General features: G+C 49.0%; 1 protein-coding gene across 1 annotated transcript; it reads right to left on the bottom strand.

The window, feature by feature from the left end:
- Positions 1-112,187: 112,187 nt before the first annotated feature.
- On the bottom strand, positions 112,188-257,676 carry LOC138286701 (spermine oxidase-like). Its single transcript, XM_069227200.1, has 4 exons — positions 257,161-257,676; positions 214,286-215,785; positions 127,110-127,293; positions 112,188-113,173 (listed from the first exon to the last, which is right to left on the bottom strand). Exons 2-4 carry the CDS (start codon positions 215,752-215,754, stop codon positions 113,036-113,038), a joined length of 1,791 nt encoding a protein of 596 aa, XP_069083301.1. The 5' UTR covers positions 215,755-215,785; positions 257,161-257,676; the 3' UTR covers positions 112,188-113,035.
- Positions 257,677-288,358: the final 30,682 nt, after the last annotated feature.

Here is a 288,358-nt window from a genome sequence, read left to right as displayed (position 1 = left end):
GGGTCTTGGGGAGGGTTATTTTTCTAACTCTCACTATTTTCTAATAGTCCCAGCGACCCTCTACAAGGTCACATAGGTTTGGGGTCCATTCGTGGTTCGCATTCCACTTTTGGAGTATATGGTTTGTGTTGCCCCTATCCCTATGTTTCCCCATTGCATCCTATTGTAACTATACATTGTTTGCACTGTTTTCTAAGACTATACTGCATATTTTTGCTATTGTGTATATATATCTTGTGTATATTTCCTATCCTCTCACTGAGGGTACACTCTAAGATACTTTGGCATATTGTCATAAAAATAAAGTACCTTTATTTTTAGTATAACTGTGTTTTCTTATGATATTGTGCATATGACACTAAGTGGTACTGTAGTAGCTTCACACGTCTCCTAGTTCAGCCTAAGCTGCTCTGGTAAGCTACCATTATCTATCAGCCTAAGCTGCTAGACACCCTATACACTAATAAGGGATAACTGGGCCTGGTGCAAGGTGCAAGTACCCCTTGGTACTCACTACAAGCCAGTCCAGCCTCCTACAGTCCGTCAGTCACATCCACAGCCCCCTGTGTGTCCACCCTGTACAGTGGACCCCTCTATCAGACTTCGTTGTGAGTATACACCCCACTTCTAAGTAGGCTCTCTTCAGCGCCAGGATACCTTTAAGGTGAAACTAGCGCTTTTTACATGTAATTAATGATTATAGTACAGTGGTGGGCCTTCACCGGATGGGAGAAGGCCTCTTAAAGTAATTTAACTCATTTGCTTCTCTCAGTCACCCCCTCGCTCGGGAGCATGAGAGCTGATCTGAGCATCTGCCTTTTAACCCCATTAGACGGCACCCCAAAGTTGAACAACTTCCCAGCACCACTACCCTTTAATCCCTGGGTCGACCCCTTAAGGACAGTGATTATCTTTTAGGTCTGGTCTAAAAACAGCTTTAGCTGTTTTGCCATCTTTAGGTTATTTGGGAAATTCACCATAAACATACACCCCGGTCATCCCTCTTCATCATTGTCATTCACAGTTCGCTGACGCCCACCACACCAGAGGCGTTCAGCCATTGGCTCCGTTCTCAGTGAGCCGCAGCATTTCGCCTCATCTCATTAGCACCGTTGAAAAGAAGTGCCTGGAGGCAGGACAGCGCCTTTATTACTGATGTTTTTAATATATTATCCCAATCGTTTTGTGTTTTGCAAACGAGTAGTGGATGCAGGTTTGTTAAGGTGTGACCCACTGGCTTTGCCAGTGCTGCCCGTGGCACAGAGGCAGGCAGTGCGGATGTACCCGTGATCCAGCTGGCACTGGTGAGGGTCTGCATGTCTTTGCACTGATAGTTACACCGAGGGGTGCAGCCGCTTTCAGTTTCAGTGGGTCTTCTCATCTCAGTCTGTCAGCGGTAGGATGAACCCCTTTGTGCAGCTGGGGGGCTGCCTGCTGGGGTGTCTAAAGGGACTCTGCCTTTGGATTATAACAGACGTGCGCCACCTGGAGGCCAGCTTTGGAGGTGACAGATGAAGAGAACTCATTCCTACTTCGCTCTGATGAAACGCAACTTTCCGTTTTTTTATCGTGCAGTAGTGGTAACAGTCACGTGTTTTGTGTCCCAAAACAGAGGTAGGTTAATATCAACATTAACTTGTCTGGAACTCCGTACCTTGAACTTTCAATCACTCAATCAAGTTGTATTTATAGAACGCAATTTACCACCCGCGAGGGTATCGAGGCGCTTTGCTGTGGGTCTCATTCGAAGAGCCAGGTCTTTAACCCCTTTCTGAAGTCGTTCAGCGAGGTTGAGGTGCGGAGGTCGAGGGGGAGGGTGTTCCAAGCTTTGGCGGCGTGATGGGAGAAGAAGCGTCCTCCGGTGCAGCGGTGGCGTGCGGTTGGATCTGTGCGAGGGCAAGGTGTGCGGAGCAGAGGTTCCTAGAGAGGTGGTGGAAGTGTTACCAGTGGTTCAAGTTCGCAGATCCCTGGTCATGGAGGGCTTTGTAGGCGTGGGTAAGGAGCTTGAATTGGCATCTCTTCTGGACAGGGAGCCAGTGGAGGTCTTTCAGTGCTGGGTGGTGTGGGCTCTCTTGCAAAGGTTAAGAATCAGTCTGGTAGCTGCTTCTGGATCGACTGGAGTCTTTGCAAGAGTTCAGTGGAGGTGCCTGCATAGAGTGCGTTGCTGTAGTCCAGTCGGCTGGTGATGAAGGCATGCATCACAGTATTCCAGGTGTCAATGGGGATCCACATGAAGATTTTGCGGAGAGTGTTGAAGCAGGCTGTGGAGGCAGCGTTGACCTGTCGTTTCATGGAGAGTCTGCTGTCTAGGTTGATACTGAGATTGCGGGCGTGGTCTTTTAGTGTGGGCATGAGTCTGAGTTCCAACGGCCACCGGGAGTCGTTCCAGAGGGAAATCTCTTTGCCGAAAGTGAAGACTTCCATCGTGTCCATGTTGAGTTTTAGGCAGTTGTCCCTCATCCATGCAGAGACATTTTTCATGCAGTTGTGGAAGTTGACATTCGTTGCGGAGGGTTCGGTGGAGAGCAATAGGACTAACTGGGTGTCGTTGGCGTAGGAGATAATGTTGATGTTGTGCATTCTGACGATACCTGCAAGAGGTGTCATGTACATATTGAAGAGTGTGGGGCTGAGGGATGAGCCTTGGGGCACACCGCATATGATGTGCTTGGCTTGCGATGTGAAGGGGGGAGGTGGACTTTCTGGGTGCGTCCTGTGAGAAAGGATGCCATCCATTTAAGGGCATCGGTTATTCCAAAGTGGCCTAGACGATTGATGAGAGTGTGGTGGGAGACTGTTGAAGGCGGCGGAGAGGTCGAGCAGGATCAGGGCAGCTGATTCTCCTCTGTCAAGTACGGTGTTGATGTCGTCGTTTGCAGTGATCAGAGCGGTCTCTGTGCTGTGATTTTTTCTGAATCCTGGTTGGGAGGGGTCTAGCAAGTTGTTTCTTTCCAGGTGCTCGATGACTTGTAGGTTGATGCCTTTTCCAGTACCTTGGTGGGGAGTGGGAGCAGAGAGATGGGATAGTAGTGCTGGTGTTCGCTGGGGTCTGCCAAGGGTTTCTTGAGGAGGGGTCTAACCTCCGCATGTTTCCAGGCATTGGGGAAAGTGGCGGTGGTAAGCGAGGCGTTGAAGTTTGTGATGTTGATTTATTTAGCTGGAAGTACCGGCCAAGTGTCATGCATCTTGGGTTATTGGAAAGCATTTCACTCATTTCTTTGCATCAATGCACTACCTGAAATGCATCTCGAAATCAGCAGAGTTCTACGAATAGCAGTGCTTAATTTGAGCCGGTGGTTTCCGGTGCCCGACACAGCACTTAATTGTCAGTACCTGGACTTTGTCTTCGTGCTCGACACTGACTTGAAGCCGCCTCGCAATGCTTCTGAGTACAGTTTACGGAGTTATTTCGGTTTGTTCTCTGAAGCGTTGCATACTGTTAGGAATACTTACTACTCAGACTTACTTTGGGGTGAATATTAAATCGTCTCCATGATCCCTTTTTGATACTTTCACTGTTTTTTATTGGAATACGTTTTTGGACGCCCGACACAATCAGGACAAGACGATCTGGCTACCTATACCTCATTAACTCCTGGGACTGCCTTTTTAGGTGCACTATCTATTGATTTTGGCAGATGACCTGCTGCATTCAAGCTTTTACGGTGGCTTCCAGAATACAACCAGTAGCCTTAAAGAAGTCATGTTGGAGACGAAACACGTGTCGGCTGTTGAGGATTAACAGAAAAGGCCAATAAAAGGATTACGGGTTTACCTAACCTTCTACGTATCCTTACTGTAAAGGGATTTTGAACTGGAACAGAAAAACAGTGAAATGCATGTGTGCGGAGGGTATGTTTTGTTTAAGAATCTGTATGGGTTCCTATGAGACCAACAATGTTCTAGGTCTGGGTAGTAGGGCTTTCTTACCCGACCAGCACCATGAAAACTGTCTTGTTGTTGACATTCCCCACTACATTACTGGCATCCCTTGTGCGTGGAGGTGCAACGCATATTATGCATTACTAACCTTATTTTTTGTTTCATAACACCCGCACTTATAACAGTCTTCCGCATGGCGCAATCAGTCAAATTTAGAGAGGAGCAGAACAGTAAAAATGACTAATACCTGCCAAGCGGGCCCTGTTTTAAGCATTGGGGGCCTGGAAGTGCCCACCTTTAAGAGTGTGATGATTAGTAATGTGTGGGCACCGCCACTGGCAGCTCTGGCAGGGGAAACGGGGTGTAGGCTGCAGTGGCCTCCTGACGAGGGCCCTGGCACTTATTGTTTTTACAAATTAAGCACTGACCTGTAGCGTGTTCTTAAGGTTTTTCGAAAGCTTTATGTGTGATTGAGAATGTGTCCCGCCCCCGGCTGCAGCAGCCAGTGACAGACAGGGAGCCCGGTGGTGCGTCTGTGCTCGGTTCTGGGTCCGTTGATGCCAAGACGACCACTGGGATTCCAGATGTTACTGAGAGCAGTCAACGAGGCACTGCTGGTACACCATCGGCTACTTTAAATCACAGCTTTGTATCCTGAGAGCCTCAAGGTCTCTGTGGGCAGAGGGAGCAGTGCTTAATTTGTAAAAGAATAAGTGCCAGGGCACAAAAGTTTTCAAAGGGGCCGATAGCCAGCACACTCAAATGTCGGGGTCATAATCTTGATTCCACCTCAGGCCTCTCTCATCCACCACCAGATGCTTCAGACCTTTTTATCTCATTCTTGCAGGTTCTGTTTCATCTCTCTTCTTCCATCCTTCGCTTCCTCCTCCGTTCCCTTTTGTGTATTTTTTTCTCTCTTGCTCTGGGTCAAAGTTTGTTGAGAAAAAAAAGTGCTGGTCCCCAAACATTGAGTACCAGTGGGCCCCACCTACAACCACCCCCTCAAATTAGGCATTGGTAGAGGGGGAGGGCAGAAGCAGCTCACAGGCAATGTTAGGCCTGAGTACTCCTACCTCATGTGCAATAAAATAACCATGACTGGACTGGAAGACATGACCTGCTATAAATACATTGAAGTGCATGAGACAGCCTGCTATAAATACATTGAAGTGCAAGAGTTAGCCTGCTATAAATGCATTGAAGTGCAAGAGGCAGCCTGTTATAAATACTTGAAGTGCATGAGACAGCCTCCTAAAAAATAATTTGAATTGCAAGAGGCAGCCTGCTATAAAAGCATTGAAGTGCATGAGGCAGCCTGCTATGAATACATTGAAGTGCATGAGAGAGCCTCCTGTAAATACACTAAAGTGCACGAGGCAGCCTGCTGTAAATACATTGAAGTGCATGAGGCAGCCTGCTATAAATACATTGAATGGATGAGGCAGTCTGCTATAAATACATTGAAGTGCACAGAGGCAGCCTGCTATAAATACATTGAAGTGCAAGAGGCAGCCTGCTATAAATACACTGAAGTGCATGAGGCAGCCTGCTATAAATACATTGAAGTGCACAGAGGCAGCCTGCTATAAATACATTGAAGTGCAAGCGGCAGCCTGCTATTAACACATTGAAGTGCACGAGGCAGCCTGCTATAAATACAATGAAGTGCACGAGGCAGCCTGCTATAAATGCATAGAAGTGCAAGGCGCAGCCTGCTATAAATACATTGAAGTGCAAGGCACAGCCTGCTATAAATACATTGAAGTGCAAGGCGCAGCCTGCTATAAATACATTGGAGTGCACGAGACAGCCTGCTATAAATACATTGAAGTGCAAGGCGCAGCCTGCTATAAATACATTGAAGTGCATGAGGCAGCCTGCTATAAATACATTGGAGTGCACGAGACAGCCTGCTATAAATACATTGAAGTGCATGAGATAGCCTGCTATAAATACATTGAAGTGCATGAGACAGCATGCTGCAAATACACTGAAGTGCAAGAGGCAGCCTGCTATAAATACATTAAAGTGCATGAGACAGCCTGCTATAAATACATTGAAGTGCATGAGACAGCCTGCTATAAATACCTTGGAGTGCAAGAGGCAGCCTGCTATAAATACATTGAAGTGCATGAGACAGCCTGCTATAAATACATTGAAGTGCATGAGACAGCATGCTGCAAATACACTGAAGTGCAAGAGGCAGCCTGCTATAAATACATTGAAGTGCATGAGACAGCCTGCTATAAATACATTGAAGTGCAAGAGGCAGCCTACAATAAATACACTGAAGTGCATGAGGCAGCCTGCTATAAATACATTGAAGTGCACGAGGCAGCCTCCTATAAATGCATTGAAGTGCAAGGCGCAGCCTACAATAAATACATTAAAAGTGCATGAGGCAGCCTGCTATGAATACATTGAAGTGCATGAGACAGCCTGCCATAAATACACTGAAGTGCAACAGACAGCCTGCTATAAATACATTGAAGTGCATGAGACAGCCTGCTACAAATACATTGAAGTGCACAAGGCAGCCTGCTATAAATACATTGAAGTGCAAGAGGCAGCCTGCTATAAATACATTGAAGTGCAAGAGGCAGCCTGCTATAAATACATTGAACTGCATGAGACAGCCTGCTATAAATACATTGAAGTGCAAGAGTTAGCCTGCTATAAATACATTGATGTGCACAGAGGCAGCCTGCTATAAATACATTGAAGTGCATGAGACAGCCTGCTATAAATACATTGAAGTGCAAGAGGCAGCCTGCTATAAATACATCGAAGTGCATGAGACAGCCTGCTATAAATGCATTGAAGTGCAAGAGGCAGCCTGCTATAAATACATTGAAGTGCATGAGACAGCCTGCTATAAATACATTGAAGTGCATGAGACAGCCTGCTATAAATACATTGAAGTGCATGAGACAGCCTGCCATAAATACACTGAAGTGCAACAGACAGCCTGCTATAAATACATTGAAGTGCATGAGAAAGCCTGCTACAAAAATATTGAAGTGCACAAGGCAGCCTGCTATAAATACACTGAAGTGCAAGAGGCAGCCTGCTGTAAATACATTGAAGTGCAAGAGGCAGCCTGCTATAAATACATTGAAGTGCATGAGACAGCCTGCTATAAATACATTGAAGTGCAAGAGTTAGCCTGCTATAAATACATTGATGTGCACAGAGGAAGCCTGCTATAAATGCATTGAAGTGCAAGAGGCAGCCTGCTATAAATACATTGAAGTGAATGAGACAGCCTGCTATAAATACATTAAAGTGCAAGAGGCAGCCTGCTGTAAATACATTGAAGTGCATGAGGCAGCCTGCTATGAATACATTGAAGTGCATGAGGCAGCCTGCTATAAATACATTGAATGGATGAGGCAGCCTGCTATAAATACATTGAATGGATGAGCCAGCCTGCTATAAATACATTGAATGGATGAGGCAGTCTGCTATAAATACATTGAAGTGCACGAGGCAACCTGCTATAAATACATTGAAGTGCATGAGACAGCCTGCTATAAATACATTGAAGTGCAAGGCGCAGCCTGCTATAAATACATTGAAGTGCATGAGGCAGCCTGCTGTAAATACATTGGAGTGCACGAGACAGCCTGCTATAAATACATTGAAGTGCATGAGACAACCTGCTATAAATACATTGAAATGCAAGAGTTAGCCTGCTATAAATACATTGAAGTGTAAGAGTTAGCCTGCTATAAATACATTGAAGTGCAAGAGTTAGCCTGCTATAAATACATTGAAGTGTAAGAGTTAGCCTGCTATAAATACATTAAAGTGCACGAGGCAGCCTGCTATAAATGCATTGAAGTGCATGAGACAGCCTGCTATAAATACATTGAAGTGCACGAGACAGCCTGCTTTAAATACATTGAAGTGCACGAGGCAGCCTGCTATAAATACATTGAAGTGCACGAGACAGCCTGCTATAAATACATTGAAGTGCACGAGACAGCCTGCTTTAAATACATTGAAGTGCACGAGGCAGCCTGCTATAAATACATTGAAGTGCACGAGACAGCCTGCTATAAATACATTGAAGTGCACAGAGGCAGCCTGCTATAAATACATTGAAGTGCATGAGACAGCCTGCTATAAATACATTGAACTGCAAGAGTCAGCCTACAATAAATACACTGAAGTGCATGAGGCAGCCTGCTGTAAATACATTGAAGTGCAAGGCGCAGCTGTAGGAAAGTACCATCGTGCCTGGCATGTTACCCCCATTTTTCACTGTATAAATGTTGTTTTAGTTGTATGTGTCACTGGGACCCTGTTCTCCAGGGCCCCAGTGCTCATAACTGTGCCTGAATGTGTTACCTGTGTAGTTACTAACTGTCTCACTGAGGCTCTGCTAATCAGAACCTCAGTGGTTATGCTCTCTCATTTCTTTCAAATTGTCACTGACAGGCTAGTGACCAATTTTACCAATTTACATTGGCTTACTGGAACACCCTTATGATTCCCTAGTATATGGTACTGAGGTACCCAGGGTATTGGGGTTCCAGGAGATCCCTATGGGCTGCAGCATTTTTTTTGCCACCCATAGGGAGCTCTGACAATACTTACACAGGACTGCCACTGCAGCCTGAGTGAAATAACGTCCACGTTATTTCACAGCCATTTTACACTGCACTTAAGTAACTTATAAGTCACCTAAGTGTCTAACCTTTACCTGGTAAAGGTTAGGTGCAAAGTTACTTAGTGTGAGGGCACCCTGGCACTAGCCAAGGTGCCCCCACATTGTTCAGGGCCAATTCCCCGGACTTTGTGAGTGCGGGGACACCATTACACGCGTGCACTACATATAGGTCACTACCTATATGTAGCTTCACAATGGTAACTCCGAATATGGCCATGTAACATGTCTATGATCATGGAATTGCCCCCTCTATGCCATCCTGGCATAGTTGGCACAATCCCATGATCCCAGTGGTCTGTAGCACAGACCCTGGTACTGCCAAACTGCCCTTCCTGGGGTTTCACTGCAGCTGCTGCTGCTGCCAACCCCTCAGACAGGCATCTGCCCTCCTGGGGTCCAGCCAGGCCTGGCCCAGGATGGCAGAACAAAGGACTTCCTCTGAGAGAGGGTGTTACACCCTCTCCCTTTGGAAAATGGTGTGAAGGCAGGGGAGGAGTAGCCTCCCCCAGCCTCTGGAAATGCTTTCTTGGGCACAAATGTGCCCAATTCTGCATAAGCCAGTCTACACCGGTTCAGGGGACCCCTTAGCCCTGCTCTGGCGCGAAACTGGACAAAGGAAAGGGGAGTGACCACTCCCCTGACCTGCACCTCCCCTGGGAGGTGTCCAGAGCTCCTCCAGTGTGCTCCAGACCTCTGCCATCTTGGAAACAGAGGTGCTGCTGGCACACTGGACTGCTCTGAGTGGCCAGTGCCACCAGGTGACGTCAGAGACTCCTTCTGATAGGCTCCTTCAGGTGTTAGTAGCCTATCCTCTCTCCTAGGTAGCCAAACCCTCTTTTCTGGCTATTTAGGGTCTCTGTCTCTGGGGAAACTTTAGATAACGAATGCAAGAGCTCATCCGAGTTCCTCTGCATCTCTCTCTTCACCTTCTGCCAAGGAATCGACTGCTGACCACGCTGGAAGCCTGCAAAACTGCAACAAAGTAGCTAAGACGACTACTGCAACACTGTAACGCTGATCCTGCCGCCTTCTCAACTGTTTTCCTAGTGGTGCATGCTGTGGGGGTAGTCTGCCTCCTCTCAGCACTAGAAGCTCCGAAGAAATCTCCCGTGGGTCGACGGAATCTTCCCCCTGCAACCGCAGGCACCAAAAAGCTGCATTACCGGTCCCTTGGGTCTCCTCTCAGCACGACGAGCGAGGTCCCTCGAATCCAGCAACTCTGTCCAAGTGACTCCCACAGTCCAGTGACTCTTCAGTCCAAGTTTGGTGGAGGTAAGTCCTTGCCTCACCTCGCTAGACTGCATTGCTGGGAACCGCGACTTTTGCAGCTACTCCGGCCCCTGTGCACTTCCGGCGGAAATCCTTTGTGCACAGCCAAGCCTGGGTCCACGGCACTCTAACCTGCATTGCACGACTTTCTAAGTTGGTCTCCGGCGACGTGGGACTCCTTTGTGCGACTTCGGGTGAGCACCGTTTCACGCATTCTCGTAGTGCCTGTTTCTGGCACTTCTCCGGGTGCTACCTGCTGCTAAGAGGGCTACTTGTCTTGCTCCATGTCCCTTCTACCTCCTGGTCCAATTTGCGACCTCCTGGTGCCTCCTGGGCCACAGCAGCATCCAAAAACGCTAACCGTACAATTTGCAGCTAGCAAGGCTTGTTGGCGTTCTTTCGGCGGGAAAATACTTCTGCACGACTCTCCACGGCGAGAGGGATCTGTCCACCAAAGGGGAAGTCTCTAGCCCTTTTCGTTCCTGCAGAAACCTTGGCTTCTTCTGTCCAGTAGAAGCTTCTTTGCATCCACAGCTGGCATTTCCTGGGCATATGCCCATCTCCGACTTGCTTGTGACTTTTGGACTTGGTCCCCTTGTTCCACAGGTACCCTAGATTGGAAATCCATCGTTGTTGCATTGTTGGTTTGTGTCTTTTCTGCATTATTCCTCTAACACGACTTCTTTGTCCTTAGGGGAACTTTAGTGCACTTTGCACTCACTTTTCAGGGTCTTGGGGTGGGCTATTTTTCTAACCCTAACTATTTTCTAATAGTCCCAGCGACCCTCTACAAGGTCACATAGGTTTGGGGTCCATTCGTGGTTCACATTCCACTTTTGGAGTATATGGTTTGTGTTGCCCCTATCCCTATGTGTCCCCATTGCATCCTATTGTAACTATACATTGTTTGCACTGTTTTCTAAGACTATACTGCATATTTTTGGTATTGTGTACATATATTTTGTGTATATTTCCTATCCTCTCACTGAGGGTACACTCTAAGATACTTTGGCATATTGTCATAAAAATAAAGTACCTTTATTTTTAGTATAACTGTGTATTGTGTTTTCTTATGATATTGTGCATATGACACTAAGTGGTACTGTAGTAGCTTCACACGTCTCCTAGTTCAGCCTAAGCTGCTCTGCTAAGCTACCATTATCTATCAGCCTATGCTGCTAGACACCCTATACACTAATAAGGGATAACTGGGCCTGGTGCAAGGTGCAAGTACCCCTTGGTACTCACCACAAGCCAGTCCAGCCTCCTACATTGGTTGTGCAGCGGTGGGATAAGTGCTTTGAGACTACTTACCACTCTTGTCATTGTACTTTTCATAAGAGAAAAATATACAAAACAAGTTCAGTGTGTGTACACATAGCTAAAAAGTTTTGCATTTCCTCTTTTCACTCTTTTCTAAAGTGCTGAAAAGTACTTCTAAACTTTCAAAAAGTTCTTAAAAGTTAAAAAAGTTTTTTTTCTGTCTTTCTAAAAAGTTCTGAAAACTTTTTTATCTTTTTCTATCACTTTAACTCTCTCTAAAAATGTCTGGCACAGGCCAAAATGTTGATCTGTCCAAACTTGCATATGATCACCTTAGCTGGAAAGGAGCAAGGAGTCTCTGCATAGAGAGAGGTTTGAGTGTAGGGAAGAATCCTTCCTTGGAATTGTTACTTAACATGCTTAGAGAACAAGATAAGGCTAGAAGTGCCCCATCTGTAGAAAAAATAGCTAATGGTTCCCAATCTGATCCAGGGACTCCCCCAGGAAAAGATTCAGGAAAGAAACTCCCTAGCCTGCCCATTACTAGACAGTCTAGCATAGTTGGTAATGATGGAGAGCCACACCATACAAATAGTGTTGTCTCACATCATAGCAAAAGCATCTATTCTCACCACAGTGGTACTGATGTTTCTGTTAGCCAAGCTGTTAGGGTGCCCTCTGTAAGGGACAGGTCTCCTTCTGTTCATTCCCATCATACCTCTGTATCTAGAAATGTCCCTCCCACCAACCCTGATGACAGATTGTTAGAGAGGGAACTCAATAAGTTGAGGGTGGAACAAACCAGACTGAAGCTTAAAAAGCAACAGCTGGATTTGGATAGACAGTCATTAGAAATAGAGAAGGAAAGACAGAAGTTGGGTTTAGAAACCCATGGTGGCAGCAGCAGTATTCCCCATAGTCATCCTGCAAAAGAGCATGATTCCAGGAATCTGCACAAGATAGTTCCCCCTTATAAGGAGGGGGATGATATTAACAAGTGGTTTGCTGCACTTGAGAGGGCCTGTGTTGTACAAGATGTCCCTCAAAGGCAGTGGGCTGCTATCCTATGGCTATCATTTAGTGGAAAAGGTAGGGATAGGCTCCTTACTGTGAAAGAAAGTGATGCCAATAATTTTACAGTTCTTAAGAATGCACTCCTGGATGGTTATGGCTTAATCACTGAACAATACAGGATAAAGTTCAGAGACACCAAAAAGGAGTCTTCACAAGATTGGGTTGATTTCATTGACCATTCAGTGAAGGCCTTGGAGGGGTGGTTACATGGCAGTAAAGTTACTGATTATGACAGCCTGTATAACTTGATCCTGAGAGAGCATATTCTTAATAATTGTGTGTCTGATTTGTTGCACCAGTACTTGGTGGACTCTGATCTGACCTCTCCCCAAGAATTGGGAAAGAAGGCAGACAAATGGGTCAGAACAAGGGTGAACAGAAAAGTTCATACAGAGGGTCACAAAGATGGCAACAAAAAGAAGGATGGTAAGTCTTCTGACAAGGGTGGGGACAAATCTAAAAATGAGTCTTCATCAGGCCCACAAAAACACTCTGGTGGGGGTGGTGGGTCCAAATCCTCCTTTAATCAAAACAAAGAAAAGAAACCATGGTGCTATTTATGTAAAGTAAAAGGCCATTGGACAACAGATCCCAGTTGTCCAAAGAAAAGCACCAAGCCTCCTACCACTACAACCCCTACTGCTACACCTAGTGTCCCTACTAATAGCAGTGGTGGTGGGAGCAAACCTACTAATAGCCAATCCAAGGGAGTAGCTGGGCTCACTATTGGTAACTTAGTTGGGGTTGGCCTTGTTAGGGAGGCCACAGAGGCTGTGTTAGTCTCTGAGGGGGCTATTGATTTAGCCACCTTAGTTGCTTGTCCCCTTAATATGGATAAGTACAAGCAGCTACCCCTAATAAATGGTGTTGAGGTTCAGGCCTACAGGGACACTGGAGCCAGTGTGACTATGGTCATAGAGAAACTGGTCCACCCTGAACAACACCTACTTGGTCACCAGTACCAAGTAACCGATGCTCACAACAACACACTTAGCCACCCCATGGCTGTTGTAAATCTCAACTGGGGGGGGGTTACTGGTCCAAAGAAATTTGTGGTAGCCACAGATTTACCTGTAGACTGTCTAGTAGGAAATGATTTGGAGACATCAGCTTGGTCAGATGTGGAGTTGGAGGCCCATGCAGCAATGCTGGGCATCCCAGGGCATATTTTTGCTTTAACCAGGGCTCAGGCCAAAAAGCAAAAAGGACAGGGAAGCTTGGATCCTGGAACAATGGACCAAGTGCTCCCTAAAGCTAGGGCTAGTAGAAGCAAACCACTTCCTACTATCCCTCCCTCTACAGTGGATTCAACTTCTGAGGAAGAAGAATTCCCTCCCTGTGCAGAACCTACACCAGAGGAGCTTGAAGCAGACACTGCTGAGCTTTTGGGTGAAGGGGGGCCTCCCAGGGAGGAGCTGAGTGTGGCACAGCAAACCTGTCCCACATTAGAGGGTCTAAGACAGCAAGCTGTCAAACAGGCTAATGGGGATGTCAGTGACTATCACAGAGTTTACTGGGAGGACAACCTCTTGTACACTGAGCATAGGGATCCTAAACCTGGAGCTGCCAGGAGATTAGTGATTCCTCAGGAGTACAGAAAGTTCCTCCTAACTCTTGCCCACGACATTCCCCTAGCTGGGCATCTAGGACAAATGAAAACTTGGGACAGGCTTGTCCCCTTGTTTCATTGGCCTAGGATGTCTGAGGACACAAAAGAGTTTTATAAGTCCTGTGAAACCTGTCAAGCCAGTGGCAAGACAGGTGGCACCCCAAAGGCACCCCTTATTCCACTGCCTGTGGTTGGGGTTCCCTTTGAGAGGGTAGGGGTTGACATAGTTGGCCCCCTTGACCCTCCTACTGCTTCAGGCAATAGGTTTATCTTGGTGGTAGTGGACCATGCCACAAGATATCCTGAAACAATTCCTTTAAGGACCACTACAGCACCTGCAGTGGCAAAGGCCCTCCTGGGAATATTTTCTAGGGTGGGCTTCCCAAAGGAAGTAGTATCAGACAGAGGAAGCAATTTCATGTCTGCATACTTAAAGGCCATGTGGAAGGAGTGTGGTGTAACTTATAAATTCACTACACCCTATCATCCACAAACAAATGGACTGGTGGAGAGATTTAACAAAACTCTCAAAGGCATGATTATGGGTCTCCCTGAAAAACTCCGCAGGAGATGGGATATCCTTCTACCATGCCTCCTTTTTGCCTACAGGGAGGTACCCCAGAAAGGAGTGGGCTTCAGCCCCTTTGAACTTATTTTTGGTCACCCTGTTAGGGGTCCACTCACACTTGTAAAGGAGGGTTGGGAACAACCTTTAAAAGCTCCTAAGCAAGATATTGTGGATTATGTACTTGGCCTCAGATCAAGGATGGCTGAGTATATGAAAAAGGCCAGTAAAAACCTTCAGGCCAGCCAAGAGCTCCAGAAGCAATGGCATGATCAGAAGGCTGTTTTGGTTCAGTACCAACCAGGGCAGAAAGTGTGGGTCTTGGAGCCTGTGGCCCCAAGAGCACTCCAAGATAAATGGAGTGGACCCCACACAATTGTTGAAAAAAAGGGAGAAGTCACCTATTTAGTTGACTTAGGCACTGCCAGGAGTCCCCTTAGGGTGCTCCATGTCAACCGCCTGAAACCCTACTATGACAGAGCTGATCTCACCCTGCTCATGGCAACTGATGAGGGACAGGAAGAAGACAGTGATCCTCTACCTGATCTCTTCTCTTCCACAGAACAAGATGCTCTTGTGGAAGGTGTTGTTTTGGCTGATTGTCTTACTGCTGAGCAGAAAGACCATTGCATAAATCTCCTAGATCAATTCTCTGAACTCTTCTCTACTGTGCCAGGTACCACTTCTTGGTGTGAGTACACTATAGATACTGGAGACAGCTTGCCTGTCAAAAGTAAGATCTATAGGCAGCCTGACCATGTCAGGGACTGCATAAACCCAGAGGTGCAGAAAATGTTAGAACTAGGAGTGGTTGAGCACTCTGAAAGTCCATGGGCTTCTCCTGTGGTACTTGTACCAAAACCCCATTCCAAAGATGGAAAGAAGGAAATGCGGTTTTGTGTAGCCTATAGAGGTCTCAACCTGGTAACCAAAACTGATGCTCACCCTATACCCAGGGCAGATGAGCTTATAGATACACTGGCATCTGCCAAGTATCTAAGCACTTTTGATTTGACTGCAGGGTATTGGCAGATCAAATTGTCAGAAGATGCTAAACCTAAAACTGCATTTTCAACCATAGGAGGCCATTACCAATTTACAGTAATGCCTTTTGGATTGAAAAATGCACCTGCCACTTTTCAGAGGTTGGTGAACACAGTCCTGCAAGGGCTGGAAGCTTTCAGTGCAGCATATTTGGACGATATAGCTGTCTTTAGCTCCAGCTGGGATGATCACCTGGTCCACCTATGGAAAGTTTTGGAGGCCCTGCAAAAGGCAGGCCTCACTATAAAGGCTTCAAAGTGCCAGATAGGGCAGGGTAAGGTGGTTTATCTGGGACACCTTGTTGGTGGGGAACAGATTGCACCACTTCAGGGGAAAATCCAAACAATTATTGATTGGGTTCCCCCTACCACTCAGACTCAGGTGAGAGCCTTCCCAGGCCTCACTGGGTATTACAGGAGGTCCATTAAGAACTATGGATCCATTGCAGCCCCTCTTAATGACCTCACATCCAAGAAAATGCCTAAAAAGGTATTATGGACAGCAAACTGTCAGAAAGCTTTTGAGGAGCTGAAGCAGGCCATGTGCTCTGCACCTGTCCTGAAAAGCCCTTGTTACTCTAAAAAATTCTATGTCCAAACTGATGCATCTGAATTAGGAGTAGGGGCAGTCCTATCACAACTTAATTCTGAGGGCCAGGATCAACCTGTTGCTTTTATTAGTAGGAGGTTGACCCCTAGAGAAAAGCGTAGGTCTGCCATAGAGAGGGAGGCCTTTGCTGTGGTCTGGGCTCTGAAGAAGTTGAGGCCATACCTGTTTGGCACTCACTTCATTGTTCAGACAGACCACAAACCTCTACTTTGGCTAAAACAAATGAAAGGTGAAAATCCTAAATTGTTGAGGTGGTCCATATCCCTACAGGGAATGGACTATACAGTGGAACATAGACCTGGGAGTAGCCACTCCAATGCAGATGGACTCTCCAGATATTTCCACTTAGACAATGAAGACTCATCAGGTCATGGCTAAGCTTATTGTCCTTCGTTTGGGGGGGGGGTTGTGTAGGAAAGTACCATCTTGCCTGGCATGTTACCCCCATTTTTCACTGTATATATGTTGTTTTAGTTGTATGTGTCACTGGGACCCTGTTCTCCAGGGCCCCAGTGCCCATAAGTGTGCCTGAATGTGTTACCTGTGTAGTGACTAAGGTGGTCATTCTGACCCCGGCGGTAAAATGCACTTACCGCCGGTCAGAAGACCGCCATAACACCGCCGCGGCCGCGGAAACCCGCCACGGTCATTCTGACCCGCAGAAGGCAAACCTCCGAAAATCCGACAGCCACAACCGACCGCCAGTCCAGCGGTCGGCGGAAAGGTGGAGGTGACAAAACCTCCACCGCCACGCCAACAGAAATACGCCCATGCCATTACGACCCACGAATCCACGCGGCGGTCATTCAAACGCGGTATTCCATTGGCGGGACACACCGCCGCGCTCAGAATACACACAAACGAACAAAACTCAGCCACATTGGACGATTTGAATCCCACACACCTGATACACATACACACACCACTCCCACACACACAATACAATATAAAACACCCACCCACATCACCCACAAACCCCTACGCAAAAAAATTCGGAAAGAAGGCCAGAGCGAGACACCAGCATCCACAAACTAACAGCCACAGCCACTCAACACCATCACCCACACACTATCCACACACAAAACAACACACACCACCACACTCAACACACTTAACTACACATACTCCACCCCACACATCATACACACCACCCCATGGCACCCCAAAGACAACCCCGCTTCACAGACGAAGAACTCAGGGTCATGGTGGAGGAAATCGTTCGGGTAGAGCCCCAGCTGTTCGGCACACAGATACAATACACCAGCATTGCCCGGAGGACGGAGCTATGGCAGAGGATTGTCGACAGGGTCAACGCTGTGGGACAGCACCCCAGAAATTGGGAAGACATCAGGAAGCGATGGAACGACCTACGGGGGAAGGTGCGTTCCATGGTATCCAGGCACAACATCGCCGTGCAGAAGACTGGCGGAGGACCCCCACCTCAACCCCCACAATTCACATCATGGGAGGAGGAAGTCTTGAACATCCTGCATCCTGACGGCCTCGCAGGAGTCGGCGGAGGAATGGATACTGGTAAGTTGAAGCTTCACTACTGCTTCCCCCCCACCTGCATGCCAAATCATACCCCAACCCTCACCCCCATCCTCGAACCCCACCCTCACCCCCACCCCCACCACCATCCTCACCCCCACCACCATCCTCACCCCCACCCCCAGCACACCTATTCCCCGCCAATGTCTCACCATCACAACCCACACATCCCAAAACCTAGGCCTGCATGCGTCCACTAAGCATGGACACCCATCACCAAAGCATGCCCAATGCATATACACATCCCCCCCACAAGCCACCCTCACCAAAGCCCCCACACACGAATGCCAGCACTTGGGGACACGAGAACCCATAGATACACCCATATGCCACACATTGAAACTATAACCATACCTCTATACCCCTGCAGGACCCGACCGTCAACACACCGCGGCGGAGGGGCCAGAATTCTCCACACCCCCCACCCAAGAGGCCGTCAGCGATGACAGCAGCTCTGTCGACCTGGACACCGATGACCAGCCCGGACCATCGGGGACCTCTGGACAGTCGGTTCCCCTCACACAGGCCCAGGCCACTACAGACCCAAACCCCTCTGGGAACACAAGCACAGCTCCCACCCAGCGGGCCCATGCCTCTGTCTCCAGGGCGCGTCAATCTGCGGTGTGTCTACCACTACAGGGCACCCAGGATAACCCACCACCCCAACAACAACAGGGACCTGGGGGCAGTGGTAGTGGGCACACCGGCCAGGGGGCAGAGGCCCAGGGAAACAGGGCAACTCGGAGGGCAGCTGTGCGACAGGGGGGGGGCGGGCCCAGGGAACCCACTCTCCACGAGGTCCTCACCACCATCATGGGAGCATACAACCGCTCCCAGGAGACGATGGCGACGGTACTGGCCCGGTTCCAGGAGATCCAGGTACTGCAGGAGGAACACTATCGGGGGTACAGGGAGGACATCAGAGCCATCAACACCACCCTGGTTACCATGGTAGGGCTGCTGCAGGACCTCGTCAACACCAGGGCGGACACTCAACAACACCCAAGGGCCCCTGCCACTAGCCTGGACCAAGAACAGCCAACCACCTCCGCCGGCGCTAGTGGACAGGAGGCCCCCGCACAGCAGCAGCCCACCAGACCCCCACCTCCTGCAGGAGAAGAACCACCCCGCAAGAGGGCCCTGAGATCTCGCAAGAAGACAGAGTAGGATGTCAAGACCCCCGCCAGCAATGGATACCACCTGATGTCATCCCACTGTCCCACATTGTCACCCTGTCCATCCTTGAACTGCCCATGCTCCATCTCTCCACAGGCCTCTGGACAATGCACCTGTGTGACTGTTACTCTGGACTCTGCCATGGACATTCCTTCACCATAGCCCCCACCCACTTGAAACCACCCATCCCATTTTGAGCACTTAAATAAACACCTATTTTGCACAAAACTATCTGGAGTCTGGCTGTGATTTCAATATATTGTAATTGACATGACAGTGCAAATATGTCCTTGTACATGGTGAAGTCAACAAACAGCTGCCACAAAGCTGTAGTCCATGGGGAAACGAAGCACAGGACTCGTAGTGGGGACCCCAGATCTGAAATAGGGAGGGAAAAGCCACAACTCAGTCATCATACACTGGGGCAAATAGACAGGCAGCAGAGATGCAGGAGAGTAGTTCACATTTACTAAATTATCTTTGAAATGTTACCTGTGTCCTATTGGAAGTACTGTTCAATGATTCTGTCCCTGTTGTCTGTTTCAGCCCCGTCGTCTTCCTCCTCGTCACTCTCCTCAGGTTCCACCGCTGCCACAACACCACCGTCTCGACCATCCTCCTGCAGGAAAGGCACCTGGCGGCGCAAAGCCAGGTTGTGAAGCATGCAGCAGGCCACGATGATGTGACACACCTTCTTAGGTGAATACATTAGGGATCCACCTGTCATATGCAGGCACCTAAACCTGGCCTTTAGGAGGCCAAAGGTGCGTTCGATCACCCTCCTAGTACGCCCATGGGCCTCATTGTACCGTTCCTCTGCCCTGGTCCGGGGATTCCTTACTGGGGTCAGTAGCCACGACAGGTTGGGGTACCCAGAGTCCCCCACTAGCCATACACGGTGTCTCTGTAGCTGTTCCATCACGTAAGGGATGCTGCTATTCCTTAGGATGTAGGCGTCATGCACTGACCCTGGGAATTTGGCATTTACATGCGAGATGTACTGGTCAGCCAAACACACCACCTGGATGTTCATTGAATGGTAATTTTTTCTGTTCCTGTACACCTGCTCCCTGTCTCTTGGGGGAACCAAAGCCACATGGGTCCCATCAATGGCACCAATGACGTTGGGAATATGTCCAAGGGCGTAGAAATCACCCTTCACTGTAGCCAATTCGCCCACCTCAGGGAAAATGATGTAGCTCCTCACGGATTTCATCAGGGCAGACAACACTCTGGATAACACCTTCGAAAACATGGGCTGAGACATCCCAGAAGCAATTCCCACTGTTGTCTGAAATGACCCACTTGCCAAGAAATGGAGTACTGACATGACCTGCACCAGAGGGGGAATCCCTGTGGGTTGGCGGATGGGGGACATCAGGTCGGGCTCCAGCTGGGCACACAGTTCATGGATAGTGGCACGGTTAAGACGGTAGGTCAGGATAATGTGGCGTTCTTCCATTGTCGACAGGTCCACCAGCGGTCGGTACACGGGAGGATTCATCCGTCTCCTCGCCCAACCCAGCGGACGGTGCCTAGGAAGGACAACATGGAGCACACAGTCAAGCAACCAACAGGTACGTACTCACAGCTAGCACAGTAAACGATTCTCTATGCAGTGAATGGTGTGTCTGAGTGGCTATGCAAGGCCTAGGCCTGTGTGACGCAGTTGAAATTGAGCCATGTGGGCCCTTGAAATGGCGGCTGCCTGACCTGTGAAGTGTGACAATGGGATGTGAGGTCAATGCGCTGGCGTGGCACACCGCGGCGGGCGGCGGGCGAAGACCGCGGCGCGAAGCCGCATTGGTTAACATTGAAGCCTATGGGTTTCAGGAGCCAATGGCGAAGGGCGCCGGCGGTGGCGGGACGCACCGCCGCGGTACGCACCGCCGCGGACGTGACCGCCATTTTCTATCTACTTATCCACTTGCGACTTGAACTTTCACAGGAGAGGACCTATACTGCAAGTGTTGCTGTGACCTCGGTCTGGAAGGGACAATGGCTGCTGCGCCTGGGGAAAGGGCCCCTGCCTTCACTGGAGAGGAGTTGGAGAAACTTGTGGATGGGGTCCTCCCCCAGTATGCGCTACTCTACGGTCCTCCAGACCAACAAGTGAGTTTAATTCAATCTGGATTTGGGGCCACTGGCTGGCTTGGGGGCCTGGCGGGGGGCCTGGCGGGGATGGGGGGGCATGTTGGGCCTGGCGGGGGGCATGGCGGGGGGCCTGGCGGGGATGGGGGGCATGTTGGGCCTGGCGGGGGGCATGGCGGGGGGCCTGGCGGGGATGGGGGGCATGTTGGGCCTGGCGGGGGGCATGGCGGGGGGCCTGGCGGGGATGGGGGGCATGTTGGGCCTGGCGGGGGGCCTGGTGGGGATGGGGGGCATGTTGGGCCTGGCGGGGGGCATGGCGGGGGGCCTGGCGGGGATGGGGGCATGTTGGGCCTGGCGGGGGGCCTGGCGGGGATGGGGGGCATGTTGGGCCTGGCGGGGGGCATGGCGGGGGGCCTGGCGGGGATGGGGGGCATGTTGGGCCTGGCGGGGGGCCTGGCGGGGATGGGGGGCATGTTGGGCCTGGCGGGGGGCATGGCGGGGGGCCTGGCGGGGATGGGGGACATGTTGGGCCTGGCGGGGGCCTGGCGGGGATGGGGGGCATGTTGGGCCTGGCGGGGGGCCTGGCGGGGATGGGGGGCATGTTGGGCCTGGCGGGGGGCATGGCGGGGGGCCTGGCGGGGATGGGGGGCGTTGGGCCACTGGCAAGGAAAATGCTGACAAACTTGAACGTGGTATTTCTCCCTCCCTGTACGTGTCACATAGGTCCGCGCCCATGAGAAGATCGGGATTTGGTGTGCCATCGCCAAGGAAGTCCGGACCCTGGGGGTCCACCATCGACGGGGCACCCACTGCCGTAAGAGGTGGGAGGACATCCGCCGCAGGACCAAGAAGACCGCCGAGTCTCTGCTGGGGATGGCCTCCCAACGTAGGCGGGGTGCCTGCCGTCAACTGAGTCCCCTGATGTTCCGGATCCTGGCGGTGGCCTACCCTGATTTGGATGGGCGCGTGAGGGCAGCACAGCAGACACAAGGGGGTGAGTACAAGCATTATCTACTCTGTTGTCGCGCAGTGGAGGTGTCTGGGTGGGGGAGGAGGGCTGGGGGTCCCCCTAGGCCAGGGCGATATCTGTAGGCTGGGCACCCCCGTAAGCCCCTGTGTCCCCAGCCACCACCCTCAGTAGTTTGTCAGTACAGCCATCCCTGGGCCGTGTCATCCATGGGTGCAGTTGTCAACTCTAGGCGTGTAGGGCATGTTCCACGGAATGCGTAGCGGACCCCAAGTGCGCAACTTAGTGCAGGGGGCATCTGTGTCTGTCATGTCCGCTAACTGTACCGGTGATCCATGTACTCAAAATCTCTTTATTTCTCTCTCCCCCCCCCCTTTTTGTTTGTCTTTCTGTGCTTGTGTGCATCAGCATCATCAGGCGGAGGAGAAGTGGCATCGGGGCAGGAGGGAGCTGCATCTCACATGGCCCAGGAGGGCCATGCCACAGAGTCAGACTGGACCAGTGAGACGGAGGGCGAGGGGAGCTCCACGACGGGGACGACTGGACCCTGCAGCGACACGGACACGTCCTCGGAAGGGGGCTCCCTTGCGGGGGTGGCACCATCCGTGCCCCCCGCCATTACAGGTACAGCCGCCACCCAGCGCACCATCTCCGCCCTCCCAGCAGCCCCTCAGCGTTCGCCCCGTGCCCGCTCTGCCAGGAAGCCGGGCATCTCCTTCGCCCCAGGCACCTCAGGCCCTGCCCCTGTTACCCCCGCTGCCCTCAGTGAGGAGGTCATTGACCTCCTCCGAACGCTCATTGTTGGGCAGACTACCCTTTTGAATGCCATCCAGGGGGTGGAGAGGGAGGTTCATCGCAGCAATGCGTACCTGGAGGGCATTCATTCGGGTCAGGCTGCCCATCAGCGATCGTTCCAGGCTCTGGCCTCAGCACTGACGGCAGCCATTGTCCCTGTCTCCTGCCTCCCTCTACTAACTCCCTCCTCCCAGTCTCCTGTTCCTCTGCCTGTCCCACCCACACCATCAGACCAGCCTGCACACACCTCAACACCCAAGAGAGGCTCATCCAAACATAAGCACCACAGATCACGCAGACATTCACACACGCAACATTCCGATGCAGACATGCCAACAGTCACTACCACCTCTGTGACCCCCACCTCCTCGTCTCCCTCCTCCCTCCCTGTGACGTCTACACTCACACCTCCATTCACCTCACCATCAGCCAGTGTTTCCATCACCAGCACACCCTCCACTCCAGTCCGCACACGTGCAGTCACCACCCCCACTGCCATTTACACGTCCCCTGTGTCCTCTCCCACTGTGTCTGTCACCCCCTCTTCCACACCACACAAACGCAGCCACCCACCCACCCAACAGCCATCCACCTCACGACAGCCTATCCCTCCTGCACCTGCACCCAAAGACAGCAAACGTGACTCACCTACAACCACATCCTCTCCCTCCACTCCCATTCCCACTGTACCTACCACTCTCCATTGTCCCAAGAAACTCTTCCTCGCCACTACTAACTTCTTTCCTGACCCTGAGCCCCCCCTCCTTCTCGTCGGGGTAAGAAGAGCACCTCAGCCACCACCAGCCCTGCAGCCCCCTTGACAAGGGTGCAGGGGTATTGGAGCCCGCCAGCCCGCATGTCTGGATCTTCGCCCAGCAGCAAGGGGACAGCCAGCCCACCCACTGGGAAGAGGAGCAGAAGGCGGAAGGGGCGCCGCAGGAGCCCGCCTTCTACATCCCCCCCGGACACCACCCAGAGACAGTCACCAGCCACAGCTCCAAAGGGAGGAAAGGGCCACAGGCCCACGACTAAGGAGGGCAAGGGCAGCAAGTCGGAGAGGTCAGGCAGCAGGCCTGCTGCCCAGGAGGAGCCCACAACCCCCATAGCCGCTGCCCCGGGAGGAACCGGCACAGCTGCCCCGGGAGAGCCCACCACCCCCATAGCCGCTGCCCAGGGAGGACCCAGCCCAGCTGGCCAGGAGGGCCCCACCACCCACAGCCCAGGTGGGCATTGAAGGAGCACCATCCCCGCTGCCCAGGAGGGCACCACCAGGCAATGAGCAGTTGGCCATAGACCGGCCGCCGTCTCAAGCACCGCTGAACTGGGCCCCGCCGTCTCAAGAACCGCTCCGCTGGGCCCCGCCGTCTCAAGAACCGCTCCGCTGGGCCCCGCCGTCTCAAGAACCGCTGAACTGGGCCCTTCAAGGCAAGGAGCGCTGAACTGGGCCCCGCCGTCTCAAGAACCGCTGAACTGGGCCCTTCAAGGCAAGGAGCGCTGAACTGGGCCCCGCCGTCTCAAGCACCGCTGAACTGGGCCCCGCCGTCTCAAGAACCGCTGAACTGTGCCCCGCCGTCTCAAGAACCGCTGAACTGGGCCCTTCAAGGCAAGGAGCGCTGAACTGGGCCCCGCCGTCTCAAGCACCGCTGAACTGGGCCCCGCCGTCTCAAGAACCGCTGAACTGGGTGTGAGAAGGTAGCCTCTTTCTAGCCTTGTTACCCCCACTTTTGGCCTGTTTGTGAGTGTATGTCAGGGTGTTTGTCACTGTTTTCACTGTCTCACTGGGATCCTGATAGCCAGGCCTCAGTGCTCATAGTGAAAACACCATGTTTTCAGTATGGTTGTTATGTGTCACTGGGATCCTGCTGGTCAGGACCCCAGTGCTCATAGGTTTGTGGCCTATATGTATGTGTCACTGGGACCCTGTCACACAGGGCCCCAGTGCTCATAGGTGTGCATGTATATGTTCCCTGTGTGGTGCCTAACTGTCTCACTGAGGCTCTGCTAACCAGAACCTCAGTGGTTATGCTCTCTCATTACTTTCAAATTGTCACTAACAGGCTAGTGACCATTTTTACCAATTTACATTGGCTTACTGGAACACCCTTATAATTCCCTAGTATATGGTACTGAGGTACCCAGGGTATTCGGGTTCCAGGAGATCCCTATGGGCTGCAGCATTTCTTTTGCCACCCATAGGGAGCTCTGACAATTCTTACACAGGCCTGCCACTGCAGCCTGAGTGAAATAACGTCCACGTTATTTCACAGCCATTTTACACTGCACTTAAGTAACTTATAAGTCACCTATATGTCTAACCTTTACCTGGTAAAGGTTAGGTGCAAAGTTACTTAGTGTGAGGGCACCCTGGCACTAGCCAAGGTGCCCCCACATTGTTCAGAGCCAATTCACTGAACTTTGTGAGTGCGGGGACACCATTACACGCGTGCACTACATATAGGTCACTACCTATATGTAGCTTCACCATGGTAACTCCGAATATGGCCATGTAACATGTCTATGATCATGGAATTGCCCCCTCTATGCCATCCTGGCATTGTTGGTACAATTCCATGATCCCAGTGGTCTGTAGCACAGACCCTGGTACTGCCAGACTGCCCTTCCTGGGGTTTCACTGCAGCTGCTGCTGCTGCCAACCCCTCAGACAGGCAGCTGCCCTCCTGGGGTCCAGCCAGGCCTGGCCCAGGATGGCAGAACAAAGAACTTCCTCTGAGAGAGGGTGTGACACCCTCTCCCTTTGGAAAATGGTGTGAAGGCAGGGGAGGAGTAGCCTCCCCCAGCCTCTGGAAATGCTTTGTTGGGCACAGATGTGCCCAATTCTGCATAAGCCAGTCTACACCGGTTCAGGGACCCCTTAGCCCCTGCTCTGGCGCGAAACTGGACAAAGGAAAGGGGAGTGACCACTCCCCTGACCTGCACCTCCCCTGGGAGGTGTCCAGAGCTCCTCCAGTGTGCTCCAGACCTCTGCCATCTTGGAAACAGAGGTGCTGCTGGCACACTGGACTGCTCTGAGTGGCCAGTGCCACCAGGTGACGTCAGAGACTCCTGCTGATAGGCTCCTTCAGGTGTTAGTAGCCTTTCCTCTCTCCTAGGTAGCCAAACCCTCTTTTCTGGCTATTTAGGGTCTCTGTCTCTGGGGAAACTTTAGATAACGAATGCATGAGCTCAGCCGAGTTCCTCTGCATCTCCCTCTTCACCTTCTGATAAGGAATCGACCGCTGACCGCGCTGGAAGCCTGCAAACCTGCAACATAGTAGCAAAGACGACTACTGCAACTCTGTAACGCTGATCCTGCCGCCTTCTCGACTGTTTTCCTGCTTGTGCATGCTGTGGGGGTAGTCTGCCTCCTCTCTGCACCAGAAGCTCCGAAGAAATCTCCCGTGGGTCGACGGAATCTTCCCCCTGCAACCGCAGGCACCAAAAAGCTGCATCTCCGGTCCCTTGGGTCTCCTCTCAGCACGACGAGCGAGGTCCCTCGAATCCAGCGACACCGTCCAAGTGACCCGCACAGTCCAGTGACTCTTCAGCCCAAGTTTGGTGGAGGTAAGTCCTTGCCTCACCTCGCTGGGCTGCATTGCTGGGAACCGCGACTTTGCAAGCTTCTCCGGCCCCTGTGCACTTCCGGCGGAAATCCTGTGTGCACAGCCAAGCCTGGGTCCACGGCACTCTAACCTGCATTGCACGACTTTCTAAGTTGGTCTCCGGCGACGTGGGACTCCTTTGTGCAACTTCGGCGAGCACCGTTTCACGCATCCTCGTAGTGCCTGTTTCTGGCACTTCTCCGGGTGCTACCTGCTTCAGTGAGGGCTCTTTGTCTTGCTCGACGTCCCCTCTCTCTGCAGGTCCAATTTGCGACCTTCTGGTCCCTCCTGGGCCCCAGCAGCGTCCAGAAACGCCAAACGCACGATTCGCGTGTAGCAAGGCTTGTTGGCGTCCATCCGGCGGGAAAACACTTCTGCACGACTCTCCAAGGCGTGGGGGATCCATCCTCCAAAGGGGAAGTCTCTAGCCCTTGTCGTTCCTGCAGTATTCACAGTTCTTCAGCCTAGTAAGAGCTTCTTTGCACCAACCGCTGGCATTTCTTGGGCATCTGCCCATCTCCGAGCTGCTTGTGACTTTTGGACTTGGTCCCCTTGTTCCACAGGTACCTTCAGACAGGAATCCATCGTTGTTGCATTGCTGATTTGTGTTTTCCTTGCATTCTCCCTCTAACACGACTATTTTGTCCTTAGGGGAACTTTGGTGCACTTTGCACTCACTTTTCAGGGTCTTGGGGAGGGTTATTTTTCTAACTCTCACTATTTTCTAATAGTCCCAGCGACCCTCTACAAGGTCACATAGGTTTGGGGTCCATTCGTGGTTCGCATTCCACTTCTGGAGTATATGGTTTGTGTTGCCCCTATCCCTATGTTTCCCCATTGCATCCTATTGTAACTATACATTGTTTGCACTGTTTTCTAAGACTATACTGCATATTTTTGCTATTGTGTATATATATCTTGTGTATATCTCCTATCCTCTCACTGAGGGTACACTCTAAGATACTTTGGCATATTGTCATAAAAATAAAGTACCTTTATTTTTAGTATAACTGTGTATTGTGTTTTCTTATGATATTGTGCATATGACACTAAGTGGTACTGTAGTAGCTTCACACGTCTCCTAGTTCAGCCTAAGCTGCTCTGCTAAGCTACCATTATCTATCAGCCTAAGCTGCTAGACACCCTATACACTAATAAGGGATAACTGGGCCTGGTGCAAGGTGCAAGTACCCCTTGGTACTCACCACAAGCCAGTCCAGCCTCCTACATTGGTTGTGCAGTGGTGGGATAAGTGCTTGAGACTACTTACCACTCTTGTCATTGTACTTTTCATAAGAGAAAAATATACAAAACAAGGTCAGTGTATATACACATAGCCAAAAAGTTTTGCATTTCCTCTTTTCACTCTTTTCTAAGTGCTGAAAAGTACTTCTAAACTTTCAAAAAGTTCTTAAAAGTTTAAAAAGTTTTTTTCTGTCTTTCCAAAAAGTTCTGAAAACTTTTTTTTCTCTTTGTCTATCACTTTAACTCTCTCTAAAAATGTCTGGCACAGGCCAAAAAGTTGAACTGTCCAAACTTGCATATGATCACCTTAGCTGGAAAGGAGCAAGGAGTCTCTGCATAGAGAGAGGTTTGAGTGTAGGGAAGAATCCTTCCTTAGAACTGTTAATTAATATGCTTAGAGTACAGGATAAGGCCATAAGTGCCCAATCTGTAGAAAAAGTAGCTAATGGTTCTCAATCTGATCCAGGGACTCCCCCAGGAAAAGGTTCAGGAAAGAAACTTCTCAGCCTGCCCATTACTAGACAGTCTAGCATAGTTGGTACAGAGGTTGAATCACATCATACTGATGATGTGCTCTCACATTATACTGGTAGCCAAGCTGTTAGGGTGCCCTCTGTAAGGGACAGGTCTCCTTCTGTTCATTCCCATCATACCTCTGTATCTAGAAATGTCCCTCCCACCCACCCTGATGACAGATTGTTGGAAAGGGAGCTCAATAGATTGAGAGTGGAGCAAACCAGACTGAAGCTCAAGAAGCAACAGCTGGATTTGGATAGACAGTCTTTAGAAATAGAGAGGGAAAGACAGAAAATGGGTTTAGATACCCATGGTGGCAGCAGCAGTATTCCCCATAGTCATCCTGCAAAAGAGCATGATTCCAGGAATCTGCATAAGATAGTTCCCCCTTACAAGGAGGGGGATGACATTAACAAGTGGTTTGCTGCACTTGAGAGGGCCTGTGCTGTACAGGATGTCCCTCAAAGGCAGTGGGCTGCTATCCTATGGCTATCATTTACTGGAAAAGGTAGGGATAGGCTCCTTACTGTAAAAGAAAATGATGCTAACAATTTCCAAGTTCTTAAGAATGCACTCCTGGATGGTTATGGCTTAACCACTGAACAGTACAGGATCAAGTTCAGAGATACCAAAAAGGAGTCTTCACAAGACTGGGTTGATTTCATTGACCAGGCAGTGAAGGCCTTGGAGGGGTGGTTACATGGCAGTAAAGTTACTGATTATGACAGCCTGTATAACTTAATCCTGAGAGAGCATATTCTTAATAATTGTGTGTCTGATTTGTTGCACCAGTACCTGGTAGACTCTGATCTGACCTCTCCCCAAGAATTGGGAAAGAAGGCAGACAAATGGGTCAGAACAAGGGTGAACAGAAAAGTTCATTCAGGGGGTGACAAAGATGGCAATAAGAAGAAAGATGGTGAAAAATCTCAAGATAAGCATGGGGATAAGGGTAAAACCAAAGATCCCACTTCAAATCTTAAACACTCTTCAGAGGGTGGGGATAAAACAAATTCTTCCTCTTCTTCCCAACCTGCACACATTAAAAAGCCTTGGTGCTTTGTGTGTAAAAACAGAGGCCATAGGCCAGGGGATAAGTCCTGTCCAGGTAAACCCCCTGAGCCTACCACCACTAATACAGCAAGCTCTAGTGCCCCTAGCAGTAGTGGTACTAGTGGTGGGACTGCTGGCAACAGTCAAGCAAAGGGTGTAGTTGGGTTCACTTATGGGTCCATAGTGGAAACTGATGTAATCAGTCCCAAGACAGTTTCTGTCACACCTAGTGGCATTGGCCTTGCCACACTGGCTGCTTGTCCCCTTACAATGGATAAGTACAGGCAGACAGTTTCAATAAATGGTGTTGAGGCCTTGGCCTACAGGGACACAGGTGCCAGTTTCACTTTGGTGACTGAAAACCTAGTGCCTCCTGAACAACACATCATTGGACAACAGTATAAGATTATTGATGTCCATAACTCCACTAAGTTTCTTCCCTTAGCTATAATTCAGTTTAGTTGGGGTGGAGTTACTGGCCCTAAGCAGGTGGTGGTATCACCTAGCTTACCTGTAGACTGTCTCTTAGGTAATGACCTAGAGGCCTCAGGTTGGGCTGATGTAGAGTTTTATGCCCATGCAGCCATGCTGGGCATCCCTGAGGAATTGTTCCCTCTCATTTCAAGTGAAATGAAAAAGCAAAGGAGAGAAGGCCTGAAAACTCAGGATCCCTCTCCATCAACAGGTAAAAAGGGTATCACAGTATCCCCTAACCACCCTACCATTCAGGATACTATTCCTTTGGTGGGAGAAACCTCTCCTGGGGTGGCACCTGTTCCAAGGGAATCATCAGCTGGCAAAGCTGGACTCCCTGAGGTGGAAGTACCTCTCTGTGGGATAACTAACATTGGTGAGAAAAACAGCACCATTTTAGTTAACATGGAGCATCCCTCCAACCCTCCCAGAGAAACTTTAGTGCAGAAACCCTGCACTACCTCACAACACTTAGGACAGCATCCCTGCCCTAGTGTGGAGCTCATAGGACAGCATCCCTGCCCTGCTCCAACTCAAGAGAAACAGCATCCCTGTTCTCTCTTCCAGCCAGATGGACAAAGTGTTTGCCCAGCTATGGCTTTTCTGAGACAGCATCCCTGTCTGGCATTTCCATCACTACAAATAGGTTCAGTGGACAATTCCCACTGCTCTAAACTAAAACTTACTGATAGAAACTCTGAAAATACATCTTCACATTGTTGCTTAGCTAAAAAACTTCAAACAGGGTGGTTTACATCCCCACAGGGAAGTAACCATATAGTGGATGATAAAGGGAGTAACCAGTCTATTGCAGAGCTACTCTCTACTTATCACCACTTAGACAATAAAGTCTCAACTGGCCAAGGTTAGCCTTATTGTCCTTCGTTTGGGGGGGGGTTGTGTGAGAAGGTAGCCTCTTTCTAGCCTTGTTACCCCCACTTTTGGCCTGTTTGTGAGTGTATGTCAGGGTGTTTGTCACTGTTTTCACTGTCTCACTGGGATCCTGATAGCCAGGCCTCAGTGCTCATAGTGAAAACACCATGTTTTCAGTATGGTTGTTATGTGTCACTGGGATCCTGCTGGTCAGGACCCCAGTGCTCATAGGTTTGTGGCCTATATGTATGTGTCACTGGGACCCTGTCACACAGGGCCCCAGTGCTCATAGGTGTGCATGTATATGTTCCCTGTGTGGTGCCTAACTGTCTCACTGAGGCTCTGCTAACCAGAACCTCAGTGGTTATGCTCTCTCATTACTTTCAAATTGTCACTAACAGGCTAGTGACCATTTTTACCAATTTACATTGGCTTACTGGAACACCCTTATAATTCCCTAGTATATGGTACTGAGGTACCCAGGGTATTCGGGTTCCAGGAGATCCCTATGGGCTGCAGCATTTCTTTTGCCACCCATAGGGAGCTCTGACAATTCTTACACAGGCCTGCCACTGCAGCCTGAGTGAAATAACGTCCACGTTATTTCACAGCCATTTTACACTGCACTTAAGTAACTTATAAGTCACCTATATGTCTAACCTTTACCTGGTAAAGGTTAGGTGCAAAGTTACTTAGTGTGAGGGCACCCTGGCACTAGCCAAGGTGCCCCCACATTGTTCAGAGCCAATTCACTGAACTTTGTGAGTGCGGGGACACCATTACACGCGTGCACTACATATAGGTCACTACCTATATGTAGCTTCACCATGGTAACTCCGAATATGGCCATGTAACATGTCTATGATCATGGAATTGCCCCCTCTATGCCATCCTGGCATTGTTGGTACAATTCCATGATCCCAGTGGTCTGTAGCACAGACCCTGGTACTGCCAGACTGCCCTTCCTGGGGTTTCACTGCAGCTGCTGCTGCTGCCAACCCCTCAGACAGGCAGCTGCCCTCCTGGGGTCCAGCCAGGCCTGGCCCAGGATGGCAGAACAAAGAACTTCCTCTGAGAGAGGGTGTGACACCCTCTCCCTTTGGAAAATGGTGTGAAGGCAGGGGAGGAGTAGCCTCCCCCAGCCTCTGGAAATGCTTTGTTGGGCACAGATGTGCCCAATTCTGCATAAGCCAGTCTACACCGGTTCAGGGACCCCTTAGCCCCTGCTCTGGCGCGAAACTGGACAAAGGAAAGGGGAGTGACCACTCCCCTGACCTGCACCTCCCCTGGGAGGTGTCCAGAGCTCCTCCAGTGTGCTCCAGACCTCTGCCATCTTGGAAACAGAGGTGCTGCTGGCACACTGGACTGCTCTGAGTGGCCAGTGCCACCAGGTGACGTCAGAGACTCCTGCTGATAGGCTCCTTCAGGTGTTAGTAGCCTTTCCTCTCTCCTAGGTAGCCAAACCCTCTTTTCTGGCTATTTAGGGTCTCTGTCTCTGGGGAAACTTTAGATAACGAATGCATGAGCTCAGCCGAGTTCCTCTGCATCTCCCTCTTCACCTTCTGATAAGGAATCGACCGCTGACCGCGCTGGAAGCCTGCAAACCTGCAACATAGTAGCAAAGACGACTACTGCAACTCTGTAACGCTGATCCTGCCGCCTTCTCGACTGTTTTCCTGCTTGTGCATGCTGTGGGGGTAGTCTGCCTCCTCTCTGCACCAGAAGCTCCGAAGAAATCTCCCGTGGGTCGACGGAATCTTCCCCCTGCAACCGCAGGCACCAAAAAGCTGCATCTCCGGTCCCTTGGGTCTCCTCTCAGCACGACGAGCGAGGTCCCTCGAATCCAGCGACACCGTCCAAGTGACCCCCACAGTCCAGTGACTCTTCAGCCCAAGTTTGGTGGAGGTAAGTCCTTGCCTCACCTCGCTGGGCTGCATTGCTGGGAACCGCGACTTTGCAAGCTTCTCCGGCCCCTGTGCACTTCCGGCGGAAATCCTGTGTGCACAGCCAAGCCTGGGTCCACGGCACTCTAACCTGCATTGCACGACTTTCTAAGTTGGTCTCCGGCGACGTGGGACTCCTTTGTGCAACTTCGGCGAGCACCGTTTCACGCATCCTCGTAGTGCCTGTTTCTGGCACTTCTCCGGGTGCTACCTGCTTCAGTGAGGGCTCTTTGTCTTGCTCGACGTCCCCTCTCTCTGCAGGTCCAATTTGCGACCTTCTGGTCCCTCCTGGGCCCCAGCAGCGTCCAAAAACGCCAAACGCACGATTCGCGTGTAGCAAGGCTTGTTGGCGTCCATCCGGCGGGAAAACACTTCTGCACGACTCTCCAAGGCGTGGGGGATCCATCCTCCAAAGGGGAAGTCTCTAGCCCTTGTCGTTCCTGCAGTATTCACAGTTCTTCAGCCTAGTAAGAGCTTCTTTGCACCAACCGCTGGCATTTCTTGGGCATCTGCCCATCTCCGAGCTGCTTGTGACTTTTGGACTTGGTCCCCTTGTTCCACAGGTACCTTCAGACAGGAATCCATCGTTGTTGCATTGCTGATTTGTGTTTTCCTTGCATTCTCCCTCTAACACGACTATTTTGTCCTTAGGGGAACTTTGGTGCACTTTGCACTCACTTTTCAGGGTCTTGGGGAGGGTTATTTTTCTAACTCTCACTATTTTCTAATAGTCCCAGCGACCCTCTACAAGGTCACATAGGTTTGGGGTCCATTCGTGGTTCGCATTCCACTTCTGGAGTATATGGTTTGTGTTGCCCCTATCCCTATGTTTCCCCATTGCATCCTATTGTAACTATACATTGTTTGCACTGTTTTCTAAGACTATACTGCATATTTTTGCTATTGTGTATATATATCTTGTGTATATCTCCTATCCTCTCACTGAGGGTACACTCTAAGATACTTTGGCATATTGTCATAAAAATAAAGTACCTTTATTTTTAGTATAACTGTGTATTGTGTTTTCTTATGATATTGTGCATATGACACTAAGTGGTACTGTAGTAGCTTCACACGTCTCCTAGTTCAGCCTAAGCTGCTCTGCTAAGCTACCATTATCTATCAGCCTAAGCTGCTAGACACCCTATACACTAATAAGGGATAACTGGGCCTGGTGCAAGGTGCAAGTACCCCTTGGTACTCACCACAAGCCAGTCCAGCCTCCTACACTGGGCCCCGCCGTCTCAAGAACCGCTGAACTGGGCCCCGCCGTCTCAAGCACCGCTCCGCTGGGCCCCGCCGTCTCAAGAACCGCTGAACTGGGCCCCGCCGTCTCAAGAAGCGCTGAACTGGGCCCCGCCGTCTCAAGAACCGCTCCGCTGGGCCCCGCCGTCTCAAGAAGCGCTGAACTGGGCCCCGCCGTCTCAAGCACCGCTCCGCTGGGCCCCGCCGTCTCAAGAACCGCTGAACTGGGCCCTTCAAGGCAAGGAGCGCTGAACTGGGCCCCGCCGTCTCAAGCACCGCTGAACTGGGCCCCGCCGTCTCAAGAACCGCTGAACTGGGCCCTTCAAGGCAAGGAGCGCTGAACTGGGCCCCGCCGTCTCAAGCACCGCTCCGCTGGGCCCCGCCGTCTCAAGCACCGCTGAACTGGGCCCCGCCGTCTCAAGAACCGCTGAACTGTGCCCCGCCGTCTCAAGAACCGCTGAACTGGGCCCTTCAAGGCAAGGAGCGCTGAACTGGGCCCGCCGTCTCAAGCACCGCTGAACTGGGCCCCGCCGTCTCAAGAACCGCTGAACTGGGCCCCGCCGTCTCAAGAACCGCTGAACTGGGCCCCGCTGTCTCAAGCACCGCTCCGCTGGGCCCCGCCGTCTCAAGAACCGCTGAACTGGGCCCCGCCGTCTCAAGAAGCGCTGAACTGGGCCCCGCCGTCTCAAGAACCGCTCCGCTGGGCCCCGCCGTCTCAAGAAGCGCTGAACTGGGCCCCGCCGTCTCAAGCACCGCTCCGCTGGGCCCCGCCGTCTCAAGAACCGCTGAACTGGGCCCTTCAAGGCAAGGAGCGCTGAACTGGGCCCCGCCGTCTCAAGCACCGCTGAACTGGGCCCCGCCGTCTCAAGAACCGCTGAACTGGGCCCTTCAAGGCAAGGAGCGCTGAACTGGGCCCCACCGTCTCAAGCACTGCTCCGCTGGGCCCCGCCGTCTCAAGCACCGCTGAACTGGGCCCTTCAAGGCAAGGAGCGCTGAACTGGGCCCCGCCGTCTCAAGAACCGCTCCGCTGGGCCCCGCCGTCTCAAGCACCGCTCCGCTGGGCCCCGCCGTCTCAAGAACCGCTGAACTGGGCCCTTCAAGGCAAGAACCGCTGGCCCTTTGGCAGACGTGGCAGGGCAGGATCTATCTCGGGCAGGGCTGCAGGATGTCCTCTGGCCAACTTGCCTCCTCCAGTGGCAGTGGGGTCTGTTATGGACTGTATGGACCGTGGCTTTGCACTCCCCAGGATGGCCCAGTGGGCAGGCCACCCACTGTATGGACTGTATGGACTGTGGCTTTGCTCTCCCCAGGATGGCCCAGTGGGCAGGCCACCCACTGTATGGACTGTATGGACTGTGGCTTTGCACTCCCCAGGATGGCCCAGTGGGCAGGGCACCCACTGTATGGACTGTATGGACTGTGGCTTTGCACTCCCCAGAATGGCCCAGTGGGCAGGCCACCCACTGTATGGACTGTTTGGACTGTGGCTTTGCTCTCCCCAGGATGGCCCAGTGGGCAGGCCACCCACTGTATGGACTGTTTGGACTGTGGCTTTGCTCTCCCCAGGATGGCCCAGTGGGCAGGCCACCCACTGTATGGACTGTTTGGACTGTGGCTTTGCTCTCCCCAGGATGGCCCAGTGGGCAGGCCACCCACTGTATGGACAGTTTGGACTGTGGCTTTGCTCTCCCCAGGATGGCCCAGTGGGCAGGCCACCCACTGTATGGACTGTTTGGACTGTGGCTTTGCTCTCCCCAGGATGGCCCAGTGGGCAGGCCACCCACTGTATGGACTGTATGGACAGTGGCTTTGCACTCCCCAGGATGGCCCAGTGGGCAGGCCACCCACTGTATGGACTGTTTGGACTGTGGCTTAGCACTCCCCAGGATGGCCCAGTGGTCATGGAGTCCCCTCGTGGATCTGGCGTCGTGTACTCAAGTGGCTGAGGTGCCCCCCCTTCCCTTCCCCCTGAGGTGCCTGTCCTATTTTCTTTCTGATGCCCCTGCAGTGTTCTCTCCGTGGAGTTCTTGTCGTGGGACTGGGCCTTGCCCCTTTGCACAGGACCCCTGTGATCCACGGACAGTGGTTGGACTACATTTAGTAGCTGTGTATATTTTGTACATAGTTTATTTATTTATTGGGATTACTGGTGTACATATTTCAATATATCTGCCCGTTTATGATCTCTTCTTTTGGTCTTTGCATTATTTCGGAGGGGGGTGGTTTGTGGGTTGTGACAGTGATCTGTGGGAATGCATTGATGTGTGTGTTGTAGTGGGTGTGGGTGGGTGGGTGTGTGCCGGTAATCTTTTCCCTCCCCTGTGTCGTAGGTGCAGTACTCACCGATGTCTTCCGCGCCGCCGGGCGTGCTCCTGGTATATGAGCAGGTATAGGAGTGCGGGGATGACCTGCAACTCTGGTTCCATACTGCCGGAATCTCGCGTGGAGTGCGTAGAGGTGAGCGTTTTCCCGTTCGTAGTCTGTTTCCGCCGTGTTCTTATCGGCGGTGCTCCGCCCCGGAAAAGGTGGCAGATTGGTGGGTCGTGATAGGGTGGGCGGTACATTGTCTGCCGCCTGGCTGTTGGCGGGGACCGCCGCGCTGTTTGTTTGCACCGCCGTGGCGGGCGGAGTGTTAATACGGCGGGCTGTGTTGGCGGTTCCCGCCAGGGTCAGAATTGCATATTTTAGACCGCCGGCCTGTTGGCGGCTTGGCCGCCGCTTTATCACCGACCGCCAGGGTCAGAATGAGGGCCTAACTGTCTCACTGAGGCTCTGCTAATCAGAACCTCAGTGGTTATGCTCTCTCATTTCTTTCAAATTGTCACTGACAGGCTATTGACCAATTTTACCAATTTACATTGGCTTACTGGAACACCCTTATAATTCCCTAGTATATGGTACTGAGGTACCCAGGGTATTGGGGTTCCAGGAGATCCCTATGGGCTGCAGCATTTCTTTTGCCACCCATAGGGAGCTCTGACAATTCTTACACAGGCCTGCCACTGCAGCCTGAGTGAAATAACGTCCACGTTATTTCACAGCCATTTTACAATGCACTTAAGTAACTTATAAGTCACCTATATGTCTAACCTTTACCTGGTAAAGGTTAGGTGCAAAGTTACTTAGTGTGAGGGCACCCTGGCACTAGCCAAGGTGCCCCCACATTGTTCAGGGCCAATTCCCCGGACTTTGTGAGTGTGGGGACACCATTACACGCGTGCACTACATATAGGTCACTACCTATATGTAGCTTCACAATGGTAACTCCGAATATGGCCATGTAACATGTCTATGATCATGGAATTGCCCCCTCTATGCCATCCTGGCATAGTTGGCACAATCCCATGATCCCAGTGGTCTGTAGCCCAGACCCTGGTACTGCCAAACTGCCCTTCCTGGGGTTTCACTGCAGCTGCTGCTGTTGCCAACCCCTCAGACAGGCATCTGCCCTCCTGGGGTCCAGCCAGGCCTGGCCCAGGATGGCAGAACAAAGGACTTCCTCTGAGAGAGGGTGTTACACCCTCTCCCTTTGGAAAATGGTGTGAAGGCAGGGGAGGAGTAGCCTCCCCCAGCCTCTGGAAATGCTTTCTTGGGCACAAATGTGCCCAATTCTGCATAAGCCAGTCTACACCAGTTCAGGGGACCCCTTAGCCCTGCTCTGGCGCGAAACTGGACAAAGGAAAGGGGAGTGACCACTCCCCTGACCTGCACCTCCCCTGGGAGGTGTCCAGAGCTCCTCCAGTGTGCTCCAGACCTCTGCCATCTTGGAAACAGAGGTGCTGCTGGCACACTGGACTGCTCTGAGTGGCCAGTGCCACCAGGTGACGTCAGAGACTCCTTCTGATAGGCTCCTTCAGGTGTTAGTAGCCTATCCTCTCTCCTAGGTAGCCAAACCCTCTTTTCTGGCTATTTAGGGTCTCTGTCTCTGGGGAAACTTTAGATAACGAATGCAAGAGCTCATCCGAGTTCCTCTGCATCTCTCTCTTCACCTTCTGCCAAGGAATCGAATGCTGACCGCGCTGGAAGCCTGCAAAACTGCAACAAAGTAGCTAAGACGACTACTGCAACACTGTAACGCTGATCCTGCCGCCTTCTCGACTGTTTTCCTGGTGGTGCATGCTGTGGGGGTAGTCTGCCTCCTCTCTGCACTAGAAGCTCCGAAGAAATCTCCTGTGGGTCGACAGAATCTTCCCCCTGCAACCGCAGGCACCAAAAAGCTGCATTACCGGTCCCTTGGGTCTCCTCTCAGCACGACGAGCGAGGTCCCTCGAATCCAGCAACTCTGTTCAAGTGACTCCCACAGTCCAGTGACTCTTCAGTCCAAATTTGGTGGAGGTAAGTCCTTGCCTCACCTCGCTAGACTGCATTGCTGGGAACAGCGACTTTTGCAGCTACTCCGGCCCCTGTGCACTTCCGGCAGAAATCCTTTGTGCACAGCCAAGCCTGGGTCCACGGCACTCTAACCTGCATTGCACGACTTTCTAAGTTGGTCTCCGGCGACGTGGGACTCATTTGTGCGACTTCGGGTGAGCACTGTTTCACGCATCCTCGTAGTGCCTGTTTCTGGCACTTCTCCGGGTGCTACCTGCTGCTAAGAGGGCTCCTTGTCTTGCTCGACGTCCCCTCTACCTCCTGGTCCAATTTGCGACCTCCTAGTCCCTCCTGGGCCACAGCAGCATCCAAAAACGCTAACCGCACGATTTGCAGCTAGCAAGGCTTGTTGGCATGCTTTTGGCGGAAAAGCACTTTTGCACGACTCTCCACGGCGAGAGGGATCCGTCCACCAAAGGGGAAGTCTCTAGCCCTTTTCGTTCCTGCAGAAACCTCGGCTTCTTCTGTCCAGTAGAAGCTTCTTTGCATCCACAGCTGGCATTTCCTGGGCATATGCCCATCTCCGACTTGCTTGTGACTTTTGGACTTGGTCCCCTTGTTCCACAGGTACCCTAGATTGGAAATCCATCGTTGTTGCATTGTTGGTTTGTGTCTTTTCTGCATTATTCCTCTAACACGACTTCTTTGTCCTTAGGGGAACTTTAGTGCACTTTGCACTCACTTTTCAGGGTCTTGGGGTGGGCTATTTTTCTAACCCTCACTATTTTCTAATAGTCCCAGCGACCCTCTACAAGGTCACATAGGTTTGGGGTCCATTCGTGGTTCGCATTCCACTTTTGGAGTATATGGTTTGTGTTGCCCCTATCCCTATGTGTCCCCATTGCATCCTATTGTAACTATACATTGTTTGCACTGTTTTCTAAGACTATACTGCATATTTTGGTATTGTGTACATATATCTTGTGTATATTTCCTATCCTCTCACTGAGGGTACACTCTAAGATGCTTTGGCATATTGTCATAAAAATAAAGTACCTTTATTTTTAGTATAACTGTGTATTGTGTTTTCATATGATATTGTGCATATGACACTAAGTGGTACTGTAGTAGCTTCACACGTCTCCTAGTTCAGCCTAAGCTGCTCTGCTAAGCTACCATTATCTATCAGCCTATACTGCTAGACACCCTATACACTAATAAGAGATAACTGGGCCTGGTGCAAGGTGCAAGTACCCCTTGGTACTCACCACAAGCCAGTCCAGCCTCCTACAGCAGCCTACAATAAATACATTAAAAGTGCATGAGGCAGCCTGCTATGAATACATTGAAGTGCATGAGACAGCCTGCCATAAATACACTGAAGTGCAACAGACAGCCTGCTTTAAATACATTGAAGTGCACGAGGCAGCCTGCTATAAATACATTGAAGTGCACGAGACAGCCTGCTATAAATACATTGAAGTGCACAGAGGCAGCCTGCTATAAATACATTGAAGTGCATGAGACAGCCTGCCATAAATACACTGAAGTGCAACAGACAGCCTGCTATAAATACATTGAAGTGCATGAGACAGCCTGCCATAAATACACTGAAGTGCAACAGACAGCCTGCTATAAATACATTGAAGTGCATGAGACAGCCTGCTACAAATACATTGAAGTGCACAAGGCAGCCTGCTATAAATACATTGAAGTGCAAGAGGCAGCCTGCTGTAACTACATTGAAGTGCAAGAGGCAGCCTGCTATAAATACATTGAAGTGCATGAGACAGCCTGCCATAAATACACTGAAGTGCAACAGACAGCCTGCTATAAATACATTGAAGTGCATGAGACAGCCTGCTACAAATACATTGAAGTGCATGAGGCAGCCTGCTATAAATAAATTGAAGTGCACGAGTCAGCCTGCTATAAATGCATTGAAGTGCATGAGACAGCCTGCTATAAATACATTCAAGTGCAAGGCGCAGCCTGCTATAAATACATTGAAGTGCAAGAGGCAGCCTGCTGTAAATACATTGAAGTGCATGAGACAGCCTGCTATAAATGCATTGAAGTGCAAGAGGCAGCCTGCTATAAATACATTGAAGTGCATGAGACAGCCTGCTATAAATACATTCAAGTGCACGAGACAGCCTGCTATAAATACCTGCATCTATAAAACATGTTCCTATTCCCAACCTGCCCACCAGCTGCAAGGCTGTCAGCAAACCTTTGATTGGAAATTTACGAGGTTCATAGATCATTTCTGCTAATGGGGCGCTTGGCGCTATGAGGGAAAGCACAGTCATTCATTGTTTTGAGCCAACGCTGCTGGGACTTTCCAAACTATTACATTAAGAGTGGGGATGATAGGAATCGAAATGTCACCCATAAGCACACAGAAAAAATGGAAATGTCACACATAAGCAAACTTAAACTTGGCAGCTACAAACTACTAAAGATGGCTGTGAGTAACTGGCAGTTGTAGAGTACACCAGGAATACACAGTTTGTCTAAAGCGTGGTACCTAAGAGCTCCCTTTTTGAGGTGTGATTGTACACAGAAGGTCACTTTAATACTCATGTTAGTAAAGTGTGAGTAACTGAGTAATGTTGTATTGCACACCTGGAGAGCCCAGTCTGGATGAAGCGTGGTACCTAAAAGCTCCCTTGTTGAGGTGTGATTGTACACAAAAGTCACCTTAATACTCAGTAAAGTGTGAGTAACCGAGTAATGTTGTAGTGTGCACCTGGAGAGCCCAGCATGTCCAAAGCCTGGTACCTAAGATCTCCCTTGTTGAGGTGTGATTGTACACAGAAGCTCACTTTAATACTCAATAAATTGTGAGTAACTGAGTAATGTTGCAGTGCACACCTGGAGAGCCCAGTCTGTGCGAAGTGTGGTATCTAAGATCTCCCTTGTTGATGTGTGGTTGTACAGAGAAGGTCACTTTAATACTCAGTAAAGTGTGAGTAACCGAGTAGTGTTGTAGTGCACACCTGGAGAGCCAAGTCTGTCCGAAGCATGGTACCTAAGATCTCCCTTGTTGAGTTGTGATTGTACACAGAAGGTCACTTTAATACTCATTATACTCAACTGTGAGTAACTGAGTAATGTTGTAGTGCACACCTGGAGAACCAGTCTGTCTAAAGTGTGGTACCAAAGAGCTCCATTGCTGAGGTGTGATTGTACGCAAAGGTCACTTTAATACACACATTAGTAAGTGTGAGTAACCGAGTAATGTTGTATTGCACACCTGGAGAGTCCAGCCTGTCCGAAGCGTGGAACCTAAGAGCTCACTTGCTGAGGTGTGATTGTACACAGAAGGTCACTTTAACACTCATCATAGTAAACTGTGAGTAACTGAGTAAGGTTGTAGTGCACACCTGGAGAGCCCAGTCTGTCCGAAGCGTGGAACCTAAGAGCTCACTTGCTGAGGTGTGATTGTACACAGAAGGTCACTTTAATACTCATATTAGTAAACTGTGAGTAACTGGCGGTTGTAACGTACACCTGGAGTGCACAGTGTGTCCGAAGCGTGGTACCTGAGATCTCCCTTGTTGAGGTGTGATTGTACTGAGAAGGTAACTTTAATACTCATGTTAGTAAAGTGTGAGTAACTGAGTAATGTTGTCTTGCACACCTGGTGATCTCCCTTGTTGAGGTGTGATTGTAAACAGATGGTCACTTTAATACTCAAATTAGCAAAGTGTGAGTAACTGAGTAATGTTGTAGTGCACACCTGTGGAGCCCAGCCTGCCCGAAGCGTCATACCTAAGATCTCCCTTGTTGAGGTGTGATTGTACACAGAAGGTCACTTTAATACTCATATTAGTAAGTGTGAGTAACTGAGTAATGTTGTAGTGCACACTTGGAGAGCCCAGTCTGTCCGAAGCGTGGAACCTAAGAGCTCACTTTCTGAGGTGTGACTGTACACAGAAGGTCACTTTAATACTCATATTAGTAAACTGTGAGTAACTGGCAGTTGTAACATACACCTGGAGTGCACAGTTTGTCCGAAGCGTGGTACCTGAGATCTCCCTTGTTGAGGTGTCATTGTACTGAGAAGGTAACTTTAATACTCATGTTAGTAAAGTGGGAGTAACTGAGTAATGTTGTCTTGCACACCTGGCGATCTCCCTTGTTGAGGTGTGATTGTAAACAGATGGTCACTTTAATACTCATATTAGTAAAGTGTGAGTAACTGAGTAATGTTGTAGTGCACACCTGTGGAGCCCAGCCTGCCCGAAGCGTCATACCTAAGATCTCCCTTGTTGAGGTGTGATTGTACACAGAAGGTCACTTTAATACTCATATTAGTAAGTGTGAGTAACTGAGTAATGTTGTAGTGCACACCTGGAGAGCCCAGTCTGTCCGAAGCGTGGAACCTAAGAGCTCACTTTCTGAGGTGTGACTGTACACAGAAGGTCACTTTAATACTCATATTAGTAAACTGTGAGTAACTGGCGGTTGTAACGTACACCTGGAGTGCACAGTTTGTCCGAAGCGTGGTACCTGAGATCTCCAATGTTGAGGTGTCATTGTACTGAGAAGGTAACTTTAATACTCATGTTAGTAAAGTGTGAGTAACTGAGTAATGTTGTCTTGCACACCTGGCGATCTCCCTTGTTGAGGTGTGATTGTAAACAGATGGTCACTTTAATACTCATATTAGTAAAGTGTGAGTAACTGAGTAATGTTGTAGTGCACACCTGTGGAGCCCAGCCTGCCCGAAGCGTCATACCTAAGATCTCCCTTGTTGAGGTGTGATTGTACACAGAAGGTCACTTTAATACTCATATTAGTAAGTGTGAGTAACTGAGTAATGTTGTAGTGCACACCTGGAGAGCCCAGTCTGTCCGAAGCGTGGAACCTAAGAGCTCACTTTCTGAGGTGTGATTGTACACAGAAGGTCACTTTAATACTCATATTAGTAAGTGTGAGTAACTGAGTAATGTTGTAGTGCACACCTGGAGAGCCCAGTCTGTCCGAAGCGTGGAACCTAAGAGCTCACTTTCTGAGGTGTGACTTTACACAGAAGGTCACTTTAATACTCACATTAGTAAACTGTGAGTAACTGGCGGTTGTAACATACACCTGGAGTGCACAGTTTGTCCGAAGCGTGGTACCTGAGATCTCCCTTGTTGAGGTGTCATTGTACTGAGAAGGTAACTTTAATACTCATGTTAGTAAAGTGTGAGTAACTGAGTAATGTTGTCTTGCACACCTGGCGATCTCCCTTGTTGAGGTGTGATTGTAAACAGATGGTCACTTTAATACTCATATTAGTAAAGTGTGAGTAACTGAGTAATGTTGTCTTGCACACCTGGCGATCTCCCTTGTTGAGGTGTGATTGTAAACAGATGGTCACTTTAATACTCATATTAGTAAAGTGTGAGTAACTGAGTAATGTTGTCTTGCACACCTGGCGATCTCCCTTGTTGAGGTGTGATTGTAAACAGATGGTCACTTTAATACTCAAATTAGCTAAGTGTGAGTAACTGAGTAATGTTGTAGTGTACGTCTGGAGAGCCCAGTCTGACCGAAGCGTCATACCTAAGATCTCCCTTGTTGAGGTGTGATTGTACACAGAAGGTCACTTTAATACTCATATTAGTAAGTGTGAGTAACTGAGTAATGTTGTAGTGCACACCTGGAGAGCCCAGTCTGTCCGAAGCGTGGAACCTAAGAGCTCACTTTCTGAGGTGTCACTGTACACAGAAGGTCACTTTAATACTCATTTTAGTAAACTGTGAGTAACTGGCGGTTGTAACATACACTTGGAGTGCACAGTTTGTCTGAAGCGTGGTACCTGAGATCTCCCTTGTTGAGGTGTCATTGTACTCAGAAGGTAACTTTAATACTCATGTTAGTAAAGTGTGAGTAACTGAGTAATGTTGTCTTGCACACCTGGCGATCTCCCTTGTTGAGGTGTGATTGTAAACAGATGGTCACTTTAATACTCATATTAGTAAAGTGTGAGTAACTGAGTAATGTTGTCTTGCACACCTGGCGATCTCCCTTGTTGGGGTGTGATTGTAAACAGATGGTCACTTTAATACTCATATTAGTAAAGTGTGAGTAACTGAGTAATGTTGTCTTGCACACCTGGCGATCTCCCTTGTTGAGGTGTGATTGTAAACAGATGGTCACTTTAATACTCATATTAGTAAAGTGTGAGTAACTGAGTAATGTTGTCTTGCACACCTGGCGATCTCCCTTGTTGAGGTGTGATTGTAAACAGATGGTCACTTTAATACTCAAATTAGCAAAGTGTGAGTAACTGAGTAATGTTGTAGTGCACGTCTGGAGAGCCCAGTCTGACCGAAGCATGGTACCAAACAGCTCCATTGCTGAGGTGTGGCTGTGTAGAGAAGGACACTTTAATACTCATATTAGTAAACTGTGAGTAACTGAGTAATGTTGTAGTGCACGTCTGGAGAGCCCAGTCTGACCGAAGCATGGTACCAAACAGCTCCATTGCTGAGGTGTGGCTGTGTAGAGAAGGACACTTTAATACTCATATTAGTAAACTGTGAGTAACTGAGTAATGTTGTAGTGCACGTCTGGAGAGCCCAGTCTGACCGAAGCATCAAATAGCAAATAGCTCCATTGCTGAGTTGTGATTGTACAGAGAAGGACACTTTAATACTCATATTAGTAAACTGTGAGTAACTGAGTAATGTTGCTGTGCACACCTGGAGATCTCCCTTGTTGAGGTGTGATTGTACACAGAAGGTCACTTTAATACTCATATCAGTAGGGTTTGCTGGATGCAAATGGTTCCTATCTAATTGAAATAGCCAGGGAAAATGCATAGAAGTACAAACTACATTGTCATTGTAAATAGTTGGGTTTTACTCATAATCTAATTTTATTTTACCCGGCATGGAATTGTTTTTAATGTTGGGTTGGTTACTTTTGTGACAACTAAAGCTTTGTCACTAATGATGTAATGATGAGGATGACATTTGTAGTGACATGAAGATTAAACCTTTGGCGCCATCAAGAAATCCTTAGCCTGACATCCTCCCTAGGACGATAACGCTAATACCTTTAAATTGGGAACAGTGTCATCTGTAATGCAGCACTTACAAATGGCAGAAATGTGGTAGGAAGAGAAATATAAGAAAAAAGCTATTACTATTATTAAACTCAACATATTATGTAAGATCCTCACGGGCAGCTGCTAACAAATAAAAACGGGTGGGGCGAATATGTGACCCCCCCCCCCCGGCAGGCACTGATTAAAACCACCAGTGCCCTTAAGCTCAATGCCAAAGCTATGAATTGTGGTCCATTTTAAACCGTGTTTAAAAGCTCTAGAGTTGAGGGTGAAGGCACTGTGAGCTTCTCACAGTGCCGGTCAGTGGGGTAAATCAAATTTAAAAATAAAAAATACAAATATTTACTTACCCTTTGCCTCGGTGCTCCTCTTAATCTTGGCAGTTCGTGGCTGCAGCACAAGCTCCCAGAGCCTCAGCCAACTCCTCTTTACCAATCCAGATGCTGCTCTCATGCTGCTCAGGTAGCATCAGAGAAGCACCCGGTTTGGCTGTAGTGGGCCGGTTCAATACTTCCTTAGGCCGTGGGAGCCTGCGTCTGCTCTCCGCCCACCTAAGACAGCTCAAATCAGAATTTAAAGTGCGCATGTCAGGCTGGCCGTTGCAAGACAGCCGGCCAAAGTGGAATGCGCACTTTAAACTGAAGTGCACTCTGTTCCTTCCTGCTGCTGACCCAACACTCAGACTCGACTGCCAGCAGGAAAAATCCAATAGTAATACATTTGTTATATTACCAATTTATTTTTCATGTTTGCTGCACTCACAGTGGAGGGGCGATGCTCCTCTCACCTAGTTGAGGAACCACCGCTGACAATGGCACTGAATTGTTAGCATATTGAATATCAACATTGGTATAGCTCCTTACATCTGTCAAACTCCAGTCACCACTAACATGTAGATGTGAATGTTGCTGCGGGAAGGATGTGGAACCCAGGAGTCCCCTTTGTAGGAAAGTACCAACTTGCCTGGCATGTTACCCCCTTATTTCACTGTATATATGTTGTTTTAGTTGTATGTGTCACTGGGACCCTGCCAGCCAGGGCCCCAGTGCTCATAAGTGTGCACTGTATGTGTTACCTGTGTTATGACTAACTGTCTCACTGAGGCTCTGCTAACCAGAACCTCAGTGGTTATGCTCTCTCTGCTTTCTAAATTGTCACTAACAGGCTAGTGACCAATTTCACCAATTCACATTGGCATACTGGAACACCCTTATAATTCCCTAGTATATGGTACTGAGGTACCCATTGTATTGGGGTTCTAGGAGATCCCTATGGGCTGCAGCATTTCTTTTGCCACCCATAGGGAGCTCTGAAAAATTCTTACACAGGCCTGCCACTGCAGCCTGAGTGAAATAACGTCCATGTTATTTCACAGCCATTTACCACTGCACTTAAGTAACTTATAAGTCACCTATATGTCTAACCTTCACCTGGTGAAGGTTGGGTGCTAAGTTACTTAGTGTGTGGGCACCCTGGCACTAGCCAAGGTGCCCCCACATCGTTCAGGGCAAATTCCCCGGACTTTGTGAGTGCGGGGACACCATTTCATGTGTGCACTAAACATAGGTCACTACCTATGTATAGCGTCATAATGGTAACGCCATACATGGCCATGTAACATGTCTAAGATCATGGAATTGTCACCCCAATGCCATTCTGGCATTGGGGAGACAATTCCATGATCCCCCGGGTCTCTAGCACAGACCCGGGTACTGCCAAACTGTCTTTCCCGGGGTTTCACTGCAGCTGCTGCTGCTGCCAACCCATCAGACAGGTTTCTGCCCTCCTTGGGTCCAGCCAGGCCTGGCCCAGGAAGGCAGAACAAAGGACTTCCTCAGAGAGAGGGTGTTACACCCTCTCCCTTTGGAAAAAGGTGTCAGGGCTGGGGAGGAGTAGCCTCCCCCAGCCTCTGGAAATGCTTTGATGGGCACAGATGGTGCCCATCTCTGCATAAGCCAGTCTACACCAGTTCAGGGATCCCCCAGCCCTGCTCTGGCACGAAACTGGACAAAGGAAAGGGGAGTGACCACTCCCCTGACCTGCACCTCCCAGGGGAGGTGCCCAGAGCTCCTCCAGTGTGCTCCAGACCTCTGCCATCTTGGAAACAGAGGTGCTGCTGGCACACTGGACTGCTCTGAGTGGCCAGTGCCAGCAGGTGACGTCAGAGACTCCTCCTGATAGGCTCTTACCTGTGTTGCTAGCCTATGCTCCTTCCTAAGTAGCCAAACCTCCTTTTCTGGCTATTTAGGGTCTCTACTTTGGGGAATTCTTTAGATAACGAATGCAAGAGCTCATCAGAGTTCCTCTGCATCTCTCTCGTCACCTTCTGCCAAAGGATCGACCGCTGACTGCTCAGGACGCCTGTAAAACCGCAACAAAGTAGCAAAGACGACTACTGCAACCTTGTATCGCTGATCCTGCCGCCTTCTCGACTGTTTCCTGGTGGTGCATGCTCTGGGGGTAGCCTGCCTCTTCTCTGCACTAGGAGCTCTGAAGAAATCTCCCGTGGGACGACGGAATCCTCCCCCTGCAACCGCAGGCAACAAAAGACTTCATCACTGGTCCTCTGGGTCCCCTCTCAGCACGACGAGCGTGGTCCCTGGAACTCAGCAACTCTGTCCAAGTGACTCCCACAGTCCAGTGACTCTTCAGTCCAAGTTTGGTGGAGGTAAGTCCTTGCTTTCCCACACTAGACTGCATTGCTGGGTACCCCGTGATTTGCAGCTGCTCTGGCTCCTGTGCACTCTTCCAGGCTTTCCTTCATGCACAGCCAAGCCTGGGTCCCCGACACTCTAACCTGCAGTGCACAACCTCCTGAGTTGTCCTCCGGGGTCGTGGGATTTCCTTTTGTGTCTTCGGGTGAACTCCGGTTCACTCCTCTTCCAGGTGCATGTTCCGGTACTTCTGTGGGTGCTGCCTGCTTCTGTGAGGGCTCCCTGACTTGCTGGGTGCCCCCTCTGTCTCCTCATCCAAGTGGCGACATCCTGGTCCCTCCTGGGCCACAGCAGCATCCAAAAACCCTAACCACAACCCTTGCAGCTAGCAAGGCTTGTTTGCGGTCTTTCTGTCTGGCTTTCTCTGCAAGCTTCTACACGACGTGGGACAACCATCTTTCAAAGGGGAAGTTTCTAGCCCTCTTCGTTCTTGCAGAATACACAGCTTCTACCATCTGGTGGCAGCTTCCTTGCACCCTCAGCTGACATTTCCTGGGCATATGCCCATTCACGACTTTGTTGCAACTCTTGGACTTGGTCCCCTTGTTCCACAGGTACTCTCGTCTGGAAATCCACTTTGGTTGCTTTGCTGGTGTTGGTCTTCCTTGCAGAATTCCCCTATCACGACGTCTGTGCTCTCTGGGGAACATAGGTGCCCTTTACACCTACTTTTCAGGGTCTTGGGGTGGGCTATTTTTCTAACCCTCACTGCTTTCTTACAGCCCCAGCGACCCTCTACAAGCTCACATAGGTTTGGGGTCCATTCATGATTCGCATTCCACTTTTGGAGTATATGGTTTGTGTTGCCCCTATACCTATGTGCTCCTATTGCAATCTACTGTAACTTTACATTGCTTGCATTACTTCCTTTTGCTATTACTGCATATTTTTGGTATTGTGTACATATATCGTGTGTATATTTGGCATCCTCATACTGAGGGTACTCACTGAAATACTTTTGGCTTATTGTCATAAAAATAAAGTACCTTTATTTTTAGTTTATCTGTGTATTGTGTTTTCTTATGGTATTGTGCATATGACACCAGTGGTATAGTAGGAGCTTTGCATGTCTCCTAGTTCAGCCTAAGATGCTCTGCTATAGCTACCTTCTATCAGCCTAAGCTGCTAGAAACACCTCTTCTACACTAATAAGGGATAACTGGACCTGGCACAGAGTGTAAGTACCCCTTGGTAACCACTACAAGCCAGGCCAGCCTCCTACACCCTTCACCTGTCAACAGGGCCTGATTCATGCAAGACTGTGCTCAGGTAAAGACAGAGGGAAGGGAGCTAGGTACTTGAGAGAAGGCACACAAGAAATGTCGTGGGTTTGTGGTCACACAGCTCGACTCGTCAGATGGAGGTTCTCTCACATGTTTGCGGTTTCTAACAAGTAATAGCTTTTTTACACCACACTCAAGACTACTGTTCCTCTCTGCTCTTACTTCAACTGAAAATGCACATCGGTTTTCCATTTACATTGATTCTGCATGAAGGGAAACATTCTACTGGAAATGAGACATGCACAAGATTTATTCTAGTAACTGATGAACTGTGGTAAACATTAAACATATGCATGTCACAGCACCTTTATCATGATAGAGCCAAAAATGTTGTCTTGAGATTGGACTTGTTCCGATCTTCAAAAGAATCACTGTATAGAGGTGGTCGACGACCATCTAGAGTGTTTTTCACTACTACACAAGGCACTGGAATAACCTGCTGTGGAGTTTTCATAATAATCCTGGTAACAATTAATAGAGTCAAAGGATCCTTCTGCAAGAGCCAATCAATCTTTATAATATGTGCATAGAGCCAGGGGCTTCCAAGTATGGCACCAAACAAAGGGATGTCAATGAGACCTGCAGTGTCATGACTAGGGTCACCACCACTGCTTTGGTTGATTTACATTTTGCTGGACATTCATTAGCAAAGCGTCCTGCTTTGCAGAAATACAAGCATAAATTCTGCTTGTGAGGCCTATCCTTCCTTTCCTTGTTCAGCGAACGCTGCACTCGTCCAATCTGCAGAGGCTTCAACAGATTGATGGAGGGCAGCAGCACTTTAATCCTTTTTTGTCATAATCGTTTTTAGATTGGGATGCAAGAGAATTACAAATGGAGACAGGGATGAGATTAGAACCTGGAGCCCACCCAGCAGTCAATGTGATAAATTCTGAACAAGAAAGATTAGAAAATGGGGAATTACAAGTGGCCAAAGGATGAACCAGGGAGATCTATTAGAGAGTTATGGGTGAAGAATATTCAACAAAAGTTCAATGGCATTCACAGAGGAATTGGGGGAATACAAGGTGTTCGAGCACAGGATAATTCTCAAGGACATTGAATGAGAAATGTTCCTCTGTCCTACAAGGGAAAATTGAAAGATAACTTCAAGGGTTTGTGCTCAAAAGATATTATTGAAGCAAGAGAAACATCTCCTTGGGTTCCCCCAATATTAATTTCGCTCAAAAGATCAGGAGAGCTTAGACTGTGTGTGGACCTTCAACACACACATTTGGAGAGACCACCATACCTTAACTTATATTAGCTGATTACTGCTCTAGAAGAAGGAGTGGTAATTTCAACTCTGGATCTTGCCAGTACTTATCAGCAGGCAGTTTGAGAAAAATACTCCAGACATCATAAATTATTTGTCACTCCAGAAGGAAGGTTCTAATTCAAAATGATGTCTTTTGGATTGTAGAGCTCAGCATCGATTTTTCAAAGCATATTGAAAAAAGTGCTTGATGGTCTGAACGAAGCTACAGCATTTTAAGCTGACATTCTGGTATTTGTTAAGGCTGTAGATCAACATGATGTGAAATTAATGAATCTGCTATAAGCTTTGTCAAACAAAGGGTTGTCTTTGAAGCAGAACAAATACTGTTTCAGGCGTGACGATGCAGAATATTTAGGGCACACAATATTCCATCAGGGAATCAGCCCAAAAGGCTCACATCCGAAGGCCATTTTAGATACTCTGGATCCAGGAACAAAGGGACAGTTAGATGTATTTTCTTGGCCTTGTGGAGCTTTACACAAAGGTTGTGGAAAACTATCCCTCTCAAGTCGAACCGATAAAGAAACACATTTGCCGTACTTAACCATGACATTTTTCAAGCACTACCTTTGAAACTACTTGCAGTAGGAGAATGTTGCATAGTAGCAGTTGATGCCAGTAATGAAGGTTTTGGGGGTGGTGTATAGCAAACAGATGGATGCCAGAGATAGGTGATAGAATATGGCTCCAGGGTGAAAATAAATCTAATCTGAGTAAGGAGAACATGTGAGTCACTAGAAAGTGACCATTAACTTGATGAAAATGTATCTAAAATAGATTGGAATTATCTCCTTGCTGAGTTTTTCTTTAATAAACTAATCTTCAGTAACATTCATTTGTACATCGCTGACAAAAAACTTGGACAAGTGGATCATGTGCAAATTAGTTGCAATTTGAGAAACGTACAATCACTGTAAGATTTTCTAAAATGCTTCAAGTAATTGCCCTAGAATATTAATAAAGTTGAAAGTAAATTTATTACTTTTAGGCCCTGATTTATACTTTTTGACGCAAACCTGCGCTAGCCGGATTTGCGTAAAAAAAATGATGCAAATCCGGCGCAAACAGAGTATAAGTATGCTCCTTAGTTCTAAAAGGAGGCAACTAAATAAGTGCAGGTATCGTAGGCGAGAAGTCACAGGCTTCTGAGGGAGATTAATCTAGGGGTTACTCTGGCTCAAAAATCAATACTGATCCCCCCAAAGGTGCAATAAAAGAAATGTCCAGCCCAGTGCTTCTCTTTCCAGCAAGACAAATATTTTATTACACACAAAAACATAGAAATCTAGTACACAGGAAGTTATGCTTCATGCTCGTAGGGGCATCTGCTGATTAGGCCGTCCCTGGCTCTAGTGGGCCCCCCCTGTGTGCCCCCTGCCCCTTTATAATGGGATCAGGGTCCACCAGCTAAACTGGTGGGTCAGTCTTGTGTTTCTCACATAGGCAATGGAAATAACCATGCTGGCGTTCAGAAGGTGAATGAGCAATAAAGATGCCTTTAAATGTTGTATTTATCTTGTCACACTTTCTGTGTGCTCAAAGACAGAGGCCAAATGTTAGGCAGTGTCTTCTGACAAATTGCTGCTGATTTTTCTAACATAGAGAATGGTGTTTAGTTTTCTTTCTCTGACCTCAAAGTTAGAGGCTTTTGGAAGTGAACTATCTGATAATCTTTCTGGGACATAGGGAATGTGGAGGAATAGGCTGTAGGATGTCAGTTTTTTGTAACCCACAACAAAATGTAAATATATGCAAATTAGCTGTACATATATTTCAGAATATATCTCAGCCGTTAGGAAAGCACAAGTAAAGCACACGTTTCGTAACTCTGAAGTGTGATGGAAACTTAGGGCCTGATTTAGAGTTTGGCATATGGGGTTACTCATTCTTAAACTTGATGGATATCCCGCCCACCTTATTACAATCACATTATATCCTATGGGACCATAATGTGGCCGATGGGATATCATTCACGTTTGTGACATAGTAGCCATATCCGACAAACTCTAAATCAGGCCCTACGATTTTAATAGTATCAGAACAAATCAAGACACTTTACTTGGTGATGTGTAAACGATAAGTATTTGCTGACACCCATTTTCCATGCATTATAATTTATGCGGTACATAGTTTTATCAATACAACTGCCTGTTGGTGCAAATTTTGTGTCCATTTCAATAGAAAAAGTGCTGTCTGTGATCTCCTCGGCAGAAGATACTACAATAAGCAGCAATGGTCTTGGGCTCCCATCTTTATACTGCTTTCATGGACAGAGGATGTGAATTGTGGGTCTGCTTGTTGAAACCGGTTTGGGTCGCCTCTCCTTTCATGCATCCTGGCCAGGCCACCGCCCAGGCCTGGCCTCTGTCTGCAGGGGTGACCTGCCCAGCAGGACAATCTCCAGGCACAGTATCCACAACAAAGGTACAAAGAGGTGAGAGCAGGCTGCACCCAGCTATTTGGAATCCTTGCTCACAGAGATCAGGAAGAGAGACAAGAACATGTGCCCTTTCAAAGGTTCTTTCTCCATCAACAGATGCTGCAGGCCTCACCCTGCAACTTCTGCCATTCCGCAAGTGGCAGCTGCAGTCAGAGTTCATTACAGCCCCATGTATCAGAAATGACTCTGGTACTTCGAAGGAAAGCCTGTCTCCTCTCCTCACAAATCAAATCAATCAAATCAGAGTTTATAAAATGCAACTACTCATCCATAATGGTCCAGAGGCGCTAAGGGGGGTTTGTCCTCTGAGCCTCAGTTGAAGAGCCAGGTCTTAGGGTCCTTCCTGAATTGAGGTAGCGATGGTGACTGCCCGGGGTGCAGGGGCAGGGTGTTCCAGCTCTTTGCCGCGAGGTAGGCGAAGAATCTTCCACCAGCCGAGGTCTTCCGTATGCGGGATACGGTGGCTAGTGCTTGTTGAGTGGAGCGGAGAGCTCTGGTGGGGGTAGAAGATGATGAGATGGTTGAGGTAGGCGAGTCCTAGGTCATGGTGGGCCTTGTAAGTGTGGACTAATAGCTTGAAGTTAATGGTGTCTGGCACGCCTTTTACCATCTAGGAGATGTCAGCAATACACACAGGCTGTCTGGAGAAAAGCAACGTCTCTCCCATCTATTCTGTGGTCGGGACTGTGGGATTCAGAAATGGAACCATAGGGCCTACAAGACTCCTGCACAGTACGCTATTGCTTCTAGCATACATGCATGTGCACAATGTATGGCATGTCTCATTTAGGGCACATTCATGTCACCCATGTACAAAGCCTGGTATTATATTTCATGAGCACGGAATGCTGTCACCACCTTGGTCTTCGCATGAAGCTTGTGACAGGCATGCTAGCTCTGTCACTATGCTGGTGCACTTCTTGTGCACCTACCGGTTCAGGACTAGGACTGGAGTCTAACATTGTCAAAGACCGAGCCTAAGGTAATGCACGCTCACAGGATTAGTATGTGGCATGAATAAAATCAGAAAACCAGGATGATAGGTCTGCAGTTCTGGCACACAGGGCAGGGTGCACAACTGTATATCATGCAGGGGACATCCCCCGAAAATAATACAGAAGGCCAGTCCAAGGAAAACGGACTCCAACTTACAGACAAGGTCAATTCAGATTTGCAATCACAAACCAGGGCAAAAGCTAACTATACTATGAAAATAAAAATTACTTTAAAAAAAATTGGGTTTATTTATATTATAAGACACCCAAAGTGACTAAGAAGGAACATTACTTGTAACTCTCCATGAACCGGGGAAACACTTCAAAAATAAGGAACTGATTCTGGAAAATCAAGAAGCTAAAATAATAAGAGGCAGATTTACAAGAAAGCGGCGCATCAGTCCTGATGTGCCACTTTTCACCTAACGACACCATGGTTGGGCCGTATTTATAATATGGAGCAGGATGGCGGGTGTTAGCACAATAGTGAGGCACAAGGAGGCGCAAGCGGCTTGTAAATATCACCCAATAAGTTTCAAGGAGTGGAATTTTCATACTGTTGACCAATAAAAAGGATTATCTATAAGTAAAATTATTTGAAACGAGACACAACGTTATACCTCAGGGAGTGGTTCAGAAATCAGACTTCCACATCAACCAAAAATTATAGCCACATTGAATGAGTGCAGTAGAGGGATGTAGAGGAATGAAGACTGCATTGGTCGCAGCATGGCTATCACTTAATGCCTGCCTTAAATATGGCAGGCAGCAACTGTAGGAAAGTACCATCTTGCCTGGCATGTTACCCCCATATTTCACTGTATACATGTTGTTTTAGTCTATGTGTCACTGGGACCCTGCCAGCCAGGGCCCCAGTGCTCATAAGTATGTGCCCTGTATGTGTTCCCTGAGTGATGCCTAACTGTCTCACTGAGGCTCTGCTAACCAGAACCTCAGTGGTTATGCTCTCTCTGCTTTCCAAATTTGTCACTAACAGGCTAGTGACTAAATTTACCAATTCACATTGGCCTACTGGTACACCCATATAATTCCCTAGTATATGGTACTGAGGTACCCAGGGTATTGGGGTTCCAGGAGATCCTAATGGGCTGCAAGCATTTCTTTTGCCACCCATAGGGAGCTCTGACAATTCTTACACAGGCCTGCCACTGCAGCCTGCGTGAAATAACGTCCACGTTATTTCACAGCCATTTACCACTGCACTTAAGTAACTTATAAGTCACCTATATGTCTAACCTTCACCTGGTGAAGGTTGGGTGCAAAGTTACTTAGTGTGTGGGCACCCTGGCACTAGCCAAGGTGCCCCCACATCGTTCAGGGCAAATTCCCCGGACTTTGTGAGTGCGGGGACACCATTACACGCATGCACTGTACATAGGTCACTACCTATGTACAGCGTCACAATGGTAACTCCGAACATGGCCATGTAACATGTCTAAGATCATGGAATTGTCACCCCAATGCCATTCTGGCATTGGGGGGACAATTCCATGATCCCCCGGGTCTCTAGCACAGAACCCGGGTACTGCCAAACTGCCTTTCCGGGGTCTCCACTGCAGCTGCTGCTGCTGCCAACCCCTCAGACAGGTTTCTGCCCTCCTGGGGTCCGGGCAGCCCTGGCCCAGGAAGGCAGAACAAAGGATTTCCTCTGAGAGAGGGTGTAACACCCTATCCCTTTGGAAATAGGTGTGAAGGCTGGGGAGGAGTAGCCTCCCCCAGCCTCTGGAAATGCTTTGATGGGCACAGATGGTGCCCATCTCTGCATAAGCCAGTCTACACCGGTTTAGGGATCCCCCAGCCCTGCTCTGGCTCGAAACTGGACAAAGGAAAGGGAAGTGACTACTCCCCTGACCTGCACCTCCCAGGTGCCCAGAGCTCCTCCAGTGTGTCCCAGACCTCTGCCATCTTGGAAACATAGGTGTCTGTGGCACTCTGGACTGCTCTGAGTGGCCAGTGCCAGCAGGTGGCGTCAGAGGCTCCTTCTGATAGGCTCTTACCTCTCTTGGTAGCCAATCCTCCTTCCTAGGTAGCCAGACCTCCTTTTCTGGCTATTTACGGTCTCTGCTTTGGGGAATTCTTCAGATAACGAATGCAAGAGCTCACCAGAGTTCCTCTGCATCTCCCTCTTCACCTTCTACCAAAGGATTGACCGCTGACTGCTCAGGTCGCCTGCAAAACCGCAACTAAGTAGCAAGACGACTACTAGCAACCTTGTATCGCTTCATCCTGCCGGCTTTCTTGACTGTTTCCAGGTGGTGCATGCTCTGTGGGTAGCCTGCCTCCTCTCTGCACCAGGAGCTCTGAAGAAATCTCCAGTGGGTCGACGGAATCTTCCCCCTGCAACCACAGGCAACAAAAGACTGCATCACTGGTCCTCTGGGTCCTCTCTCAGCATGACGAGCGTGGTCCCTGGAACTCAGCAACTCTGTCCAAGTGACTCCCACAGTCCAGTGACTCTTCAGTCCAAGTTTGGTGGAGGTAAGTCCTTGCCTCCCCACGCTAGACTGCATTGCTCGGCACCGCGTGATTTGCAGCTGCTCCAGCTCCTGTGCACTCTTCCAGGATTTCCTTCATGCACAGCCAAGCCTGGGTCCTCGACACTCCTTCCTGCAGTGCACAACCTTCTGAGTTGTCCTCCGGTGTCGTGGGACTCCCTTTTGTGACTTCGGATGGACTCCGGTTCACTTTTCTTTTAAGTGCCCGTTCAGGTACTTCTGCGGGTGCTGCCTGCTTCTGTGAGGACTCCCTGACTTGCTGGGCGCCCTCTCTGTCTCCTCATCCAAGTGGCGACATCCTGGTCCCTCCTGGGCAACAGCAGCATCCAAAAACCCTAACTGCAACCCTTGCAGCTAGCAAGGCTTGTTTGCGGTCTTTCTGCATGGGAACACCTCTGCAAGTTTCATCGCGATGTGGGACATCCATCCTTCAAAGAGAAAGTTCCTAGTCCTCTTCTTTCTTGCAGAACTCCAAGCTTCTTCCAACAGGTGGCAGCTTCCTTGCACCCTCAGCTGGCATTTCCTGGGCTCCTGCCCACTCTCGACACTGTCGCGACTATTGGACTTGGTCCCCTTGTCTTACAGGTACTCAGGTCCGGAAATCCACTGTTGTTGCATTGCTGGTGTTTGTTCTTCCTGCAGAATCCCCCTATCACAACTTCTGTGCTCTCTGGGGGTTGTAGGTGCACTTTACACCTACCTTTCAGGGTCTTGGGGTGGGCTATTTTTCTAACCCTCACTGATTTCTGACAGTCCCAGCGACCCTCTACAAGCTCACATAGGTTTGGGGTCCATTCGTGGTTCGCATTCCACTTTTGGAGTAAATGGTTTGTGTTGCCCCTATACCTATGTGCTCCTATTGCAATCTATTGTAACTTTACACTGCTTACATTACTTTTCTTGCTATTACCTGCATAATTTTGGTATTGTGTACATATATCTTGTGTATATATCTTATCCTCATACTGAGGGTACTCACTGAGATACTTTTGGCATATTGTCATAAAAATAAAGTACCTTTATTTTTAGTAACTCTGAGTATTGTGTTTTCTTATGATATTGTGCATATGACACCAGTGGTATAGTAGGAGCTTTGCATGTCTCCTAGTTCAGCCTAAGCTGCTTTGCCATAGCTACCTTCTATCAGCCTAAGCTTCTAGAAACACCTCTTCTACACTAATAAGGGATAACTGGACCTGGCACAAGGTGTAAGTACCTCTGGTACCCACTACAAGCCAGGCCAGCCTCCTACAGCAACCGCCTAGGACAAGAAAAACTGCATCAAAGCTAAAGCCAATTATTTGTATGACAGAAAAATTGTGAATAATGTGTTGGTACCTGATTGATTCTGCAGGGGTATAATGTGATTAAATTACATTTCGACTTCGTCTACCCTGACTCTAGGCCTGAGGTTACTGAAGAAAACTCAAGGACCAGAATCTATAGGGACGAAGGGATGAGATAGAAAGAAACAGCATCCAATTCTCTACAGAGGTGTTACCTTTGGTTCTGGACGGAACCTGCACCTGACCCAACATGGGGAGATCAATGCTAATTTTTAATGATACAAAAAACAACAAGGCGATGGATAGATTGCTTGATTTAATCTCAGCTACTGGCGATCACTTGGGGATGCATCCCAATCCATCATTTTTTGCCCCACCATGCCACCCCAGTTGGGAACCAGCCATATGCAAATCAGTGTTGACCCTGCTCCCCATGGGAACAGACCAGCCTGAACTTGCAGGCCAGGTCCTGCCTGGACTGAAAACAAGCATCCTAGGACCAGTTTTATGGTATCACCCCTTATCAGCCAGGCTAGCTTGAATCCAGTGGCGCAGTGAGCACAGGACCCATGTCTGGGAGACCCTTCCCACTTAGGGTGACAAAAGCAAAAGAAAAGATGATGGAAGAAATGCTTGATAATGCAAACATTCAACCCCAGTCACAGTTCTGAATTTAAACCATCAATTTGTTTGCTCACCACACCACCCTAGTTTGGACCCAGCCATATGCAAATCAGTCTTGACCCTGCTCCCCATGGGAACAGGCCAGCCCATGGTTGCAGGTCAGGTCCTCCCTGGACTGGAAACAAGTGATGGGCAAGAAGCTAGAGATGCCACTACCTCTTCCTTCTCTCCAGTAGGAATCACCAAAGGGATAAAAGGAGGTTGTTCTTATGAGGGGAGGATGAGCATTCAAGTTACACACCAGGAAAGACCACTGCCTTTTCTTTCAGGACAAGGGACAATTTCCTGATGAACATTAAGGGCGGAGGGTCTGCAGGTGTCAATTAATCCTCGCCATAAAATCAACTCATAGATAATGTTTTCTTTGCAAGCAAAAGGGTCTACAACTAATTAAACTGAATGTCACTGGAGTATTAAGGAATATTCTCAGGAAAATCTGAGAAAGACATTTAGGCATCAAACACATGGAACGAAAGAAAGTGAGGGGGATATTGTATTTATTGACCTGATTGCACATATTGCAGGAAATAAGACACTGAATAACCAGAACCTCTTTGTTGCCTCCATTCATTTTACATTCACACTTTTATACTCATTTTCCAGACAGGCGATGGAGATCCACTGCTTAGGATTTCAGAACTGCTTCGGGTGGTTCTGTTTCAAAAGTCATTTTCTTGCTGTAACTCAGACACAGCCTTTGTGCAAGATGATGGCCCCAGGGGCGTAAGAAAGACCCCCGCAGCCCCTGTGGTGTGGGGGCGGCCCCAAGCTCCACGGGCCCCCTCAGCACAGCACCTTGCCTGAGTGAGTCCAGAGGGGGCCACCTTCATGTTCTGTGCAGGGGGGCCCCTTCGGTTTTGTTACGCCTCTGGATGGCCCTTACATCAAGCGGCAATGGTGCTGCATCCTAGCAGGAACATCTAAAAGAAGGGCCCGTTAGAGTGTCTGCACCTGGCTGTCATCGGCCTTCCTGAAGCAGGCATCAGGCACAGACCCCAGGACATGCCCTCCCAAGAAACTTCCTCATCTTTATCAATGGAAACTGCTGACCTACTCCTCATTCCTGCGATCTACAGAGCGTCATTGCTCAGGAAGAACTGATCAGCAGCCCTTTGCTAACAACGACCTCTTTGAATTTCTGCAGGTAAAGCCTTCTCCTCCCTCACTGCAGCGTCTGGGTCTCCGCCCTCCAGCCTCAGGGATGCAGTAAATACAACTCCACTGTCTGGGGATGTCCAAAATGCATTCCACTGGCCCAAGCACTCAGACCTTCACCACACATGGAGTCTCATTACGTCACACTTACTACACATTCAATTCACATACATGTTGGATATGCACACAGAATGTCAGCACGAGGGTCTGGGAGTCACACAGACTACTCTACTGGGCTAGACACGGAGCCTTTTGGTCGCCTTTCCAAGTACTTCTGTGGCATACATAGCTCCTCCACCCTTCAACTTGACCTTAGAGTTTTACAGACCACTCATCTGGTGCTGAAGCCTCTACTGTTGGCCTTGATCACCAGTGCGACCACGGCTAGCTATCAGAGTCCTTTGTTAGACAGAGTCTGTCTGTGGGCTATCTCTTCAGACCCTTCCTATGACCCTTGGATTCTCTTTGCTGATTGCCACAGTCTTGAAACACCCTTTGTTAGCCTTTGACTATTAGTGCTGACTTCAGCCCTCTGAGATTCTCAAACACTTTCTGCCATCTTTCACAGACTGTCCATCTGCGCGCGATCTGATTAGTTCTCCTGGTCCTCCTCCATGTGACCATGATGCTGCAGCTCCTTCTCATCCTGGTGCTGCACTAACTCTTCCGCTAAGTGCTGATTCTCCTTGTTCTGTTTGTCTTCTTGCTAGTGACCCAACTTCATCCCAACTTCATCATAGTGGGTACTGTCATCATGGCCCCCTTTGTCCTGCTCCTTTTCATCCACACCCTGGCACTCCTTGTACTGGTGTCCCAGGCCTTCTACATTCTGAGCCTCTGGGCCTTGCTGTTCTTGGTCCTCTTGGTTGTGGTTCCTCTTGGCCTCTTTACCCTGGGCCTCTTAGTCCCCGTACCTCTTCTTTTGACTGCATTTGCATCTGTTCCTTATCCTCCAGACCCCGTACTCCTATTCTTTCTCACTCTCGTTCTGGTCTGCCTAGCACTAGTCTCCCTAAACCGTGTTCTCTTTTTGATTTTGTGCCCACTGGACTTGATGCTCATGCTGATGACCCTCCTTGTTTGGACTTTTATGTGCCTAGGTCTCTTAGTCCTGGTCCTCCTGGCCATCCTGGTCCTTACAGGCTCCATTCTCCTTGCTCTTTTTTGCTCCTTCCTGGTCCTCTGGATCCTCATCTACATGACCTCGTCCCTGTAATCCTCATCACCTTGTTCCTCCGATTCCTGGTGTACCATTGTAGGAAAGTACCATCTTGCCTGGCATGTTACCCCCAATTTTCACTGTATATATGTTGTTTTAGTTGTATGTGTCACTGGGACCCTGCCAGCCAGGGCCCCAGTGCTCATAAGTGTGCCTGAATGTGTTAACTGTGTAGTGACTAACTGTCTCACTGAGGCTCTGCTAACCAGAACCTCAGTGGTTATGCTCTCTCATTTCTTTCAAATTGTCACTAACAGGCTAGTGACCAATTTTACCAAATTACATTGGCTTACTGGAACACCCTTATAATTCCCTAGTATATGGTACTGAGGTACCCAGGATATTGGGGTTCCAGGAGATCCCTATGGGCTGCAGCATTTCTTTTGCCACCCATAGAGAGCTCTGACAATTCTTACACAGGCCTGCCACTGCAGCCTGAGTGAAATAACGTCCACGTTATTTCACAGCCAATTACCACTGCACTTAAGTAACTTATAAGTCACCTATATGTCTAACCTTTACCTGGTAAAGGTTAGGTGCAAAGTTACTTAGTGTGAGGGCACCCTGGCACTAGCCAAGGTGCCCCCACATGGTTCAGGGCAAATTCCCCGGACTTTGTGAGTGCGGGGACACCATTTCATGCGTGCACTACACATAGGTCACTACCTATGTGTAGCTTCACAATGGTAACTCCGAATATGGCCATGTAACATGTCTATGATCATGGAATTGCCCCCTCTATGCCATTATGGCATAGTTGGCACAATCCCATGATCCCAGTGGTCTGTAGCACAGACCCTGGTACTGCCAAACTGCCTTTTCAGGGGTTTCACTGCAGCTGCTGCTGCTGCCAACCCCTCAGACAGGTTTCTGCCATCCTGGGGTCCAGCCAGGCCTGGCCCAGGATGGCAGAACAAAGGACTTCCTCTGAGAGGTGTTACACCCTCTCCCTTTGGAAAATGGTGTGAAGGCAGGGGAGGAGTAGCCTCCCCCAGCCTCTGGAAATGCTTTCATGGGCACAGATGGTGCCCATTTCTGCATAAGCCAGTCTACACCGGTTGAGGGACCCCTTAGCCCTGCTCTGGCACGAAACTGGACAAAGGAAAGGGGAGTGACCACTCCCCAGACCTCCCCTGGGAGGTGTCCAGAGCTCCTCCAGTGTGCTCCAGACCTCTGCCATCTTGGAAACAGAGGTGCTGCTGGCACACTGGACTGCTCTGAGTGGCCAGTCTACACCGGTTCAGGGACCCCTCAGCCCTGCTCTGGCGCGAAACTGGACAAAGGAAAGGGGAGTGACCACTCCCCTGACCTGCACAGAGCTCCTCCAGTGTGCTCCAGACCTCTGCCATCTTGGAAACAGAGGTGCTGCTGGCACACTGGACTGCTCTGAGTGGCCAGGGCCAGCAGGTGACGTCAGAGACTCCTTCTGATAGGCTCCTTCAGGTGTTGCTAGCCTATCCTCTCTCCTAAGTAGCCAAACCCTCCTTTCTGGCTATTTAGGGTCTCTGGTTTGGGGAATTCCTTAGATAACAAATGCAAGAGCTCATCAGAGTTCCTCTGCATCTCTCTCTTCACCTTCTGCCAAGGAATCGACTGCTGACCGCGCTGGAAGCCTGCAAAACTGCAACAAAGTAGCAAAGACGACTACTGCAACTCTGTAACGCTGATCCTGCCGCCTTCTCGACTGTTTTCCTGGTGGTGCATGCTGTGGGGGTAGTCTGCCTCCTCTCTGCACTAGAAGCTCCGAAGAAATCTCCCGTGGGTCGACGGAATCTTCCCCCTGCAACCGCAGGCACCAAAGAACTGCATCACCGGTACTCTGGGTCTCCTCTCAGCACGACGAGCGAGGTCCCTTGATTCCAGCAACTCTGTCCAAGTGACTCCCACAGTCCAGTGACTCTTCAGTCCAAGTTTGGTGGAGGTAAGTCCTTGCCTCCCCACGCCAGACTGCATTGCTGGGAACCGCGACTTTTGCAGCTACTCCGGCCCCTGTGCACTTCCGGCGGAAATCCTTTGTGCACAGCCAAGCCTGGGTCCACGGCACTCTAACCTGCATTGCACTCCTTTGTGCAACTTCGGGTGAGCACTGTTTCACTCTTCTTCGTAGTGCTTGTTCCGGCACTTCTGCGGGTGGTGCCTGCTTCTGAGAGGGCTCCTTGTCTTGCTCGACGCCCCCTCTGTCCCCAGACGCAATTGGCGACATCCTGGTCCCTCCTGGGCCACAGCAGCATCCAATAACGCTAACCGCACGACTTGCAGCTAGCAAGGCTTGTTGGCGGTCTTTCGGCGGGAAAACACTTCTGCACAACTCTCCACGGCGTGGGGGATCCATCCACCAAGGGGGAAGTCTCTAGCCCTTGTCGTTCTTGCAGAATCCTCAGCTTCTACTGTCCAGTAGCAGCTTCTTTGCACCCACAGCTGGCATTTCCTGGGCATCTGCCCATCTCCGACTTGCTTGTGACTTTTGGACTTGGTCCCCTTGTTCCACAGGTACCCTCGACTGGAAATCCATTGTTGTTGCATTGCTGGTTTGTGTCTTTCCTGCAGAATTCCCCTATCACGACTTCTTTGTCCTTTGGGGAACTTTAGTGCACTTTGCACTCACTTTTCAGGGTCTTGGGGTGGGCTATTTTTCTAACCCTCACTATTTTCTAACAGTCCCAGCGACCCTCTACAAGGTCACATAGGTTTGGGGTCCATTCGTGGTTCGCATTCCACTTTTGGAGTATATGGTTTGTGTTGCCCCTATCCCTATGTGTCCCCATTGCATCCTATTGTAACTATACATTGTTTGCACTGTTTTCTAAGACTATACTGCATATTTTTGGTATTGTGTACATATATCTTGTGTATATTTGCTATCCTCATACTGAGGGTACCCTCTGAGATACTTTGGCATATTGTCATAAAAATAAAGTACCTTTATTTTTAGTATATCTGTGTATTGTGTTTTCTTATGATATTGTGCAAGTGACACTTGTGGTACTGTAGGAGCTTCACTCATCTCCTAGTTCAGCCTAAGCTGCTCTGCTAAGCTACCATTATCTATCAGCCTATGCTGCTAGACACCCTATACACTAATAAGGGATAACTGGGCCTGGTGCAAGGTGTAAGTACCCCTTGGTACTCACTACAAGCCAGTCCAGCCTCCTACAACCATCTTCTGGTCCTGCTGATCCACCTCGCTTCTTGTGACCTACCTCTCTTAGGCCTAGCCCTTTTAGTCATTGTCCTCCTGGTAGGGAACGTCTTGGCTCTCCTGGCTCTGTTATTTTTCCTCATGGTTCTTCTGCCAAAACACCCACTGCTTTCGGCCCTCTTTGCCCTGGTTCTCTTTGTTTGTTGCTTTTCAGTCTATGCATTTTGGTCCCGGTCCGTCTGGCCAACCAGGACCAGTGCCCTTGGTCTTCCTTACCGTAGTTGTACTACCCCTCCATGGCCTTGTCTTTCTGTTCCACTTGGTACTCTGGCCCTGGTACTGAGGTTGTGGTCCTCATGGCACTCCTTAGCCAATTCCTGGTCCTGATTCTACTAGTGCTCGGTCTGGTTCTGGTTCTCCTGGTGTCCTGGGTAAGCCCGTTGTAGGAAGGTAGCCTCTTTCTAGCCTTGTTACCCCCCCCTTTTGGCCTGTTTGTGAGTATATGTCAGGTTGTTTTTACTGTCTCACTGGGATTCTGCTAGCCAGGGCCCAGTGCTCATAGTGGAAACCCTATGTTGTCAGTGTGTTTGATATGTGTCACTGGGATCCTGCTAGCCAGGACCCCAGTGCTCATAAGTTTGTGGCCTGTATGTGTTCCCTGTGTGATGCCTAACTGTCTCACTGAGGCTCTGCTAACCAGAACCTCAGTGTTTATGCCCTCTCTGCCTTTCACAATTGTCACTGCAGGCTAGTGACTATCTTCACCAATCCTCATTGGCACACTGGAACACCCTTATAATTCCCTTGTATATGGTACCTAGGTACCCAGGGTATTGGGGATCCAGGAGATCCCTATGGGCTGCAGCATTTCTTTTGCCACCCATAGGGAGCTCACACAATTCTTACACAGGACTGCCACTGCAGCCTGGGTGAAATAACGTCCACGTTATTTCACAGCCATTTTTCACTGCACATAAGTAACTTATACGTCACCTATATGTCAAACCCTCACTTGGTGAAGGTTAGGTGCCAAGCAACTTTGTGTGTGGGCACCCTGGCACTAGCCAAGGTGCCCCCACATTGTTCAGGGCAAATTCCCCGGACTTTGTGAGTGTGGGGACACCATTACACATGTGCACTACATATAGGTCACTACCTATATGTAGCGTCACAATGGTAACTCCGAACATGGCCATGTAACATGTCTAGGTATTGGGGAGACAATTCCATGCATCCCCGGGTCTCTAGCACAGAACCCGGGTACTGCCAAACTGCCTTTCCGGGGTCTCCACTGCAGCTGCTGCTGCTGCCAACCCCTCAGACATGATTCTGTCCCCCTAGGGTCTGGGCAGCCCAGTCCCAGGAAGGCAGAACAAAGGATTTCCTCTGAGAGAGGGTGTTACACCCTCTCCCTTTGGAAATAGGTGTGAAGGGCTGGGGAGGAGTAGCCTCCCCCAGCCTCTGGAAATGCTTTGGTGGGCACAGATGGTGCCCACCTCTGCATGAGCCAGTCTACACCGGTTCAGGGAGCCCTGCTCTGGCGCAAAACTGGACAAAGGAAAGGGGAGTGACCACTCCCCCGACCTGCACCTCCTAGGGTGTGAGAAGGTAGCCTCTTTCTAGCCTTGTTACCCCCACTTTTGGCCTGTTTGTGAGTGTATGTCAGGGTGTTTGTCACTGTTTTCACTGTCTCACTGGGATCCTGATAGCCAGGCCTCAGTGCTCATAGTGAAAACACTATGTTTTCAGTATGTTTGTTATGTGTCACTGGGATCCTGCTTGTCAGGACCCCAGTGCTCATAGGTTTGTGGCCTATATGTATGTGTCACTGGGACCCTGTCACACAGGGCCCCAGTGCTCATAGGCGTGCATGTATATGTTCCCTGTGTGGTGCCTAACTGTCTCACTGAGGCTCTGCTAACCAGAACCTCAGTGGTTATGCTCTCTCATTACTTTCAAATTGTCACTAACAGGCTAGTGACCAATTTTACCAATTTACATTGGCTTACTGGAACACCCTTATAATTCCCTAGTATATGGTACTGAGGTACCCAGGGTATTGGGGTTCCAGGAGATCCCTATGGGCTGCAGCATTTCTTTTGCCACCCATAGGGAGCTCTGACAATTCTTACACAGGCCTGCCACTGCAGCCTGAGTGAAATAACGTCCACGTTATTTCACAGCCATTTTACACTGCACTTAAGTAACTTATAAGTCACCTATATGTCTAACCTTTACCTGGTAAAGGTTGGGTGCAAAGTTACTTAGTGTGAGGGCACCCTGGCACTAGCCAAGGTGCCCCCACATTGTTCAGAGCCAATTTACTGAACTTTGTGAGTGCGGGGACACCATTACACGCGTGCACTACATATAGGTCACTACCTATATGTAGCTTCACCATGGTAACTCCGAATATGGCCATGTAACATGTCTATGATCATGGAATTGCCCCCTCTATGCCATCCTGGCATTGTTGGTACAATTCCATGATCCCAGTGGTCTGTAGCACAGACCCTGGTACTGCCAGACTGCCCTTCCTGGGGTTTCTCTGCAGCTGCTGCTGCTGCCAACCCCTCAGACAGGCATCTGCCCTCCTGGGGTCCAGCCAGGCCTGGCCCAGGATGGCAGAACAAAGAACTTCCTCTGAGAGAGGGTGTAACACCCTCTCCCTTTGGAAAATGGTGTGAAGGCAGGGGAGGAGTAGCCTCCCCCAGCCTCTGGAAATGCTTTGTTGGGCACAGAGGTGCCCAATTCTGCATAAGCCAGTCTACACCGGTTCAGGGACCCCTTAGCCCCTGCTCTGGCGCGAAACTGGACAAAGGAAAGGGGAGTGACCACTCCCCTGACCTGCACCTCCCCTGGGAGGTGTCCAGAGCTCCTCCAGTGTGCTCCAGACCTCTGCCATCTTGGAAACAGAGGTGCTGCTGGCACACTGGACTGCTCTGAGTGGCCAGTGCCACCAGGTGACGTCAGAGACTCCTTGTGATAGGCTCCTTCAGGTGTTAGTAGCCTCTCCTCTCTCCTAGGTAGCCAAACCCTCTTTTCTGGCTATTTAGGGTCTCTGTCTCTGGGGAAACTTTAGATAACGAATGCATGAGCTCAGCCGAGTTCCTCTGCATCTCTCTCTTCACCTTCTGATAAGGAAACGACCGCTGACCGCGCTGGAAGCCTGCAAACCTGCAACATAGTAGCAAAGACGACTACTGCAACTCTGTAACGCTGATCCTGCCGCCTTCTCGACTGTTTTCCTGCTTGTGCATGCTGTGGGGGTAGCCTGCCTCCTCTCTGCACCAGAAGCTCCGAAGAAATCTCCCGTGGGTCGACGGAATCTTCCCCCTGCAACCGCAGGCACCAAAAAGCTGCATCACCGGTCCCTTGGGTCTCCTCTCAGCACGACGAGCGAGGTCCCTCGAATCCAGCGACGCTGTCCAAGTGACCCCCACAGTCCAGTGACTCTTCAGCCCAAGTTTGGTGGAGGTAAGTCCTTGCCTCACCTCGCTGGGCTGCATTGCTGGGAACCGCGACTTTGCAAGCTTCTCCGGCCCCTGTGCACTTCCGGCGGAAATCCTGTGTGCACAGCCAAGCCTGGGTCCACGGCACTCTAACCTGCATTGCACGACTTTCTAAGTTGGTCTCCGGCGACGTGGGACTCCTTTGTGCAACTTCGGCGAGCACCGTTTCACGCATCCTCGTAGTGCCTGTTTCTGGCACTTCTCCGGGTGCTACCTGCTTCAGTGAGGGCTCTTTGTCTTGCTCGACGTCCCCTCTCTCTGCAGGTCCAATTTGCCACCTCCTGGTCCCTCCTGGGCCCCAGCAGCGTCCAAAAACGCCAAACGCACGATTTGCGTGTAGCAAGGCTTGTTGGCGTCCATCCGGCAGGAAAACACTTCTGCACGACTCTCCAAGGCGTGGGGGATCCATCCTCCAAAGGGGAAGTCTCTAGCCCTTGTCGTTCCTGCAGTATTCACAGTTCTTCAGCCTAGTAAGAGCTTCTTTGCACCAACCGCTGGCATTTCTTGGGCATCTGCCCATCTCCGAGCTGCTTGTGACTTTTGGACTTGGTCCCCTTGTTCCACAGGTACCCTCAGTCAGGAATCCACCGTTGTTGCATTGCTGATTTGTGTTTTCCTTGCATTCTCCCTCTAACACGACTATTTTGTCCTTAGGGGAACTTTGGTGCACTTTGCACTCACTTTTCAGGGTCTTGGGGTGGGTTATTTTGCTAACTCTCACTATTTTCTAATAGTCCCAGCGACCCTCTACAAGGTCACATAGGTTTGGGGTCCATTCGTGGTTCGCATTCCACTTCTGGAGTATATGGTTTGTGTTGCCCCTATCCCTATGTTTCCCCATTGCATCCTATTGTAGCTATACATTGTTTGCACTGTTTTCTAAGACTATACTGCATATTTTTGCTATTGTGTATATATATCTTGTGTATATTTCCTATCCTCTCACTGAGGGTACACTCTAAGATACTTTGGCATATTGTCATAAAAATAAAGTACCTTTATTTTTAGTATAACTGTGTATTGTGTTTTCTTATGATATTGTGCATATGACACTAAGTGGTACTGTAGTAGCTTCACACGTCTCCTAGTTCAGCCTAAGCTGCTCTGCTAAGCTACCATTATCTATCAGCCTAAGCTGCTAGACACCCTATACACTAATAAGGGATAACTGGGCCTGGTGCAAGGTGCAAGTACCCCTTGGTACTCACTACAAGCCAGTCCAGCCTCCTACATTGGTTGTGCAGTGGTGGGATAAGTGCTTTGAGACTACTTACCACTCTTGTCGTTGTACTTTTCATGAGAGAAAAATATACAAAACAAGGTCAGTGTATATACACATAGCCAAAAAGTTTTGCATTTCCTCTTTTTCACTCTTTTCTAAGTGCTGAAAAGTACTTCTAAACTTTCAAAAAGTTCTTAAAAGTTTAAAAAGTTTTTTCTGTCTTTCTAAAAAGTTCTGAAAACTTTTTTCTCTTTGTCTATCACTTTAACTCTCTCTAAAAATGTCTGGCACAGGCCAAAAAGTTGAACTGTCCAAACTTGCATATGATCACCTTAGCTGGAAAGGAGCAAGGAGTCTCTGCATAGAGAGAGGTTTGAGTGTAGGTAAGAATCCTTCCTTAGAACTGTTAATTAATATGCTTAGAGTACAGGATAAGGCCATGAGTGCCAAATCTGGTGAAAAAGTAGCTAATGGTTCTCAATCTGATCCAGGGACTCCCCCAGGAAAAGGTTCAGGAAAGAAACTTCTCAGCCTGCCCATTACTAGACAGTCTAGCATAGTTGGTACAGAGGTTGAATCACACCATACTGATGGTGTGCTCTCACATTATACTGGTAGCCAAGCTGTTAGGGTGCCCTCTGTAAGGGACAGGTCTCCTTCTGTTCATTCCCATCATACCTCTGTATCTAGAAATGTCCCTCCCACCCACCCTGATGACAGATTGTTAGAAAGGGAGCTCAATAGATTGAGAGTGGAACAAACCAGACTGAAGCTCAAGAAGCAACAGCTGGATTTGGATAGACAGTCTTTAGAATTAGAGAAGGAAAGACAGAAGTTGGGTTTAGATACCCATGGTGGCAGCAGCAGTATTCCCCATAGTCATCCTGCAAAAGAGCATGATTCCAGGAATCTGCACAAGATAGTTCCCCCTTATAAGGAGGGGGATGACATTAACAAGTGGTTTGCTGCACTTGAGAGGGCCTGTGTTGTACAGGATGTCCCTCAAAGGCAGTGGGCTGCTATCCTATGGCTATCATTTAGTGGAAAGGGTAGGGATAGACTCCTTACTGTGAAAGAAAGTGATGCCAATAATTTTACAGTTCTTAAGAATGCACTCCTGGATGGTTATGGCTTAACCACTGAACAGTACAGGATAAAGTTCAGAGAGACCAAAAAGGAGTCTTCACAAGACTGGGTTGATTTCATTGACCATTCAGTGAAGGCCTTGGAGGGGTGGTTACATGGCAGTAAAGTTACTGATTATGAAAGCCTGTATAACACAATCCTGAGAGAGCATATACTTAATAATTGTGTGTCTGATTTGTTGCACCAGTACCTGGTAGACTCTGATCTGACCTCTCCCCAAGAATTGGGAAAGAAGGCAGACAAATGGGTCAGAACAAGGGTGAACAGAAAAGTTCATACAGGGGGTGACAAAGATGGCAATAAGAAGAAAGATGGTGAAAAATCTCAAGATAAGCATGGGGATAAGGGTAAAACCAAAGATCCCACTTCAAATCTTAAACACTCTTCAGAGGGTGGGGATAAAACAAATTCTTCCTCTTCTTCCCAACCTGCACACATTAAAAAGCCTTGGTGCTTTGTGTGTAAAAACAGAGGCCATAGGCCAGGGGATAAGTCCTGTCCAGGTAAACCCCCTGAGCCTACCACCACTAATACATCAAGCTCTAGTGCCCCTAGCAGTAGTGGTACTAGTGGTGGGACTGCTGGCAACAGTCAAGCAAAGGGTGTAGTTGGGTTCACTTATGGGTCCATAGTGGAAACTGATGTAATCAGTCCCAAGACAGTTTCTGTCACACCTAGTGGCATTGGCCTTGCCACACTGGCTGCTTGTCCCCTTACAATGGATAAGTACAGGCAGACAGTTTCAATAAATGGTGTTGAGGCCTTGGCCTACAGGGACACAGGTGCCAGTTTCACTTTGGTGACTGAAAACCTAGTGCCTCCTGAACAACACATCATTGGACAACAGTATAAGATTATTGATGTCCATAACTCCACTAAGTTTCTTCCCTTAGCTATAATTCAGTTTAGTTGGGGTGGAGTTACTGGCCCTAAGCAGGTGGTGGTATCACCTAGCTTACCTGTAGACTGTCTCTTAGGTAATGACCTAGAGGCCTCAGGTTGGGCTGATGTAGAGTTTTATGCCCATGCAGCCATGCTGGGCATCCCTGAGGAATTGTTCCCTCTCATTTCAAGTGAAATGAAAAAGCAAAGGAGAGAAGGCCTGAAAACTCAGGATCCCTCTCCATCAACAGGTAAAAAGGGTATCACAGTATCCCCTAACCACCCTACCATTCAGGATACCATTCCTGTGGTGGGAGAAACCTCTCCTGGGGTGGCACCTGTTCCAAGGGAATCATCAGCTGGCATAGCTGGACTCCCTGAGGTAGAAGTACCTCTCTGTGGGATAACTAACATTGGTGACAAAAAGAGCACCATTTTAGTTAACATGGAGCATCCCTCCAACCCTCCCAGAGAAACTTTAGTGCAGAAACCCTGTACTGCCTCACAACACTTAGGACAGCATCCCTGCCCTAGTGTGGAGCTCATAGGACAGCATCCCTGCCCTGCTCCAACTCAAGAGAAACAGCATCCCTGTTCCCTCTTCCAGCCAAATGGACAAAGTTTTTGCCCAGCTATGGCTTTACTGAGACAGCATCCCTGTCTGGCATTTCCATCATTACAAATAGGTTCAGTGGATAATTCCCACTGCTCTAAACTAAAACTTACTGATAGAAACTCTGAAAATACATCTTCACATTGTTGGTTAGCTAAAAAACTTCAAACAGGGTGGTTTACATCCCCACAGGGAAGTAACCATATAGTGGATGATAAAGGGAGTAACCAGTCTATTGCAGAGCTACTCTCTACTTATCACCACTTAGACAATAAAGTCTCAACTGGCCAAGGTTAGCCTTATTGTCCTTCGTTTGGGGGGGGGTTGTGTGAGAAGGTAGCCTCTTTCTAGCCTTGTTACCCCCACTTTTGGCCTGTTTGTGAGTGTATGTCAGGGTGTTTGTCACTGTTTTCACTGTCTCACTGGGATCCTGATAGCCAGGCCTCAGTGCTCATAGTGAAAACACTATGTTTTCAGTATGTTTGTTATGTGTCACTGGGATCCTGCTTGTCAGGACCCCAGTGCTCATAGGTTTGTGGCCTATATGTATGTGTCACTGGGACCCTGTCACACAGGGCCCCAGTGCTCATAGGCGTGCATGTATATGTTCCCTGTGTGGTGCCTAACTGTCTCACTGAGGCTCTGCTAACCAGAACCTCAGTGGTTATGCTCTCTCATTACTTTCAAATTGTCACTAACAGGCTAGTGACCAATTTTACCAATTTACATTGGCTTACTGGAACACCCTTATAATTCCCTAGTATATGGTACTGAGGTACCCAGGGTATTGGGGTTCCAGGAGATCCCTATGGGCTGCAGCATTTCTTTTGCCACCCATAGGGAGCTCTGACAATTCTTACACAGGCCTGCCACTGCAGCCTGAGTGAAATAACGTCCACGTTATTTCACAGCCATTTTACACTGCACTTAAGTAACTTATAAGTCACCTATATGTCTAACCTTTACCTGGTAAAGGTTGGGTGCAAAGTTACTTAGTGTGAGGGCACCCTGGCACTAGCCAAGGTGCCCCCACATTGTTCAGAGCCAATTTACTGAACTTTGTGAGTGCGGGGACACCATTACACGCGTGCACTACATATAGGTCACTACCTATATGTAGCTTCACCATGGTAACTCCGAATATGGCCATGTAACATGTCTATGATCATGGAATTGCCCCCTCTATGCCATCCTGGCATTGTTGGTACAATTCCATGATCCCAGTGGTCTGTAGCACAGACCCTGGTACTGCCAGACTGCCCTTCCTGGGGTTTCTCTGCAGCTGCTGCTGCTGCCAACCCCTCAGACAGGCATCTGCCCTCCTGGGGTCCAGCCAGGCCTGGCCCAGGATGGCAGAACAAAGAACTTCCTCTGAGAGAGGGTGTAACACCCTCTCCCTTTGGAAAATGGTGTGAAGGCAGGGGAGGAGTAGCCTCCCCCAGCCTCTGGAAATGCTTTGTTGGGCACAGAGGTGCCCAATTCTGCATAAGCCAGTCTACACCGGTTCAGGGACCCCTTAGCCCCTGCTCTGGCGCGAAACTGGACAAAGGAAAGGGGAGTGACCACTCCCCTGACCTGCACCTCCCCTGGGAGGTGTCCAGAGCTCCTCCAGTGTGCTCCAGACCTCTGCCATCTTGGAAACAGAGGTGCTGCTGGCACACTGGACTGCTCTGAGTGGCCAGTGCCACCAGGTGACGTCAGAGACTCCTTGTGATAGGCTCCTTCAGGTGTTAGTAGCCTCTCCTCTCTCCTAGGTAGCCAAACCCTCTTTTCTGGCTATTTAGGGTCTCTGTCTCTGGGGAAACTTTAGATAACGAATGCATGAGCTCAGCCGAGTTCCTCTGCATCTCTCTCTTCACCTTCTGATAAGGAAACGACCGCTGACCGCGCTGGAAGCCTGCAAACCTGCAACATAGTAGCAAAGACGACTACTGCAACTCTGTAACGCTGATCCTGCCGCCTTCTCGACTGTTTTCCTGCTTGTGCATGCTGTGGGGGTAGCCTGCCTCCTCTCTGCACCAGAAGCTCCGAAGAAATCTCCCGTGGGTCGACGGAATCTTCCCCCTGCAACCGCAGGCACCAAAAAGCTGCATCACCGGTCCCTTGGGTCTCCTCTCAGCACGACGAGCGAGGTCCCTCGAATCCAGCGACGCTGTCCAAGTGACCCCCACAGTCCAGTGACTCTTCAGCCCAAGTTTGGTGGAGGTAAGTCCTTGCCTCACCTCGCTGGGCTGCATTGCTGGGAACCGCGACTTTGCAAGCTTCTCCGGCCCCTGTGCACTTCCGGCGGAAATCCTGTGTGCACAGCCAAGCCTGGGTCCACGGCACTCTAACCTGCATTGCACGACTTTCTAAGTTGGTCTCCGGCGACGTGGGACTCCTTTGTGCAACTTCGGCGAGCACCGTTTCACGCATCCTCGTAGTGCCTGTTTCTGGCACTTCTCCGGGTGCTACCTGCTTCAGTGAGGGCTCTTTGTCTTGCTCGACGTCCCCTCTCTCTGCAGGTCCAATTTGCCACCTCCTGGTCCCTCCTGGGCCCCAGCAGCGTCCAAAAACGCCAAACGCACGATTTGCGTGTAGCAAGGCTTGTTGGCGTCCATCCGGCAGGAAAACACTTCTGCACGACTCTCCAAGGCGTGGGGGATCCATCCTCCAAAGGGGAAGTCTCTAGCCCTTGTCGTTCCTGCAGTATTCACAGTTCTTCAGCCTAGTAAGAGCTTCTTTGCACCAACCGCTGGCATTTCTTGGGCATCTGCCCATCTCCGAGCTGCTTGTGACTTTTGGACTTGGTCCCCTTGTTCCACAGGTACCCTCAGTCAGGAATCCACCGTTGTTGCATTGCTGATTTGTGTTTTCCTTGCATTCTCCCTCTAACACGACTATTTTGTCCTTAGGGGAACTTTGGTGCACTTTGCACTCACTTTTCAGGGTCTTGGGGTGGGTTATTTTGCTAACTCTCACTATTTTCTAATAGTCCCAGCGACCCTCTACAAGGTCACATAGGTTTGGGGTCCATTCGTGGTTCGCATTCCACTTCTGGAGTATATGGTTTGTGTTGCCCCTATCCCTATGTTTCCCCATTGCATCCTATTGTAGCTATACATTGTTTGCACTGTTTTCTAAGACTATACTGCATATTTTTGCTATTGTGTATATATATCTTGTGTATATTTCCTATCCTCTCACTGAGGGTACACTCTAAGATACTTTGGCATATTGTCATAAAAATAAAGTACCTTTATTTTTAGTATAACTGTGTATTGTGTTTTCTTATGATATTGTGCATATGACACTAAGTGGTACTGTAGTAGCTTCACACGTCTCCTAGTTCAGCCTAAGCTGCTCTGCTAAGCTACCATTATCTATCAGCCTAAGCTGCTAGACACCCTATACACTAATAAGGGATAACTGGGCCTGGTGCAAGGTGCAAGTACCCCTTGGTACTCACTACAAGCCAGTCCAGCCTCCTACATAGGGGAGGTGCCCAGAGCTCCTCCAGTGTGTCCCAGACCTCTGCCATCTTGGATTCAGAGGTATTGGGGCACAATGGACTGCTCTGAGTGGCCAGTGCCAGCAGGTGACGTCAGAGACCCCTCCTGATGGGTGCTTACCTCTTTCAGTAGCTAAGCCTCCTTTCTCAGTAGCCAATCCTCCTTTTCTGGCTATTTAGGGTCTCTCCTCTGGGCTATTCCTCAGATAACGAATGCAAGAGCTCACCAGAGTTCCTCTGCACTTCCCTCTTTGACTTTTGCCAAGGATCGACCGCTGACTGCTCCAGAATGCCTGCAAAACCGCAACAAAGTAGCAAGACGACTACCAGCAACATTGTAGTGCCTCATCCTGCCGGCTTTCTCGTCTGTTTCCTGGTGGTGCATGCTCTGAGGGCTGTCTGCCTTCACCCTACACTGGAAGCCAAGAAGAAATCTCTTGTGGGTAAACGGAATCTTCCCCCTGCCAATGCAGGCACCAAACGTCTGCATCACCGGTCCTCTGGGTCCCCACTCATCCTGACAAGAGTGGTCCCTGGAACACAGGAGCTGGGTCCAAGTGTCTCCCACAGTCCAGTGGCCCTTCTGTCCAAATTTGGTGGAGGTAAGTCCTTGCCTCCCCACGCCAGACAGCAAACCTGTGTACTGCGTGATTTGCAGCTGCTCTGGCTTGTGTGCACTTTTCCAGGACTTCCTTTGTGCACAGCCTAGCCTGGGTCCCCAGCACTCCGTCTTGCATTGCCCAACTTGCTGAGTTGAACTCTGACGTCGTGGGACCCTCCTTTGTGACTCTGAGTCGACCGCTGTCCTCAGATCTTCTAAGTGCCTGTTCTGGTACTTCTGCGGGTGCTGCCTGCTTCTGCGGGGGCTTCCTTAGTGGCTGAGCGCCCCCTCTGTTCCTTCCTCCAAGGGGCGACATCCTGGTCCTTCCTGGTCCCCAGCAGCACCTAAAAACCTCAACCGTGACTCTTGCAGCTAGCAAGGCTTGTTTGTCGTATTTCTGCCTGTAAATACTTCTGCAACCTCCAGCACACCGTGGGACTTCTTCCTTCTAAAGGAGAAGTTCCTAGCCCTTTTCGTTGTTGCAGAATCTTTGGCTTCTTCCACCCAGAGGCAGCCCTTTTGCACCTTCACCTGGGGTTTTGTGGGCTCCTGGACTTGGCCCCCTTCCTTTACAGGTCCTCAGGTCCAGGAATCCGTCTTCAGTGTTTTGCTGGTGCTTGTGGTTCTTGCAGAATCCCCTATCATGAAAATTGTGTCTTTCTGGGGTAGTAGGGTAACTTTACTCCTACTTTTCAGGGTCTTAGGGTGGGGTATTTTGAACACCCTTACTGTTTTCTCACTGTCCCAGCGACCCTCTACTCAAATCAAATCAAATCATTAGCATTTATAAAGCGCGCTACTCACCCGTGCGGGTCTCAAGGCGCTAGGGACAAAGGGGGTGGTTATCGCTGCTCGAACAGCCGCTTTAGGAGTCTCCGGAAAGCGGAGTGGTCCTGGGTGGTCCTGAGGCTGGTGGGGAGGGAGTTCCAGGTCTTGGCCGCCAGGAAGGAGAAAGATCTCCCACCCGCCGTGGAGCGTCGGATGCGAGGGACGGCGGCGAGTGCGAGGCCAGAGGAGCGGAGGGGGCGGGTGGGGACGTAGAAGTTGAGCCGTCTGTTGAGGTATTCCGGTCCCTTGTCGTGGAGGGCTTTGTGTGCGTGGGTGAGAAGTCGGAAGGTGATCCTTTTGCTGACTGGGAGCCAATGCAGGTGTCTCAGGTGTGCGGAGATGTGGCTGTTGCGGAGATGTGTCTACTGTCTCCCATAGGTCTGGGGTCCATTCGTGATTCGCACTCCACTTTTGGAGTATATTGTTTGTGTTGCCCCCAGACCTATATCTACCTATTGCATCCTATTGTGATTCTACATCGTTTTCACTACTTTTCTTACTGTTACTTACCTGTTTTGGGCTTGTGTACATATAATTTGTGTATATTACTTACCTCCTAAGTGAGGGTATCATCTGAGATACTTTTGGCATATTGTCACTAAAATAAAGTACCTTTATTTTTAGTAACTCTGAGTATTGTGTTTTCTTGTGATATTGTGCTACATGATATAAGTAGTATAGTAGGAGCTTTGCATGTCTCCTAGTTCAGCCTAAGCTGCTGTACCATAGCTACCTCTATCAGCCTAAGCTGCTAGAAACACCTCTATTCTACTAATAAGGGATAACTGCACCTGACACAAGGTGTAAGTACCACAAGGTACCCACTATAAGCCAGGCCAGCCTCCTACACCTGTCACCTTCCCTGCTTAATAAAATCTGGATGTCAAATTTGGCGCAGAGAAATCCTTCCTCCTCCACATATTCTTCACTGCTGTCACCTGTTTTTCTTTGCTGAGGTCTTTAAAGAGATTATTGTAAAGTGCTGCACTGCTTATGAATGGTATATCTGCACCGGGTGTATGTGTTCCTAGGAATGGTACTATACAGGGATTATTAAGTAATGTGCTGTGTGTGCATGGTGAATGCATGTGCTGGGTGTATGTGTGACTGTGTGACTGTTAGTAGTGTAGTACATGGAGAATATTGTGCTGGACAGTGTGTGCATGTTGAACGTATGTGCTTTATGTGCTTTTGCCTGTGAGTGGTACAGTACACGAAGGGAGCAGTGCTGTGCAGTGCTTGTATGTTAACCACTTCAGTGCGGGCGTCGGCCACTGGCCGACAGCCACACTACCTCCAAGGAGCGGGTCACAGCCAGTGGCCGACACCAGGGAGGGGGTTAAAAAATCCTCCGATGGAACGCATTAGAGGATTTTTTTTTTTAAATAGCCCCCGGGAGACACAGAAGATCTTCCGTGTCTCCCCCCGCCCATTTGTGACGTCACGCGGCGCACTGTCATCACTATCTGTTTTCCTGACCGGAGCAGTCAGGAAAGTGGGCCTAAACTGGCCTTCCCAACGTTCGGGAAGGCCTCGTTTGAAAGGGGAGATTTTCCACTTTCAAACGAGGCCTTCCTGAAGGGGTTTCTTGGCCCTTGATCGCAGCAGATCGAGGGTCAGGAAACCCCCCCCTGGTACTTCATCTTCCTAGTCTTCTTAGATATGGTTTCTGATCCTCCTGGCCCTAGTCCTCCTCCCACTTGTCCTTGTGGTTCTACACCAACTTGCCATGGTCCTCCTTGGCTTGAGCATCATGTTCCTTATTCTCCTGACCATCCTTTGCTGATCCCTCTGGCTTGGTCCTCCTGGGTTTGGTCATCCTGGTCCTGATCTCCCTGACCTGATCCTCCTTTTCCTCTTCAAGCTAGTCTTCCTGGTATTCTAGCTCCTGGTTCTTTTTGGCATGATATTCCTGGGCCCATGGTCCTGAATTTCCTAGTGCTCTGATCCTGGTTCTCTTAGGTCTTATCCCTCTGGCTCTGATTGGCTTTGTCCCTGGTTGCGCCTCTCCCACCCCGCCCATCTATACCTGGTTTTCTTGTCCTTGTCCTTGCATAGAATATTTGCCCATTGGACCTTACTCTCTTGGTCTTGGTCCTGGTCCTTATAGTTTTAGTTCTCCTGGGCCTAGTTCTCCTGGATCCACTAGCCATCCTAGTCCTGGTATTCTTGGTCCTGGTCACTCTGGTACTTCTTGTTCTTTTCCTATTGTGCTGATTGTAGGAAAGTACCATCTGGCCTGGCATGTTACCCCCATTTTTACTTGTGTGTCAGTCTATTTTTTGCCTGTGTCACTGGGATCCTGCTCGCCAGGATCCCAGTGCTCATAAGTTTGTGGCCTGAATGTGTTCCCTGTGTGGTGACTAACTGTGTCACTGAGGCTCTGCTAACCAGAATCTCAGTGCTTATGCTCTCTCTGCCTTTAAAATTATCACTGCAGGCTAGTGACTATTTTCACCAATTCACATTGGCATACTGGTACACCCATACAATTCCCTAGTATATGGTACGTAGGTACCCAGGGTATTGGGGTTCCAGGAGATCCCTATGGGCTGCAGCATTTCTTTTGTCACCCATAGGGAGCTCAGTTAATTCTTACACAGGACGTCCACGTCATTTCATAGCCATTTTACATTGCGATGGAGTACCTTCTCGCCAATATATAAATCAGGCCTATAGTCTTTAAGTTGAATATACTGAATAATTACACTCTGCAAACACTTCCACTTCTCTTCATTCACAATTGAAAAGCAATGTCAAGCAAAGGCATTTCCTCTGAAACCACCAGGGTGAGTCATAAATCATTTACTCAATTCCTGAGAATAACAGCTTCCTTATCCCCCAGTGGATCAAAAACAAGATAAGCAGGGCAGAGTTCTTTCCCTTAATAGTTGTGTGAAAAGGTCTGCGGTCCACTTCAAAGTGTACGTACAAACCAGTCTTTTTCAGGTCCCTCTAAATATACAGGGCCTGATTCTGACCCTGGCGGCCGGTGACCGCCAGGGTCACCGGCCACGGGAGCACCGCCGACAGACCGGCGGTGCTCCGAAGGGCATTCTGACCGCGGCGGTTCAGCCAGAAAGGGTAAAGGTTTACCGCTGCCCTTCTGAATCCTCCATGGCGGCGGAGCGAGCTCCGCCGCCATGGGGATTCAGACACCCCCTACCGCCATCCTGTTCATGGCGGGAAACCCGCCATGAACAGGATGGCGGTAGGGGGTGCCGCGGGGTCCCTGCCATGGAGGATTCAGAAGGGCAGCGGTAAACCGGCGGGTGACCGCCGGTTTACCCTTTCTGACCGCGGCTGAACCGCCGCGGTCAGAATGCCCTTCGGAGCACCGCCGGTCTGTCGGCGGTGCTCCCGTGGCCGGTGACCCTGGCGGTCACCGGCCGCCAGGGTCAGAATCAGGCCCTGTATATTTAGAGGGACCTGAAAAAGACTGGTTTGTACGTACACTTTGAAGTGTAAGAGGGCCCCGCAAAGCATTTCAGTGTCTGCTATGCAGACACTGAAATACGCGACGGGTGCCACTGCACCCGTCGCACCTTCCCACTACGCCGGCTCAATTCTGAGCCGGCGTCCTCGTGGGAAGGTTGATTTGCCCTGGGCTGGCGGGCGGCCTTTTGGCGGCCGCCCGCCAGCCCAGGGCAAATCTCAGAATCACCGCAGCGGTCTTTCGACCGCGGTGCGGTGTTCTGACGGGGTTACTTTGGCAGGCGGCCTCCGCCGCCCGCCAAAGTAAGAATGACCCCCACAGTCTTTTGTAAAAATAAATAAACTGCAGACTGCAATCTCCTTCAGGAAATAAGTTGCACAAGAAACCCCAACACCTCTCCAAAAGCCTACAGTTGAACAACACAGCCTGGATTCTCCCTCCTGTGCCTGGGGTGTGTCACTACCTGAAAACACCAGAGCTCCCCAAGAGAAATGTTTCCTGCACTTCCAGCGTGGGGGTACATTTATGGCCTGGTTCGTGTCACTCTTACACCAGGCTAAGTGGTGACACAAACCTTAAGTGAGATTTATGAAGCCACGCAAGCCACTTACTGCGCTGCCCTGCGCCACAAAGCACCTAAATATGGGCAATGGTGCCTTGCTTACGAGGTGAGCACTTGTGTCTGAACTCTTCCCTCCGACCTCTTTATCGCTGACAAGAGCAATCTGTGCTCAGCTCGTTACTGACAGCCCTTGATCTCAAGCAGACTCCACTGACCGCACTGCTGTTTCTGGATTACTCAGAGTAGAGGGTCCTCTGGGATCAAAATGTGCCAAAGGCAGCTGAATTGAAAATTTAGGAATAATCCTTTAAATTAGTGGCAACTTCATCCCATGCCTACTCACTGCTGTTCTCTGAACTCACAGATATTTACTATTGCGTGTTTCTGACAAACGCAGAGAATAGTCTCTTTAGAGTCACCAAGTGCAACTTGGAATACAAATCTGAGTACTGGTAGTTTAAAAAGAACACATTTTGATTTATACTATTTTATAAATCATTTTTTATATTTGGAAAATTGTGTCGTTCAGGACACAAAGCTCATAGAAATGGAAGAGTTACTGATGGCCAGGCCTGAAGTTGTAGTTAGAAGCCACCAGGAGGTTGTAAAATCGCACAAATACAAACAGGGGAATGCTAGAAAGAATGAAATCAGCTGAAATCTAAATCCCATTATTTCCAATTTCGGCAGATGGGATATCTGTTATTGTTGTGACAGAATAACCCGTCATCAATATCTAAATCAGGCCCTAAATCGTATTATACAGACACATGTGTGCATTTGAAATAATCTGTATCTAAAATAAAGAATAAAGCAAATGGAGTCACTATTATGTTACTATCATACTCTACATCAAGCAATTAGTGAAATGTGTGTAAAGTGGGGACAGGCCCAATATTATGTCAGTTCAGAGTCTCATCAAGAGAAGTCTTTAATCAAAAAAATCCTAAAACATACACACAAAGAGAAGTTCCCAATAATTCCTTTAGTAATCTATATCTTTGAGACTCTTTTCAGTGGATTTATGTAGGAAAGTACCATCTTGCCTGGCATGTTACCCCCATATTTCACTGTATATATGTTGTTTTAGTTGTACGTGTCACTGGGACCCTGTTCACCAGGGCCCCAGTGCTCATAAGTGTGCCCTGTATGTGTTACCTGTGTTATGACTAACTGTCTCACTGAGGCTCTGCTATCCAGAACCTCAGTGGTTATGCTCTCTCATTTCTTTCCAAATTGTCACTAACAGGCTAGTGACCAATTTCACCAATTTACATTGGCATACTGGTACACCCATATAATTCCCTAGTATATGGTACTGAGGTACCCAGGGTATTGGGGTTCCAGGAGATCCCTATGGGCTGCAGCATTTCTTTTGCCACCCATAGGGAGCTCTGACAATTCTTACACAGGCCTGCCACTGCAGCCTGAGTGAAATAACGTCCACGTTATTTCACAGCCATTTACCACTGCACTTAAGTAACTTATAAGTCACCTATATGTCTAACCTTTACCTGGTAAAGGTTAGGTGCAAAGTTACTTAGTGTGTGGGCACCCTGGCACTAGCCAAGGTGCTCCCACATAGTTCAGGGCAAATTCCCCGGACTTTGTGAGTGCGGGGACACCATTACACGCGTGCACTACACATAGGTCACTACCTATGTGTAGCTTCACAATGGTAACTCCGAATATGGCCATGTAACATGTCTAAGATCATGGAATTGCCCCCTCTATGCCATCCTGTCATTGTTGGCACAATCCCATGATCCCACGGGTCTGTAGCACAGACCCTGGTACTGCCAAACTGCCTTTTCAGGGGTTTCACTGCAGCTGCTGCTGCTGCCAACCCCTCATACAGGTTTCTTCCCTCCTGGGGTCCAGCCAGGCTTGGCCCAGGATGGCAGAACAAAGGACTTCCTCAGAGAGAGGGTGTTACACCCTCTCCCTTTGGAAAAAGCTGTTAAGGCAGGGGAGGAGTAGCCTCCCCCAGCCTCTGGAAATGCTTTCATGGGCACAGATGGTGCCCATTTCTGCATAAGCCAGTCTACACCGGTTCAGGGACCCCTCAGCCCTGCTCTGGCGCGAAACTGGACAAAGGAAAGGGGAGTGACCACTCCCCTGACCTGCACAGAGCTCCTCCAGTGTGCTCCAGACCTCTGCCATCTTGGAAACAGAGGTGCTGCTGGCACACTGGACTGCTCTGAGTGGCCAGGGCCAGCAGGTGACGTCAGAGACTCCTTCTGATAGGCTCCTTCAGGTGTTGCTAGCCCATCCTCTCTCCTAAGTAGCCAAACCCTCTTTTCTGGCTATTTAGGGTCTCTGCTTTGGGGAATTCCTTAGATAACGAATGCAAGAGTTCATCAGAGTTCCTCTGCATCTCTCTCTTCACCTTCTGCCAAGGAATCGACTGCTGACCGCGCTGGAAGCCTGCAAAACTGCAACAAAGTAGCAAAGACGACTACTGCAACTCTGTAACGCTAATCCTGCCGCCTTCTCGACTGTTTTCCTGGTGGTGCATGCTGTGGGGGTAGTCTGCCTCCTCTCTGCACTAGAAGCTCCGAAGAAATCTCCCGTGGGTCGACGGAATCTTCCCCCTGCTACCGCAGGCACCAAAGAACTGCATCACTGGTCCCCTGGGTCTCCTCTCAGCACGACGAGCGAGGTCCCTTGAATCCAGCAACTCTGTCCAAGTGACTCCCACAGTCCAGTGACTCTTCAGTCCAAGTTTGGTGGAGGTAAGTCCTTGCCTCCCCACGCCAGACTGCATTGCCGGAAACCGTGTCTTTTGCAGCTACTCCGGCCTCTGTGCACTTCCGGCGGAAATCCTTGGTGCACAGCCAAGCCTGGGTCCACGGCACTCTAACCTGCATTGTACGACTTTCTAAGTTGTCCTCCGGCGGCGTGGGACTCCTTTGTGCAACTTCGGGTGAGCACCATTTCACTCCTCTTTGTAGTGCCTGTTTTGGCACTTCTGCGGGTGCTGCCTGCTTCTGAGAGGGCTCCTTGTCTTGCTGGGCGCCTCTTCTGTCTCCTGACGCAATTGGCGACATCCTGGTCCCTCCTGGGCCACAGCAGCATCCAAAAACCCTAACCGCACAATTTGCAGCTAGCAAGGCTTGTTGGCGGTTTTTCGGTGGGAAAACACTTCTGCACAACTCTTCACGACGTGGGACATCCATCCTCCAAAGGGGAAGTTTCTAGCCCTTGTCGTTCTTGCAGAATCCTCAGCTTCTACTGCCTAGTAGCAGCTTCTTTGCACCCACAGCTGGCATTTCCTGGGCATCTGCCCATCTCCGACTTGCTTGTGACTTTTGGACTTGGTCCCCTTGTTCCACAGGTACCCTCGACTGGAAATCCATGCATTTGCATTGCTGGTTTGTGTCTTTCCTGCAGAATTCCCCTATAACGACTTCTGTGCTCTTTGGGGAACTTTAGTGCACTTTGCACTCACTTTTCAGGGTCTTGGGGTGGGCTATTTTTCTAACCCTTACTGTTTTCTTACAGTCCCAGCGACCCTCTACAAGGTCACATAGGTTTGGGGTCCATTCGTGGTTCGCATTCCACTTTTGGAGTATATGGTTTGTGTTGCCCCTATCCCTATGTGTCCCCATTGCATCCTATTGTAACTATACATTGTTTGCACTGTTTTCTAAGACTATACTGCATATTTTTGGTATTGTGTACATATATCTTGTGTATATTTGCTATCCTCATACTGAGGGTACTCACTGAGATACTTTGGCATATTGTCACAAAAATAAAGTACCTTTATTTTTAGTATATCTGTGTATTGTGTTTTCTTATGATATTGTGCAAGTGACACTAGTGGTACTGTAGGAGCTTCACTCGTCTCCTAGTTCAGCCTAAGCTGCTCTGCTAAGCTACCATTATCTATCAGCCTAAGCTGCTAGACACCCTATACACTAATAAGGGATACCTGGGCCTGGTGCAAGGTGTAAGTACCCCTTGGTACTCACTACAAACCAGTCCAGCCTCCTACAATTTACAATGCCCAGATCTTGTTAGACTCTTGATATCAGACAATCTCTGGAAGATCACCGCCTCTGAGTGGTTTTGCAAACATATCTATGGCTTGCCATTCGATCTCATCCTTTAAAAAAGTGGCACAAAAATGAAATTGGCAACACCATACGGGACCCTGCTTCTGTGTTGTCAATCCTAACTTGAACCTGGGTAGTTTGTCGTACGTAAATCACGTTGCAGGGGCACCAGAAGCAGCCGCCCACACTTGATGAGCAGTTAGAAAAGGATTGAAGGATTTCACTGCGGCCAAAGCTTCTGTATTGAATATGACGCCCCGCGCCGTACAGCTCGCACGCCTACAGCTCGCACGCCCTACAGCTCGCACGCCGTACAGCTCGCACACCTACAGGGTGCCTTTACACCCGACAGGCTCAACTTCTGAGGGCCTGATTTAGAGTCTGGTGGGCCGGTTACTCCATCACAAATGTGATGGATATCCCATTCCCCCTATTATGATATCCATTGGATATAGCGGGATCGTCACATCGGCGGACGGGATATCTGTGACAGAGTAATTCCATCCACAAAACAGGTCCATAGTTATTGAGGTTTTTTCACTGGTGTTCCCATTCCATGGACGCACAACACAATCTTTTATGTTTTGTTTCCTCCTAAAAGCAAACAGAGGCAGCTCCTAAAACAGTATACATTTTTTAGAATTCTAGCCGATTAATGATTGTGTAGGTACAATGCTGTGACACAAATTACTTTCTTGGTTTCATCTTTGGGTTTGGGGAAAATCAAGTCCTCTTCATGGCCGCCTTCACTAATATCTGTGGATAGCCTCTAACTAGCAGAATTTTCACTAAGCTCTTTGCTTTAACCAAAAAGTCATATCAAATTTGAAAATGTGATGTAGACTAGGGAACTGGCCAAACTGAAGACAATTTCATAAGGCTCAAGGGTGATAGCTCAAGTACCTTTCTCTATAGGTTTTATTTATGTTGTCATATGGAGATGCCCATCTTCACATTTGATAATAAGATCAAGAAAATGTGTCAACCCCTTGGCACTTGTGTGTGTGTGTGTGTGTGTGTGTGGGTGAAGCTAAGATTGCTTTGAACCATGATACAAAGTCAGCGAGAGTCTAGGTGGGGCCAGACCAGATAATGAAAATAATGTCCATATATCATTTCCAAAGGCAAATCATTTCGGGGAATGGATTGCCACTGGAAAAAGACACATTGACTTTGAAAGTTATACACAAAGAGATTCGCAAAATTTGGAGCAAACAATTGCTTCCATAGATGTGCCCTTGCATTGTAAATAGTTGTGGCCATCAATTGAAAAATAGTTCTTTGTATGAGCTGTCGCCTGTTTCTTAAAAATCACTATTTCCAAATCACAAATGCCTTTTTTGTTACATCTGGCACTTGGTCTCAGAGTCAAAGAGAAAGTCCTCAATATTTCTGATCAAGTGTGACCTCCCTCTTCTGTTTTTGTCAGTGCTACAAAATCCCTAATGAAATAATCCACAATTGTTCAGTCCTGGTGGTTCAGGCAAGTAGTGGTTTAGACCTAGTTGTTCAGGATGTTTCCCAGTGGTTTCATATGTTGATACACAGCTGATGTTCTGCATTGAAAAAAATCCTGCCATTTCTCAGGAAGCCTTTAATCTATGTCTTACTCAGTTTGCTCAGTGGATAAAAGCCACTTGTTTGAAATTAAACTTGGACAAAACTGAGATTTTGAGCTTTGGTGGCTCTCAATCCATCTAAATCCTGATTACAATCTTGGGGGATGGAATAATCCGTCACAAACATGATGGATATTCCATCCGCCATATTACAAGCTCCATAGAATATAATGGTATTGTAATTTGGCGGATGGGATATCCGTCAAGCTTGTGACAGAGTAACCCCATCTGCCAAGATCATAATCAGGCCCCTGGTTGCGTGATTGGTGGTCTAAGGAACTGGGATATTCTCCCTCCCCCACTAGGAATATGTGAAATCTGGATGTCAAATTTGGCGCAGAGAAATCCTTCCTCCTCCACATATTCTTCACTGCTGTCACCTGTTTTTCTTTGCTGAGGTCTTTAAAGAGATTATTGTAAAGTGCTGCACTGCTTATGAATGGTATATCTGCACCGGGTGTATGTGTTCCTAGGAATGGTACTATACAGGGATTATTAAGTAATGTGCTGTGTGTGCATGGTGAATGCATGTGCTGGGTGTATGTGTGACTGTGTGACTGTTAGTAGTGTAGTACATGGAGAATATTGTGCTGGACAGTGTGTGCATGTTGAACGTATGTGCTTTATGTGCTTTTGCCTGTGAGTGGTACAGTACACGAAGGGAGCAGTGCTGTGCAGTGCTTGTATGTTAACCACTTCAGTGCGGGCGTCGGCCACTGGCCGACAGCCACACTACCTCCAAGGAGCGGGTCACAGCCAGTGGCCAACACCAGGGAGGGGGTTAAAAAATCCTCCGATGGAACGCATTAGAGGATTTTTTTTTTTAAATAGCCCCCGGGAGACACAGAAGATCTTCCGTGTCTCCCCCCGCCCATTTGTGACGTCACGCGGCGCACTGTCATCACTATCTGTTTTCCTGACCGGAGCAGTCAGGAAAGTGGGCCTAAACTGGCCTTCCCAACGTTCGGGAAGGCCTCGTTTGAAAGGGGAGATTTTCCACTTTCAAACGAGGCCTTCCTGAAGGGGTTTCTTGGCCCTTGATCGCAGCAGATCGAGGGTCAGGAAACCCCCCACTAGACACCATGGAACTCACTTCTGGGGGTCGGCCCCCCTCGGAAAACGGACCACCACCCCCTGCCCCGGGACAATTTTATTTAAAAGGTAGGTTTACCCCCTGGGGGGTGAGTGGGGTGCAATCGCCCCCCCCCCCCGGGTTATACATTAAAAAAAATAAAAATACAATGAAATTGACAGGAGGTCGCCCATGAGCAGGTGAGCAGGGCGACCCCCTGTGCGTGCAAACATTTTTTTAACAACTATACGGTTTCCCAGCTGTTAACAAATATATATATAGAGCTATATATAGTTATATCTATGTAGATATATCTATCTATCTATATATAGATATATAAATATATAGATATGTTTATAGATATATATATATATCTATATATAGATATATAAATATATAGATATGTTTATATATATATATATATATATATACATATATATATCTATGGAACGATCACTTTTGTCAACGCATGTGTGATTACCCTGGGGGCTGCGATCAGCCCCCAGGAAAACCACACTCACATATAAAAGTGATCTCTTTACATATATATATTCCTCACCAGTTCTCTTGCAGTTGCAGCTTGCGTCTTCAAAGCAATGCACATACTTCAACTGACGCGTTTCAACTGTAGCTTTTAGGCAGCAATAAAAAAGTCAAGTAAGTCTTGTGATTATGTTTTTGCTACAAAAGGATCAGAATTTTGTCCAGTGGCAGTTTTGATGCCATAAAGTAGCGCAGAAGGTTTATATACCTACTGCAAGGATCAAAACTGTTTTATATGTGAATAGCTGAGTGGATTAGTAAAGCCAGCCATTACCTGCGCTATAACACAAATGAAATGTATGTGCGAGGGCGGCTAGTGAGAGATGAAGGGCACGTTTGCTGGGTGGTAATGAGGGAATCAGAGGAGGAGGGAGTGGGAGCACCAATAATCACTGTTGGACTGGGCGCCACAGGCGCTAAAGACTGTGACGATTGGTATGTGACAAGGTGAAGTAATAGTGTGTCTTTTGTGTTTTTTTGAGTGTCTTGAGAGAACATGCTGACTGAGGGAAGAAACGAAGGCAAGGTGACCTCTACTGTTGCACGTATCACACACACACACCCACCAGACATTTTGTGACTGTCTACGTAGGCTAATGTTTTAGAGCAACAGTTTGCCAGTAGCAGAGATGGCATCTTGATGGATGACTGCTGCTCAAGCCCTACCTCGGGTTATAGAGGACCGCTCTGACATAGGATCAGAGACTGAGACAGCAGATACTGAGACAGCATCTGAGGGATAGGACAATGGAGCAGACTCTGGGAGTGATTTTTCAGTCGGAGGAGTCCCATTCGATAACTCCTCTTCCAGTGATTATGAGGGAGGTGATGAGGACAGTCCTGCTGTCCCTTCGCAAGCACAGTCTGTGCAGCAGGACAATAGCGGGTTAGCCCAACCCAGAGAGCAGGTGCATGTGGCAGCTCTTGGGAGCTCCCCAATTTAGATCAGCCCCAAATTCCACCACCCAAATCGTATTGTGGAGACATCAAAATTATCTATTACAAAACAACCTGGTTTTGTAAGGCAGGCACCTGAGTTTTTAGTCCTGGGCTTGGCGGCCATATAAAGAACCCTACCAAACCCAAATATTTCTGGAAACTAGACATCCGGGGGAGTCCACAGAGGTGTGACTTGTGTGGATTTCTTACCCAGAATACCCAGCAAAACTGAAATGTTGAATAAAAACTCTATTTTTTCTTGCATTTCAGTTACAAAAACTAGAGGAATGTGCTGGGATCCACAAAATTCCTACCACCCAGTGTTTCCCATCTGTCCTGATAAAAAGGCTACCCCACTTGCGTGCCTGTACCTGGTGCCTGCATCAGGAATGGATCACCCCATGGTCAACAGTTGCCCTCATGTAAGGACCAACGTTGACCTTTGTGTGATCTATTCCTGACAAGGGCACTAGGCCTACCCACACAAGTGTGGTACCATTTTTATCGGGAGACTTGGGGGGTCTCAGAATAGCAAAACAAGTGTTATTGCCCCTTGTCTTTCTGTACATTTTTCCTTCCGAATGTAAGACAGTGTGTAAAAAAGACGTCTATTTGAAAAATGCCCTGTAATTCACATGCTAGTATGGACACCCCGGAACTCAGAGATGTGCAAATAACCACTGCTTCTCAACACCTTATCTTGTGCCTATTGTGGAAATACAAAGGTTTTCTTGATAGCTATTTTTCACTCTTTATATTTCAGAAAATCAATCAATCAATCAAGGATTTATAGAGCGCACTAATCAACTGTTAGGGTCTCAAGGCGCAGGGGGGGAGCTATTGGTCGTAGAGCCATGTCTTGAGGCGTTTCCTGAATGTCAAGAGGTCTTGGGTCTGGCAAAGGTGGAGCGGTAGGGAGTTCCAGGCGGCTAGGTGAGAGAAGGATCTTCCTCCAGCGGTAGTGCGGCGGATGCGGGGGATGGAGGCGAGGCTGGCGGAGCGAAGATTGCAGGTGAGGGTGTGGAAGGTGAGTCTGTTGTTGAGGTAGGCTGGGCCTGTGTTGTGGAGGGCCTTGTGTGCATGGATGAGGAGTTTGAAGGTGATCCTCTTTGACACTGGTAGCCAGTGAAGGTCTCTGAGGTGGGGGGAAATGTGGTCACGGCGTGGGATGTCCAGAATGAGGCGGGCGGATGCGTTCTGGATTCTTTGCAGTTTTGTTAGGAGTTTGGTTGTTATTCCTGCATATAGGGCGTTTCCGTAGTCCAATCGGCTGCTGACCAGGGTGTGGGTGACAGTTTTCCTGGTTTCGACGGGAATCCACTTGAAGATTTTGCGGAGCATGCGGAGAGTGTTGTAGCAGGAAGAGGAGATGGCATTGACCTGCTGAGTCATGCTGAGTGTGAAGTCCAAGATGAAGCCTAGGTTGCGTGCGTGGTTGGTGGGTGAGGGCGCTGTTCCTAGGAAGGTGGTCCACCAGGAGTCATTCCAAGTTGAGGGGTTGGTGCCAAAGATGAGGATTTCTGTCTTGTCTGTGTTTAACTTGAGGTGGCTTGATTCCATCCAGTTGGCGATGGCGTGAAGTCCATTGTGGAAGTTGTTCTTTGCAGTTGTAGGGTCTTTCGTGAGGGAGAGGATGAGCTGAGTGTCGTCTGCGTAAGAAACTATGTTGATGTGGTGGGTTTGTGTGATGTTGGCGAGGGAGGCCATGTAAACGTTGAAGAGCGTGGGGCTGAGCGAAGATCCTTGGGGAACTCCACAGATGATTCTGGAAGCTTCTGACAGGAACGGTGGGAGGGGGACTCTCTGGGTTCTGCCTGAGAGAAATGACGAGATCCAGTCAAGTGCCTTGTCGCGGATTCCAGCGTTGTGGATGCGTGTGCGGAGAGTGTGATGACATACTGTGTCGAAAGCTGCGGAGAGGTCCAGGAGGATGAGTGCTGCTGTTTCTCCTTCGTCGAGCATGGTCCTAATGTCATCTGTGGCAGCAATGAGTGCAGTCTCGGTGCTGTGGTTTCTGCGGAATCCGGATTGGGAGGTGAATTGGTGTATGCCTGGTATAGAATTGAAAGCCATTGCAAGGTGCAGCTCCTTTATTGGCTCTAGGTACTTAGGGTTCTTGATGAACCTACAAACCCTATATATCCCCACAACCAGAAGAGTCCTTGTAGGAGCTACACTAATGACCCCTTGCTGAATTTAGAATTTTGTTTATTTTTCAAAAATGTTTAGCTGTCCGGTATCCAGCATTGGTTTTACCCCCATTTCTGTCACCAGTGGGAAGAAGCCTGAAAGCACAAAAAATAGTAAAAATGGGGTATGTCCCAGTAAAACGCCAAAATTGTGTTGGAAAATGTGGTTTTCTGGTTCAAGTCTGCCTGTTCCTTAAAGCTGGGAAGATGGTGATTTTAGCACCGCAAACCCTTTGTTGATGCCATTTTCAGGGGGAAAACTACAAGCCTTCTTCTGCAGCCCTTTTCCCCATTTTAAAAAAAAAAAAACATTTTTGCTGTATTTTGGCTAATTTCTTGGTCTCCTCCAGGGGAAACCACAAACTCTAGAATCGCTAGACTGTTGGAAAAAAGGACGCAAATTTGGCGTGGGTAGCTTATGTGGACAAAAAGTTATGAGGGCCTACGCGCGAACTGCCCCAAATAGCCAAAAGAAGGCTCGGCACAGGAGGGGAAAAGGCCTGGCAGCGAAGGGGTTAAGAAAGGAACACAGATATAATTTCAATATTTACAACTGTTATTTATCAGAAATGTAATTATTAAGTAATGAAAAACACAACATAATGAGCCAATTCGCTGTTTGCTTTACATCTGCACTCGATACTCCATTGGAAGATGGCCGACATGTTTACACACATTTCATCGCAAACTGACTTGCTTTTAGTTTATCTTTTCGCTTACAAACACTAGCGATTAACTGATCACCAAGAACCAGAAGGTGTCCTTGGGCCACATTCTACACCATGGCAAAAGCAGAACTGACAACAGAAGAGCAGAAGAGCAGGAAGTGACCTGCTGTCCAATAAAAAGCAAGTAAAGTCAAGTGACGTTTAAATGAACAAATGGGAAGTTCAGGAAAGATAGGGGCCAAGTGGGGAGGGTTCTAGGTCCCTTTAAAGAATTCTTTTAGTAACATAAGACTTTGCAAGCACAGGGCAAGCGCTGTGAAGGCAAAACATAAAAGTGCCATCGTAGAGGTTAGGAAAAGTATGTCAGTGCAATTAGTCGGGTATAAAAACCTGTTTGAGCTGAATTTGGCAGGAACAGGCCTGGTTAGGAACAGAATTCCTTTTTGATATCTAGGAATTAGAAAATTCTAAAGCTGTTATTAAACGTTATTTGCCACGTAGTTTTAAAAAACGATTTACTTGTGAGAGTAAACTTTTGATAACTTTAGCAGAAATGTAACTTCTGGAAACTGTAGCAGTGGCTGGTTTGTAACTGGGCTGATTCTCAGTCTTGTTCCAGAGACCTAGTAGACATCCTTGGCTGGCTCCTCAATGACACTGTACCCGGAGAGCAGCGGCGTGAGCTCCAGCAGCAGCAAGGCCGGGCTAGTGGTAACACGGGTCACTTAGCAAGGAGTAGGGGAGGGGCAGGACCAGCTTCCTGACAAGTGGCAGCTTCCACAGTTGCTCCTTTGAAATGGGGATGTTAGGAACTGCAAGAACCGTCCCTAGAGCCACCCAGGAACCTGACTCAGTCCCCAGCAGCAGGGAGATCAGTCCTTGCACTGACAGTGACACCTCACATTCCCAGGAGAATAGTTGGCGAGGGTCAGCTCTCCTAAGGGGGAGGATGGTTGCCATCTTGGTGGGGGGCCTCTGGGAAGTGCTGACGTGTAGGGGGGACTGGGTGTGGACTAGTGCACAGCATAACACCGCATGTCACCACCACCTCCTTAGGACATTCCTGGATCGGGGGGAATCATGTGAAAGAAACTAGGCTTCTGCTTTACCGCGTCAAACAATGCCTGAGGGCCTCCGTACTCCTGTTGGCACCCGTGGGCTGTACCTTCTCTCCAAGGGTGAAGTGGTTGGCATCCTGTTGCTGCTACACAGTTACAAGAGGCAGCGGGGTTCCCTGCTCTGAAGAAGAGTCTGCCCACCCCGGGCAGGACCCTGCAGTGGAAGGCTGCCCCGAAGCTGGGGCAGAAACGCCCATGTGCCTTTGGAGCTGCATTGGAATCCCCCCCAAAGAGCGCCTGGAGGCGCGAAGCGCTGGATGATTGCAGCATGGAAGATTACTGACTCTACCCTGACCTCCTACCACCTGTGAGGCAGACATGTTTGATGCTAACTTTTCTCTCTTGTAATTTCTGATGCGCGAGCAGCCTCTGATGGACGTTTTTAGGTAGTGAACATAGACGGCAAGCGACCTTTAGGCCTCCAGTGTTCCCATCAGCATTTGTGACCATTTTGCCTTAAAACTTTAATAATCAATTTCTCTAACTCTCCGTATCTATTCTTAACCACGCTGGTGCACTTTTGTGTTTTTCATTTTTTATTTATTTGGCTAAGTGGTTCGGGAACTCTAGTGTGTTGTGTTCTTAACTTTAATGTTGCCTGGTAATGACTGAACCTAGCACATAACTCTGAGGCATTGCATGCTGCTTGTGCCAGAGCTATTAGGAGCTGAACAGATCTTCTCTTGAAACTGTGTTTTAGCCTCACCAGGTTGTGTTTGTTAAGTTAGTAGTGTTTCCGCCTCTTAAACTAATCTACAAACTTCTGATATGATCTATATAACCTGTGCTGTATTTTGTCAGCTTTATTCAGATGTATTTGGGGGTGGCTCCTGAATATCTACTACAGAATATCGTGGACATTAATCTCATGGACAGCTTTTGAGGGACAATATATAGATATATATGCACAAGCTTTCTATAACTAACTCCATAAATATACATATCACCAAGGTAAATAGACGTGGAGCCAAGAATTAGAAATCTATACTTCCCTATATGGACTTTTTGATCATTTGTCTATTGGACTGAGCAGAATCTACACCCAGGAGAAAAGAAGCACAGGAGAATCTAGGCACGGGTGAATCTAGGCACAGGAGAATCTAGGCACGGGTGAATCTAGGCACAGGAGAATCTAGGCACGGGTGAATCTAGGCACAGGCAAATCTAGGCACAGGCGAACCCAGGCACAGGAGAATCTAGGCACGGGTGAATCTCGGCACACAAGAATCTAGGCACAGACGAATCTAGATACAGGAGAATCTAGGCACAGGAGAATCTAAGCACAGACGAATCTAGGCACGGGTGAATCTAGGCACAGGAGAATCTAAGCACAGGAGAATCCATGCACAGGAGAGTCTAGGCACAGACGAATCTAGGCACAGGAGCATCTAGGCACAGACGGATTTAGGCACAGGCAAATCTAGGCACAGGAGACTCTATGCACAGGAGAATCTAGGCACAACTAATCTAGGCACAGAAGAATCTAGGCACAGACGAATCTAGGCACGGGCAAATCTAGGCAGAGGAGAATCTAGGCACAGGCGAATTTAGACCCAGGGAGGCACAGGAGAATCTAGGCACAGGCGAATCTAGACCCAGGGAGGCACAGGAGAATCTAGGCACAAGCGAATCTAGACCCAGGCAGGCACAGGACAATCTAGGCACAGGTGAATCTAGGCTGAAGAAAATCTAGACCCAGGATGGCACAAGAGAATCTAGGCACATGTGAATCTAGACCCAGGGAGGCACATGAGAACCAAGGCTCAGGATAATCGAGACCCAGGGAGGCACTGGAGAATCTAGGCTCAGGAAATATTTAAGCCAAAGGAGGCACATGAGAATCTAGGCAAAGGAGAATCTAGGCTGAGGAAAATCTAGACCCAGGATAGCACCAAAGAATCTAGGCACTGGCAACTCTAGACCCAGGGAGGCACAGGAGAATCTAGGCACAGGAGAATCTAGGCATGGGCAAATCTAGACCCACGGAGGCACAGGATAATCTAGGCACAGGAGAATCTAGGCATGGGTGAATCTAGACTCAGGGAGGCACAGGAGAACCTAGGCACGGGCAAATCTAGACACAGGGAGGCACAGGAGAATCCAAGCTCAGGTAAATCTAGACTCAGGGAGGCACAGATGAAAAGCACACAAGTATCTAGGCATGGGCGAATCTAGACCCAGGGAGGCACAGGAGAATCTAGGCACAGGTGAATCTAGACCCAGGGAATCTAGGCACAGGAGAATCTAGGCACAGGTAAATCTAGACTCAGGGAGGCGGAGGAGAATCTAGACACAGGAGAATCTAGGCACAGACAAATCGAGACTCAGGGAGGCACAGGAGAATCTAGGCACAGGCAAATCTAGACTCAGGGAGGCAGATGAGAATCTAGGCATAGGAGAAACTAGGCTGAGGAAAATCTAGACCCAGGATGGCACAAGAGAATCTAGGCATAGGCGAATCTAGGCCCAGGGAGACACAGAAGAATCTAGGCACAGGATAATCTAGGCCCAGGGAGACACAGGAGAATCTAGGCACAGGCAATTCTAGACCCAGGGAGGCACAGGACAATCTAGGCACATGTGAATCTAGGCTGAAGAAAATATAGAACCAGGATGGCACAAGAGAATCTAGGCACATGTGAATCTAGACCCAGAGAGGCACAGGAAAATCAAGGCTCAGGAAAATCCAGACCCAGGGAGGCACTGGAGAATCTAGGCTCAGGAAATATTTAGGCCAAAGGAGGCACATGAGAATCTAGGCAAAGGAGAATCTAGGCTGAGGAAAATCTAGACCCAGGATAGCACCAAAGAATCTAGGCACTGGCAACTCTAGACCCAGGGAGGCACAGGAGAATCTAGGCACAGGAGAATCTAGGCATGGGCAAATCTAGACCCACGGAGGCACAGGATAATCTAGGCACAGGAGAATCTAGGCATGGGTGAATCTAGACTCAGGGAGGCACAGGAGAACCTAGGCACGGGCAAATCTAGACCCAGGGAGGCACAGGAGAATCCAAGCTCAGGTAAATCTAGACTCAGGGAGGCACAGATGAAAAGCACACAAGTATCTAGGCATGGGCGAATCTAGACCCAGGGAGGCACAGGAGAATCTAGGCACAGGTGAATCTAGACCCAGGGAATCTAGGCACAGGAGAATCTAGGCACAGGTAAATCTAGACTCAGGGAGGCGCAGGAGAATCTAGACACAGGAGAATCTAGGCACAGACAAATCGAGACTCAGGGAGGCACAGGAGAATCTAGGCACAGGCAAATCTAGACTCAGGGAGGCAGATGAGAATCTAGGCATAGGAGAAACTAGGCTGAGGAAAATCTAGACCCAGGATGGCACAAGAGAATCTAGGCATAGGCGAATCTAGGCCCAGGGAGACACAGAAGAATCTAGGCACAGGATAATCTAGGCCCAGGGAGACACAGGAGAATCTAGGCACAGGCAATTCTAGACCCAGGGAGGCACAGGACAATCTAGGCACATGTGAATCTAGGCTGAAGAAAATCTAGAACCAGGATGGCACAAGAGAATCTAGGCACATGTGAATCTAGACCCAGAGAGGCACAGGAAAATCAAGGCTCAGGAAAATCCAGACCCAGGGAGGCACAGGAGAATCTAGGCTCAGGAAATATCTAGACCAAAGGAGGCACATGAGAATCTAGGCACAGGAGAATCTAGGCTCAGGAAAATCTAGACCCAGGATGGCACCACAGAATCTAGGCACTGGCAAATCTAGACCCAGGGAGGCACAGGAGAATCTAGGCATGGGCAGATCTAGACCCAGGAAGGCACAGAAGAATCTAGGAACGGGTAAATCTAGACCCAGGGAGGCACAGGAGAATCCAGGCTCAGGTAAATCTAGACCCAGGGAGGCACAGAAGAATAGACGCACAGGAGAATCTAGGCATGGGCAAATATGGACCCAGGGAGGCATAGGAGAATCTAGGCACAGGAGAATCTAGGCATCGGTGAATCTGGACCCAGGGAGGCACAGGAGAATCTAGGCATGGGTGAATCTAGACCCAGGGAATCTGGGCACAGGAGAATCTAGGCACAGGTAAATCTAGACTCAGGGAGGCACAGGAGAATCTAGGCACAGGCGGATCAAGACCCAGGGAGGCACAGGAGACTCTAGGCACAGGCAAATCTAGACTCAGGGAGGAGGAGGAGAATCTAGGCACAGAAGAATCTAGACTGAGGAAAATCTGCACCCAGGATGGCAAGAGAGAATCTAGGCACAGGCGAATCTAGACGCAGGGAGGCACAGGAGAATCTAGGCACAGGATACGCTAGGCTGAAGACAATCTAGACATACGGTGGCACAGGAGAATCTAGGCACAGGTGAATCTACAGGGAGTGCAGAATTATTAGGCAAATGAGTATTTTGACCACATCATCCTCTTTATGCATGTTGTCTTACTCCAAGCTGTATAGGCTCGAAAGCCTACTACCAATTAAGCATATTAGGTGATGTGCATCTCTGTAATGAGAAGGGGTGTGGTCTAATGACATCAACACCCTATATCAGGTGTGCATAATTATTAGGCAACTTCCTTTCCTTTGGCAAAATGGGTCAAAAGAAGGACTTGACAGGCTCAGAAAAGTCAAAAATAGTGAGATATCTTGCAGAGGGATGCAGCACTCTTAAAATTGCAAAGCTTCTGAAGCGTGATCATCGAACAATCAAGCGTTTCATTCAAAATAGTCAACAGGGTCGCAAGAAGCGTGTGGAAAAACCAAGGCGCAAAATAACTGCCCATGAACTGAGAAAAGTCAAGCGTGCAGCTGCCACGATGCCACTTGCCACCAGTTTGGCCATATTTCAGAGCTGCAACATCACTGGAGTGCCCAAAAGCACAAGGTGTGCAATACTCAGAGACATGGCCAAGGTAAGAAAGGCTGAAAGACGACCACCACTGAACAAGACACACAAGCTGAAACGTCAAGACTGGGCCAAGAAATATCTCAAGACTGATTTTTCTAAGGTTTTATGGACTGATGAAATGAGAGTGAGTCTTGATGGGCCAGATGGATGGGCCCGTGGCTGGATTGGTAAAGGGCAGAGAGCTCCAGTCCGACTCAGACGCCAGCAAGGTGGAGGTGGAGTACTGGTTTGGGCTGGTATCATCAAAGATGAGCTTGTGGGGCCTTTTCGGCTTGAGGATGGAGTCAAGCTCAACTCCCAGTCCTACTGCCATTTCCTGGAAGACACCTTCTTCAAGCAGTGGTACAGGAAGAAGTCTGCATCCTTCAAGAAAAACATGATTTTCATGCAGGACAATGCTCCATCACACGCGTCCAAGTACTCCACAGCGTGGCTGGCAAGAAAGGGTATAAAAGAAGGAAATCTAATGACATGGCCTCCTTGTTCACCTGATCTGAACCCCATTGAGAACCTGTGGTCCATCATCAAATGTGAGATTTACAAGGAGGGAAAACAGTACACCTCTCTGAACAGTGTCTGGGAGGCTGTGGTTGCTGCTGCACGCAATGTTGATGGTGAACAGATCAAAACACTGACAGCATCCATGGATGGCAGGCTTTTGAGTGTCCTTGCAAAGAAAAGTGGCTATATTGGTCACTGATTTGTTTTTGGTTTGTTTTTGAATGTCAGAAATGTATATTTGTGAATGTTGAGATGTTATATTGGTTTCACTGGTAATAATAAATAATTGAAATGGGTATATATTTGTTTTTTGTTAAGTTGCCTAATAATTATGCACAGTAATAGTCACCTGCACACACAGATATCCCCCTAACATAGCTAAAACTAAAAACAAACTAAAAACTACTTCCAAAAATATTCAGCTTTGATATTAATGAGTTTTTTGGGTTCATTGAGAACATGGTTGTTGTTCAATAATAAAATTAATCCTCAAAAATACAACTTGCCTAATAATTCTGCACTCCCTGTAGACCCAGGGAGACACAGGAGAATATAGGCACAGGCAAATCTAGACCAAGGGAGGCACAGGAGAATCTAGGCTGAAGAAAATCTAGACCTAGGGTGGCACAGGAGAATCTAGGCACAGGCAAATCTAGGCAAGGCAAATCTAGACCCAGGGAGATACAGGAGAATCTAGGCACAATAGAATCTAGGCATAGGCGAATCTAGACCCAGGGAGGCACAGGAGAATCTAGGCACAGGAGAATCTAGGCACAAGCGAATCTAGACCCAGGCAGGCACAGGACAATCTAGGCACAGGTGAATCTAAGCTGAAGAAAATCTAGACCCAGGATGGCACAAGAGAATCTAGGCACATGTGAATCTAGACCCAGGGAGGCACATGAGAACCAAGGCTCAGGATAATCGAGACCCAGGAAAGCACAGGAGAATCTAGGCTCAGGAAATATCTAGACCAAAGGAGGCACATGAGAATCTAGGCAAAGGAGAATCTAGGCTGAGGAAAATCTAGACCCAGGATGGCACCAAATAATCTAGGCACTGGCAACTCTAGACCCAGGGAGGCACAGGAGAATCTAGGCACAGGGGAATCTAGGCATGGGCAAATCTAGACCCACAGAGGCACAGGAGAATCTAGGCATGGGCGAATCTAGACTCAGGGAGGCACAGGAGAATTTAGGCACGGGCAAATCTAGACCCAGGGAGGCACAGGAGAATCCAAGCTCAGGTAAATCTAGACCCAGGGAGGCACAGACGAAAAGCATAGGAGAATCTAGGCCTGGGCGAATCTAGACCGAGGGAGGCATAGGAGAATCTAGGCACAGAAGAATCTAGGCATGGGTGAATCTAGACCCAGGGAGGCACAGGAGAATATAGGCACAGGTGAATCTAGACCCAGGGAATCTAGGCACAGGAGAATCTAGGCATGGGTAAATCTAGACCCAGGGAGGCACAGGAGAATCGAGGCACAGGAAAATCTAGGCATGGGTGAATCTAGACCCAGGGAGGCACAGGAGAATCTAAGCATTAGTGAATCTAGACCAAGGGAGGCACAGGATAATCTAGGCACTGGAGAATCTAAGCATTAGTGAATCTAGACCAAGGGAGGCACAGGAGAATCTAGGCACAGGTGAATCTAGACTCAGGGAGGCGCAGGAAAATCTAGGCACAGGCGGATCAAGACTCAGGGAGGCACAGGAGAATCTAGACACAGGAGAATCTAAGCACAGACAAATCGAGACTCAGGGAGGCACAGGAGAATCTACGCACAGTCAAATCTAGACTCAGGGAGGCAGATGAGAATCTAGGCATAGGAGAAACTAGGCTGAGGAAAATCTAGACCCAGGATGGCACAAGAGAATCTAGGTATAGGCGAATCTAGACCCAGGGAGACACAGGAGAATCGAGGCACAGGATAATCTAGGCCCAGGGAGACACAGGAGAATCTAGGCACAGGCAATTCTAGACCCAGGGAGGCACAGGACAATTTAGGCACATGTGAATCTAGTCTGGAGAAAATCTAGAACCAGGATGGCAGAAGAGAATCTAGGCACATGTGAATCTAGACCCAGAGAGGCACAGGAAAATCAAGGCTCAGGAAAATCCAGACCCAGGGAGGCACAGGAGAATCTAGGCTCAGGAAATATCTAGACCAAAGGAGGCACATGAGAATCTAGGCACAGGAGAATCTAGGCTCAGGAAAATCTAGACCCAGGATGGCACCACAGAATCTAGGCACTGGCAACTCTAGACCCAGGGAGGCACAGGAGAATCTAGGCATGGGCAGATTTAGACCCAGGGAGGCACAGAAGAATCTAGGCACAGGTAAATCTAGACCCAGGGAGGCACAGGAGAATCCAGGCTCAGGTAAATCTAGACCCAGGGAGGCAGAAGAATAGAAGCACAGGAGAATCTAGGCATGGGCAAATATGGACCCAGGGAGGCATAGGAGAAGCTAGGCACAGGAGAATCTAGGTATGGGTGAATCTGGACCCAGGGAGGCACAGGAGAATCTAGGCATGGGTGAATCTAGACCAAGGGAATCTGGGCACAGGAGAATCTAGGCACAGGTAAATCTAGACTCAGGGAGGCACAGGAGAATCTAGGCACAGGCGGATCAAGACCCAGGGAGGCACAGGAGAATCTAGACACAGGAGAATCTAAGCACAGACAAATCGAGACACAGGGAGGCACAGGAGAATCTAGGCACAGGCAAATCTAGACTCAGGGAGGCAGATGAGAATCTAGGCATAGGAGAAACTAGGCTGAGGAAAATCTAGACCCAGGATGGCACAAGAGAATCTAGGCATAGGCGAATCTAGACCCAGGGAGACACAGGAGAATCTAGGCACAGGATAATCTAGGCCCAGGGAGACACAGGAGAATCTAGGCACAGGCAATTCTAGACCCAGGGAGGCACAGGACAATCTAGGCACATGTGAATCTAGGCTGGAGAAAATCTAGAACCAGGATGGCACAAGAGAATCTAGGCACATGTGAATCTAGACCCAGAGAGGCACAGGAAAATCAAGGCTCAGGAAAATCCAGACCCAGGGAGGCACAGGAGAATCTAGGCTCAGGAAATATCTAGACCAAAGGAGGCACATGAGAATCTAGGCACAGGAGAATCTAGGCTCAGGAAAATCTAGACCCAGGATGGCACCACAGAATCTAGGCACTGGCAACTCTAGACCCAGGGAGGCACAGGAGAATCTAGGGATGGGCAGATTTAGACCCAGGGAGGCACAGGAGAATCCAAGCTCAGGTAAATCTAGACCCAGGGAGGCACAGACGAAAAGCACAGGAGAATCTAGGCATGGGCGAATCTAGACCGAGGGAGGCATAGGAGAATCTAGGCACAGAAGAATCTAGGCATGGGCGAATCTAGACCCAGGGAGGCACAGGAGAATCTAGGCACAGGTGAATCTAGACCCAGGGAGGCGAAGGAGAATCTAGGCACAGGCGGATCAAGACTCAGGGATGCTCAGGAGAATCTAGACACAGAAGAATCTAGGCACAGACAAATCGAGACTCAGGGAGGCACAGGAGAATCTAGGCACAGGCAAATCTAGACTCAGGGAGGTAGATGAGAGTCTAGGCATAGGAGAAACTAGGCTGAGGAAAATCTAGACCCAGGATGGCACAAGAGAATCTAGGCATAGGCGAATCTAGACCGAGGGAGACACATGAGAATCTAGGCACAGGATAATCTAGGCCCAGGGAGACACAGGAGAATCTAGACACAGGCAATTCTAGACCCAGGGAGGCACAGGACAAGCTAGGCACATGTGAATCTAGGCTGAAGAAAATCTAGAACCAGGATGGCACAAGAGAATCTAGGCACATTTGAACGAAGACCCAGAGAGGCACAGGAAAATCAAGGCTCAGGAAAATCCAGACCCAGGGAGGCACAGGAGAATCTAGGCTCAGGAAATATCTAGACCAAAGGAGGCACATGAGAATCTAGGCACAGTAGAATCTAGGCTCAGGAAAATCTAGACCCAGAATGGCACCACAGAAGCTAGGCACTGGCAAATCTATACCCAGGGAGGCACAGGAGAATCTAGGCATGGGCAGATCTAGACCCAGGGAGGCACAGAAGAATCTAGGCACGGGTAAATCTAGCCCCAGGGAGGCACAGAAGAATAGAAGCACAGGAGAATCTAGGCATGGGCAAATACGGACCCAGGGAGGCATAGGAGAATCTAGGCACAGGAGAATCTAGGCATGAGTGAATCTGGATCCTGGGAGGCACAGGAGAATCTAGGCATGGGTGAATCTAGACCCAGGGAATCTGGGCACAGGAGAATCTAGGCACAGGTAAATCTAGACACAGGGAGGCACAGGAGAATCTAGGCACAGGCGGATCAAGACCCAGGGAGGCACAGCAGACTCTAGGCACAGGCAAATCTAGACTCAGGGAGGAGGAGGAGAATCTAGGCACAGGAGAATTTAGACTGAGGAAAATCTGCACCCAGGATGGCAAGAGAGAATCTAGGCACAGGCGAATCTAGACGCAGGGAGGCACAGGAGAATCTAGGCACAGGATAAGCTAGGCTGAAGAAAATCTAGACATACGGTGGCACAGGAGAATCTAGGCACAGGTGAATCTAGACCCAGGGAGACACAGGAGAATATAGGCACAGGCAAATCTAGACTGAGGGAGGCACAGGAGAATCTAGGCTGAAGAAAATCTAGACCTAAGGTGGCACAGGAGAATCTAGGCATAGGCGAATCTAGACCCAGAGAGGCACAGGAGAATCTAGGCACAGGAGAATCTAGGCACAAGCAAATCTAGACCCAGGCAGGCACAGGACAATCTAGGCACAGGTGAATCTAGGCTGAAGAAAATCTAGACCAGGGATTGCACAAGAGAATCTAGGCACATGTGAATCTAGACCCAGGGAGGCACATGAGAACCAAGGCTCAGGATAATCGAGACCCAGGAAAGCACAGGAGAATCTAGGCTCAGGAAATATCTAGACCAAAGGAGGCACATGAGAATCTAGGCAAAGGAGAATCTAGGCTGAGGAAAATCTAGACCCAGGATAGCACCAAAGAATCTAGGCACTGGCAACTCTAGACCCAGGGAGGCACAGGAGAATCTAGGCACAGGGGAGTCTAGGCATGGGCAAATCTAGACCCACGGAGGCACAGGATAATCTAGACACAGGAGAATCTAGGCATGGGCGAATCTAGACTCAGGGAGGCACAGGAGAATTTAGGCACGGGCAAATCTAGACCCAGGGAGGCACAGGAGAATCCAAGCTCAGGTAAATCTAGACCCAGGGAGGCACAGACGAAAAGCATAGGAGAATCTAGGCATGGGCGAATCTAGACCGAGGGAGGCATAGGAGAATCTAGGCACAGAAGAATCTAGGCATGGGTGAATCTAGACCCAGGGAGGCACAGGAAAATCTAGGCACAGGTGAATCTAGACCCAGGGAATCTAGGCACAGGAGAATCTAGGCACAGGTAAATCTAGACTCAGGGAGGCGCAGGAGAATCTAGGCACAGGCGGATCAAGACTCAGGGAGGCACAGGAGAATCTAGACACAGGAGAATCTAGACACAGACAACGCGAGACTCAGGGAGGCACAGGAGAATCTAGGCACAGGCAAATCTAGACTCAGGGAGACAGAGGAGAATCTAGGCATGGGAGAAACTAGGCTGAGGAAAATCTAGACCCAGGATGGAACAAGAGAATCTAGGCATAGGCGAATCTAGACCCAGGGAGACACAGGAGAATCTAGACACAGGATAATCTAGGCCCAGGGAGACACAGGAGAATCTAGGCACGGGCAGTTCTATACCCAGGGAGGCACAGGACAATCTAGGCACATGTGAATCTAGGCTGAAAAGAATCTAGAACCAGGATGGCACAAGAGAATATAGGCACATGTGAATCAAGACCCAGGGAGACAGGAAAATCAAGGCTCAGGAAAATCCAGACCCAGGGAGGCACAGGAGAATCTAGGCTCAGGAAATATCTAGACCAAAGGAGGCACATGAGAATCTAGGCACAGGAGAATCTAGGCTCAGGAAAATCTAGACCCAGGATGGCACCACAGAATCTAGGCACTGGCAAATCTAGACCCAGGGAGGCACAGGAGAATCTAGGCATGGGCAGATCTAGACCCAGGGAGGCACAGAAGAATCTAGGCATGGGTAAATCTAGACCCAGGGAGGCACAGGAGAATCGAGGCACAGGAAAATCTAGGCATGGGTGAATCTAGACCCAGGGAGGCACAGGAGAATCTAAGCATTAGTGAATCTAGACCAAGGGAGGCACAGGATAATCTAGGCACTGGAGAATCTAAGCATTAGTGAATCTAGACCAAGGGAGGCACAGGAGAATCTAGGCACAGGTGAATCTAGACTAAGGGAGGCACAGGAGAATCTAGGCACAGGCGGACCAAGACTCAGGGAGGCACAGGAGAATCTAGACACAGGAGAATCTGGGCACAGACTAATCTAGACTCAGGGAGGAACAGGAGAATCTAGGCACAGGCAAATCTAGACTCAGGGAGACATAGGAGAATATAGGCACAATAGAATCTAGGCACATGCTAATCTAGGCATGGGTGAATCTAGACCCAGGGAGGAACCAGAGAATCTAGGCACAGGAGATTCTAGGCACGGGTGAATCTAGACCCAGAGATGCACAGGAGAATCTAGGCATGGGCGCATCTAGACCCAGGGAGGCACGGGAGAATCTAGGCATGGGTGAATGTAGACACAGGGAGGCACAGGAGAATCTAAGCATGGGTGAATCTAGACCTAGGGAGGCACAGGAGGATCTAGACACAGGAAAATCTAGACCCAGGGAGGCACAGGAGAATCCAGGCTCAGGTAAATCTAGACCCAGGAAGGCACAGAAGAATAGAAGCACAGGAGAATCTAGGCATGGGCAAATATGGACCCAGGGAGGCATAGGAGAATCTAGGCACAGGAGAATCTAGGCGTGGGTGAATCTGGACCCAGGGAGGCACAGACGAATCTAGGCATGGGTGAATCTAGACCCAGGGAATCTGGGCACAGGAGAATCTAGGCACAGGTAAATCTAGACTCAGGGAGGCACAGGAGAATCTAGGCACAGGCGGATCAAGACCCAGGGAGGCACAGGAGAGTCTAGGCACAGGCAAATCTAGACTCAGGGAGGCAGAGGAGAATCTAGGCACAGGAGAATCTAGACTGAGGAAAATCTGCACCCAGGATGGCAAGAGAGAATCTAGGCACAGGCGAATCTAGATGCAGGGAGGCACAGGAGAATCTAGGCACAGGATAAGCTAGGCTCAAGAAATTCTAGACATACAGTGGCACAGGAGAATCTAGGCACAGGTGAATCTAGACCCAGGGAGACACAGGAGAATATAGGCACAGGCAAATCTAGACCGAGGGAGGCACAGGAGAATCTAAGCTGAAGAAAATCTAGACCTAGGGTGGCACAGGAGAATCTAGGCACAGGCAAATCTAGGCAAGGCAAATCTAGACCCAGGGAGATACAGGAGAATCTAGGCACAATAGAATCTAGACACAGGCTAATCTAGGCCCGGGTGAATCTAGACCCAGGGAGGAACAGGAGATTCTAGGCTGAGGAAAATCTAGGCCCAGGATGGCAAGAGAGAAATGATACACAGGCAAATCTAGACCCAGGGAAGCACAGGAGAATCTAGGCTTAGGTGAATCTAGACCCAGGGAGGCACAGGGGAATCTAGGCACAGGAGAATCTAGGCACAGGTGAACCTAGACCTAGGGAGACACAGGAGAATCTAGACACAGGCGAATCGAGACACAGGGAGGCACAGGAGAATCTAGGCATAGGAGAATCTAAGCAGAGGAAAATCTAGACCCAGGGTGACATAGGAGAATCTAGGTACAATTGAATCTAGACCAAGGGAATCTAGGCACAGGAGCATCTAGGCACAGGTAAATCTAGACTCAGGGAGGCGCAGGAGAATCTAGGCACAGGCGGATCAAGACCCAGGGAGGCACAGGAGAATCTAGACACAGGAGAATCTAGGCACAGACAAATCGAGACACAGGGAGCCACAGGAGAATCTAGGCACAGACAAATCTAGACTCAGGGAGGCAGATGAGAATCTAGGCATAGGAGAAACTAGGCTGAGGAAAATCTAGACCCAGGATGGCACAAGAGAATCTAGGCATTGGCGAATCTAGACCCAGGGAGACACAGGAGAATCTAGGCACAGGATGATCTAGGCCCAGGGAGACACAGGAGAATCTAGGCACAGGCAATTCTAGACCCAGGGAGGCACAGGACAATCTAGGCACATGTGAATCTAGGCTGAATAAAATCTAGAACCAGGATGGCACAAGAGAATCTAGGCACATGTGAATCTAGACCCAGAGAGGCACAGGAAAATCAAGGCTCAGGAAAATCCAGACCCAGGGAGGCACAGGAGAATCTAGGCTCAGGAAATATCTAGACCAAAGGAGGCACATGAGAATCTAGGCACAGGAGAATCTAGGCTCAGGAAAATCTAGACCCAGGATGGCACCACAGAATCTAGGCACTGGCAACTCTAGACACAGGGAGGCACAGGAGAATCTAGGCTTGGGCAGATTTAGACCCAGGGAGGCACAGAAGAATCTAGGCACGGGTAAATTTAGACCCAGGGAGGCCCATGGGGAACAGGGTCAAGACTGATTTGCATATGGCTGGGTCCAACCTGGAATGGCATGGGCAGCAAAAAAACTATGGATTTAGGCCCAGATCACTGTGAATGTTTGACAATGTTCAGCATTCCGTCCATCACTTGTTTTTGCTTTGTTGCCCTAAGTGGGAAGGGTATGCCCAGACGTGGGTCCCGTGCTTCCCATGCCACTGGATTCAAGCTAGCCTGGCTAATGAGGGGTGAAACCCCGAAACCGGTCCCAGGATGCTTGTTTCCAGTCCAGGGAAGACCTGGCCTAGCAGTTCGGGCTGGACTGTTCCCATGGGGAACAGGGTCAAGACTGATTTGCATATGGCTGGGTCCAAACTGGAATGGCATGGGCAGCAAAAAAACGATGGATTTAGGCCCAGATCACTGTACTGGGGGTGAATGTTTGACAATGTTCAGCATTCCGTCCATCACTTGTTGTTTTTGCTTTGTCGCCCTGAGTGGGAAGGGTATGCCCAGACGTGGGTCCCGTGCTTCCCATGCCACTGGATTCAAGCTAGCCTGGCTGATGAGGGGTGAAACCCCGAAACCGGTCCCAGGATGCTTGTTTCCAGTCCAGGGAAGACCTGGCCTAGCAGTTCGGGCTGGACTGCTCCCATGGGGAATAGGGTCAAGACTGATTTGCATATGGCTGGGACAAAACTGGAATGGCATGGGCAGCAAAAAAACGATGGATTTAGGCCCAGATCACTGTACTGGGGGTGAATGTTTGACAATGTTCAGCATTCCGTCCATCACTTGTTGTTTTTGCTTTGTCGCCCTAAGTGGGAAGGATATGCCCAGACGTGGGTCCCGTGCTTCCCATGCCACTGGATTCAAGCTAGCCTGGCTGATGAGGGGTGAAACCCCGAAACCGGTCCCAGGATGCTTGTTTCCAGTCCAGGGATGACCTGGCCTAGCAGTTCGGGCTGGACTGTTCCCATGGGGAACAGGGTCAAGACTGATTTGCATATGGCTGGTCCAAACTGGAATGGCATGGGCAGCAAAAAAATTATGGATTTAGGCCCAGATCACTGTACTGGGGGTGAATGTTTGACAATGTTCAGCATTCCGTCCATCACTTGTTGTTTTTGCTTTGTCGCCCTAAGTGGGAAGGGTATGCCCAGACGTGGGTCCCGTGCTTCCCATGCCACTGGATTCAAGCTAGCCTGGATGATGAGGGGTGAAACCCCGAAACCGGTCCCAGGATTCTTGTTTCCAGTCCAGTGAAGACCTGGCCTAGCAGTTCGGGCTGGACTGTTCCCATGGGGAACAGGGTCAAGACTGATTTGCATATGGCTGGGTCCAAACTGGAATGGCATGGGCAGCAAAAAAACGATGGATTGAGGCCCAGATCTGGGAGTGAATGTTTGACAATGTTCAGCATTCCGTCCCTCACTTGTTGTTTTTGCTTTGTCGCCCTAAGTAGGAAGGGTATGCCCAGACGTGGGTCCCGTGCTTCCCATGCCACTGGATTCAAGCTAGCCTGGCTGATGAGGGGTGAAACCCAGAAAGGCTTGTTTCCAGTCCAGGGAAGACCTGGCCTAGCAGTTTGGGCTGGACTGTTCCCATGGGGAACAGGGTCAAGACTGATTTGCATATGGCTGGGTCCAAACTGGAATGGCATGGGCAGCAAAAAAACGATAGATTTAGGCCCAGATCACTGCACTGGGGGTGAATGTTTGACAATGTTCAGCATTCCGTCCATCACTTGTTGTTTTTGCTTTGTCACCCTAAGTGGGAAGGGTATGCCCAGACATGGGTCCTGTGCTTCCCATGCCACTGGATTCAAGCTAGCCTGGCTGATGAGGGGTGAAACCCCTAAACCGGTACCAGGATGCTTGTTTCCAGTCCAAGGAAGACCTGGCCTAGCAGTTCGGGCTGGACTGTTCCCATGGGGAACAGGGTCAAGACTGATTTGCATATGGCTGGGTCCAAACTGGAATGGCATGGGCAGCAAAAACACGATGGATTTAGGCCCAGATCACTGTACTGGGAGTGAATGTTTGACAATGTTCAGCATTCCGTCCATCACTTGTTGTTTTTGCTTTGTCGCCCTAAGTGGGAAGGGTATGCCCAGACGTGGGTCCCGTGCTTCCCATGCCACTGGATTCAAGCTAGCCTGGCTGATGAGGAGTGAAACCCCGAAACCGGTCTCAGGATGCTTGTTTCCAGTCCAGGGAAGACCTGGCCTAGCAGTTCGGGCTGGACTGTTCCCATGGGGAACAGGGTCAAGACTGATTTGCATATGGCTGGGTCCAAACTGGAATGGCATGGGCAGCAAAAAAACGATGGATTTAGGCCCAGATCACTGTACTGGGGGTGAATGTTTGACAATGTTCAGCATTCCGTCCATCACTTGTTGTTTTTGCTTTGTCGCCCTAAGTGGGAAGGGTATGCCCAGACGTGGGTCCCGTGCTTCCCATGCCACTGGATTCAAGCTAGCCTGGCTGATGAGGGGTGAAACCCCGAAACCGGTCCCAGGATGCTTGTTTCCAGTCCAGGGAAGACCTGGCCTAGCAGTTCGGGCTGGACTGTTCCCATAGGGAACAGGGTCAAGACTGATTTGCATATGGCTGGGTCCAAACTGGAATGGCATGGGCAGCAAAAAAACGATGGATTTAGGCCCAGATCACTGTACTGGGGGTGAATGTTTGACAATGTTCAGCATTCCGTCCATCACTTGTTGTTTTTGCTTTGTCACAGGTAAATCTAGACCCAGGGAGCCACAGGAAAATCTAGGCTCAGGAAAAACTAGACCAAGCATGGTACAGTAGAATCTAGGCACAGGAGAAGCAAAGACCAGGAGAATCCAGAGTGATGACAGTCTAGGCCCAGGAGGATCAAAGTGCAGGAAAATCTGTGGACAGAAGAAACCAGGGCCAGGAGAATCTAGATCAAAGGAGGCAGAGGAGAATCATTTCCCGGGAGAATAAAAAAACAGGAGCATATAAGCCAAGTAGATTCTAAACCTAGGGAGGCACAGAGGAGTCTAGGGAAAGGAGGACCCAGGGTCAGGAGGATGTAGATCCAGGGAGGCACAGATGAATTTAAGCCCAGGAGAATCTAGATCAAGAGAGGCACAGAATAATCTAGGCCAGGAGAATCAAAGCACAGGAGGATCCAATGACAAGAGAACCCAGGGCCAGGAGGATCTAGATCAAGGGAAGTACAGTAGACTCTAGGCCCAGGAGAATCAAAGCGCAGCAGGATCTAGGCCCAGGAGAATCTGAACCCAGAGAGGCACAGGAATCGAGGCCCAGGAGATTCAAAGCACAGTAGAATCTAGGCCAAGTAGAATCTAAACCCGGGGAGGCACAGAGGACTCTAGGCCCAGGAGAATCAAAGCAGAGTAGAATCATGACCAAGTAGAATCTAAACCCCAGGGAGGCACAGAGTAATCTAGGCCCAGGAAAATCAAAGCACAGTAGAATCCAGGCCCAGGAGAATCAAAGCACAGGAGAATCTAGGCCAAGTAGAATCTAAACCCTGGGAGGCACAGAGAAATCTAGGCTCAGGAGAATCGAGGCTGAGGAGAATCCCAGAGAGAAAGTGGCAGGAGGTTAAAGCAGGCGGTAATAGAAGTGTTCTGAGTTCTGGGAGGGCTGAGGTCTCAGGTTGTGAGGGTGGTTTTTCCTCAGGATGCTACATGCCTGAACGCAGCACTCACCTTGCTGAGGTACGCTGAGTGAAGTTATCAGAGTGTGGGACCGCACCCTACTTTCCCTGTATGCGTGCACCAAAACAGCCCCTAGGCTCTTAAGTCACATTAGAAAAGGCTTGAGTTATATTTTATGTGTTTGCCTAGCTGTAGAATGTGTTCTAAATTTTGTTTACATAGTTTTAATTTGAATATTATTTGTGTGTGCTAGGCACTAGGCCCAACGTTATGTGATTCTGGGCAAAGCATGCAATCTCCCTGCACCTAAATGTGTGTAAAATGTATACATATAATCTCCACTTGATGTACCCGATCTATGATCATCTCCCTTCCTCCATGTAATGTACAACACTCCGTTGCTTCACAGCTAGGTTTGCTCTATATAAATTCCAATACACATATGCTGTAACCCTATGTCCGCTTCACCTCTAGGTTCCTGCCTCTTGCTCTCAGTCTCATACACACATCACCCATCATGCTGTGCACTGGGTAGCATGATCTCTCTGAGATGAGAGGACCCAGCTTTACTATGAATATTGGATTTGTTTCAACTACTTCCCCTTTTGACCCAAGACACCACATAGGGTGTCAGCGGCTGGACATGAAACTCTACGTTCTGTCTGTGAGGCCAGAGTTGGCTGTGTGGAGGAAACCATTGAATTTGATCCATAGAGACGGTTTGCGGCATGGTTATATGCTTGTGCCAGCAGAGGAGGAGTGGCACTGCTGCACTATGCCTACAGAGGCGCATGACACACGTCCATTCTCCATTTGAACATATGTGAGGGTGAAGTGAAAATGCCCTTGTAGATTATTCACCAGCTGCTTCACATTGCACATGTAGCGAGGGGTCCATATTAGGTATAGGGCTGTCTGAAACAATTGTGACAAAATGGATGCCGGCAAAGTATTGCAAGAGGGAGGCAATCCATCACAGGATTGGTCTAAAACTCTTAGGGCCAGATTTACAAGGCCCTATCGCCACCAGAGCGTCACCTTTATTGACGCTCTGGTGGCGCTATGCACTGCGCCGTATTTACAAGGTGGCGTTAAGCCACTTTTTGTGGCTTAACACCGCCTTGTAAATACGGCCTCTTCACACAGAGCACTTTGCATGGAAGGGGCATGCAATGGGTGTTGCTGTGGGTGTTCCACAGCAACACCTATTGCATTTTGAAGCTGCCGCAGATTTACGAGCTTACGGGTGACGTTAGCATGGCACAACGAGGAAAAATGCTTTCATTTCCCCTTATTTTTTGCACTTTCTATGTGTGCTGCATTCGCCATTGAAGATTGTTTTTGTGCAGGAAGCCTCCCTTCCTGCACAAAAACTCTCTCCCCCATGATGCAGCCGTCCCTGCACCATGGCACAATGGTGGCTGCATTGGCACTTGGCAGCAAATTTAGCGCCACCGCAGCGGACAACACAGGGGTGCACCATATTCTATTAAATATGGTTCATTCCTATGTTTTGAAAATGATGGAGCCCAGCGCTGCCAAATCTGGCACAGTGTTACGCACAGTAATTTTCTCTTAAATCTGGGCCTTGGTCTGTGCAGCTCCACCAAAGCATTAGAATAAACTAATCTCCTTAATGTGCTCAGCTGGTTTGGGTCTGGGGCAATGTAGTAACATAGCTCAAGGAGGGCCCCTCAATAGCTCCACCAACAAGTCCTAGCCACCTTGAAATCTTTTTGGCTGGGAACAAAGGGCTACTGAGTGGAGTGGACTCGGCCTGTTTGGTGTGGGGGGTTGGAGGAGATTCAGCCTGCTCGGGGTGGGGTGTACTCAGCATTTTTGGTGTGGGTGGTTGGTGGACTCAGCCTTCTTGGTGTGTGGTATAGACTCAGCATGTTTTATGTGGTGGACTCAGCCTTTTCAATTTGTGGTGGACTCAGCCTGTTGAGTTTGAGGTGGACTCAGTCTGTTTGATGTGAGCTGGATTCAGCCTGTTTGCTCTAGGGTGGGCTGGTTTGATTTGCAGCTTTTGAGGGGGGAGGGACGGGATTTGTTGTAGTTTTGCACTGAACCTAAGTGTTTAGGAGCTCTGTTGAAGGGTCTGTGAGCATATTTCCAGATGCAGCGCTCTCTCATGCTAGCTGCATTCAGAGGGAACATCTGGACTTTGTCTCTGCTTTACTGTTTATTATCACAACACATATGCCTGCTTTTGACAGGCCTTTTGTTGGTGAATCAATGTTTTTATCAACTTTCTGTTTCTTACACCAAAACTTCCCTAAGCTTTGTTAGAGCTGGTGCCTAAGGGGTGGAGAGGGCTTCAAACCTAGCCAAGAGGGCTTGAGACAGAACCCCCCATGGAATTAATCTACATTCTCTTGCACCTCTGCCGGAGAATTTATTTTGGCCTTCAGGTATTACTTAACAACAAAATCAGGTAGTTTCCAAGATAACATTCAGGGGGCGTGGATTCTATTGTGACGCAGGATCTCTAGGCCTGTTGGATCCTGCTTGGTGTTAGGTTCCAGAGCAGCTGCAGACAGGTATGCAGTGCAGGGTTGCGGTGTCTGATGGATCCTATCGAGTGCCACTGTCTGGAGCATCTATAGAGCCCTGTGCAGTGCAGGCTCTTTGAGTCTGGTGGATCGTGCTATGGATTAGAAGCTGGTGTGCAGTGCAGGATCTCTGAGCCTGGAGTAACCTGTTCTGGATTATAGACTAGAGTGGCCTTGGAGTCACATTCAGTTCACGCTCGCTTGGTTTGATAGATCGTATCCAGTGCCACTGTCTGGAGCAACTGTGGTGCCTTGAGCAGTGCAGGATCTCCGAGTCCGGTGGATTGTGCTATGGATTAAGGCTGGGTTGGCAGTGCAGGTTCTCTGAGTCTGAAGTATTCTGTATGATTGGCTGGAGCAGCTGTGGAGCCACCTGTCATGCAGGATCACTGGATCTCATGGATCTTACCCAGTGTCTCTGCCTGGAGCAGATCTGCCATCTGTTGTGGCACACAAACAGATTCTACTCTGAAGTGTGTGTAGAACTTATCAGTGAGCATGTTCTCCTAGAATCTGAAAACTCAAGATAGGGATTTCATTGTGAACAATGCAGTGCCCGGACTGTCGCAGGATACTCTGTAGTCCATCGTCCTCTTCTAGATTACAACCTGGCTGTGGTGAGGCGGCTCTAGTGCTGCTGGATCTGTTGAAGGTCTGTGGATCTGGTCTAGATTACAACCTGGCTGTGGTGAGGTTCCTGTAGTGCTGTAGGATTCGCTCTGCTTCACGGACCCCGCTCAGATATGCTCCATGCGTAGTGGTGTAGTAGTTGATGTGCGTAGCTTCACCAGCAAACAGCACCTGCAGGGGCTAAAGGTCAAAAGAGGGACAAGGTTAAGTTTGGCATTTCAAGGTGGCATCTCAGTGTGGCATTGCGTGAACTCAATGACAGAAAGACTAGAAGAGGCCCCCGCACACATTTTCCCTCATCCTCAGTCACACAGAAGAGTCACTTTCACCACAGACCATGACAGCATGGCATCCATGGGTGCCTTCCTTCATCACAAGGGGTGAGATGTACCGCTAGGGGGGCTTGCCATCACCATGTGACTCGCAGTCCATAAGGGGTCTCCACCACCTCAAGGAAAGCAATCAGGGATAACACTGAATGGGTTTGATCATAAGGACAGGGCATGATGTGAGATGTCCCTGGGCCTACCATCAGCTCAGTTTTTTGTAACAATTCTGTATTGGTTTTATATATGCACAACATCTGAGTATATACCTAGAATAGTAGAAAAGTAGGCACATAGTACTGCAATGTGCAGAAAACAGTTGCCACCAATGCGTTATCTATACAGGAAAAGGGAATGAATGGGAGAGATGCAATGCTATGCTATGTTATGTTGCGTTGTGTTGCGTGGTGTTGTTTTATGTCATGTTGCGGGTGCCCGAGCCAAGACCGGGTCCATCTTCGCTCGTCATCGGCCGGAAGAGGCTGGGCTGGGCCACCGATCTTGGCCCCTAGTTTAGGACACCTTAGCAGTGAGTGGACATTTTCCTGTACAGGCGGAGCCTCCTGCTTGCCTCTGGGCCTACATCCTTGGACACGTTGTGTTGTATTCTCTTCCTCCTGTGCCGTTTTTTTTTTTTTTTTTATATCTTTATTCAATTTTCATTACAGATCTAAGTACCATGTCTTTGTGCTTACATTGGCAGGATTTGGTTGATTTGATAAAACATTTACATTCAATCAAAAACAAAATAAACACAACTTAGGTCTTGTTATAACATCCAATATATTTATCTGCTATTTCCTCCTGTGCCGATGTATTGTGTTACCCCCCCCCCTTTTATTACACAATAAGACACATTTTACTTTATCTGAGGATATTGTGTGGAGGACCATGGTGAAGATAAATTCACCTGGGGGAAGGGATCTGAGAATGCTATTGATAAAGTCAGAACCTCCCTCCGTATAACTCTGGACTCTTTCCTGGCAAGAGCAGCCGGGGTCATCTCTGAAGAGATAGACCTCGTGGGGAGACGTTGTAGGAGGCTGGACTGGCTTGTAGTGAGTACCAAGGGGTACTTACACCTTGCACCAGGCCCAGGTATCCCTTATTAGTGTATAAGGTGTCTAGCAGCTTAGGCTGATAGATAATGGTAGCTTAGCAGAGCAGCTTAGGCTGAACTAGGAGTCGAGTGAAGCTCCTACAGTACCACTAGTGTCACTTGCACAATATCATAAGAAAACACAATACACAAATATACTAAAAATAAAGGTACTTTATTTTTATGACAATATGCCAAAGTATCTCAGTGAGTACCCTCAGTATGAGGATAGCAAATATACACAAGATATATGTACACAATACCAAAAATATGCAGTATAGTCTTAGAAAACAGTGCAAACAATGTATAGTTACAATAGGAGGCAATGGGGACACATAGGGATAGGGGCAACACAAACCATATACTCCAAAAGTGGAATGCGAACCACGAATGGACCCCAAACCTATGTGACCTTGTAGAGGGTCGCTGGGACTGTAAGAAAACAGTGAGGGTTAGAAAATAGCCCACCCCAAGACCCTGAAAAGTGAGTGCAAAGTGCACTAAAGTTCCCCAAAGAGCACAGAAGTCGTGATAGGTTAATTCTGCAGGAAAGACACAAACCAGCAATGCAACAACAATGGATTTCCAAACGAGGGTACCTGTGGAACAAGGGGACCAAGTCCAAAAGTCACAAGCAAGTTGGAGGTGGGCAGATGCCCAGGAAATGCCAGCTGTGGGTGCAAAGAAGCTGCTACTGGACAGTAGAAGCTGAGGATTCTGCAGGAACGACAAGAGCTAGAAACTTCCCCTTTGGAGGATGGATGTCCCACGTCGTGCAGAAGTGTTTTCCCGCCGAAAGACCGCCAACAAGCCTTGCTAGCTGCAAATCGTGTGGTTAGGGTTTTTGGATGCTGCTGTGGCCCAGGAGGGACCAGGATGTCGCCAATTGCGTCTGGGGACAGAGGGGGCGCCCAGCAAGACAAAGAGCCCTCTCAGAAGCAGGCAGCACCCGCAGAAGTGCCAAAACAGACACTACAAAGAGGAGTGAAATGGTGCTCACCCGAAGTTGCACAAAGGAGTCCCATGCCGACGGAGGACAACTTAGAAAGTCGTGCAATGCAGGTTAGAGTGCCGTGGACCCAGGCTTGGCTGTGCACCAAGGATTTCCACCGGAAGTGCCCAGGAGCCGGAGTAGCTGCAAAAGACACGGTTCCCAGCAATGCAGTCTGGCGTGGGGAGGCAAGGACTTACCTCCACCAAACTTGGACTGAAGAGTCACTGGACTGTGGAAGTCACTTGGACAGAGTTGCTGGATTCAAGGGACCTCGCTCGTTGTGCTGAGAGGAGACCCAGGGGACCAGTGATGCAGTTCTTTGGTGCCTGCGGTAGCAGGGGGAAGATTCCATCGACCCACTGGAGATTTCTTCGGAGCTTCTAGTGCAGAGAGGAGGCAGACTACCCCCACAGCATGCACCACCAGGAAAACAGTTGAGAAGGCGGCAGGATCAGCGTTACAGAGTTGCAGTAGTCGTCTTTGCTACTTTGTTGCAGTTTTGCAGGCTTCCAGCACGGTCAGCAGTCGATTCCTTGGCAGAAGGTGAAGAGAGAGATGCAGAGGAACTCTGATGAGCTCTTGCATTCGTTATCTAAGGAATTCCCCAAAGCAGAGACCCTAAATAGCCAGAAAAGAGGGTTTGGCTACTTAGGAGAGAGGATAGGCTAGCAACACCTGAAGGAGCCTATCAGAAGGAGTCTCTGACGTCACCTGCTGGCCCTGGCCACTCAGAGCAGTCCAGTGTGCCAGCAGCACCTCTGTTTCCAAGATGGCAGAGGTCTGGAGCACACTGGAGGAGCTCTGGGCACCTCCCAGGGGAGGTGCAGGTCAGGATAGTGGTCACTCCCCTTTCCTTTGTCCAGTTTCACGCCAGAGCAGGGCTGAGGGGTCCCTGAACCGGTGTAGACTGGCTTATGCAGAAATGGGCACCATCTGTGCCCATGGAAGCATTTCCAGAGGCTGGGGGAGGCTACTCCTCCCCTGCCTTAACACCTTTTTCCAAAGGGAGAGGGTGTAACACCCTCTCTCTGAGGAAGTCCTTTGTTCTGCCATCCTGGGCCAAGCCTGGCTGGACCCCAGGAGGGCAGAAACCTGTCTGAGGGGTTGGCAGCAGCAGCAGCTGCAGTGAAACCCCAGAAAAGGCAGTTTGGCAGTACCAGGGTCTGTGCTACAGACCAGTGGGATCATGGGATTGTGCCAACTATGCCAGGATGGCATAGAGGGGGCAATTCCATGATCATAGACATGTTACATGGCCATATTCGGAGTTACCATTGTGAAGCTACACATAGGTAGTGACCTATGTGTAGTGCACGCGTGCAATGGTGTCCCCGCACTCACAAAGTCTGGGGAATTTGCCCTGAACAATGTGGGGGCACCTTGGCTAGTGCCAGGGTGCCCACACACTAAGTAACTTTGCACCTAACCTTTACCAGGTAAAGGTTAGACATATAGGTGACTTATAAGTTACTTTAGTGCAGTGGTAAATGGCTGTGAAATAACGTGGACGTTATTTCACTCAGGCTGCAGTGGCAGGCCTGTGTAATAATTGTCAGAGCTCCCTATGGGTGGCAAAAGAAATGTTGCAGCCCATAAGGATCTCCTGGAACCCCAATACCCTGGGTACCTTAGTACCATATACTAGGGAATTATAAGGGTGTTCCAGTATACCAATGTGAATTGGTGAAATTGGTCACTAGCCTGTTAGTGACAATTTGGAAAGAAATGAGAGAGCATAACCACTGAGGTTCTGGATAGCAGAGCCTCAGTGAGACAGTTAGTCATAACACATGTAACACTTTCAGGCACACTTATGAGCACTGGGGCCCTGGCTGGCAGGGTCCCAGTGACACATACAACTAAAACAACATATATACAGTGAAAATTGGGGGTAACATGCCAGGCAAGATGGTACTTTCCTACAGACGTTTATTCCTGGACTTGGGGGAATGACTTATCACCTCTCCCTCTCCCTTAGAGCATTCAGACAACCCCCAATGTGTTGGGCCCAGCGACTCCCGGGATATCCCTTGCACTTCTCCAAAGGGACCCACGACTAAGGAGCCCCAGAGCCATTCAGCCTCTAGCGTTCCCAGTGGCGACTTTAGTGAGACAGCTGCTTCTGGTGAGCGTAGGCCCCGGGTAAGCGGAAGTGACGGTCTAAAGGGCCCTGTAGCTCTAAGACCTGCGCACAGAGAGACACAATTAAGAATTTGTAGGACGTTGCGCATCATCCTGGCTTCCCTGGGCTTTATGTCGCTGGTGACTCTAACTTTATTTGTTGGGAGGTGTTAGATAAATGTAAAGCCATTGTTGTTTAACCTCCCCCTTAAGGAAAGGATGGAGTCTGTAGAGCTGCGTCTTGGCCCTAACAAGACAATATGACAGGGCAAGGCTCACATCGGTTGCAGACTCAGCTGGATTTGTGGCTCCTCCAGTCTTGTGGGGCCAGAGGTTTCCATGGGCCGCGCAGGGCCTGTGCCTCTGACTGCTCATGTTACTGCTCGTGTTACTGCTTGTGCCCAGTCTAGCAGCATGCCCACCCCCTGCTCGCAAAGGTTTTATTGATAACAATCGCCCAGTCTTTCATGCCCGCCTAAAAATGATGGATTAAGCCCAGATCTGTGACTTGGTGAATGTTTGATTTGTTGTGCATTCTGTCCTTGATCTGTTGTTTTTGTATTTGTTGCCCCAAGTTGGAAGGGTATGCCCAGACGTGGGTCCCGTGCTTGCTATGCCACCAGATTCAAGCTAGCCTGGCTGATGGAGGGTGATACCCTGAAACTGGTCCTAGGATGCTTGTTTCTGGTCCAGGGAGGACCTGGCCTGGCAGTTCGGGCTGAACTGTTCCCATGGGAAACAGGGTCTAGACTGATTTGCATATGGCTGGGTCCAAACTGTAATGGCATGGCAGGCAAAAAAACTGATGGATTAAACCCAGATCTGTGACTGGGAGTGAATGTTTGATTTGTTCTGCATTCCGTCCATCATCTGTTGTTTTTGAACCTACTTGAGTGAGCCTTGGGAGCATGGAGTAGGTTAAATGGTTCACTGCGGGGGCTGCGGGTCAGGGTGCCTCCTGGTGTCATGGAGCTGTGGGCTCTGCCTGGTTGGACGAAGTCAATTTGCCACCCTTGAATCTTCCTCCTGATTGTTGTCCTTATGTTGCAGTAATGACAGCGCCGCCGTCCCTGCCTTTGGATATGAGGAATCATCTACCCAACTTAGGAACAAGGTGTGTCATTATCTAGGCAAAAACTCGAAATGTAATATTAAAGAGTACAACGCCATTATCTTAGTAGGGATGGTGGGGCAGATCGTCCCCACATCAGAGAACCTGAAAGGAGACTGCATAGTTATTAACTGTAAACATCCAATCTAGCTTTCCGTTCAATTTCAAGCAATAGAAGCAATAACTTTCTGGCTGTTTGAATTAAAGTTCTTCCTTTAGGATTTTTTATAGCTTCTTGCTCCCTAGGCCAGAGCCTGGTCCTTTTCATCCCCTTCGGGTGGCTGGTGGGCTTGTGAGATCTTCAGTCCTAACCTCCAATCAAATTCTTGGATGGATTTGGAAGCTAATGATTGACTTGATTTAGATCTTGTTTACCCTAAGAAGCCAACTAAGCTATCAAGTCCTGTCCTATCCCTCTTGCTCCTTCCTCTGAAGATTTGGTCTCGACTAAAGGGCCAGTTGCAAAGCTGCTCTGTTGGATTATTGTTGGTATTCGGTCCAAACAGCAGGACTCATCTTGGTTGGACTTAAGCTCAATGACAACAAGTCTGAAGTAATGATCATTGGTAATCACACTCCTTCTAATCTCTTGACAACATTTCCGGTTGGTTTTAATTTTTTCCCACCCCCCTAAGGATAACATAAAGTGCTTCACGATGGACACTCAATAGAAAAAGCTGGCTGCATCCTGCTTCGGCCTATTAAGAAGCCTCAGGAAAACCCTCAGGAAAATTATTAATCTTTCACCTTGTCTGGCTAGAAGACTTCTCATCCAAGCATTAATATTCTCCTGCCTAGATTATGGCAACGCTCTCTTTCTGAGCTCTCCTTACTATGTGGTCAACAGACTGCAGGTTGTACAAAATGCTGCTGCACGCCTACTTAAAAATATTCCTAGATACACATTCGCCAAATCTGCTTTAATTTCCCTCCATTGGCTTCCTATAAAGCAACGGGTCAATTTTAAGGCCATTTGCATGCCACACAAAGCTTTGCACAACAAGGGGCCCAGGTTTCTTAGACAACGCATGTCCTTTTATGCTCCAGCTCGATCCCTCAGATCCTCTTCTGCCTCACTAGCTCATGCGCCCCATTTTAAGAAAATCAGATGGGGAGGCAATTTCTTTTCAGTCAAAGTCGCACATCTCTGGAATTCTCTCCCTCTGGAACTTCGCCAAGACCATTCAGAATTATCTTTCCGTAAGAAATTGAAGACATTCCTATTCTCCTTATAGGCTATTCCTTGGCATTAATACAAGATCTACCTACCTTGTAGCGCTGAGAAGCCTTCGGGTAGCCATGCGCTCTATAAATCCCCTAAACTAAACTAAAACTCAACTTTGACATCATTATGCTACAAGAGACTTGGGGCCTGATTTAGTACTCCGAGGACGGGTTACTTCGTCACTCAATGATGGATATTCCATCCACTAAAATATAAATCCCAGAGAATATAATGGGATTTAGGTTTCGACGGATGGGATATCCGTCACTGTTGTGATGGAGTCACCAGTCTGACGAGTTCTAGATCAGGCCGTTGGTCCATAAAGGAAGCTGCGTGGGATGGTTTGAAAGCTCTGCAGTTCCTGTTGTTGCCTCTTTAGGTCAGAGAGTGCAGGGTGATCTAATCACTCTCATCAGAATCTCAATGTTTTTACTGAATTGTCCCAATTGTATGTAGACATGGGGGGGATACATATTCTGTGAATCTTTTCAACCAGTAAGTTCATTTTTTCTTGTCAATTTTTACAATGCGGTCTTTGATGTGGGATGTTAAACTGATGTTTTGTACAAGGTTTTCTCAATTTTAAAATCGATGTCTTTAAGCCTTTTCAATTATTTTTATGCGGTTATAAGCGGTAAGTTTAATGCCAAGGTGTGCCGGAATTCCACATTTTATGACCCTTTTGTGACAGCTGATAATTTACCAGGTACTCATCGTAGTGGTTTGAAGCTGTTTCATAGTTTACGTAACTTTGGGTTACCTAACATAGTGGAAATCCTGGGAGCTCTTCATAAACAGACCTCTATGTTCATCGGATGGGGCAAAGGTTCAGTTTTTGACTATATCTTTATTTCCAAGAACATGGAACCTTTTGCCGTCTCAGGAAGGGTGACTCAAAATACCTTCCGTGACCATAATCCTCTTGAGTTTATTCCTTACCTACCTGATTGCATCCAACCATCAGTTCCTTCTGGAGTATCTGGTTTGTCCAGAAGAATAGTGGCCTAAGGTTACGTTGGAGATCCATTCTCATTCCTACTTTGCTGAGTTCTCTTGTTGGGTCCAATCGTCATTTATTTGTTTGTTAACTTTCAACCCTCCACCAGTTAACCTCTTAAGTGCATTCAGAGCCTTGAGTCAGGCTAGAAGAAATGTTATCCGGGACCAGTCAAGGTGCAAAGTGGCCCCTAAACTAGGATGGTATGATAAGGACTGCAGAAAGGCAAACCAGAGTTTGCATGAAGCCCTTTCTGCCACGCCCAGGGAACAACAGTGTATTGTAGAGACTAGAGAAAGCTATAAACATGCAATTAAAAAAGGCAATTGGGGCCAGATGTAGTAAAATCCGTTTTTGCAAATCGGAAATTGCAAATCGGTGCGACTCGCAATTTCCAATTCGCAAAATCGGATGCAGAACGGTGTCTCGGACACCGTCTGCGAATCTCAATGGGACCCCATTGAGATTCCCCGCCCTCACAGGCATGGTGGCCTGCTGGAGACAGCAGACCTCCATGTCTGTGATTGCTTTTTAAATAAAGCAGTTTTTTTTGTTTGTATTGCAGCCGTTTTCCTTAAAGGAAAACGAGTTGCAATACAAAAAAATAACGAAACCATTTGGTTTCGGTTTTTCAGAGGAGGCAGTGGTCCATTGGAGCACTGCCTGCTCTGAAAAAACATTAATGGGGACATTCACAAAGGGGAAGGGGTCCCATGGGGACCCCTTCCCTTTTGCAAATGGGTTACCAGCAGTTTGACACTGGTGGTAACTGCGACTTGCTTTGCGATCGCGTTCGCTGTCACAAAGCAATTCTGCATCGCTGTGCGAGTTGCAAATAGGAAGGGAACACCCCTTACTATTTGCGAGTCGCATTCCCATTTGGCGAGTTGGTACCGACTCGCAAAATGGGAATGTGTATCGCGATGCACGTTTTGCATGGTGCAAACTTTTTTCGCAGTTTGCGCCATGCAAAACGCTTCCTACATCTGGCCCATGGTACTTAAAGCGGTAACTTGGGAACGTTTAGTACACAGGTGCAAAGCCAAGGACTCTAAGGGATTCTAGGACATTGTTAATGGTTCAAAATCCTCACCCACCTTGTCAGAGGGATTAGGATCTTATTTCAATCCTTGTAAATAGTCAAAGCATTTCAAATTGATCTATTCATTTGGGGTGTGTCCCACGGCAGAGGACGTATACAGTGTTCCACAGTTCCCACTGGCAATCAGTTTTGGGTTGTATGAGGTCTCGGCTGCCATATCGGCCAGCCCGTGGAAGAAGGCCCGGGTACAGATGGAGTGCCTATGGACTTTTGTGTGGATAACATACAGCTGCGGGCCCCTTTAAATACTAATGTCTTAAATGCGGCTGCTTCTTCTGGTGTTCCCTCTTCTTGGCCGACTGCTCTGTGGTAAAGACTGTGGGGCGTGTTATTGTGCACAGAACTTGGCACCGGGTGGAGCATAAAGGCTCCCTATGCACCTCCCAATATGGCTTCAGGGAAGGTTTGATTGCTCAAAAGGGCCCATTTTACTTGGCTTTTATGGACCTTAGTAGAGCCTTTGACCGGGTCAGTCGGTATAAGCTGTGGAACATTCTAAATGATAAGGGTTTACCTTCACCCTTGGTGAACTTTCTACGTGCCTTGCATAATGTGGTAAGTGCCTCTGTAGGACACGGAACCAAGGGGGATGTCTCGGGGAGTTTGCCAGGGTTGTGTCTTGGCCCCTATTTTATTTCTTTTATGTATTAATGGATTAAGCTTGTTCCCTAGCATCCCCTGTGTAGGAAAGTGCTAGCTTCCTTTCATAGTTACCCCCATTTTCTGCCTGTTGTCAGTGTGTTTGGACTGTAGTTCACTGGGATCCTGCTAACCAGGACTCCAGTGACTGTGCACTCTCCCCTAAATTTGGTTGCTGGTAACTTTTTACACCCACAATTGGCATAATAGTGTAACCATATAAGTCCCTGGTATATGATACTTAGGTACCCAGGGCATTGGTGCACCAGGGGACCCCCATGGGCTGCAGCATGTATTGTGCCACCCATGGGAGCCCTTCCAAACTGTGTCTGCAGGCCTGCCATTCACAGCCTGTGTGAAAGGCTGCCTGCACCCTTTCACCACCAAACCTGACCGCTGCACTTAGACATTAAAAGCAGGATTCATGTCTCTCAGTGTGAGGGTACCCCAGCATACCCCAGGCGAATTCCTGGACTCTGTGACCACGGGAACACTGGTCAACACGAGTGGTCCAACTACATAATGGCTTCTCCGAACCTAGGCATGTTTGGTATCAAACATGTTCAAATCATGCAACTACACCAATTTCAGTGTTAGTTGCATGATACCATGTACTCTAGGGGTTCTTTAGAAGATCACCCAGTTCTACCTGTGCAGCCTTAAGGGACCCAGCTGTCAGCCCACACTGCTGCTGACCCAAACACTGTTCTGCCCTCCTGCTGGTGAGCCAGGCTCAGGCCAGAGGAGCAGAACAAAGGATTTCCTGCAAGGGAGCGGTGTGACCACCTCCCCCTGTGTATTAGGAATCTAAAGGCTGGGGTGAGGTGGCCTCTAAGGACCACTTGACTGCTTTAAAAGGCACATTTGGTGCCCTCTTTGTATAATTCGTTTTGCATGAGTTCAAGAACCCTGGTTCCCGCTCTGGCATGAAACTACACAAAGGACAGGGGAGTGACCACCGCCCTGCCCAGCTCCTCCCTTAGGGAGGTGTAGAGAGCTCTGCAAGGTGGCCACATGATTGTGCCATCTTGAAAATTAGATGGGGAGGGACTCCTGGGTGCATCTGGCTGGTTAGGCCAGGTAGATGATGTCCTTGTAGAAGGCTGGCCCTCTATGTAGTGTGCAAAGCTAGGCACAATGTGCAGGGGTCCAGGCAACCACATGTTGGTTTACAGGGTTAAAAGCTATATCACCTAATACTCTAATTTTGGTTGAGCAGTCAAGCCAATCTTGGAGAAGTGCAAAGCATTGTTGCACTCACAGCATCAATCTTTCAATTCACGCTCTCACAGGAATAACTCAAGAACAATGATTAAAAATACTTCAGATGTTTATGTAATTTTGAAGACCAAGATCATCAAAGGTAGTTAAATACTTTTTAAGATATGAATTCTTGAACTTTAATAAAAAATAGTATTTTTGTGCGTAATTACGCACCATAGGAATCAAAGGAGGATAACCTTTAAAAATACATATAAAATCACAAAGTGGGTTTACCAAGTTCTTCTTTTGTAGGTTGGTCATGGTTGTTGGTGGGCACACTGTTCAGCTGGAGAAGTTCAGGCAGCTCCCGGTTCCGACAGGAGCAGCAGGAGAAAGTCTCTGAGCTGGTGTAGTGCGACTGCGAAGGACCACTTGAAAATTCCTTGGAATCCTGGGAGTCTCCTTGGAAGGTCAAGGTCGCAAGGGGTGAGGGACCCTTAGGGCACAGCTAGTTCTTCGGTACAGGGCACAGGGCTGCTGGGTGCAGAACAAATAGGTGAGCCAGGATCTGTGCGCAAGGAGGCCATTAGAAGCAGGAGGTAGGTCGGTTCAAGGGTTGTTTACAGGACAACAAAAGCACTCTGGCGGGAGGTCCAGATTGTTGACTGGGGCTTCCTCTTTTTCATTTTTCAGTCCCAGGTGGACTGTTCTTCTTGATGTCCAAAATTAGGTGATCAATGCACAGGGGATTGGTACAGTTACACTGCTGGGGAGCATAGGGCCACCATCCTTAGCACACTAGCAGGGTTTGTCCTCACGGTCTTTGGTGTGAAGTTTTGTCCAGCTGTGGCATCCGGCTCCAAAGTTAGCATCCGGTCAGTGAAGTGAACCTCAGTGGCTTGTTGGTTCCTCGTGGATTTAGAGTGGTGCTTCCACTCTGGAGGGAGTTCTTTGTTGATTTGTGAAGTATGGAGGTCCTCTGAGGTTCTTCAGAGTTATTCCAGATGTCTAGTAGATCCTCAGCGGTGATTGCTGAGTTCTGGGTGTAGCACCCAGGGTTTGGCACCTTTTGCTTGTTTGCGCAGGTCCATAGTTCTCGTGCCTTGGATCTTCTTGGTGCTGGTCTTCTTCTGTCCATCAAATCTGATTTCTTGGTCTAGGGATGCACACTAAATACTGTATTTAGTGGGCGTTTTAGAGAGAACTTGGTAGTGACCAATGGGTCATCTACCTTAGGGTGGCTATACTCACTGAGTGACCAGTTCCTGTGGGCTGAGTCACTTCCCTACACCTGAGTGTCTCCTTTCCTTCCATCCAAGATGGAGGAAAAAATGAAGTGGAGGGTCTACCTCGCAGGCAACATCTTAGGGGTGGTGCATGCCAGGTAGGGCCACTCATCCTATCCTTTGTTTGAATTTCCCGCTGTTGCCCCCACTAAAGGTGGGGGTTGCAATGGGGGCAGCCATCTACTACTAGCAGCAGGCCTGGGGGTCAAGTTTCAAAGGCAGTAATCCCTTTGAAGCTCCCTGCCAGGGCAGTGCACATGCCTGAGGGAGGAGGCACCTCCACCTAGGAAGGAATGTATTCTGCAACCCAGAAGGAAGGGTCTCTCACACCAGGGTTGTAGATTGGCTGTCTGGTAATGGCAAGCTGGTTAGAACCAGTCAGCAACCATGTCAGTGTAGTTAGCTTTTGCAGGGGGCACCTCAAAGGTGACCCCTGGGTACATTGTGTCATAAATCCAATATAGGTACCAGTTTGGATTTATTATTCTGAGTTGTTTGATACCAAACAACCCAGGGTTCAGAGTGGTCATCATGTTGCTGTGAAACTCGTACTGACCAGTGTACAGCACATCCATTTAAAAATGACTGTTCTGTGCACTCGCTATGTCCCAGACTTGACAAGGACACAGTGGGGGCATATTGCTCATGCAACTGTGTCCTCACATACAGTGTAATGCACCCTGCCTTATGGCTGGAAAGTCTGCCAGAGGGGTATCTTATCCATAGTGTATGCAGTGCATGGTGGACACGGCACACAGGCAGTGTGCCATGTTGAGTTTGTGTTTTAGGTTTGCACCAGGAAACCCAGCCTGTAATGGCAGTGCTGGGTGCATCTGGATGCATGGCCCTAGAGGGTGACACAATCAGTGCTGCTGCTCTCAGGGGCCCACCCTCAGTACCTCCTTCCCAGGGTACCTAAGTACCATTTACTAAGGATTTATGCTGGCAGCTAAAGGTGTCTCCAATTGTGCCAAGGCGTCACAGCAGTTTAGGGAAAGAGCTCTTGTCCAGGGAACCTGGTTAGCAGGGGACCTGGGCACAACTTCTAGGCTACATCCTACATCAGGCAAAAAAGTGGAGGCTAACCATGTCGAAAAAGAGGCCTTTTCTCACAGTCTCTGCCCCCCTCTGCCAAGTGCATGGGCAGTGCAGGGGCCCCCAGGGGGGCCCGAGTCACCCATTCCGATGCCCTGTCAAATTTGAAACGCTGCCACCGCCAGGCTGCCTGTTGGAGGCAACCTGACAGTGGCATCGTTTCCACCGTGGCGTTTCTGCCACGGTCATAATAGGATGGGCAAACCGCCACTACTGTGGCAGTACACCTGCCGCTGTTAGTCTGGCGGTCCATGGACCGCCAGATTCAAAATGAGGGCCTATGAGGGCCTATGGCTCAGGAGGCAACACTAACCTAATCACTGCATGTCAACACTATGGCCCTCATTACGACCCTGCTGGTCGGCGGTAATATGGTGGAAAGTACTGCCAACAGGTAGGCGGTACTCTCCACCATATTATGCAGCCAATGTACCACACCGACCGCCAGGGCGGTAACAGCTGCTGGGCTGGAGATAGCAATCTCCAGTCCGGCAGCCGTCACTGTACTGCCAGCGGGCTTATGACCCCTCCTACCACCATGGTTTTCGTGGCTTTCTTACCACCACAAAAAACCATGGAGGTAGCCACTATCAGTGACAGGGAATCCCTTCTCTGTCAATGATAGGGGTCTTCCCCACCCCCAACCCCCCGCTCCAGACTCCGCCCCACACCCTCTTCCCCTCACCACACGCCAGCCATGGTTACTGAGTCTGAGGACTCAACACTGCAACCATCGCCAGGTCACCACATGCCAGCCATGGTCACTGAGTCTTCTCATGTCTCATCACTGCGACCCTGACGAGGTCACCACATTTCATCCATGATTACTGGGACTCAACTCTGGTTACCGGACACCATCCCCGGTCACTGAGACTCAGCAATGATAGGTTAAGTAGGGCAGATTTAACTGGTACTCACTGGGAGGTCACTCTTTTGGTGGGTTGAGGGCACGGGCTCTGCCAAGGCTGTCTGCTCCTTTACTGCGTCAACGCCGACTGGTACATTGGTGTAGGACCCACGGATGAATGGGTTACTGTGCCAGGTGCTCTTCATCACATGCCTCAGTCTGGTCACTTCCCAGCCAGTGAACTTCCTCAGCAGCCTACAGAGATGAACACCAAAAATTAACAAGCATTTGTAATGCAATGGGTCTCTCATTTGTTCGACTTAAAGCTATTTGCGTTGTAAAGTCCTAACCGGACTTTTCTTGCCACATAAACTGATAATGAAAAGCAAAACAGTTTCACATATGCGAGCCAACAGTCGCCATGAGTGTGAAAGAGACACAGAAAAGGAAACAGAAGTCTGCTCGCAGTGAAACGTATCGGCAAAAGTAGAATTATCCATGTAACCAGCAAAAGTAGAATTGTCCATGTAACAGGGTCGATGTCATGCAAAGCGCCGGACTACTGCCCAGTGAGATCACGCTACGTAGGAAATAAAAGTAAATAGTGCAGAAGCCATTCGGGAAACACAGAGCCTCGTATGTTTTCAGTTGTTTACTGGTGTTGTAGAGGAGGGCTAAACACAGGAAAAGGCATGATGTATGCCTGCCTCTGACAAATGAAATCAAGTACATTTTAAAAGGCAAGCCTACGAACCAAGAAAACTGATGGGCGTGCAGTGGGCGTGGTTAAAAGCCCACATAGATATCACAACAGGCCAGAGCGCTCGACCCTACAAAGGATTTGAGAAAAGGCTCAGTGCCTTGAACATCTGTAGCACAGATTGTTTGTAGTTTGTACTTCACAGAGCTGACTCACCATAACTTGATAAAACTGTGTAGTGCCTAGAAGATCTGCTGTAGAGATCTGTTTATAGCTCACAGAGATGAGTCCGCCTCTCATCCTTCTGCGACTGATACAATGATAACGTGATAAAACTGCTCAGGGCCTAGAAGACCGGCTGTAAAGATCTGTTTATAGCTCACCGGGGCGTCTCGGTCTGTCATCCTTCTGCAGCGGATACAATGGTAACTTGATAAAACTGCTCAGTGCCTAGAAGACCTGCTGTAGAGATCTGTGTATAGCTCACAGAGGCGACTCAGTGTATCATCCTTCTGGGGCTGATACAATGATAACTTGATAAAACTGCTCAGTGCCTAGAAGACCTGCTGTTGAGATCCGTTTGTAGCTAACAGAGCTGACTCAGCCTGTCATCCTTCTGGGGCAGATACAATGACAATTTATATACCAGTGAAAGTCATCTCATCTTAGAGCCCAGTAACAGAGGTAAGAGACAGAGAAGTTTAGGTTTCATCCAGAGAGAGCAGAAGAAACAACCAGTCAGAAATGAAGGCCGGAAAGGAAAACTAAGGGTTGTCTAGTTTTGTCTTTACACTTTATTCTGCTGCTCTTCATCATGTTCCTTATAAGCAGAGTACAAGGGGGATGTTTATTACATGCTGGTTGGCCTGTGGGAGGGGCCTCCAGGTAGTCTATGCTTCTGTTTTGTCTGAGTAGACTGTAGGAGATGGGGTGGGTGAGGGGGGTTGATGGCGTGTTACTGCCTCTCCCGCCTGCACAGATGCTGGGTTCAGCATCATTGTTGCCCATCAGGAGGGCACTGGTAGGTGTCTATGTGGGCCCTGGGTGTGGGACTGAAGCTGTGCAGACCTGGGGTTTCTGTGTGTAGAGACCAGAGGCCTGCGAGGGTGCAAACCCTGAGACTCCTTGTGTGTGCAGGTTCTGAGTATGTGTTACTGCAGCTCTAGGGGATGTATAGATCCTTATGGGCTGTGGAAACATCACAGCCGCAGCAGCTGAGGCCACAGAGCTCAACACAAAGATTGTGGCCATCATCTGTCGAGCGGGTCATTAGTTGTGGAGTGAGGACCAGTCCGCACATCAAGACTATTGGTCATTATGCGCAGTCCGTACATCTCGACTGATGGCCATTACACCAGGTCCTCACTCCATGACTAATGGCCATTCTAGCCAGTACTCACTTCACGACTAATAGCCGTTGTACCCAATACTCACTTCACGACTGATGGCCGTTGTACCCAGTCCACACATCACGACTGATGGCCATTACACCCAGTCCTCACTCCATGACTAATCGCCATTACACCCGGTCCTCACTCCATGACTAATCGCCATTACACCCGGTCCTCACTCCATGACTAATCGCCATTACACCCTGTAGGAGGCTGGACTGGCTTGTAGTGAGTACCAAGGGGTACTTGCACCTTGCACCAGGCCCAGTTATCCCTTATTAGTGTATAGGGTGTCTAGCAGCTTAGGCTGATAGATAATGGTAGCTTAGCAGAGCAGCTTAGGCTGAACTAGGAGACGTGTGAAGCTACTACAGTACCACTTAGTGTCATATGCACAATATCATAAGAAAACACAATACACAGTTATACTAAAAACAAAGGTACTTTATTTTTATGACAATATGCCAAAGTATCTTAGAGTGTACCCTCAGTATGAGGATAGCAAATATACACAAGTTATATGTACACAATACCAAAAATATGCAGTATAGTCTTAGAAAACAGTGCAAACAATGTATAGTTACAATAGGATGCAATGGGGACACATAGGGATAGGGGCAACACAAACCATATACTCCAAAAGTGGAATGCGAACCACGAATGGACCCCAAACCTATGTGACCTTGTAGAGGGTCGCTGGGACTATTAGAAAATAGTGAGAGTTAGAAAAATAACCCTCCCCAAGACCCTGAAAAGTGAGTGCAAAGTGCACTAAAGTTCCCCTAAGGACAAAAGAGTCGTGTTAGAGGAATAATGCAGGAAAGACACAAACCAGCAATGCAACAACTGTGGATTTCCAATCTAGGGTACCTGTGGAACAAGGGGACCAAGTCCAAAAGTCACAAGCAAGTCGGAGATGGGCAGATGCCCAGGAAATGCCAGCTGCGGGTGCAAAGAAGCTTCGACTGGACAGAAGAAGCTGAGGTTTCTGCAGGAACAAAAAGGGCTAGAGACTTCCCCTTTGGTGGACAGATCCCACTCGCAGTGGAGAGTCGTGCAGAAGTGTTTTCCCGCCGAAAGACCGCCAACAAGCCTTGCTAGCTGCAAATCGTGCGGTTACTGTTTATGGATGCTGCTGTGGCCCAGGAGGGACCAGGAGGGACCAGGAGGTCGCAAATTGGACCAGGAGGTAGAGGGGACGTCGAGCAAGACAAGGAGCCCTCTTAGCAGTAGGTAGCACCCAGAGAAGTGCCAGAAACAGGCACTACGAGGATGCGTGAAACGGTGCTCACCCGAAGTTACACAAAGGAGTCCCACGTTGCCGGAGACCAACTTAGAAAGTCGTGCAATGCAGGTTAGAGTGTTGTGGACCCAGGCTTGGCTGTGCACAAAGGATTTCCGCCGGAAGTGCACAGGGGCCGGAGTAGCTGCAAAAGTCGCGGTTCCCAGCAATGCAGTCTAGCAAGGTGAGGCAAGGACTTACCTCCACCAAACTTCGACTGAAGAGTCACTGGACTGTGGGAGTCAATTGGACAGAGTTGCTGGATTCAAGGGACCTCGCTCGTCGTGCTGAGAGGAGACCCAAGGGACCGGTAATGCAGCTTTTTGGTGAAGATTCCGTCGACCCACGGGAGATTTCTTCGGAGCTTCTAGTGCAGAGAGGAGGCAGACTACCCCCACAGCATGCACCACCAGGAAAACAGTCGAGAAGGCGGCAGGATCAGCGTTACAGAGTTGCAGTAGTCGTCTTAGCTACTATGTTGCAGTTTTGCAGGCTTCCAGCGCGGTCAGCAGTCGATTCCTTGGCAGAAGGTGAAGAGAGAGATGCAGAGGAACTCTGATGAGCTCTTGCATTCGTTATCTAAAGTTTCCTCAGAGACAGAGACCCTAAATAGCCAGAAAAGAGGGTTTGGCTACTTAGGAGAGAGGATAGGCTACTAACACCTGAAGGAGCCTATCAGAAGGAGTCTCTGACGTCACCTTATGCACTGGCCACTCAGAGCAGTCCAGTGTGCCAGCAGCACCTCTGTTTCCAAGAAAGCATTTCCAGAGGCTGGGGGAGGCTACTCCTCCCCTGCTTTCACACCATTTTCCAAAGGGAGAGGGTGTAACACCCTCTCTCAGAGGAAGTCCTTTGTTCTGCCATCCTGGGACAAGCCTGGCTTGACCCCAGGAGGGCAGAAACCTGTCTGAGGGGTTGGCAGCAGCAGCAGTGGTTATGCTCTCTCATTACTTTCAAATTGTCACTAACAGGCTAGTGACTATTTTTACCAATTTACACTGGCTTACTGGAACACCCTTATAATTCCCTAGTATATGGTACTGAGGTACCCAGGGTATTGGGGTTCCAGGAGATCCCTATGGGCTGCAGCATTTCTTTTGCCACCCATAGGGAGCTCTGACAATTCTTACACAGGCCTGCCACTGCAGCCTGAGTGAAATAACGTCCACGTTATTTCACAGCCATTTTACACTGCACTTAAGTAACTTATAAGTCACCTATATGTCTAACCTTTACCTGGTAAAGGTTGGGTGCAAAGTTACTTAGTGTGAGGGCACCCTGGCACTAGCCAAGGTGCCCCCACATGGTTCAGAGCCAATTCACTGAACTTTGTGAGTGCGGGAACACCATTACACGCGTGCACTACATATAGGTCACTACCTATATGTAGCTTCACCATGGTAACTCCGAATATGGCCATGTAACATGTCTATGATCATGGAATTGCCCCCTCTATGCCATCCTGGCATTGTTGGTACAATTCCATGATCCCAGTGGTCTGTAGCACAGACCCTGGTACTGCCAGACTGCCCTTCCTGGGGTTTCACTGCAGCTGCTGCTGCTGCCAACCCCTCAGACAGGCAGCTGCCCTCCTGGGGTCCAGCCAGGCCTGGCCCAGGATGGCAGAACAAAGAACTTCCTCTGAGAGAGGGTGTGACACCCTCTCCCTTTGCAAAATGGTGTGAAGGCAGGGGAGGAGTAGCCTCCCCCAGCCTCTGGAAATGCTTTGTTGGGCACAGATGTGCCCAATTCTGCATAAGCCAGTCTACACCGGTTCAGGGACCCCTTAGCCCCTGCTCTGGCGCGAAACTGGACAAAGGAAAGGGGAGTGACCACTCCCCTGACCTGCACCTCCCCTGGGAGGTGTCCAGAGCTCCTCCAGTGTGCTCCAGACCTCTGCCATCTTGGAAACAGAGGTGCTGCTGGCACACTGGACTGCTCTGAGTGGCCAGTGCCACCAGGTGACGTCAGAGACTCCTGCTGATAGGCTCCTTCAGGTGTTAGTAGCCCTTCCTCTCTCCTAGGTAGCCAAACCCTCTTTTCTGGCTATTTAGGGTCTCTGTCTCTGGGGAAACTTTAGATAACGAATGCATGAGCTCAGCCGAGTTCCTCTGCATCTCTCTCTTCACCTTCTGATAAGGAATCGACCGCTGACCGCGCTGGAAGCCTGCAAACCTGCAACATAGTAGCAAAGACGACTACTGCAACTCTGTAACGCTGATCCTGCCGCCTTCTCGACTGTTTTCCTGCTTGTGCATGCTGTGGGGGTAGTCTGCCTCCTCTCTGCACCAGAAGCTCCGAAGAAATCTCCCGTGGGTCGACGGAATCTTCACCAAAAAGCTGCATTACCGGTCCCTTGGGTCTCCTCTCAGCACGACGAGCGAGGTCCCTCGAATCCAGCGACGCTGTCCAAGTGACCCTCACAGTCCAGTGACTCTTCAGCCCAAGTTTGGTGGAGGTAAGTCCTTGCCTCACCTCGCTGGGCTGCATTGCTGGGAACCGCGACTTTGCAGCTACTCCGGCCCCTGTGCACTTCCGGCGGAAATCCTTCGCGCACAGCCAAGCCTGGGTCCACGGCACTCTAACCTGCATTGCACGACTTTCTAAGTTGGTCTCCGGCGACGTGGGACTCCTTTGTGCAACTTCGGCGAGCACCGTTTCACGCATCCTTGTAGTGCCTGTTTCTGGCACTTCTCCGGGTGCTACCTGCTTCAGTGAGGGCTCTTTGTCTTGCTCGACGTCCCCTCTCTCTGCAGGTCCAATTTGCGACCTCCTGGTCCCTCCTGGGCCCCAGCAGCGTCCAAAAACGCCAAACACACGATTTGCGTGTAGCAAGGCTTGTTGGCGTCTTTCCGGCGGGAAAACACTTCTGCACGACTCTCCAAGGTGAGTGGGATCCGTCCACCAAAGGGGAAGTCTCTAGCCCTTTTCGTTCCTGCAGAAACCTCAGCTTCTTCTGCCCAGTCAAAGCTTCTTTGCACCCGCAGCTGGTATTTCCTGGGCATCTGCCCATCTCCGACTTGCTTGTGACTTTTGGACTTGGTCCCCTTGTTCCACAGGTATCCTAGATTGGAAATCCACAGTTGTTGCATTGCTGGTTTGTGTCTTTCCTGCATTATTCCTCTAACACGACTCTTTTGTCCTTAGGGGAACTTTGGTGCACTTTGCACTCACTTTTCAGGGTCTTGGGGAGGGTTATTTTTCTAACTCTCACTATTTTCTAATAGTCCCAGCGACCCTCTACAAGGTCACATAGGTTTGGGGTCCATTCGTGGTTCGCATTCCACTTTTGGAGTATATGGTTTGTGTTGCCCCTATCCCTATGTTTCCCCATTGCATCCTATTGTAACTATACATTGTTTGCACTGTTTTCTAAGACCATACTGCATATTTTTGCTATTGTGTATATATATCTTGTGTATATTTCCTATCCTCTCACTGAGGGTACACTCTAAGATACTTTGGCATATTGTCATAAAAATAAAGTACCTTTATTTTTAGTATAACTGTGTATTGTGTTTTCTTATGATATTGTGCATATGACACTAAGTGGTACTGTAGTAGCTTCACACATCTCCTAGTTCAGCCTAAGCTGCTCTGCTAAGCTACCATTATCTATCAGCCTAAGCTGCTAGACACCCTATACACTAATAAGGGATAACTGGGCCTGGTGCAAGGTGCAAGTACCCCTTGGTACTCACCACAAGCCAGGCCAGCCTCCTACAGCCACCAGCAGGAGTCACAGTGCTGGGGGCGACGTCAGAGCTCATGGGCCAACATATGCCTTTCTGCTAGGTCTGACGCGTGGACCAAAGAAAGAGAAATATCTGCATACATTTGGCACTCGTCCTGTTTAAAGGTCACATTGCCATGTCTTGGAAGACGCCTGCTGCCCTGTACATTCAGGGCCTCGTTCACGCAGGTAAACAGACACTTTTGTGTAAGTTTATGCTTGTTTGCTATTCACGAAGGGATTTATGAGTAGGATCTTTACGAGTGTGAGTCTCCACACATAAAAAGATAGGTCTTTGTAAATTAGGCTCTAAGGGCCATATGTACGAACACTTTTTCCCATAGACACAGAATGGGTAAAAACCTTTGATACATCTGACCCTAAGTGTTGGCTCGCAGATGTACATAAATGGACGACTGCTGAAGTTGATACTGTCACCCTGCTGTCCAAGAGGGGAGACAGGTGCCGGCAGAGTACTTCTGGGACTTACACTTGTTAAAACAGGATGCGAAAACTGACGAGAGGCCACCCTGAAGATAAGGACATATGCTGCTCTGTACTACAAATCTTAGCAGGAGACACTCTTGTCTGATGAGTTCCACTTCTTGAGCTGCCTTTGCTGGGCTGAGAAATAAAGAATTGTTATGTAATGGAACATGGGCAGGCGCCCGACGCCGTGCTGACCACATCACCACAGCATACTCAACATATTACAGAGAGCCCAGTTCAAACACCTAAAATTAATGCATTATGATAACGTTTCACTCTCACTGATGTATCAGACATTCTAGTGCCCTTTCATATAGTTCCTTTCTCTTCTTTATATGGTTGTCATATAGCTTTCTATATGTACAAATTAATGCTCAAATGGTGACCCGTATATTCTGTATGTCCTCACTTGTGTATGCAGGATTATTTATGTATCACATTTCTTGTGAATATGTTTGACGTTACTAAATTGAAATCCCTGATAAAGAAACATTGAAGGCAACTATTTACTTGAAGGTTAAGTTAATAGTGCCACAGCATTTTTTTTATTTTTGGTCTACATTTAAAATAAAATGAAGTTACAATAATATTTATCATAAAAATAAGTTTAGTAATTTTTTTAAGTCTAACCTTCTTTTTAAATTTTCCCTATATTTAACTATAGGGAACTCTATGTGTTCTTATTGACAGGTAAAGTTTTAAAGACAACTTGAAAGGTGTTGTCTGGGCAGATCTCTCGCCCGCGCCACGCATTGCTAATTACCCCTCATATTACATCAGTCATGACATCTTTTATGACATCATTGATAATATCACCCCAACATGTGGAATAAAATGATTATTGAGAAAACCGTGCATGGTGGACGCACGAGTTATAGTTACCTTGAGGTGTGAGTTATAGTTACTTGAGCTAACCATAACTATAACTGGTGAATTTGGGTGAGTAAATTCGGAACCTAACTTTAATGCCCCAGTAACCTTTGGTTTTATTTAGTGAAGATATATATATATATATATATATTCACTGAAAAAAACACAAAGGTTACAGTTCTATTATAGTTAGGAAATAGAGTAAATAGATTTTAAAAACCTTAGAAATTCACTAAAATAGCCTAATCTTTTCTTAATTGGAGAGGAGGGCCACTCGGCTCTCTGGGTTCTTCCAGTGAGGTATGAGGCGATCCATTTGCTGGCATCTCCCTGGATTCCAATTTGGCGGAGTGTGTTGATCAAGATGTGGTGGGAGACAGTATCTAAGGCGGCTGACAGGTCCAGGGGGATGAGGGCTGCTGTTTCACCATTGTCTAGGATAGCTTTGATGACATTGCTGGCCGCAATCAGGGCTACTTCTGTGCTGTGGTTGGCTCGGAATCCAGATTGAGAAGGGTCCAGGAGCTTGCAGTGTTCCAGGTGTTCAGTGAGTTGCTCATTGATTGCCTTTTCGAGAACCTTCACCGGAAAGGGGAGCAGAGAGCTGGGCTGGTAGTTCTTCAGATCTGCTGGTCAGCAGATGGTTTCTTGAGGAGGAGCCTTACTTCAGCATGCTTCCAGTCCCCAGGGAAGGAGTCCGTGGTGATGGAAGTGTTCAGTACTTTCTTGAGCTCGTTGCCAAGTCCCAAGATGGCTGCCAATACTTACCGGTTGAATTGTTGGCAGCTAATCAGACCTCACCATGAGAGCTCTCAGATCCACAGACCCTCTGCATCCCTAGATATCTATAAATCTTTTTTCTTTAATAACTCCAAAACTACTGTAGGGATTTACACCAAATAACAAAAAGCGCTCTTTATGGACCAAGATTTAGCTTTCTGCCAAATTTGGTGTAATTCAGTTCGGGCTTTTGTCGTGTCCAAAATACCTATGGGAAATTGCTTGGGGAAATTGAGCTTTAAGGCCTCTCTCTTTTTCTAGGCCCCTGCTTGACGAATCACCCACAGTGCACTGTGGGGTGGTGGACATGGGACCTGGCCTGGCATTGTCTGTTGTGCTGTCCCTGCCATAGCTTGCTGCCTCTGTCACCCTCCTCCTTCCTTCCATCGTCAAAGTCCATGCTTCTGCCCTTTCACTGCAGCCATGTTTGGCCGTTATTTTGCCACTGCCCTTCCCGCCCACCCTGCATTGTTAGCTTACTGCGTGTACCCAGCTCCTCCCTGCCCTATGTTATCTGAGTCCATGCACCTGCCCCCTCCCTCCTGCCCAGCACAGTCAGATGGCTGCGGCCTGTCCCTGCCCCTCACACCCTGCCCTCCAAGGTCCATTTTGCGCTGCTACGCCCTTCTGCCCTCCATGATCTGTTGTATTGAAGCTGGTCCTCCTGCCCAACCTGTGTGGTCAGCAGCGGTGGCCGCTGCAAATCTCAAGGGGAGGGGTGGGGGAGGCCGGGGTAGTAAAAATGTAATTAAAAAAACATGCCTTTTCCCGTCACCGCGGCTACCTCCTGCCACGTTGTTTCCTCTACTCTTCTTCTGTTGTCCCAGTATTCACTGGAACACCAGCACAAGCTCCCCAGCAATCCCAGCGCTGCTTTCATGCTAAACCTAGCATGAAAGCAGCGTCAAGATTGGTCTGAGCGGCTTGGACTGCTGCTCAGAAACTGCCCTGGGGTCTGTGCAGTTTCTGCAACCCAGCTGTGCAACACAGCCGGGTTGGAGAAACCTAACTGTGCATGTGTGTTTGGCCGGCCTGGGATGGCTGACCAAAGACACATGTGCACTTAGGTGCACTCTCCCCTTCTGTGGCACAGCCCCACCCTTCTCTTCACAATCTGCTGGCTGTGCCAGCAGCTGAAAGCGAAAATTGTAAAGAAATACTGTTTTTATCTTTCAGCTCCTGGCTTAGTCAGGGAGGTGATGCTCCTTCGCCATTGCACAGGAACTGCCCCTGGTGGTCTGTTATGAAGCTCCTACCCCCTTCCCCTGCACTCTGTTATCTATGTCCAGCCCTTACTCCTCTCTTCTGTACTCCATTGTTCTTTGTGCATGTTTCTGCCTCCATCCTCTTTCCCCACATGGCCGTTGTGCTACTTTGAAAGCTGAATTAATTACTAATACATGCAGCTGTATTAACTGTTAAGAATTTACATGAGTTAGGATAACATAGAGTAAAATTGTGTGCCATGGAAAATGTGCCGGCAGATTTAGCCACCATCAGAGGAACGAAAAGTAATTATATATTCACGTTTATAGTCTGTTGTCCTCCTTGTGTGTTGGGCTTCCAGTGGCCATCCTGCCTTTCCTACATGGTCAGCTAGCTGCTCCCGCCATGCCTTCTTGCTCCCGCACTCCGTTGTCCATGTGCATGACCCCGTCCCCTTCTTCCTGTCGTCCATGGTCCCTTGGTATGCCCCTGCTCCTACCTCCTGCCCTCCATGGTCCGTTGTGCTGCAACTGCCCTTCCTGACAGCCTTGTATGGTCAGCTTGCTGCCCTTGCCTACTTCCCAGCTGGCCTCTGTTGTTTGTATGCATGGCCCTGTCCCCTCCCTATTGCTTTCCATGTTCCATTGTGCTGCTGTGCGCTCCCGCATGCCCTGTGTGATGTATTGTGCTGCCACAACCACTGGTGCCTGCCCTGTGGTGTCACCCCTGCACCTCCCTCTTTCCCTCTATTGTCTGAGCCCATGTCCCTTCCCCATTCATCCTGCCCTCCATAGTCCATTGTTCCATAAATGCCAACATTTTGAACTTGGTAAGACGGAGATCTTGAAACAAAATCAGGAGAATTGATTTGTCCCGTTGACTTACATTGAAAAAAAGGAAATTTTAGGCAGGAGAGAGCTAAATAAAAGCCCTTTTGGGTTTAAAAAAATCAGGAGTCGCCTGCCTGAATTGGGTCTGTTGGCATGTATGGCTGACAGGCCTTTGCATCTCCTTTCTGCCCTCAATGGTCCGTTGTGTTGCCACACCCTCTCTTGCCTGCACTGCATAGTTTGGTTTGCAGCTCCTGCCCCCCGTTCTCCTTCCCTCCATGGTCTGTTGTGCTGCCTCTGCCCCCTCCTCCCTGCCCCCTATTGTCTGAGTCCATGCCCCTCACAGCTGCCACCCACAATGTTCTAATGAACAACTAAATCACTAACATTCTGTAGTTATTACAAAAGCATGGCGCGCATGAAGTCATCTTGATGAAATCAAAACGGTAAAACCTAAAGCCTTTTCTTTAGAAATTATAAACATGAGAGAGTCTTATTACAGCACTAACCAAAATTTATATGACAAAATGAACCACATTTTATTCCTTTCTAAATTAAATGTCTTAAGTTTTACCAGTTTTACCAGTATGATTCAATCAAAATGGTCAGGTGTGCCACACTTTTGTCGTAAGTAAGACTGAGTGAGTAAACCTAAATCAAGAGGTGAACTGAGCCACATTAGGACTAATGTAGTAGCTACCTTCCCCAAATAAACAAGGTGGTGGAGATAAAATAGAGGCTTGCGTGTAATCAGCTGACATTCGATGCTTAATTTGGAAGTACACACAATGTTGAGTATCTTGGTGTCCACAATACAACCACTAAAATGATGTAAGAGTAAAATGCAACAGCCTACGTGCAGCATTAAATGCGGACGATCTCTCTGGAATAGAAAACACATTAAGGACCAGCTCATTTATAACAACCCATAACCTGCCATTTGGGGCCTCGTGAGATAGATGGGACAAAGGTTGTGACATTTGGCCTCCTGGAGCCAGAACCTGGCACCCATAAAGATAAAGATCTGCATTCCATGACCCCAGGACAGACATGCAGGAAATTTAGGGGGGGCATCTGTGGTTCAAAGGAATACCCTTCGAACCACCTCCACTTCTAAGGTTTTACTTGGTATAAGTAGGTGTACTCAAAGTCAGTAACTGAGAGTACCTCTGACGGATATGTGGCACCAATGCAGGCTGGACTGCACTGGCGCACCGTCAGAGGAATCTGAGTGCCCAGGAAGATAACTGTTAAAGGAAGGAGATCCGTTCAATCTTCCTGATTAGAGACTGGCCTGAGATTGATTGCCTGCTGCTGTGTGGCATCCTGAACTGGCTCTCCAAGGGCAGTTGGCTGCCCCCTGTTCTCTGCGGAGGTCTGAAGGACATCAAGGACCTACATCGTGATCGGTAATATTTGGAGAGCAGTGCCCTTTGTTTGCGCGTACGTCATGCCAGACTCCACTTGGCAGAAGTGGTGTGGACCAAGAACGAAGGGGAATATTTATAGAGAACTGGTGCATCAGCTCCAGTAGTTTTTGAGAAATTAAAGAGAAAACAAATTTGTATATCTAGAGACGTGAAGGATTCTGCTGAGATCTGATTGGCTGATAACGCTTCAACAACAGAAGCTGGTGAAGAGTTGGCAGCCATATTGGGACACCGCTGAAACTGAAGCTGAGTCCAAAACAAAAGTGAAAAAAACACAAAAGGGGTCAGGGCACGAATACCCTGACCCCTTAGCTCTGGTGCCGGGGCCCAAAAGGACCCCCTAGGGCTAAAAAACATTTTTTAAGTTGATTTTACGAGCGGAGAGGAAGTGGATCCGCAAATCCGCTCGTAAAATCACAAAAAAACGAAGCACGGGATATTGTGCTTCATTAGTCTAATGCCGCAGGTGGGCCAAGTCCCAGGGTATTTTGTGTTTTTTAAACCGGGAGGGCTCCTTGCCAACTCCTGCTGCCCTGGGGACCACCACCTCCCTGGGGCTCTTTTTTTTTATGCGGAGGGCCTGTGCACCCCCCCCCCCCCCGGCTGCCCTGGCCACCGCCACCTCCCCAGGGCATTACTGTAATATGGGGAGGGGGCCACCTGGCCCCCTCCCGCTGTCCCGGGGACCACCACCTCCCCGGGACGATCTTGTAATTAAAGCAGGGGCAATACTGTAGTTGGAGCAAGGGGGCCCGTGCCCCCCCGCACCCAGGGGACCACCACCCCTGGGGTGAATGTTTTAAAAAATAATGTCCTATGGGACCCCCGCTCCCTGGGGACCATCACTCCCCAGGGCTAAAATTTATTTGGAGTGGGGCTGCGCGGCCCCCCTCGAGGAGCCTCTGATGGCCCTGGGGACAGCTCCTGATATGTCCAGGGGGTGCCAACCCCCGGGAAATAGCTGTTTGCTGTGGCTTGGCTGCAAACACTTCTGGTTTTGACAGCAGGACCTTTAAAGCAGGTCCCGCTGTCAAAATCCGAAGTTTAATCTCTGACCTTTGCAGGGGACAGAGATGAAATGCTTCAGCAAGCAGGGAGCTGCTGTCAGAGCAGCTCCATGCCTGCAAAAGCAATGCACTGCCAGGGAAGCCTTAAGACTTCACTCACAGTGCCAAGTAGCCCGTAAGTGGATTGTTCTAAAAAAATAAAAAGTGGGAACCACGGGGGAGCCCTTGAGGGCTTCCTTGCGGCCCCACATAGCCCAAAAGGGGCTTTAGAATAAAAATTAAATCAATTTTTATACATTTTTGTTTTTTAAGTGGGGGGCCACGAGAGAGCCCTTAAGGGCTTCCCCTGTGGCCCCTACTTTTTTAATTTATTTTTGTTCACTACAAAGCCCACAAAGGGCTGAAAACAAAAAATAGAAAACCCCAATAGCTCAGTGTGCCAATCACAAACCTTCACACTGCGCTATGGGGGTTCAAGTCCAGCTAGACTCATTTTTCTTTTTTTTTTAGTTACAAAAATTGTATTTTTTTAAATATATTAAATACATTTTTGCTAAATATAACAAAAATATCTCATTCTAAGTATTTGAAATATTAAAGCCTAAAAAAACTCTCTTTCTCTCACACTTTCTTTCTCGCTTTCTGTCTCTTTTTCAATCAATTTCTCACACACCCACTTAGACACTCATGCACCCACTCACAGACCCACTCAGACACTCAGGCACCCACTCACAGACCCACTCAGACACTCAGGCACCCACTCACAGACTAACTGACACCCTCAAGCAGCCACTCAGAGACCCACGCACAGACTGACGCACCCACAAAAACACTGATGTACGCACTCTCACACCCAGACAGACAATCTGACAGCCACTCTCACCCCCAGATACACCCTCTCACATCTATTCTCACACCCGAAGAAGCTGCCACTAACTCCTGCCGCGCACGGCGAAAGGGCTGTGCGCCGCGTGGGTTTGGGTGGTTCGGGAGTGTTGGCCGCAGGGTCTAGCTGCAGGCCAGGTCTTGCGGCAACCTTATCTGCGAATGGGTGTAGGACATGAACAGTTGGGTGCTTATATGGGTTGATCTCAGGGCCTGGTGGCCATCCACCACCGCACACGGCCGAAGGACGTGCGCTGCAGTGGGTGGAGTAACGTATAGTAATTAAGATTACTATACGTTTAAAAAAAAGAAATTCACTGAAAAAAACAAAGGTTACAGGGACGTTTTATATTACATCACTCAAGACATGGTCACTGACATCAATCATGACATCACTCATGACCTCTCATGTGCCATCACTGATGACAACATCCACACAATCATACACCCACTCATTTCCTGATACAAACTCTTGTATTCCCCCCACAAACACCTACACACAAACTTATTCAGAGATGCACAAGAGTAGTGATATACAGACATTAATTCAGTCAAACAGTGTAGGAGGCTGGACTGGCTTGTAGTGAGTACCAAGGGGTACTTGCACCTTGCACCAGGCCCAGTTATCCCTTATTAGTGTATAGGGTGTCTAGCAGCTTAGGCTGATAGATAATGGTAGCTTAGCAGAGCAGCTTAGGCTGAACTAGGAGACGTGTGAAGCTACTACAGTACCACTTAGTGTCATATGCACAATATCATAAGAAAACACAATACACAGTTATACTAAAAATAAAGGTACTTTATTTTTATGACAATATGCCAAAGTATCTTAGAGTGTACCCTCAGTGAGAGGATAGGAAATATACACAAGATATATATACACAATAGCAAAAATATGCAGTATAGTCTTAGAAAACAGTGCAAACAATGTATAGTTACAATAGGATGCAATGGGGAAACATAGGGATAGGGGCAACACAAACCATATACTCCAAAAGTGGAATGCGAATCACGAATGGACCCCAAACCTAGGTGACCTTGTAGAGGGTCGCTGGGACTATTAGACAATAGTGAGAGTTAGCAAAATAACCCTCCCCAAGACCCTGAAAAGTGAGTGCAAAGTGCACTAAAGTTCCCCTAAGGACAAAAGAGTCGTGTTAGAGGAATAATGCAGGAAAGACACAAACCAGCAATGCAACCACTGTGGATTTCCAATCTAGGGTACCTGTGGAACAAGGGGACCAAGTCCAAAAGTCACAAGCAAGTCGGAGATGGGCAGATGCCCAGGAAATGCCAGCTGCGGGTGCAAAGAAGCTTTGACTGGACAAAAGAAGCTGAGGTTTCTGCAGGAACGAAAAGGGCTAGAGACTTCCCCTTTGGTGGACGGATCCCTCTTGCCTTGGAGAGTCGTGCAGAAGTGTTTTCCCGCCTGAAGGACGCCAACAAGCCTTGCTATACGCAAATTGTGCGTTTGGCGTTTTTGGACACTGCTGGGGCCCAGGAGGGACCAGGAGGTCGCAAATTGGACCTGCAGAGAGAAGGGACGTCGAGCAAGACAAAGAGCCCTCACTGAAGCAGGTAGCACCCGGAGAAGTGCCAGAAACCGGCACTACGAGGATGTGTGAAACGGTGCTCGCCGAAGTTGCACAAAGGAGTCCCACGTCGCCGGAGACCAACTTAGAAAGTCGTGCAATGCAGGTTAGAGTGCCGTGGACCCAGGCTTGGCTGTGCACGAAGGATTTCCGCCGGAAGTGCACAGGGGCCGGAGTAGCTGCAAAGTGGCGGTTCCCAGCAATGCAGCCCAGCGAGGTGAGGCAAGGACTTACCTCCACCAAACTTGGGCTGAAGAGTCACTGGACTGTGGGGGTCACTTGGACAGCATCGCTGGATTCGAGGGACCTCGCTCGTCGTGCTGAGAGGAGACCCAAGGGACCGGTAATGCAGCTTTTTGGTGCCTGCGGTTGCAGGGGGAAGATTCCGTCGACCCACGGGAGATTTCTTCGGAGCTTGTGATGCAGAGAGGAGGCAGGATACCCCCACAGCATGCACAAGCAGGAAAACAGTCGAGAAGGCGGCAGGATCAGCGTTACAGAGTTGCAGTAGTCGTCTTTGCTACTATGTTGCAGGTTTGCAGGCTTCCAGCGCGGTCAGCGGTCGATTCCTTATCAGAAGGTGAAGAGGGAGATGCAGAGGAACTCGGCTGAGCTCATGCATTCGTTATCTAAAGTTTCCCCAGAGACAGAGACCCTAAATAGCCAGAAAAGAGGGTTTGGCTACCTAGGAGAGAGGAAAGGCTACTAACACCTGAAGGAGCCTATCACAAGGAGTCTCTGACGTCACCTGGTGGTACTGGCCACTCAGAGCAGCCCAGTGTGCCAGCAGCACCTCTGTTTCCAAGATGGCAGAGGTCTGGAGCACACTGGAGGAGCTCTGGACACCTCCCAGGGGAGGTGCAGGTCAGGGGAGTGGTCACTCCCCTTTCCTTTGTCCAGTTTCGCGCCAGAGCAGGGGCTAAGGGGTCCCTGAACCGGTGTAGACTGGCTTATGCAGAATTGGGCACATCTGTGCCCAACAAAGCATTTCCAGAGGCTGGGGGAGGCTACTCCTCCCCTGCCTTCACACCATTTTCCAAAGGGAGAGGGTGTCACACCCTCTCTCAGAGGAAGTTCTTTGTTCTGCCATCCTGGGCCAGGCCTGGCTGGACCCCAGGAGGGCAGCTGCCTGTCTGAGGGGTTGGCAGCAGCAGCAGCTGCAGTGAAACCCCAGGAAGGGCAGTCTGGCAGTACCAGGGTCTGTGCTACAGACCACTGGGATCATGGAATTGTACCAACAATGCCAGGATGGCATAGAGGGGGCAATTCCATGATCATAGACATGTTACATGGCCATATTCGGAGTTACCATGGTGAAGCTACATATAGGTAGTGACCTATATGTAGTGCACGCGTGTAATGGTGTCCCCGCACTCACAAAGTTCAGGGAATTGGCTCTGAACAATGTGGGGGCACCTTGGCTAGTGCCAGGGTGCCCTCACACTAAGTAACTTGGCACCTAACCTTTACCAGGTAAAGGTTAGACATATAGGTGACTTATAAGTTACTTAAGTGCAGTGTAAAATGGCTGTGAAATAACGTGGACGTTATTTCACTCAGGCTGCAGTGGCAGGCCTGTGTAAGAATTGTCAGAGCTCCCTATGGGTGGCAAAAGAAATGCTGCAGCCCATAGGGATCTCCTGGAACCCCAATACCCTGGGTACCTCAGTACCATATACTAGGGAATTATAAGGGTGTTCCAGTAAGCCAATGTAAATTGGTAAAAATGGTCACTAGCCTGTCAGTGACAATTTGGAAAGAAATGAGAGAGCATAACCACTGAGGTTCTGATTAGCAGAGCCTCAGTGAGACAGTTAGTCACTACACAGGTAACACATTCAGGCACACTTATGAGCACTGGGGCCCTGGGTTACCAGGGTCCCAGTGACACCTACAACTAAAACAACATATATACTGTGAAAAATGGGGGTAACATGCCAGGCAAGATGGTACTTTCCTACACAACCCCCCCCCCAAACGAAGGACAATAAGACTAGCCATTACCTGATGAGTCTTCATTGTCTAAGTGGAAATATCTGGAGAGTCCATCTGCATTGGAGTGGCTACTCCCAGGTCTATGTTCCACTGTATAGTCCATTCCCTGTAGGGATATGGACCACCTCAACAATTTTGGATTTTCACCTTTGATTTGTTTTAGCCAAAGTAGAGGTTTGTGGTCTGTCTGAACAATGAAGTGAGTGCCAAACAGGTATGGCCTCAACTTCTTCAGAGCCCAGACCACAGCAAAGGCCTCCCTCTCAATGGCAGACCAACGCTTTTCTCTAGGGGTCAACCTTCTACTAATAAAAGCAACAGGTTGATCCTGGCCCTCAGAATTAAGTTGTGATAGGACTGCCCCTACTCCTAATTCAGATGCATCAGTTTGGACATAGAATTTTTTAGAGTAACAAGGGCTTTTCAGGACAGGTGCAGAGCACATGGCCTGCTTCAGCTCCTCAAAAGCTTTCTGACAGCTTGATGTCCATAATACCTTTTTAGGCATTTTCTTTGATGTGAGGTCATTAAGAGGGGCTGCAATGGAGCCATAGTTCTTAATGAACCTCCTGTAATACCCAGTGAGGCCTAGGAAGGCTCTCACCTGAGTCTGAGTGGTAGGGGGAACCCAATCAATAATAGTTTGGATTTTCCCCTGAAGTGGTGCAATCTGTTCCCCACCAACAAGGTGTCCCAGATAAACCACCTTACCCTGCCCTATCTGGCACTTTGAAGCCTTGATAGTGAGGCCTGCCTTTTGCAGGGCCTCCAAAACTTTCCATAGGTGGACCAGGTGATCATCCCAGCTGGAGCTAAAGACAGCTATATCGTCCAAATATGCTGCACTGAAAGCTTCCAGCCCTTGCAGGACTGTGTTCACCAACCTCTGAAAAGTGGCAGGTGCATTTTTCAAACCAAAAGGCATTACAGTAAACTGGTAATGTCCTCCAATGGTAGAAAATGCAGTCTTAGGTTTAGCATCTTCTGACAATTTGATCTGCCAATACCCTGCAGTCAAATCAAAAGTGCTTAGATACTTGGCAGATGCCAGTGTATCTATAAGCTCATCTGCCCTGGGTATAGGGTGAGCATCAGTTTTGGTTACCAAGTTGAGACCTCTATAGTCTACACAAAACCGCATTTCTTTCTTTCCATCTTTAGAATTGGGTTTTGGTACCAGTACCACAGGAGAAGCCCATGGACTGTCAGAGTGCTCAACCACTCCTAGTTCCAACATTTTCTGAACTTCTTGCTTTATGCAGTCCCTGACATGGTCAGGCTGCCTATAGATCTTACTTTTGACAGGTAAACTGTCTCCAGTATCTATAGTGTGCTCACACCAAGAAGTGGTGCCTGGCACAGTAGAGAAGAGTTGTGAAAATTGTGCTAGGAGATTTATGCAATTATCTTTCTGCTCAGCAGTAAGACAATCAGCCAAAACTACACCTTCCACAAGAGCATCTTGTTCTGTGGAAGAGAAGAGATCAGGTAGAGGATCACTGTCTTCTTCCTGTCCCTCATCTGTTGCCATGAGCAGGGTGAGATCAGCCCTGTCATAGTAGGGTTTCAGGCGGTTGACATGGAGCACCCTAAGGGGACTCCTGGCAGTGCCTAAGTCAACCAAGTAGGTGACTTCACCCTTCTTTTCAACAATTGTGTGGGGTCCACTCCATTTATCTTGGAGTGCTCTTGGGGCCACAGGCTCCAAGACCCACACTTTCTGCCCTGGTTGGTACTGAACCAAAACAGCCTTCTGATCATGCCATTGCTTCTGGAGCTCTTGGCTGGCCTGAAGGTTTTTACTGGCCTTTTTCATGTACTCAGCCATCCTTGATCTGAGGCCAAGTACATAATCCACAATATCCTGTTTAGGAGCTTTTAAAGGTTGTTCCCAACCCTCCTTTACAAGTGTGAGTGGACCCCTAACAGGGTGTCCAAAAGGAAGTTCAAAGGGGCTGAAGCCCACTCCTTTCTGGGGTACCTCCCTGTAGGCAAAAAGGAGGCATGGTAGAAGGATATCCCATCTCCTGCGGAGTTTTTCAGGGAGACCCATAATCATGCCTTTGAGAGTTTTATTAAATCTCCCCACCAGTCCATTTGTTTGTGGATGATAGGGTGTTGTGAACTTGTAAGTTACACCACACTCCTTCCACATGGCCTTTAAGTATGCAGACATGAAATTGCTTCCTCTGTCTGATACTACTTCCTTTGGGAAGCCCACCCTGGAAAATATTCCCAGGAGGGCCTTTGCCACTGCAGGAGCTGTAGTGGTCCTTAAAGGAATAGCTTCAGGATATCTTGTGGCATGGTCCACTACCACCAAGATAAACCTATTGCCTGAAGCAGTAGGAGGGTCAAGGGGGCCAACTATGTCAACCCCTACCCTTTCAAAGGGAACCCCAACCACAGGCAGTGGGATAAGGGGTGCCTTTGGAGTGCCACCTGTCTTGCCACTGGCTTGACAGGTTTCACAGGACTTACAAAATTCCTTTGTGTCCTCAGACATCCTAGGCCAATGAAACAATGGAACCAATCTGTCCCAAGTTTTCATTTGACCCAGGTGCCCAGCTAGGGGAATGTCATGTGCCAGTGTTAGGAGGAACTTTCTGTACTCCTGAGGAATCACTAATCTCCTGGCAGCTCCAGGTTTAGGATCCCTATGCTCAGTGTACAAGAGGTTGTCCTCCCAGTAAACTCTGTGAGAGTCACTGACATCCCCATTAGCCTGTTTGACAGCTTGCTGTCTGAGACCCTCTAATGTGGGACAGGTTTGCTGTGCCACACTCAGCTCCTCCCTGGCAGGCCCCCCTTCACCCAAAAGCTCAGCAGTGTCTGCTTCCAGCTCCTCTGGTGTAGGTTCTGCACAGGGAGGGAATTCTTCTTCCTCAGAAGTTGAATCCACTGTAGAGGGAGGGATAGTAGGAAGTGGTTTGCTTCTACTAACCCTAGCTTTAGGGAGCACTTGGTCCATTGTTCCAGGATCCAAGCTTCCCTGTCCTTTTTGCTTTTTGGCCTGAGCCCTTGTCAAAGCAAAAATATGCCCTGGGATGCCCAGCATTGCTGCATGGGCCTCCAACTCCACATCTGACCAAGCTGATGTCTCCAAATCATTCCCTAATAGACAGTCTACAGGTAAATCTGAAGCTACCACAACTTTCTTTGGACCAGTTACCCCCCCCCCAGTTGAGATTTACAACAGCCATGGGGTGGCTTTGTGTTATGTTGTGAGCATCGGTTACTTGGTACTGGTGTCCAAGTATGTGTTGTTCAGGGTGCACCAGTTTCTCAATCACCATTGTGACACTGGCACCTGTGTCCCTGTAGGCCTGGACCTCAACACCATTTATTAGGGTTAGTTGCTTGTACTTCTCCAAGTTATGGGGGCAAGCAACCAAAGTGGCTAAATCAATAGCCCCTTCAGAGACTAAAGTAGCCTCTGTGGTCTCCCTAATCAGACCAACCCCAACTAAATTGCCAAAAGTGAGCCCAGCTACTCCCTTGGATTGGCTATTAGTAGGTTTGCTCCCACCACCACTGCTATTAGTAGGGACACTAGGTGTAGCAGTAGGGGTTGTAGTGGTAGGAGCTGTGGTGCCTTTCTTTGGACAACTGGGATCTGTTGTCCAATGGCCTTTTATTTTACATAAATAGCACCATGGTTTCTTTTCCTTGTTCTGATTAAAGGAGGATTTGGACCCACCACCCCCACCAGAGTGTTTTTGTGGGCCTGATGAAGACTCATTTTTAGATTTGTCCCCACCCTTGTCAGAAGACTTACCATCCTTCTTTTTGTTGCCATCTTTGTCATCCCCTGTATGAACTTTTCTGTTCACTCTTGTTCTGACCCATTTGTCTGCCTTCTTTCCCAATTCTTGGGGAGAGGTCAGATCAGAGTCCACCAAGTACTGGTGCAACAAATCAGACACACAATTATTAAGAATATGCTCTCTCAGGATCAAGTTATACAGGCTGTCATAATCAGTAACTTTACTGCCATGTAACCACCCCTCCAAGGCCTTCACTGCCTGGTCAATGAAATCAACCCAGTCTTGTGAAGACTCCTTTTTGGTCTCTCTGAACTTTATCCTGTACTGTTCAGTGGTTAAGCCATAACCATCCAGGAGTGCATTCTTAAGAACTTGGAAATTATTAGCATCATTTTCTTTTACAGTAAGGAGCCTATCCCTACCTTTTCCAGTAAATGATAGCCATAGGATAGCAGCCCACTGCTTTTGAGGGACATCCTGTACAGCACAGGCCCTCTCAAGTGCAGCAAACCACTTGTTAATGTCATCCCCCTCCTTATAAGGGGGAACTATCTTGTGCAGATTCCTGGAATCATGCTCTTTTGCAGGATGACTATGGGGAATACTGCTGCTGCCACCATGGGTTTCTAAACCCAACTTCTGTCTTTCCCTCTCTACTTCTAAAGACTGTCTATCCAAATCCAGCTGTTGCTTCTTGAGCTTCAGTCTGGTTTGTTCCACTCTCAATCTATTGAGCTCCCTTTCTAACAATCTGTCATCAGGGAGATTTCTTCGGAGCTTCTGGTGCAGAGAGGAGGCAGGCTACCCCCACAGCATGCACAAGCAGGAAAACAGTCGAGAAGGCGGCAGGATCAGCGTTACAGAGTTGCAGTAGTCGTCTTTGCTACTATGTTGCAGGTTTGCAGGCTTCCAGCGCGGTCAGCGGTCGATTCCTTATCAGAAGGTGAAGAGGGAGATGCAGAGGAACTCGGCTGAGCTCATGCATTCGTTATCTAAAGTTTCCCCAGAGACAGAGACCCTAAATAGCCAGAAAAGAGGGTTTGGCTACCTAGGAGAGAGGAAAGGCTACTAACACCTGAAGGAGCCTATCACAAGGAGTCTCTGACGTCACCTGGTGGTACTGGCCACTCAGAGCAGCCCAGTGTGCCAGCAGCACCTCTGTTTCCAAGATGGCAGAGGTCTGGAGCACACTGGAGGAGCTCTGGACACCTCCCAGGGGAGGTGCAGGTCAGGGGAGTGGTCACTCCCCTTTCCTTTGTCCAGTTTCGCGCCAGAGCAGGGGCTAAGGGGTCCCTGAACCGGTGTAGACCGGCTTATGCAGAATTGGGCACATCTGTGCCCAACAAAGCATTTCCAGAGGCTGGGGGAGGCTACTCCTCCCCTGCCTTCACACCATTTTCCAAAGGGAGAGGGTGTCACACCCTCTCTCAGAGGAAGTTCTTTGTTCTGCCATCCTGGGCCAGGCCTGGCTGGACCCCAGGAGGGCAGCTGCCTGTCTGAGGGGTTGGCAGCAGCAGCAGCTGCAGTGAAACCCCAGGAAGGGCAGTCTGGCAGTACCAGGGTCTGTGCTACAGACCACTGGGATCATGGAATTGTACCAACAATGCCAGGATGGCATAGAGGGGGCAATTCCATGATCATAGACATGTTACATGGCCATATTCGGAGTTACCATGGTGAAGCTACATATAGGTAGTGACCTATATGTAGTGCACGCGTGTAATGGTGTCCCCGCACTCACAAAGTTCAGGGAATTGGCTCTGAACAATGTGGGGGCACCTTGGCTAGTGCCAGGGTGCCCTCACACTAAGTAACTTGGCACCTAACCTTTACCAGGTAAAGGTTAGACATATAGGTGACTTATAAGTTACTTAAGTGCAGTGTAAAATGGCTGTGAAATAACGTGGACGTTATTTCACTCAGGCTGCAGTGGCAGGCCTGTGTAAGAATTGTCAGAGCTCCCTATGGGTGGCAAAAGAAATGCTGCAGCCCATAGGGATCTCCTGGAACCCCAATACCCTGGGTACCTCAGTACCATATACTAGGGAATTATAAGGGTGTTCCAGTAAGCCAATGTAAATTGGTAAAAATGGTCACTAGCCTGTCAGTGACAATTTGGAAAGAAATGAGAGAGCATAACCACTGAGGTTCTGATTAGCAGAGCCTCAGTGAGACAGTTAGTCACTACACAGGTAACACATTCAGGCACACTTATGAGCACTGGGGCCCTGGGTTACCAGGGTCCCAGTGACACCTACAACTAAAACAACATATATACAGTGAAAAATGGGGGTAACATGCCAGGCAAGATGGTACTTTCCTACAAACAGCCACTGACACAAACACTCACTCACCCATACATTACTAACCGAGTTATTCAGAGATTCATAGTTACTCATACACGCACTCATACACCCACTGAGATACCCACTCATACTCACACACCTCATTAATAGATCACTATTGTAGTGACACATCCAGTTAATCAGCTGGACAAACACTGACACAACCACACACTCACCCATACAGTCACTGACACAGTCACTGACTCATTATTACAGTCACTTACACACTCAAGCACTCAACTGTACAACAGTTCATACACCTGCTCACTCATATGAACAGGCACTTACCTACCCACTCAGTCACCCATGCAGCCATTCACACAGCCACTCACTGACCAACACAAGTCCTCACACGTCCACTCACTATCCTATGTAAAAACTGACTCACCCACTCAGTTTACGATACAGCTACGCATACACCCACTGACTCTTGCATACAGTTACTGACACAGCCACTCAGTTATACTTCCAGCCATACAGTAAGTCACTCACCAATACAGTGACAGCCATTCACTTACCCAGACACCCACTCACTCACACATGCTGCCACCCAAAGACCCACTCACTAAATGCGATGCAGCTGCTCACACAGTAACTTGCTCACCTACACAGCAACTTACACATCCATTCAGTCTCCCATGCAGCAAAGTATTCAACCACTCATTCACCCACAGACCCACTCACACACCCATTCACACATCGATACAACCACTTACACTCACTGCATAATGTCATCAGTGATGTCATGAGTGATATCAAATGAGATGGCATGAGTGATGTCATGAGTGATGTAATATGTGAGGTCATAAGCAGTGTATTCGGGAGTGCCAGGTATAGATAGCTGAGGTACCTATAACTAGGTTTTGTACAATTAAATTCAGAACCTAACTATAACGTCCATGTAACCTTTGTTTTATTCAGTGAATATATATATATATATATGTGTGTGCAACTGAACTTTTTGTGTTTTATGCAATTGTTTTAACAAAAACCTAAACCTCTGACCATCAGTTTACACGCTATCCTCTAAGGAGGGCACTTCAACCCGCTTTACTACTTTATGACGCATCAAATCAGTGACCTGAGAGGGGCCTGGATCTCTCTAGTAAGTGTATGAACCATCAAAGTCAGCTTACCACTGTCCCCCCATCATGAGCCGCAAACACACAGAACTCTCCAAGAAGGTGCGTTAACCACCGAGTTTTCAGTCAGTGGCTCCTGTCAGCACCAGCAAAAAATAAAAGGGGTGTTGAGGCGACTGGGCATATACAGCTGGAAGGAGCTAAAAAACTAAAGCCTACTGATGGTCTTGGAGGTGGTACCTGGATGCCCGGGAGGGGAGAGAACCACAAGGAAGAGAAGGAGGAAAACCAGCAGGAGGTCTGGGAACACCAGCAGCACTAGGAACACCAGCAGCACTAGGAACACCAGCAGCACTAGCAACACCAGCAGCACTAGGAACACCAGCTGCACTAGGATGACCGGAGGGGCAGGAGGTCTAGGAACACCAGCAGCACTAGGATGACCGGAGGGGCAGGAGGTCTAGGAACACCAGCAGGACTAGGATGACCGGAGGAGCTGGAGGTCTAGGAACACCAGCAGGACTAGGATGAACAGAGGGGCAGGAGGTCTAGGAACACCAGCAGGACTAGGATGACCGGAGGAGCTGGAGGTCTAGGAACACCAGCAGGACTAGGATGAACAGAGGGGCAGGAGGTCTGGGAACACCAGCAGCACTAGGAACACCAGCAGCACTAGGAACACCAGCAGCACTAGGATGACCGGAGGGGCTGGAGGTCTAGGAACACCAGCAGGACTAGGATGACCGGAGGAGCTGGAGGTCTAGGAACACCAGCAGCACTAGGATGACCGGAGGGGCAGGAGGGCTAGGAACACCAGCAGCACTAGGATGACCGGAGGGGCAGGAGGGCCAGAAACACCAGCAGCACTAGGATGACCGGAGGCACAGAAGGGCTAGGAACACCAGCTGCACTAGGATGACCAAAGGGGCTGGAGGTCTAGGAACACCAGCAGCACTAGGATGACCGGAAGGAAAGGAGGCCTAGGAACACCAGCAGCACTAGGATGACCGGAGGGGCAGGAGGGCTAGAAACACCAGCAGTACCAGGATGACCGTAGGGGCTGGAGGTCTAGGAACACCAGCAGCACTAGGATGACCGGAGGGGCAGGAGGGCTGGGAACACCAGCAGCACTAGGATGACCGGAGGGGCTGGAAGGCTGGGAACACCAGCAGCGCTAGGATGACCGGAGGGACAGGAGGGCTAGAAACACCAGCAGCACTAGGATGACCGGAGGGACAGGAGGGCTAGGAACACCAGCAGCACTAGGATGACCGGAGGGACAGGAGGTCTAGGAACACCAGCAGCACTAGGATGACCGGAAGGGCAGGAGGCCTAGGAACACCAGCAGCACTAGGATGACCGGAGGGGCTGGAGGGCTAGGAACACCAGCAGCACTAGGATGACCGGAGGGGCTGGAGGGCTAGGAACACCAGCAGCACTAGGATGACCGGAGCGGTAGGAGGGCTGGGAACGCCAGCAGCACTAGGATGACCGGAGGGGCAGGAGGTCTAGGAACGCCAGCAGCACTAGGATGAATGGAGGGGCTGGAGGTCTAGGAACACCAGCAGCACTAGGATGACCGGAGGGGCAGGAGGGCTAGGAACACCAGCAGCACTAGGATGACCGCAGGGGCAGGAGGGCTAGGAACACCAGCAGCACTAGGATGACCGGAGGGGCTGGAGGGCTAGGAACACCAGCAGCACTAGGATGACCGGAGGGGCAGGAGGTCTAGGAACGCCAGCAGCACTAGGATGAACGGAGGGGCTGGAGGTCTAGGAACACCAGCAGCACTAGGATGACCGGAGGTGCTGGAGGTCTAGGAACACCAGCAGCACTAGGATGACCGGAAGGGCAGGAGGCCTAGGAACACCAGCAGCACTAGGATGAACGGAGGGGCTGGAGGTCTAGGAACACCAGCAGCACTAGGATGACCAGAGGGGCAGGAGGGCTAGGAACGCCAGCAGCACTAGGATGGCCGGAGGGGCTGGAGGTCTAGGAACGCCAGCAGCACTAGGATGACCGTAGGGGCTGGAGGTCTAGGAACACCAGCAGCACTAGGATGACCAGAGGAGCTGGAGGTCTAGGAACACCAGCAGCACTAGGATGACCAGAGGAGCTGGAGGTCTAGGAACACCAGCAGCACTAGGATGACCGTAGGGGCTGGAGGTCTAGGAACACCAGCAGCACTAGGATGACCGGAGGGGCTGGAGGTCTAGGAACGCCAGCAGGACTATGATGACCGGAGGGGCTGGAGGTCTAGGAACGCCAGCAGCACTAGGATGACCGGAGGGTAGGAGGTCTAGGAACGCCAGCAGCACAAGGATGAACGGAGGGGCAGGAGGTCTAGGAACGCCAGCAGCACTAGGATGAACGGAGGGGCTGGAGGTCTAGGAACGCCAGCAGCACTAGGATGACCGGAGGGGCTGGAGGTCTAGGAACACCAGCAGCACTAGGATGACCGGAGGGGCAGGAGGGCTGGGAAGACCAGCAGCACTAGGATGACCGGAGGGGCAGGAGGGCTGGGAACGCCAGCAGCACTAGGATGACCGGAGGGGCAGGAGGTCTAGGAACGCCAGCAGCACTAGGATGAATGGAGGGGCTGGAGGTCTAGGAACACCAGCAGCACTAGGATGACCGGAGGGGCAGGAGGGCTAGGAACACCAGCAGCACTAGGATGACCGCAGGGGCAGGAGGGCTAGGAACACCAGCAGCACTAGGATGACCGGAGGGGCTGGAGGGCTAGGAACACCAGCAGCACTAGGATGACCGGAGGGGCAGGAGGTCTAGGAACGCCAGCAGCACTAGGATGAACGGAGGGGCTGGAGGTCTAGGAACACCAGCAGCACTAGGATGACCGGAGGTGCTGGAGGTCTAGGAACACCAGCAGCACTAGGATGACCGGAAGGGCAGGAGGCCTAGGAACACCAGCAGCACTAGGATGAACGGAGGGGCTGGAGGTCTAGGAACACCAGCAGCACTAGGATGACCGGAGGGGCAGGAGGGCTAGGAACGCCAGCAGCACTAGGATGACCGGAGGGGCTGGAGGTCTAGGAACACCAGCAGCACTAGGATGACCGGAGGGGCTGGAGGTCTAGGAACACCATGTAGGAGGCTGGACTGGCTTGTAGTGAGTACCAAGGGGTACTTGCACCTTGCACCAGGCCCAGTTATCCCTTATTAGTGTATAGGGTGTCTAGCAGCTTAGGCTGATAGATAATGGTAGCTTAGCAGAGCAGCTTAGGCTGAACTAGGAGACGTGTGAAGCTACCACAGTACCACTTAGTGTCATATGCACAATATCATAAGAAAACACAATACACAGTTATACTAAAAATAAAGGTACTTTATTTTTATGACAATATGCCAAAGTATCTTAGAGTGTACCCTCAGTGAGAGGATAGGAAATATACACAAGATATATATACACAATAGCAAAAATATGCAGTATAGTCTTAGAAAACAGTGCAAACAATGTATAGTTACAATAGGATGCAATGGGGAAACATAGGGATAGGGGCAACACAAACCATATACTCCAAAAGTGGAATGCGAACCACGAATGGACCCCAAACCTATGTGACCTTGTAGAGGGTCGCTGGGACTATTAGGTAATAGTGAGAGTTAGAAAGATAACCCTCCCCAAGACCCTGAAAAGTGAGTGCAAAGTGCACTAAAGTTCCCCTAAGGACAAAATAGTCGTGTTAGAGGGAAAATGCAAGGAAAACACAAATCAGCAATGCAACAACGATGGATTCCTGACTGAGGGTACCTGTGGAACAAGGGGACCAAGTCCAAAAGTCACAAGCAACTCGGAGATGGGCAGATGCCCAAGAAATGCCAGCGGTTGGTGCAAAGAAGCTCTTACTTGGCTGAAGAACTGTGAATACTGCAGGAAAGACAAGGGCTAGAGACTTCCCCTTTGGAGGATGGATCCCCCACGCCTTGGAGAGTCGTGCAGAAGTGTTTTCCCGCCGGATGGACGCCAACAAGCCTTGCTACACGCAAATCGTGCGTTTGCCGTTTTTGGACGCTGCTGGGGCCCAGGAGGGACCAGGAGGTCGCAAATTGGATCTTCAGAGAGAGGGGACGTCGAGCAAGACAAAGAGCCCTCACTGAAGCAGGTAGCACCCGGAGAAGTGCCAGAAACAGGCACTACGAGGATGCGTGAAATGGTGCTTGCCGAAGTTGCACAAAGGAGTCCCACGTCGCCGGAGACCAACTTAGAAAGTCGTGCAATGCAGGTTAGAGTGCCGTGGACCCAGGCTTGGCTGTGCACGAAGGATTTCCGCCGGAAGTGCACAGGGGCCGGAGTAGCTTGCAAAGTCGCGGTTCCCAGCAATGCAGCCCAGCGAGGTGAGGCAAGGACTTACCTCCACCAAACTTGGGGTGAAGAGTCACTGGACTGTGGGGGTCACTTGGACGGTGTCGCTGGATTCGAGGGACCTCGCTCGTCGTGCTGAGAGGAGACCCAAGGGACCGGTAATGCAGCTTTTTGGTGCCTGCGGTTGCAGGGGGAAGATTCCGTCGACCCACTGGAGATTTCTTCGGAGCTTCTGGCGCAGAGAGGAGGCAGACTACCCCCACAGCATGCACAAGCAGGAAAACAGTCGAGAAGGCGGCAGGATCAGCGTTACAGAGTTGCAGTAGTCGTCTTTGCTACTATGTTGCAGGTTTGCAGGCTTCCAGCGCGGTCAGCGGTCGATTCCTTATCAGAAGGTGAAGAGAGAGATGCAGAGGAACTCGGCTGAGCTCATGCATTCTTTATCTAAAGTTTCCCCAGAGACAGAGACCCTAAATAGCCAGAAAAGAGGGTTTGGCTACCTAGGAGAGAGGAAAGGCTACTAACACCTGAAGGAGCCTATCAGCAGGAGTCTCTGACGTCACCTGGTGGCACTGGCCACTCAGAGCAGTCCAGTGTGCCAGCAGCACCTCTGTTTCCAAGATGGCAGAGGTCTGGAGCACACTGGAGGAGCTCTGGACACCTCCCAGGGGAGGTGCAGGTCAGGGGAGTGGTCACTCCCCTTTCCTTTGTCCAGTTTCGCGCCAGAGCAGGGGCTAAGGGGTCCCTGAACCGGTGTAGACTGGCTTATGCAGAATTGGGCACATCTGTGCCCAACAAAGCATTTCCAGAGGCTGGGGGAGGCTACTCCTCCCCTGCCTTCACACCATTTTCCAAAGGGAGAGGGTGTCACACCCTCTCTCAGAGGAAGTTCTTTGTTCTGCCATCCTGGGCCAGGCCTGGCTGGACCCCAGGAGGGCAGCTGCCTGTCTGAGGGGTTGGCAGCAGCAGCAGCTGCAGTGAAACCCCAGGAAGGGCAGTCTGGCAGTGCCAGGGTCTGTGCTACAGACCACTGGGATCATGGAATTGTACCAACAATGCCAGGATGGCATAGAGGGGGCAATTCCATGATCATAGACATGTTACATGGCCATATTCGGAGTTACCATGGTGAAGCTACATATAGGTAGTGACCTATATGTAGTGCACGCGTGTAATGGTGTCCCCGCACTCACAAAGTTCAGTGAATTGGCTCTGAACAATGTGGGGGCACCTTGGCTAGTGCCAGGGTGCCCTCACACTAAGTAACTTTGCACCTAACCTTTACCAGGTAAAGGTTAGACATATAGGTGACTTATAAGTTACTTAAGTGCAGTGTAAAATGGCTGTGAAATAACGTGGACGTTATTTCACTCAGGCTGCAGTGGCAGGCCTGTGTAAGAATTGTCAGAGCTCCCTATGGGTGGCAAAAGAAATGCTGCAGCCCATAGGGATCTCCTGGAACCCCAATACCCTGGGTACCTCAGTACCATATACTAGGGAATTATAAGGGTGTTCCAGTAAGCCAATGTAAATTGGTAAAAATGGTCACTAGCCTGTCAGTGACAATTTGAAAGTAATGAGAGAGCATAACCACTGAGGTTCTGGTTAGCAGAGCCTCAGTGAGACAGTTAGGCACCACACAGGGAACATATACATGCACACCTATGAGCACTGGGGCCCTGTGTGACAGGGTCCCAGTGACACATACATATAGGCCACAAACCTATGAGCACTGGGGTCCTGACCAGCAGGATCCCAGTGACACATAACAACCATACTGAAAACATAGTGTTTTCACTATGAGCACTGAGGCCTGGCTATCAGGATCCCAGTGAGACAGTGAAAACAGTGACAAACACCCTGACATACACTCACAAACAGGCCAAAAGTGGGGGTAACAAGGCTAGAAAGAGGCTACCTTCTCACACAACCCCCCCCCCAAACGAAGGACAATAAGGCTAACCTTGGCCAGTTGAGACTTTATTGTCTAAGTGGTGATAAGTAGAGAGTAGCTCTGCAATAGACTGGTTACTCCCTTTATCATCCACTATATGGTTACTTCCCTGTGGGGATGTAAACCACCCTGTTTGAAGTTTTTTAGCTAAGCAACAATGTGAATATGTATTTTCAGAGTTTCTATCAGTAAGTTTTAGTTTAGAGCAGTGGGAATTGTCCACTGAACCTATTTGTAGTGATGGAAATGCCAGACAGGGGTGCTGTCTCAGAAAAGCCATAGCTGGGCAAAAACTTTGTCCATCTGGCTGGAAGAGTGAACAGGGATGCTGTTTCTCTTGAGTTGGAGCAGGGCAGGGATGCTGTCCTATGAGCTCCACACTAGGGCAGGGATGCTGTCCTAAGTGTTGTGAGGTAGTGCAGGGTTTCTGCACTAAAGTTTCTCTGGGAGGGTTGGAGGGATGCTCCATGTTAACTAAAATGGTGCTGTTTTTCTCACCAATGTTAGTTATCCCACAGAGAGGTACTTCCACCTCAGGGAGTCCAGCTTTGCCAGCTGATGATTCCCTTGGAACAGGTGCCACCCCAGGAGAGGTTTCTCCCACCACAGGAATAGTATCCTGAATGGTAGGGTGGTTAGGGGATACTGTGATACCCTTTTTACCTGTTGATGGAGAGGGATCCTGAGTTTTCAGGCCTTCTCTCCTTTGCTTTTTCATTTCACTTGAAATGAGAGGGAACAATTCCTCAGGGATGCCCAGCATGGCTGCATGGGCATAAAACTCTACATCAGCCCAACCTGAGGCCTCTAGGTCATTACCTAAGAGACAGTCTACAGGTAAGCTAGGTGATACCACCACCTGCTTAGGGCCAGTAACTCCACCCCAACTAAACTGAATTATAGCTATGGGAAGAAACTTAGTGGAGTTATGGACATCAATAATCTTATACTGTTGTCCAATGATGTGTTGTTCAGGAGGCACTAGGTTTTCAGTCACCAAAGTGAAACTGGCACCTGTAGGCCAAGGCCTCAACACCATTTATTGAAACTGTCTGCCTGTACTTATCCATTGTAAGGGGACAAGCAGCCAGTGTGGCAAGGCCAATGCCACTAGGTGTGACAGAAACTGTCTTGGGACTGATTACATCAGTTTCCACTATGGACCCATAAGTGAACCCAACTACACCCTTTGCTTGACTGTTGCCAGCAGTCCCACCACTAGTACCACTACTGCTAGGGGCACTAGAGCTTGATGTATTAGTGGTGGTAGGCTCAGGGGGTCTACCTGGACAGGACTTATCCCCTGGCCTATGGCCTCTATTTTTACACACAAAGCACCAAGGCTTTTTAATGTGTGCAGGTTGGGAAGAAGAGGAAGAATTTGTTTTATCCCCACCCTCTGAAGAGTGTTTAAGATTTGAAGTGGGATCTTTGGTTTTACCCTTATCCCCATGCTTATCTTGAGATTTTTCACCATCTTTCTTCTTATTGCCATCTTTGTCACCCCCTGTATGAACTTTTCTGTTCACCCTTGTTCTGACCCATTTGTCTGCCTTCTTTCCCAATTCTTGGGGAGAGGTCAGATCAGAGTCTACCAGGTACTGGTGCAACAAATCAGACACACAATTATTAAGTATATGCTCTCTCAGGATTGTGTTATACAGGCTTTCATAATCAGTAACTTTACTGCCATGTAACCACCCCTCCAAGGCCTTCACTGCCTGGTCAATGAAATCAACCCAGTCTTGTGAAGACTCCTTTTTGGTCTCTCTGAACTTTATCCTGTACTGTTCAGTGGTTAAGCCATAACCATCCAGCAGTGCATTCTTAAGAACTTGGAAATTATTGGCATCATTTTCTTTTACAGTAAGGAGCCTATCCCTACCTTTTCCACTAAATGATAGCCATAGGATAGCAGCCCACTGCTTTTGAGGGACATCCTGTACAGCACAGGCCCTCTCAAGTGCAGCAAACCACTTGTTAATGTCATCCCCCTCCTTATAAGGGGGAACTATCTTGTGCAGATTCCTGGAATCATGCTCTTTTGCAGGATGACTATGGGGAATATTGCTGCTGCCACCATGGGTATCTAAACCCAACTTCTGTCTTTCCCTCTCTATTTCTAAAGACTGTCTATCCAAATCCAGCTGTTGCTTCTTGAGCTTCAGTCTGGTTTGTTCCACTCTCAATCTATTGAGCTCCCTTTCTAACAATCTGTCATCAGGGTGGGTGGGAGGGACATTTCTAGATACAGAGGTATGATGGGAATGAACAGAAGGAGACCTGTCCCTTACAGAGGGCACCCTAAAAGCTTGGCTACCAGCATAATGTGAGATCACATCATCAGTATGGTGTGATTCAACCTCTGTACCAACTATGCTAGACTGTCTAGTAATGGGCAGGCTGAGAAGTTTCTTTCCTGAACCTTTTCCTGGGGGAGTCCCTGGATTAGATTGAGAACCATTAGCTACTTTTTCTACAGATTGGGCACTTATGGCCTTATCCTGTACTCTAAGCATATTAATTAACAGTTCTAAGGAAGGATTCTTCCCTACACTCAAACCTCTCTCTATGCAGAGACTCCTTGCTCCTTTCCAGCTAAGGTGATCATATGCAAGTTTGGACAGTTCAACATTTTTTCCTGTGCCAGACATTTTTTTGAGAGAGTTGAAGTGATAGAAAAAGAGAAAAAAGTTTTCAGAACTTTTTGGAAAGACAGAAAAAAAACTTTTTAAACTTTTAAGAACTTTTTGAAAGTTTAGAAGTACTTTTCAGCACTTAGAAAAGAGTGAAAAGAGGAAATGCAAAACTTTTTGGCTATGTGTATATACACTGACCTTGTTTTGTATATTTTTCTCTTATGAAAAGTACAATGACAAGAGTGGTAAGTAGTCTCAAAGCACTTATCCCACCGCTGCACAACCAATGTAGGAGGCTGGACTGGCTTGTAGTGAGTACCAAGGGGTACTTGCACCTTGCACCAGGCCCAGTTATCCCTTATTAGTGTATAGGGTGTCTAGCAGCTTAGGCTGATAGATAATGGTAGCTTAGCAGAGCAGCTTAGGCTGAACTAGGAGACGTGTGAAGCTACCACAGTACCACTTAGTGTCATATGCACAATATCATAAGAAAACACAATACACAGTTATACTAAAAATAAAGGTACTTTATTTTTATGACAATATGCCAAAGTATCTTAGAGTGTACCCTCAGTGAGAGGATAGGAAATATACACAATATATATATACACAATAGCAAAAATATGCAGTATAGTCTTAGAAAACAGTGCAAACAATGTATAGTTACAATAGGATGCAATGGGGAAACATAGGGATAGGGGCAACACAAACCATATACTCCAAAAGTGGAATGCGAACCACGAATTGACCCCAAACCTATGTGACCTTGTAGAGGGTCGCTGGGACTATTAGGTAATAGTGAGAGTTAGAAAGATAACCCTCCCCAAGACCCTGAAAAGTGAGTGCAAAGTGCACTAAAGTTCCCCTAAGGACAAAATAGTCGTGTTAGAGGGAAAATGCAAGGAAAACACAAATCAGCAATGCAACAACGATGGATTCCTGACTGAGGGTACCTGTGGAACAAGGGGACCAAGTCCAAAAGTCACAAGCAACTCGGAGATGGGCAGATGCCCAAGAAATGCCAGCGGTTGGTGCAAAGAAGCTCTTACTAGGCTGAAGAACTGTGAATACTGCAGGAACGACAAGGGCTAGAGACTTCCCCTTTGGAGGATGGATCCCCCACGCCTTGGAGAGTCGTGCAGAAGTGTTTTCCCGCCGGATGGACGCCAACAAGCCTTGCTACACGCAAATCGTGCGTTTGGCGTTTTTGGACACTGCTGGGGCCCAGGAGGGACCAGGAGGTCGCAAATTGGATCTTCAGAGAGAGGGGACGTAGTGCAAGACAAAGAGCCCTCACTGAAGCAGGTAGCACCCAGAGAAGTGCCAGAAACAGGCACTACGAGGATGCATGAAACGGTGCTCGCCGAAGTTGCACAAAGGAGTCCCACGTCGCCGGAGACCAACTTAGAAAGTCGTGCAATGCAGGTTAGAGTGCCGTGGACCCAGGCTTGGCTGTGCACGAAGGATTTCCACCTGAAGTGCACAGGGGCCGGAGTAGCTTGCAAAGTCGCGGTTCCCAGCAATGCAGCCCAGCGAGGTGAGGCAAGGACTTACCTCCACCAAACTTGGGGTGAAGAGTCACTGGACTGTGGGGGTCACTTGGACGGTGTCGCTGGATTCGAGGGACCTCGCTCGTCGTGCTGAGAGGAGACCCAAGGGACCGGTAATGCAGCTTTTTGGTGCCTGCGGTTGCAGGGGGAAGATTCCGTCGACCCACGGGAGATTTCTTCGGAGCTTCTGGCGCAGAGAGAAGGCAAACTACCCCCACAGCATGCACAAGCAGGAAAACAGTCGAGAAGGCGGCAGGATCAGCGTTACAGAGTTGCAGTAGTCGTCTTTGCTACTATGTTGCAGGTTTGCAGGCTTCCAGCGCGGTCAGCGGTCGATTCCTTATCAGAAGGTGAAGAGAGAGATGCAGAGGAACTCGGCTGAGCTCATGCATTCGTTATCTAAAGTTTCCCCAGAGACAGAGACCCTAAATAGCCAGAAAAGAGGGTTTGGCTACCTAGGAGAGAGGAAAGGCTACTAACACCTGAAGGAGCCTATCAGCAGGAGTCTCTGACGTCACCTGGTGGCACTGGCCACTCAGAGCAGTCCAGTGTGCCAGCAGCACCTCTGTTTCCAAGATGGCAGAGGTCTGGAGCACACTGGAGGAGCTCTGGACACCTCCCAGGGGAGGTGCAGGTCAGGGGAGAGGTCACTCCCCTTTCCTTTGTCCAGTTTCGCGCCAGAGCAGGGGCTAAGGGGTCCCTGAACCGGTGTAGACTGGCTTATGCAGAATTGGGCACATCTGTGCCCAACAAAGCATTTCCAGAGGCTGGGGGAGGCTACTCCTCCCCTGCCTTCACACCATTTTCCAAAGGGAGAGGGTGTCACACCCTCTCTCAGAGGAAGTTCTTTGTTCTGCCATCCTGGGCCAGGCCTGGCTGGACCCCAGGAGGGCAGCTGCCTGTCTGAGGGGTTGGCAGCAGCAGCAGCTGCAGTGAAACCCCAGGAAGGGCAGTCTGGCAGTGCCAGGGTCTGTGCTACAGACCACTGGGATCATGGAATTGTACCAACAATGCCAGGATGGCATAGAGGGGGCAATTCCATGATCATAGACATGTTACATGGCCATATTCGGAGTTACCATGGTGAAGCTACATATAGGTAGTGACCTATATGTAGTGCACGTGTGTAATGGTGTCCCCGCACTCACAAAGTTCAGTGAATTGGCTCTGAACAATGTGGGGGCACCTTGGCTAGTGCCAGGGTGCCCTCACACTAAGTAACTTTGCACCTAACCTTTACCAGGTAAAGGTTAGACATATAGGTGACTTATAAGTTACTTAAGTGCAGTGTAAAATGGCTGTGAAATAACGTGGACGTTATTTCACTCAGGCTGCAGTGGCAGGCCTGTGTAAGAATTGTCAGAGCTCCCTATGGGTGGCAAAAGAAATGCTGCAGCCCATAGGGATTTCCTGGAACCCCAATACCCTGGGTACCTCAGTACCATATACTAGGGAATTATAAGGGTGTTCCAGTAAGCCAATGTAAATTGGTAAAAATGGTCACTAGCCTGTCAGTGACAATTTGAAAGTAATGAGAGAGCATAACCACTGAGGTTCTGGTTAGCAGAGCCTCAGTGAGACAGTTAGGCACCACACAGGGAACATATACATGCATACCTATGAGCACTGGGGCCCTGTGTGACAGGGTCCCAGTGACACATACATATAGGCCACAAACCTATGAGCACTGGGGTCCTGACCAGCAGGATCCCAGTGACACATAACAACCATACTGAAAACATAGGGCCTGATTCTAACTTTGGAGGACGGTGTTAAACCGTCCCAAAAGTGGCGGATATACCACCTACCGTATTACGAGTCCATTATATCCTATGGAACTCGTAATACGGTAGGTGGTATATCCGCCACTTTTGGGACGGTTTAACACCGTCCTCCAAAGTTAGAATCAGGCCCATAGTGTTTTCACTATGAGCACTGAGGCCTGGCTATCAGGATCCCAGTGAGACAGTGAAAACAGTGACAAACACCCTGACATACACTCACAAACAGGCCAAAAGTGGGGGTAACAAGGCTAGAAAGAGGCTACCTTCTCACACACCAGCAGCACTAGGATGACCGGAGGGGCTGGAGGTCTAGGAACACCAGCAGCACTAGGATGACCGGAGGGGCAGGAGGGCTAGGAAGACCAGCAGCACTAGGATGACCGGAGGGGGCAGGAGGGCTGGGAACACCAGCAGCACTAGGATGACCGGAGGGGCAGGAGGTCTAGGAACACCAGCAGGACTAGGATGACCGGAGGAGCTGGAGGTCTAGGAACACCAGCAGCACTAGGATGACCGGAGGGGCAGGAGGGCTAGGAACACCAGCAGCACTAGGATGACCGGAGGGGCAGGAGGGCCAGAAACACCAGCAGCACTAGGATGACCGGAGGCACAGAAGGGCTAGGAACACCAGCTGCACTAGGATGACCAGAGGGGCTGGAGGTCTAGGAACACCAGCAGCACTAGGATGACCGGAAGGGCAGGAGGCCTAGGAACACCAGCAGCACTAGGATGACCGGAGGGGCAGGAGGGCTAAAAACACCAGCAGTACCAGGATGACCGTAGGGGCTGGAGGTCTAGGAACACCAGCAGCACTAGGATGACCGGAGGGGCAGGAGGGCTGGGAACACCAGCAGCACTAGGATGACCGGAGGGGCTGGAAGGCTGGGAACACCAGCAGCACTAGGATGACCGGAGGGACAGGAGGGCTAGAAACACCAGCAGCACTAGGATGACCGGAGGGACAGGAGGGCTAGGAACACCAGCAGCACTAGGATGACCGGAGGGACAGGAGGTCTAGGAACACCAGCAGCACTAGGATGACCGGAAGGGCAGGAGGCCTAGGAACACCAGCAGCACTAGGATGACCGGAGGGGCTGGAGGGCTAGGAACACCAGCAGCACTAGGATGACCGGAGCGGTAGGAGGTCTAGGAACGCCAGCAGCACTAGAATGAACGGAGGGGCTGGAGGTCTAGGAACGCCAGCAGCACTAGGATGACCGGAGGGGCTGGAGGTCTAGGAACACCAGCAGCACTAGGATGACCGGAGGGGCAGGAGGGCTAGGAAGACCAGCAGCACTAGGATGACCGGAGGGGCAGGAGGGCTGGGAACGCCAGCAGCACTAGGATGACCGGAGGGGCAGGAGGTCTAGGAACGCCAGCAGCACTAGGATGAATGGAGGGGCTGGAGGTCTAGGAACACCAGCAGCACTAGGATGACCGGAGGGGCAGGAGGGCTAGGAACACCAGCAGCACTAGGATGACCGCAGGGGCAGGAGGGCTAGGAACACCAGCAGCACTAGGATGACCGGAGGGGCTGGAGGGCTAGGAACACCAGCAGCACTAGGATGACCGGAGGGGCAGGAGGTCTAGGAACGCCAGCAGCACTAGGATGAACGGAGGGGCTGGAGGTCTAGGAACACCAGCAGCACTAGGATGACCGGAGGTGCTGGAGGTCTAGGAACACCAGCAGCACAAGGATGACCGGAAGGGCAGGAGGCCTAGGAACACCAGCAGCACTAGGATGAACGGAGGGGCTGGAGGTCTAGGAACACCAGCAGCACTAGGATGACCGGAGGGGCAGGAGGGCTAGGAACGCCAGCAGCACTAGGATGACCGGAGGGGCTGGAGGTCTAGGAACGCCAGCAGCACTAGGATGACCGTAGGGGCTGGAGGTCTAGGAACACCAGCAGCACTAGGATGACCGGAGGGGCTGGAGGTCTAGGAACACCAGCAGCACTAGGATGACCGGAGGGGCAGGAGGGCTGGGAACGCCAGCAGCACTAGGATGACCGGAGGGGCAGGAGGTCTAGGAACGCCAGCAGCACTAGGATGAACGGAAGGGCTGGAGGTCTAGGAACGCCAGCAGCACTAGGATGACCGGAGGGGCAGGAGGGCTAGGAACACCAGCAGCACTAAGATGACCGCAGGGGCAGGAGGGCTAGGAACACCAGCAGCACTAGGATGACCGGAGGGGCTGGAGGGCTAGGAACACCAGCAGCACTAGGATGACCGGAGGGGCAGGAGGTCTAGGAACGCCAGCAGCACTAGGATGAACGGAGGGGCTGGAGGTCTAGGAAAGCCAGCAGCACTAGGATGACCGGAGGGGCTGGAGGTCTAGGAACACCAGCAGCACTAGGATGACCGGAAGGGCAGGAGGCCTAGGAACACCAGCAGCACTAGGATGACCGGAGGGGCTGGAGGTCTAGGAACACCAGCAGCACTAGGATGACCGGAGGGGCTGGAGGTCTAGGAACACCAGCAGCACTAGGATGACCGGAGGGGCAGGAGGGCAAGGAAGACCAGCAGCACTAGGATGACCGGAGGGGCAGGAGGGCTGGGAACACCAGCAGCACTAGGATGACCGGAGGGGCAGGAGGTCTAGGAACGCCAGCAGCACTAGGATGAACGGAAGGGCTGGAGGTCTAGGAACGCCAGCAGCACTAGGATGACCGGAGGGGCAGGAGGGCTAGGAACACCAGCAGCACTAGGATGACCGCAGGGGCAGGAGGGCTAGGAACGCCAGCAGCACTAGGATGACCGGAGGGGCTGGAGGGCTAGGAACGCCAGCAGCACTAGGATGACCGGAGGGGCAGGAGGTCTAGGAACGCCAGCAGCACTAAGATGAACGGAGGGGCTGGAGGTCTAGGAACACCAGCAGCACTAGGATGACCGGAGGGGCAGGAGGTCTAGGAACACCAGCAGGACTAGGATGACCGGAGGGGCAGAAGGTCTAGGAACACCAGCAGCACTAGGATGACGGGAGGGGCAGGAGGGCTGGGAACGCCAGCAGCACTAGGATGACCGGAGGGGCAGGAGGTCTAGGAACACCAGCAGCACTAGGATGACCGGAGGGGCTGGAGGCCTAGGAACACCAGCAGCACTAGGATGACCGGAGGGGCAGGAGGTCTAGGAACACCAGCAGCACTAGGATGACCGGAAGGGCAGGAGGCCTAGGAACACCAGCAGCACTAGGATGACCGGAGGGGCTGGAGGGCTAGGAACACCAGCAGCACTAGGATGACCGGAGGGACAGGAGGGATAGAAACACCAGCAGCACTAGGATGACCGGAGGGACAGGAGGGACAGGAGGGATAGGAACACCAGCAGCACTAGGATGACCGGAGGGACAGGAGGGCTAAAACACCAGCAGCACTAGGATGACCGGAGGGACAGGAGGGCTAGGAACACCAGCAGCACTAGGATGACCGGAGGGGCAGGAGGGCTGGGAACACCAGCAGGACTAGGATGAACGGAGGGGCTGGAGGTCTGGGAACACCAGCAGCACTAGGATGACCGGAAGGGCAGGAAGGCTAGGAACACCAGCAGCACTAGGATGACCGGAGGGGCAGGAGGTCTAGGAACGCCAGCAGCACTAGGATGAACGGAGGGGCTGGAGGTCTAGGAACGCCAGCAGCACTAGGATGACCGGAGGGGCAGGAGGGCTAGGAACACCAGCAGCACTAAGATGACCGCAGGGGCAGGAGGGCTAGGAACACCAGCAGCACTAGGATGACCGGAGGGGCTGGAGGGCTAGGAACACCAGCAGCACTAGGATGACCGGAGGGGCAGGAGGTCTAGGAACGCCAGCAGCACTAGGATGAACGGAGGGGCTGGAGGTCTAGGAAAGCCAGCAGCACTAGGATGACCGGAGGGGCTGGAGGTCTAGGAACACCAGCAGCACTAGGATGACCGGAAGGGCAGGAGGCCTAGGAACACCAGCAGCACTAGGATGACCGGAGGGGCTGGAGGTCTAGGAACACCAGCAGCACTAGGATGACCGGAGGGGCTGGAGGTCTAGGAACACCAGCAGCACTAGGATGACCGGAGGGGCAGGAGGGCTAGGAAGACCAGCAGCACTAGGATGACCGGAGGGGCAGGAGGGCTGGGAACACCAGCAGCACTAGGATGACCGGAGGGGCAGGAGGTCTAGGAACGCCAGCAGCACTAGGATGAACGGAAGGGCTGGAGGTCTAGGAACGCCAGCAGCACTAGGATGACCGGAGGGGCAGGAGGGCTAAGAACACCAGCAGCACTAGGATGACCGCAGGGGTAGGAGGGCTAGGAACGCCAGCAGCACTAGGATGACCGGAGGGGCTGGAGGGCTAGGAACGCCAGCAGCACTAGGATGACCGGAGGGGCAGGAGGTCTAGGAACGCCAGCAGCACTAAGATGAACGGAGGGGCTGGAGGTCTAGGAACACCAGCAGCACTAGGAGATCCGGAGGGGCAGGAGGTCTAGGAACACCAGCAGGACTAGGATGACCGGAGGGGCAGAAGGTCTAGGAACACCAGCAGCACTAGGATGACGGGAGGGGCAGGAGGGCTGGGAACGCCAGCAGCACTAGGATGACCGGAGGGGCAGGAGGTCTAGGAACACCAGCAGCACTAGGATGACCGGAGGGGCTGGAGGCCTAGGAACACCAGCAGCACTAGGATGACCGGAGGGGCAGGAGGTCTAGGAACACCAGCAGCACTAGGATGACCGGAAGGGCAGGAGGCCTAGGAACACCAGCAGCACTAGGATGACCGGAGGGGCTGGAGGGCTAGGAACACCAGCAGCACTAGGATGACCGGAGGGACAGGAGGGATAGAAACACCAGCAGCACTAGGATGACCGGAGGGACAGGAGGGACTGGAGGGATAGGAACACCAGCAGCACTAGGATGACCGGAGGGACAGGAGGGCTAAAACACCAGCAGCACTAGGATGACCGGAGGGACAGGAGGGCTAGGAACACCAGCAGCACTAGGATGACCGGAGGGGCAGGAGGGCTGGGAACACCAGCAGGACTAGGATGAACGGAGGGGCTGGAGGTCTGGGAACACCAGCAGCACTAGGATGACCGGAGGGGCTGGAGGGCTAGGAACACCAGCAGCACTAGGATGACCGCAGGGGCAGGAAGGCTAGGAACACCAGCAGCACTAGGATGACCGGAGGGGCTGGAGGGCTAGGAACACCAGCAGCACTAGGATGACCGGAAGGGCAGGAGGCATAGGAACACCAGCAGCACTAGGATGACCGGAGGGGCTGGAGGTCTGGGAACACCAGCAGCACTAGGATGACCGGAGGGGTAGGAGGTCTGGGAACACCAGCAGCACTAGGATGACCGGAGGGGCAGGAGGTCTAGGAACACCAGCAGCACTAGGATGACCGGAGGGGCAGGAGGGCTAGGAACACCAGCAGCACTAGGATGACCGGAGGGGCTGGAGGTCTAGGAACACCAGCAGGACTAGGATGACCGGAGGGGCAGGAGGGCTAGGAACACCAGCAGCACTAGGATGACCGGAGGGGCTGGAGGTCTAGGAACACCAGCAGCACTAGGATGACCGGAGGGGCAGGAGGTCTAGGAACACCAGCAGCTAGGAACACCAGCAGCACTAGGATGACCGTAGGGGCTGGAGGTCTAGGAACACCAGCAGCACTAGGATGACCGGAGGGGCAGGAGGGCTAGGAAGACCAGCAGCACTAGGATGACCTGAGGGGCAGGAGGTCTAGGAACGCCAGCAGCACTAGGATGAACGGAGGGGCTGAAGGTCTAGGAACACCAGCAGCACTAGGATGACCGAAGGGGCAGGAGGGCTAGGAACACCAGCAGCACTAGGATGACCGGAGGGGCAGGAGTAGCAGTGCATAAACTTGCAGTACTGGCAATGTCTAGAAGTGTGCATGACAGGTGTATAGTGGCAGTGCATAAGCTCCTCGCAGCATTGACAGTGTGCAGAAGTGTGCATGAGATGTGTATAGTAGCAGTGCATTAGCTCCTCACAGCATTAACAATGTGTAGAGTGTGCATCGGAGGTGTACAGAAACAGAGCATAAGCTCTTCGATGCATTGGCAGTGCGTAGAAGTTGGCATGAGGGGTGTAGAATAGCAGTGAATAAGCTATTCGCAGCATTAGCAGTGTGTAGAAGTGTGCTTGAGAGGTGTATAGTAGCAATGCATAACCTCTTTGCATCATTGGCAGTGTGTAGAAGTGTGCTTGAGAGGTGTATAGTAGCAGTTCATAAGCTCTTTGCAGTATTGACAGTGGGTAGAAGAATGCATAAGAGGTAAGGAGTAGCAGCATTGGCACTGTGCAGTAGTGTGCATTAGAGGTGTATGGAAGCAGTACAAAACCTCCACACAGCATTGGCAGTGGGTAGAAGAATGCACAAGAGGTCTAAAGTAGAAGTTCATAAGCTGTTTGTTGCATTGGTAGTGTGTAGAAGTGTGCATGAGAGGTACATAGCACAATGCATAACACCCACGTAGCACTGGCAGTGGGTAGAAAGATGCATAAGAGGTCTAGAGTAGCAGTGCATAAACTTGCAGTACTGGCAATGTCTAGAAGTGTGCATGAGATGTGTCTAGTAGCGGTGCATAACCACCTTGCAGCATTGGCAATGTGCAGAAGTGTGCATGAGAGGTATATAGAAGTAGGGCATACGCTCTTCGCAGCATTGTCAGTGCGTAGAAGTGTGCGAGAGAGGTATATAGAAGCAGTGCATAAACTCCTCGTATCATTGGCAGTGTGTAGAAGTGTGCATGAGAGGTTTATAATAGCAGTACATACACTCTTAGCAGCATTGGCAGTGCATAGAAGTGTGCATGAGAGGTGTATAGAAGCAATGCATAAGCTCTTTGCAGCATTGGCAGTGTGTAGAGGTGTGCATGAGATGTGTGTTGTAGCAAGGCATAAGCTCTTTGCAGCATTGGCAGTGTGTAGAAGTGTGCATGAGTGGTGTATAGTAGCAGTGCATAAGCTCTGCACAGCATTAGCAATGTGCAGAAGTGTGCATGAGAGGTGTATGGTAGCCATGCATAAGCTTTTTGCAGCATTGGTAGTGTGTAGAAGTGTGCATGAGAGGTGTATTGTACCCATTTATAAGCTCTTTACAGCATTGACAGTGCGTAGAAGTGTCCATGAGAGGTGTATAGTAGCAGTGCATAAGCTCTTCGCAGCACAGACAGTGCGTGGGTTTGTGCTTGTGAGGTGTATAGTAGCAGTGCCAAAGCTCTTTGTAGCATTGGCAGTGTGCAGACGTGTGCATGGGAGGTGTATAGTTACCATGCATAAGCTCTGTGCAGCATTGAGAGTGTGCATGGAATGTGTATAGTAGCCATGCAAAAGCTCTTCGCAGCATTGACAGTGCGTAGAAGTGTGAATGAGAAGTGTATAGTAGCCATCAATAAGCTCTTTGCACCATTGAAAATGCATAGAAGTATGCATGAGAGGTGTATAGTACCCATGCATAAGCTCTTTTGCAGAATTGAAAGTGTGTAGAAGTGTGCATGAGCGGTGTATAGTAGGCAAGCATAAGGTCTTCGCAGCATTGACCGTGCTTAGCAGTGTGCATGAGAGGTATATAGTAGCCATGCATAAGCCCCTTGCAGCATTGACAGTGCGTTGAAGTGTGCATGAGCGGTGTGAGAAGGTAGCCTCTTTCTAGCCTTGTTACCCCCACTTTTGGCCTGTTTGTGAGTGTATGTCAGGATGTTTGTCACTGTTTTCACTGTCTCACTAGGATCCTGATGGCTAGGCCCCAGTGCTCATAGTGAAAAAACTATGTTTTCAGTATGTTTGTTATGTGTCACTGGGATCCTGCTGGTCAGGACCCCAGTGCTCATAGGTTTGTGGCCTATATGTATGTGTCACTGGGACCCTGTCACACAGGGCCCCAGTGCTCATAGGTGTGCATGTATATGTTCCCTGTGTGGTGCCTAACTGTCTCACTGAGGCTCTGCTAACCAGAACCTCAGTGGTTATGCTCTCTCATTACTTTTAAATTGTCACTAACAGGCTAGTGACCAATTTTACCAATTTACATTGGCTTACTGGAACACCCTTATAATTCCCTAGTATATGGTACTGAGGTACCCAGGGTATTGGGGTTCCAGGAGATCCCTATGGGCTGCAGCATTTCTTTTGCCACCCATAGGGAGCTCTGACAATTCTTACACAGGCCTGCCACTGCAGCCTGAGTGAAATAACGTCCACGTTATTTCACAGCCATTTTACACTGCACTTAAGTAACTTATAAGTCACCTATATGTCTAACCTTTACCTGGTAAAGGTTAGGTGCAAAGTTACTTAGTGTGAGGGCACCCTGGCACTAGCCAAGGTGCCCCCACATTGTTCAGAGCCAATTCACTGAACTTTGTGAGTGCGGGGACACCATTACACGCGTGCACTACATATAGGTCACTACCTATATGTAGCTTCACCATGGTAACTCTGAATATGGCCATGTAACATGTCTATGATCATGGAATTGCCCCCTCTATGCCATCCTGGCATTGTTGGTACAATTCCATGATCCCAGTGGTCTGTAGCACAGACCCTGGTACTGCCAGACTGCCCTTCCTGGGGTTTCACTGCAGCTGCTGCTGCTGCCAACCCCTCAGACAGGCAGCTGCCCTCCTGGGGTCCAGCCAGGCCTGGCCCAGGATGGCAGAACAAAGAACTTCCTCTGAGAGAGGGTGTGACACCCTCTCCCTTTGGAAAATGGTGTGAAGGCAGGGGAGGAGTAGCCTCCCCCAGCCTCTGGAAATGCTTTGTTGGGCACAGATGTGCCCAATTCTGCATAAGCCAGTCTACACCGGTTCAGGGACCCCTTAGCCCCTGCTCTGGCGCGAAACTGGACAAAGGAAAGGGGAGTGACCACTCCCCTGACCTGCACCTCCCCTGGGAGGTGTCCAGAGCTCCTCCAGTGTGCTCCAGACCTCTGCCATCTTGGAAACAGAGGTGCTGCTGGCACACTGGACTGCTCTGAGTGGCCAGTGCCACCAGGTGACGTCAGAGACTCCTGCTGATAGGCTCCTTCAGGTGTTAGTAGCCTATCCTCTCTCCTAGGTAGCCAAACCCTCTTTTCTGGCTATTTAGGGTCTCTGTCTCTGGGGAAACTTTAGATAACGAATGCATGAGCTCAGCCGAGTTCCTCTGCATCTCTCTCTTCACCTTCTGATAAGGAATCGACCGCTGACCGCGCTGGAAGCCTGCAAAACTGCAACATAGTAGCAAAGACGACTACTGCAACTCTGTAACGCTGATCCTGCCGCCTTCTCGACTGTTTTCCTGCTTGTGCATGCTGTGGGGGTAGTCTGCCTCCTCTCTGCACCAGAAGCTCCGAAGAAATCTCCCGTGGGTCGACGGAATCTTCCCCCTGCAACCGCAGGCACCAAAAAGCTGCATTACCGGTCCCTTGGGTCTCCTCTCAGCACGACGAGCGAGGTCCCTCGAATCCCGCGACACCGTCCAAGTGACCCCCACAGTCCAGTGACTCTTCAGCCCAAGTTTGGTGGAGGTAAGTCCTTGCCTCACCTCGCTGGGCTGCATTGCTGGGAACCGCGACTTTGCAAGCTACTCCGGCCCCTGTGCACTTCCGGCAGAAATCCTTTGTGCACAGCCAAGCCTGGGTCCACGGCACTCTAACCTGCATTGCACGACTTTCTAAGTTGGTCTCCGGCGACGTGGGACTCCTTTGTGCAACTTCGGCGAGCACCGTTTCACGCATCCTCGTAGTGCCTGTTTCTGGCACTTCTCCGGGTGCTACCTGCTTCAGTGAGGGCTCTTTGTCTTGCTCGACGTCCCCTCTCTCTGCAGGTCCAATTTGCGACCTCCTGGTCCCTCCTGGGCCCCAGCAGCGTCCAAAAACGCCAAACGCACGATTTGCGTGTAGCAAGGCTTGTTGGCGTCCATCTGGCGGGAAAACACTTCTGCACGACTCTCCAAGGCGTGGGGGATCCATCCTCCAAAGGGGAAGTCTCTAGCCCTTGTCGTTCCTGCAGTATTCACAGTTCTTCAGCCTAGTAAGAGCTTCTTTGCACCAACCGCTGGCATTTCTTGGGCATCTGCCCATCTCCGAGCTGCTTGTGACTTTTGGACTTGGTCCCCTTGTTCCACAGGTACCCTCAGTCAGGAATCCATCGATGTTGCATTGCTGATTTGTGTTTTCCTTGCATTTTCCCTCTAATACGACTATTTTGTCCTTAGGGGAACTTTAGTGCACTTTGCACTCACTTTTCAGGGTCTTGGGGAGGGTTATTTTTCTAACTCTCACTATTTTCTAATAGTCCCAGCGACCCTCTACAAGGTCACATAGGCTTGGGGTCCATTCGTGGTTCGCATTCCACTTCTGGAGTATATGGTTTGTGTTGCCCCTATCCCTATGTTTCCCCATTGCATCCTATTGTAACTATACATTGTTTGCACTGTTTTCTAAGACTATACTGCATATTTTTGCTATTGTGTATATATATCTTGTGTATATTTCCTATCCTCTCACTGAGGGTACACTCTAAGATACTTTGGCATATTGTCATAAAAATAAAGTACCTTTATTTTTAGTATAACTGTGTATTGTGTTTTCTTATGATATTGTGCATATGACACCAAGTGGTACTGTAGTAGCTTCACACGTCTCCTAGTTCAGCCTAAGCTGCTCTGCTAAGCTACCATTATCTATCAGCCTAAGCTGCTAGACACCCTATACACTAATAAGGGATAACTGGGCCTGGTGCAAGGTGCAAGTACCCCTTGGTACTCACTACAAGCCAGTCCAGCCTCCTACATTGGTTGTGCAGTGGTGGGATAAGTGCTTGAGACTACTTACCACTCTTGTCATTGTACTTTTCATAAGAGAAAAATATACAAAACAAGGTCAGTGTATATACACATAGCCAAAAAGTTTTGCATTTCCTCTTTTCACTCTTTTCTAAGTGCTGAAAAGTACTTCTAAACTTTCAAAAAGTTCTTAAAAGTTTAAAAAGTTTTTTTCTGTCTTTCCAAAAAGTTCTGAAAACTTTTGTCTCTTTCTCTATCACTTTAACTCTCTCTAGAAATGTCTGGCACAGGCCAAAATGTTGAACTGTCCAAACTTGCATATGATCACCTTAGCTGGAAAGGAGCAAGGAGTCTCTGCATAGAGAGAGGTTTGAGTGTAGGGAAGAATCCTTCCTTAGAACTGTTAATTAACATGCTTAGAGTACAGGATAAGGCCATAAGTGCCCAATCTGGTGAAAAAGTAGCTAATGGTTCTCAATCTGATCCAGGGACTCCCCCAGGAAAAGATTCAGGAAAGAAACTTCTCAGCCTGCCCATTACTAGACAGTCTAGCATAGTTGGTACAGAGGTTGAATCACACCATACTGATGGTGTGCTCTCACATTATACTGTTAGCCAAGCTGTTAGGGTGCCCTCTGTAAGGGACAGGTCTCCTTCTGTTCATTCCCATCATACCTCTGTATCTAGAAATGTCCCTCCCACCCACCCTGATGACAGATTGTTAGAAAGGGAGCTCAATAGATTGAGAATGGAACAAACCAGACTGAAGCTCAAGAAGCAAAAGCTGGATTTGGATAGACAGTCTTTAGAATTAGAGAAGGAAAGACAGAAGTTGGGTTTAGATACCCATGGTGGCAGCAGCAGTATTCCCCATAGTCATCCTGCAAAAGAGCATGATTCCAGGAATCTGCACAAGATAGTTCCCCCTTACAAGGAGGGGGATGACATTAACAAGTGGTTTGCTGCACTTGAGAGGGCCTGTGTTGTACAGGATGTCCCTCAAAAGCAGTGGGCTGCTATCCTATGGCTATCATTTAGTGGAAAAGGTAGGGATAGGCTCCTTACTGTGAAAGAAAATGATGCCAATAATTTTACAGTTCTTAAGAATGCACTCCTGGATGGTTATGGCTTAACCACTGAACAGTACAGGATAAAGTTCAGAGAGACCAAAAAGGAGTCTTCACAAGACTGGGTTGATTTCATTGACCATTCAGTGAAAGCCTTGGAGGGGTGGTTACATGGCAGTAAAGTTACTGATTATGAAAGCCTGTATAACACAATCCTGAGAGAGCATATACTTAATAATTGTGTGTCTGATTTGTTGCACCAGTACCTGGTAGACTCTGATCTGACCTCTCCCCAAGAATTGGGAAAGAAGGCAGACAAATGGGTCAGAACAAGGGTGAACAGAAAAGTTCATACAGGGGGTGACAAAGATGGCAATAAGAAGAAAGATGGTGAAAAATCTCAAGATAAGCATGGGGATAAGGGTAAAACCTAAGATCCCACTTCAAATCTTAAACACTCTTCAGAGGGTGGGGATAAAACAAATTCTTCCTCTTCTTCCCAACCTGCACACATTAAAAAGCCTTGGTGCTTTGTGTGTAAAAATAGAGGCCATAGGCCAGGGGATAAGTCCTGTCCAGGTAAACCCCCTGAGCCTACCACCACTAATACATCAAGCTCTAGTGCCCCTAGCAGTAGTGGTACTAGTGGTGGGACTGCTGGCAACAGTCAAGCAAAGGGTGTAGTTGGGTTCACTTATGGGTCCATAGTGGAAACTGATGTAATCAGTCCCAAGACAGTTTCTGTCACACCTAGTGGCATTGGCCTTGCCACACTGGCTGCTTGTCCCCTTACAATGAATAAGTACAGGCAGACAGTTTCAATAAATGGTGTTGAGGCCTTGGCCTACAGGGACACAGGTGCCAGTTTCACTTTGGTGACTGAAAACCTAGTGCCTCCTGAACAACACATCATTGGACAACAGTATAAGAGTATTGATGTCCATAACTCCACTAAGTTTCTTCCCTTAGCTATAATTCAGTTTAGTTGGGGTGGAGTTACTGGCCCTAAGCAGGTGGTGGTATCACCTAGCTTACCTGTCTCTAAGACTGTCTCTTAGGTAATGACCTAGAGGCCTCAGGTTGGGCTGATGTAGAGTTTTATGCCCATGCAGCCATGCTGGGCATCCCTGAGGAATTGTTCCCTCTCATTTCAAGTGAAATGAAAAAGCAAAGGAGAGAAGGCCTGAAAACTCAGGATCCCTCTCCATCAACAGGTAAAAAGGGTATCACAGTATCCCCTAACCACCCTACCATTCAGGATACTATTCCTGTGGTGGGAGAAACCTCTCCTGGGGTGGCACCTGTTCCAAGGGAATCATCAGCTGGCAAAGCTGGACTCCCTGAGGTGGAAGTACCTCTCTGTGGGATAACTAACATTGGTGAGAAAAACAGCACCATTTTAGTTAACATGGAGCATCCCTCCAACCCTCCCAGAGAAACTTTAGTGCAGAAACCCTGCACTACCTCACAACACTTAGGACAGCATCCCTGCCCTAGTGTGGAGCTCATAGGACAGCATCCCTGCCCTGCTCCAACTCAAGAGAAACAGCATCCCTGTTCTCTCTTCCAGCCAGATGGACAAAGTTTTTGCCCAGCTATGGCTTTTCTGAGACAGCATCCCTGTCTGGCATTTCCATCACTACAAATAGGTTCAGTGGACAATTCCCACTGCTCTAAACTAAAACTTACTGATAGAAACTCTGAAAATACATCTTCACATTGTTGCTTAGCTAAAAAACTTCAAACAGGGTGGTTTACATCCCCACAGGGAAGTAACCATATAGTGGATGATAAAGGGAGTAACCAGTCTATTGCAGAGCTACTCTCTACTTATCACCACTTAGACAATAAAGTCTCAACTGGCCAAGGTTAGCCTTATTGTCCTTCGTTTGGGGGGGGGTTGTGTGAGAAGGTAGCCTCTTTCTAGCCTTGTTACCCCCACTTTTGGCCTGTTTGTGAGTGTATGTCAGGATGTTTGTCACTGTTTTCACTGTCTCACTGGGATCCTGATGGCTAGGCCCCAGTGCTCATAGTGAAAACACTATGGCCCTCATTCTGACCTTGGCGGGCGGCGGAGGCCGACCGCCAAAGTCCCGCCGTCAGGTTACCGTTCCGCGGTCGAAAGACCGCGGCGGTAATTCTGACTTTCCCGCTGGGCTGGCGGGCGGTCGCCTTCAGACCGCCAGCCAGCCCAGCGGGAAAGAGGCTTCCACGATGAAGCCGGCTCGGAATCGAGCCGGCGGAGTGGAAGCTGTGCGACGGGTGCAGTTGCACCCGTCGCGTATTTCACTGTCTGCGCAGCAGACAGTGAAATACATTTAGGGGCCCTCTTACGGGGGCCCCTGCAATGCCCATGCCAGTGGCATGGGCACTGCAGGGGCCCCCAGGGGCCCCGCGACCCCCCCTACCGCCATCCGGATCTCGGCGGTCCGACCGCCGGGATCTGGATGGCGGTAGGGGGGGTCGGAATCCCCGCGGCGGTGCAGCAAGCTGCGCCGCCGCAGAGGATTCAATGGGGCCGCGGTACACTGGCGGGACCCCGCCAGTGGTGCCGGTCCGACCGCGGCTTTACCGCCGCGGTCGGAATCCCCATTGGAGCACCGCCGGCCTGTCGGCGGTGCTCCCGCGGTCCTCCGCCCTGGCGGTCAAAGACCGCCAGGGTCAGAATGACCACCTTTGTTTTCAGTATGTTTGTTATGTGTCACTGGGATCCTGCTGGTCAGGACCCCAGTGCTCATAGGTTTGTGGCCTATATGTATGTGTCACTGGGACCCTGTCACACAGGGCCCCAGTGCTCATAGGTGTGCATGTATATGTTCCCTGTGTGGTGCCTAACTGTCTCACTGAGGCTCTGCTAACCAGAACCTCAGTGGTTATGCTCTCTCATTACTTTTAAATTGTCACTAACAGGCTAGTGACCAATTTTACCAATTTACATTGGCTTACTGGAACACCCTTATAATTCCCTAGTATATGGTACTGAGGTACCCAGGGTATTGGGGTTCCAGGAGATCCCTATGGGCTGCAGCATTTCTTTTGCCACCCATAGGGAGCTCTGACAATTCTTACACAGGCCTGCCACTGCAGCCTGAGTGAAATAACGTCCACGTTATTTCACAGCCATTTTACACTGCACTTAAGTAACTTATAAGTCACCTATATGTCTAACCTTTACCTGGTAAAGGTTAGGTGCAAAGTTACTTAGTGTGAGGGCACCCTGGCACTAGCCAAGGTGCCCCCACATTGTTCAGAGCCAATTCACTGAACTTTGTGAGTGCGGGGACACCATTACACGCGTGCACTACATATAGGTCACTACCTATATGTAGCTTCACCATGGTAACTCCGAATATGGCCATGTAACATGTCTATGATCATGGAATTGCCCCCTCTATGCCATCCTGGCATTGTTGGTACAATTCCATGATCCCAGTGGTCTGTAGCACAGACCCTGGTACTGCCAGACTGCCCTTCCTGGGGTTTCACTGCAGCTGCTGCTGCTGCCAACCCCTCAGACAGGCAGCTGCCCTCCTGGGGTCCAGCCAGGCCTGGCCCAGGATGGCAGAACAAAGAACTTCCTCTGAGAGAGGGTGTGACACCCTCTCCCTTTGGAAAATGGTGTGAAGGCAGGGGAGGAGTAGCCTCCCCCAGCCTCTGGAAATGCTTTGTTGGGCACAGATGTGCCCAATTCTGCATAAGCCAGTCTACACCGGTTCAGGGACCCCTTAGCCCCTGCTCTGGCGCGAAACTGGACAAAGGAAAGGGGAGTGACCACTCCCCTGACCTGCACCTCCCCTGGGAGGTGTCCAGAGCTCCTCCAGTGTGCTCCAGACCTCTGCCATCTTGGAAACAGAGGTGCTGCTGGCACACTGGACTGCTCTGAGTGGCCAGTGCCACCAGGTGACGTCAGAGACTCCTGCTGATAGGCTCCTTCAGGTGTTAGTAGCCTATCCTCTCTCCTAGGTAGCCAAACCCTCTTTTCTGGCTATTTAGGGTCTCTGTCTCTGGGGAAACTTTAGATAACGAATGCATGAGCTCAGCCGAGTTCCTCTGCATCTCTCTCTTCACCTTCTGATAAGGAATCGACCGCTGACCGCGCTGGAAGCCTGCAAAACTGCAACATAGTAGCAAAGACGACTACTGCAACTCTGTAACGCTGATCCTGCCGCCTTCTCGACTGTTTTCCTGCTTGTGCATGCTGTGGGGGTAGTCTGCCTCCTCTCTGCACCAGAAGCTCCGAAGAAATCTCCCGTGGGTCGACGGAATCTTCCCCCTGCAACCGCAGGCACCAAAAAGCTGCATTACCGGTCCCTTGGGTCTCCTCTCAGCACGACGAGCGAGGTCCCTCGAATCCAGCGACACCGTCCAAGTGACCCCCACAGTCCAGTGACTCTTCAGCCCAAGTTTGGTGGAGGTAAGTCCTTGCCTCACCTCGCTGGGCTGCATTGCTGGGAACCGCGACTTTGCAAGCTACTCCGGCCCCTGTGCACTTCCGGCAGAAATCCTTCGTGCACAGCCAAGCCTGGGTCCACGGCACTCTAACCTGCATTGCACGACTTTCTAAGTTGGTCTCCGGCGACGTGGGACTCCTTTGTGCAACTTCGGCGAGCACCGTTTCACGTATCCTCGTAGTGCCTGTTTCTGGCACTTCTCCGGGTGCTACCTGCTTCAGTGAGGGCTCTTTGTCTTGCTCGACGTCCCCTCTCTCTGCAGGTCCAATTTGCGACCTCCTGGTCCCTCCTGGGCCCCATCAGCGTCCAAAAACGCCAAACGCACAATTTGCGTGTAGCAAGGCTTGTTGGCGTCCATCCGGCGGGAAAACACTTCTGCACGACTCTCCAAGGCGTGGGGGATCCATCCTCCAAAGGGGAAGTCTCTAGCCCTTGTCGTTCTTGCAGTATTCACAGTTCTTCAGCCTAGTAAGAGCTTCTTTGCACCAACCGCTGGCATTTCTTGGGCATCTGCCCATCTCCGAGCTGCTTGTGACTTTTGGACTTGGTCCCCTTGTTCCACAGGTACCCTCAGTCAGGAATCCATCGTTGTTGCATTGCTGATTTGTGTTTTCCTTGCATTTTCCCTCTAATACGACTATTTTGTCCTTAGGGGAACTTTAGTGCACTTTGCACTCACTTTTCAGGGTCTTGGGGAGGGTTATTTTTCTAACTCTCACTATTTTCTAATAGTCCCAGCGACCCTCTACAAGGTCACATAGGTTTGGGGTCCATTCGTGGTTCGCATTCCACTTTTGGAGTATATGGTTTGTGTTGCCCCTATCCCTATGTTTCCCCATTGCATCCTATTGTAACTATACATTGTTTGCACTGTTTTCTAAGACTATACTGCATATTTTTGCTATTGTGTATATATATCTTGTGTATATTTCCTATCCTCTCACTGAGGGTACACTCCAAGATACTTTGGCATATTGTCATAAAAATAAAGTACCTTTATTTTTAGTATAACTGTGTATTGTGTTTTCTTATGATATTGTGCATATGACACCAAGTGGTACCGTAGTAGCTTCACACGTCTCCTAGTTCAGCCTAAGCTGCTCTGCTAAGCTACCATTATCTATCAGCCTAAGCTGCTAGACACCCTATACACTAATAAGGGATAACTGGGCCTGGTGCAAGGTGCAAGTACCCCTTGGTACTCACTACAAGCCAGTCCAGCCTCCTACAAGCGGTGTAAAGAAACAGTGCATAAGCTCTTTGATACATTGGCAATGCATAGAGGTTGGCATGAGGGGTGTAGAATAGCAGTGAATAAGCTCTTCGCAGCATTAGCAGTGTGTAGAAGTGTGCTTGAGAGGTGTATAGTAGCAATGCAGAACCTCTTTACATCATTGGCAGTGTGTAGAAGTGTGCATGAGAGGTGTATAGTAGCAGTGCATAAGCCCTTCGCAGCATTGACAGTGTGTAGAAGTGTTCATGAGAGGTGTTGTAGCAGCCTATAAGCTCTTCACAGCATTAGCATTGTGTAGAAGTGTGCATGAGAAGTGTATAGTAGCAGTGCATACGCTCTTTGCAGCATTGGCAGTGTGTAAAAATGTGCATGACAAGTGTATAAAAGCAGTGCATAAGCTCTTCCCAGTATTAGCTATATGAAGAAATGTGCATCAGAGGTGCATAAAAGCAGTGCATAACCATCTCACAGCACTGGCAGTGTGTAAAAGTGTGCATTAGAAGTGTATAGCAGAGGTGCTTAAGCTCCTTGCAACACTAACATTGTGTAGAGTGTGCATGAAAGGTGTATAGAAACAGTGCATAAGCTTTTCGCTGCATTGGCAGTGCACAGAAGTGTGCATGAGGCGTGTAGAATAGCAGTGCATAACCTCTTCACAGCATTAGCAGTGAGTAGAAAGGTGCATGAGAGGTGTATAGTAGCAGTGCAAAGTCTCTTTGCAGCATTGACAGTGTGGAGAAGTGTGCATGACAAGTATATAGAAGCAGTGCATATGCTCTGCACATGATTGGCAATGTATAGATATGTGCATGAGAGATGTATAAAAGCAGTGCATAAGCTCTTCGATGCATTGGCAGTGTGTATAAGTGGGCATCAGGGGTGTAGAATAGGAGTGCATATGCCCTTTGCAGCATTAGCAGTGTGGAGACGTGTGCATGAGAGGTGTATAGTAGCAATGCACAAGCTCTCTGCATCATTGGCAGTGTGTAGAAGTGTGCATGAGAGGTGTAAAGTAGCAGAGTATAAGCTCCTCACAGCATTAACAATGTGTAGAGTGTGCATGGGAGGTGTACAGAAACAGTGCATAAGCTCTTCGATGCATTGGCAGTGCACATAAGTTGACATGAGGGGTGTAGAATAGCAGTGAATAAGCTTCGCAGAATTAGCAGTGTGTAGAAGTGAGCATTAGATGAGTATAGTAGCAGTGCATAAGCGCCTTGCAGCATTGGCAATGTGCAGAAGTGTGCATGAGAGGTGTATAGAAGCAGTGCATACGCTCTTTGCAGCATTGTCAGTGCACAGAAGTGTGCACGAGAGGTGTATAGAAGCAGTGCATAAGCTCCTGGTATCATTGGCAGTGTGTAGAAGTGTGCATGAGAGGTTTATAATAGCAATGCATAACCTCTTTGCATCATTGGCAGTGTGTAGAAGTGTGCATGAGGGGGGTATAGTAGCAGTGCATAAGCTCTTTGGAGCATTGGCAGTGTGTAGAAGTGTTCATGAGAGGTGTATAGTAGCAGCGCATAAGCTCTTCGCAGCATTAGCATTGTGTAGAAGTCTGCATGACAGGTGTATAGTTGTAGTGCATAAGCTCTTTGCAGCACTTGCAGTCCATAGAAGTGTGCATGAGAGGTGTATATTAGCAGTGCATAAGCTCTTCTCTACATTAACATTGTGTAGAGGTGTGCATGAGAGGTGGATAGTAGCAGTGCATAAGCTCTTCGATGCATTCGCAGTGCGTAGAAGTTGGCATGAGGGGTGTGGAATAGCAGTGAATAAGCTTTTCGCAGCATTAGCTGTGTGTAGAAGGGTGCATGAGAGGTGTATAGTAGCAATGCATAACCTCTTTGCATCATTGGCAGTGTGTAGAAGTGTGCATGAGAGGTGGATAGTATCAGTGCATAAGCTCTTCGCAGCATTGGCAGTTCATAGAAGTGTGCATGAGAGGTGTATAGTAGCAGTGCATAAGCTTTTCACATCAATTGCAGTGCATAGAAGTGTGCATGAGTGGTGTATAGTAGCAGTGCATAAGCTCTCACTGTGTGTAGAGATGTGCATGAGAGGTGTATAGAAGCAGTGCATACGCTCTTCGCAGCATTGCCAGTGCGTAGAAGTGTGCAAGAGTGGTGTATAGAAGCAATGTATAAGCTCTTTGCAGCATTGGCAGTGTGTAGAAGTGTGCATGAAAGCTGCATAGAAGCAGTGTATAAGCTTGTTGCAGCCTTGGCAGTGCATAGAAGTGTGCATGAGAGGTGTAAAGAAGCAATGCATAAGCTCTTTGCAGCATTGGCAGTGTGTACAGGTGTGCTTGAGATGTGTATTGTAGCAGTGCATGAGCTCTTTGCAGCATTGGCAGTGTGTAGAAGAGTGCATGAATGGTGTATAATATCAGCGCATAAGCTCTTCGCAGCATTAGCATTGTGTAGAAGTGTGCATGACAGGTGTATAGTAGTAGTGCATAAGCTTTTCGCAGCACTTGCAGTGCATAGAAGTGTGCATGAGAGGTGTATAGTAGCAGTGCATAAGCTCATCGCTGCATTAACATTGTGTAGAAGTGTGCATGAGAGGTGTATAGTAGCAGTGCATAAGCTCCTCACAGCAATAACAATGTGTATATTGTGCATGAGAGGTGTATAGAAACAGTGCATAAGCTCTTCGATGCATTGGCAGTGCGTAGAAGTTGGCATGAGGGGTGTAGAATAGCAGTGAATAAGCTTTTCGCAGCATTAGCAGTGTGTAGAAGTGTACATGAGAGGTGTATAGTAGCAAAGCATAACCTCTTTGCATCATTGGCAGTGTGTAGAAGTGTGCATGAGAGGTGGATAGTAGCAGTTGTAGGAAAGTACCATCTTGCCTGGCATGTTACCCCCATTTTTCACTGTATATATGTTGTTTTAGTTGTATGTGTCACTGGGACCCTGGTAACCCAGGGCCCCAGTGCTCATAAGTGTGCCTGAATGTGTTACCTGTGTAGTGACTAACTGTCTCACTGAGGCTCTGCTAATCAGAACCTCAGTAGTTATGCTCTCTCATTTCTTTCCAAATTGTCACTGACAGGCTAGTGACCATTTTTACCAATTTACATTGGCTTACTGGAACACCCTTATAATTCCCTAGTATATGGTACTGAGGTACCCAGGGTATTGGGGTTCCAGGAGATCCCTATGGGCTGCAGCATTTCTTTTGACACCCATAGGGAGCTCTGACAATTCTTACACAGGCCTGCCACTGCAGCCTGAGTGAAATAACGTCCACGTTATTTCACAGCCATTTTACACTGCACTTAAGTAACTTATAAGTCACCTATATGTCTAACCTTTACCTGGTAAAGGTTAGGTGCAAAGTTACTTAGTGTGAGGGCACCCTGGCACTAGCCAAGGTGCCCCCACATTGTTCAGAGCCAATTCACTGAACTTTGTGAGTGCGGGGACACCATTACACGCGTGCACTACATATAGGTCACTACCTATATGTAGCTTCACCATGGTAACTCCGAATATGGCCATGTAACATGTCTATGATCATGGAATTGCCCCCTCTATGCCATCCTGGCATTGTTGGTACAATTCCATGATCCCAGTGGTCTGTAGCACAGACCCTGGTACTGCCAGACTGCCCTTCCTGGGGTTTCACTGCAGCTGCTGCTGCTGCCAACCCCTCAGACAGGCAGCTGCCCTCCTGGGGTCCAGCCAGGCCTGGCCCAGGATGGCAGAACAAAGAACTTCCTCTGAGAGAGGGTGTGACACCCTCTCCCTTTGGAAAATGGTGTGAAGGCAGGGGAGGAGTAGCCTCCCCCAGCCTCTGGAAATGCTTTGTTGGGCACAGATGTGCCCAATTCTGCATAAGCCAGTCTACACCGGTTCAGGGACCCCTTAGCCCCTGCTCTGGGGCGAAACTGGACAAAGGAAAGGGGAGTGACCACTCCCCTGACCTGCACCTCCCCTGGGAGGTGTCCAGAGCTCCTCCAGTGTGCTCCAGACCTCTGCCATCTTGGAAACAGAGGTGCTGCTGGCACACTGGACTGCTCTGAGTGGCCAGTGCCACCAGGTGACGTCAGAGACTCCTGCTGATAGGCTCCTTCAGGTGTTAGTAGCCTTTCCTCTCTCCTAGGTAGCCAAACCCTCTTTTCTGGCTATTTAGGGTCTCTGTCTCTGGGGAAACTTTAGATAACGAATGCATGAGCTCAGCCGAGTTCCTCTGCATCTCTCTCTTCACCTTCTGATAAGGAATCGACCGCTGACCGCGCTGGAAGCCTGCAAACCTGCAACATAGTAGCAAAGACGACTACTGCAACTCTGTAACGCTGATCCTGCCGCCTTCTCGACTGTTTTCCTGCTTGTGCATGCTGTGGGGGTAGCCTGCCTCCTCTCTGCACCAGAAGCTCCGAAGAAATCTCCCGTGGGTCGACGGAATCTTCCCCCTGCAACCGCAGGCACCAAAAAGCTGCATTACCGGTCCCTTGGGTCCCCTCTCAGCACGACGAGCGAGGTCCCTCGAATCCAGCGACTCTGTCCAAGTGACCCCCACAGTCCAGTGACTCTTCAGCCCAAGTTTGGTGGAGGTAAGTCCTTGCCTCACCTCGCTGGGCTGCATTGCTGGGAACCGCAACTTTGCAGCTACTCCGGCCCCTGTGCACTTCCGGCGGAAATCCTTGGTGCACAGCCAAGCCTGGGTCCACGGCACTCTAACCTGCATTGCACGACTTTCTAAGTTGGTCTCCGGCGACGTGGGACTCCTTTGTGCAACTTCGGCGAGCACCGTTTCACGCATCCTCGTAGTGCCTGTTTCTGGCACTTCTCTGGGTGCTACCTGCTTCAGTGAGGGCTCTTTGTCTTGCACGACGTCCCCTCTCTCTGCAGGTCCAATTTGCGACCTCCTGGTCCTTCCTGGGCCCCAGCAGCGTCCAAAAACGCCAAACGCATGATTTGCGTGTAGCAAGGCTTGTTGGCGTCCTTGCGGCGGGAAAACACTTCTGCACGATTTGCCAAGGCGAGAGAGATCCGTCCACCAAAGGGAAAGTCTCTAGCCCTTTTCGTTCCTGCAGAAACCTCAGCTTCTTCTGTCCAGTCAAAGCTTCTTTGCACCCGCAGCTGGCATTTCCTGGGCATCTGCCCATCTCCGACTTGCTTGTGACTTTTGGACTTGGTCCCCTTGTTCCACAGGTACCCTAGATTGGAAATCCACAGTTGTTGCATTGCTGGTTTGTGTCTTTCCTGCATTATTCCTCTAACACGACTCTTTTGTCCTTAGGGGAACTTTGGTGCACTTTGCACTCACTTTTCAGGGTCTTGGGGAGGGTTATTTTTCTAACTCTCACTATTTTCTAATAGTCCCAGCGACCCTCTACAAGGTCACATAGGTTTGGGGTCCATTCGTGGTTCACATTCCACTTTTGGAGTATATGGTTTGTGTTGCCCCTATCTCTATGTTTCCCCATTGCATCCTATTGTAACTATACATTGTTTGCACTGTTTTCTAAGACTATACTGCATATTTTTGCTATTGTGTATATATATCTTGTGTATATTTCCTATCCTCTCACTGAGGGTACACTCTAAGATACTTTGGCATATTGTCATAAAAATAAAGTACCTTTATTTTTAGTATAACTGTGTATTGTGTTTTCTTATGATATTGTGCATATGACACTAAGTGGTACTGTAGTAGCTTCACACGTCTCCTAGTTCAGCCTAAGCTGCTCTGCTAAGCTACCATTATCTATCAGCCTAAGCTGCTAGACACCCTATACACTAATAAGGGATAACTGGGCCTGGTGCAAGGTGCAAGTACCCCTTGGTACTCACTACAAGCCAGTCCAGCCTCCTACATTGGTTGTGCAGTGGTGGGATAAGTGCTTGAGACCACTTACCACTCTTGTCATTGTACTTTTCATAAGAGAAAAATATACAAAACAAGGTCAGTGTGTATATACACATAGCCAAAAAGTTTTGCATTTCCTCTTTTCACTCTTTTCTAAGTGCTGAAAAGTACTTCTAAAACTTTCAAAAAGTTCTTAAAAGTTTAAAAACTTTTTTCTGTCTTTCCAAAAAGTTCTGAAAACTTTTTTCTCTTTTTCTATCACTTTAACTCTCTCTAAAAAATGTCTGGCACAGGAAAAAATGTTGAACTGTCCAAACTTGCCTATGATCACCTTAGCTGGAAAGGAGCAAGGAGTCTCTGCATAGAGAGAGGTTTGAGTGTAGGGAAGAATCCTTCCTTAGAACTGTTAATTAATATGCTTAGAGTACAGGATAAGGCCATAAGTGCCCAATCTGTAGAAAAAGTAGCTAATGGTTCTCAATCTGATCCAGGGACTCCCCCAGGAAAAGGTTCAGGAAAGAAACTTCTCAGCCTGCCCATTACTAGACAGTCTAGCATAGTTGGTACAGAGGTTGAATCACACCATACTGATGGTGTGCTCTCACATTATACTGGTAGCCAAGCTGTTAGGGTGCCCTCTGTAAGGGACAGGTCTCCTTCTGTTCATTCCCATCATACCTCTGTATCTAGAAATGTCCCTCCCACCCACCCTGATGACAGATTGTTAGAAAGGGAGCTCAATAGATTGAGAGTGGAACAAACCAGACTGAAGCTCAAGAAGCAACAGCTGGATTTGGATAGACAGTCTTTAGAAGTAGAGAAGGAAAGACAGAAGTTGGGTTTAGATACCCATGGTGGCAGCAGCAGTATTCCCCATAGTCATCCTGCAAAAGAGCATGATTCCAGGAATCTGCACAAGATAGTTCCCCCTTATAAGGAGGGGGATGACATTAACAAGTGGTTTGCTGCACTTGAGAGGGCCTGTGCTGTACAGGATGTCCCTCAAAAGCAGTGGGCTGCTATCCTATGGCTATCATTTACTGGAAAAGGTAGGGATAGGCTCCTTACTGTAAAAGAAAATGATGCTAATAATTTCCAAGTTCTTAAGAATGCACTCCTGGATGGTTATGGCTTAACCACTGAACAGTACAGGATAAAGTTCAGAGAGACCAAAAAGGAGTCTTCACAAGACTGGGTTGATTTCATTGACCAGGCAGTGAAGGCCTTGGAGGGGTGGTTACATGGCAGTAAAGTTACTGATTATGACAGCCTGTATAACTTAATCCTGAGAGAGCATATTCTTAATAATTGTGTGTCTGATTTGTTGCACCAGTACTTGGTGGACTCTGATCTGACCTCTCCCCAAGAATTGGGAAAGAAGGCAGACAAATGGGTCAGAACAAGAGTGAACAGAAAAGTTCATACAGGGGGTGACAAAGATGGCAACAAAAAGAAGGATGGTAAGTCTTCTGACAAGGGTGGGGACAAATCTAAAAATGAGTCTTCATCAGGCCCACAAAAACACTCTGGTGGGGGTGGTGGGTCCAAATCCTCCTTTAATCAGAACAAGGAAAAGAAACCATGGTGCTATTTATGTAAAATAAAAGGCCATCGGACAACAGATCCCAGTTGTCCAAAGAAAGGCACCACAGCTCCTACCACTACAACCCCTACTGCTACACCTAGTGTCCCTACTAATAGCAGTGGTGGTGGGAGCAAACCTACTAATAGCCAATCCAAGGGAGTAGCTGGGCTCACTTTTGGTAATTTAGTTGGGGTTGGTCTGATTAGGGAGACCACAGAGGCTACTTTAGTCTCTGAAGGGGCTATTGATTTAGCCACTTTGGTTGCTTGCCCCCATAACTTGGAGAAGTACAAGCAACTAACCCTAATAAATGGTGTTGAGGTCCAGGCCTACAGGGACACAGGTGCCAGTGTCACAATGGTGATTGAGAAACTGGTGCACCCTGAACAACACATACTTAGACACCAGTACCAAGTAACCGATGCTCACAACATAACACAAAGCCACCCCATGGCTGTTGTAAATCTCAACTGGGGGGGGGGTAACTGGTCCAAAGAAAGTTGTGGTAGCTTCAGATTTACCTGTAGACTGTCTATTAGGGAATGATTTGGAGACATCAGCTTGGTCAGATGTGGAGTTGGAGGCCCATGCAGCAATGCTGGGCATCCCAGGGCATATTTTTGCTTTGACAAGGGCTCAGGCCAAAAAGCAAAAAGGACAGGGAAGCTTGGATCCTGGAACAATGGACCAAGTGCTCCCTAAAGCTAGGGCTAGTAGAAGCAAACCACTTCCTACTATCCCTCCCTCTACAGTGGATTCTACTTCTGAGGAAGAAGAATTCCCTCCCTGTGCAGAACCTACACCAGAGGAGCTGGAAGCAGACACTGCTGAGCTTTTGGGTGAAGGGGGGCCTGCCAGGGAGGAGCTGAGTGTGGCACAGCAAACCTGTCCCACATTAGAGGGTCTCAGACAGCAAGCTGTCAAACAGGCTAATGGGGATGTCAGTGACTCTCACAGAGTTTACTGGGAGGACAACCTCTTGTACACTGAGCATAGGGATCCTAAACCTGGAGCTGCCAGGAGATTAGTGATTCCTCAGGAGTACAGAAAGTTCCTCCTAACACTGGCACATGACATTCCCTTAGCTGGGCACCTGGGTCAAATGAAAACTTGGGACAGATTGGTACCATTGTTTCATTGGCCTAGGATGTCTGAGGACACAAAGGAATTTTGTAAGTCCTGTGAAACCTGTCAAGCCAGTGGCAAGACAGGTGGCACTCCAAAGGCACCCCTTATCCCACTGCCTGTGGTTGGGGTTCCCTTTGAAAGGGTAGGGGTTGACATAGTTGGCCCCCTTGACCCTCCTACTGCTTCAGGCAATAGGTTTATCTTGGTGGTAGTGGACCATGCCACAAGATATCCTGAAGCTATTCCTTTAAGGACCACTACAGCTCCTGCAGTGGCAAAAGCCCTCCTGGGAATATTTTCCAGGGTGGGCTTCCCAAAGGAAGTAGTATCAGACAGAGGGAGCAATTTCATGTCTGCATACTTAAAGGCCATGTGGAAGGAGTGTGGTGTAACTTACAAGTTCACAACACCCTATCATCCACAAACAAATGGACTGGTGGAGAGATTTAATAAAACTCTCAAAGGCATGATTATGGGACTCCCTGAAAAACTCCGCAGGAGATGGGATATCCTTCTACCATGCCTCCTTTTTGCCTACAGGGAGGTACCTCAGAAAGGAGTGGGCTTCAGCCCCTTTGAACTTCTTTTTGGACACCCTGTTAGGGGTCCACTCACACTTGTAAAGGAGGGTTGGGAACAACCTTTAAAAGCTCCTAAGCAGGATATTGTGGATTAGGTACTTGGCCTCAGATCAAGGATGGCTGAGTACATGAAAAAGGCCAGTAAAAACCTTCAGGCCAGCCAAGAGCTCCAGAAGCAATGGCATGATCAGAAGGCTGTTTTGGTTCAGTACCAACCAGGGCAGAAAGTGTGGGTCTTGGAGCCTGTGGCCCCAAGAGCACTCCAAGATAAATGGAGTGGACCCCACACAATTGTTGAAAAGAAGGGTGAAGTCACCTACTTGGTTGACTTAGGCACTGCCAGGAGTCCCCTTAGGGTGCTCCATGTCAACCGCCTGAAACCCTACTATGACAGGGCTGATCTCACCCTGCTCATGGCAACTGATGAGGGACATGAAGAAGACAGTGATCCTCTACCTGATCTCTTCTCTTCCACAGAACAAGATGCTCTTGTGGAAGGTGTAGTTTTGGCTGATTGTCTTACTGCTGAGCAGAAAGATAATTGCATAAATCTCAATTTTCAGAACTCTTCTCTACTGTGCCAGGCACCACTTCCTGGTGTGAGCACACTATAGATACTGGAGACAGTTTACCTGTCAAAAGTAAGATCTATAGGCAGCCTGACCATGTCAGGGACTGCATAAAGCAAGAAGTTCAGAAAATGTTGGAACTAGGAGTGGTTGAGCACTCTGACAGTCCATGGGCTTCTCCTGTGGTACTGGTACCAAAACCAAATTCTAAAGATGGAAAGAAGGAAATGCGGTTTTGTGTAGACTATAGGGGTCTCAACTTGGTAACCAAAACTGATGCTTGTAGGAGGCTGGACTGGCTTGTAGTGAGTACCAAGGGGTACTTGCACCTTGCACCAGGCCCAGTTATCCCTTATTAGTGTATAGGGTGTCTAGCAGCTTAGGCTGATAGATAATGGTAGCTTAGCAGAGCAGCTTAGGCTGAACTAGGAGACGTGTGAAGCTACTACAGTACCACTTAGTGTCATATGCACAATATCATAAGAAAACACAATACACAGTTATACTAAAAATAAAGGTACTTTATTTTTATGACAATATGCCAAAGTATCTTAGAGTGTACCCTCAGTGAGAGGATAGGAAATATACACAAGATATATATACACAATAGCAAAAATATGCAGTATAGTCTTAGAAAACAGTGCAAACAATGTATAGTTACAATAGGATGCAATGGGGAAACATAGGGATAGGGGCAACACAAACCATATACTCCAAAAGTGGAATGCGAACCACGAATGGACCCCAAACCTATGTGACCTTGTAGAGGGTCGCTGGGACTATTAGAAAATAGTGAGAGTTAGAAAAATAACCCTCCCCAAGACCCTGAAAAGTGAGTGCAAAGTGCACTAAAGTTCCCCTAAGGACAAAATAGTCGTGTTAGAGGGAAAATGCAAGGAAAACACAAATCAGCAATGCAACAACGATGGATTCCTGACTGAGGGTACCTGTGGAACAAGGGGACCAAGTCCAAAAGTCACAAGCAACTCGGAAATGGGCAGATGCCCAAGAAATGCCAGCGGTTGGTGCAAAGAAGCTCTTACTAGGCTGAAGAACTGTGAATACTGCAGGAACGACAAGGGCTAGAGACTTCCCCTTTGGAGGATGGATCCCACACGCCTTGGAGAGTCGTGCAGAAGTGTTTTCCCGCCGGATGGACGCCAACAAGCCTTGCTACACGCAAATCGTGCGTTTGGCGTTTTTGGACGCTGCTGGGGCCCAGGAAGGACCAGGAGGTCGCAAATTGGACCTGCAGAGAGAGGGGACGTCGCGCAAGACAAAGAGCCCTCACTGAAGCAGGTAGCACCCGGAGAAGAGCCAGAAACAGGCACTACGAGGATGCGTGAAACGGTGCTCGCCGAAGTTGCACAAAGGAGTCCCACGTCGCCGGAGACCAACTTAGAAAGTCGTGCAATGCAGGTTAGAGTGCCGTGGACCCAGGCTTGGCTGTGCACAAAGGATTTCCGCCGGAAGTGCACAGGGGCCGGAGTAGCTTGCAAAGTCGCGGTTCCCAGCAATGCAGCCCAGCGAGGTGAGGCAAGGACTTACCTCCACCAAACTTGGGCTGAAGAGTCACTGGACTGTGGGGGTCACTTGGACGGTGTCGCTGGATTCGAGGGACCTCGCTCGTCGTGCTGAGAGGAGACCCAAGGGACCGGTAATGCAGCTTTTTGGTGCCTACGGTTGCAGGGGGAAGATTCCGTCGACCCACGGGAGATTTCTTCGGAGCTTCTGGTGCAGAGAGGAGGCAGACTACCCCCACAGCATGCACAAGCAGGAAAACAGTCGAGAAGGCGGCAGGATCAGCGTTACAGAGTTGCAGTAGTCGTCTTTGCTACTATGTTGCAGGTTTGCAGGCTTCCAGCGCGGTCAGCGGTCGATTCCTTATCAGAAGGTGAAGAGAGAGATGCAGAGGAACTCGGCTGAGCTCATGCATTCGTTATCTAAAGTTTCCCCAGAGACAGAGACCCTAAATAGCCAGAAAAGAGGGTTTGGCTACCTAGGAGAGAGGAAAGGCTACTAACACCTGAAGGAGCCTATCACAAGGAGTCTCTGACGTCACCTGGTGGCACTGGCCACTCAGAGCAGTCCAGTGTGCCAGCAGCACCTCTGTTTCCAAGATGGCAGAGGTCTGGAGCACACTGGAGGAGCTCTGGACACCTCCCAGGGGAGGTGCAGGTCAGGGGAGTGGTCACTCCCCTTTCCTTTGTCCAGTTTCGCGCCAGAGCAGGGGCTAAGGGGTCCCTGAACCGGTGTAGACTGGCTTATGCAGAATTGGGCACATCTGTGCCCAACAAAGCATTTCCAGAGGCTGGGGGAGGCTACTCCTCCCCTGCCTTCACACCATTTTCCAAAGGGAGAGGGTGTCACACCCTCTCTCAGAGGAAGTTCTTTGTTCTGCCATCCTGGGCCAGGCCTGGCTGGACCCCAGGAGGGCAGCTGCCTGTCTGAGGGGTTGGCAGCAGCAGCAGCTGCAGAGAAACCCCAGGAAGGGCAGTCTGGCAGTACCAGGGTCTGTGCTACAGACCACTGGGATCATGGAATTGTACCAACAATGCCAGGATGGCATAGAGGGGGCAATTCCATGATCATAGACATGTTACATGGCCATATTCGGAGTTACCATGGTGAAGCTACATATAGGTAGTGACCTATATGTAGTGCACGCGTGTAATGGTGTCCCCGCACTCACAAAGTTCAGTGATTTGGCTCTGAACAATGTGGGGGCACCTTGGCTAGTGCCAGGGTGCCCTCACACTAAGTAACTTTGCACCTAACCTTTACCAGGTAAAGGTTAGACATATAGGTGACTTATAAGTTACTTAAGTGCAGTGTAAAATGGCTGTGAAATAACGTGGACGTTATTTCACTCAGGCTGCAGTGGCAGGCCTGTGTAAGAATTGTCAGAGCTCCCTATGGGTGGCAAAAGAAATGCTGCAGCCCATAGGGATCTCCTGGAACCCCAATACCCTGGGTACCTCAGTACCATATACTAGGGAATTATAAGGGTGTTCCAGTAAGCCAATGTAAATTGGTAAAAATGGTCACTAGCCTGTCAGTGACAATTTGGAAAGAAATGAGAGAGCATAACCACTGAGGTTCTGATTAGCAGAGCCTCAGTGAGACAGTTAGTCACTACACAGGTAACACATTCAGGCACACTTATGAGCACTGGGGCCCTGTGTTACCAGGGTCCCAGTGACACATACAACTAAAACAACATATATACAGTGAAAAATGGGGGTAACATGCCAGGCAAGATGGTACTTTCCTACACAACCCCCCCCCAAACGAAGGACAATAAGACTAGCCATTACCTGATGAGTCTTCATTGTCTAAGTGGAAATATCTGGAGAGTCCATCTGCATTGGAGTGGCTACTCCCAGGTCTATGTTCCACTGTATAGTCCATTCCCTGTAGGGATATGGACCACCTCAACAATTTTGGATTTTCACCTTTCATTTGTTTTAGCCAAAGTAGAGGTTTGTGGTCTGTCTGAACAATGAAGTGAGTGCCAAACAGGTATGGCCTCAACTTCTTCAGAGCCCAGACCACAGCAAAGGCCTCCCTCTCAATGGCAGACCAACGCTTTTCTCTAGGGGTCAACCTTCTACTAATAAAAGCAACAGGTTGATCCTGGCCCTCAGAATTAAGTTGTGATAGGACTGCCCCTACTCCTAATTCAGATGCATCAGTTTGGACATAGAATTTTTTAGAGTAACAAGGGCTTTTCAGGACAGGTGCAGAGCACATGGCCTGCTTCAGCTCCTCAAAAGCTTTCTGACAGCTTGATGTCCATAATACCTTTTTAGGCATTTTCTTTGATGTGAGGTCATTAAGAGGGGCTGCAATGGAGCCATAGTTCTTAATGAACCTCCTGTAATACCCAGTGAGGCTTAGGAAGGCTCTCACCTGAGTCTGAGTGGTAGGGGGAACCCAATCAATAATAGTTTGGATTTTCCCCTGAAGTGGTGCAATCTGTTCCCCACCAACAAGGTGTCCCAGATAAACCACCTTACCCTGCCCTATCTGGCACTTTGAAGCCTTGATAGTGAGGCCTGCCTTTTGCAGGGCCTCCAAAACTTTCCATAGGTGGACCAGGTGATCATCCCAGCTGGAGCTAAAGACAGCTATATCGTCCAAATATGCTGGACTGAAAGCTTCCAGCCCTTGCAGGACTGTGTTCACCAACCTCTGAAAAGTGGCAGGTGCATTTTTCAAACCAAAAGGCATTACAGTAAACTGGTAATGTCCTCCAATGGTAGAAAATGCAGTCTTAGGTTTAGCATCTTCTGACAATTTGATCTGCCAATACCCTGCAGTCAAATCAAAAGTGCTTAGATACTTGGCAGATGCCAGTGTATCTATAAGCTCATCTGCCCTGGGTATAGGGTGAGCATCAGTTTTGGTTACCAAGTTGAGACCTCTATAGTCTACACAAAACCGCATTTCTTTCTTTCCATCTTTAGAATTGGGTTTTGGTACCAGTACCACAGGAGAAGCCCATGGACTGTCAGAGTGCTCAACCACTCCTAGTTCCAACATTTTCTGAACTTCTTGCTTTATGCAGTCCCTGACATGGTCAGGCTGCCTATAGATCTTACTTTTGACAGGTAAACTGTCTCCAGTGTCTATAGTGTGCTCACACCAAGAAGTGGTGCCTGGCACAGTAGAGAAGAGTTCTGAAAATTGTGCTAGGAGATTTATGCAATTATCTTTCTGCTCAGCAGTAAGACAATCAGCCAAAACTACACCTTCCACAAGAGCATCTTGTTCTGTGGAAGAGAAGAGATCAGGTAGAGGATCACTGTCTTCTTCCTGTCCCTCATCTGTTGCCATGAGCAGGGTGAGATCAGCCCTGTCATAGTAGGGTTTCAGGCGGTTGACATGGAGCACCCTAAGGGGACTCCTGGCAGTGCCTAAGTCAACCAAGTAGGTGACTTCACCCTTCTTTTCAACAATTGTGTGGGGTCCACTCCATTTATCTTGGAGTGCTCTTGAGGCCACAGGCTCCAAGACCCACACTTTCTGCCCTGGTTGGTACTGAACCAAAACAGCCTTCTGATCATGCCATTGCTTCTGGAGCTCTTGGCTGGCCTGAAGGTTTTTACTGGCCTTTTTCATGTACTCAGCCATCCTTGATCTGAGGCCAAGTACATAATCCACAATATCCTGTTTAGGAGCTTTTAAAGGTTGTTCCCAACCCTCCTTTACAAGTGTGAGTGGACCCCTAACAGGGTGTCCAAAAGGAAGTTCAAAGGGGCTGAAGCCCACTCCTTTCTGGGGTACCTCCCTGTAGGCAAAAAGGAGGCATGGTAGAAGGATATCCCATCTCCTGCGGAGTTTTTCCGGAAGTCCCATAATCATGCCTTTGAGAGTTTTATTAAATCTCTCTACCAGTCCATTTGTTTGTGGATGATAGGGTGTTGTGAACTTGTAAGTTACACCACACTCCTTCCACATGGCCTTTAAGTATGCAGACATGAAATTGCTTCCTCTGTCTGATACTACTTCCTTTGGGAAGCCCACCCTGGAAAATATTCCCAGGAGGGCCTTTGCCACTGCAGGAGCTGTAGTGGTCCTTAAAGGAATAGCTTCAGGATATCTTGTGGCATGGTCCACTACCACCAAGATAAACCTATTGCCTGAAGCAGTAGGAGGGTCAAGGGGGCCAACTATGTCAACCCCTACCCTTTCAAAGGGAACCCCAACCACAGGCAGTGGGATAAGGGGTGCCTTTGGAGTGCCACCTGTCTTGCCACTGGCTTGACAGGTTTCACAGGACTTACAAAATTATTTTGTGTTCTCAGACATCCTAGGCCAATGAAACAATGGTACCAATCTGTCCCAAGTTTTCATTTGACCCAGGTGCCCAGCTAAGGGAATGTCATGTGCCAGTGTTAGGAGGAACTTTCTGTACTCCTGAGGAATCACTAATCTCCTGGCAGCTCCAGGTTTAGGATCCCTATGCTCAGTGTACAAGAGGTTGTCCTCCCAGTAAACTCTGTGAGAGTCACTGACATCCCCATTAGCTTGTTTGACAGCTTGCTGTCTGAGACCCTCTAATGTGGGACAGGTTTGCTGTGCCACACTCAGCTCCTCTCTGGCAGGCCCCCCTTCACCCAAAAGCTCAGCAGTGTCTGCTTCCAGCTCCTCTGGTGTAGGTTCTGCACAGGGAGGGAATTCTTCTTCCTCAGAAGTTGAATCCACTGTAGAGGGAGGGATAGTAGGAAGTGGTTTGCTTCTACTAGCCCTAGCTTTAGGGAGCACTTGGTCCATTGTTCCAGGATCCAAGCTTCCCTGTCCTTTTTGCTTTTTGGCCTGAGCCCTTGTCAAAGCAAAAATATGCCCTGGGATGCCCAGCATTGCTGCATGGGCCTCCAACTCCACATCTGACCAAGCTGATGTCTCCAAATCATTCCCTAATAGACAGTCTACAGGTAAATCTGAAGCTACCACAACTTTCTTTGGACCAGATACCCGCCCCCAGTTGAGATTTACAACAGCCATGGGGTGGCTTTGTGTTATGTTGTGAGCATCGGTTACTTGGTACTGGTGTCCAAGTATGTGTTGTTCAGGGTGCACCAGTTTCTCAATCACCATTGTGACACTGGCACCTGTGTCCCTGTAGGCCTGGACCTCAACACCATTTATTAGGGTTAGTTGCTTGTACTTCTCCAAGTTATGGGGGCAAGCAACCAAAGTGGCTAAATCAATAGCCCCTTCAGAGACTAACGTAGCCTCTGTGGTCTCCCTAATCAGACCAACCCCAACTAAATTACCAAAAGTGAGCCCAGCTACTCCCTTGGATTGGCTATTAGTAGGTTTGCTCCCACCACCACTGCTATTAGTAGGGACACTAGGTGTAGCAGTAGGGGTTGTAGTGGTAGGAGCTGTGGTGCCTTTCTTTGGACAACTGGGATCAGTTGTCCAATGGCCTTTTATTTTACATAAATAGCACCATGGTTTCTTTTCCTTGTTCTGATTAAAGGAGGATTTGGGCCCACCACCCCCACCAGAGAGTTTTTGTGGGCCTGATGAAGACTCATTTTTAGATTTGTCCCCACCCTTGTCAGAAGACTTACCATCCTTCTTTTTGTTGCCATCTTTGTCACCCCCTGTATGAACTTTTCTGTTCACTCTTGTTCTGACCCATTTGTCTGCCTTCTTTCCCAATTCTTGGGGAGAGGTCAGATCAGAGTCCACCAAGTACTGGTGCAACAAATCAGACACACAATTATTAAGAATATGCTCTCTCAGGATCAAGTTATACAGGCTGTCATAATCAGTAACTTTACTGCCATGTAACCACCCCTCCAAGGCCTTCACTGAATGGTCAATGAAATCAACCCAGTCTTGTGAAGACTCCTTTTTGGTCTCTCTGAACTTTATCCTGTACTGTTCAGTGGTTAAGCCATAACCATCCAGGAGTGCATTCTTAAGAACTTGGAAATTATTGGCATCATTTTCTTTCACTGTAAGGAGCCTATCCCTACCTTTTCCACTAAATGATAGCCATAGGATAGCAGCCCACTGCTTTTGAGGGACATCCTGTACAGCACAGGCCCTCTCAAGTGCAGCAAACCACTTGTTAATGTCATCCCCCTCCTTATAAGGGTGAACTATCTTGTGCAGATTCCTGGAATCATGCTCTTTTGCAGGATGACTATGGGGAATACTGCTGCTGCCACCATGGGTATCTAAACCCAACTTCTGTCTTTCCCTCTCTATTTCTAAAGACTGTCTATCCAAATCCAGCTGTTGCTTCTTGAGCTTCAGTCTGGTTTGTTCCACTCTCAATCTATTGAGCTCCCTTTCTAACAATCTGTCATCAGGGTGGGTGGGAGGGACATTTCTAGATACAGAGGTATGATGGGAATGAACAGAAGGAGACCTGTCCCTTACAGAGGGCACCCTAACAGCTTGGCTACCAGCATAATGTGAGAGCACATCATCAGTATGATGTGATTCAACCTCTGTACCAACTATGCTAGACTGTCTAGTAATGGGCAGGCTGAGAAGTTTCTTTCCTGAACCTTTTCCGGGGGGAGTCCCTGGATCAGATTGAGAACCATTAGCTACTTTTTCTACAGATTGGGCACTTATGGCCTTATCCTGTACTCTAAGCATATTAATTAACAGTTCTAAGGAAGGATTCTTCCCTACACTCAAACCTCTCTCTATGCAGAGACTCCTTGCTCCTTTCCAGCTAAGGTGATCATATGCAAGTTTGGACAGTTCAACATTTTTTCCTGTGCCAGACATTTTTTAGAGAGAGTTAAAGTGATAGAAAAAGAGAAAAAAGTTTTCAGAACTTTTTGGAAAGACAGAAAAAAAAACTTTTTAAACTTTTAAGAACTTTTTGAAAGTTTAGAAGTACTTTTCAGCACTTAGAAAAGAGTGAAAAGAGGAAATGCAAAACTTTTTGGCTATGTGTATATACACTGACCTTGTTTTGTATATTTTTCTCTTATGAAAAGTACAATGACAAGAGTGGTAAGTAGTCTCAAGCACTTATCCCACCGCTGCACAACCAATGTAGGAGGCTGGACTGGCTTGTAGTGAGTACCAAGGGGTACTTGCACCTTGCACCAGGCCCAGTTATCCCTTATTAGTGTATAGGGTGTCTAGCAGCTTAGGCTGATAGATAATGGTAGCTTAGCAGAGCAGCTTAGGCTGAACTAGGAGACGTGTGAAGCTACTACAGTACCACTTAGTGTCATATGCACAATATCATAAGAAAACACAATACACAGTTATACTAAAAATAAAGGTACTTTATTTTTATGACAATATGCCAAAGTATCTTAGAGTGTACCCTCAGTGAGAGGATAGGAAATATACACAAGATATATATACACAATAGCAAAAATATGCAGTATAGTCTTAGAAAACAGTGCAAACAATGTATAGTTACAATAGGATGCAATGGGGAAACATAGGGATAGGGGCAACACAAACCATATACTCCAAAAGTGGAATGCGAACCACGAATGGACCCCAAACCTATGTGACCTTGTAGAGGGTCGCTGGGACTATTATAAAATAGTGAGAGTTAGAAAAATAACCCTCCCCAAGACCCTGAAAAGTGAGTGCAAAGTGCACTAAAGTTCCCCTAAGGACAAAATAGTCGTGTTAGAGGGAAAATGCAAGGAAAACACAAATCAGCAATGCAACAACGATGGATTCCTGACTGAGGGTACCTGTGGAACAAGGGGACCAAGTCCAAAAGTCACAAGCAACTCGGAGATGGGCAGATGCCCAAGAAATGCCAGCGGTTGGTGCAAAGAAGCTCTTACTAGGCTGAAGAACTGTGAATACTGCAGGAACGACAAGGGCTAGAGACTTCCCCTTTGGAGGATGGATCCCGCACGCCTTGGAGAGTCGTGCAGAAGTGTTGTCCCGCCGGATGGACGCCAACAAGCCTTGCTACACGCAAATCGTGCGTTTGGCGTTTTTGGACGCTGCTGGGGCCCAGGAGGGACCAGGAGGTCGCAAATTGGACCTGCAGAGAGAAGGGACGTCGAGCAAGACAAAGAGCCCTCACTGAAGCAGGTAGCACCCGGAGAAGTGCCAGAAACAGGCACTACAAGGATGCGTGAAACAGTGCTCGCCGAAGTTGCACAAAGGAGTCCCACGTCGCCGGAGACCAACTTAGAAAGTCGTGCAATGCAGGTTAGAGTGCCGTGGACCCAGGCTTGGCTGTGCACGAAGGATTTCCGCCGGAAGTGCACAGGGGCCGGAGTAGCTTGCAAAGTCACGGTTCCCAGCAATGCAGCCCAGCGAGGTGAGGCAAGGACTTACCTCCACCAAACTTGGGCTGAAGAGTCACTGGACTGTGGGGGTCACTTGGACGGTGTCGCTGGATTCGAGGGACCTCGCTCGTCGTGCTGAGAGGAGACCCAAGGGACCGGTAATGCAGCTTTTTGGTGCCTGCGGTTGCAGGGGGTAGATTCCGTCGACCCACGGGAGATTTCTTCGGAGCTTCTGGTGCAGAGAGGAGGCAGACTACCCCCACAGCATGCACAAGCAGGAAAACAGTCGAGAAGGCGGCAGGATCAGCGTTACAGAGTTGCAGTAGTCGTCTTTGCTACTATGTTGCAGGTTTGCAGGCTTCCAGCGCGGTCAGCGGTCGATTCCTTATCAGAAGGTGAAGAGAGAGATGCAGAGGAACTCGGCTGAGCTCATGCATTCGTTATCTAAAGTTTCCCCAGAGACAGAGACCCTAAATAGCCAGAAAAGAGGGTTTGGCTACCTAGGAGAGAGGAAAGGCTACTAACACCTGAAGGAGCCTATCAGCAGGAGTCTCTGACGTCACCTGGTGGCACTGGCCACTCAGAGCAGTCCAGTGTGCCAGCAGCACCTCTGTTTCCAAGATGGCAGAGGTCTGGAGCACACTGGAGGAGCTCTGGACACCTCCCAGGGGAGGTGCAGGTCAGGGGAGTGGTCACTCCCCTTTCCTTTGTCCAGTTTCGCGCCAGAGCAGGGGCTAAGGGGTCCCTGAACCGGTGTAGACTGGCTTATGCAGAATTGGGCACATCTGTGCCCAACAAAGCATTTCCTGAGGCTGGGGGAGGCTACTCCTCCCCTGCCTTCACACCATTTTCCAAAGGGAGAGGGTGTCACACCCTCTCTCAGAGGAAGTTCTTTGTTCTGCCATCCTGGGCCAGGCCTGGCTGGACCCCAGGAGGGCAGCTGCCTGTCTGAGGGGTTGGCAGCAGCAGCAGCTGCAGAGAAACCCCAGGAAGGGCAGTCTGGCAGTACCAGGGTCTGTGCTACAGACCACTGGGATCATGGAATTGTACCAACAATGCCAGGATGGCATAGAGGGGGCAATTCCATGATCATAGACATGTTACATGGCCATATTCGGAGTTACCATGGTGAAGCTACATATAGGTAGTGACCTATATGTAGTGCACGCGTGTAATGGTGTCCCCGCACTCACAAAGTTCAGTGAATTGGCTCTGAACAATGTGGGGGCACCTTGGCTAGTGCCAGGGTGCCCTCACACTAAGTAACTTTGCACCTAACCTTTACCAGGTAAAGGTTAGACATATAGGTGACTTATAAGTTACTTAAGTGCAGTGTAAAATGGCTGTGAAATAACGTGGACGTTATTTCACTCAGGCTGCAGTGGCAGGCCTGTGTAAGAATTGTCAGAGCTCCCTATGGGTGGCAAAAGAAATGCTGCAGCCCATAGGGATCTCCTGGAACCCCAATACCCTGGGTACCTCAGTACCATATACTAGGGAATTATAAGGGTGTTCCAGTAAGCCAATGTAAATTGGTAAAAATGGTCACTAGCCTGTCAGTGACAATTTGGAAAGAAATGAGAGAGCATAACCACTGAGGTTCTGATTAGCAGAGCCTCAGTGAGACAGTTAGTCACTACACAGGTAACACATTCAGGCACACTTATGAGCACTGGGGCCCTGGGTTACCAGGGTCCCAGTGACACATACAACTAAAACAACATATATACAGTGAAAAATGGGGGTAACATGCCAGGCAAGATGGTACTTTCCTACAATGCTCACCCTATACCCAGGGCAGATGAGCTCATAGATACACTGGCATCTGCCAAGTATCTAAGCACTTTTGATTTGACTGCAGGGTATTGGCAGATCAAATTGTCAGAAGATGCTAAACCTAAGACTGCATTTTCTACCATTGGAGGACATTACCAGTTTACTGTAATGCCTTTTGGTTTGAAAAATGCACCTGCCACTTTTCAGAGGTTGGTGAACACAGTCCTGCAAGGGCTGGAAGCTTTCAGTGCAGCATATTTGGACGATATAGCTGTCTTTAGCTCCAGCTGGGATGATCACCTGGTCCACCTATGGAAAGTTTTGGAGGCCCTGCAAAAGGCAGGCCTCACTATCAAGGCTTCAAAGTGCCAGATAGGGCAGGGTAAGGTGGTTTATCTGGGACACCTTGTTGGTGGGGAACAGATTGCACCACTTCAGGGGAAAATCCAAACTATTATTGATTGGGTTCCCCCTACCACTCAGACTCAGGTGAGAGCCTTCCTAGGCCTCACTGGGTATTACAGGAGGTTCATTAAGAACTATGGCTCCATTGCAGCCCCTCTTAATGACCTCACATCCAAGAAAATGCCTAAAAAGGTATTATGGACAGCAAGCTGTCAGAAAGCTTTTGAGGAGCTGAAGCAGGCCATGTGCTCTGCACCTGTCCTGAAAAGCCCTTGTTACTCTAAAAAATTCTATGTCCAAACTGATGCATCTGAATTAGGAGTAGGGGCAGTCCTATCACAACTTAATTCTGAGGGCCAGGATCAACCTGTTGCTTTTATTAGTAGAAGGTTGACCCCTAGAGAAAAGCGTTGGTCTGCCATTGAGAGGGAGGCCTTTGCTGTGGTCTGGGCTCTGAAGAAGTTGAGGCCATACCTGTTTGGCACTCACTTCATTGTTCAGACAGACCACAAACCTCTACTTTGGCTAAAACAAATGAAAGGTGAAAATCCAAAATTGTTGAGGTGGTCCATATCCCTACAGGGAATGGACTATACAGTGGAACATAGACCTGGGAGTAGCCACTCCAATGCAGATGGACTCTCCAGATATTTCCACTTAGACAATGAAGACTCATCAGGTAATGGCTAGTCTTATTGTCCTTCGTTTGGGGGGGGGTTGTGTAGGAAAGTACCATCTTGCCTGGCATGTTACCCCCATTTTTCACTGTATATATGTTGTTTTAGTTGTATGTGTCACTGGGACCCTGGTAACCCAGGGCCCCAGTGCTCATAAGTGTGCCTGAATGTGTTACCTGTGTAGTGACTAACTGTCTTACTGAGGCTCTGCTAATCAGAACCTCAGTGGTTATGCTCTCTCATTTCTTTCCAAATTGTCACTGACAGGCTAGTGACCATTTTTACCAATTTACATTGGCTTACTGGAACACCCTTATAATTCCCTAGTATATGGTACTGAGGTACCCAGGGTATTGGGGTTCCAGGAGATCCCTATGGGCTGCAGCATTTCTTTTGCCACCCATAGGGAGCTCTGACAATTCTTACACAGGCCTGCCACTGCAGCCTGAGTGAAATAACGTCCACGTTATTTCACAGCCATTTTACACTGCACTTAAGTAACTTATAAGTCACCTATATGTCTAACCTTTACCTGGTAAAGGTTAGGTGCAAAGTTACTTAGTGTGAGGGCACCCTGGCACTAGCCAAGGTGCCCCCACATTGTTCAGAGCCAATTCACTGAACTTTGTGAGTGCGGGGACACCATTACACGCGTGCACTACATATAGGTCACTACCTATATGTAGCTTCACCATGGTAACTCCGAATATGGCCATGTAACATGTCTATGATCATGGAATTGCCCCCTCTATTGCATCCTGGCATTGTTGGTACAATTCCATGATCCCAGTGGTCTGTAGCACAGACCCTGGTACTGCCAGACTGCCCTTCCTGGGGTTTCACTGCAGCTGCTGCTGCTGCCAACCCCTCAGACAGGCAGCTGCCCTCCTGGGGTCCAGCCAGGCCTGGCCCAGGATGGCAGAACAAAGAACTTCCTCTGAGAGAGGGTGTGACACCCTCTCCCTTTGGAAAATGGTGTGAAGGCAGGGGAGGAGTAGCCTCCCCCAGCCTCTGGAAATGCTTTGTTGGGCACAGATGTGCCCAATTCTGCATAAGCCGGTCTATACCGGTTCAGGGACCCCTTAGCCCCTGCTCTGGCGCGAAACTGGACAAAGGAAAGGGGAGTGACCACTCCCCTGACCTGCACCTCCCCTGGGAGGTGTCCAGAGCTCCTCCAGTGTGCTCCAGACCTCTGCCATCTTGGAAACAGAGGTGCTGCTGGCACACTGGACTGCTCTGAGTGGCCAGTGCCACCAGGTGACGTCAGAGACTCCTGCTGATAGGCTCCTTCAGGTGTTAGTAGCCTTTCCTCTCTCCTAGGTAGCCAAACCCTCTTTTCTGGCTATTTAGGGTCTCTGTCTCTGGGGAAACTTTAGATAACGAATGCATGAGCTCAGCCGAGTTCCTCTGCATCTCTCTCTTCACCTTCTGATAAGGAATCGACCGCTGACCGCGCTGGAAGCCTGCAAACCTGCAACATAGTAGCAAAGACGACTACTGCAACTCTGTAACGCTGATCCTGCCGCCTTCTCGACTGTTTTCCTGCTTGTGCATGCTGTGGGGGTAGCCTGCCTCCTCTCTGCACCAGAAGCTCCGAAGAAATCTCCCGTGGGTCGACGGAATCTTCCCCCTGCAACCGCAGGCACCAAAAAGCTGCATTACCGGTCCCTTGGGTTACCTCTAAGCACGACGAGCGAGGTCCCTCGAATCCAGCGACTCTGTCCAAGTGACCCCCACAGTCCAGTGACTCTTCAGCCCAAGTTTGGTGGAGGTAAGTCCTTGCCTCACCTCGCTGGGCTGCATTGCTGGGAACCGCGACTTTGCAGCTACTCCGGCCCCTGTGCACTTCCGGCGGAAATCCTTGGTGCACAGCCAAGCCTGGGTCCACGGCACTGTAACCTGCATTGCACGACTTTCTAAGTTGGTCTCCGGCGACGTGGGACTCCTTTGTGCAACTTCGGCGAGCACCGTTTCACGCATCCTTGTAGTGCCTGTTTCTGGCACTTCTCCGGGTGCTACCTGCTTCAGTGAGGGCTCTTTGTCTTGCTCGACGTCCCCTCTCTCTGCAAGTCCAATTTGCGACCTCCTGGTCCCTCCTGGGCCCCAGCAGCGTCCAAAAACGCCAAACGCACGATTTGCGTGTAGCAAGGCTTGTTGGCGTCCTTCCGGCAGGAAAACACTTCTGCACGACTCTCTAAGGCGAGAGGGATCCGTCCACCAAAGGGGAAGTCTCTAGCCCTTTTCGTTCCTGCAGAAACCTCAGCTTCTTCTGTCCAGTGGAAGCTTCTTTGCACCCACAGCTGGCATTTCCTGGGCATCTGCCCATCTCCGACTTGCTTGTGACTTTTGGACTTGGTCCCCTTGTTCCACAGGTACCCTAGATTGGAAATCCACAGTTGTTGCATTGCTGGTTTGTGTCTTTCCTGCATTATTCCTCTAACACGACTCTTTTGTCCTTAGGGGAACTTTGGTGCACTTTGCACTCACTTTTCAGGGTCTTGGGGAGGGTTATTTTTCTAACTCTCACTATTTTCTAATAGTCCCAGCGACCCTCTACAAGGTCACATAGGTTTGGGGTCCATTCGTGGTTCACATTCCACTTTTGGAGTATATGGTTTGTGTTGCCCCTATCTCTATGTTTCCCCATTGCATCCTATTGTAACTATACATTGTTTGCACTGTTTTCTAAGACTATACTGCATATTTTTGCTATTGTGTATATATATCTTGTGCATATTTCCTATCCTCTCACTGAGGGTACACTCTAAGATACTTTGGCATATTGTCATAAAAATAAAGTACCTTTATTTTTAGTATAACTGTGTATTGTGTTTTCTTATGATATTGTGCATATGACACTAAGTGGTACTGTAGTAGCTTCACACGTCTCCTAGTTCAGCCTAAGCTGCTCTGCTAAGCTACCATTATCTATCAGCCTAAGCTGCTAGACACCCTATACACTAATAAGGGATAACTGGGCCTGGTGCAAGGTGCAAGTACCCCTTGGTACTCACTACAAGCCAGTCCAGCCTCCTACAGCAGTGCATAAGCTCTTCGCAGCATTAGCAGTGCATAGAAGTGTGCATGAGAGGTGTATAGTAGCAGTGCATAAGCTCTTCACATCAATTGCAGTGCATAGAAGTGTGCATGAGTGGTGTATAGTAGCAGTGCATAAGCTCTTCGCAGCAGTCACCGTGTGTAGCGGCGTGCATGAGAGGTGTATAGTAGCAAAGCATAATATCTTTGCAGCATTGGCAGTGTGTAGAACTATGCATGAGAGGTGTATAGAAACAATGCATACACTCCTGGCAGCACTGGCAGTGTGACGAAGAGTGCATGAGAGGTGTATAGTAGCAGTGCATGCGCTCTGCACAGCATTGGCAGTATGTAGAAGTGTGCATGAGAGCTGCATAGAAGCAGTGTATAAGCTCGTTGCAGCATTGGCAGTGCATAGAAGTGTGCATGAGAGGTGTATGGAAGCAATGCATAAGCTCTTTGCAGCATTGGCAGTGTGTACAGGTGTGCTTGAGATGTGTATTGTAGCAGTGCATAAGCTCTTTGCAGCTTTGGCAGTGTGTAGAAGTGTGCATGAATGGTGTATAATATCAGCGCATAAGCTCCTCGCAGCATTAGCATTGTGTAGAAGTGTGCATGACAAGTGTATAGTAGTAGTGCATAAGCTCTTCGCAGCACTTGCAGTGCATAGAAGTGTGCATGAGTGGTGTATAGTAGCAGTACATAAGCTCCTCACAGCAATAACAATGTGTATATTGTGCATGAGAGGTGTATAGAAACAGTGCATAAGCTCTTCGATGCATTGGCAGTGCGTAGAGGTTGGCATGAGGGGTGTAGAATAGCAGTGAATAACCTTTTTGCAGCATTAGCAGTGTGTAGAAGTGTTTATGAGAGGTGTATAGTAGCAATGCATAACCTCTTTGCATCATTAGCAGTGTGTAGAAGTGTGCATGAGAGGTATATAGTAGCAGTGCATAAGCTCTTCGCAGCATTGGCAGTGCATAGAAGTGTGCATGAGAGATGTATAGTAGCAGTGCATAAGCTCTTCACATCAATTGCAGTGCATAGAAGTGTGCATGAGTGGTGTATAGTAGCAGAGCATAAGCTCTTCGCAGCAGTCACCGTGTGTAGAGGTGTGCATGAGAGGTGTATAGTAGCAAAGCATAATATCTTTGCAGCATTGGCAGTGTGTAGAACTATGCACAAGAGGTGTATAGAAACAATGCATACACTCCTGGCAGCACTGGCAGTGTGATGAAGAGTGCATGAGAGGTGTATAGTAGCAGTGCATGTGCTCTGCACAGCATTGGCAGTGTGTAGAAGTGTGCATGAGATGTGTATAGCAGCAGGGCTTAAGCTCTTCACAGTAATGGCAGTGTGCAGACGTGTGCATGAGAGGTGTATAGTAGCAGTGTATAAGCTCTTTTGCAGCACTGGCAGTTTGTAGAAGTGTGCATGAGAGGTGTATTGTAGTAGTTCGTAAGCTCTTTGCAGTATTGGCAGTGGGTAGAAGAATGTATAAGAGGTCAGGGGTAGCAGCATTGGCACTGTGAGGTAGTGTGCACTAGAGGTGTATGGAAGCAGTGCAAAACCTATACGCAGCATTGGCAGTGGATAGAAGAATGCACAAGAGATCTAGAGTAGCAGTGCATAAGCTCTTTGTTGCATTGGTAGTGTGTAGAAGTGTGCATGAGAGGTACATAGCACAATGCATAAGACCCATGCAGCACCGGCAGTGGGTAGAAAGATGCATAAGAGGTCTAGAGTAGCAGTGCATAAACTTCCAGTACTGGCAATGTCAAGAAGTGTGCATGAGAGGTGTATAGTAGCAGTGCATAAGCTCCTCGCAGCATTGACAGTGTGCAGAAGTGTGCATGAGATGTGTATAGTAGCAGTACATAAGCACCTTGCAGCATTGGCAATGTGCAGAAGTGTGCATGAGAGGTGTATAGAAGCAGTGCATACACTCTTCGCAGCATTGTCAGTGCGTAGAAGTGTGCAAGAGAGGTGTATAGAAGCAGTGCATAAGCTCCTCGTATCATTGGCAGTGTGTAGAATTGTGTATGAGAGGTTTATAATAGCAGTGCATAAGCTCTTAGCAGCATTGGAAGTGTGTAGAAGTGTGCATGAGAGGTGTATAGAAGCAATGTATAAGCTCTTTTCAGCATTGGCAGTGTGTAGAAATGTGCATGAGAGCTGCATAGAAGCAATGTATAAACTCGTTGCAGCATTGGCAGTGCATAGAAGTGTGCATGAGAGGTGTATAGAAGTAATGCATAAGCTCTTTGCAGCATTGGCGGTGTGTAGAGGTGTGCATGAGATGTGTATTGTAGCAGTGCATACGCTCTTTGCAGCATTGGCAGTGTGTAGAGGTGTGCATGAGTGGTGTATAGAAGCAGTGCATAAGCTCTGCACAGCATTAGCAATGTGCAGAAGTGTGCATGAGAGGTGTAAAGTAGCCATGCAAAAGCTCTTTGCAGCATTGACAGTGCGTAGACGTGTGCATGAGAGGCGTATAGTAGCCATGCAGCAGCTTTAGTAGTGTGGAGAAGTGTGCATGAGAGGTGTATAGTACCCATTTATAAGCTCTTTGCAGTATTGATAGTGCGCAGAAGTGTCCATGAGAGGTGTACAGTAGCAGTGCATAAGCTCTTCGCAGCGTAGACAGTGCGTAGATGTGTGCTTGTGAGGTATATAGTAGCAGTGCAAAAGCTCTTGGCAGCATTGGCTTTGTGCAGATGTGTGCATGAGAGGTGTATAGTAACCATGCATAAGCTCTGTGCAGCATTGGCAGTGTGTAGAAGTGTTCATGAGAGATGTTTTGTAGCAACGCATAAGCTCTTCGCAGCATTAGCATTGTGTAGAAGTGTGCATGAGAAGCATATAGTAGCATACGCTCTTTGCAGCATTGGCAGTGTGTAAAAATGTGCATGACAAGTGTATAGAAGCAGTGCATATGCTCTTTCCAGCATTAGCTATATGAAGAAATGTGCATCAGAGGTGTATAAAAGCAGTGCATAAGCATCTCATAGCACTGGCAGTGTGTAAAAGTGTGCATTAGAGGTGTATAGTAGAAGTGCTTAAGCTCCTTGCAACACTAACAGTGGGTAGAGTGTGCATGAGAGGTGTACAGAAACAGTGCATAATCTCTTTGCTGCGTTGGCAGTGCACAGAAGTGTGCATGAGGGTGTAGAATAGCAGTGCATAACCTCTTCCCAGCATTTGCAGTGAGTAGAATGGTGCATGAGAGGTGTATAGTAGCAGTGCATAGGCTCTTTGCAACATTGACAGTGTGTAGAAGTGTGCATGACAAGTATTTAGAAGCAGTGCATATGCTCTGCACATGATTGGCAATGTGTAGATCTGTGCATGAGAGATGTATAAAAACAGTGCATAAGCTCTTCGCAGCATTAGCAATATAAATAAGTATGCATCAGAGGTATATAAAAGCAATGCAGAAGCACCTTGCAGCACTGGCAGTATGTAAAAGTGTGCATGAAAGGTGTTTAGTAGCAGTGCATAAGCTCCTCACAGCACTAACAATGTGTGTAGAGTGTGCATGAGAGGTGTATATAAACAGTGCATAAGCTCTTCGATGTGTTGGCAGTGCGTAGAAGTGGGCATCAGGGGTGTAGACTAGCAGTGCATATGCCCTTTGCAGCATTAGCAGTGTGTAGACGTATGCATGAGAGGTGTATAGTAGCAATGCATAAGCTCTTTGCATCATTGGCAGTGTGTAGAAGTGGGCATGAGAGGTGTATGGTAGCAGTGCATAAGCTCTTCGCGGCATTGGCAGTGTGTAGAAGTGTGCATGTGTGGTGTATAGTAGCAGTGCATAAGCTCCTCAAAGCATTAACAATGTGTAGAGTGTGCATGGGAGGTGTATAGAAACAGTGCATAAGCTCTTCGATTCGTTGGCAGTGCGTAGAAGTTGGCATGAGGGGTGTAGAATAGCAGTGAATAACTTTGCAGCATTAGCAGTGTGTAGAAGTGTGCATGAGATGAGTATAGTAGCAGTGCATAAGCACCTTGCAGCATTGGCAATGTGCAGAAGTGTGCATGAGAGGTGTATAGAAGCAGTGCATATGCTCTCCGCAGCATTGTCAGTGCGTAGAAGGTGCACGAGAGGTGTATAGAAGCAGTGCATAAACTCGTATCATTGGCAGTGTGTAGAAGTGTGCATGAGAGGCTTATAATAGCAGTACATAAGCTCTTAGCAGCAGTGGCAGTGTGTAGAAGTGTGCATGAGAGGTTCATAGAAGCAATGTATAAGCTCTTTGCAGCATTGGCAGTGTGTAGAAGTGTGCATGAGAGCTGCATAGAAGCAGTGTATAAGCTCATTGCAGCATTTGCAGTGCATAGAAGTGTGCATGAGAGGTGTATAGAAGCAATGCATAAGCTCTTTGCAACATTGGCAGTGTTTAGAGGTGTGCATGAGATGTGTATTGTAGCGGTGCATAAGCTCTTTGCAGCATTGGCAGTGTGTAGAAGTGTGCATGAGTGGTGTGTAGTAGCAGTGCATAAGCTCTGAACAGAATTAGCAATGTGCAGAAGTGTGCATGAGCTGTGTAAAGTAGCCACGCAAAAGCTCTTTGCAGGATTGACAGTGCGTAGAAGTGTGCATGAGAGGTGTATAGTAGCCATGCATAAGCTTTTCGCAGCATTGGTAGTGTGTAGAAGTGTCCATGAGAGGTGTATAGTACCCATTTATAAGCTCTTTGCAGCATTGACAGTGCGTAGAAGTGTCCATGAGAGGTGTATAGTAGCAGTGCATAAGCTCTTTGCAGCATAGACAGTGCGTAGATGTGTGCTTGTGAGGTGTATGCTAGCAGTGCATAAGCTCTTTGCAGCATAGACAGTGCGTAGATGTGTGCTTGTGAGGTGTATAGTAGCAGTGCATAAGCTCTATGCAGCATTGGCAGTGTGCAGATGTGTGCATGAGAGGTGTATAGTAACCATGCATGAGCTCTGCGCAGCATTGACATTGTGCAGAAGTGTGCATGCAAGGTGTATAGTAGCCATGCAGAAGCTCTTCGCACCATTGTCAGTGCGTAGAAGTGTGAAAGAGAGGTGTATAATAGCCATCCATAAGCTCTTTGCAGCTTTGAAAGTGTGTAGAAGTGTGCGTGAGAGGTGTATAGTGGGCAAGTATAACTCTTTGCAGCATTGACCATGCTTAGAAGTGTGCATGAGAGGTGTATATTAGCCATGCATAAGTTCTTCGCAGCATTGGCAGTGCGTTGAAGTGTGCATGAGAGGTGTAGAGTAGCCATGCATAGGCGCTTCGCGGCATTGGCAGTGCAAGGAGTGTGCAAGTGAGCTATATTGTAGCAGAGCATAAGCTCTTTGCAGCATTGCCAGTGTGTAGAAATGTGAATCTGAGGTGATAGAAACAGTGCATAAGCTCCTGGCAACATTGGCAGTGTGTAGAAGTGGGCATGAGAGGTGTACAGTAGCAGTGCATAAGGTCTTCGCAGCATTGACAATGCATTGAAGTGTGCATGAGAGGTGTATAAGTGCCATGCATAAGCGCTTCGCAGCATTAGCAGTGGGTAGAAATGTGTATGAGAGGTGTATTGTAGCAGTGCATAAGCACTTTGCAGCATTGGCAGTGTGTAGAAGTGTTCAGGAGATGTGTATAAAAGCAGTGCATAAGCTCTTCACAGTGTTAACAGTGTGCAGAAACATGCATGAGAGGTATATAGCAGCAGTGCGAAAGCTCTACACAGCATTGGCAGTGTGTAGACGTGTGAATGAGAGGTGTATAGTAGCAGTGCATAAGCTCTTCGCAGCATTAGCAGTGTGTAGAAGTATGATTTAGAGGTGTATAGTAGCAGTGCATAAGCTGTCCCCAGCGCTCGCAGTCTGTAGAAGTGTGCAGGAGAGGTGTATAGTAGCAGTGCATAAGCTGCTCGCAGCACTGGCAGTGTGATGAAGTGTGTGGGGCAGGTGTATAGTAGGAGTGCATAAGCTCTTTGGAGCATTAGCAGTGTATAGAAGTATGAATTAGATGTGTATAGTAGCAGTGCATAAGCTGTTCCCAGCGCTTGCAGTCTCTAGAAGTATGCATGAGAGGTGTATAGTAGCAGTGCATAAGCTCTTCACAGCATTGGCAGTGTGTAGAAATGGGTGTGAGACGTGTATAGAAACAAAGCATAAGCTCTGCATAGCATTCGCAGTGTGTAGATGTGTGCATGAGAGGTGTAAAGTAGCAGTACATAAGGTCTTCGCAGAATTGGCAGTGTGCAGAAATGTGCATGAGAGGTGTATAGAAACAATGCATAAGCTCTACACAGCAGTCACACTGTGCAGATGTGTGCATGAGAGATGTATAGTAGCAGTACATAAGCTCTGCACAGCATTAGCAGTGTGCAGAAGTGTGCATGAGGGATGTGTAGTAGCAGTGCCTAAGCTTCTTGCAGCACTGACAGTGTGTAGAAGTGTGCATGAGAGGTGTATAGAAGCAGTGCATAAGCTCTTTGCAGCATTGGCAGTGTGTAGAAGTGTGCATGAGAGGTGTATAGTAGCAGCATAAAAGCTTCTTGCAGCTCTGGCAGTGTGTAGAAGTGTGCATAAGAGGTGTATTGTAGCAGTGCATAAGCTCTCCACAGCATTGCAGTGAGCAAAAGTGTGCATGAGAGGTGTATAGAAGCAGTGCATAAGCTCCTGGCAGCATTGGCTGTGTGCAGAAGTGTGCATGAGGGTTCTGCTGTAGCAGTACATAAGCAATGGACAGAAGCAGTGTATATACACCATGGCCACTGGTTGGATATCCTGGGCTTCGAGTTACCTGACACATGTTTCGCCTATTTCCGCCTCTGGCAGGGTTTCCATGTGCTCTGCCGCCAGTCCTGTTATCCACCCACAAAGGACACTCTGGTGTCGTGCCACCCGGTCAAAGCCGCCAATCTTCTTGAACCAGTCGCTCGTCCAATTGTCTTCCTCCTTGTGTGTGTTGTACACTTCCTTATCCTCTGGGCCCTTCTCCCAGAGAAGTTGAATCCCTGTGCAGTCCTCAGGCCAGAAGGGCTCCTCAAACTCCAGGAAGATCTTGGCCACTGTCCCAAAGCCCAGCCTAGCTATGGCCTCCATCTTCCCGTGGGGTAAAAGAGGCTTGAACATGGTTTGAGCCCTCTCCTTGAGGCAGCCAAGAGACACAGTAACAATGGTATGGTCAGCATGGTATTCTTCGCCATCATCACAGACCACCCTCACTGGGTGGTGTGCCCCATCAGCATCCTTCTCAGATGAGCCTTCCCATTGCATGGTCCCACCAGAGCCCTTCTTTGATGAGCCTGCCCATTGCATGGTCCCTCCAGAGTCCTTCTCAGATGAGCCTGCCGATTGCATGGTCCCACCAGAGTCCATCCCAGATGAGTTTGTCCATTGGATGGTCCCACCGGCGTCCTTCTGAGATGAGCCTTCCCATTGCATGGTCCCACCAGAGTCCATCCCAGATGAGTTTGTCCATTGGATTGTCCCACCGGTGTCCTTCTTAGATGGCTCTGCCCCATTACCATCCTTCTCAGAGGAGCCTGCCCATTGGATGCACTTCACGGGTTTTCCAAGTCGAAGGTTGGTGCTTGGAAGTGTCTCCACAAGGACGTCTACAATGGCCTGGTAGCCTTTGGGCCCCAAGCAGTTGAAGAAAGGACCATCCAAGCGGGTGTAGAGCCCAAGCTGACTTAAGGCGAACTCATACATAGAGTTGACGGCTTCATCAACACACTCAATCCTTTTACACCACTCAAAGACCAAGTCCACACCCCCTGGCTCTGACAAACCCGATGCCAAAAACTCCTGGTCCAGGAAATCTCCCAGTGACCAGGAGCTGTAGTCTGCCTTGAAGCTCTGCCCCATAATCCTGGTGATCAAGGCAGCGAAGAAAGCTGAGACCTTCTGTACTTCCTCCTTCGGCAGCCGCTCCCCGTGCTCAGTGAAGAAGTAATGTTCAGGGCTCACCATACCCGGTTGGCAAGAGGTCATATGGAAGCCCTCCTCGGCTAGCAGACCTTGGCTCTTGGCTAATTGGTAAAGCGGGTTGTTTGTCTGCCCATGGATCCAGGTGGCCCCCATCTCAATGATGTTTGCCCCAAAGGGTCTCACCGTATGTGTCCTCCCGCCGACGTAGTCCATCGCCTCGAGGATGACCACATTTTTGAGTCCGCTCTTCACCAGTGTTGTAGCCGCCGCCAACCCAGCAAAGCCAGCGCCAACGATGACGATGCGCGGTTCGTTGGAAGTGAAACTGGAAGCCATGGGTAACGTGAGTGGAGTGATGGGGAGGTGTCTGCAAGAAAAGATGAAGGCGTTTCAACAGCAACCTGGCACAACCAGCTGATCATAATCACTTTAAACCACCTTAGATTAGTCTTGTCTGTATGCCCTAGATCAGTGATACTCAAAGTACGGCCCGCTGGCCGCATGCGGTCCTCCTAACCTTTACATTCGGCCCCCATTCGAACAGCAGCACAGGACTGTTGTTTACTTTACAAAGCACTAGCATTCATAAAGATATTAAATAAATGGCAAGCATTTATTTACAGGTGAACTGAAGTAAAAAAAAAACATGGCGCACTAAAGGTGTTCTGCTCCACTTAACTTTAAGAACATGTTCATTTTTAAAGCAATCTTGCAACAGACGTGTACATATATAATATGGTCACTTTAAAGATGAAAAAAAATTGTATTTCATTAACATGCAAAAGCGTTTTACCTTAGTGCATCAGATGTAAATTAGTGCATTGAGAAGTTTTATTTTCGTTTTAAAAAGTGACAGTTTTCAAAATTTAATTTAGAAACATTCATGCCTCCCCCTACCCTGACAACAGTGCCAGTAGTGAACTTAGGGACAAGTCAGTTGTTACCCGCACCCTGTGGCTGGCCTGAGTTGCTATTATATTTGGAGAAGATTATAGTTTATTAAATCAAGCTCAAGAGAAGGTTTTGCACAGGGCACAGCCTGAAGTCATGTATTTCGAGGTACTCTTATGTGACAATGAAGAAAAAAGAAGCAAAGTGAAATACAACAATTGCCTAGGATCAATCAATTTGATCAAATGTGGAAGCTGGGATTGATCTCAGGTACAATTCAACCACTAGATGTACTTGTGTCACTTTCCCTGGGCCTACCTTACACCCCGCTGACAGCCACGCGGCTGGCATCAGTGCGGCCCTCGGTCACACCACAGACCAAACATTTTGGCCCCTTGGGAAATGTTTGCGAGTGCCGATGCCCTAGACAGTAGCATCCAGCGGAGCAGGAGGAGACAGCAGGCCTAGCCAATACCACACAAAGTGCGAGGAGAGACCTCGACTCAGAGTCTTACTACTTGACTCCAGGCCAAATATCTTTCCTTCAGGAATTGAACGCTCATTGAGGCTGAGCCTGACCTGCCTGCAGTGACCCATGTCTGGTCAAGGTCACAGGAAGAGCTGGATTCAAAGTCCCACCATAGTCTCCAGGATAGGGCAAGGTGTGAGCTGGACTCAAAGTCCCCACAGGGCTCCTCTTCCTCCATTGGGCTGTAATCCCGTCAGATGTGATCTAAACTCATCTAAAACCACATAGATGAGTAGGTGAGGTGGCCCACCATGGGACGCCACTGCATGTAGGAGGCTGGCACTCTATGTAGTGTGCAAAGCTAGGCACCCTGTGTAGGGGTCCAGGCAACCACCCATTGGTTTACAGGTGTAAAAACTAGAACACCTAATGTTCTAATTTTGATCGAGCAATTAGGCCAATTTTGGAGAAGTGCAAAGCATTTGTTGTACTCACAGCATCAATCCTGCAACTTACACACTCAAAGGAATAACTCAAGGACAATTTATAAAAATACTTTAGATTTTTATGTAATTTTTAAAACTGAGATTATCAAAATTGGTTAAGTGCTTTTTGAGATATGAATTTTTGAAGTTTTATTAAACAAATACTCTTTTTGTGTGTAATTATTCACCATAGGAATCAATGGAAGATCACATTTAAAAATACATATAAAATCGTACAGTTGGTTTACCAAGTTCTTCTTCTGCAGTTTGGTCAAGGTCGTCGGTGGGCACATTGTGCCAGCTAGACAAGCTCAGACGGCTCCCTGTTCCGGCGGGAGCAGTGGTGAAAGGTCTCTGGAGCTGGTGGAGGGCCACTGCGGGGAACCACTTGAAAACGTACTGCACTGGTAGGTTTAAAGATGAATCCTGGGGGTCCTCTTGGAGTGTTGAGGTCGCAAGGGGTGGGGGAACCTTAGGGTGCATCTGGTTCTTCGGTGCAGGACACAGGGGGGCTGGGTGCAGAGCCAATTGGTGAGCCAGGAGCTATGCGCAAGGATGCCCTCTAGAGCAGGAGGTAAGTTGGTTCAAGGGTCATTTGCAGGACAATGGGGGCACTCTTGTGGGAGGTCCAGAGTGTTCCTGAAGTCTCTCAACTGTGGCTTCCTCCTGCTCCTTTTTCAACCCCAGGCGGGCTGGTTCTTTTGGTGTCCGATGTTGGCTGACCAATACCCCGGGTATTGGCACAGTCTGGCCGCTGGAGAGCGCAGTGCCACCAAACGTGGCACACTGGCAGAGTTTGTCCTCACAGTTGTTGGGGTGCAGTTTGGTCTAACTGTGGCATCTGGTTCAGGAGTGACTCTTACTGGCTTGCTGGGTTCTAGCTGTTTTTAGAGCGGTACCTCCACTCTGGAGGGAGTTGTAATGTGATTCTAGAAGCCTGGAGGTCCTCTGGGGTTCTTTAGAGTTTTTCCAGTTGTCCAGCAGCTCCTCAGTGGTGATTGTCAGGTCCTGGGTGCAGCAAGCAGGGTTTGGCACCTTTCTTTGTTGCAGCAGGTCCACAGTTGTTGTGCCTTGTATCTTCTTGGCGCTGATCTTCTTTTATTCGTTAAATCCAGGTTTAGGGATGCCCACTAAATACTGTATTTAGAGGGCGTTTTAGGGGAAACCTGGTAGTGACTGTGAGAGGAGGCCTCTTTTTGCATGGTTAACCCCCCACTTTTTGCCTGATGTTGATGTGGCCTAGAAGTTCATCTTTCCCTAAATCTGTTGTGATGCTTGGCATTGGATACTCTCTTAAATATCACTGTAAATCCCTAGTAAATGGGTACACCTATACCCGGGGCATGGGATATTAAGGATATCCCCCTGAGGGCAGCAGCACTGATTGTGCCACCCTCTAGCGCCCTGCACCCAGATGCACCAGCACTGCCAGCGCAAGCTGAGTGTACTGGGGCAAACATAAAAAGGGCAAACTCTACATGGCATACTCCCTGTGTGCCTTGTCCACCATGCACTGCATACACTATGGGTAAGACACCCCCTCTGGCAGGCCTTCCAGCCCTAAGGCAGGGTGCACCATATTGTATGTGAGGGCCTTAGCTGCATGAGCATTATGCACCCACTGTGTCCTTGGGAAACCTGGGACATAGTGAGTAAACAGAGGAGCCATTTTATTATATCTGCTGGACACTGGTCAATATGAGTTTCACAGTTCCATGATGGCCACTCTGAACCCTGGGTTGTTTGGTATCAAACAACTCAGAATGATAAATTCAAACTGGTACCAGTATTGGATTTAATACTAAAAGTACCCAGGGGTCACCTTAGAGGGTGCCCCCTGCAAAAGCTAGCTACCCTGGCATGGCTGCTGACTGGTCTTATCCAGCCTGTCACATCCAATGTACAAGCTTGGGGTGGGATATTCTTCTCCCTGGGTTGCAGAACAAAGCCCTTCCTGAGTGTAGGTGCTAACACCCCCTCCCTCAGGAATGTGCACTGGCCTGGCGGTAAGCGACAAAGGGCTTACTGCCTTTGAAACTTGACCCCTGGGCCTGCTGCTAGCAGCAGATGGACGCTCTCATTGCAAACCCCCACTTTTGGCAGGGGCTATGGCAGGAAAAACACGCAAAGCACAGGAGGAGTGGCCCTTCCTAGCAGGCACCACCACTAAGGTATTGCCTGCAAGCGGACCCTCCATTTCACTTTCCTCCATCATGGATGGAGGAAAAATAGCCAACCAGGTATAGGAAGTGGTCACCTAGTGGGTTTAGCCACCCTAAGGTAGATGACGCATTGGTCACTGTAGGAGGCTGTCCTTCTATGTACTGTGCAAAGCTAGGCACACTGTGCAGGGGATCTAGGTAACCACACATTGGTTTCCAGAGGTAAAAATCAGATCCAATTTTTGAGGTAGCTGGTCGAGCAGTTAGGCTAATCCAGGAGATGTGCTAAGTATTTGCTGTACTCACAAATCCAATCATGCACCACACACACTCAATAAATACCTCAAGACCAGAATGTATAATAAATTACTTCAGAGCTTAATATACATTTTAAGACCAAGATCTTTAAAATATGTTAAGTACTTTTTGAGTTATGACTTTTCAAAGTTTTGATAAAGTTAGTATTTTTGTTCGTAATTACGCCCCATTGGAATCAATGCACAGTCACCTTTAAAAATGCATTAAAAATTGTACATTTGAGTTACCAGTCTCTTCTTTTGCAGGATAGTCGCAGAAGTTGGTGGGCACCTTGTGACAGCTGGAGAGCCTCGGACAGCTCCTGGTTCAGGCGGGAACAGCGTTGGAAAAACTCTTGGCACAGGGGCAGAGCCAGCTGGAGGGGCCTCTTGGAAAAGGAGCTGGTTAGCAGATTTAAAGATGGTCCCTGGGGGTCCCTTTGGGCTGTTGAGGTCGCACGGGGTCGGGGACCCGGGGCACACAGCAGATCCTGCGATGATAGGCTCAGGGCTGCCAGGTGCAGGGCGTTTTGGAGGTCTTGGATGCTGTGTGCAAAGGGACCCTTTGAAGCTGGAGGTATGTCTTCTTCTTGTGGTCTTGCAGGATGTCGCGGGCACTCTAGCAGGAGGTCCGGTGTCACTGAAGTTCCTTGACCGGGGCTTCTTCCTGGTACAGTTTCAGCTCTGGGTGAGCTGTTTTTGGGGTTGTCCGTTGTGCACTGACCAGTACTCGGGGTATTGGCCCAACTCGGCCACAGGAGGGTGCTGTGCCACCAAAGTTGGCACACTTGCAGGTCTCATCCAGGCTGTTATTGGTGTATTGTCGGGTCTGGCTGCAACTTCTGGTTGTGGAGATATCATCCTGTCGGTGAAGTGTCCCTTACTGGTTTGCAGGTTCCTTTGGTGTCTTGAGTGGTGCCTCTACTCAGCAGGGAGATCTCAGGCTATTTACGAAGCCAGGAGGTCCTTGGGGTCTTTTGAGGTCGGTCCAGTGGTCAGCTCCGCCGCAGCGGTGATTGTCGGGTCTCGGTGCAGCAAGCAGGGGTCTTGGGGCCTCTTCTGGTGCAGCAGGTCCTCTGTTCTCGTCCTAGTGGGTTATTTGGTGCTGTCTTCTCTTCCTCCAGATTAATCTAATTTCTTGGTCTGGGGGAGCCCACTAAATACTGAATTTAGTGGGCCTTTTAGGTGGAACCTGGTAGTGTCCAATGGGACTCTTACACTTGGGTGGCTACACCTACTATGTGGACCACTTCCTGTGGGAAGGGTCACTTCCGTAAACCTCACTGGCTATTTTTCTGCCATCCAAAATCGAGGAAAATGAAATGGAGGGTCCACTTCGCCTGCAAGCCCCTAGAGGTGGTGAATGCTCATTGATGCCACTCCTCCTACCCTTTGTCTGGTTTCCCACCTTTGCTCCCGCCAAAAGTAGGCGTTTGAAAAGGGGGAAGACATCTGCTGCTAGCAGCAGGCCTGGGGGCTTGAGTTTCAGGGGCTGTAGCCCTTTGAAGCTCACTGGCAGGGTGTTGCACATTCCCGAGGGAGAGCGTGTTAGCTCCTCCACCCAAGAAGGGCATTGTTTAACAAACCAAAGAGCCACGGCTCTCCCCAAGGTTTGTATATTGGCCGCCTGGAGTGGCAGCTGGCTGGAACCAGTCAGCAACTCTGCCAATTAGGGTTAGCTTTTGCAGGGGGCACCTCTAAGGTGGCCCCTGGGTATATTTAGTGTTAAATCCAATACTGGTACCAGTTTGGATTCATCATTCTGAGTTGTTTGATACCCAACAACCCAGGGTGCAGAGTGGCCATCATGGAGCTGGGAAACTCGTGTTTGACCAGTGTCCAGTACATGTATTTAAAATGGCTCATCTGTTCACTCGCTTTGTACTAGGGTTACCAGTTGGGGTTAGCTTTTGCAAGGGGCACCTCTAAGGTGACCCCTGGGTACATTTAGGGTTAAATCCAATACTGGTACCAGTTTGGATTCATCATTCTGAGTTGTTTGATACCCAACAACCCAGGGTGCAGAGTGGCAATCATGGAGCTGGGAAACTCGTGTTTGACCAGTGTCCAGTACATGTATTTAAAATGGCTCCTCTGTTCACTCGCTTTGTACTAGGGTTGGCAAGAACACAGTGGGGGCATATTGCTCATGCAACTATGCCCTTACATATAGTATGGTGCCATACTATGGTCAGAATGGTCTGAATTTTGAGTTGGAGGTGTTGTACTTGGCCTCCACCAACCAGGTGGCCCAAGTAAACAGCTTTCCCCTGCCCTATCTGGCACTTATTGGCCTTGATAATGGATGCTGCCGTCTGCAGTGCCTCAATGACCTTCTCTAGGTGGATCAGGTGATCCTGCTAGGTGGAACTATAGACAGCTATGTCATCTAAGTAAGCTGCACTAAAAGATTCCGGTCCAGCGAGGATTTGATTCACCAACCTCTGGAAGGTGGCAAGCACATTCTTTAGCCCAAAGGGCATAGCAGTGTAGTAATGCCCACTAGGAGTAGAAAATGCTTACCTCTCTTTTGCTCCTGGGGTCAGAACAATCTACCAGTACCGAGATGTCAGATCAATGGTACTCAGATATTTGGCTGCCCCTAGTATGTCTATGAGCTCATCAGCTCTTGGAACTGGGTGTGTATTTGTTTTTGTCACAGAGTTGAGGACCTGTAATCCACACAAAGCCTCATTTCCTTTACTCTCCTTTGGGGTATGGTTTGGGGACTAAAACTACTGGGCTAGCCGAGGGACTCTCAGAGGGTTGAATGACACCCAAATCCAGCATCTTTTTAACTTCTGCATGGATACTCTCTGTACATGGTTTGGATATCTATAAAGCTTGTTCTTGACAAATAGGCGGTCACCAGTGTCCACATCATGGGCACACCAGTTTGTCTTTCTAGGGGTCAGAGAGAATAATTCAGCATATTGGTTGAGGACTTGCCTGCAATCAGTTTGCTATTGTTCGGTGAGGGTGTCTGATAAGACCACTCCATCAACAGAACCCTCCTGTGGGTTGTTGGAGAGTAAATCAGGGAGAGGCTCGCTCTCCTCTTCATGTCCCTCATCTGTAACTGTAATGGTGACATCAGCTCTGTCATAGAAGGGTTTTAGGCAGTTGACATGTATAATTATTTATTGTTTTTTGCAACTGCCTAGGTCAACTAAGGGAGTGACCTCCCCTTTTCTTTCAAGTATGCAATAGGGGCCAGACCATTTGTCCTGGAGGACACTTGGTACAACAGGCTCCAACACCCAAACTTTCTGCCCTGGTTGGAACTCAACCATAGCAGCTTTCTGGTCATACCAAAGCTTTTGCAGCTCCTGGCTGGCCTGACGATTTTAGCTGGCTTTGCCCATGTACTCAACCATTCTTGAACATAGCCCAAGCACATACTCCACAATATCTTGCTTGGGATTTTTGAGAGGCTTCTCCCAGCCTTCCCTAACAATACTTAGTGGTCCCCTTACTGGGTGCCCAAACAAAGGTTCAAATGGAGAAAAACATACTCACTTTTGTGGCACTTCCTTGTAGGCAAACAGCAGGCAAGGAAGCAGGACATCCCATTTCTTTTAGAGTTTTTCAGGTAGTTCTCCAATCATGTCTTTGAGGGTCTGGTTAAATCTTTCAACTAGCCCATTTGTTTGAGGATGGTACGGGGTGGTGAATTTACAGGTCACCTTAGATTCCTTCCACATGTGTTTTAGGTATGTAGATATGAAGTTTGAATCCCTGTCTGATACTACCTCCTTAGGTAACCCTACCCTGGTGAAGATACCCAGGGTGGCCTTTGCAGCTGTAGGTAGTGGCATTAAGGGGGCCTTTAAGTACCCACCTGCTTCGCCACAGGCCTGGCAGGTGGGGCAGGACTGACAAAAATCCTTCACTTTTCAGGACATTCCTGGCCAATAAAAGTGGTTAACTAACCTACTCCAAGTTTTATTTTGGCCTAGATGCCCAGCCAGGGGAATGTCATGGGCTAGAATGAGGAGAAATTATCTGAACTGCTGGGGCACTACCATCCTCCTGGCTGCACCAGGTTTGAGGTCTCTGGCCTCAGTGTACAGGAGCCCCTCCTCCCAATAAACCTTGTGGGTATCACTGACATTTCCCAACTCTTTCTGTGAAGCCTGCTGCCTCAGGCCTTCAAGAATGGGGCAGGTCTCTGGACCCAAGAGCTCTGGGTGGTAAGGCCTAAGCTCTTCAGGCTCAGTTCCCTCCAAGAAGGTTGACTTTTCTGCCTGGGAGGAGAGATCCTGATCTGGGATTATAGGAAAGTACCCTCTATTTGGCATGTTACCCCCAATTTCTGCCTGATGTCAGTGTGTTTGACTGTGTTCACTGGGATCCTGCTAACCAGCACCCCAGTGATTATGCTCTCTCTCCTTTAAATGTTGTCACTGCATACTGGTAACCCAGTATTTCCCCAAATTTGGCATACTGGTCCCCCCTATAAGTCCCTTGTATATGGTACCTAGGTACCCAGGGCATTGGGGTTCCAGGGGATCCCTATGGGCTGCATAATTTCTTTTGCCACCCATAGGGAGCCCATGCAAAGGCTTCTATAGGACTGCCATTGCAGCCTGTGTGAAATGGTGCATGCACCCTTTCACTGCCATTTACACTGCCCCAGGTCACTTATAAGTCACCCATAAGTCAGGCCTTCCAACCCTAAAGGATGGGTGCAGAGTACCTGTGTGTGAGGGCACCCCGGTATTAGCAGAGGTGCCCCCACGACCTCCAGGACAATTTTTCTGAACTTTGTGAGTGCTGGCGCCATTTTACACATGCACTGGACATAGTTCACTCCCTATGTACAGCTTCACAATGGTAACTCTGAATATGGCCATGTTTGGTATCAAACATGTTGGAATCATACAACAAGGCTTTTTCAAGCATTGGTTGTACGATTCTATGCACTCTGGGCGCTCCTTAGAGGACCCCCAGTACTGCCATTACAGCCTTCTGAGGTTTTCCAGGCAGCCCCAGCTGCTGCCACCTCACAGACAGGTTTCTGCCCTCCTGTTGCTTGAGCAGCTCAAGCCCGGGAAGGCAGAACAAAGGATTTCCTTTGGGAGAGGGATGTTACACCCTCTCCCATTAAAAATAGGTGTTACAAGCATTGGAGGGGTAGCCTCCCACAGCCTTTGGAAATGCTTTGAAGGGCACAGATGGTGCCCTCCTTGCATAATCCAGTCTCAGGGACTCCCATTTCCAGCTCTGGCATGAAACTGGACAAAGGAAAGGGGAGTGACAACTCCCCTGTCCATTCACACACCAGGGGTGGTGCTCAGAGCTCCTCCAGAGGGTCCCTGGGTTTTGCCATCTTGGATTCCAAGGTGACAGGGAACTCTGGGAGCATCTGAGTGGCCAGTCCCAGCAGGTGATGTTAGAGCCCTCCCCTGATAGGTGCTTACCTGTGTAGCTGATCAATCCCCCTTTCAGGGCTATATAGGGTCTCTCTCTTGGGTGGTTCTTCAGATTTGGATTGCAAGACTCCAGCATCCTTTACTTCACCTTATTACCAAAGAAACTGCATCTGGACCCTCCAGGAACTCTACAACTGCAACAAAGAAGCAAATATGACTTCTGCAACCTTGTATCTTCAGCTCCTGCCAGCAACTGCAACTGTTTCTCAGTCGTGCATCCTCAGAAGACAGCCTGTCTTCAGCCTGCCCCCAGAAGAACGAAGGAATCTCCCTTGGAGTGAAGGAGTCACTCCCCTGCTTCAGCAGGCACTTCTCTGCATCGATGACCGTTTGTGTGGGTCCCCTCTTCTGACAAGCTGCGTGGATCCTGCATCACGGGTGGTGGACTGAAATAGTCTCGATGGGTCCTGATGTCCAACTTTCCAACTTTGGTGGAGGAAGGAGTTTGCCTCCCCACGCAAGAGAGTACCCCAGTGCACTGTGTGTTTTGTAGTTGCAAGGCTTGTTAGCATGGTTCCACAAAGTTCTTTGTGCACCGTGCAGTTCCAGCCCCCAGCACCCTTTCCTGTGCTGCACAGCTTCCTGCATCGATCTCCAGTGGCGTGGGATCCCTTTGTGTAATGCTGCGTGGGCTTCCTTTTGTTCCTTCTCTGTCCCTGTGCTGTGGGACTCCTGTGTGCACTGCCTGGTCTTTCTGAGGGCTCTTTGAGTTTCTGAGAGCCCCCACTGATTCCTTGTCGTGGGTAGAGTCCAACAGGTCCCTCCTGGCACCGGACAGCGCCATTGTCCACTAACCACAAGTTTTGCGTGTGCCAAGGAGTGTTGGCGGACTCCAGCGACTCAAGCCAGACCCCAATCATCCATTCGGTGTGGGGCATCTTCTGCACCAACCAGGAATCCGCATCTGTCTTCTTGGGTGCAGTACTGACTGTTGTTCTTCACCAGAGGTTCTTCTTTTGCAACCTCATCCGGGTTAGCAGGGGCTCCTGTTCTCCCTGGACTCTCAGTGCTTCTTGGTTGCATTCTCCCACAGGTCTTCAGGTCCAGTAATCCATTGCTGGTGTCATGCAGTTTTCTTGCAATATCTTCTTTCTCGTGTTCTTGTGTGTAAGTTACTGTGATTTATTCCTGCTTTCCTTGGCTCTGGGGTGGGTTCTATTACTTACCTTTGATATTTTCTAATACTCCCAGCACCCCCCTACACACCACACTTGCCTAGGTGGGAAACCAACTTTGGCATTCTACTTTCTTAGCATAAGGTTTGTGTTCCCCCGAGACCAATTTCTAACTATTGTGATTTTCACTATTTGCACTGTTTTTTACAGCTATTTCTCCATACTAGTGTATATAATTTGTGTATTACTTATCTCCTAAGGGAGTATAGTCTCTGTGGTATTTTTGGCATTTGTGTCACCAAAATAAAGTACCTTTATTTTTGGAACACTGTGTAGTTTCTTTCATGTGTGTGAGTATTGTGTGACTACAGTGGTAATGCATGAGCTTTGCATGTCTCCTAGTTAGGCCTTGGCTGCTCACCCACACTACCCCTAGCGAGCGTGGCTTCTGGAAACTGACTACATTTCACTAATAAGGGACAACTGGACCTGGTATAAGGTGTAAGTAGCTTAGGTACTCACTACAAACCAGGCCAGCTTGCTACATTGGTGGTGCAGTGGTGGGATAGGTACTTGCATTTGCCTTATCACTCTGTCACCTGTGCTTTCCACAGGAAAGAATACTCTGTACCTAGAGTTATACACATATGCCTAGTTACAGGGGTCTAGTCTCTTCCTTTCCTTTCTAAGAGACTAGAAGTTTGGTAGGGTAGTTTTCTTTCTTTCACTACACTAACACTCACACTACATCATGTCTACTGCTGGGCCTAGCTCTGAGGTTATTGCTACTCCCTGTGAAGGCAGGACCTTCAAAAAACTGAAGGGGCTTTGCTCAGAGAGAAGCTTAGATGTAGGAACGAACCCTAACAAAAATGTTCTTCTGAGCCTCCTTATTCAGGCTGACCAGGAACATACTGGTAGCCAGGATGAGGAGGAGAAGGAAGATTCCACACCCTTAGACTCAGGGAATTATCCTGTAGATTCAGAGGAGGGTTCTTCCAAAGATCTTCCCCATAGCAAACCTTCTATTGCAGCTGGCAGTGGGAGGGGTAGTCACTCTGGAAGGGCTCCCTTCACATCTAGAGATCAGGGGCCAGATGTAGGTAAGTTTTCATTTGCGACTTGCAATTTGCATATTAATGAGGTGGGTCGCAGTTTGCGACCCCATAGCGAGTCCATGCACTCACAGGGATGGTGGCCTGCTGGAGACAGCAGACCACCATGTCAGTGACTGCTTTTTGAACCACTGCCTGCTCTGCTCTGAAAAAATATTTTTTTTGACATTCACAAAGGGGAAGGGGTCCCATGGGACCCCTTCCCTTTTGCAAATGAGTTACCATCCACTTCAAGTGGATGGAAACTGCGAGTTGGTTTGCAGCCGCCTTCGCGGTCCCAAAGCAACTCAGCATGGCGATGCGGTCGCAAATAGGAAGGGAACACCTCTTCCTATTTGCGAGTCGCAGCCTCAAATTGCGAATCGGTACCGACTCGCAATTTGTGGTTGTGCATCGCGTTTGGCCTTTTGCGCCACGCAAACTGCGTTTTTCGCAGTTTGCGAGGCGCAAAAGGCTTCCTACATCTGACCCTGGGTTACTAGACTTAGCAAAGTTAGGGAAAGAGCTACCTCTGCCCATTCCCATATTATCTCAGTTTCTGAGGGATCCCATAGTTCAACTCCAGGTAATGATTCCATAGATAGGGAGCTCAGGAAATTGAGACTGGAGGAGGCCAGGCTGAGACTGCAGCAGCAACAGCTAGTCCTAGATAGGGAGGCCTTGGCTGTAGAGAGGGAACAGCAGGGGTTGGGGTTAGTTCCCCATGGTGGCAGCAGCAGCTTCAGGTGTTATGGAGTTAGGGAGGACACCATTGACTCTAGAAACCTGCATAACATTGTTCCCCCATACAAGGTGGGGGATGATATCTACAAATGGTTTGCTGCACTTGAGATGGCCTCTAACGCTCAGAGGGTCCCTCACAGGCAGTGTGGTGCTATTTTGAGGTTGTCCTTTTCTGACAAGGGGAGGGATAGACTTCTCACTGTCAGAGAAGAAGATTCAGACAACTACGGTATTCTTAAAAATGCACTCTTGGATGGATTTGGCTTAACCACTGAACAATACAGAATTAAGTTCAGAGAAACCAGAAAAGAGTCTTCACAAGTTTGGATAGACTTTGTGGACTGTTCTGTGAAGGCTTTGGAAGGTTGGTTACATGGCAGCAAAGTGTCTGACTGTGACAGCTTATATAATCTAATTTTGAGAGAGCATATTTTGAATAACTGTGTGTCTGATTTGTTACACCAATATTTAGTAGACTCCGATCTGACCTCTTCCCAAGAATTGGGAAAGAAGGCAGACAATGGGTCAGAACAAGGGTGAGCAGGAAAGCTTATGCAGGGGGTGACAAAGACAAGAAGAAGGATGGTAAGTCACATGACAAAGGTGGGAACAAAGATAAAAACAAGGAGTCTTCATCAGGCCCACAAAAATCCTCTGGGGGTGGGTCTAAATCCTCTTCTAACCATCTTAATAAAAACCTTGGTGTTATATGTGTAAAAACAAAGGCCATTAGGCAAGTGACAGTACTTGTCCAAAGAAAAACACCAAAGCTCCCAGCACCACAACCCCCACTGCTTCCACTAGTACCCCTAGTAATAGTAGTTGTGGTGGGGAAAACAACACTACAAATAGCCAGTCCAAGGGTGTAGCAGGGCTCACTCTGGGTAATGTAGTAGGGGTTGGTTTAGTTAGGGTAACCACTGAGACTGCTCTAGTCTCTGGTGGTGGCATTGACCTTGCCACCCTTGTTGCTTGCTCCCTTAATTTGGATAAGTACAAGGGACACAGGTGCCATTGTCACAATGGTGATGGAAAAAGTGGTAGTAACACCTACTTGGTCATCAGTACCAAGTGATTGACGCCCATAATAACACTGTTAGCCACCCCATGGCTGTTGTTGATCTCAAATGGGGGAGGGGTGATTACTGATCAAAAGAAAGTTGTGGTATCCACAGACCTACCTATAGAGTGTGTACTAGGCAATGACTTGGAGACTTCAGCTTGGGCTGAGGTGGAGTAGAGGCTCATGCAGCAATGCTGGGCATTCCTGGGCATATCTTTGCTTTAACGAGGGATCAGGCCAAAAATCAAAGAGGACAGGGAAACCTGGATCCTGGAACAATAGACCAAGAGCTTCCCAAAAGCAGGGGTAGAAAGGGTAAAAGGTTATCCACTATCCCTCCCTCCACTGATGATTTCCCTTTTGAGGAGGAGGAGTCTACTCCCTGTGCAGAATCTACACCAGAAGAGCTTTAGGCTGACACAGCTGAGCTTTTAGGTGCAGGGAGGAGTTAAGTGTGGCTCAGCAGACCTGTCCCACACTTGAGGGTTTAAGACAGCAAGCTGTCAAACAAGAGGCAGGGGATGTCAATGACACTCACAAAGTGTACTGGGAAAATAATCTCCTATAGACAGAGTAAAGGGACCCAAAACCTGGTGCTACCAGGAGACTGGCCATTCCTTTGCAGTATAAGGAGTTTCTTTTGACCTTAGCACATGACATGCCCCTTGCTGGACATCTGGGGTAAGGTAAGACCTGGGACAGACTGGTCCCTCACTTTCACTGGCCTCACATGTCAGAAGACTCAAAAGAGTTTTGTTGCTCTTATGTCACTTGCCAAGCCAGTGGTAAGACTGGTAACACCCCAAAGGCCCCCTTGATCCCACTGCCAGTGGTTGGGGTGCCCTTTGAAAGGGTAGGGCTTGACATTGTTAGCTCCCTTGGCCCTCCTACAGCTTCTGGCAATACGTTTATCTTGGTGGTAGTGAACCATGTCACTGGATATCCAGAAGCGATACCTCTGAGGATCACTACAGCTCCTGCAGTGGCAAAAGCCCTTGTGGGAATATTTTCCAGGGTGGGCTTTCCAAAAGAGGTGGTGTCATTCAGAGGTAGCAACTTCATGTTTGCATGCCTTAAAGAAACGTGGAAAGAGTGTGGTGTTACCTACAAGTTCACCACACCTTATTATCTCCAGATAAATGGGTTGGTTGAGACATTTAATAAAACTCTCAAAGGTATGATTATGACACTCTCCGAAAAGCTCAGAAGGAGATGGGATGTCCTGTTACCATGCCTTCTTTTTGCCTACAGGGAGGTACCCCAGAAGGGAGTGGGCCACAGCCCATTTGAACTACCTTTTGGACCCCTGTTAGGAGTCCATTAGTTCTTGTGAAAGGGGGTGGGAGCAACTCTTGAAGCCCCCTAAACAACATAGAGTGGACTATGTGCTTGGCTTAAGATCTAGAATGGCTGAGTACACAAAAAGACCACTAAAAACCTTCAGGCAAGCCAGGAGTTACAGAAACAACGACATGACTAGAAGACTGTCCTCACTGTGTACCAACCAGGACAGAAGGTGTGGGTACTTGAGCCTGTGGCACCCAGGGCACTCCAGGGCAAATGGAGTAGTCCACAATTAATAGTGGAAAAGAAGGGTGAGGTCACTTATTTAGTGGACCTTGGTACGCCCAGAAGTCCTCTTAGAGTACTTCATGTGAACCACCTGAAACCCTACTATGATAGGGCTGACTTCACCCTAATGTGGCCACTGATGAGGGACAGGGAGATGAGAGTGACCCTCTCCCTAATCTCTTCACTGCAGCTGATGACTCAGTGGAAGGAGTTATTCTTGCAGACTGTCTTTCTGAAGAACAGAATGAGGACTGCAGGAACCTCTTAGGGTAATTTTCTGAACTCTTATCTCTGACACCTGGTCAGATCACTCGGTGTGAACACACCATAGATACTGGAGACATTTTAGCTGTCAAAAGTAAGATTAATAGGCAGCCTGACCATGTCAGAGACTGTATTAAATCAGAGGTTCTGCAAATGCTTGACCTAGGAGTGATTGAGTACTCTGATAGCCCCTGGGCTAGCCCAATGGTGCTTGTACCCAAGCCTCATTCTCAAAATGGATAATGGAGACGAGGTTCTGTATAGATTACAGAGGGCTTAACACAGTCACTAAGACTGACGTTCACCCTATACCCAGGGAACATGAGCTTATTGATAGACTGGCATCTGCCAAGTATCTCAGCACTTTTGATTTGACTGCAGGGTATTGGCAGATCGAACTGTCAGAAGATGCAAAATCCAAAACAGCTTTCTCTACCATTGGAGGGCATTATCAGTTTACTGTTATGCCCTTTGGTTTGAAGAATGCACCTGCCACTTTTCAGAGGGTGGTGAATACAGTCCTCCGAGGTCTGGAAGCTTTTAGTGCAGCATATCTAGATGATATTGTTATCTTCAGCTCCATCTCGGATGACCACCTGGTCCACCTGTGGAAAGCTTTGGAGGCCCTGCAAAAGGCAGGCCTCACTATCAAGGCCTCTAAGTGCCAGATAGGGCAGGGGAAGGTGGTTTATCTGGAACACCTAGTAGGTGGAAAACAGATTGAACCACTACAGGGGAAGATCCAGACTATTTTAGACTGGACTCCCCCTGCAACACAGACCCATGTCAGAGCCTTTCTTGGTGTCACTGGGTATTACAGGAGGTTCATTAAGAATTATGACCCCCTTGTTGCCCCTTTTTATGACCGCACCTCAAAGAAAATGCCTTAAAAGGTATTGTGGACACCTAGCTGTCAGAAAGCTTTTGAGGAGCTGAAGCAGGCTATGTGTACTGAACCTGTCCTAAAAATCCCAAACTACTCAAAGACGTTTATTGTCCAAACTGATGCTTCAGAGGTAGGGGTTGGGGCTGTGCTATCACAACTGAATTCAGAGGGCCATGATCAACCTGTTGCTTATCAGCAGGAGGTTGAGCCCTAGAGAAAGGCATTTGGTCAGCAATAGAGAAGGAGGCCTTTGCTGTGGTCTGGGCCCTGAAGAAGTTGAGACCATACCTCTTTGGGACTCACTTCATAGTTCAGATAGACCACAAACCTCTCTTATGGTTGAAACAGATGAAAGCTGAAAGCCGTAGATTGTTGAGGTGGTCCATTGCCCTACAGGGGATGGACTTTACAGTGGAACATAGACCTCCAGATATTTCCACTTAGACAATGAAGGCTCATCTGGTCAAGGTTAGCCTTATTGTCCCTCATTTGGGTGTGTGTGTAGGAAAGTACCTTCTTCTTGGCATGTTACCCCAATTTCTGCATCATGTCAGTGGGTTTGACTGTGTTCACTAGGATCCTGCTAACCAGGACCCCAGTGATTATACTCTCTCTCCTCTACATTTTGTCACTGCATACTGGTAAACCAGTGTTTCACCAAAAATTGGCATACTGGTCTTCCTTTATAATTCCCTAGTATATGATACATAGGTACTCAAAGCATTGGGGTTCCAGGGGATCCCTATGGGTGGCATCATTTCTTTTGCCACCATAGGGAGCCCTTGCAAAGGCTTCTACAGAAGTGCCATTGAAGCCTGTGTGAAATGGTGCATGCACCCTTTCACTACCATTTACACTGCACCAAAGTCACTTATAAGTTACCCATATGTCAGGCCTTCTAACCCTAAAGGCTGGGTGCAGAGTACCTGTGTGTGAGGGCACCCCTGCACTAGCAGAGGTGCCCCCACGACCTCCAGTACCATTTTCCCAGACTTCATGAGTGCAGGGGCACCATTTTACACGTGGACTGGACATAGGTCACTACCTATGTACAGCTTCACAATGTTAACTCTGAATATGGCCATGTTTGATATCAAACGTGTTGGAATCATACCCCAATACTTTTGCTAGCATTGGTTGTATGATTCCATGCACTCTGGGGGCTCCTTAGAAAACTCCCAGTACTTCCATTACAGCCTTCTGGGGTTTTCCAGGTAGCCCCAGCTGTTGCCACCTCACAGACAGGTTTCTGCCCTCTTGTTGCTTGAGCAGCTCAAGCCCAGGAAGGCAGAACAAAGGATTTCCTTTGGGGGAGGGATGTTACACCCCCTTCCATTGGAAATAGGTGTTACAGGCATGGAAGGGGTAGCCTCCCAGAGCCTCTGGAAATGCTTTGAAGGGCACAGATGGTGCCCTTCTTGCATAATCCAGTCTACACTGGTTCAGGGACCCCTAGCCCCTGCTCTGGCATGAAACTGGACAAAGAAAAGGGGTGTGACCACATCCATATCCATCACCAGCCCAGGGGTGGTGCTCAGAGCTCCTCCAGAGGGTCCCCGGGTTTTGCCATCTTGGATTCCAAGGTGACAGGGAACTCTGGGAGCATCTGAGTGGCAAGTGCCAGCAGGTGATGTCAGAGCCCTCCCCTGATAGGTGCTTACCTGTGTCGCTGATCAATCCCCCTTTGAGGGCTATTTAGGATCTCTCTGTGGGTGGTTCTTCAGATTCTTATGGCAAGACTCCAGCAGGAATCCTCTGTATCCTTTACTTCCCCTTCTTACCGAAGAAACTGCATCTGGACCCTCCAGGAACTCTACAACTGCAACAAAGAAGCAAAGACAACTTCTGCAACATTGTATCTTCAGCTCCTGCCAGCAACTGTAACTGTATCCTGGTCGTGCATCCTCAGAGGACAGCCTGTCTTCAGCCTGCCCCAGAAAAACGAAGGAATCTCCCATGGAGTGAAGGAGTCACTCCTCTGCTTCAGCAGGCACCTCTCTGCATCGACGACTGGTTGTGTGGGACCCCTCTCCTAATGAGCTGCGTGGATACTGCATCACAGGTGGTGGACAGAAGTGGTTTTGACAGTCCTGACGTCTAACTGTCCAACTTTGGTGGAGGTAAGAGTTTGCCTCCCCATGCAAGACAGCGCCCCCCTGCACCGCATGTTTTGCAGTTGCCAAGGCTTATTGGCATCCTTCCACGCTGTTCTTCATGCACCGTGCAGCTCCGGCCCCCAGCACTCCTTCCTGCAATATACAGCTTCCTGTGAGGTTCTCCGGCGATGTGGAATCCCTTTGTGTAATGCTGCATGGGCCTCCTTTTGTACCTTCTTTGTCCCCTTGCTGTGGGACTCCTGCACTGGCTGGTCTTCTGAGGGCTCTCTGAGTTGCTGAGAGCCCCCTCTGACTCCCACTCCTGGGTAGAGTCCACCATGTCCCTCCTGGTCCTGGGCAGCGCCATTTTCTGCTAACCGCGATCTTTGCAAGTGCCAAGGCTTGTTGGCAGAATCCTGCAACACAAACTAGACTGCAATCATCCATCCGGCGTGGGACATCTTCTGCACCAACCAGGAACCCGCATCTGTCTTCTTGGGTGCAGTAATGACTGTTAATTCCTAAAAAGATGGGAGAAAAAGAAATATAGGGATGGTGCTCACAGCAACTACACCATTAATTACTCATTAAACCAATATTGTCACGGTGCTCCTGGAAGGAGGGTCCTCCCAACTCCTCCAAATTTCTCAGAGAGAATATCAAAGAACAATCCACAAATTCCAAGGCACTACGTGTAAATAAAGAAAGTTAGTGTCCATATTGCGAGCGTCCATACATCTTCTCCTTGTTGCAAGAGAGCCAAATAAACAAAAATCAGCAACTTGAGTCCAATCGCTCATTTATTCACGATGTCCAAAGTACCAGCTTTCAAAACACAGCCAGTAGTTTCCCTTGGCCGGAGTAGTGGCCGTCTTCAAAACAATACCAACACGTGTTTCGTCAAGCGAAGTATATTCGCATCGACTTCCTCAGGGCTTAACACTTAATTCTTTACAAGTCTCTATTAATAACAAATAAAGAAATAAAACTTTATGAAACAAATACCATAAGCAATCTACACTAGAACTATCACCAAAGTGCCCACATATGGTGAGAGTGGGTACTGATTACAAATAAACACCAATTCTCATGCCCAAGAATAAGAAATAAAAGATAAAGTTATTGAATATTTTTTTAAACATTGTAAAGTAACCTTGAAAAACCCAAAACAATACAGTTGAAAACGTTATAAAAATACATAGTGATTAAGGTGGAGAGAGAGAAAATCCCAAAGCGACACCGTGACACACAATTGTGTATTGAAAACAATCCAAAACCAAAACAATATTCAAATGTGGTCCGAAGTGCAGATGTCCCAAAAAAGTCTCCCGAAACCACTTGTGTAGTAAAATACCATGGCAATCGTATATAATATCTGGTACAACATACCTTGTAAACTGTTTCAAAGTTCAAATACCAGAACAGACATCTAGAAAGCTGCTTCGAGCTTACTTATACCAACGCCAGAAGCACCTAACTTCTCTGAGAAAAGCAAACAACGTGTTACCCAACCGCTACTTAGCGGTAATCCATGCCAAAAATATTTGTGAGACTATGAACAATACACCTACCCGAGATCGTAGATCCCAAATAAAATAGTAGCGTTCGGGAGTTAAACTCTCCGCTTCGTGCTGCGGTGTGTACGCATGAATTCACAAGCCCAATCGCCTGTAAGAAATCTCATTTAAACACAAAAAATTAGAATAGAAAACAGACTAGGATCCATAACAATGAGCGCCATATTGAAAGTAACAAAATATCCACAACGAAAACGACCGCCTCCTATATACCAAAAAAACAAAAGAAATTTACCAACAACGATCGTATACCGATGTGGATTGACCATTCACTTCTGATAGTATTCTAAATACTATGTATAGACCGGCCAACGGATACTTCAAATTTATAGGAAAAACATTCATCAACCATAGACATTCTAAAAGTAAAAAAGGACAAAATATAAATAAATATGGGCACCATCTTAGTAGTAGCCCACTATCCATTAATAGATGCAGGTCCCCAACTCTTATAAAAAAAATCTATTTTAACATGGTGAGTGCAAATCAGCTGAGATTATTAATAGTGAGCTACAGATTATGCGTCATAATAAATGGTAGTCACAAAATGTGCCCCGATACACAATGGATTTCGATACTCCTTGCCTATATATATATAGGCAGCCTAACATATAATTATTATGCAGAACCAGTTATATCCCCTCAACCATGACATCTTTCAAAAACATTATGGGGGTGCGACGGCAGTCGCTCAAGGATATCCTCTCTCTCACTCCATTTGGACACATACGTATAACATTAAACATCCGAAAAAGGTGGGGGACTGAACATTTAGCACTGTAATTCAAACTATTATATGAAACAGCCTGTTATAGAGAAAAACAATATAGTGTTATGTTACATAATTAAATCAGCAACACTATCTCAGACCTGTGTTACATATGCAACAAGCGTATCCTATGAGACCAAAATGTCAGAGGTTACAATAATAAAAATAAGTCATGGTTACCATAATAACACCATATGTATTACTCTCCCAAAAAAAAATCCATTTCATAATTCATGTTTAACCCTTCCTCTACTGCTCTTAATTTTATAATCCAAACACATTCCTTCCTCCTAAGGGACAATTCTCGATTCCACCCCGAAGGTCTCGGTGTACTTAATCAAAGCCAAAAAATTAAAAGTTCTTAACTCCACCTTGCTCAGGACAATGAATCATACGTGCTACTATAGGATAACGAACATCCTCCTGTTTCAGGGCACAAAAATGTTCACTGATTCTAATTTTTAATGGTCTGATAGTGCTACCTACATAGAATAATCCACATTTACAATCATGTACACTACAAAGTTACTATTGCAAGAAATATTAGAACCAATATGAAAAACCTCCCAAATCTGATTTTTGATTGTAGATATACCAGTTTTCGCCCACTTGCACATTCCACAGTGACCACATTTGTAAAAAACCCTATTGCGACTAGTCAACCAGTTATCACTGGTTTTAGTGCTAAGATAACTGGGGCATAAAATATTCTTTAAAGTTCTGCCCTTACGATAAGTAGAGTGGAGTATCAGCAATGCAGTCCTTAAGACTAGCATCCGCTTTCAAGACATGCCAATGTTTAGTCGTGCATCTGCGTAATAGAGCAGAAGTTTGTGTAAAGTTCACTATACACCGAATATTATCACTGCCTCGACTAATTGGTTGTTTTAAGGTGTCTCCTCTAGGAATCCTCATGATTCTACTGCGGGCTCATCTCAACGTGTGTGACTGATAGCCCCGTTGCCTGAACCTATTTTCCATGTCGTCAATGCATTACAAGAAATCTGTTTCCGTGCTACAGTTACGTCTGGCCCGCATCATCTCCCCATACGGGATAGACTCTATCTGATGACGTGGATGTGCACTAGTGGCATGAAGTATAGAGTTGCAAGCTGTACTCTTCCTATAGAGACGACTCTCAATCTTACCATTGTCCACAAACAGTTCCACATCCAAAAACGAAATCCTCGTAGTACTATATTCCCATGTGAATTTAATATTAAGGCTATTAGAGTTCAGATAGTCACAAAAACTCTCCAGTTTGGATATATCGCCTGTCCATATCATTATACAATCATCAATGTACCTACCCCAATATAATATATCAGAGTTCCATATTTTTCCTTCTGTACTCCATATTATTTTGTGTTCAAAGTAACCCATAAAAAGATTAGCATACGCTGGAGAAAACCGGGTTCCCATGGCAACCCCCTGTTTTTGTCGATACCAGTCAGTCTTGAAAAGAAAATAGTTGTTATGTAGAATCATATAAGTCATATCTAACAACATCTTAGTATGATCATATAGACTGGCTGGTCTATTATGTAGATAATGTCTCAATGCTGATAATCCCTGCTCATGATCAATGCTGGTATTTAGGGATGTCACATCCAGAGTAACTGGAACCATACCTGGATCCCAGTTAATATCGGCCAAAATACTTAAGATATGCTTGGTGTCCTTAATGAATGAAGGGAGATTAAGAACATATGGTTGTAAAAAAATATCAACAAATTCCGAAAGTCTCTCTGTAGGGCCTCCTATACCTGACACTACGGGTCTACCTGGTGGAAATAGTAGGTTCTTGTGGATCTTTGGTAAACTATACAAACATGGATACCTGGCCTCAAAACACAAAGATACAAATATTCATCTTCATTCATTAACTGTTTATCTAAGCATTGTTTAAGAAAATCATTAATTTTATTAGATAATGCCGGAATAGGGTTTGATGCAATCTTCTCATAACAAATCTGATCTGCCAATTGGCTATAGATCTCTTGTTCATAATCCTGTTTGTTCATAATCACAATATTGCCCCCTTTGTCAGCTTCTTTTATGACAATACTATCTTGTACTGAGAGAAATTTCAGGGCTGTGTATTCATCATTGCTAAGATTTCTACGTTGGAAGAGAGTACGTCTCCTGTGTCTACGTTCAAGATTATTTAAGTCTTGCCAAACCAATTTAAAGAAAGTATCTACGCTGTTACCACTAAAGAGAATTGGTGTCCACTTAGATTTAGATTTGAGACCACTACCAATGGTGCTAGAAGGAATATCCAGATCTTCAAGTATCTGTGAAACCGTGGTAGGATCTTGTTCATAATCAGTAATGGATAGCAAGGTTGCTGTGTCATGAATGGCCTGAATTGAAAGGGGACAATGATCCCGATTGATAGCATATAGGGTATTACTAACCCTATGGCTCAATTGTGTCAAAAAGTATTTCTTAAGTTTCAACCATCTAATAAATTTGAACAAATCTATCTTAGTTTTATAAAAGTAGCCATAGTCCCCTGGGCAAAAACCAAGGCCCTTGTTAAGTAGCGAAAGTTGATGTTTTGATAATGACATATCTGATAAATTCCTAATAGAGATAGCACCCTCATTCTTTTCTAATGTTTCTCTTTGTTCCATGATCTGGTTCTCATGCCCTTTCTTTCTTCTGAAATTTCCTCATCTTTTGCCCGCCTTGTTTTACGTTGTCTTCTTTACGTCTATTCATTTCCCACTGTCCCTGTCTGATTCTTTGAACCTCCCTTAAAAAAGAGGGGGTCCCCTGTAGGAGGCTGGCCTGGCTTGTAGTGGGTACCAGAGGTACTTACACCTTCTCCCAGGTCCAGTTATCCCTTATTAGTGTAGAAGAGGTGTTTCTAGCAGCTAAGGCTAATAGAAGGTAGCTATAGCAGAGCAGCTTAGGCTGAACTAGGAGACATGTAAAGCTCCTACTATACCACTGGTGTCATATGCACAATATCATAAGAAAACACAATACACAGAAGTACTAAAAATAAAGGTACTTTATTTTTATGACAATATGCCAAAAGTATCTCAGTGAGTACCCTCAGTATGAGGATAAGTTATATACACAAGATATGTGTACACAAACCAAACTTAGGTAAGTAATAGCAAGAAAAGTAATGCAAACAGTGTAGAATTACAATAGATTGCAATAGGAGCACATAGGTATAGGGGCAACACAAACCATAATACTCCAAAAGTGGAATGCGAACCACGAATGGACCCCAAACCTATGTGAGCTTGTAGAGGGTCGCTGGTATGGTAAGAAAACAGTGAGGGTTAGAAAAATAGCCCACCCCAAGACCCTGAAAGGTAGGTGTAAAGTGCATCTACTACCCCCAGAGAGCACAGAAGTCGTGATAGGGGGATTCTGCAGGAAGACAAACACCAGCAATGCAACAACAGTGGATTTCCAGACCTGAGTACCTGTAAGATAAGGGGACCAAGTCCAATAGTCGCGACAATGTCAAGAGTGGGCAGGAGCCCAGGAAATGCCAGCTGAGGGTGCAAGGAAGCTGCCACCGGATGGAAGAAGCTTGGAGTTCTGCAAAAAGAAGAGAGCTAGGGACTTCTCCTTTGGAAGACGGATGTCCCACGTCGCGATGAAGCTTGCAGAGGTGTTCCCACGCAGAAAGACCGCAAACAAGCCATGCTAGCTGCAAGGGTCGCGGTAGAGGTTTTTAGGTGCTGCTGTGACCCAGGAGGGACCAGGATGCCGCCACTTGGAGAAGGAGAAAAAGGGGGCGCCCAGCAACTCAGGCAGCCCTCACAGAAGCAGGCAGCACCCGCAAAAATACCTGAACAGGCACTTGGAAGGAAAGTGAACCGGAGTCCATGCGAAGTCACAAAAGGGAGTCCCACAATGCCGGAGGACAACTCAGATGGTTGTGCACTGCAGGATAGAGTGTCGGGGACCCAGGCTTGGCTGTGCACATAGGAAATCCTGGAAGAGTGCACAGGAGCCGGAGCAGCTGCAAATCACGCGGTACCCAGCAATGCAGTCTAGCGTGGGGAGGCAAGGACTTACCTCCACCAAACTTGGACTGAAGAGTCACTGGACTGTGGGAGTCACTTGGACAGAGTTGCTGAGTTCCAGGGCCCACGTTCGTTGGGATGAGAGGGGACCCAGAGGACCAGTGATGCAATCTTTTGGTGCCTGCGTTAGCAGGAGGAAGATTCCGTCGACCCACAGGAGATTTCTTCAGGGTTCCTGGTGCAGGGAGGAGGCAGGCTACCCCCAGAGCATGCACCACCTGGAAACAGTCGAGAAAGCCGGCAGGATGAGGCGATACAAGGTTGCTAGTAGTCCTCTTGGTACTTTGTTGCGGTTTTGCAGGCGTCCTGAGCAGTCAGCGGTCGATCCTTTGGAGGAAGGTGAAAAGGGAGATGCAGAGGAACTGTGGTGAGGTCTTGCATTCGTTATCTAAAGAATTCCCCAAAGCAGAGACCCTAAATAGCCAGAAAAGAAGGTTTGGCTACCAAGGAGGGAGGATTGGCTACCAAGAGAGGAAAGAGCCTATCAGAAGGAGCCTCTGACATCACCTGCTGACACTGGTCACTCAGAGCAGTCCGGTGTGCCACAAACACCTCTCTTTCCAAGATGGCAGAGGTCTGGGACACACTGGAGGAGCTCTGGGCACCTCCCCTGGGAGGTGCAGGTCAGGGGGGTGGTCACTCCCCTTTCCTTTGTCCAGTTTCACGCCAGAGCAGGGTTTGGGGATCCCTAAACCGGTGTAGACTGGCTTATACAGAGATTGGCACCATCTGTGCCCATCAAAGCATTTCCAGAGGCTGGGGGAGGCTACTCCTCCCCAGCCCTGACACCTATTTCCAAAGGTAGAGGGTGTTACACCCTCTCTCAGAGGAAATCCTTTGTTCTGCCCTCCTGGGCCAGGGCTGCCTGGACCCCAGGAGGGCAGAAACCTGTCTGAGGGGTTGGCAGCAGCAGCAGCTGCAGTGGAGACCCCAGAAAGGCAGTTTGGCAGTACCCGGGTACTATGCTAGAGACCCGGGGGATCATGGAATTGTCACCCCCAATGCCAGAATGGCATTGGGGTGACAATTCCATGATCTTAGACATGTTACATGGCCATGTTCGGAGTTACCTTTGTGACGCTATACATAGGTAGTGACCTATGTATAGTGCACGCGTGAAATGGTGTCCCCGCACTCACAAAGTCCGGGGAATTTGCCCTGAACGATGTGGGGGCACCTTGGCTAGTGCCAGGGTGCCCACACACTAAGTAACTTTGCACCCAACCTTCACCAGGTGATGGTTAGACATATAGGTGACTTATAAGTTACTTAAGTGCAGTGGTAAATGGCTGTGAAATAACGTGGACATTATTTCACTCAGGCTGCAGTGGCAGGCCTGTGTAAGAATCGTCAGAGCTCACTATGGGTGGCAAAAGAAATGCTGCAGCCCATAGGGATCTCCTGGAACCCCAATACCCTGGGTACCTCAGTACCATATACTAGGGAATTATATGGGTGTACCAGTATGCCAATGTGAATTGGTAAATTTAGTCACTAGCCTGTTAGTGACAAGTTTGGAAAGCAGAGAGAGCATAACCACTGAGGTTCTGGTTGGCAGAGCCTCAGTGAGACAGTTAGGCATCACACAGAGAACACATACAGGGCACATACTTATGAGCACTGGGGCCCTGCCTGGCAGGGTCGAAGTGACACATAGACGAAAACAACATATATACAGTGAAATATGGGGGTAACATTCCAGGCAAGATGGTACTTTCGTACATCCCCTGTCTGTTTGTAATGTCATCCCTTGTACTATTAACACTGATATCTGACTCACTACTACTAATCGATGGAACATTTAGGGGCATATTTATACTCCGTTTGCACCGAATTTGCGTCGTTTTTTTCGACGCAAATTCGACGCAAAACTAACTCCATATTTATACTTTGGCGTTAGACGCGTCTAGCGCCAAAGTTCATGGAGTTTGCGTCATTTTTTTGCGTGAACACCTTCCTTGCGTTAATGATATGCAAGGTAGGCGTTCCCGTCTAAAAAAATGACTCCGATGCATATGCGTCGTATTCATACTCCCGGGCAAAAATGACACCCGGGAGTGGGCGGGTCAAAAAAACCAGCGTTAGCGCCGGTTTTTAACGCCTGGGTCAGGGCAGGCGTTAAGGGACCTGTGGGCTCAGAATGAGCCCAGAGGTGCCCTCCCCTGCCCCCAGGGACACCCCCTGCCACCCTTGCCCACCCCAGGAGGACACCCAAGGATGGAGGGACCCACCCCAGGGACATTAAGGTAAGTTCAGGTAAGTATTTTTTTTTTTTTGTGGCATAGGGGGGCCTGATTTGTGCCCCCCTACATGCCACTATGCCCAATGACCATGCCCATGGGACATAAGTCCCCTGGGCATGGCCATTGGGCAAGGGGGCATGACTCCTGTCTTTGCTAAGACAGGAGTCATTTCAATGGGGGTTGGGCATCGTAAAAAAATGGCGCAAATCGGGTTGAGGCGATAATTTTGCCTCAGCCTGACTTGCCCCATTTTTGGACGCCCAAACGCCATTTTCCCCTACGCCGGCGCTGCCTGGTGTACGTCGTTTTTTTTCACGCACACCAGGCAGCGCCGGCGGCGAACGCCGGCTAACGTCATTAAATAAATACAGCGCCCGCATGGCGCTTCAGAATGGCGTTAGCCGGCGCTAATTTTTTTGCCACAAAACTGCGCTAGCGCAGTTTTGCGTCAAAAGGTATAAATACGGGCCTTAGTGAGGTTTGGGAACCCGTAGCCTGTGTTGAAAAATCATCACCTTTTCTTATTAAATGATCATATTTCTGAGAAAAGGTAAATATTCTACCATTCTGATAGTCACGTTCATTCCGTTTAAGTTTGCGTGCCTTTCTTTGGGTAATCTCATTTTGATGTTCGTTAATAACTTCATTCAAAATAGCATAGTTCTTAATAGTAGCTTCCTCTAGATTAAGTTCCTTTATTTCCTTTTCTAAATTAGAAATCTCTGCTTGTAGTTTTGAGACTTTTCTGTCCGCATTCTCAATCAGAATATTCATTAGTCTTAAGGAGCTGGAAGTTAGCTCCTTCTCCCAACTCTCTAAGAGGTCATCATCGAAATCGTCAAAAGTCAGAAAAATATGTGACCTCAGTCCCCTAGGTATCCTATTGAGCTTAACATATTGCCTCAATGTGGCACCATCCCACCACCTAGACCCTTCCTGTATCTTAAATTTCTCTAATCTAATAAATTTGTGCCTTAGACCTAATTTGGATTGACGAGTCCCACCCGGATTCAATCTCATAGTATTACTCTCTAAATTCTTGAATAATTCAGCCGCTAGTTTGTCCCGATCCATGTTGATCAGTAGTAACAAAGAAATGAAAAGCAAAATGTTGAAAATATCCCAGTGTCTGGAGCAGCCCACCTATACATAAATACACATAATTCCTAAAAAGATGGGAGAAAAAGAAATATAGGGATGGTGCTCACAGCAACTACACCATTAATTACTGATTAAGCCAATATTGTCACGGTGCTCCTGGAAGAAGGGTCCTCCCAACTCCTCCAAATTTCTCAGAGAGAATATCAAAGAACAATCCACACATTCCAAGGCACTACGTGTAAATAAAGTTAGTGTCCATATTGCGAGTGTCCATACATCTTCTCCTTGTTGCAAGAGAGCCAAATAAACAAAAATCAGCAACTTGAGTCCAATCGCTTATTTATTCACGATGTCCAAAGTACCAGCTTTCAAAACACAGCCAGTAGTTTCCCTTGGCCGGAGTAGTGGCCGTCTTCAAAACAATACCAACACGTGTTTCGTCAAGCGAAGTATATTCACATCGACTTCCTCAGGGCTTAACACTTAATTATTTACAAGTCTCTATTAATAATAAATAAAGAAATAAAACTTTATGAAACAAATACCATAAGCAATCTACACTAGAACTATCACCAAAAGTGCCCACATATGGTGAGAGTGGGTACTGATTACAAATAAATATCAATTCTCATGCCCAAGAATAAGAAATAAAAGATAAAGTTATTGAATATTTCTTTAAACATTGTAAGGTAACCTTGGAAAACCCAAAACAATACAGTTGAAAACGTTATAAAAATACATAGTGATTAAGGTGGAGAGAGAGAAAATTCCAAAGCGACACCCGTAACACACAATTGTGTATTGAAAACAATCCAAAACCAAAACAATATTCAAATGTGGTCCGAAGTGCACATGTCCCAAAAAAAGTCTCCCAAAACCACTTGTGTAGTAAAATACCATGGCAATCGTATATAATATCTGGTACAACATACCTTGTAAACTGATCCAAAGTTCAAATACCAGAACAGACATCTAGAAAGCTGCTTCGAGCTTCCTTATACCAATGCCAGAAGCACCTAACTTCTCTGAGAAAAGCAAACAACGAGTTACCCAACCGCTACTAAGCGGGAATCCATGTTAAAAATATTTGTGAGACTATGAACAATACACCTACCCGAGATCGTAGATCCCAAATAAAATAGTAGCGTTCGGGAGTTAAACTCTCCGCTTCGTGCTGCGGTGTGTACGCATGAATTCACAAGCCCAATCTTCTCTGAACAAATCTGATCTGCCAATTGGCTATAGATCTCTTGTTCATAATCCTGTTTGTTCACAATCACAATATTGTCCCCTTTGTCAGCTTCATTTCTGACAATACTATCTTGTACCGAGAGAAATTTCAAGGCTGTGTATTCATCATTGCTAAGATTTCTACGTTGGAAGAGAGTACGTCTCCTGTGTCTACGTTCACGATTATTTCAACCTTTTGCTAAACTTGCCTAAAAGTTATTTTTAAAATGTGCAAAAAAAAAGTTTAGCCACTTGAAAATTTGAAAAATAATTAACTAAAGGCAATTTGGAGAGTTATCCGTGTGCTCACAAAATTGACAGAGTGGTATCAGCAAATGCAAAGTCTTTATTCAACTGCTGATACACCAAATGTAGGAAGCTATCCCTCTATGTAGTGCGCAAAGCTAGGCACACTGTGTAGGGGGTCCAGGCAACCACATGTTGGGTTGCATGAATAAAAACTAGATCACCTAATGCTCTAATTTTTAAGGTAGCTTGGTCGAGCAGTTAGGCCAATCTTGGAGATGTGCAAAGCATTTGTTGTACTCACAGCATCAATCTTTAACTCACACACGCAAAGGAATAACTCAAGACCAATTTATAAAAATACTTCAGATTTTTATGTATTTTGATGACCAAGATTAGCAAAATTGGCTAAGTACTTTTCAAGATCTGAATTTTTTTAATTTTTATTAAAAATAGTCTTTTTGTGCTCAATTACGCTCCACAGGAATCAATGGACGATCACCTTTAAAAATACATATAAAATTATACAGTTGGTTTACCAAGTTCTTCATTTGCAGGTTGGTCGAGGTCATTGGTGGGCATACTGTGCTAGCTGGAGATGTTTGGGTGGCTTACAGTTCCAGCGGGAGCAGCAGTGAAAGGTTTCTGAAGCTGGTTGGTTTAAAGATGAATCCTGGGGACCCCCTGGAGTGTTGAGATCACAAGAGGTGGGGGACCCTTTGGGCACAGCTGGTTCTTTGGTGCAGGGCACAGAGTGGCCGGGTGCAGAGCGAACTGGTGAGCCAGAAGCTGTGTGCAAGGATGCCCTCTGGATCAGGAGGTAAGTTGGTTCAAAGGTTGTTTGCAGGACAATGGGGGCACTCTGATGAGAGGTCCAGGGTGTTCCCGAAGTCCCTTGGCTGGGTATTCCTTCTAGTCCTTTTCAGCCCCGGCTGGGCTGGTTCCTTTGGTGTCCGATGTTGGCTGACCAGTACCCCAAGTGTTGGCATGGCGTGGCTGCTGGAGGACGCAGTGCCACCAAACCTGGCACACTGGCCTCCCAGTTGTTGAGGCACAGTAGGATCCAGCTGTGGTGTCTGGTTCAGGAGTTAGTAGCCAGTCATTGAAGTGACCCTCGCTGTCTTGCTGGTTTCTTGCTGTTTTTAGAGCAGTACCTGCACTCTGGAGGGAGTTCTATGCCAATATTCAAAGCCTGGAGGTCCTCTGGGGTTCTTTAGAGTTTTCCAGTTCCAGCAGCTCCTCAGCGGCGACTGTCGGGTCCTGGGAGCAGCAGGCAGGGCTTGGGGCCTTTTCTTTGTTGTAGCAGGTCCACAGTTCTCGTGCCTTGGAACTACTTGGTGCTAGTCTTCTTTTGCCTGTCAAATCTGATTTACTGGTCTAGGAATGCCCACTAAATATTGTATTTAGTGGGCATTTTAGGGGGAACCTGGTAGTGATCAATGGATCATCTACCTTATGATGGCTACACCCACTAAGTGACCACTTCCTTTAAGAATGGGTTGCTTCCCTATACCTGGTTGGCTATTTTTCCTCCTTCCAAGATGGAGGAAAGTAAAATGGAGGGTCCACTTTGCAAGCAATACCATAGGGGTGGTGTCTGCTAGGTAGGGCCACTCCTCCTGTCCTTTTTGTGTTTTTCCTGCCACTGCTCCTGCCAAAAGTGGGAGTTTGCAACGGGGGCGGCCATCTGCTGCTAGCAGCAGGACATGGGGTCAGGTTTCAAAGGCGGCAATCCCTTTGAAGCTTACCGCCAGGGCAGTGCACATTCCTGAGGGAGGTGGTGTTGACACCCCCACCCAGCCCAAAGTTGTAGATTGGATGTCTGGCAGTGGCAGGCTGGATAGCACCACTCAGTAACCATGCCAGGGTACTTAACTTTTGCAGAGGGCACCCTCTAAGGTGACCCTGGGTACTTCTAATAATAAATCCAATACTGGTACCAGTTTGGATTTATCATTCTGAGTTGTTTGATACTAAACAACCCAGGGTTCAGAGTGGCCATCATGTAACTGGGAAACTCGTGTTGACCAGTGTCCACCTGTATTAAAATGGCTGCTCTGTTAACTCACTATGTTCCAGGTTTGTCAAGGCGACAGTGGGGGTATATCGCCCATGCAGCTATGCCCTCACCTACAATATGGTGCACCCTGCCTTAGGGCTGTATGGCCTGCCAGAGGGGTGTCTTACCCATAGTAAATGCAGTGTAGGGTAGACAGGGCAACAGGCAGTGTGGCATGTCGAGTTTGTATTTTAGGTTTGCACCAGGACACTCAGCCTGCTATGGCAGTGCTGGGTGCATTTGAATGCATGGCCCTAGAGGGTGGCACAATTAGTGCTGCTGCCCTCGGGGAACTACCCCTAGTACCCCATACCCTGGGCACCTAAGTACCTTTTACTGGGGACTTATAGTGGTAGCTAAAGGTGTATCCTTTGTCCCAATGCATCATAACAGTTTAGGGAAAGAGCTCTGGCCCAGGTGACCTGGTTAGCAGGGGCATTGGGCACTACAATTTCTAGGCTACATCATACATCAGGCAAAAAAAGTGGGAGTTAACCGTGTCAAAAGGAGGCCCATCCTCACTCCAAGAAGCCCAATCCAATCTCTGAGGCTCTGCCTTTACCAGCCAAGACTCCAGGGACAGAGGAGGGCTGGGGTCCAAGTCCCACCAAGGGGCACCCAGGCCCACAAGCCTTGCCTCCTCTGTAAGGCTCACCTCTTCCCACCAGACTAGCCTCCTCTGTATGATAATCAAGGTGGGCACACTGTTCCTAAAAAAGAAAGGAAGAAGCAGAAAGACACAGGGGCATTTCTAAATTTGAAAGCTGAAACCCTCACACATCCAATGGATGTCATGCTTCATCCTCGGGTCTGCTCCTCGTCGGGCTGGCGCTGCAATGCCCGACGGGCCCCTGCAAGGGGGCTTTATGCCGGAGATCTTTTAAAGTGCGTGCCGCAAAGATGAGTAGGAAAAGAGTCAGACGTACTGTGAAAACTAGAGAGCTAGAACATTAAAATTAGCTCAAGAACCACCCATCAACAACTTTATTGTGAATAATGGGTCTCGGTCAAGGTTAAAAACAGGGGGATTATAACGGAAATGATGTTCCTCTACTCTAACCATTAACATGTAGGGCACAAAAAGGACATTGGTTCTCACCCTAACTATAAGGTCGACATGTTTCACGCCTCAGACGTCCCTAAGGATCAATTGGCGTTTCATCAGGACCATGAAAATCTTAGCTACTCAAAAAAACATTTCATGTAAGCAGAAACAAAAAAACTTACATGAACAGCTACGCAAAAAGAAAAAAGCCACACTCAGCGTGGACCCTTCTATATTAAGAATAGGGCATCATGGGCAAAGTGCTGACCGGAGGGCTGTCGTCACAATTGCAGACGAGGCCCCCACTGGAGAACCTGCCCGCGGCTGTACACCCGGCATTGCAGCGCCAGCCCGACGAGGAGCAGACCCGAGGATGAAGCATGACATCCAATGGATGTGTGAGGGTTCTAGCTTCTGAATTTAGAAGTGCGCCTGTGTCTTTCTTCTTCCTTTCTTTTTTAGGAACATTGTGCCCACCTTGATTTTCATATATGGCTTAGGGAGACTGTACACTTGGCCTGCCTCAATACTCCCTGCCCCCCGTATTTTTGATATAGCCTCCTCTGTAGCCAGGAGCACACAGAGAGGGAGAGATGGCCACCATGGGAGGACTAGCCCAATCTCTGAGGCTGTGCCTTACCTTCCAGATGTGACTCAGTCTCAGCCAAGACCGTGGAGACGCGGGGGATGGGGTCCTCATCCCACCAGTGAACACCCAGGCCCACAAGGCTAGCCTCCTCTGTAAAGCTCGCCTCCTCCCACAAGGCTAGCCTCCTTACCACAGTAAGACCGCCTCTGTAGCCAGGACCACACAGAGGGAGAGATGGCCACCCTGGGACGGCTAGCCCAGTCGTTGCCTGACGGATGTGACCCAGGGTCAGACTTCGGCCCGAGGGTGCAGGAAGAGCTGGGCCCGAAGCCCCCCTTCGCTGCAGGCCAGGGCTCGTCCCACCAGACTAGGCCGCCCCCCAGCCCGGCGTACCTGCCAGATGTGACCCATGACAGTGGCGCCCATATTCGGGACGGAGCGGTCAGAGTGTCCCCCGCGGGGCTGCGTGTCCAGCTGACGGGACAAGCTCAGGCATTCGGGTCCCACTTCCAAGATAACTCCTCCGGCAGTGCTGGGAGGCGGTTGCTAGGCGACGGCGTTGCTATGGAAGCCAAAGGTTGCCAAGACTCTGGATGGCGGACACTCTATAGACATTCAGGCCCTTCATCTGAGGGACGAACCTCTGTTCTGGAGGCACACTAGGACCTTGAGGGCACACATCTGAGGGACGAACTTAGGCTCTGAGGGCACCCCAGTACTCTGAGGGCACATCAGGACCCTGAGGGCACACATCTGAGGGACGAACCTCTGCTCTGAGGGCACTCCTCTACGATGAGGGCATACCAATACCATGAGGGCACACCAGTGGTCTGAGGGCCCTCCAGTTTTCTGAGGGCATTCCTCTGCTCTGAGGGCACACCAGTACTCTGAGGGCACACCAGGACTCTGAAGGCACACATCTGGGGTACGAACCTCTGCTCAGAGGGCACGTCAGGGCACACCAGGACCCTAAGGGCACACATCTGAGGGACGAACCTCTCTTCTGAGGGCACACCAGGGCTCTGAGTGCACACCAGTACCCTGAGGGCACACCAGTGCTCTGAGGGCACACATCTGAGAGACGAACCTCTGCTCTAAGGATACTCCCCTGCTCTGAGGGCACATCAGTGCTCTGAGGTCACACATCTGAGGGACAAACCTCTTCTCCGAGGGCACACCAGGGCTCTGAGGGCACATCGGGACCCTGAGGGCTCACATCTGAGGGACGAACCTCTGCTCTGAGGGCACTGCTCTACTCTGAGGGCATACCAATACTGTGAGGACACACCAGGCGTCTGAGGGCATTCCTCTGCTCTGAGGGCACACCAGTACTCTGAGGGCACACCAGGACCCTGAGGGCACAGATCTGGGGTACGAACCTCTGTTTAGAGGGCACACCAGGGCACACCAGGACCCTAAGGGCACACATCTGAGGGACGAACCTCTGCTCTGAGGGCACACCAGGGCTCTGAGTGCACACCAGGACCCTGAGGGCCCACATCTGAGGGAAGAACCTCTGCTCTGAGGACACAACTGTGCTCTGAGGGCACACCAGTACCCTGAGGGCACACCAGTGCTCTGAGGGCACACATCTGAGAGACGAACCTCAGCTCTAAGGGTACTCCCCTGCTCTGAGGGTACATCAGTGCTTTGAGGTCACACATCTGAGGGACGAACCTCTTCCCCGAGGGCACACCAGGGCTCTGAGGGCACATCGGGACCCTGAGGGCACACATCTGAGGGACGAACCTATACTCCGAGGGCACCCCAGTACTCTGAGGGCACACCAGGACCCTGAGGGCACACCAGTGCTCAGAGGGCACACATCTGAAAGACAAACCTCCGCTCTGAGGGCACTCCCCTGATCTGAGGACACATCAGTGCTCTGAGGTCACACATCTGAGGGATGAACCTCTGCTCTGAGGGCTCACCAAGGCTCTGAGGGAACACCAGAACCCTGAGGGCACACATCTGAGGGACGAACCTCTACTCTTAAGACACACCAGGGCTCTGAGGTCACACATCTGAGGGACAAACCTCTGCCCTGAGGACACACCTGTGGTCTGTGGGCACACCACTGCCCCAAGGGCACACCATTACTCTGAGGGTACACCAGTACTCTGAGGGCACACCAGTGCTCTGAGGGCACACATCTGAGAGACGAACTTCCACTCTGAGGGCACTCCTCTACTCTGAGAGCATACCAGTTCTCTGAGGGCACACCAGTACTCTGAGGGCACTCCTCTCCTCTGAGGGCACACCATTACTCTGAGGGTACTCCTCTGCTCTGAAGGCATACCAGTACTCTGATGGCACACCAGTGCTCTGAGGGCACTCCTCTTCTCTGAGGGCACACCAATTCTCTGAGGGCACTCCTCTTCTCTGAGGGCACACTAGTACTCTGAGGGCACACCAGTACTCTGAAGACACTCCTCTACTCTGAGGGCACACCAGAACCCTGAGGGCACTCCTTTACTTTGAGGCACACCTCTGCTGTGATGGCACACCAGTTCTCTGAGGTCCGACATCTGAGAGACGAACCTCTGCTTTGAGGGCACAGCAGTGATCTGAGGGTGGGCGCACCTCTGGTCCCAGACACGTTAGAGGGAGATTCCAGCCAGATGACTATGATTGTATGCTGTTTGCTTATTGCTTCGCTACAGCTACCTGCCTAGACGGCCGGTCATCTGATCCATAAGGGGACGGTGTCTCTGTAGGCTTCCTCCTCCAGGTATGAGGGATGGTGTACCCCCAGAGGGGAAACCCGAAGGGCAGATTAGGTTTATTATGCTGTGCTCAGACATAGTGTAGGTAGAAGGAATATATGCATCACTCCTAGTGACAGAACCCGGATTAGGCCAAGTGTCATGTGGTGTGGAAATCTACTTATTAACCACAATCCATGTGATCCTGTCTCCCAAACCCAGTAGCCTCATTAGCATAATGAGAACCTACGCGACAAGGGCACACCTCTGGTCTGAGGGCACCTCTGTGCTCAGAGGGCACACCTCTGGTCTGAGGGCACAGCAGTGCTCTGAGGGCACACCCCTGGTCTGAGGGCACAGCAGTTCTCTGACGGCACACCTCTGTACTGAGGGCACAGCAGTGCTCTGAGGGCACACCTCTGGTCTGAGGGCACAGCAGTGCTCAGAGTGCACACCTCTGCTCTGAGGGCACAGTATTCTTCTGAGGGCACACCTCTGGTCTGAGGGCACACCTCTGCTCCAAGGGCACAGCAGTGCTCTGAGGGTACACCTCTGCTCCGAGGGCACAGCAATGTTCTGAGGGCACACCTCTGGTCTGAGGGCACACCCCTGCTCTGAGGGCACAGCAGTGCTCTGAGAGCACACCTCTGTACTGAGGGCACAGCAGTGCTCAGAGGGCACACCTCTGTACTGAGGGCACAGCAGTGCTCTGAGGGCACACCTCTGGTCTGAGGGCACAGCAGTACCCTAAGGGCACACCTCTGCTCCAAGGGCACAGCAGGGCTCAGAGGGCACACCTCTGCTCTGAGGGCACAATATTCCTCTGAGGGCACACCTCTGGTCTGAGGGCACACCTCTGCTCCAAGGGCACAGCAGTGCTCGGAGGGCACACCTCTGCTCCAAGGGCACAGCAGTGCTCTGAGGGCACACCTCTGCTCCAAGGGCACAGCGGTGCTCTGAGAGCACACCTCTGTACCGAGGGCACAGCAGTGCTCTGAGGGCACACCTCTGGTCTGAGGGCACTTCTGTGCTCAGAGGGTACACCTCTGCTCCGAGGGCACAGCAGTGCTCAGATGGCACACCTCTGCTCCGAGGGCACAGCAGTGCTCTGAGGGCACACCTCTGGTCTGAGGGCACAGCAGTGCTCTGAGGGAACACCTCTGGTCTGAGGGTACCTCTGTGCTCTGAGGGCACACCTCTGCTCTGAGGGCACACCTCTGCTCCAAGGGCACAGCAGTGCTCTGAGGGCACACCTCCGCTCCGATGGCACAGCAGTGCTCAGAGGGCACACCTCTGCTCTGAGGGCACAGTATTCCTCTAAGGGCACACCTCTGCTCTGAGGGTACACCTCTGGTCTGAGGGCACAGCAGTGCTCTGAGGGCACACCTCTGCTCCGAGGGCACAGAAGTGCTCAGAGGGCACACCTCTGGTCTGAGGGCACAGTATTCCTCTGAGGGCACACCTCTGGTCTGAGGGTACAGTAGTGCTCTGAGGGCACACCTCTGGTCTGAGGGTACACCTCTGCTCCGAGGGCACAGCAGTGCTCAGAGGGCACACCTCTGCTCTGAGGGCACAGTAGTGCTGAGAGGGCACACCCCTGTACTGAGGGCACAGCAGTGCTCAGAGGGCACACCTCTGCTCTGAGGGCACAGCAGTGTTCTGAGAGCACACCTCTGTACTGAGGGCACAGCAGTGCTCTGAGGGCACACCTCTGGTCTGAGGGCACACCTCTGCTCCGAGGGCACAGCAGTGCTCTGAGGGCACACCTCTGCTCTGAGGGCACAGTAGTGTTCTGAGGGCACACCTCTGCTTTGAGGGCACATCTCTGGTCTGAGGGCACAGCAGTGCCCTGATGGCACACCTCTGCTCCGAGGGCACCTCTGCTCTTAGGGCAGACAACTTTTCTGGGGTTCTCCTTTTGGGTTAGACTCACTCCTGAGCACAAAACGTTCATTGACTCAGACCATTTTTATGAGGAAAGACCTCATCGCTGAGGGAGACTACTGCTGTGGGAGTAAAGCACTACTTTGGGGCACACGTAGTATCCGGTGTGTTCCCTGCATGTGTGTTCTAGTGCCTGGAAGGCTGTGGGTCAGTGATGTCTTAGAAAGCGGCCCTCTGGTGTGGAGTAGAGACCCTCAGAGAGGAACAGGCACAGGGAGGATGGAGGCCTGACAGGACCTACCTGCTGTTGCTGTGACCAAAGGGTCCAACATGAAATAAAGTGCTGACCCCCTACCCGCATGGCGGTGGTCGTAGACCTCTGCGGAAGCCTTTGCCATCCATCTTTCACATTGTGGCTATGAGTTGTTAAGGACCACTGCTGGCAGCTGGGAGCCCTTCCTGGCAGGTGAGGAGGCCTGTGCTAGGGAGCCAGCAACTGAGAGTGTCAGTAACGCAACCAATAGCAAGCAGTGGGCGGGGTGAAACCCTGCAAGTTCTTGTTAACCCACAATAGGTCTTTTGCAACTAACAGCAAGTGAGAGTGACAGTAACGCCAACCAATGGAAAGCAATGGGTGGGTTGAAACTCTGCAAGTCCTTGTTAAGCCCACAATATGCATTTTGAAACCAGCAGCAAGTGAGAGTGACAGTAACGCCAACCAATAGCAAGCAGTGGGCTGGCTGAAACCCTGTAGGTTTCTGATAGACCCAAAATAGGTCTTCTGCAACCAGTGTCCTGGTGGAACCAATTGAGACTTGCTAAAAGCCGTGAGTTGATGGGTGAGGGGGAGACATTTATTGCGGGGACCGTCACTTGTTTTTGTCTCGGTCCAGCCTTCTGTGCCAATAAATAAGCTCTTTTTATGTACCTTAGTCCTGACCTGCAGCGTCCCGCTCCTTCAGTACTGAACCCCACACAACTGCATCAATGCACCTCAGTCCTGACCTGCAGCGCCCCGCTCCTTCAGTAATGAACCCCACACAGCTGCATCAATGCACCTCAATCCAGACCTGCAGCGTCCCGCTCCTTCAGTACTGAACCCCACACAGCTGCATCAATGCACCTCAATCCAGACCTGCAGCACCCCCGCTCCTTCAGTACTGAGACCCCACACAGCTGAATCAATGCACCTCAGTCCTGACCTGCAGCACCCGGCTCCTTCAGTACTGAGACCCCACACAGCTGCATCAATGCACCTCAGTCCTGACCTGCAGCACCCGGCTCCTTCAGTACTGAGACCCCACAAAGCTGCATCAATGCACCTCAATCCAGACCTGCAGCACCCCCACTCCTTCAGTACTGAGACTCCACACAGCTGCATCAATGCACCTCAATCCAGACCTGCAGCACCCCCGCTCCTTCAGTACTGAGACCCCACACAGCTGCATCAATGCACCTCAATCCAGACCTGCAGCACCCCCGCTCCTTCAGTACTGAGACCCCACAAAGCTGCAGCAATGCACCTCAATCCAGACCTGCAGCGCCCCGCTCCTTCACTACTGAGACCCCACCGGGCTGTATCAATGCACCTCAATCCAGACCTGCAGCGCCCCCACTCCTTCAGTACTGAGACCCCACACATCTGCATCAATGCACCTCAATCCAGACCTGCAGTGCCCCGCTCCTTCACTACTGAGACCCCACCGGGCTGTATCAATGCACCTCAGTCCAGACCTGCAGCGCCCCGCTCCTTCACTACTGAGACCCCACCGGGCTGTATCAATGCTCCTCAGTCCAGACCTGCAGCGCCCCGCTCCTTCACTACTGAGACCCCACCGGGCTGTATCAATGCACCTCAGTCCAGACCTGCAGCACCCCCGCTCCTTCAGTACCGAGACCCCACACAGCTGCATCAATGCACCTCAATCCAGACCTGCAGCACCCCCACTCCTTCAGTACTGAGACTCCACACAGCTGCATCAATGCACCTCAATCCAGACCTGCAGCACCCCCGCTCCTTCAGTACTGAGACCCCACACAGCTGAATCAATGCACCTCAGTCCTGACCTGCAGCACCCGGCTCCTTCAGTACTGAGACCCCACACAGCTGCATCAATGCACCTCAGTCCTGACCTGCAGCACCCGGCTCCTTCAGTACTGAGACCCCACAAAGCTGCATCAATGCACCTCAATCCAGACCTGCAGCACCCCCACTCCTTCAGTACTGAGACTCCACACAGCTGCATCAATGCACCTCAATCCAGACCTGCAGCACCCCTGCTCCTTCAGTACTGAGACCCCACACAGCTGCATCAATGCACCTCAATCCAGACCTGCAGCACCCCCGCTCCTTCAGTACTGAGACCCCACACAGCTGAATCAATGCACCTCAGTCCTGACCTGCAGCACCCCCACTCCTTCAGTACAAGGACCCCACAAAGCTGCAGCAATGCACCTCAATCCAGACCTGCAGCACCCCCACTCCTTCACTACTGAGACCCCACCGGGCTGTATCAATGCACCTCAGGCCAGACCTGCAGCGTCCCGCTCCTTCAGTACTGAACCCTACACATCTACATCAATGCACCTCAATCCAGACCTGCAGCACCCCCGCTCCTTCAGCACTGAGACCCCACAAAGCTGCATCAATGCACCTCAGTCCTGACCTGCAGCACCCCCACTCCTTCAGTACAAGGACCCCACAAAGCTGCAGCAATGCATCCCACTTCACACCTGCAGCGCCCCCACTCCTTCAGTACTGAGACCCCACCGGGCTGTATCAATGCACCTCAATCCAGACCTGCAGCACCCCCGCTCCTTCAGTACTGAACCCCACACAGCTGCAACAATGCACCCCACTTCAGACCTGCAGCACCCCTCTACTTCAGTATTGAACTCTACACAGCTGCATCAATGCACCTCAACCCAGACCTGCAGCCCCCCGCTCCTTCAGTACTGAACCCCACACAGCTGCAACAATGCACCTCAATCCAGACCTGCAGCCCCCCACTCCTTCAGTACTGAACCCCACACAGCTGCAACAATGCACCCCACTTCAGACCTGCAGTGCCCCGCTCCTTCAGTACTGAACCCCACACAGCTGCAACAATGCACCCCACTTCAGACCTGCAGCACCCCTCTACTTCAGTATTGAACTCCACACAGCTACATCAATGCACCTCAATCCAGACCTGCAGCGCCCCGCTCCTTCAGTACTGAACCCCACACAGCTGCAACAATGCACCCCACTTCAGACCTGCAGCACCCCTCTACTTCAGTATTGAACTCCACACAGCTGCATCAATGCACCTCAATCCAGACCTGCAGCCCCCCGCTCCTTCAGTACTGAACCCCACACAGCTGCAACAATGCACCTCAATCCAGACCTGCAGCCCCCCGCTCCTTCAGTACTCAATGCACCTCAGTCCAGATAGCAGCCCCCTTCAGTACTGAGACCCCACAGAGCTGCATCAGTGCCCCTCAGTCCTGAACTGTAGCAACCCCCCCCCCCCCCTTCAGTACTGAGACCCCACAGAGCTGCATCAGTGCCCCTCAGTCCTGAACTGTAGCAACCCCCCCCCCTTCAGTACTGACCCCCACACAGCTGCATCACTGCCCCTCAGGCCGCCCCTGCAGCCCCCCAATCCTTCAAGGCACCTCGTACCTGCTGCTCCAGCTCCGGGGTCCCCCGCCGGCTCTGTCGATGCACCCCAACCCGTGCTGGCTCGCCCCGTCTCTGCGGTATCCTTACATTTCAGGCTCCTTCCGGCAGACGCGGCTATTTTGGTCGCAGCTCACACGTGGCGCTCACCTGTCGGGTACTTGTCTGCCAGCTGTGCCCTTGGGTCGCGCTGCTCTGGGCTCAGTCCCCGTGCCAAGGGCCCCGAACTCTCTGCGGGGCCGGACTTTGAGCCGCCCTGCCAGAGATAAGGATGCCCACGCACTGTACCTGAACTTTGAAAGGGGTTCAAAGGCGAGGCTCGCCCTCCCCTGGCACCACCCGGACTCCCTATAAACCCAGCAGTCTTGGCACCCAGACTGCCCCCCCAAGGGACAACCTAGTCTGACTCCGGGTGCAAGTCTGGCCAGGCACCACTGTGCCCCATCCGTGCCACAGTCTCTCTGGGCACCGCCATGCCACGACCACACTCACAGACACTGCCGGATCCAGCATCTTTAATTGAACCGGATCCTGCCGGGCGGCGGTGAAATGTGCTGTCATTTGCAGACACCGTCACACACTCAGCAGCCCCTCCTCCCTCAGCTCCCCCCACCCCTCGGCGTCTGCTGCCCTTGCAGAGCAGCACCGTGCCAAGGATGAGAGGTCTCTTTTCCTCACTTGCAGGTAAGGCCTGACTTCAAGGGCCAGCAGCACGCATATGCTCTATTCTCATCCGAGCTCGGAGCCAGCTGGAGCCTGACATCTTGTCACTTCACAGCCCCTGGCCTGTAGGAATGTCAGATGTCCGTCCGTGTGAGTGTTCGTAGAACTAATCATGACTGAAAGAACACTTACAAATATTGTTTTAATTCCATTTCTTTTATAGCGCCACTTTGGGGCACTGCAGCGCTTTACATCAGACACATTACATAGAGAATGAATCACACAAGTGTAGTCAGTGCAGCGCACATGTGTGATAGGTCAGTGTGGCCACGAGGGGTAGGAGGCACATTTCATCCAGTTCAGGCTGGAGGTGCCCACAGGAGGGTGGAGGTGGATGGGGGTGGGTTCCCTTCTGTTTGGGTCTCCAGGGAGAGCCTGACGTCACAGCCAGAATAAAGCAGAGGAGTCACCCTACACCCTGGGGGCACGTGCCCTCGATGCCAGGGTCCTGAACTTTATGTTCATCAAAAGCAAACTCCCCCTTCTAGAGTTTCTTTATGAAGAACAACAAAGTTTGCTGAGAGTTTGCATGAAGCGGGGCCCCCAGCCAGCAAACCTTCAGTGCCCTCGGGAGAGCCTCTGTGGAAGCCCAACAGGTCCACTCAGGGCTGGCAGAATAGGGCGGCAGCAGGCGTAATTTATAAAAAATAAGTGGCAGGGCCCTAGTTGGGACCCAACTCTCACAATTCCAGGGCTGCAAAGCTCAAAGAATGGCTTTGACAGCAGATATTAGTAATTCACAGTGTATGTTTAATAAATTAACAATTGTTGTGTTTGTCTCTAAATGAAGCAAACAGCGCCCCCATGTGGCAGGCTGTCGTAAGTACTGTTGGCAGGAAAGTACCCTCTTTATGGCATGGTTACCCCCACTATTTGCCTGCTTTCAGTGTGTTTGACTGTGTTCACTGGGATCCTGCTAACCACGACCCCAGTGACTGCTCTCGCCTCTAAAGTTGGTTGCTTGGGACAATACATACCCCACAATTGGCATACTGGTGCCCCTTGTAAGTCCCTAGTATATGGTACTTAGGTACCCAGGGCATTGGGGCACATGCAGTTCCCCATGGGCTGCAGCATGTATTATACCACCCCTGGGGAACCCATGCAAACTGTGTCTGCAGGCCTGCCATTGCAGCCTGCGTGGGAGGGTGCGTGGACCCTTTAACCACAGGTCACTGCACCAGGTCACTCTAAGTCACCCCTATGGTAGGCCCTCCTAGCCCAGGGGGCAGGCTGCAGGTACCTGTGTGTGAGGCACCCCTGAATGAGCAGAGGTGCCTCTACAAACTCCATCCAGCTCCATTACACTGGACTTTGTAAGTGTGCAGAAGCCATTTTACATGTGTACTGGACATATGTCATTACCTATGTCCATCTGCATAATGGTAACTCCGAACCTGGGCATGTTTGGTATCAAACATGTCAGAATAATACTCCAATACTGTTGCCAGTATTGGTTGTATGATTCCATACTCTCTGGGGTTTCCTTAGAGGACCCCAAGCATTGCTCCTACCAGTCTTCCAGGTTGCCCAAACTGTGCCACCCCTCAGACAGGATTCTGCCCTTCTCCTGCTTGAACAGCTCCAGCCCAGGAAGGCAGAACAAAGGATTTCCTTTGGGAGAGGGAGGAAACAACCTTCCCCTTTGGAAATAGGTGTTACATAGCTTGGGAGGGGTAGTCTCTCCACCCACTGGTATGCTTCTAAGGGCACATTTAGTGCCCTCCTTGCATAAACTGGTTTGCACCACAGCAGTCCAGGGACCCCCAGTCCCTGCTCTGGTGCAAAACTGGACAATGGAAAAGGGAGTGACCACTCCCCTGTCCATTACCACCCCAGGGGTGGTGCCCAGAGCACCTCCAGGTGGCCACAAGTCTGCCATCTTGAATCCAAAGTGGGCAGAGACCCCTGGGAGCATCTGAGTGGCTTGGTCAGGCAGGTGATGTCACAGCCCCCTCCTGATAGGCCTGGTAGGCCTGATATGACCAATCCCCCTTCCTGGGCTTTTTAGGGTCTCCCTCCTGGGTGGATCCTCAGATTTGACATGCAAGATTCCAGCAGGACTCTTCTGCATTGTTTGCTTCATCTTCTGGCCAGTGGGATTGTATCTGGACCCTCTAACTTCAGAGATGACTCAGCTCTGCAACATTGTTTCTCCGGTTCCTTTCAGCAACTGCAACATTTTCCCGGCTGTGCAACCTCTGAGGGCAACAAGTCTTCAGCCTGCCCAATAAGCAAGAAGGAATCTCCCTTGGTGTGAAGGAGTTACTCCCCTGCATCTGCAGGCACCAACTGCAATGACGACTGGCTGCGTGGATCTTCTCTCCTCCAGAGCTGTATAGATCCTGCATCACAAGTGGTGGTCTGGAGGGGTCCCCTTGGTCCTCTCTACCAACTGTCCAATGTTGAAGACGGAAAGCCCTTGCCTTTCCTTGCAGGACAGTACCTCTGTGCACCACATCTCTTGCAGCTACCAAGACTTGTTTGTTCCTCCTCCAAGGGATCTTCAAGCTCCCTGTAGCCCCAGCCTCCATCACTCTTCTCTGCAATGCACAGTCTCCTGCCTACTGCTCTAGCGACGTGTGGCTCCTTTCCAGGTCAGCTGCATGGGCCTCACTGCGACTCCTGGGCCTGCTGCATGTGGGTTGCCTGTGGGGGCTGCCGCCTCTTCCAGTAGCACTCCCAGCTGCGGAGGGTGTAGGAGGCTGGACTGGCTTGTAGTGAGTACCAAGGGGTACTTGCACCTTGCACCAGGCCCAGTTATCCCTTATTAGTGTATAGGGTGTCTAGCAGCATAGGCTGATAGATAATGGTAGTTTAGCAGAGCAGCTTAGGCTGAACTAGGAGACGAGTGAAGCTCCTACAGTACCACTAGTGTCACTTGCACAATATCATAAGAAAACACAATACACAGTTATACTAAAAATAAAGGTACTTTATTTTTATGACAATATGCCAAAGTATCTCAGAGTGTACCCTCAGAGTGAGGATAGCAAATATACACAAGTTATATGTACACAATACCAAAAATATGCAGTATAGTCTTAGAAAACAGTGCAAACAATGTATAGTTACAATAGGATGCAATGGGGACACATAGGGATAGGGGCAACACAAACCATATACTCCAAAAGTGGAATGCGAACCACGAATGGACCCCAAATCTATGTGACCTTGTAGAGGGTCGCTGGGACTATTAGGAAATAGTGAGGGTTAGAAAAATAGCCCACCCCAAGACCCTGAAAAGTGAGTGCAAATTGCACTGAAGTTCCCCAGAGGACAAAGAAGTTGTGATAGGGGAATAATGCAGGAAAGACACAAACCAGCAATGCAACAACGATGGATTTCCAGTCGAGGGTACCTGTGGAACAAGGGGACCAAGTCCAAAAGTCACAAGCAAGTCGGAGATGGGCAGATGCCCAGGAAATGCCAGCTGTGGGTGCAAAGAAGCTTCTACTGGACAGAAGAAGCTGAGGTTTCCACAGGAACGCAAAGGGCTAGAAACTTCCCCTTTGGAGGACGGATCTCTCTCGCCGTGGAGAGTCGTGCAAAAGTGTTTTCCCGCCGAAAGACTGCCAACAAGCCTTGCTAGCTGCAAATCGTGCGGTAAGTGTTTTTGGATGCTACTGTGGCCCAGGAGGGACCAGGATGTCGCAAATTGCGTCAGGAGAGAGAGGGGACAATGAGCAAGACAAGGAGCCCTCTCAGCAGCAGGTAGCACCCAAAGAAGTGCCAGAAACAGGCACTACGAGGATGCGTGAAACGGTGCTCACCCGAAGTTACACAAAGGAGTCCCACGTCGCCGGAGACCAACTTAGAAAGTCGTGCAATGCAGGCTAGAGTGCTGTGGACCCAGGCGTGGCTGTGCACAAAGGATTGCCGCCGGAAAAGCACAGGGGCCGGAGTAGCTGCAAAAGTTGCGGTTCCCAGCAATGCAGTCTGGCGTGGGGAGGCAAGGACTTACCTCCACCAAACTTGGACTGAAGAGTCACTGGACTGTGGGAGTCACTTGGACAGAGTTGCTGGATTCAAGGGACCTCGCTCGTTGTGCTGAGAGGAGACCCAAGGGACCGGTAATTCAGCTTTTTGGTGCCTGCGGTTGCAGGGGGAAGATTCCGTCGACCCACGGGAGATTTCTTCGGAGCTTCTAGTGCAGAGAGGAGGCAGACTACCCCCACAGCATGCACCACCAGGAAAACAGTCAAGGAGGCGGAAGGATCAGCGTTACAGAGTTGCAGTAGTCGTCTTTGCTACTTTGTTGCAGTTTTGCAGGCTTCCAGCGCGGTCAGCAGTCGATTCCTTGGCAGAAGGTGAAGAGAGAGATGCAGAAGAACTCTGATGAGCTCTTGCATTCGTTATCTAAAGTTTCCCCAGAGACAGAGACCCTAAATAGCCAGAAAAGAGGGTTTGGCTACCTAGGAGAGAGGATAGGCTAGCAACACCTGAAGGAGCCTATCAGAAGGAGTCTCTGATGTCACCTGGTGGCACTGGCCACTCAGAGCAGTCCAGTGTGCCAGCAGCACGTCTGTTTCCAAGATGGCAGAGGTCTGGAGCACACTGGAGGAGCTCTGGACACCTCCCAGGGGAGGTGCAGGTCAGGGGAGTGGTCACTCCCCTTTCCTTTGTCCAGTTTCACGCCAGAGCAGGGCTAAGGGGTCCCCTGAACCGGTGTAGACTGGCTTATGCAGAATTGGGCACATCTGTGCCCATGAAAGCATTTCCAGAGGCTGGGGCAGGCTACTCCTCCCCTGCCTTCACACCATTTTCCAAAGGGAGAGGGTGTAACACCCTCTCTCAGAGGAAGTCCTTTGTTCTGCCATCCTGGGACAAGCCTGGCTTGACCCCAGGAGGGCAGAAACCTGTCTGAGGGGTTGGCAGCAGCAGCAGCTGCAGTGAAACCCCAGGAAATGCAGTTTGGCAGTACCAGGGTCTGTGCTACAGACCACTGGAATCATGGGATTGTGCCAACTATGCCAGGAGGGCATAGAGGGGGCAATTCCATGATCATAGACATGTTACATGGCCATATTAGGAGTTACCATTGTGAAGCTACATATAGGTAGTGACCTATATGTAGTGCACGCGTGTAATGGTGTCCCCGCACTCACAAAGTCCAGGGAATTGGCCCTGAACAATGTGGGGGCACCTTGGCTAGTGCCAGGGTGCCCTCACACTAAGTAACTTTGCACCTAACCTTTACCAGGTAAAGGTTAGACATATAGGTGACTTATAAGTTACTTAAGTGCAGTGTAAAATGGCTGTGAAATAACGTGGACGTTATTTCACTCAGGCTGCAGTGGCAGGCCTGTGTAAGAAATGTCAGAGCTCCCTATGGGTGGCAAAAGAAATGCTGCAGCCCATAGGGATCTCCTGGAACCCCAATACCCTGGGTACCTTAGTACCATATACTAGGGAATTATAAGGGTGTTCCAGTAAGCCAATGTAAATTGGTAAAATTGGTCACTAGCCTGTTAGTGACAATTTGAAAGAAATGAGAGAGCATAACCCCTGAGGTTCTGATTAGCAGAGCCTCAGTGAGACAGTTAGGCACCACACAGGGAACACATACATATAGGCCACAACCTTATGAGCACTGGGGTCCTGACTAGCAGGGTCCCAGTGACACATAACAAACATACTGAAAACATAGGGTTTTCACTATGAGCACTGGGCCCTGGCTAGCAGGATCCCAGTGAGACAGTGAAAACACCCTGACATACACTCACAAACAGGCCAAAAGTGGGGTAACAAGGCTAGAAAGAGGCTACTTTCTCACACAACCCTCCCCCAAATGAAGGACAATAAGGCTAACCTTGGCCAGTTGAGACTTTATTGTCTAAGTGGTGATAAGTAGAGAGTAGCTCTGCAATAGACTGGTTACTCCCTTTATCATCCACTATATGGTTACTTCCCTGTGGGGATGTAAACCACCCTGTTTGAAGTTTTTTAGCTAAGCCACAATGTGAAGATGTATTTTCAGAGTTTCTATCAGTAAGTTTTAGTTTAGAGCAGTGGGAATTGTCCACTGAACCTATTTGTAGTGATGGAAATGCCAGACAGGGATGCTGCCTCAGAAAAGTCATAGCTGGGCAAAAACATTGTCCATATGGCTGGAAGAGAGAACAGGGATGCTGTTTCTCTTGAGTTGGAGCAGGGCAGGGATGCTGACCTATGAGCTCCACACTAGGGCAGGGATGCTGTCCTAAGTGTTGTGAGGCAGTGCAGGGTTTCTGCACTAAAGTTTCTCTGGGAGGGTGGGAGGTATGCTCCATGTTAACTAAAATGGTGCTCTTTTTCTCACCAATGTTAGTTATCCCACAGAGAGGTACTTCTACCTTAGGGAGTCTAGCTTTGCCAGCTGATGATTCCCTTGGAACAGGTGCCACCCCAGGAGAGGTTTCTCCCACCACAGGAATGGTATCCTGAATGGTAGGGTGGTTAGGGGATACTGTGATACCCTTTTTACCTGTTGATGGAGAGGGATCCTGAGTTTTCAGGCCTTCTCTCCTTTGCTTTTTCATTTCTGTAGAAATGAGAGGGAACAATTCCTCAGGGATGCCCAGCATGGCTGCATGGGCATAAAACTCTACATCAGCCCAACCTGAGGCCTCTAGGTCATTACCTAAGAGACAATCTACAAGTAAGCTAGGTGATACTACCACCTGCTTAGGGCCAGTAACTCCACCCCAACTAAATTGAATTATAGCTAAGGGAAGAAACTTAGTGGAGTTATGAACATCAATAATCTTATACTGTTGTCCAATGATGTGTTGTTCAGGATGCACTAGGTTTTCAGTCACCAAAGTGATACTGGCACCTGTGTCCCTGTAGGCCAAGGCCTCAACACCATTTATTGATACTGTCTGCCTGTACTTATCCATTGTAAGGGGACAAGCAGCCAGTGTGGCAAGGCCAATGCCACTAGGTGTGACAGAAACTGTCTTGGGACTGACTACCCCAGTTTCTACTATGGGCCCATAAGTGAACCCAACTACACCCTTTACTTGACTGTTGCCAGCAGTCCCACCAGTAGTACCACTACTGCTAGGGGCACTAGAGCTTGATGTATTAGTGGTGGTAGGCTCAGGGGGTTTACCTGGACAGGACTTATCCCCTGGCCTATGGCCTCTGTTTTTACACACAAAGCACCAAGGCTTTTTAAATTGTGTAGGTTGAGAAGAAGAGGAAGAATTTGTTTTATCTCCACCCCCTGAAGAGTGTTTAAGATTTTAAGTGGAATCTTTGGTTTTACCCTTATCCCCATGCTTATCTTGAGATTTTTCACCATCTTTCTTCTTATTGTTCTCTTTGTCACCCCCTGTATGAACTTTTCTGTTCACCCTTGTTCTGACCCATTTGTCTGCCTTCTTTCCCAATTCTTGGGGAGAGGTCAGATCAGAGTCCACCAAGTACTGGTGCAACAAATCAGACACACAATTATTAAGGATATGCTCTCTCAGGATCAAGTTATACAGGCTGTCATAATCATTAACTTTACTGCCATGTAACCACCCCTCCAAGGCCTTCACTGAATGGTCAATGAAATCAACCCAGTCTTGTGAAGACTCCTTTTTGGTCTCTCTGAACTTTATCCTGTATTGTTCAGTGGTTAAGCCATAACCATCCAGGAGTGCATTCTTAAGAACTGTAAAATTATTGGCATCACTTTCTTTCACAGTAAGGAGCCTATCCCTACCTTTTCCACTAAATGATAGCCATAGGATAGCAGCCCACTGCCTTTGAGGGACATCCTGTACAACACAGGCCCTCTCAAGTGCAGCAAACCACTTGTTAATGTCATCCCCCTCCTTATAAGGGGGAACTATCTTATGCAGATTCCTGGAATCATGCTCTTTTGCAGGATGACTATGGGGAATACTGCTGCTGCCACCATGGGTTTCTAAACCCAACTTCTGTCTTTCCTTCTCTAATTCTAAAGACTGTCTATCCAAATCAAGCTGTTGCTTCTTAAGCTTCAGTCTGGTTTGTTCCACCCTCAACTTATTGAGTTCCCTTTCTAACAATCTGTCATCAGGGTTGGTGGGAGGGACATTCCTAGACACAGAAGTATGATGAGAATGAACAGAAGGAGACCTGTCCCTTACAGAGGGCACCCTAACAGCTTGGCTGACAGTGTAATGTGAGAGCACATTATCTGTATGATGTGACTCCACCTCAGTACCAACTATGCTAGACTGTCTAGTAATGGGCAGGCTAAGATGTTTCTTTCCTGAATCTTTTCCTGGGGGAGTCCCTGGATCAGATTGGGAACCATTAGCTACTTTTTCAACAGATGGGGCACTTTTTGCCTTATCTTGTTCTCTAAGCATGTTAAGTAACAATTCCAAGGAAGGATTCTTCCCTACACTCAAACCTCTCTCTATGCAGAGACTCCTTGCTCCTTTCCAGCTAAGGTGATCATATGCAATCTTGGACAGGTCAACATTTTGGCCTGTGCCAGACATTTTTAGAGAGAGTTAAAGTGATAGAAAAAGAGAAAAAAGTTTTCAGAACTTTTTATAAAGACAGAAAAAAACTTTTAAAACTTTTTAGAACTTTTTAGAAAGTTTAGAAGTACTTTTCAGCACTTAGAAAAGAGTGAAAAGAGGAAATGCAAAACTTTTTAGTTATGTGTACACACACTGAACTTGTTTTGTATATTTTTCTCTTATGAAAAGTACAATGACAAGAGTGGTAAGTAGTCTCAAAGCACTTATCCCACCGCTGCACAACCAATGTAGGAGGCTGGACTGGCTTGTAGTGAGTACCAAGGGGTACTTGCACCTTGCACCTGGCCCAGTTATCCCTTATTAGTGTATAGGGTGTCTAGCAGCATAGGCTGATAGATAATGGTAGCTTAGCAGAGCAGCTTAGGCTGAACTAGGAGACGAGTGAAGCTCCTACAGTACCACTAGTGTCACTTGCACAATATCATAAGAAAACACAATACACAGTTATACTAAAAATAAAGGTACTTTATTTTTATGACAATATGCCAAAGTATCTCAGAGTGTACCCTCAGAGTGAGGATAGCAAATATACACAAGTTATATGTACACAATACCAAAAATATGCAGTATAGTCTTAGAAAACAGTGCAAACAATGTATAGTTACAATAGGATGCAATGGGGACACATAGGGATAGGGGCAACACAAACCATATACTCCAAAAGTGGAATGCGAACCACGAATGGACCCCAAACCTATGTGACCTTGTAGAGGGTCGCTGGGACTATTAGGAAATAGTGAGGGTTAGAAAAATAGCCCACCCCAAGACCCTGAAAAGTGAGTGCAAAGTGCACTGAAGTTCCCCAGAGGACAAAGAAGTCGTGATAGGGGAATAATGCAGGAAAGACACAAACCAGCAATGTAACAACGATGGATTTCCAGTTGAGGGTACCTGTGGAACAAGGGGACCAAGTCCAAAAGTCACAAGCAAGTCGGAGATGGGCAGATGCCCAGGAAATGCCAGCTGTGGGTGCAAAGAAGCTTCTACTGGACAGAAGAAGCTGAGGTTTCTGCAGGAATGCAAAGGGCTAGAGACTTCCCCTTTGGAGGACGGGTCTCTCTCGCCGTGGAGAGTTGTACAGAAGTGTTTTCCCGCCAAAAGACTGCCAACAAGCCTTGCTAGCTGCAAATCATGCCGTAAGTGTTTTTAGATGCTGCTGTGGCCTAGGAGGGACCAGGATATTGCAAATTGCGTCAGGAGAGAGAGGGGACGACGAGCAAGACAAGGAGCCCTCTCAACAGCAGGTAGAACCCAAAAAAGTGCCAGAAACAGGCACTACGAGGATGCGTGAAATGGTGCTCACCCAAAGTTACACAAAGGAGTCCCACGTCGCCGGAGACCAACTTAGAAAGTCGTGCAATGCAGGCTAGAGTGCTGTGGACCCAGGCTTGGCTGTGCACAAAGGATTTCCGCCGGAAGTGCACAGGGGCCGGAGTAGCTGCAAAAGTTGCGGTTCCCAGCAATGCAGTCTGGCGTGGGGAGGCAAGGACTTACCTCCACCAAACTTGGACTGAAGAGTCACTGGACTGTGGGAGTCACTAGGACAGAGTTGCTGGATTCAAGGGACCTCGCTCGTTGTGCTGAGAGGAGACCCAAGGGACCGGTAATGCAGCTTTTTGGTGCCTGCGGTTGCAGGGGGAAGATTCCGTCGACCCACGGGAGATTTCTTCGGAGCTTCTAGTGCAGAGAGGAGGCAGACTACCCCCACAGCATGCACCACCAGGAAAACAGTCAAGGAGGCGGCAGGATCAGCGTTACAGAGTTGCTGTAGTCGTCTTTGCTACTTTGTTGCAGTTTTGCAGGCTTCCAGCGCGGTCAGCAGTCGATTCCTTGGCAGAAGGTGAAGAGAGAGATGCAGAAGAACTCTGATGAGCTCTTGCATTCGTTATCTAAAGTTTCCCCAGAGACAGAGACCCTAAATAGCCAGAAAAGAGGGTTTGGCTACCTAGGAGAGAGGATAGGCTAGCAACACCTGAAGGAGCCTATCAGAAGGAGTCTCTGACGTCACCTGGTGGCACTGGCCACTCAGAGCAGTCCAGTGTGCCAGCAGCACGTCTGTTTCCTAAATGGCAGAGGTCTGGAGCACACTGGAGGAGCTCTGGACACCTCCCAGGGGAGGTGCAGGTCAGGGGAGTGGTCACTCCCCTTTCCTTTGTCCAGTTTCGCGCCAGAGCAGGGCTAAGGGGTCCCCTGAACCGGTGTAGACTGGCTTATGCAGAATTGGGCACATCTGTGCCCATGAAAGCATTTCCAGAGGCTGGGGCAGGCTACTCCTCCCCTGCCTTCACACCATTTTCCAAAGGGAGAGGGTGTAACACCCTCTCTCAGAGGAAGTCCTTTGTTCTGCCATCCTGGGACAAGCCTGGCTTGACCCCAGGAGGGCAGAAACCTGTCTGAGGGGTTGGCAGCAGCAGCAGCTGCAGTGAAACCCCAGGAAAGGCAGTTTGGCAGTACCAGGGTCTGTGCTACAGACCACTGGGATCATGGGATTGTGCCAACTATGCCAGGAGGGCATAGAGGGGGCAATTCCATGATCATAGACATGTTACATGGCCATATTCGGAGTTACCATTGTGAAGCTACATATAGGTAGTGACCTATATGTAGTGCACGCGTGTAATGGTGTCCCCGCACTCACAAAGTCCAGGGAATTGGCCCTGAACAAAGTGGGGGCACCTTGGCTAGTGCCAGGGTGCCCTCACACTAAGTAACTTTGCACCTAACCTTTACCAGGTAAAGGTTAGACATATAGGTGACTTATAAGTTACTTAAGTGCAGTGTAAAATGGCTGTGAAATAACGTGGACGTTATTTCACTCAGGCTGCAGTGGCAGGCCTGTGTAAGAATTGTCAGAGCTCCCTATGGGTGGCAAAAGAAATGCTGCAGCCCATAGGGATCTCCTGGAACCCCAATACCCTGGGTACCTTAGTACCATATACTAGGGAATTATAAGGGTGTTCCAGTAAGCCAATGTAAATTGGTGAAATTGGTCACTAGCCTGTTAGTGACAATTTGAAAGAAATGAGAGAGCATAACCACTGAGGTTCTGATTAGCAGAGCCTCAGTGAGACCGTTAGGCACCACACAGGGAACACATACATATAGGCCACAACCTTATGAGCACTGGGGACCTGACTAGCAGGGTCCCAGTGACACATAACAAACATACTGAAAACATAGGGTTTTCACTATGAGCACTGGGCCCTGGCTAGCAGGATCCCAGTGAGACAGTGAAAACACCCTGACATACACTCACAAACAGGCCAAAAGTGGGGGTAACAAGGCTAGAAAGAGGCTACTTTGTCACACAACCCTCCCCCAAATGAAGGAAGATAAGGCTAACCTTGGCCAGTTGAGACTTTATTGTCTAAGTGGTGATAAGTAGAGAGTAGCTCTGCAATAGACTGGTTACTCCCTTTATCATCCACTATATGGTTACTTCCCTGTGGGGATGTAAACCACCCTGTTTGAAGTTTTTTAGCTAAGCCACAATGTGAAGATGTATTTTCAGAGTTTCTATCAGTAAGTTTTAGTTTAGAGCAGTGGGAATTGTCCACTGAACCTATTTGTAGTGATGGAAATGCCAGACAGGGATGCTGCCTCAGAAAAGCCATAGCTGGGCAAAAACTTTGTCCATATGGCTGGAAGAGAGAACAGGGATGCTGTTTCTCTTGAGTTGGAGCAGGGCAGGGATGCTGTCCTATGAGCTCCACACTAGGGCAGGGATGCTGTCCTAAGTGTTGTGAGGCAGTGCAGGGTTTCTGCACTAAAGTTTCTCTGGGAGGGTGGGAGGTATGCTCCATGTTAACTAAAATGGTGCTCTTTTTCTCACCAATGTTAGTTATCCCACAGAGAGGTACTTCTACCTCAGGGAGTCTAGCTTTGCCAGCTGATGATTCCCTTGGAACAGGTGCCACCCCAGGAGAGGTTTCTCCCACCACAGGAATGGTATCCTGAATGGTAGGGTGGTTAGGGGATACTGTGATACCCTTTTTACCTGTTGATGGAGAGGGATCCTGAGTTTTCAGGCCTTCTCTCCTTTGCTTTTTCATTTCTGTAGAAATGAGAGGGAACAATTCCTCAGGGATGCCCAGCATGCCTGCATGGGCATAAAACTCTACATCAGCCCAACCTGAGGCCTCTAGGTCATTACCTAAGAGACAATCTACAGGTAAGCTAGGTGATACTACCACCTGCTTAGGGCCAGTAACTCCACCCCAACTAAATTGAATTATAGCTAAGGGAAGAAACTTAGTGGAGTTATGAACATCAATAATCTTATACTGTTGTCCAATGATGTGTTGTTCAGGATGCACTAGGTTTTCAGTCACCAAAGTGATACTGGCACCTGTGTCCCTGTAGGCCAAGGCCTCAACACCATTTATTGATACTGTCTGCCTGTACTTATCCATTGTAAGGGGACAAGCAGCCAGTGTGGCAAGGCCAATGCCACTAGGTGTGACAGAAACTGTCTTGGGACTGACTACCCCAGTTTCTACTATGGACCCATAAGTGAACCCAACTACACCCTTTACTTGACTGTTGCCAGCAGTCCCACCAGTAGTACCACTACTGCTAGGGTCACTAGAGCTTGATGTATTAGTGGTGGTAGGCTCAGGGGGTTTACCTGGACAGGACTTATCCCCTGGCCTATGGCCTCTGTTTTTACACACAAAGCACCAAGGCTTTTTAAATTGTGTAGGTTGAGAAGAAGAGGAAGAATTTGTTTTATCTCCACCCCCTGAAGACTGTTTAAGATTTGAAGTGGAATCTTTGGTTTTACCCTTATCCCCATGCTTATCTTGAGATTTGTCACCATCTTTCTTCTTATTGTTCTCTTTGTCACCCCCTGTATGAACTTTTCTGTTCACCCTTGTTCTGACCCATTTGTCTGCCTTCTTTCCCAATTCTTGGGGAGAGGTCAGATCAGAGTCCACCAAGTACTGGTGCAACAAATCAGACACACAATTATTAAGGATATGCTCTCTCAGGATCAAGTTATACAGGCTGTCATAATCATTAACTTTACTGCCATGTAACCACCCCTCCAAGGCCTTCACTGAATGGTCAATGAAATCAACCCAGTCTTGTGAAGACTCCTTATTGGTCTCTCTGAACTTTATCCTGTATTGTTCAGTGGTTAAGCCATAACCATCCAGGAGTGCATTCTTAAGAACTGTAAAATTATTGGCATCACTTTCTTTCACAGTAAGGAGCCTATCCCTACCTTTTCCACTAAATGATAGCCATAGGATAGCAGCCCACTGCCTTTGAGGGACATCCTGTACAACACAGGCCCTCTCAAGTGCAGCAAACCACTTGTTAATGTCATCCCCCTCCTTATAAGGGGGAACTATCTTATGCAGATTCCTGAAATCATGCTCTTTTGCAGGATGACTATGGGGAATACTGCTGCTGCCACCATGGGTTTCTAAACCCAACTTCTGTCTTTCCTTCTCTAATTCTAAAGACTGTCTATCCAAATCAAGCTGTTGCTTCTTAAGCTTCAGTCTGGTTTGTTCCACCCTCAACTTATTGAGTTCCCTTTCTAACAATCTGTCATCAGGGTTGGTGGGAGGGACATTCCATGACACAGAAGTATGATGAGAATGAACAGAAGGAGACCTGTCCCTTACAGAGGGCACCCTAACAGCTTGGCTGACAGTGTAATGTGAGAGCACATCATCTGTATGATGTGACTCCACCTCAGTACCAACTATGCTAGACTGTCTAGTAATGGGCAGGCTAAGATGTTTCTTCCCTGAATCTTTTCCTGGGGTAGTCCCTGGATCAGATTGGGAACCATTAGCTACTTTTTCAACAGATGGGGCACTTTTTGCCTTATCTTGTTCTCTAAGCATGTTAAGTAACAATTCCAAGGAAGGATTCTTCCCTACACTCAAACCTCTCTCTATGCAGAGACTCCTTGCTCCTTTCCAGCTAAGGTGGTCATATGCAATCTTGGACAGGTCAACATTTTGGCCTGTGCCAGACATTTTTAGAGAGAGTTAAAGTGATAGAAAAAGAGAAAAAAGTTTTCAGAACTTTTTAGAAAGACAGAAAAAAAGTTTTCAGAACTTTTTAGAACTTTTTAGAAAGTTTAGAAGTACTTTTCAGCACTTAGAAAAGAGTGAAAAGAGGAAATGCAAAACTTTTTAGTTATGTGTACACACACTGAACTTGTTTTGTATATTTTTCTCTTATGAAAAGTACAATGACAAGAGTGGTAAGTAGTCTCAAAGCACTTATCCTACCGCTGCACAACCAATGTAGGAGGCTGGACTGGCTTGTAGTGAGTACCAAGGGGTACTTGCACCTTGCACCTGGCCCAGTTATCCCTTATTAGTGTATAGGGTGTCTAGCAGCATAGGCTGATAGATAATGGTAGCATAGCAGAGCAGCTTAGGCTGAACTAGGAGACGAGTGAAGCTCCTACAGTACCACTAGTGTCACTTGCACAATATCATAAGAAAACACAATACACAGTTATACTAAAAATAAAGGTACTTTATTTTTATGACAATATGCCAAAGTATCTCAGAGTGTACCCTCAGAGTGAGGATAGCAAATATACACAAGTTATATGTACACAATACCAAAACTATGCAGTATAGTCTTAGAAAACAGTGCAAACAATGTATAGTTACAATAGGATGCAATGGGGACACATAGGGACAGGGGCAACACAAACCATATACTCCAAAAGTGGAATGCGAACCACGAATGGACCACAAAACCTATGTGACCTTGTAGAGGGTCGCTGGGACTATTAGGAAATAGTGAGGGTTAGAAAAATAGCCCACCCCAAGACCCTGAAAAGTGAGTGCAAAGTGCACTGAAGTTCCCCAGAGGACAAAGAAGTCGTGATAGGGGAATAATGCAGGAAAGACACAAACCAGCAATGCAACAACGATGGATTTCCAGTTGAGGGTACCTGTGGAACAAGGGGACCAAGTCCAAAAGTCACAAGCAAGTCGGAGATGGGCAGATGCCCAGGAAATGCCAGCTGTGGGTGCAAAGAAGCTTCTACTGGACAGAAGAAGCTGAGGTTTCTGCAGGAACGCAAAGGGCTAGAGACTTCCCCTTTGGAGGACGGATCTCTCTCGCCGTGGAGAGTCGTACAGAAGTGTTTTCCCGCCGAAAGACTGCCAACAAGCCTTGCTAGCTGCAAATCGTGCGGTAAGTGTTTTTGGATGCTGCTGTGGCCCAGGAGGGACCAGGATATCGCAAATTGCGTCAGGAGAGAGAGGGGACGACGAGCAAGACCAAGAGCCCTCTCAGCAGCAGGTAGCACCCAAAAAAGTGCCAGAAACAGGCACTACGAGGATGCGTGAAACGGTGCTCACCCGAAGTTACACAAAGGAGTCCCACGTCGCCGGAGACCAACTTAGAAAGTCGTGCAATGCAGGCTAGAGTGCTGTGGACCCAGGCTTGGCTGTGCACAAAGGATTTCCGCCGGAAATGCACAGGGGCCGGAGTAGCTGCAAAAGTTGCGGTTCCCAGCAATGCAGTCTGGCGTGGGGAGGCAAGGACTTACCTCCACCAAACTTGGACTGAAGAGTCAATGGACTGTGGGAGTCACTTGTACAGAGTTGCTTGATTCAAGGGACCTCGCTCGTTGTGCTGAGAGGAGACCCAAGGGACCGGTAATGCAGCTTTTTGGTGCCTGCGGTTGCAGGGGGAAGATTCCGTCGACCCACGGGAGATTTCTTCGGAGCTTCTAGTGCAGAGAGGAGGCAGACTACCCCCACAGCATGCACCACCAGGAAAACAGTCAAGGAGGCGGCAGGATCAGCGTTACAGAGTTGCACTAGTCGTCTTTGCTACTTTGTTGCAGTTTTGCAGGCTTCCAGCGCGGTCAGCAGTCGATTCCTTGGCAGAAGGTGAAGAGAGAGATGCAGAAGAACTCTGATGAGCTCTTGCATTCGTTATCTAAAGTTTCCCCAGAGACAGAGACCCTAAATAGCCAGAAAAGAGGGTTTGGCTACCTAGGAGAGAGGATAGGCTAGCAACACCTGAAGGAGCCTATCAGAAGGAGTCTCTGACGTCACCTGGTGGCACTGGCCACTCAGAGCAGTCCAGTGTGCCAGCAGCACGTCTGTTTCCAAGATGGCAGAGGTCTGGAGGACACTGGAGGAGCTCTGGACACCTCCCAGGGGAGGTGCAGGTCAGGGGAGTGGTCACTCCCCTTTCCTTTGTCCAGTTTCGCGCCAGAGCAGGGCTAAGGGGTCCCCTGAACCGGTGTAGACTGGCTTATGCAGAATTGGGCACATCTGTGCCCATGAAAGCATTTCCAGAGGCTGGGGCAGGCTACTCCTCCCCTGCCTTCACACCATTTTCCAAAGGGAGAGGGTGTAACACCCTCTCTCAGAGGAAGTCCTTTGTTCTGCCATCCTGGGACAAGCCTGGCTTGACCCCAGGAGGGCAGAAACCTGTCTGAGGGGTTGGCAGCAGCAGCAGCTGCAGTGAAACCCCAGGAAAGGCAGTTTGGCAGTACCAGGGTCTGTGCTACAGACCACTGGGATCCTGGGATTGTGCCAACTATGCCAGGAGGGCATAGAGGGGGCCATTCCATGATCATAGACATGTTACATGGCCATATTCGGAGTTACCATTGTGAAGCTACATATAGGTAGTGACCTATATGTAGTGCACGCGTGTAATGGTGTCCCCGCACTCACAAAGTCCAGGGAATTGGCCCTGAACAAAGTGGGGGCACCTTGGCTAGTGCCAGGGTGCCCTCACACTAAGTAACTTTGCACATAACCTTTACCAGGTAAAGGTTAGACATATAGGTGACTTATAAGTTACTTAAGTGCAGTGTAAAATGGCTGTGAAATAACGTGGACGTTATTTCACTCAGGCTGCAGTGGCAGGCCTGTGTAAGAATTGTCAGAGCTCCCTATGGGTGGCAAAAGAAATGCTGCAGCCCATAGGGATCTCCTGGAACCCCAATACCCTGGGTACCTTAGTACCATATACTAGGGAATTATAAGGGTGTTCCAGTAAGCCAATGTAAATTGGTGAAATTGGTCACTAGCCTGTTAGTGACAATTTGAAAGAAATGAGAGAGCATAACCACTGAGGTTCTGATTAGCAGAGCCTCAGTGAGACCGTTAGGCACCACACAGGGAACACATACATATAGGCCACAACCTTATGAGCACTGGGGTCCTGACTAGCAGGGTCCCAGTGACACATAACAAACATACTGAAAACATAGGGTTTTCACTATGAGCACTGGGCCCTGGCTAGCAGGATCCCAGTGAGGCAGTGAAAACACCCTGACATACACTCACAAACAGGCCAAAAGTGGGGGTAACAAGGCTAGAAAGAGGCTACTTTCTCACACAACCCTCCCCCAAATGAAGGACAATAAGGCTAACCTTGGCCAGTTGAGACTTTATTGTCTAAGTGGTGATAAGTAGAGAGTAGCTCTGCAATAGACTGGTTACTCCCTTTATCATCCACTATATGGTTACTTCCCTGTGGGGATGTAAACCACCCTGTTTGAAGTTTTTTAGCTAAGCCACAATGTGAAGATGTATTTTCAGAGTTTCTATCAGTAAGTTTTAGTTTAGAGCAGTGGGAATTGTCCACTGAACCTATTTGTAGTGATGGAAATGCCAGACAGGGATGCTGCCTCAGAAAAGCCATAGCTGGGCAAAAACGTTGTCCATATGGCTGGAAGAGAGAACAGGGATGCTGTTTCTCTTGAGTTGGAGCAGGGCAGGGATGCTGTCCTATGAGCTCCACACTAGGGCAGGGATGCTGTCCTAAGTGTTGTGAGGCAGTGCAGGGTTTCTGCACTAAAGTTTCTCTGGGAGGGTGGGTGGTATGCTCCATGTTAACTAAAATGGTGCTCTTTTTCTCACCAATGTTAGTTATCCCACAGAAAGGGTACTTCTACCTCAGGGAGTCTAGCTTTGCCAGCTGATGATTCCCTTGGAACAGGTGCCACCCCAGGAGAGGTTTCTCCCACCACAGGAATGGTATCCTGAATGGTAGGATGGTTAGGGGATACTGTGATACCCTTTTTACCTGTTGATGGAGAGGGATCCTGAGTTTTCAGGCCTTCTCTCCTTTGCTTTTTCATTTCTGTAGAAATGAGAGGGAACAATTCCTCAGGGATGCCCAGCATGGCTGCATGGGCATAAAACTCTACATCAGCCCAACCTGAGGCCTCTAGGTCATTACCTAAGAGACAATCTACAGGTAAGCTAGGTGATACTACCACCTGCTTAGGGCCAGTAACTCCACCCCAACTAAATTGAATTATAGCTAAGGGAAGAAACTTAGTGGAGTTATGAACATCAATAATCTTATACTGTTGTCCAATGATGTGTTGTTCAGGATGCACTAGGTTTTCAGTCACCAAAGTGATACTGGCACCTGTGTCCCTGTAGGCCAAGGCCTCAACACCATTTATTGATACTGTCTGCCTGTACTTATCCATTGTAAGGGGACAAGCAGCCAGTGTGGCAAGGCCAATGCCACTAGGTGTGACAGAAACTGTCTTGGGACTGACTACCCCAGTTTCTACTATGGACCCATAAGTGAACCCAACTACACCCTTTACTTGACTGTTGCCAGCAGTCCCACCACTAGTACCACTACTGCTAGGGGCACTAGAGCTTGATGTATTAGTGGTGGTAGGCTCAGGGGGTTTACCTGGACAGGACTTATCCCCTGGCCTATGGCCTCTATTTTTACACACAAAGCACCAAGGCTTTTTAAATTGTGTAGGTTGAGAAGAAGAGGAAGAATTTGTTTTATCTCCACCCCCTGAAGAGTGTTTAAGATTTGAAGTGGAATCTTTGGTTTTACCCTTATCCCCATGCTTATCTTGAGATTTTTCACCATCTTTCTTCTTATTGTTCTCTTTGTCACCCCCTGTATGAACTTTTCTGTTCACCCTTGTTCTGACCCATTTGTCTGCCTTCTTTCCCAATTCTTGGGGAGAGGTCAGATCAGAGTCCACCAAGTACTGGTGCAACAAATCAGACACACAATTATTAAGGATATGCTCTCTCAGGATCAAGTTATACAGGCTGTCATAATCATTAACTTTACTGCCATGTAACCACCCCTCCAAGGCCTTCACTGAATGGTCAATGAAATCAACCCAGTCTTGTGAAGACTCCTTTTTGGTCTCTCTGAACTTTATCCTGTATTGTTCAGTGGTTAAGCCATAACCATCCAGGAGTGCATTCTTAAGAACTGTAAAATTATTGGCATCACTTTCTTTCACAGTAAGGAGCCTATCCCTACCTTTTCCACTAAATGATAGCCATAGGATAGCAGCCCACTGCCTTTGAGGGACATCCTGTACAACACAGGCCCTCTCAAGTGCAGCAAACCACTTGTTAATGTCATCCCCCTCCTTATAAGGGGGAACTATCTTATGCAGATTCCTGGAATCATGCTCTTTTGCAGGATGACTATGGGGAATACTGCTGCTGCCACCATGGGTTTCTAAACCCAACTTCTGTCTTTCCTTCTCTAATTCTAAAGACTGTCTATCCAAATCAAGCTGTTGCTTCTTAAGCTTCAGTCTGGTTTGTTCCACCCTCAACTTATTGAGTTCCCTTTCTAATTATCTGTCATCAGGGTTGGTGGGAGGGACATTCCTAGACACAGAAGTATGATGAGAATGAACAGAAGGAGACCTGTCCCTTACAGAGGGCACCCTAACAGCTTGGCTGACAGTGTAATGTGAGAGCACATCATCTGTATGATGTGACTCCACCTCAGTACCAACTATGCTAGACTGTCTAGTAATGGGCAGGCTAAGAAGGTTCTTTCCTGAATCTTTTCCTGGGGGAGTCCCTGGATCAGATTGGGAACCATTAGCTACTTTTTCAACAGATGGGGCACTTTTTGCCTTATCTTGTTCTCTAAGCATGTTAAGTAACAATTCCAAGGAAGGATTCTTCCCTACACTCAAACCTCTCTCTATGCAGAGACTCCTTGCTCCTTTCCAGCTAAGGTGATCATATGCAATCTTGGACAGGTCAACATTTTGGCCTGTGCCAGACATTTTTAGAGAGAGTTAAAGTGATAGAAAAAGAGAAAAAAGTTTTCAGAACTTTTTAGAAAGACAGAAAAAAACTTTTTAAACTTTTTAGAACTTTTTAGAAAGTTTAGAAGTACTTTTCAGCACTTAGAAAAGAGTGAAAAGAGGAAATGCAAAACTTTTTAGTTATGTGTACACACACTGAACTTGTTTTGTATATTTTTCTCTTATGAAAAGTACAATGACAAGAGTGGTAAGTAGTCTCAAAGCACTTATCCCACCGCTGCACAACCAATGTAGGAGGCTGGACTGGCTTGTAGTGAGTACCAAGGGGTACTTGCACCTTGCACCTGGCCCAGTTATCCCTTATTAGTGTATAGGGTGTCTAGCAGCATAGGCTGATAGATAATGGTAGCTTAGCAGAGCAGCTTAGACTGAACTAGGAGACGAGTGAAGCTCCTACAGTACCACTAGTGTCACTTGCACAATATCATAAGAAAACACAATACACAGTTATACTAAAAATAAAGGTACTTTATTTTTATGACAATATGCCAAAATATCTCAGAGTGTACCCTCAGAGTGAGGATAGCAAATATACACAAGTTATATGTACACAATACCAAAAATATGCAGTATAGTCTTAGAAAACAGTGCAAACAATGTATAGTTACAATAGGATGCAATGGGGACACATAGGGATAGGGGCAACGCAAACCATATACTCCAAAAGTGCAATGCGAACCACGAATGGACCTCAAACCTATGTGACCTTGTAGAGGGTCGCTGGGACTATTAGGAAATAGTGAGGGTTAGAAAAATAGCCCACCCCAAGACCCTGAAAAGTGAGTGCAAAGTGAACTGAAGTTCCTCAGAGGACAAAGAAGTCGTGATAGGGGAATAATGCAGGAAAGACACAAACCAGCAATGCAACAACGATGGATTTCCAGTCGAGGGTACCTGTGGAACAAGGGGACCAAGTCCAAAAGTCACAAGCAAGTCGGAGATGGGCAGATGCCCAGGAAATGCCAGCTGTGGGTGCAAAGAAGCTTCTACTGGACAGAAGAAGCTGAGGTTTCTGCAGGAACGCAAAGGGCTAGAGACTTCCCCTTTGGAGGACGGATCTCCCTCGCCGTGGAGAGTTGTGCAGAAGTGTTTTCCCGCCGAAAGACTGCCAACAAGCCTTGCTAGCTGCAAATTGTGCGGGAAGTGTTTTTGGATGCTGCTGTGGCCCAGGAGGGACCAGGATGTCGCAAATTGCGTCAGCAGAGAGAGGGGACAACGATCAAAGCAAGTAGTCCTCTCAGTAGCAGGTAGCACCCAAAGAAGTGCCAGAAACAGGCACTACGAGGATGCGTGAAACGGTGCTCACCCGAAGTTACACAAAGGAGTCCCACGTCGCCGGAGACCAACTTAGAAAGTCGTGCAATGCAGGCTAGAGTGCTGTGGACCCAGGCTTGGCTGTGCACAAAGGATTTCCGCCGGAAGTGCACAGGGGCCGGAGTAGCTGCAAAAGTTGCGGTTCCCAGCAATGCAGTCTGGCGTGGGGAGGCAAGGACTTACCTCCACCAAACTTGGACTGAAGAGTCACTGGACTGTGGGAGTCACTTGGACAGAGTTGCTGGATTCAAGGGACCTCGCTCGTTGTGCTGAGAGGAGACCCAAGGGACCGGTAATGCAGCTTTTTGGTGCCTGCGGTTGCAGGGGGAAGATTCCGTCGACCCACGGGAGATTTCTTCGGAGCTTCTAGTGCAGAGAGGAGGCAGACTACCCCCACAGCATGCACCACCAGGAAAACAGTCAAGGAGGCGGCAGGATCAGCGTTACAGAGTTGCAGTAGTCGTCTTTGCTACTTTGTTGCAGTTTTGCAGGCTTCCAGCGCGGTCAGCAGTCGATTCCTTGGCAGAAGGTGAAGAGAGAGATGCAGAAGAACTCTGATGAGCTCTTGCATTCGTTATCTAAAGTTTCCCCAGAGACAGAGACCCTAAATAGCCAGAAAAGAGGGTTTGGCTACCTAGGAGAGAGGATAGGCTAGCAACACCTGAAGGAGCCTATCAGAAGGAGTCTCTGACGTCACCTGGTGGCACTGGCCACTCAGAGCAGTCCAGTGTGCCAGCAGCACGTCTGTTTCCAAGATGGCAGAGGTCTGGAGCACACTGGAGGGGCTCTGGACACCTCCCAGGGGAGGTGCAGGTCAGGGGAGTGGTCACTCCCCTTTCCTTTGTCCAGTTTCGCGCCAGAGCAGGGCTAAGGGGTCCCCTGAACCGGTGTAGACTGGCTTATGCAGAATTGGGCACATCTGTGCCCATGAAAGCATTTCCAGAGGCTGGGGCAGGCTACTCCTCCCCTGCCTTCACACCATTTTCCAAAGGGAGAGGGTGTAACACCCTCTCTCAGAGGAAGTCCTTTGTTCTGCCATCCTGGGACAAGCCTGGCTTGCCCCCAGAAGGGCAGAAACCTGTCTGAGGGGTTGGCAGCAGCAGCAGCTGCAGTGAAACCCCAGGAAAGGCAGTTTGGCACTGCCAGGGTCTGTGCTACAGACCACTGGGATCATGGGAGTGTGCCAACTATGCCAGGAGGGCATAGAGGGGGCAATTCCATGATCATAGACATGTTACATGGCCATATTCGGAGTTACCATTGTGAAGCTACATATAGGTAGTGACCTATATGTAGTGCACGCGTGTAATGGTGTCCCCGCACTCACAAAGTCCAGGGAATTGGCCCTGAACAATGTGGGGGCACCTTGGCTAGTGCCAGGGTGCCCTCACACTAAGTAACTTTGCACCTAACCTTTACCAGGTAAAGGTTAGACATATAGGTGACTTATAAGTTACTTAAGTGCAGTGTAAAATGGCTGTGAAATAACGTGGACGTTATTTCACTCAGGCTGCAGTGGCAGGCCTGTGTAAGAATTGTCAGAGCTCCCTATGGGTGGCAAAAGAAATGCTGCAGCCCATAGGGATCTCCTGGAACCCCAATACCCTGGGTACCTTAGTACCATATACTAGGGAATTATAAGGGTGTTCCAGTAAGCCAATGTAAATTGGTAAAATTGGTCACTAGCCTGTTAGTGACAATTTGAAAGAAATGAGAGAGCATAACCACTGAGGTTCTGATTAGCAGAGCCTCAGTGAGACAGTTAGGCACCACACAGGGAACACATACATATAGGCCACAACCTTATGAGCACTGGGGTCCTGACTAGCAGGGTCCCAGTGACACATAACAAACATACTGAAAACATAGGGTTTTCACTATGAGCACTGGGCCCTGGCTAGCAGGATCCCAGTGAGACAGTGAAATCACCCTGACATACACTCACAAACAGGCCAAAAGTGGGGGTAACAAGGCTAGAAAGAGGCTACTTTCTCACACAACCCTCCCCCAAATGAAGGACAATAAGGCTAACCTTGGCCAGTTGAGACTTTATTGTCTAAGTGGTGATAAGTAGAGAGTAGCTCTGCAATAGACTGGTTACTCCTTTTATCATCCACTATATGGTTTCTTCCCTGTGGGGATGTAAACCACCCTGTTTGAAGTTTTTTAGCTAAGCCACAATGTGAAGATGTATTTTCAGAGTTTCTATCAGTAAGTTTTAGTTTAGAGCAGTGGGAATTGTCCACTGAACCTATTTGTAGTGATGGAAATGCCAGACAGGGATGCTGCCTCAGAAAAGCCATAGCTGGGCAAAACTTTGTCCATATGGCTGGAAGAGAGAACAGGGATGCTGTCTCTCTTGAGTTGGAGCAGGGCAGGGATGCTGTCCTATGAGCTCCACACTAGGGCAGGGATGCTGTCCTAAGTTTTGTGAGGCAGTGCAGGGTTTCTGCACTAAAGTTTCTCTAGGAGGGTGGGAGGTATGCTCCATGTTAACTAAAATGGTGCTCTTTTTCTCACCAATGTTAGTTATCCCACAGAGAGGTACTTCTACCTCAGGGAGTCTAGCTTTGCCAGCTGATGATTCCCTTGGAACAGGTGCCACCCCAGGAGAGGTTTCTCCCACCACAGGAATGGTATCCTGAATGGTAGGGTGGTTAGGGGATACTGTGATACCCTTTTTACCTGTTGATGGAGAGGGATCGTGAGTTTTCAGGCCTTCTCTCCTTTGCTTTTTCATTTCTGTAGAAATGAGAGGGAACAATTCCTCAGGGATGCCCAGCATGGCTGCATGGGCATAAAACTCTACATCAGCCCAACCTGAGGCCTCTAGTTTATTACCTAAGAGACAATCTACAGGTAAGCTAGGTGATACTACCACCTGCTTAGGGCCAGTAACTCCACCTGTAGGAGGCTGGACTGGCTTGTAGTGAGTACCAAGGGGTACTTGCACCTTGCACCAGGCCCAGTTATCCCTTATTAGTGTATAGGGTGTCTAGCAGCTTAGGCTGATAGATAATGGTAGCTTAGCAGAGCAGCTTAGGCTGAACTAGGAGACGTGTGAAGCTACTACAGTACCACTTAGTGTCATATGCACAATATCATAAGAAAACACAATACACAGTTATACTAAAAATAAAGGTACTTTATTTTTATGACAATATGCCAAAGTATCTTAGAGTGTACCCTCAGTGAGAGGATAGGAAATATACACAAGATATATATACACAATAGCAAAAATATGCAGTATAGTCTTAGAAAACAGTGCAAACAATGTATAGTTACAATAGGATGCAATGGGGAAACATAGGGATAGGGGCAACACAAACCATATACTCCAGAAGAGGAATGCGAACCACGAATGGACCCCAAACCTATGTGACCTTGTAGAGGGTCGCTGGGACTATTAGAAAATAGTGAGAGTTAGAAAAATAACCCTCCCCAAGACCCTGAAAAGTGAGTGCAAAGTGCACTAAAGTTCCCCTAAGGACAAAAGAGTCGTGTTAGAGGAATAATGCAGGAAAGACACAACCCAGCAATGCAACAACTGTGGATTTCCAATCTAGGGTACCTGTGGAACAAGGGGACCAAGTCCAAAAGTCACAAGCAAGTCGGAGATGGGCAGATGCCCAGGAAATGCCAGCTGCGGGTGCAAAGAAGCTTCGACTGGACAGAAGAAGCTGAGGTTTCTGCAAGAACGAAAAGGGCTAGAGACTTCCCCTTTGGTGGACGGATTCCTCTTGCCTTGGAGAGTCGTGCAGAAGTGTTTTCCCGCCGGAAGGACGCCAACAAGCCTTGCTACACGCAAATCGTGCGTTTGGCGTTTTTGGACGCTGCTGGGGCCCAGGAGGGACCAGGAGGTCGCAAATTGGACCTGCAGAGACAGGGGACGTCGAGCAAGACAAAGAGCCCTCACTGAAACAGGTAGTACCCAGAGAAGTGCCAGAAACAGGCACTACGAGGATGCATGAAACGGTGCTCGCCGAAGTTGCACAAAGGAGTCCCACGTCGCCGGAGACCAACTTAGAAAGTCGTGCAATGCAGGTTAGAGTGCTCTGGACCCAGGCTTGGCTGTGCACAAAGGATTTCCGCCGGAAGTGCACAGGGGCCGGAGTAGCTTGCAAAGTCGCGGTTCCCAGCAATGCAGCCCAGCGAGGTGAGGCAAGGACTTACCTCCACCAAACTTGGACTGAAGAGTCACTGGACTGTGGGGGTCACTTGGACAGAGTCGCTGGATTCGAGGGACCTCGCTCGTCGTGCTGAGAGGAGACCCAAGGGACCGGTAATGCAGCTTTTTGGTGCCTGCGGTTGCAGGGGGAAGATTCCGTCGACCCACGGGAGATTTCTTCGGAGCTTCTGGTGCAGAGAGGAGGCAGGCTACCCCCACAGCATGCACAAGCAGGAAAACAGTCGAGAAGGCGGCAGGATCAGCGTTACAGAGTTGCAGTAGTCGTCTTTGCTACTATGTTGCAGGTTTGCAGGCTTCCAGCGCGGTCAGCGGTCGTTTCCTTATCAGAAGGTGAAGAGAGAGATGCAGAGGAACTCGGCTGAGCTCATGCATTCGTTATCTAAAGTTTCCCCAGAGACAGAGACCCTAAATAGCCAGAAAAGAGGGTTTGGCTACCTAGGAGAGAGGAAAGGCTACTAACACCTGAAGGAGCCTATCACAAGGAGTCTCTGACGTCACCTGGTGGCACTGGCCACTCAGAGCAGTCCAGTGTGCCAGCAGCACCTCTGTTTCCAAGATGGCAGAGGTCTGGAGCACACTGGAGGAGCTCTGGACACCTCCCAGGGGAGGTGCAGGTCAGGGGAGTGGTCACTCCCCTTTCCTTTGTCCAGTTTCGCGCCAGAGCAGGGGCTAAGGGGTCCCTGAACCGGTGTAGACTGGCTTATGCAGAATTGGGCACATCTGTGCCCAACAAAGCATTTCCAGAGGCTGGGGGAGGCTACTCCTCCCCTGCCTTCACACCATTTTCCAAAGGGAGAGGGTGTCACACCCTCTCTCAGAGGAAGTTCTTTGTTCTGCCATCCTGGGCCAGGCCTGGCTGGACCCCAGGAGGGCAGCTGCCTGTCTGAGGGGTTGGCAGCAGCAGCAGCTGCAGTGAAACCCCAGGAAGGGCAGTCTGGCAGTACCAGGGTCTGTGCTACAGACCACTGGGATCATGGAATTGTACCAACAATGCCAGGATGGCATAGAGGGGGCAATTCCATGATCATAGACATGTTACATGGCCATATTCGGAGTTACCATGGTGAAGCTACATATAGGTAGTGACCTATATGTAGTGCACGCGTGTAATGGTGTCCCCGCACTCACAAAGTTCAGTGAATTGGCTCTGAACAATGTGGGGGCACCTTGGCTAGTGCCAGGGTGCCCTCACACTAAGTAAGTTTGCACCTAACCTTTACCAGGTAAAGGTTAGACATATAGGTGACTTATAAGTTACTTAAGTGCAGTGTAAAATGGCTGTGAAATAACGTGGACGTTATTTCACTCAGGCTGCAGTGGCAGGCCTGTGTAAGAATTGTCAGAGCTCCCTATGGGTGGCAAAAGAAATGCTGCAGCCCATAGGGATCTCCTGGAACCCCAATACCCTGGGTACCTCAGTACCATATAGTAGGGAATTATAAGGGTGTTCCAGTAAGCCAATGTAAATTGGTAAAAATGGTCACTAGCCTGTCAGTGACAATTTGGAAAGAAATGAGAGAGCATAACCACTGAGGTTCTGATTAGCAGAGCCTCAGTGAGACAGTTAGTCACTACACAGGTAACACATTCAGGCACACTTATGAGCACTGGGGCCCTGGGTTACCAGGGTCCCAGTGACACATACAACTAAAACAACATATATACAGTGAAAAAAGGGGGTAACATGCCAGGCAAGATGGTACTTTCCTACACAACCCCCCCCCCCAAATGAAGGACAATAAGACTAGCCATGACCTGATGAGTCTTCATTGTCTAAGTGGAAATATCTGGAGAGTCCATCTGCATTGGAGTGGCTACTCCCAGGTCTATGTTCCACTGTATAGTCCATTCCCTGTAGGGATATGGACCACCTCAACAATTTAGGATTTTCACCTTTCATTTGTTTTAGCCAAAGTAGAGGTTTGTGGTCTGTCTGAACAATGAAGTGAGTGCCAAACAGGTATGGCCTCAACTTCTTCAGAGCCCAGACCACAGCAAAGGCCTCCCTCTCAATGGCAGACCAACGCTTTTCTCTAGGGGTCAACCTCCTACTAATAAAAGCAACAGGTTGATCCTGGCCCTCAGAATTAAGTTGTGATAGGACTGCCCCTACTCCTAATTCAGATGCATCAGTTTGGACATAGAATTTTTTAGAGTAACAAGGGCTTTTCAGGACAGGTGCAGAGCACATGGCCTGCTTCAGCTCCTCAAAAGCTTTCTGACAGCTTGCTGTCCATAATACCTTTTTAGGCATTTTCTTGGATGTGAGGTCATTAAGAGGGGCTGCAATGGAGCCATAGTTCTTAATGAACCTCCTGTAATACCCAGTGAGGCCTAGGAAGGCTCTCACCTGAGTCTGAGTGGTAGGGGGAACCCAATCAATAATAGTTTGGATTTTCCCCTGAAGTGGTGCAATCTGTTCCCCACCAACAAGGTGTCCCAGATAAACCACCTTACCCTGCCCTATCTGGCACTTTGAAGCCTTGATAGTGAGGCCTGCCTTTTGCAGGGCCTCCAAAACTTTCCATAGGTGGACCAGGTGATCATCCCAGCTGGAGCTAAAGACAGCTATATCGTCCAAATATGCTGCACTGAAAGCTTCCAGCCCTTGCAGGACTGTGTTCACCAACCTCTGAAAAGTGGCAGGTGCATTTTTCAAACCAAAAGGCATTACAGTAAACTGGTAATGTCCTCCAATGGTAGAAAATGCAGTCTTAGGTTTAGCATCTTCTGACAATTTGATCTGCCAATACCCTGCAGTCAAATCAAAAGTGCTTAGATACTTGGCAGATGCCAGTGTATCTATGAGCTCATCTGCCCTGGGTATAGGGTGAGCATCAGTTTTGGTTACCAAGTTGAGACCTCTATAGTCTACACAAAACCTCATTTCCTTCTTTCCATCTTTAGAATTGGGTTTTGGTACCAGTACCACAGGAGAAGCCCATGGACTGTCAGAGTGCTCAACCACTCCTAGTTCCAACATTTTCTGAACTTCTTGCTTTATGCAGTCCCTGACATGGTCAGGCTGCCTATAGATCTTACTTTTGACAGGTAAACTGTCTCCAGTATCTATAGTGTGCTCACACCAAGAAGTGGTGCCTGGCACAGTAGAGAAGAGTTCTGAAAATTGTCCTAGGAGATTTATGCAATTATCTTTCTGCTCAGCAGTAAGACAATCAGCCAAAACTACACCTTCCACAAGAGCATCTTGTTCTGTGGAAGAGAAGAGATCAGGTAGAGGATCACTGTCTTCTTCCTGTCCCTCATCTGTTGCCATGAGCAGGGTGAGATCAGCCCTGTCATAGTAGGGTTTCAGGCGGTTGACATGGAGCACCCTAAGGGGACTCCTGGCAGTGCCTAAGTCAACCAAGTAGGTGACTTCACCCTTCTTTTCAACAATTGTGTGGGGTCCACTCCATTTATCTTGGAGTGCTCTTGGGGCCACAGGCTCCAAGACCCACACTTTCTGCCCTGGTTGGTACTGAACCAAAACAGCCTTCTGATCATGCCATTGCTTCTGGAGCTCTTGGCTGGCCTGAAGGTTTTTACTGGCCTTTTTCATGTACTCAGCCATCCTTGATCTGAGGCCAAGTACATAATCCACAATATCCTGCTTAGGAGCTTTTAAAGGTTGTTCCCAACCCTCCTTTACAAGTGTGAGTGGACCCCTAACAGGGTGTCCAAAAAGAAGTTCAAAGGGGCTGAAGCCCACTCCTTTCTGGGGTACCTCCCTGTAGGCAAAAAGGAGGCATGGTAGAAGGATATCCCATCTCCTGCGGAGTTTTTCAGGGAGTCCCATAATCATGCCTTTGAGAGTTTTATTAAATCTCTCCACCAGTCCATTTGTTTGTGGATGATAGGGTGTTGTGAACTTGTAAGTTACACCACACTCCTTCCACATGGCCTTTAAGTATGCAGACATGAAATTGCTTCCTCTGTCTGATACTACTTCCTTTGGGAAGCCCACCCTGGAAAATATTCCCAGGAGGGCCTTTGCCACTGCAGGAGCTGTAGTGGTCCTTAACCCCTTCCCCGCCACGGACGTAATGGTTACGTCCATGGCAGCGCCCGTGTGGCGCCATGGACGTAACCATTACGTCCAGGGACTGGCCGTCGGGGGAAGCGCTAGCGCTTCCCCCGAGGGCCGCCCCCCAACACCCCCAGGCCAGGGCTGAAAGGGGAATCCCTTCCCCTTTCACGCCCACCCCCCCTGCCCCCCCCCCCCCCATGACGTCAGCGCGCGATCGCGCGCTGATTTCATGGAAACAGGGAATGACGCGCTGGAAGCCATTTGCTTCCAGCGCGTCAAGGGAGAAGGTGAGTATTTCACCTTCGTGCGGGGTGGGGGTGCTCTCAGAGAGGCATCGAGGGAAAGGAAAGGGT

Source organism: Pleurodeles waltl, chromosome 3_2 (genome assembly GCF_031143425.1).
Source record: "Pleurodeles waltl isolate 20211129_DDA chromosome 3_2, aPleWal1.hap1.20221129, whole genome shotgun sequence".
Classification (NCBI taxonomy): Eukaryota; Metazoa; Chordata; class Amphibia; order Caudata; family Salamandridae; genus Pleurodeles; species Pleurodeles waltl.
Note: the sequence above shows the minus strand (reverse complement) of the source record. Positions and strands in the feature narration are given on the sequence as shown.

Bases quoted from the DNA above. Each gene is read 5' to 3' on its own strand.
- LOC138286701 (XM_069227200.1), bottom strand. From the start codon at position 215,754: ATGGCTTCCAGTTTCACTTCCAACGAACCGCGCATCGTCATCGTTGGC. The intron at 127,294-214,285 runs GTAACTCGAAGC...TCATCTCTGTAG, and splicing joins ATAGGCGAAACATGTGTCAG to GCTGCTGAGGAAGTTCACTG. The intron at 113,174-127,109 runs GTGAGTACCAGT...TTTGACCTTTAG, and splicing joins ACCAAAAGAGTGACCTCCCA to CCCCTGCAGGTGCTGTTTGC.